Raw genomic sequence first — 255000 nt, 5'->3', positions numbered from 1 at the left:
GGAAGAAATCTGCGTTCAAAGAACTCCGGCTTATTGGTGATTCCGAGAGCCCAAAAAAAGTCTGCGGGCTATAGAGCGTTTTCTATTGGGGCTCCAATACTCTGGGATGCCCTCCCGGTAACAGTTAGAGATGCTACCTCAGTAGAAGCATTTAAGTCCCAACTTAAAACTCATTTGTATACTCTAGCCTTTAAATAGACCCCCTTTTAGACCAGTTGATCTGCCGTTTCTTTTCTGCTCTGCCCCCCTCTCCTTCATGGGGGGGGGCACAGGTTCGGTGGCCACGGATGAAGTGCTGGCTGTCCAAAGTCGGGACCTGGGGTGGACCACTCACCTGTGCACCGGTTGGGGACATCTCTGTGCTGCTGACCTGTCTCCACTCAAGATGATCTCCTGCTGGCCCCACTATGGACTGGACTCTCACTATTATGTTGGATCCACTATGGACTGGACTCTCACTATTATGTTAGATCCACTATGGACTGGACTCTCACTATTATGTTAGATCCACTATGGACAGGACTCTCACTATTATGTTAGATCCACTATGGACTGGACTCTCACTATTATGTTAGATCCACTATGGACAGGACTCTCACTATTATGTTAGATCCACTATGGACTGGACTCTCACTATTATGTTAGATCCACTATGGACTGGACTCTCACTATTATGTTAGATCCACTATGGACAGGACTCTCACTATTATGTTAGATCCACTATGGACTGGACTCTCACTATTATGTTAGATCCACTATGGACTGGACTCTCACTATTATGTTAGATCCACTATGGACTGGACTATCACTATTATGTTAGATCCACTATGGACTGTACTCTCACTATTATGTTAGATCCACTATGGACCGGACTCTCACTATTATGTTAGATCCACTATGGACTGGACTCTCACTATTATGTTAGATCCACTATGGACTGGACTCTCACTATTATGTTAGATCCACTATGGACTGGACTCTCACTATTATGTTAGATCCACTATGGACCGGACTCTCACTATTATGTTAGATCCACTATGGACTGGACTCTCACTATTATGTTAGATCCACTATGGACTGGACTCTCACTATTATGTTAGATCCACTATGGACTGGACTCTCACTATTTTGTTAGATCCACTATGGACTGGACTCTCACACTATTATGTTAGATCCACTATGGACTGGACTCTCACTATTATGTTAGATCCACTATGGACTGGACTCTCACTATTATGTTAGATCCACTATGGACTGGACTCTCTCACTATTATGTTAGATCCACTATGGACTGGACTCTCACTATTATGTTAGATCCACTATGGACTGGACTCTCACTATTATGTTAGATCCACTATGGACTGGACTCTCACTATTATGTTAGATCCACTATGGACCGGACTCTCACTATTATGTTAGATCCACTATGGACTGGACTCTCACTATTATGTTAGATCCACTATGGACTGGACTCTCACTATTATGTTAGATCCACTATGGACTGGACTCTCACTATTTTGTTAGATCCACTATGGACTGGACTCTCACACTATTATGTTAGATCCACTATGGACTGGACTCTCACTATTATGTTAGATCCACTATGGACTGGACTCTCACTATTATGTTAGATCCACTATGGACTGGACTCTCTCACTATTATGTTAGATCCACTATGGACTGGACTCTCACTATTATGTTAGATCCACTATGGACTGGACTCTCACTATTTTGTTAGATCCACTATGGACTGGACTCTCACTATTATGTTAGATCCACTATGGACTGGACTCTCACTATTATGTTAGATCCACTATGGACTGGACTCTCATACTATTATGTTAGATCCACTATGGACTGGAGTCTCACACTATTATGTTAGATCCACTATGGACTGGACTCTCACACTATTATGTTAGATCCACTATGGACTGGACTCTCACACTATTATGTTAGATCCACTATGGACTGGACTCTCACACTATTATGTTAGATCCACTATGGACTGGACTCTCACTATTTTGTTAGATCCACTATGGACTCCAAGGTTTCTCATTGTCCCATTGGGTAGATTTTTTCCTTGCCCTGATGTGGGATCTGTCGTTGTGGCTTGTGCAGCCATTTGAGACACTCCTGATTTCGGGCTATATAAGTAAACATTGATTGATTGATTGATACTTTGTCCACAGGAAGTGACCAGGTAAGAATGGTTGTTGATTTTTTGTATTCAACCTGACTTTTTCCCCTGTATTTATTGGCTTGTAAAGCTGAAATGGCACCAAAGTTTTCTTCATAACGACACATTTAAAGGCCTACTGAAATGATTTTTTTTTATTTAAACGGGGATAGCAGATCCATTGTATGTGTCATACTTGATCATTTCGCGATATTGCCATATTTTTGTTGAAAGGATTTAGTAGAGAACAACAACGATAAAGTTCGCAACTTTTGGTCTCTGATAAAAAAAAAGCCTTGCCCCTACCGGAAGTAGCGTGACGACACCGGAGGAAGGACTACTCATATTTTCCTATTGTTTACACCAGCAGCGAGAGAGATTCGGACCCCATTACCACATTAATTTGAGCGAGGATGAAAGATTCGTGGATGAGGAACGTGAGAGTGAAGGACTAGCGTGCAGTGCAGAACGTATCTTTTTTCGCTCTGACCGTAACTTAGGTACAAGCTGGCTTATTGGATTCCACACTCTCTCCTTTTTCTATTGTGGATCACGGATTTGTATTTTAAACCACCTGGGATACTATATCCTCTTGAAAATGAGAGTCCAGAACGCAAAATGGACATTCACAGTGACTTTTATCTCCACGACAATACATCGGCGAAGCTCTTTAGCTACTGAGCTAACGTGATAGCATCGGGCTTAACTGCAGATAGAAACAAAACAAATAAGTCCCTGACTGGAAGGATAGACAGAAGATCAACAATACTATTAAACCATGGACATGTAAATACACGGTTAATGCTTTCCAGCTTGGCGAAGCTTAGCAATGCTGTTGCTAACGACGCCATTGAAGCTAACTTAGCTACGGAACCTCGACAGAGCTATGCTAAAAACATTAGCTCTCCACCTACGCCAGCTCTCATCTGTTCATCACGACCCGTGCGCACCTGCGTTCCAGCGATCGACGGTACGACGAAGGACTTCACCCGATCACCGATGCGGGTGGCGGCCCGGAGACGAAGAAAGTCAAGGTGAGGTCGTTCGGCTAGCGCGTCTGCTATCCTCAAAGTGCTCCTGGTTGTGTTGCTGTAGCCCGCCGCTAATACACCGATCGCACCTACAACTTTCTTCTTTGCAGTCTCCATTGTTCATTAAACAAATTGCAAAAGATTCACCAACACAGATGTCCAGAATACTGTGGAATTATGAAATAAAAACAGAGCTTTTATGTATTGGATTCAATGGTGTCCGAATACTTCCGTATCAACCGTTGACGTCACGCGCATACGTCATCATACATAGACGTTTTCAACCGGAAGTGTGGCGGGAAATTTAAAATGTCACTTTATAAGTTAACCCGGCCGTATTGGCATGTGTTGCAATGTTAAGATTTCATCATTGATATATAAACTATCAGACCGCGTGGTCGCTAGTAGTGGCTTTCAGCAGGCCTTTAAACGCTCGCACAATTGAGCAGGCGGCTTGGCCGTGACACAAAACGTCCACTTTCCCCGCGGGGGAAGACGTCCCAACTGTGCGGCACTTCGTTCCACTTCCCACCCACGGTAGCTGTGTCATCAAAGGGCGAGGGTTTAGGGCAATTAGCTACCTGGCAGACTGGAGGCCCGCCGGCGCTCCAGACTGGAGTTCTGCTGAAATGTACCAAGCAAACAGGCGATAATAAGCGGGGATCATCCTCGCCCTAATCTGTCACGGCCCAACACTTCCACTGGTGCTTTCTTTCACGCCCGCAGCATGAGGACCCTCAGCGGCGACCCACTGGAGGCTTTAGTGTCACTTGCATCCGAGTGGTAAGCAAAGCATCAATTCTCCACGTGCACATTTGGAAAGTGCTTTCAATTTAGCGGCTGCGGGGAGCAGAACCGCTTCAACAACTCCCGAGCAGTTGTCGACCGGGGCAAATCGAATTAAACGCAGTTTCGCAACCTTTTAAATGTATTTTCCCTCAGTCCAATCAAATCTGTTTGGTCTCCAGCGTGTTTGTGGCAAGAGCCTCGACTGCGATTGTGGGAACGCTGCAAAACATTCACTCATATGCTTTTCTACACCAGAATTCATCTCGTCAATTTATTAGGGACCGAGTCCCTTTGGGACAGAGGACCCTATTGTATTTCTAGCGTTTTATTATCATACCGCCGCCTCTTTGAGCTGTAATTTGACCCCCTTAACATGCTTCAAAACTCACCAAGTTGGACACACACATCAGGACTGGCAAAAATTGCGATCTAATCAAAAACCAAACCCCAAAACTCAAAATTGCGCCCTAGCGCCCCCTAGGAAGAAAACACAGACAAAACTGCCTGTAGAGACATGAAACAAAAACCTCTATGTAGGTCTCACTTAGACCTACATTTCATACACTGACAACCCCCAGCAAAAATCAACAGGAAGTTTGCAATTCCCCCTTCAAAACAAAAGTTGAGTAAAAACAGTCAACTTTTTTCAAACATTATCTCCTTTGTCGTGTCGGCTTCAAATTAACACAGGAGAGAGATTGAACCTTTCTGATTAAAATTTGATGAAAGAGTTTTAATTACTGCTCCGGTTTGGATTTTATGAGCCTTCAAAGTCGGCCCCGTCCATCGCTGCTTGCAGCTTTAATTATTATCATTCTCCACATTTTGGTGCACTCTACCTTCCACATTGTTCACCCGATTCAAACCGTTCCAACTTCAAACTGTCCAGCCTATTCAGGAATTGCAGGCTTTCCCTTGACAAATTACAAAAAATTCCCAGATTTCCCAGTATACCAGGTTTTCCGGGACATTTCTCCCATTCAAAATGAATTGGCTATTTTTCAAACTTCCACCATTTCCACATTTTTCAACCTATTCAAACCATTCCACCTTCAACATATTTCACTCATGCTGCACATTCAAACTATTATTTTTCCAAGTTCAAAATAATTCCAGGAATTCTCAGAATTTCCTTTTTTTCCAAACCCTTTTTTCTGTCGACTACTCCTTCCGCATTTTTCAACCCACTTCAACCGTTCCACAGTCAAACATTCCTCTTAATCAGGGCAAAAAATGAAGTTGTTTTTTGAACTGGAAAAATTCTCGGTTTTCCCGAAATTCCGTAATACCATTTCTCAATTAAAAACGTTACTACTTCAACATTTCTCGACCGATTTGAAAAATTACAACACCAACCATTTCAACTCCTTCAGACCATTTAACCATTTTAACATTTTCCAAAAAATACCCGCTTTTCCCGAAATTCCGAAATTTCCAAGAAATTCCCATTGAAAAGAATGGGATATTTTTCAACGTTCTACAATTGCCACATTTTTCATCCGATTCAAATCGTTCCAAATCCAAAATATTCAGCCTTTTTCAACAATTAAAAAAAATTTGCGGATTTCTAAGAATTCCCCATTTTCAGGGACATTTTCCTCATTCAAAATGTATTGGCCATTTTTCAAACTTCCACCATTTCCACATTTTTCAACCGATTCAAACCATTCCTCCTTCAACACATTCCACCATCCTGGAAATTCAAACTATCATTTTCCCAAGTTAAAAAAAAATTCCAGGATTTTCCAGAATTCTCGGTTTTCCGAACCCTATTTTCACCCTTTTTTCTGTCCACTACTCCTCCCACATTTTTCAACCCACTTCAACCGTTCCACCGTCCAAACATTCCTCTTAATCAGGACAAAAAAACTAAGTTGTTTTTTTAAATGGAAAAATTCCCGGTTTTCCCGAAATTCCATTTCTCAATTAAAAAACGGTCACTACTTCAACATTTCTTGCCTGATTTAAACAATTCCAACACCAACCAATTCAGCTCATTCATGCTCCTAATCCTTTTTTTTTTTAATTCCCGCTTTTCCCAAAATTCCAGGAAGTTCCCATTGAAATCAATGGGACACTTTTCAACCTATTCAAACAATTCCAACATCAGCACATTCCACTCATCCTGGACATTGAAACTAACACTTTTCCAAGTTCCATACCAAATTCTGGTTTTCCTGGAAATTCTAACTCTTCAACATTCAAACTATTCTTACATTCATACTACATTCTGTCAGCATTTCACTTCAACTTCAGCGTTGGAGCATTCCCTTGTAGGAATTGCCTCATCTAGTTGTTTATACCAGTGGTCCCCAACCTTTTTGTAGCTGGGGACCAGGGGGTTTGTGGATTTTTTTTTTTTTTTTTTTTTTTTTTTTTTCATAAAGAAATACAATCATGTGTGCTTACGGACTGTTTCCCTGCAGACTATATTGATCTATATTGACATACACATACACAATATGTATATATTGTGTTTCTTATGTTTATTTAATTTAAAAAAAAAAAAAAAAAAAAAAAATTTTTTTTTTTTTTTTTTTTTAAATTTCTTGCGCGGCCCGGTACCAATCAGTCCGCGGACCGGTACCGGGCCGCGGCCCGGTGGTTGGGGACCACTGGTTTATACAATTGTATTCAGGTTTGGTAAACACAAGAGTGACAGCAGTGCCCTCTAGTGGAACTTGGACATAATTGTTTGCTCAAATTTTATTGACATTTGCATAAAACTTAGTGGTTAATGTGGAAAAAATTGAAAGGACGTTGATAAAGAGAAGACCTCCTTGTCTTGATTTAGAAGAAGAAGCTTTGGAATTTGGCTGTTGATGCCAGACACATGATTACATGCTGGTGTGTTGTTTTGGACACGGGTTAATACAAGATCTTCTCTTCACCAGCGGTTACTCAAGGTCGCCACCTCCATGTCCACAATGCGAGGCAGTCTGCCGCTGGCTCCGCCTTCCAGGTACCCGGACTTCACGCTGGACGTGTCCGAAGGCCTCCGCTTGCTCTTGTTCAGATCTGGACCGGACAAGGAAAGTGTTTGTTTTTTTAACGGTTTCATCACAGACGTGGGCTACGTGATGGAGGTCCAGACTAGGAGGCTACGGCAGGTGGGGCCTCACCTGAGATGGCGAGCAGCATCTTACGTCTGGCTCCGAACGTGCACACGCCCACTTCCTTCAGGTCATCGTCAGACAGCGTGAGGAAAGTCTGGTAGTCGATCTGCATGAGCACACATGGGGTTTCACTGCTAATATGCTAAGCTGTTGTAGAACGGTTATTGATAGTCATGCCATTTGATTCATTTTTGTAATCAGATGAATCACCCTTTTGAATTCGGATTAATCATTAATCAAATTACAATATACTACAAAACTTAACTTAACTCAACATGGTAGATTTAAGCATAAAATAAAATAGAACAAACACAACAAATGTAGAAACACACATTTTTACAATGGAGTTCAGGGTGCGCATCGTGCATTCCACCAATAGCAAGCCCGGCGTGGAACTCTCGCTAAAAATCTGATGGTCGAGTTGACTTAGTGATCAAAAGTGTACATACACTTGTAAAGAACATCAAGTCATGGCTGTCTTGAGTTTCCAATAATTTCTACAACTCTTATTTTTTTGTGATGGAGTGATTGGAGCACATACAAAAAAAATTCATGAAGTTTGGTTCTTTTATGAATTTATTATGGGTCTACTGAAAATGTGAGGGTCAAAAGTATACATACAGCAATGTTAATATTTGCTTACATGTCCCGTGGCAAGTTTACCTGCAATAAGGTGCTTTTGGTAGCCATCCACAAGCTTCTGCTTGAATTTTTGACCACTCCTCTTGACCAAATTGGTGCAGTTCAGCTAAATTTGTTGGTTTTCTAAGATGGACTTGTTTCTCACATCACATGGACAAAGCTAAGACCTTCTGGAGGAAAGTTCTGTGGTCAGATGAAACAAAAATGGAGCTGTTTGGCCACAACACCCAGCAATATTTTTGGAGGAAAAAAGGAGAGGCCTTTAATCCCAGGAACACCATACCTACCGTCAAGCATGGTGGTGGTAGTATTATGCTTTGGGCCTGTTTTGCTGCCAATGGAACTGCTGCTTTAAATGGGACAATGAAAAAGGAGGATTACCTCCAAATCATCAGCCCGGTGTTACGACCGGGTCGCACAGTGATGCGGGGTTTGTTTTCCCCGGATGCAAATGGACGAATCCGGACAGGGCTTGCAGGTAAGAAAATGATTTAATAGTAAATTAACACAAAACAGGTACAAAACAGAAAACAAACCGATGGAATAAGGTGCCGATCGCACCTGAAGCTAAGGCTACTACTTAGCACAGACTAGCGATCACTAGCCCTTTTTTGCCTCGTCTTAAAAAGTGCCCTCTGCCTGTGTGTGTGTTTTTTTTTTTTGTCTTGTTTTTTTCTTTAAACAACATTAATAAATTCCTGTCAGGGATGTATAAAGAAAAAAAAACAACGGTACAAAAACTCCATTAATACCGGGTTGTTTGAGCCTGCCGCTTCCGCCAGAGAGAGAGAGAGAGAGAGGGTGAGTGAGTGAGTAAGTGAGAGGAGAGAGAGCCAACTGCGCCCCTGAGCCGGAGACGTGACAGTGGAGCAACTTGAATCTGTGAGTTATCAGTTATGGTCTAGTCGCCGTCCACTTATTCAGCATCTAATATGGGTAATATTTCAGAAAAACGCTGTATTATTCTATTATTCAATGTGTCAGCTTCTGTTTGTGCCGGACGTCGGAGCACGGCGCATCAATTCCGCACAGAGCAGAGCGTATCGTGCGGGACAGGAAGTAGTGTACAAAATACAAAATAAAACACCGGGTTAATTTTCAAAATAAAATGCACTGTGTTTACGGCGCATCACATTTCTCTCACAGTAGAGGTTTAGATATAAAGTTTATTGTGACTTTGATATTACTGCAGGGCCGTATAGGCAAATGCTAAGGGCGCCGTCCATCAGGGGGCGCCACGCCAGTGCCACAAATGTTGGAGAAAAAGAAAAAAAAAAAAAAGTTGGTACTATTATTTCTAAATACAAAAAATAATCCGACGTTAATTAAAATGCAAAGTAAAGCCTATTTAATAGAAATATTATTTGTTACAACATTACGTTAGGTAGTTACAGTACTCCCACCTTACATTCCTCAGGGACATTTGTATTAGATCTTTTAAGCAGGTGCTTTTTGTTTACATTGTTATTGCCTTCTGGTTAGCTAATGTTTGCCCTGCAGGTAATAGTCACTTTTCCACCCCTTTATATATTAGGTAAAGTTGTAAGTAGGGATGTCCGATAATATCGGCCTGCCGATATTATCGGCCGATAAATGCGTTAAAATGTAATATCGGAAATTATCGGTATCGGTTTTTTTATTATCTGTATCGGGGTTTTTTTTGGTTTTTTTTATTTTATTAAATCAACATAAAAAACACAAGATACACTTACAATTAGTGCACCAACCCAAAAAACCTCCCTCCCCCCATTTCTTTCTGTTATCAATATTCTGGTTCCTACATTATATATCAAAATATATCAATACAGTCTGCAAGGGATACAGTCCGTAAGCACACATGATTGTGCGTGCTGCTGCTCCACTAATTGTACTAACCTTTAACAGTTAATTTTACTCATTTTCATTCATTACTAGTTTCTATGTAACTGTTTTTATATTGTTTTACTTTCTTTTTTATTCAAGAAAATGTTTTTAATTTAGTTATCTTATTTTATTTATTTAAAAAAAAAAAAGTACCTTATCTTCACCATACCTGGTTGTCCAAATTAGGCATAATAATGTGTTAATTCCACGACTGCATATATCGGTTGATATCGGTATCGGTTGATATCGGTATCGGTAATTAAAGAGTTGGACAATATCGGAATATCAAATATCGGCAAAAAGCCATTATCGGACATCCCTAGTTGTAAGCCTAGTTGTTAAAGTGCACATCATTAATGTTAATTAAGCAATATCACATGAGAGGGAATGCGTTTTTTTAATTTGAGCACTGCTGTGATACGGGTAAAGATAATCATAACATAACATTCTCATATAATATGTTGATTTGCTTTCTTTAAGTAAAAAAAAAGGTCAAAGACAAAGCTATTCGTTTTTTTGGGAGTATATACACTTCACTGCCTAAAATCTTGCCTAGGGCGCCAGATTGGTTAGGGCCAGGCCTGTATTACTGTGTGGGTTAACAAAATAATAATAATAATAATGATAATAATAACAATAATAATAATAATAATAATGATAATAATAATAATTATTATTATTATTATTAATAATAATAATTTCCTCATTCTGGGGATATAAGATGCAGGTTATCTGTTAGGAATATTACCATCTGTATTTAAACTTGATTCATGTTGATTATGCCTGCAGCACAATGCCAAAAAAAGAAAGGATACAGAAAAGGAAGGAGAAGGAGGGCCAGGAAGCAGCTAAGGGTAGCACACCTCTTAATGCATGGCTAAAATTGATGATTTCACAGCATTTCATGGAAGCCCTGAATTTACATGGAGGAGCATATTTGGGTATGGGTGGCATTCAACTGAATATGGCTTGAAAAGGATTTGCAAATCATTGTATTCTGTTTATATTTACATCTAACACAATTCCTCAACTCATATGGAAACGGGGTTTGTATTATTTTGCGTACGTTCCGGTCTTTGTGGAACCTTTTAGAAGGGATTAAAAACCGAGCCACCTCCTGTGCACTCCTAAAGTTACATACATTTTTTCTTTTTTGTTACCTCTTGCTGCTCAAACACTTCGATGTACTTGATCAGGCCCAGCTGGCCCAGAAGCTCGGGCAGGTCGTCCATCATTTGGGGGGAGGGGCTGCGCTGGCTGCAGGTGGACGCCCTCCTCGACGAGCACACGTCTTCGAAGAAGCCGCCGCAACCCGCGAAGCCCTCCGCTACGGGGGCAACGGGGAGAGGTCAGAGTTCAGGGCGGAAGATAGCGACAGACATGGTGACGACGCGGAACGTGACTCACGGGGTTTGTCGTTTCTGTTTCTGTTCGGCGGGAACGCAGGGAAGTGGGAGGCGGGGGAGAAGGGGGCGGGGGGCGGGGAGGAGGGAGAGGAAGAGGAGGAAGAGGAAGAGGAGGCAGGGTGGGACCCTCGTCTGTCCCGCCAGTTGTCTGAGTTGCTCCCGTTGGAGGACGCCGTCCCGTTCTGATTGGCCCACGGCTGCAATCACACCGTGACATCATCACAATTTGCAACCTGACGTCACGTCCGGCTCATTAAAAATGCGGGACTGGTAGTGGTGGGGCCAGCGAGCGTCTGTTGTCAAAGCTTACTGGGCAGCGTTTTGTCTTTTTCGGAAACAAAAATTGTTTTAGGCTAGGCGTCTGCAACCCAAAACATTGAAAGAACCATATATGTCCATACGTTCCATGTGGCCATTGTGGGGGGGGGCGTGGCCTGCGGGCCTGCGGCGAAACGGGGTGTGCCAGGACCGGCTTCGAGATCAGCGGCAGGTGCGTAGATGACACAGCTGTGAGTGTTTGTCTGATCACCCGTCGCTCTGTTAAAGGCAGCAGCCGGGAAGGAGAAGGGGTTGTTGTTGTTGTTGGTGACACTCTGGGAGAAACCATTCATGTGCTCGAGCGAGAAGGAGACGGACAGGAAATGACTGAAAAAAGGTCCCAACGAACATTTATTGCAAAAAAAACTATTTTTTTCGTGAAGTGAAGTGAATTACATTTATATAGCGCTTTTTCTCAAGTGACTCAAAGCGCTTTACATAGTGAAACCCAATATCTAAGTTACATTTAAACCAGTGTGGGTGGCACTGGGAGCAGGTGGGTAAAGTGTCTTGCCCAAGGACACAACGGCAGTGACTAGGATGGCGGAAGCGGGGATCGAACCTGCAACCCTCAAGTTGCTGGCACGGCCGCTCTACCAACCGAGCTATACCGTCCAAGATGAATGCAGCTGTCATGTCCGTCGTTGGTGGTCCAAGGAACCCGGAGGAGCGAGACCTCCATAGCCATATATGTCCCAACGCAAGCACTGGACTTGGCCATATGACCTGGGATATGATGGCTCACTGCCATCATATTGCAGTCTACCCGTATCTCTTATGTGTGACTGCCATCTACTGGTCACACTTATCATTACACCATGTACCAAATACAACTGCTTTTAGGTCAGTAAGCAGTAGAGTTTTTTGATTGATTGATTAATTGAAACTTTTATCAGTAGATTGCACAGTACAGAACATATTCCGTACAATTGACCAATACCGATATCAACCGATACCGATATATACAGTTGAGGAATGAACACATTTTTAAAAAATGCCAACATGGCACTGCCATATTTATTATTGAAGTCACAAAGTGCATTATTTTTTTTAACATGCCTCAAAACAGCAGCTTGGAAATTTGGGACATGCTCTCCCTGAGAGAGCATGAGGAGGTTGAGGTGGGCGGGGTTGAGGTGGGGGAGGGGGGTAATGGGGGGTGTATATTGTAGCGTCCCGGAAGAGTTAGTGCTGCAAGGGGTTTCTGGGTATTTGTTCTGTTGTGTTTATGTTGTGTTACGGTGCGGATGTTCTCCCGAAATGCGTTTGTCATTCTTGTTTGGTGTGGGTTCACAGTGTGCCGCATATTAGCAGTGTTAAAGTTGTTTATACGGCCACCCTCAGTGTGACCTGTATGGCTGTTGACAAAGTATGGATTGCATTCACTTGTGTGTGTGTGTGAAAAGCCAGAGATATTATGTGATTTGACTTTAAGGTTTATTGGCGCTCTGTACTTCTCCCTACATCCGTGTACACAGCGGCGTTTTAAAAAGTCATAAATTTAACTTTTTGAAACCGATACCGATAATTTCCGATACTATATTTTAAAGCATTTATCGGCTGATAATATCGGCAGTTCGATATATATATATATATATATATATATATGTTTACGGACTAGGATGGTAGAAGGTGGGGATTGAACCATGAACCTTTAGGTTGCTGGCACGGCCACTCTCCCAACAGTGCCACGTCGTCCCTGACATGTAATTTAAAGGCCTACTGAAATAAAAAATTGTTATTTAAACGGGGATAGCAGATCCATTCTATGTGTCATACTTGATCATTTCGCGATATTGCCATATTTTTGCTGAAAGGATTTAGTAGAGAACAACGACGATAAAGTTCGCAACTTTTGGTCGCTGATAAAAAAAAGTCTTGCACCTACCGGAAGTAGCGTGACGACACCGGAGGAAGGACTGCTCATATTTTCCTATTGTTTACACCAGCAGCGAGAGAGATTCCGACGGAGAAAGCGACGATTACCCCATTAATTTGAGCGAGGATGAAAGATTCGTGGATGAGGAACGTTAGAGTGACGGACTAGAATGCAGTGCAAAACATATCTTTTTTCGATCTGACCGTAACTTAGGTACAAGCTGGCTCATTGGATTCCACACTCTCTCCTTTTTCTTTTGTGGATCACGGATTTGTATTTTAAACCACCTGGGATACTATATCCTCTTGAAAATGAGAGTCGAGAACGTGAAATGGACATTCACAGTGACTTTTATCTCCACGACAATACATCGGCGAAGCTCTTTAGCTACTGAGCTAACGTGATAGCATCGGGCTTTACTGCATATAGAAACAAAACAAATAAGTCCCTGACTGGAAGGATAGACAGAAGATCAACAATACTATTAAACCATGGACATGTAAATACACGGTTAATGCTTTCCAGCCTGGCGAAGCTTAACAATGCTGTTGCTAACGACGCTATTGAAGCTAACTTAGCTACGGAACCTCGACAGAGCTATGCTAAAAACTAGAGATGTCCGATAATATCGGCCTGCCGATATTATCGGCCGATATATGCGTTAAAATGTAATATCGGAAATTATCGGTATCGTTTTTTTTATTATCGGTATCGTTTTGTTTTGTTTTTTTTTTTTTTAATTAAATCAACATAAAAAACACAAGATACACTTACAATTAGTGCACCAACCCAAAAAACCTCCCTCCCCCCATTTACACTCATTCACACAAAAGGGTTGTTTCTTTCTGTTATTAATATTCTGCTTCCTACATTATATATCAATATATATCAATACAGTCTGCAAGGGATACAGTCCGTAAGCACACATGATTGTGCGTGCTGCTGCTCCACTAATAGTACTAACCTTTAACAGTTAATTTTACTAATTTTCATTCATTACTAGTTTCTATGTAACTGTTTTTATATTGTTGTACTTTCTTTTTTATTCAAGAAAATGTTTTTAATTGATTTATCTTATTTTACTAATTTTTTTTAAAAAGTACCTTATCTTCACCATACCTGGTTGTCCAAATTAGGCATAATAATGTGTTAATTCCACGACTGCATATATCGGTTGATATCGGTATCGGTTGATATCGGTATCGGTAATTAAAGAGTTGGACAATATCGGAATATCGGATATCGGCAAAAAGCCATTATCGGACATCCCTACTAAAAACATTAGCTCTGCACCGACGCCAGCTCTCATCTGCTCATCAACACCCGTGCTCACCTGCGTTCCAGCGATCGACGGTACGACGAAGGACTTCACCCGATCACCGATGCGGTTGGCGGCCCGGAGACGGAGGAAGTCAAGGTGAGGTCGTTCAGCTAGCGTGTCTGCTATCCTCAAAGTGCTCCTGGTTGTGTTGCTGCAGCCAGCCGCTAATACACCGATCCCACCTACAACTTTCTTCTTTGCAGTCTCCATTGTTCATTAAACAAATTGCAAAAGATTCACCAACACAGATGTCCAGAATACTGTGGAATTATGAGATGAAAACAGAGCTTTTTGTATTGGATTCAATGGGCTCCGAATACTTCCGTATCAACCGTTGACGTCATCATATCGAAACGTTTTCAGCCGGAAGTTTGCCGGGAAATTTAAAATGTCACTTTATAAGTTAACCCGGCCGTATTGGCATGTGTTGCAATGTTAAGATTTCATCATTGATATATAAACTATCAGACTGCGTGGTCGCTAGTAGTGGCTTTCAGTAGGCCTTTAAAGATTGCTCATTTGCATTTTCCACTATAGAAATAAACAAAATGACACAAAACCAGACTGGAAATAATCCACCAAGTCAGGACAGTTGTACGAGAGTATCGAAGTGCTGTGGTTGGTGACGGGGAACACTATGTTGATTCACACACATGAACCACAGCTCTGTATCAAATATAAAACGCCACGCGGTGGAGAAAGACCGTCTTTCCCCCCAAGCGCCACTACTTTGGAGTGAACGTAAGAATGTCCATAAAGTCTCATTACTCCACATTGATTCAGCTCGTCAGCCCGTTTGAAGGTTTCTTTTAACGAGGTAGACGCACTCAGGGAAGCAGGGGGACGCGAACGTCTGTGCTGACCAAAGCGATGCTATCAGCCTGAGACTAATCGAGTATCCAAATTGCCGTCGTCGGCCACACAGCGGGAGAACTCTTTGAAATGATTCGACGAGTGAGAGCGGTGACTCGGAATAGCTCGAGGAGAGCTTAGGAAAGAAAGTATCTATTAGTAGAGGTGGATTTGTACCTGGCTGGTGCAGGCGCTCAGGTAGGGTTTGTAGCTGCGACGGCTGATGTTCCGCAGTTCCTTCACGGCCTCCGCCGGCATGGATTTGGAGAAGCCCAGACCACTCCACGTGTCCGTGGGTGTGCGGACTTCGGTGACCACCGGTTTTCTCTGCATGGCTGCGAAGAGGCGCCACAGGAAGAAGCATGACTGCAAAGAACTGGACGGTTTAGTCGAATCCAAATACCTTGTTCTGGGTAAAGTGGATCCAGATGAATGTGATGAAATGTGGTTCAGGGAAAACTGGATATTAGTTCGAGTAACTACCGAATTTTTCGGACTATAAGTGGCAGTTTTTTTTCATAGTTTGGCCGGGGGTGCGACTTATACTCAGGAGCGACTTATGTGTGAAATTATTAACACATTAGCGTAAAACATACTTGCCAACCTTGAGACCTCCGATATCGGGAGGTGGGGGTGTGGGGGGGGGGGGCGTGTTTGGGGCGGGGGGCGTGGTTGGGGCGTGGCTAAGGGCGTGGTTAAGAGGAGAGTATATTTACAGCTAGAATTCACCAAATCAAGTATTTCATATATATATAATATATATATATGTATGAAATACTTGACTTTCAGTGAATTCTAGCTATATATATATATATATATATATATATATATATATATATATATATATATTTTTTTTTTTTTTTTTTTTTTTTTTAAATTTTATTATACATATTGATGGAAGCAGATCAGAATCATATCCATATTTAAGTGTTACTTCTTTCTAAAACTCCTATAGTCATATTTACATCAGCTAATGTCTCGTGTGGTACAAAGTGCTTGGATTCGAGTGTCCTTGAGTAGACAGGCAGAGCGCTGTTGAGACTGCCATAACATTCCTAAGATAACGAGCACAGGGGAGTGCTGAGCTTGGGGGGACAGGAGGTGGGGGGGGGAGACCGAGCTAGACCGATCTGGACCGGGCTAGGGAACGCTTGGGTGCTGGGTTGGTCTCAGGTTTGTCCTCTAAGCTTAGAGAATAAACCACAAAATACCAACTTCTGCCTGGTGATTGAATATAAACAACAGCATATTGCCATAAAAAGAATCTGGGAGAGACTAGCAATTTGAATTCCCCATTGGAGGAATGCTGGTCAACGCAACAGTGTTCTGCAGGCTATCCAGTAGATGGCAGTATTGTCCTGTTTAAGAGTGTCACAACATTGCCGTTTACTGCAGACGAACTGCTTTACGGTAGACTAAACGTGACTGCTGTTGTTGTGTGTTGTTACCGCGCTGGGAGGACGTTAATGAAACTGCCTAACAATAAACCCACATAAGAAACCAAGAACTCTCTCTCCTTGTTGTGCACTCTACTCTCTAAAAGCCGTGGATGTTATGACGTCATTGGGCAGGCAAGCTGTTTATATTGTGGGAAAGCGGACGTGAGAACAGGCTGTCCCCACACATTGAGCTGGAGGGGGCGTGGCCTCCAGCTCCGGCTGAATACCGGGAGTTTGTCGGGAGAAAATCTCTGCCGGGGGGTTGTCGGGAGAGGCGCTGAATACCGGGATTCTCCCGCTAAAAACGGGAGGGTTGGCAAGTATGGCGTGAAATATCAAATAATATTATTTAGCTCATTCCCGTAAGAGACTAGACGTATAAGATTTCATGGGATTTAGCGATTAGGAGTGACAGATTGTTTGGTAAACGTATAGCATGTTCTATATGTTATAGTTATTTGAATGACTCTTACCATAATATGTTACGTTAACATACCAGGCACGTTCTCATATAACGTACACTTATTCAGCCTGTTGTTCACTATTCTTTATTTATTTTAAATTGCCTTTCAAATGTCTATTCTTGGTGTTGGCTTTTATCAAATACATTTCCCCAAAAAATGCGATTTATACTCCAGTGCGACTTATATATGTTTTTTCCTTCTTTATTATGCATTTTCGGCCGGTGCGACTTATACTCCGGAGCAACTTATCCCTGTAAGACCCAAATATAGAAAAACCTAAAAAAAAATATATTTGACCTTTCAGATGTTGTTGTAGGAAGCATTTGATGCAGAAATTGAAGAGTTTAAAAAAAAAAAAAAAATTGTTTATGTATGTTTTTAGAGAAATGTTGTAATATTGCAACATTGGGCTTTGATGGGAGCAACATTTCTGTATTTGTACTCACGTTTCCTGAACAACTAAGAGTTGATTGCTTACTTAGCCCCATAACGGTATATACCATTAATAATAATCTCACATTAGTTATATTTTTATGAAGTCATTTATTACAAATATAAAAAATATGAAACAAGATAACACTCTTAAAAAACGCTTTTTCCCCCTCTTTTATAATTGCAACAATTATATAACAAGCTCTAAATGAAATGTGATGCATCTGTTCCACAATAACTACATATGTACATGCTCTAGACCAGGGGTCACCAACGCGGATCTAACATAATAGTGAGAGTCCAGTCCATAGTGGATCTAACATAATAGTGTGAGAGTCCAGTCCATAGTGGATCTAACATAATAGTGTGAGAGTCCAATCCATAGTGGATCTAATATAATAGTGAGAGTCCAGTCCATAGTGGATCTAACACAATAGTGTGAGAGTCCAGTCCATAGTGGATCTAACATAATAGTGTGAGAGTCCAGTCCATAGTAGATCTAACATAATAGTGTGAGAGTCCAGTCCATAGTGGATCTAACATAATAGTGAGAGTCCAGTCCATAGTGGATCTAACATAATAGTGAGAGTCCAGTCCATAGTGGATCTAACATAATAGTGAGAGTCCAGTCCATAGTGAATCTAACATAATAGTGAGAGTCCAGTCCATAGTGGATCTAACATAATAGTGAGAGTCCAGTCCATCGTGGATCTAACATAATAGTGAGAGTCCAGTCCATAGTGGATCTAACATAATAGTGAGAGAGTCCAGTCCATAGTGGATCTAACATAATAGTGTGAGAGTCCAGTCCATAGTAGATCTAACATAATAGTGTGAGAGTCCAGTCCATAGTGGATCTAACATAATAGTGAGAGTCCAGTCCATAGTGGATCTAACATAATAGTGAGAGTCCAGTCCATAGTGGATCTAACATAATAGTGAGAGTCCAGTCCATAGTGAATCTAACATAATAGTGAGAGTCCAGTCCATAGTGGATCTAACATAATAGTGAGAGTCCAGTCCATCGTGGATCTAACATAATAGTGAGAGTCCAGTCCATAGTGGATCTAACATAATAGTGAGAGAGTCCAGTCCATAGTGGATCTAACATAATAGTGTGAGAGTCCAGTCCATAGTGGATCTAACATAATAGTGTGAGAGTCCAGTCCATAGTGGATCTAACATAATAGTAAGAGTCCAGTCCATAGTGGATCTAACGTAATAGTGAGAGTCCAATCCATAGTGGATCTAACATAATAGTGTGAGAGTCCAGTCCATAGTGGATCTAACATAATAGTGTGAGAGTCCAGTCCATAGTGGATCTAACATAATAGTGTGAGAGTCCAGTCCATAGTGAATCTAACATAATAGTGAGAGTCCAGTCCTTAGTGGATCTAACATAATAGTGAGAGTCCAGTCCATGGTGGATCTAACATAATAGTGTGAGAGTCCAGTCCATAGTGAATCTAACATAATAGTGAGAGTCCAGTCCTTAGTGGATCTAACATAATAGTGAGAGTCCAGTCCATAGTGGATCTAACATAATAGTGTGAGAGTCCAGTCCATAGTGGATCTAACATAATAGTGTGAGAGTCCAGTCCATAGTGGATCTAACATAATAGTGAGAGAGTCCAGTCCATAGTGGATCTAACATAATAGTGTGAGAGTCCAGTCCATAGTGGATCTTACATAATAGTGAGAGAGTCCAGTCCATAGTGGATCTAACATAATAGTGTGAGAGTCCAGTCCATAGTGGATCTAACATAATAGTGTGAGAGTCCAGTCCATAGTGGATCTAACATAATAGTGTGAGAGTCCAGTCCATAGTGGATCTTACATAATAGTGTGAGAGTCCAGTCCATAGTGGATCTAACATAATAGTGTGAGAGTCCAGTCCATAGTGGATCTAACATAATAGTGAGAGAGTCCAGTCCATAGTGGATCTAACATAATAGTGTGAGAGTCCAGTCCATAGTGGATCTAACATAATAGTGTGAGAGTCCAGTCCATAGTGGATCTAACATAATAGTGTGAGAGTCCAGTCCATAGTGGATCTAACATAATAGTGTGAGAGTCCAGTCCATAGTGGATCTAACATAATAGTGTGAGAGTCCAGTCCATAGTGGATCTTACATAATAGTGTGAGAGTCCAGTCCATAGTGGATCTAACATAATAGTGTGAGAGTCCAGTCCATAGTGGGGCCAGCAGGAGACCATCCCAGGCGGAGACGGGTCAGCAGCACAGAGATGTCCCCAACTGATGCACAGGCGAGCGGTCCACCCCAGGTCCCGACTAATAGTTTTCCATCAATCAATCAATCAATCAAAGTGTACTTATATAGCCCTTAATCACAAGTGTCTCAAAGGGCTGCACAAGCCACAACGACTCTGTCTCCTGTCGCTTTACTTGCAACCGTTTCAGTTTCCTGGTAAACGTACATCCAAGTACCTCACAGTATGCCCGTCACATACAGTAGGTATCAAACATGCTATATTAGTTTCTAGTGACTCGATATCAAGTGTTATATATGTCTGACTCGATATCAAGTGTTATATATATCTGACTCGATATCAAGTGTTATATATGTCTGACTCGATATCAAGTGTTATATATATCTGACTCGATATCAAGTGTTATATATGTCTGACTCGATATCAAGTGTTATATATGTCTGACTCGATATCAAGTGTTATATATATCTGACTCGATATCAAGTGTTATATATGTCTGACTCGATATCAAGTGTTATATATGTCTGACTCGATATCAAGTGTTATATATGTCTGACTCGATATCAAGTGTTATATATATCTGACTCGATATCAAGTGTTATACATGTCTGACTCGATATCAAGTGTTATATATGTCTGACTGGATATCAAGTGTTATATATATCTGACTCGATATCAAGTGTTATACATGTCTGACTCGATATCAAGTGTTATATATGTCTGACTCGATATCAAGTGTTATATATGTCTGACTCGATATCAAGTGTTATATATGTCTGACTCGATATCAAGTGTTATATATGTCTGACTCGATATCAAGTGTTATATATGTCTGACTCGATATCAAGTGTTGTATATGTCTGACTCGATATCAAGTGTTATATATGTCTGACTCGATATCAAGTGTTGTATATGTCTGACTCGATATCAAGTGTTATATATGTCTGACTCGATATCAAGTGTTACATATGTCTGACTCGATATCAAGTGTTATATATGTCTGACTCGTTATCAAGTGTTATATATGTCTGACTCGATATCAAGTGTTATATATGTCTGACTCGATATCAAGTGTTATATATGTCTGACTCGATATCAAGTGTTATATATGTCTGACTCGATATCAAGTGTTATATATGTCTGACTCGATATCAAGTGTTATATATGTCTGACTCGATATCAAGTGTTATATATGTCTGACTCGATATCAAGTGTTATATATGTCTGACTCGATATCAAGTGTTATATATGTCTGACTCGATATCAAGTGTTATATATGTCTGACTCGATATCAAGTGTTATATATGTCTGACTCGATATCAAGTGTTATATATGTCTGACTCGATATCAAGTGTTATATGTGTCTGACTCGATATCAAGTGTTATATGTGTCTGACTCGATATCAAGTGTTATATATGTCTGACTCGATATCAAGTGTTATATATGTCTGACTCGATATCAAGTGTTATATATGTCTGACTCGATATCAAGTGTTATATACGTCTGACTCGATATCAAGTGTTATACATGTCTGACTCGATATCAAGTGTTATATATGTCTGACTCGATATCAAGTGTTATATATGTCTGACTCGATATCAAGTGTTATATATGTCTGACTCGATATCAAGTGTTACATGTGTCTGACTCGATATCAAGTGTTATATATGTCTTACTCGATATCAAGTGTTATATATGTCTGACTCGATATCAAGTGTTATATATGTCTGACTCGATATCAAGTGTTATATACGTCTGACTCGATATCAAGTGTTATACATGTCTGACTCGATATCAAGTGTTATATATGTCTGACTCGATATCAAGTGTTATATATGTCTGACTCGATATCAAGTGTTATATATGTCTGACTCGATATCAAGTGTTATATATGTCTGACTCGATATCAAGTGTTATATATGTCTGACTCGATATCAAGCGTTATATATGTCTGACTCGATATCAAGCGTTATATATGTCTGACTCGATATCAAGTGTAATATATGTCTGACTCGATATCAAGTGTTATATATGTCTGACTCGATATCAAGTGTTATATATGTCTGACTCGATATCAAGTGTTATATATGTCTGACTCGATATCAAGTGTTATATGTGTCTGACTCGATATCAAGTGTTATATATGTCTGACTCGATATCAAGTGTTATATATGTCTGACTCGATATCAAGTGATATATACGTCTGACTCGATATCAAGTGTTATACATGTCTGACTCGATATCAAGTGTTATATATGTCTGACTCGATATCAAGTGTTATATATGTCTGACTCGATATCAAGTGTTATATATGTCTGACTCGATATCAAGTGTTATATGTGTCTGACTCGATATCAAGTGTTATATATGTCTGACTCGATATCAAGTGTTATATATGTCTGACTCGATATCAAGTGTTATATGTGTCTGACTCGATATCAAGTGTTATATATGTCTGACTCGATATCAAGTGTTATATATGTCTGACTCGATATCAAGTGTTATATATGTCTGACTCGATATCAAGTGTTATATATGTCTGACTCGATATCAAGTGTTATATGTGTCTGACTCGATATCAAGTGTTATATATGTCTGACTCGATATCAAGTGTTATATGTGTCTGACTCGATATCAAGTGTTATATATGTCTGACTCGATATCAAGTGTTATATATGTCTGACTCGATATCAAGTGTTATATATGTCTGACTCGATATCAAGTGTTATATATGTCTGACTCGATATCAAGTGTTATATATGTCTGACTCGATATCAAGTGTTATATATGTCTGACTCGATATCAAGTGTTATATGTGTCTGACTCGATATCAAGTGTTATATATGTCTGACTCGATATCAAGTGTTATATATGTCTGACTCGATATCAAGTGTTATATATGTCTGACTCGATATCAAGTGTTATATATGTCTGACTCGATATCAAGTGTTATATGTGTCTGACTCGATATCAAGTGTTATATATGTCTGACTCGATATCAAGTGTTATATATGTCTGACTCGATATCAAGTGTTATATATGTCTGACTCGATATCAAGTGTTATATATGTCTGACTCAATATCAAGTGTTATATATGTCTGACTCGATATCAAGTGTTATATATGTCTGACTCGATATCAAGTGTTATATATGTCTGACTCGATATCAAGTGTTATATATGTCTGACTCGATATCAAGTGTTATATATGTCTGACTCGATATCAAGTGTTATATATGTCTGACTCGATATCAAGTGTTATATATGTCTGACTCGATATCAAGTGTTGTATATGTCTGACTCGATATCAAGTGTTATACATGTCTGACTCGATATCAAGTGTAATATATGTCTGACTCGATATCAAGTGTTATATATGTCTGACTCGATATCAAGTGTTATATATGTCTGACTCGATATCAAGTGTTATATATGTCTGACTCGATATCAAGCGTTATATATGTCTGACTCGATATCAAGCGTTATATATGTCTGACTCGATATCAAGCGTTATATATGTCTGACTCGATATCAAGTGTAATATATGTCTGACTCGATATCAAGTGTTATATATGTCTGACTCGATATCAAGTGTTATATGTGTCTGACTCGATATCAAGTGTTATATGTGTCTGACTCTATATCAAGTGTTATATGTGTCTGACTCGATATCAAGTGTTATATGTGTCTGACTCGATATCAAGTGTTATATGTGTCTGACTCGATATCAAGTGTTATATGTGTCTGACTCGATATCAAGTGTTATATATGTCTGACTCGATATCAAGTGTTATATATGTCTGACTCGATATCAAGTGTTATATACGTCTGACTCGATATCAAGTGTTATATACGTCTGACTCGATATCAAGTGTTATATACGTCTGACTCGATATCAAGTGTTATATACGTCTGACTCGATATCAAGTGTTATATACGTCTGACTCGATATCAAGTGTTATAGTCTGACTCGATATCAAGTGTTGTATATGTCTGACTCGATATCAAGTGTTATATACGTCTGACTCGATATCAAGTGTTATATACGTCTGACTCGATATCAAGTGTTATATACGTCTGACTCGATATCAAGTGTTATATATGTCTGACTCGATATCAAGTGTTATAGTCTGACTCGATATCAAGTGTTATATACGTCTGACTCGATATCAAGTGTTATATACGTCTGACTCGATATCAAGTGTTATATACGTCTGACTCGATATCAAGTGTTATATACGTCTGACTCGATATCAAGTGTTATATACGTCTGACTCGATATCAAGTGTTATATACGTCTGACTCGATATCAAGTGTTATATACGTCTGACTCGATATCAAGTGTTATATACGTCTGACTCGATATCAAGTGTTATATACGTCTGACTCGATATCAAGTGTTATATACGTCTGACTCGATATCAAGTGTTATATACGTCTGACTCGATATCAAGTGTTATATATGTCTGACTCGATATCAAGTGTTGTATATGTCTGACTCGATATCAACTGTTATATATGTCTGACTCGATATCAAGTGTTATATATGTCTGACTCGATATCAAGTGTTATATACGTCTGACTCGATATCAAGTGTTATATACGTCTGACTCGATATCAAGTGTTATATATGTCTGACTCGATATCAAGTGTTATATATGTCTGACTTGATATCAAGTGTTATATATGTCTGACTCCATATCAAGTGTTATATATGTCTGACTCGATATCAAGTGTTATATATGTCTGACTCGATATCAAGTGTTATATATGTCTGACTCGATATCAAGTGTTATACATGTCTGACTCGATATCAAGTGTTATATATGTCTGACTCGATATCAAGTGTTGTATATGTCTGACTCGATATCAAGTGTTATATATGTCTGACTCGATATCAAGTGTTATATATGTCTGACTCGATATCAAGTGTTATATATGTCTGACTCGATATCAAGTGTTATACATGTCTGACTCGATATCAAGTGTTGTATATGTCTGACTCGATATCAAGTGTTGTATATGTCTGACTCGATATCAAGTGTTGTATATGTCTGACTCGATATCAAGTGTTGTATATGTCTGACTCGATATCAAGTGTTATATATGTCTGACTCGATATCAAGTGTTATATACGTCTGACTCGATATCAAGTGTTATATATGTCTGACTCGATATCAAGTGTTATATATGTCTGACTCGATATCAAGTGTTATATATGTCTGACTCGATATCAACTGTTATATATGTCTGACTCGATATCAAGTGTTATATATGTCTGACTCGATATCAAGTGTTATATACGTCTGACTCGATATCAAGTGTTATATACGTCTGACTCGATATCAACTGTTATATATGTCTGACTCGATATCAAGTGTTATATATGTCTGACTCGATATCAAGTGTTATATACGTCTGACTCGATATCAAGTGTTATATACGTCTGACTCGATATCAAGTGTTATATATGTCTGACTCGATATCAAGTGTTATATACGTCTGACTCGATATCAAGTGTTATATACGTCTGACTCGATATCAACTGTTATATATGTCTGACTCGATATCAAGTGTTATATATGTCTGACTCGATATCAAGTGTTATATACGTCTGACTCGATATCAAGTGTTATATACGTCTGACTCGATATCAAGTGTTATATATGTCTGACTCGATATCAAGTGTTATATATGTCTGACTCGATATCAAGTGTTATATACGTCTGACTCGATATCAAGTGTTATATATGTCTGACTCGATATCAAGTGTTATATATGTCTGACTCGATATCAAGTGTTATATATGTCTGACTCGATATCAAGTGTTATATATGTCTGACTCGATATCAAGTGTTATACATGTCTGACTCGATATCAAGTGTTATATATGTCTGACTCGATATCAAGTGTTATATATGTCTGACTCGATATCAAGTTTTATATATGTCTGACTCCATATCAAGTGTTATATATGTCTGACTCCATATCAAGTGTTATATACGTCTGACTCGATATCAAGTGTTATATACGTCTGACTCGATATCAAGTGTTATAGTCTGACTCGATATCAAGTGTTATATACGTCTGACTCGATATCAAGTGTTATATACGTCTGACTCGATATCAAGTGTTATATACGTCTGACTCGATATCAAGTGTTATATACGTCTGACTCGATATCAAGTGTTATATACGTCTGACTCGATATCAAGTGTTATATACGTCTGACTCGATATCAAGTGTTATATACGTCTGACTCGATATCAAGTGTTATATACGTCTGACTCGATATCAAGTGTTATATACGTCTGACTCGATATCAAGTGTTATATACGTCTGACTCGATATCAAGTGTTATATACGTCTGACTCGATATCAAGTGTTATATATGTCTGACTCGATATCAAGTGTTGTATATGTCTGACTCGATATCAACTGTTATATATGTCTGACTCGATATCAAGTGTTATATATGTCTGACTCGATATCAAGTGTTATATACGTCTGACTCGATATCAAGTGTTATATACGTCTGACTCGATATCAAGTGTTATATATGTCTGACTCGATATCAAGTGTTATATATGTCTGACTTGATATCAAGTGTTATATATGTCTGACTCCATATCAAGTGTTATATATGTCTGACTCGATATCAAGTGTTATATATGTCTGACTCGATATCAAGTGTTATATATGTCTGACTCGATATCAAGTGTTATACATGTCTGACTCGATATCAAGTGTTATATATGTCTGACTCGATATCAAGTGTTGTATATGTCTGACTCGATATCAAGTGTTATATATGTCTGACTCGATATCAAGTGTTATATATGTCTGACTCGATATCAAGTGTTATATATGTCTGACTCGATATCAAGTGTTATACATGTCTGACTCGATATCAAGTGTTGTATATGTCTGACTCGATATCAAGTGTTGTATATGTCTGACTCGATATCAAGTGTTGTATATGTCTGACTCGATATCAAGTGTTGTATATGTCTGACTCGATATCAAGTGTTATATATGTCTGACTCGATATCAAGTGTTATATACGTCTGACTCGATATCAAGTGTTATATATGTCTGACTCGATATCAAGTGTTATATATGTCTGACTCGATATCAAGTGTTATATATGTCTGACTCGATATCAAGTGTTATATATGTCTGACTCGATATCAAGTGTTATATACGTCTGACTCGATATCAAGTGTTATATACGTCTGACTCGATATCAACTGTTATATATGTCTGACTCGATATCAAGTGTTATATATGTCTGACTCGATATCAAGTGTTATATACGTCTGACTCGATATCAAGTGTTATATACGTCTGACTCGATATCAAGTGTTATATATGTCTGACTCGATATCAAGTGTTATATATGTCTGACTCGATATCAAGTGTTATATACGTCTGACTCGATATCAAGTGTTATATACGTCTGACTCGATATCAACTGTTATATATGTCTGACTCGATATCAAGTGTTATATATGTCTGACTCGATATCAAGTGTTATATACGTCTGACTCGATATCAAGTGTTATATACGTCTGACTCGATATCAAGTGTTATATATGTCTGACTCGATATCAAGTGTTATATATGTCTGACTCGATATCAAGTGTTATATACGTCTGACTCGATATCAAGTGTTATATATGTCTGACTCGATATCAAGTGTTATATATGTCTGACTCGATATCAAGTGTTATATATGTCTGACTCGATATCAAGTGTTATATATGTCTGACTCGATATCAAGTGTTATACATGTCTGACTCGATATCAAGTGTTATATATGTCTGACTCGATATCAAGTGTTATATATGTCTGACTCGATATCAAGTTTTATATATGTCTGACTCCATATCAAGTGTTATATGTGTCTGACTCGATATCAAGTGTTATATATGTCTGACTCGATATCAAGTGTTATATATGTCTGACTCGATATCAAGTGTTATATATGTCTGACTCGATATCAAGTGTTATATATGTCTGACTCGATATCAAGTGTTATATATGTCTGACTCGATATCAAGTGTTATATATGTCTGACTCGATATCAAGTGTTATATATGTCTGACTCGATATCAAGTGTTGTATATGTCTGACTCGATATCAAGTGTTATATATGTCTGACTCGATATCAAGTGTTATATATGTCTGACTCCATATCAAGTGTTGTATATGTCTGACTCGATATCAAGTGTTATATATGTCTGACTCGATATCAAGTGTTATATATGTCTGACTCGATATCAAGTGTTATATATGTCTGACTCGATATCAAGTGTTATATATGTCTGACTCGATATCAAGTGTTGTATATGTCTGACTCGATATCAAGTGTTATATATGTCTGACTCGATATCAAGTGTTATATATGTCTGACTCCATATCAAGTGTTGTATATGTCTGACTCGATATCAAGTGTTATATATGTCTGACTCGATATCAAGTGTTATATGTGTCTGACTCGATATCAAGTGTTATATATGTCTGACTCGATATCAAGTGTTATATATGTCTGACTCGATATCAAGTGTTATATGTGTCTGACTCGATATCAAGTGTTATATGTGTCTGACTCGATATCAAGTGTTATATGTGTCTCACTCGATATCAAGTGTTATATGTGTCTGACTCGATATCAAGTGTTATATGTGTCTGACTCGATATCAAGTGTTATATGTGTCTGACTCGATATCAAGTGTTATATGTGTCTGACTCGATATCAAGTGTTATATGTGTCTGACTCGATATCAAGTGTTATATATGTCTGACTCGATATCAAGTGTTATATATGTCTGACTCGATATCAAGTGTTATATATGTCTGACTCGATATCAAGTGTTATATGTGTCTGACTCGATATCAAGTGTTATATATGTCTGACTCGATATCAAGTGTTATATGTGTCTGACTCGATATCAAGTGTTATATATGTCTGACTCGATATCAAGTGTTATATATGTCTGACTCGATATCAAGTGTTATATATGTCTGACTCGATATCAAGTGTTATATGTGTCTGACTCGATATCAAGTGTTATATGTGTCTGACTCGATATCAAGTGTTATATATGTCTGACTCGATATCAAGTGTTATATATGTCTGACTCGATATCAAGTGTTATATATGTCTGACTCGATATCAAGTGTTATATATGTCTGACTCGATATCAAGTGTTATATGTGTCTGACTCGATATCAAGTGTTATATGTGTCTGACTCGATATCAAGTGTTATATGTGTCTGACTCGATATCAAGTGTTATATGTGTCTGACTCGATATCAAGTGTTATATGTGTCTGACTCGATATCAAGTGTTATATGTGTCTGACTCGATATCAAGTGTTATATGTGTCTGACTCGATATCAAGTGTTATATGTGTCTGACTCGATATCAAGTGTTATATATGTCTGACTCGATATCAAGTGTTATATATGTCTGACTCGATATCAAGTGTTATATATGTCTGACTCGATATCAAGTGTTATATGTGTCTGACTCGATATCAAGTGTTATATATGTCTGACTCGATATCAAGTGTTATATATGTCTGACTCGATATCAAGTGTTATATATGTCTGACTCGATATCAAGTGTTATATATGTCTGACTCGATATCAAGTGTTATATATGTCTGACTCGATATCAAGTGTTATATATGTCTGACTCGATATCAAGTGTTATATATGTCTGACTCGATATCAAGTGTTATATGTGTCTGACTCGATATCAAGTGTTATATATGTCTGAGTCGATATCAAGTGTTATATGTGTCTGACTCGATATCAAGTGTTATATATGTCTGACTCGATATGAAGTTGTTGAAAGGCCAAACAATAATGCAACATATGATTGACAGCTCTAAAGAGCTGGGGGAGACTTTGCAGCTTCACGTTGACAAAGTGAATCAATGCGGTCTGTCCATCACTGCAGTTCCACTCCAATATATATAGACGGGTGTGCTGGGTTCAGGTGTTGAATAATGCATGCTTCTTGATGCCAGCATGTGGCATACTTAATAAGGCTCACAGTGTTAAGAGCGAGACACACACACACACACACACAAAGAAGCAGGCATGTTGTAATATTTGTGTAACATGTTACACGAGCAAGGAACAGAATACATTCCCTATTTGTCGGACTCATTTTTCCGACTATAAGGCGCACTTAAAATCCTTTCATTTTCTCAAAAATCGACAGTGCGCCTTATAACCCGGTGCGCCAAATAATTATGGTTGTGCTTACCGACCTCGAAGCAATTTTATTCGGCACACTGCGAAATTATAAGTGTGACGAGTAGATGGCAGTCAGACATAGGAGATACACTGCAAAAACTGAAATCTAAGTATGATTAAATATCTCAAATAAGGGTGAAATTTGCTTATTTTCTGTCTGATAAGATAATTCTTCCCACCAAGCAGATTTTTTGTTAGAGTGTTTTACTTGTTTTAAAGGCCTACTGAAATGAATTTTTTTTTTTTATTTAAACGGGGATAGCAGATCCATTCTATGTGTCATACTTGATCATTTCGCGATATTGCCATATTTTTGCTGAAAGGATTTAGTAGAGAACAACGACGATAAAGTTCGCAACTTTTGGTCTCTGATAAAAAAAAAAGCCTTGCCCCTACCGGAAGTAGCGTGACGTTGTCAGTTGTTCACTCCATCATATTTTCCTATTGTTTTCAACGCAGCTAGAGCGTCGCTCCATCCTCACCTATGGTCATGAGCTTTGGGTTATGACCGAAAGGACAAGATCACGGGTACAAGCGGCCCAAATGAGCTTCCTCCGCCGGGTGGCGGGTCTCTCCCTTAGAGATAGGGTGAGAAGCTCTGTCATCCGAGGGGAGCTCAAAGTAAAGCCGCTGCTCCTCCACATGGAGAGAAGCCAGATGAGGTGGTTCGGGCATCTGGTCAGGACGCCATCCGAACGCCTCCCTAGGGAGGTGTTTAGGGCACGTCCGACCGGTAGGAGGCCACGGGGAAGACCCAGGACACGTTGGGAAGACTATATCTCCCGGCCGGCCTGGGAACGCCTCGGGATCCCCCGGGAAGAGCTGGACGAAGTGGCTGGGTAGAGGGAAGTCTGGGCTTCCCTGCTTAGGCTCGGATAAGCGGAAGAAGATGGATGGATGGATTAATTAAATAAATATTTATCAATCTATTTATTTCCTATGTGTCCCTCCAGAGTTCACAGTGTCACGCCATGGTCTAACTCAGTCTGGGAGCCTGTGTGTGATTCTGTGAGTCAATGCAGCATCCATCTCCTGCGATATGTGACTTTAAATGACTTACGCAGCAGATGGCCCATTCACACTCCAAGTTCATAATCCCATCATAAAGGAACACTAAGGCAATTTGGGACCTTTTGGCTGTGGATTTTCTCCATATCTCTTTCTGAATGATGGACGAGGTGGCGTTAACTTTGTGTTTAGGCGGGGGCCAAATATCTCAGTCCCATCACGGGGACGCAGTTTCATGTGTCTTTCTTCCTGTGCGTGGAATGAGAGTTATAGTATTGTCTTATTGTGAAGACGGGCGCCGTGTCGCCAATAAACATGCACGATAGTGTTTCCAATCTCATGGTATCAATGCGCTGCCTCCATTGAAATGAATTGTAAATAATCATACTGCTTCTGCAGCGAAAACACTTTTGCAGAAAAAAAACAAATGTATAGCGGCGGGGGACAACTTGATAATAACAACATTTGCACTAGAGATAGATAGATAAATGCGTTAAAATGTAATATCGGAAATTATCGGTATCGTTTTTTTTATTATCAGTATCGTTTTTTTTTGTTTGTTTTTTTTATTAAATCCACATAAAAAACACAAGATACACTTACAATTAGTGCACCAACCCAAAAAACCTCCCTCCCCCATTTACACTCATTCACACAAAAGGGTTGTTTCTTTCTGTTATTAATATTCTGCTTCCTACATTATATATCAATATATATCAATACAGTCTGCAAGGGATACAGTCCGTAAGCACACATGATTGTGCGTGCTGCTGCTCCACTAATAGTACTAACCTTTAACAGTTAATTTTACAAATTTTCATTCATTACTAGTTTCTATGTAACTGTTTTTATATTGTTTTACTTTCTTTTTTATTCAAGAAAATGTTTTTAATTTATTTATCTTATTTTATTTGATTCATTTTTTTTAAAAAAAGTACCTTATCTTCACCATACCTGGTTGTCCAAATTAGGCATAATAATGTGTTAATTCCACGACTGTATATATCGGTTGATATCGGTATCGGTTGATATCGGTATCAGTAATTAAAGAGTTGGACAATATCGGCATATCGGATATCGGCAAAAAGCCATTATCGGACATCCCTAATTTGCACAAATAAGTACTTTTACAATACACAATATGGACAAAAGTATTTGGACATAAAGTGGTACCCCAACTTAAGAGTGTTGTGAGGGAAGAGCTAATTGTTAGGCTTTATTAATAATAAATTATAGAATTAATTAATAATTATTCATTTTAATTATCTAAATTAATAATTTTTTAAAATTACATTTAATTCATAAAAACATTTTTAAAAGTGATTCTGATTTTTTTCAAAATATTAAATAATTGCGATTAAAAGTTGGCTTACAATGGAGCCCCTAAAAAAACCTCCAATCACCTCCATTAAGGTTTTATATGCATCCATCCATCCATCTATTTTCTACCGCTTGTCCCTTACTGGGTCGCGGGGGGTGCTGGAGCCTATCCCATGATGTGAGTATATATGTAACGGCCACGTTAATATTTGTGTATTTTGGTCATTTTTGTCTTTATCAGTGTAGACTTCATGAGCGCCAACAAACATAATAAAGCAGCCCTTACTGTACAATGTCTGCTGTCATTAAGACTGCATCTATAAGTGTGAGCAGTAGATGGCAGTCACACATAGGAGATACAGTACGTGTAGACTGCAATATGATGGCGGTCACACATAGGAGATACGTACGTGTAGACTGCAATATGACGCCAGTGAACAACACCAAAACTTTAAATGTTCCATTGGACGTACGCATTTTCTACCGCTTGTCCCTTACTGGGTCGCGGGGGGTGCTGGAGCCTATCCCATGATGTGAGTACATAGGTAACTGCCACGTTAATATTTGTGTATTTTGGTCATTTTTTCTTCATCACTGATTTCTGCTCACTGTAGACTTCATGAGCGCCAACAAACATAACAAAGCAGCCCTTACTGTACAATGTCTGCTGTCATTAAGATATTCATATATTCCTATTTAGATGAAGAATGTCTCATAATCCTCACAAAGAAACGAGGTGAAGGGGCCTGGGAACCTAGCATCTTTTTGTGTCCTTCTGCCCATTCTTCTTCTTCATCATCCTTGTTGTTCTTCTTTATCGTCCATCTTCTTCTTCTTCATCATACTTCTTCTTCATCATCATCCTTATTCTTCTTCATCATCATCATCATCACCCTCATCCTTCTTTTTCTTCTTCATCATCCTTATTCTTCTTCTTCATCCTTCTTCTTCATCCTTCCTCTTCATCATCCTTCTTTTTCTTCTTCATCATCCTTCTTTTTCTTCTTCACCATCCTTCTTCATCATCCTTCTTCTTCTTCTTCTTCTTCATCCTTCTTCTTCATCATCCTTCTTTTTCTTCTTCATCATCCTTCTTTTTCTTCTTCACCATCCTTCTTCATCATCCTTCTTCTTCTTCTTCTTCATCCTTCTTCTTCATCATCCTTCTTTTTCTTCTTCATCATCCTTCTTTTTCTTCTTCACCATCCTTCTTTTTCTTCTTCACCAACCTTCTTCATCATCCTTCTTTTTCTTCTTCACCATCCTTCTTTTTCTTCTTCACCATCCTTCTACATCATCCTTCTTCTTCTTCTTCATCATCCTTCTTTTTCTTCTTCATCATCCTTCTTTTTCTTCTTCACCATCCTTCTTCATCATCCTTCTTCTTCTTCTTCATTCTTCTTCTTCATCATCCTTCTTCATCATCCTTCTTCTTCTTCTTCATTCTTCTTCTTCATCATCCTTCTTCATCATCCTTCTTTTTCTTCTTCATCATCCTTCTTCATCATCCTTCTTCTTCATCCTACTTCTTCATCATCCTTCGTCTTCATCATCCTTCTTCATCATCATTATTCTTCATCATCCTTCTTCATCATCATTATTCTTCTTCATCATCATCCTTCTTCATCATTATCATCCTTTTTCTTCTTCATCATCCTTCTTTTTTTTCTTCATCATCCTTCTTCTTCTTCATCCTTCTTCTTCATCATCCTTCTTCTTCATCATCCTTCTTTTTCTTCTTCATCATCCTTCTTCATCATCCTTCGTCTTCATCATCCTTCTTCATCATCAGTCTTCTTCATCATCCTTCTTCTTCATCATCATTATTCTTCCTTATCATCATCCTTCTTCATCATTATCATCCTTTTTCTTCTTCTTCATCATCCTTCTTTTTCTTCTTCATCATCCTTCTTCATCATCCTTCATCTTCTTCATCATCCTTCTTCATCATCCTTCTTCTTCTTCATCATCCTTCTTCATCATCCTTCGTCTTCATCATCCTTCTTCATCATCATTCTTCTTCATCATCCTTCTTCTTCATCATCATTATTCTTCTTCATCATCATCCTTCTTCATCATTATCATCCTTTTTCTTCTTCTTCATCATCCTTCTTTTTCTTCTTAATCATCCTTCTTTTTCTTCTTCACCATCCTTCTTTTTCTTCTTCACCATCCTTCTTCATCATCCTTCTTCTTCTTCTTCTTCTTCTTCATCCTTCTTATTCATCATCCTTCTTCTTCATCATCCTTCTTTTTCTTCTTCACCATCCTTCTTCATCATCCTTCTTCTTCTTTTTCTTCTTCTTCATCCTTCTTATTCATCATCCTTCTTCTTCATCATCCTTCTTTTTCTTCTTCATCATCCTTCTTATTCATCATCCTTCTTCTTCATCATCCTTCTTTTTCTTCTTCATCATCCTTCTTCATCATCCTTCTTCTTCTTCATCCTTCTTCTTTATCATCCTTCTTTTTCTTCTTCATCATCCTTCTTCATCATCCTTCTTCTTCTTCATCCTTCTTCTTCATCATCCTTTGTCTTCATCATCCTTCTTCATCATCATTCTTCTTCATCATCCTTCTTCGTCATCATCCTTCTTCATCATCATCCTTCTTCTTCATCATCATTCTTCTTCATCATCATCCTTCTTCATCGTCCTTCTTTTTCTTCATTCTTCTTCATCATCCTTCTTCTTCTTCATCGTCCATCTTCTTCTTCTTCTTCATCATTCTTCTTCTTCACGGTCCTTCTTCTTCTTCTTCTTCATCATCCTTATTCTTCTACATCATCATCATCATCATCACCATCGTCCTCCTTTTTCTTCTTCATCATCCTTCTTCTTCTTCATCATCCTTTTCCTTCCTCATCCTACTTTCACAAGATCTAAGGCGAGGAAGCCGCTCACCGGCCGATGATGTCATCGTAGCCACACCAGCTAGTTAGCTCCCTCTGATCATGACGCTGCTATAAATAGTTTAGTGCTTATAATAACAACATCCCTAATACTTGGTTATTATTTAAGACACAAAATGTATATTTATTTATTCAGAGGGCTTTTATAGAGGACCTATCATTGGCTCCATTGTAAGCAGACTTTCATATATGTTTATTCACCATTTAGAATGCATTAAAAAAATGCATCCGTCTTCTTGTCTCTCATAACGACTGTGAACAATAGGCAAAACTCCGAAAAAGATTTCAGTTCCAATTTGAGAAAGTGAACCGAGTATCCGCAACATATGCTGCAGAATTCTTTTTGAAGGAGTAAGCCTTTTGGAGGCAGCCGTGTTAAATTCTCCGAGGAGAGGCTGACTGCAAACCCTTGGGTTAATGAATTGATTCAGACTTTTGTCCATATGCTACAGGCCTGTGAATATTAGATTAGCGCTGCTCTTTGCGCGGCACAGTACAATACGAGGAGCCCTATTAAACATTTAGGAGCACAAACCTCTGGTTGCCAGCAGCTTCTTCTTCTCGTAGTCATAAACCTACAAAAGCACAAACAGCAAACAAAGTAGTTAAATAATGCAGGACTTTGTGACACCTTGGAAGAGGCAGGGGACGTCTTTTACGGCTGCTTTACAGCAACACTCGCGCATGGAACACCACTTACGGGTGGCGGTAAGCCTGTTAATACTTAGTGCGACTATGCGTGAGGAACAGCAGGGATGAGACGAGGACCAAACAAACACAAAAGAATCGATCCCCAGCATACTTGCCAACTTTGAGACCTCCGAATTCGGGAGGTTGGGGAGGGTTTAATGAGGTGGGGGGCGGCGGGAGTTTATTTATAGCTAGAATTCACTGAAATTCAAGTATTTCTTATATGTATATATATATATATATATATATATATATATATATATATATATATATATATATATATATATATATATATATATATGCAAACCCCGTGTCCATATGAGTCGGGAAATGGTGTTAGATGTAAATATAAACGGAATACAATGATTTGCAAATCCTTTTCAACCCATATTCAGTTGAATATGCTACAAAGACAACAAACTTGTAAACATTTTTTTTTTTGTTGCAAATAATCATTAACTTTAGAATTTGATGGCAGCAACACGTGACAAAGAAGTTGGGAAAGGTGGCAATAAATACTGATAAAGTTGAGGAATGCTCATCAAACACTTATTTGGAACATCCCACGGGTGTGCAGGCAAATTGGGAACAGGTGGGTGCCATGATTGGGTATAAAAGTAGATTCCATGAAATGCTCAGTCATTCACAAACAAGGATGGGGCGAGGGTCACCACTTTGTCAACAAATGTGTGAGCAAATTGTTGAACAGTTTAAGAACAACCTTTCTCAACCAGCTATTGCAAGGAATTTAGGGATTTCACCATCTACGCTCCGTAATATCATCAAAGGGTTCGGAGAATCTGGAGAAATCACTGCACGTAAGCAGCTAAGCCCGTGACCTTCCATCCCTCAGGCTGCACTGCATCAACAAGCCACATCAGTGTGTAAAGGATATCACCACATGGGCTCAGGAACACTTCAGAAACCCACTGTCAGTAACTACAGTTGGTCGCTACATCTGTAAGTGCAAGTTAAAACTCTCCTATGCAAGGCGAAAACCGTTGATCAACAACACCCAGAAACGGCGTCGGCTTCGCTGGGCCTGAGCTCATCTAAGATGGACTGATACAAAGTGGAAAAGTGTTCTGTGGTCTGAGGAGTCCACATTTCAAATTTTTTTTGGAAACTGTGGACGTCGTGTCCTCCGGACCAAAGAGGAAAAGAACCATCCGGATTGTTATAGGCGCAAAGTGTAAAAGGCAGCATGTGTGATGGTATGGGGGTGTATTAGTGCCCAAGACATGGGTAACTTACACATCTGTGAAGGCACCATTAATGCTGAAAGGTACATACAGCTTTTGGAGCAACATATGTTGCCATCCAAGCAACGCTACCATGGACACCCCTGCTTATTTCAGCAAGACAATGCCAAGCCACGCGCTGAGATGCTTCAAAAATGTGTCTCCTCAGTTCCCAAACCTTTACTGAGTGTTGTTAAAAGGAAAGGCCATGTAACACAGTGGTGAACATGCCCTTTCCCAACTACTTTGGCACGTGTTGCAGCCAGGAAATTCTAAGTTAATTATTATTTGCAAAAAAAAAATAAAGTTTATGAGTTTGAACACCAAATATGTTGTCTTTGTAGCATATTCAACTGAATATGGGTTGAAAAGGATTTGCAAATCATTGTATTCCGTTTATATTTACATCTAACACAATTTCCCAACTCATATGGAAACGGGGTTTGTATATATATATATATATATATATATATATATATATATATATATATATATATATATATATATATATATATATATATATATATATATATATATATATATATATATATATAATATATATATATATATATATATATACATATACATATATATATATATATATATATACATATACATATATATACTTGACTTTCAGTCATACTTGCCAACCTTGAGACCTCCGAATTCGGGAGATTGGGGGCTGGGCGGGGTCAGGGGGGTTTAGGGGGGGGCTGGTCCGGGGTTGGGGTTAAGGGGGAGGGGTATATTTATAGCTAGAATTCACTAAAATTAAAGTATTTTTATATATATATATATATATATATATATATATATATATATATATATATATATATATATATATATATATATATATATATATATATATATATATATATATATATATATATATATATATATATATTTATACATATATATATATATATATATATATATATATATATATATATATATATATATATATATATATATATATATATATACATATACATATATATATATATATATATATATATATATATATATATATATATATATGTATATATATATATATATATATATATATATATATATATATATATATATATATATATATATATATATATATATATATATATATATATATATATATATATATATATATATATATATATATATATATATATATATATATATATATAGTACAGTAAACAGTAATGAAAACACAGTTCTACTAACTGTACTGTACTTGCTGCTTACTTTTTTTTAAAAATAACACTTACTTTTCACTATTTGAGTAGCTTTCGTTCTGCCATTTGAGTACTGGCGAGCGATCTCTAAATCCGGGCACATATCCTTCACGGATTTGTTGAAAACATCCGCAAATGAGAACGAAATGTTGCTTTCAAGGTGGCCCATAATTTCGCGTTGTCGCCGCCTTGTGCTTCTCTGAGCGTTCATGAGTGACTATATCCACTCAGCCACCGTGTTATAGGTTATAGATACACCTATGGATAACGGCGACATATATAATAGTCTCCTTTTCAGGTGAGAGACGACGCTAAAGGCAGTGTCTTTAAGGCACGCCCCCAATATTGTTTGTCCGGCTGGAAATTTTGGATAGTACAACTTGCCGTAGTTTGCCGCAATGCATGATGGGAATCCGGATGTTGTGTGTCAGTGTATAAACGCGCCGCTGAGAAATAGTTCCGTGCCTGCCTACTTTATGGGTTATAGATAAACCTATGCAGGCCCGGCCCTAACCAATGTGGCGCCCTAGGCAAGATTTTAGGTGGCGCCCCCCCCCCACATCGGCAGTGAAGTGTATATACTCACAAGAAACCGAATAGCTTTGTCTTTGACCTTTTTTTTTTTACTTAAAGAAAGCAAATTAACAATCAGAATAGTTAACAAGATGAAAAAAAATATGGATAAATAAATGTATACAAAAAATAAAAAATGAATATATGAAATACAATATTTTTTACATACATAAACACAAAATAAAACGTGTCAACAAGTTGCATAAAATAAATAAAAAATACAATATAAATAAGGCACTGCACAAAACAAGATATCAAACCAGTATGACTTTAACAACTATATTACAAAAAAAGGGGATCCTACAGAGTTCTCTATTTGTGCTTTTTAATATTGCATTAACTAGAATGACTTACAAATGACTGTACACCAGGGAGTACTGTAATTACCTAACGTTACATTATTATTTTCCATAACAATTTAGCCCCCTCCACAATATTAACCCGACGTTAAAACAGAACTAGCTATTTATTGATTAGCAATTGCCGAATCATGTAACATTAGCTTAATGCTAAAAAGCCAGGTTACTATCACATTATGTAACAGACAAATAATTTCATGTAGGCTAACGTTACCTACCTGCTACCTCTGTCTTTTTCTCGTTTCTCCTCTTCTTTTCTCTTTTTACTTCCCTGGGCACCTGACAGTTTTGGCCGTTTTGACATCTTGTGTTGATTTTTTGATGTGGTGACGTCCAAAAAGAGTCATGATACGGGAAGGGAGGGGGCGCGTAATGTTGTAACAAATAATATTTCTATTAAATAGGCTTTACTTTGCATTTTAATTAACGTGGGGATTATTTTATGTATTTAGAAATAATAGTTGTTTTTTTTTGTTTTTTTTCCTCCCCCTGATGGACGGCGCCCTTAGCATTTGCCTATACGGCCTATGCCACGGGCCGGCCCTGCACCTATGGATAACGGAGACATATATAATAGTCTCCTTTTCAGGTGAGAGACGACGTTAAAAGGTAGTGCCTTTAAGGCACGCCCCCAATATAGTTGTCCGGCCGGAAATCGGGAGATTTTCGGGAGAATGGTTGTCCCGGAGGATTTTCGGGAGAGGCACTGAAATTCGGGAGTCTCCTGGAAAATTCGGGAGGGTTGGCAAGTATGATCCCCAGGACAAAGAAATCGAATCGGAAGCAGCACAAAGGAAAAGTCTTCTTTTGTGTATTTAGAAAAATTGTGTGCACTGTGTCGAATACAGAGAGTGTATTTTACGTTATTCTTTGCAATCCTCACCTCAGATTCCGAAGAGCTCGCGCAAACATCCCGGGACTGCATGGCATCTCTCCTCAGGCTGTTCCTCTGCTCGCTCCTCCCACGCTCAATTTCTGCATTCAGCATCCTTGTGCACACACACACACACACACACACACACACACACACACACACACACAAGTAGCAATTAAAAGACCAACACCGCGGCAACAGGAAGACTGCAAAGCCAGCATTTATATTGTGTATAATTATGAGCTGCGTACGAGTCAAACACAGCTGTGTGGTGTGAGCTGTTTCTCACACAGGAAGAAGATAAAAGTCAGACAATGAAAGGACCAGTCGGCAGGATAGCGACTGGAGAAGATAAAAATTGGATACACTACCGTTCAAAAGTTTGGGGTCACCCAAACAATTTTGTGGAATAGCCTTAATTTCTAAGAACAAGAAATAGACTGTCGAGTTTCAGATGAAAGTTCTCTTTTTCTGGCCATTTTGAGCGTTTAATTGACCCCACAAATGTGATGCTCCAGAAACTCAATCAGTTTTGTAGCTTCTGTAACGAGCTAAACTGTTTTCAGATGCGTGAACACGATTGCACAAGGGGTTTCTAATCATCAATTAGCCTTCTGAGCCAATGAGCAAACACATTGTGCCATTAGAACACTGGAGTGATAGTTTCTGGAAATGGGCCTCTATACACCTGTGTAGATATTGCACCAAAAAGCATACATTTGCAGCTAGAATAGTCATTTACCACATTAGCAATGTATAGAGCAGTGTTTTTCAACCTTTTTTGAGCCAAGGCACAGTTTTTTCATTTAAAAAAAATACGGAGGCACACCCCCAGCAGAAAAGGTTAAAAAATGAAACTCCACCAGGTTGTCGTGCCTTATTTTGACTTTTTGTTGTTGTTTCCTGTGTGTAGTGCTTTAGTTCCTCTCTTGCGCTGTTAATTTGGTGACCCTTCCTGTTTTGTTGGTGTTCTCCTGTAGCAGCGTCACGCCTTCCTTTGAGTTCTATTCCACAATCAAGACTATTTAAGTTGTGCGTACGCTATATTTCTTTGTGGGGACACTGTTGATTGTCATGTCATGTACGGATGTACTTTGTGGACGCCGTGTCTGCTCCACACACTGTAAGTTTTTGCTGTCGTCCAGCATTCTGTTTTTGTTTACTTTGTAGCCAGTTCAGTTTTACTTTGGTTTTGCGTAGCCTTCCCTATGCCTCAGTGCCTTTTCCTAGCGGGACTTGCCTTTTGTTCATTTTTGGTTTAAGCGTTATATACCTTTTACATACCAAAAAAGGTTGAAAAACACTGCACTAGACAACGGCACATATGTATTTCTTTAAAGTTAAGACTAGTTTAAAGTTATCTTCATTGAAAAGTACAGTGCTTTTCCTTCAAAAATAAGGACATTTCAATGTGACCCCAAACTTTTGAACGGCAGTGTAGGTCTATTCAGGTGTACTGGAGAAAAGGCTTCGCCGGATATTTGAGCCTCGGATTCAGGAGGAGCACGGTGGTTTTGTCCTGGTCATGGGACTGTGGACAGCTCTGTACTCTAGGCAGGGTTCTTGAATCAGAAGTACTTTATTAATCCCCTAGGGCAGGCCTGGGCAATTATTTTGACTCGGGGGGCCAAATTTAGAGAAAAAAATGTGTCTGGGGGCCGGTATGTCCATTTTTAGGAAAACTAATACAAAACCTCACAATAAAGTCTGATTGAATGCTAAAAACGTTATGACAGACCGTCTTAAAAACGGAATGGAATTTTAATTTTTTCTATGAACGATAAAACCCTGAATATTGAGAACATATGAACGTCACACCCCCTCTCAATCGACATATTTTACAACAGGGGTCACCAACGCGGTGCCCGCGGGCACCAGGTAGCCCGTAAGGACCAGATGAGTAGCCCGCTGGCCTGGTCTAAAAATAGCTCAAATAGCAGCACTTACCAGTGAGCTGCCTCTATTTTTTAAATGTTATTTATTTACTAGCAAGCTGGTCTCGCTTTGCCTGACATTTTTAATTCTAAGAGAGACAAAACTCAAATACAATTTGAAAATCCAAGAACATATTTGAAAGACTTGGTCTTCACTTGTTTAAATAAATTCATTAATTTTTTTACTTCGCTTCTTATAACTTTCAGAAAGACAATTTTAGAGAAAAAATACAACCTTAAAAATGATTTTAGGATTTTTAAACACATATACCTTTTTACCTTTTAAATTCCTTCCTCTTCTTTCCTGACAATTTAAATCAATGTTCAAGTAAATTAATTTTTTTTTTATTGTAAAGAATAATAAATAATAAATACATTTTAATTTAATTCTTCATTTTAGCTTCTGTTTTTTCAACGAAGAATATTTGTGAAATATTTCTTCAAACTTATTATGATTAAAATTCAAAAAAATTATTCTGGCAAATCTAGAAAATCTGTAGAATCAAATTTGAATCTTATTTCAAAGTCTTTTGAATTTCTTTTAAAAATTTTGTTCTGGAAAATCTAGAAGAAATAATGATTTGTCTTTGTTAGAAATATAGCTTGGTCCAATTTGTTATATATTCTAACAAAGTGTAGATTGGATTTCAACCTATTTAAAACATGTCATCAAAATTCTAAAATTAATCTTAATCAGGAAAAATTACTAATGATGTTCCATAAATTATTTTTTTAATTTTTTCAGAAAGATTCAAATTAGCTAGTTTTTCTCTTCTTTTTTTCGGTTGAATTTTGAATTTCAAAGAGTCAAAATTGAAGATAAACTATGTTTCAAAATTGAATTGTCATTTTTTTCGTGTTTTCTCCTCTTTTAAACCGTTCAATTAAGTGTAAATATCATTAATTATTAATAATAACATAGAGTTGAAGGTAAATTGGGCAAATTGGCTATTTCTGGCAATTTATTTAAGTGTGTATCAAACTCGTAGCCCTTCGCATTAATCAGTACCCAAGAAGTAGCTCTTGCTTTCAAAAAGGTTGGTGACCCCTGTTTTACCTTCAAACCAAATGCAACAAAAATGTAACAAACACAGCGAAATATGAACGTGAAGGGTAAAGAAACAAAAAACATCTACAATCTGATATATGTGATATATCACTAAAGCTTTAGAACTTTCTTGTAAAAATCTCCTTCCACACCCGCATTTCAGGCTGGCCGCTCTGGAAACGCTCTGTGGAAACGCTCCCCACCCACACTGCTTGGTGCCTCGTCTGACCTGCTGTGACGTAGATTACCATAGTAACTAGTAGGGTTGTACGGTATACGGGTATTAGTATAGTACCGCGATACTAATGAATCAAATTCGGTACTATACCGCCCCTGAAAAGTACCGGTCCGCCACACCCTAAGATTTTTTGTTAAAATAAAGCCAATAATGCAATTTTTTCTGGTCCCCTTTATTTAGAAAAGTATTGAAAAGTACCGAAAAGTATCAAAATACCGTATTTCCTTGAATTGCCGCCGGGAATATAGTATTCGCCTGCCTAGAATTACAGCCGGGTCAAACTCGTTTCTCAAAATAATTAGCGCATGCTTGGCACTTCCGCCGGGTCAAATATGAGTCATTAAATGATGGTGGTAGAGGGCGCTAGTGATCCTTCTTGCGACTACCAGTACTGCAGAAGACCGGTGCTGCAGAAGAAGACAACAAGCAGCAAGCGTGAGCAGCGATCGTTTGCTTGCACTTTTAACATGGAGGATTACATATCTAAAATAAAACCATTTTCTAAACTGGACTTTCAATCGAAGCAGGAGGTAATAATTAAAGGAATATCTCCAGAGACTTTTAAAACTGAAGAAAGATAAGGAAGACTGCATTTGATCAGAAGCAGCTGCACATGGACATCATTTATAAGTAAAGGTAAGACCATAATAACGTTTTTTTTATTAAATGTGCTTTTCATGATAAGGTAAGCGCCGGAGTAAGAAGAGGTTTTAAAATAATTAGCGCATGCTTGCCCATCCCGCATGCTTTTGGTAAGCGCAGGAGTGAGAAGAGGTTTTAAATTAATTAGCGCCCCGGCGGCTATTCAAGGAAATACGGTAATATTGGTATCAGACAACACTAGTCACTAAAATATCATGCAAAAGTGCAGATTCCAACCATTGAAATACTTAGCATAGTTCAAGACTTATGGTAGTTAGAAAACATCACTGCACATAATAATGGCAGCTACACTTTCTATCTTAAAGATCTAAAAATATTTGGGAATGTCTGGCGGGGCAGATTGAAAAGCTTAACGGGCCGCATGTGGCCCCCGGGCCTTAATTTGCCCAGGTCTGCCCTAGGGGAAATGAAGATTTTCAGCACAATCCCATTCAAGAGCAGACAAACATTACAGTGAGACAGAACAGGATCGCTGCCAACTTCCGGCACACCTTACAAAAAAGGTGAGAAACAGGTAAACGCTGGGCGGGTGAGTATTAAAAAAATAAAAAAAATATTCAGTCTAAGCCTGGGGCCCTGGAAAGGGGGTCCAGACTGAGGCCATGTTACGTTGGGGTCGCATCTTTATGCGAGGTTCGTTCTTCCGGGATGCAAACGGACGACTCCGGACAGGACTTGCAGGTAGGAACATGATTTAATCTTGAAACAAGAAATCGAAGAGGTACAAAACAGAAAACAACCGACGGAACAAGGTGCCGATACTTGAAGCCGGACTCAGCATGGGCTAGGAGGCAAGCAAAACTTTCGTAACAGTAGCGTGAAGCAAACAAAGAAGCCAAGACGAGTGACCGGCAAAGGCAGGCTTAAATAATGTCTCTTGATTAGAACCAGGTGAGCCTCCCGAACACCAGAGGCAGGTGAAAATCATAAGTAGCCATGGTAACAAACTCAGAAGGAGTCCAAAACTAACCGAAAACACAAACACCTGATCCGGACCACGGATCATGACAGGCCAAGGAAGAGAAGAAACCTCATAGCCATAGCATACACTTTTTTTCCCCAAGATGGCGCCACTGTAGTGGCTGCTGTTGGCAGGAGCTCTGTGCTCTTGTGTCATCCGTTTGTGTTCCTAATGTTTCCCTCTGGTTTTCATGTGGGGTTTTTTTTTGCCTTTTGGTCCGGGACCCTTTGGGACTGTGTGACAAGGGGTGACTTCTGCGGTGCTTTTTTGTGAACTTCTGGATCTGCCTCCTGGGAGCCTTTTGGCCATGGAGGCCAGCTGCTGGGTCTCTGCCACACCAGAGTCCGTTTGGAGAGACTGGAGGAGATGCGGATGAAGAGACAGGGCTGTGGAGCTGGTGCTGAGCGCCGGGACGGACAGGCTTCACGGTGTCTTGGCTGAATGAGCAGGTATCGGACACCTCGGTCTCCTTGGACGTATCCTTGCTCATCCATGCGGACTGGACACTGCCCGAGAGTTAATGGGCGGCCGTGGGTGGAGTCGGCTCTCTTGGTTGCTTTGTTGGGTCTGCTCCTGTCTCTGGCCATGCTCCACCCCTCCCTAGCAGACGGTGGCGTGGAACACCGCAGAGGCCACCACAGTGTATGTTTGTTTTTTTTGTTTTTTGTTGTTGTTTTACTTTTGAGGCTGTGTGTAGAAGTGGATGGTTGCATCAGCTCTGCCCTTTTATGGTCTTTATTGTCCTTTGTTGTTTCCCTCTTGCACACGTTTATGGCTATGAGTTTTTGTTTTCCTTTGGCCTCAGTCTTGACCCACTCTCCAGGGGCCCAGGCTTAGACTTAGACACATAATTTCAACACCCACACACACTGGTGGCCTCTGAAGGGGTGGGGGGAGCATGGCCAGAGACAGGAGCAGACCCAACAAAGCAACCAAGAGAGCCGACTCCACCCTCGGCCGCCCACTAATTCTCGGCCAGTGTCCAGTCTGCATGGATGAGCGAGGGTGCGTCTAAGGAGACCGATGTGTCCGATACCTGCTCATTCAGCCAAGACACTGCGAAGCTTTTTCTTCTCCGTAGCCCTTTCTCTTCATCCGAATCTCCTCCAGTCTCCAGAAAATACAGTACTTCCAGTACAAGTTCCACAAGCACTCTGCACACACCTCTGTGTTCCTTCTCCATTGCCTATCTGTCTGGGGTCTTCAAAGGGCGAGTAGTTTTGTTTAGCTTCGTTGGATTCAGCCTTCCGCTTCTGTCTTGTGTCTTTAGATTTTCAGCTCTGTTGAGGCGAGCCAGGTCAACGTGTCATCATCCAGGTCAATCAGACCTTGTTCGCCATTCGGTGGCCGTTGTTTGGGGCAAGTAGTAACTATATGCTCTACTGTCTGGACTGGGTCCCCACACTCGCAGGAGGCATCTTCCGCAAGTCCCCACCTCTTCATTGCTGCTCCGTAGCGTCCGACGCCGGTCCTCAAGCGGTTGAGGGTTGTCCACTGCTTCCGGGGCAGTTCCTGGCCGGAGATGACTGTGGGGTCGTCGATGTAGTGGTGCAGCCTAGATGGTTCTGCTAACTTCCACTGTTCTCTCCATCTCGTCTTGACCCAGGTGGCCTTGGAAGTATCAGCTGATGTTGTGCTGAGCAGCTCGTGGGCTTGCATGGCAAAGGGGCGCCTTGACTTTAGGCGCATGCGTTGTGGTGTTTCTGTGACGATCTTCGCTGGTCTGTGCCTTTCGGGAGAGGGCCACTGTGGCTGCTTCTCGTCTGATGTTTGCCGGGGTGATGCCAGCGAGGATGGGCAGTTGGTTTACTGGGGTCCCTCGCAGGCACCCGGAGACGTTCCGCAGGGCGCTGTTGAGGTCGACATCCAACTTCTTTACATGGGCGCTACGGCACCAAACCGGGGCACCGTACTCGGCGGCTGAGAACACCAGGGCCAGCGTGGACATGTGCAGTGTCTTCGTCGTAGCTCCCCATGTAGTGCCGGCTAGCCGCCGTATTAGGGCGGCACGGGCACTTGTCTTTGCCTTGGCACTGTGCAGGTGTTGTTTGAATGTCAGTGTTCTGTCAAGCTGCACACCGAGGTACGTGGGAACGGGCTGGGACTGTAACCGGGCATTACCCACCATGATGTTCATTTCACGGGGTTGTATTCAGTGTTCTTTTACTTGTGTGGCATACTGCAGTTTTATTAAACTACACGTGTTTGCACGTGACCCGGCCTCACCTGCATGTTAACGCCTGCCCAGTGGAGTGACGCCTGGCCTGGCTGAAAACCTTGCTCAACTCCGGACCTTGCAGACTCCCCCTACGGCCCATCAGTGCCATCCTGCTGGTGGAGAAGTTCACCGCATCCTCCGATGACATCAACATCACCCTGTCCTGAGGGCTCTCGTCCTCAGATTGTCCCGACAGGTCGTCGTTTTCTAGAATCTACAAAAATATGTCATCTGTGAGCTATGAGTGGTTTTGTTTCTGCTAGTCCATGTTAGCACAATACCTTCTCCAGCGGGCGGCAGTCTGTTCCCTTCAGTCCGGCCCTGACTTCCTCAGTCGGGGCTGGGAGCCCGGGTGGGGGTGACGGGCGGGGCTTTGTACCACTCATACCTTCCAGCGCGGGAGCTGATAGAGGGACTTTTTAACATACGAAGAACACATAAAAGTATTGCAACTTTAATCGGAATGTCTGTCAACTACTGCAGGCACAATATTAAATAAATAAATAAATGATAAATGGGTTATACTTGTATAGCGCTTTTCTACCTTCAAGGTACTCAAAGCGCTTTGACACTATTTCCACATTCACCCATTCACACACACATTCACACACTGATGGCGGGAGCTGCCATGCAAGGCGCTAACCAGCACCCATCAGGAGCAAGGGTGAAGTGTCTTGCCCAAGGACACAACGGACGTGACTAGGATGGTAGAAGGTGGCGATTGAACCCCAGTAACCAGCAATGCTCCGATTGCTGGCACGGCCACTCTACCAACTTCGCCACGCCGTCCCCATATTATGACTATACTGTAACCACAGCATTTTTACTGTCATAAAAATGGACTGTAAAATTACAAGATTTACAGTATGTGCAATAGATACTATTTACAGTATGTGCAATAGATACTGTTTACAGTATGTGCTGCTTAGATACTATTTACAGTATGCACTGCTTGAATACTATTTACAGTATGTGCTGCTTAGATACTATTTACAGTATGTGCAATATATACTATTTACAGTATGTGCTGCTTAGATACTATTTACAGTATGTGCAATAGATACTATTTACAGTAGGTGCAATAGATACTATTTACAGTATGTGCTGCTTCCATACTATTTACAGTATGTGCTGCATAGATACTATTTACAGTATGTGCAATAGATACTATTTACAGTATGTGCTGCTTAGATACTATTTACAGTATGTGCTGCTTCCATACTATTTACAGTATGTGCTGCTTAGATACTATTTACAGTATGTGCAATAGATACTATTTACAGTATGTGCTGCTTAGATACTATTTACAGTATGTTCTGCTTAGATACTATTTACAGTATGTGCTGCTTAGATACCATTTACAGTATGTGCTGCTTCCATACTATTTACAGTATGTGCTGCTTAGATACCATTTACAGTATGTGCTGCTTAGATACTATTTACAGTATGTGCTGCTTAGATACCATTTACAGTATGTGCTGCTTCCATACCATTTACAGTATGTGCTGCTTAGATACCATTTACAGTATGTGCTGCTTCCATACTATTTATAGTATGTGCTGCTTAGATACTATTTACAGTATGTGCTGCCTAGATACTATTTACAGTATGTGCTGCTTAGATACTATTTACAGTATGTGCTGCTTAGATACTATTTACAGTATGTGCTCCTTAGATACTATTTACAGTATGTGCTGCTTAGATACTATTTACAGTATGTTCTGCTTAGATACTATTTACAGTATGTGCTGCTTAGATACTATTTACAGTATGTGCTGCTTCCATACTATTTATAGTATGTGCTGCTTAGATACTATTTACAGTATGTGCTGCCTAGATACTATTTACAGTATGTGCTGCTTAGATACTATTTACAGTATGTGCTGCTTAGATACTATTTACAGTATGTGCTCCTTAGATACTATTTACAGTATGTGCTGCTTAGATACTATTTACAGTATGTTCTGCTTAGATACTATTTACAGTATGTGCTGCTTAGATACTATTTACAGTATGTGCAATAGATACTATTTACAGTATGTGCTCCTTAGATGCTATTTACAGTATGTGCTGCCTAGATACTATTTACAGTATGTGCTGCTTAGATACTATTTACAGTATGTGCTGCTTAGATACCATTTACTGTATGTGCTGCTTAGATACTATTTACAGTATGTGCTGCTTAGATACTATTTACAGTATGTGCTGCTTAGATACTATTTACAGTATGTGCAATAGATACTATTTACAGTATGTGCTCCTTAGATACTATTTACAGTATGTGCTGCCTAGATACTATTTACAGTATGTGCTGCTTAGACACTATTTACAGTATGTGCTGCTTAGATACTATTTACAGTATGTGCAATAGATACTATTTACAGTATGTGCTCCTTAGATACTATTTACAGTATGTGCTGCCTAGATACTATTTACAGTATGTGCTGCTTAGACACTATTTACAGTATGTGCTGCTTAGATACCATTTACAGTATGTGCTGCTTAGATACTATTTACAGTATGTGCTGCTTAGATACTATTTACAGTATGTGCTGCTTAGACACTATTTACAGTATGTGCAATAGATACTATTTACAGTATGTGCTCCTTAGATACTATTTACAGTATGTGCTGCTTAGACACTATTTACAGTATGTGCAATAGATACTATTTACAGTATGTGCTCCTTAGATACTATTTACAGTATGTGCTGCCTAGATACTATTTACAGTATGTGCTGCTTAGATACTATTTACAGTATGTTCTGCTTAGATACTATTTACAGTATGTGCTGCTTAGATACTATTTACAGTATGTGCTGCTTAGATACTATTTATAGTATGTGCTGCTTAGATACTATTTACAGTATGTGCTGCTTAGATACTATTTACAGTATGTGCTGCTTAGATACTATTTACAGTATGTGCAAGCTCACTGTGTTCGGAGAGGCGCAGCTGCTGCAGCAACATGTTCAGCCAGTAGCTGGTCAGCTCATTGCCGGCCAGAGCAGGGTCAGGGGTCACCTTGGTCACCTTGGTGGAGTCACAGGAGTCCAAGCCCAGCAACAGACGACGAGCTTGGTAAAGACACTGGATGTTCCTCTCCAGACCTTTCACCACCACTGACTGCCACGTTTACACGCACAGAGGAAATAGGTGGGATAAAACTCGTCACCCGTGGACGCAGATGACACGGATCACGTAGTGCTACCTTGTTGGTCTGCTTCACTTTGGGCTTGACACTAATGAAGACTCCCAGGTTTTGCATCATCTGAGCCAGCGTGCAGGGGTCCGCCTCCATGTCTTCACGCATGTCAAACATCAAACACACAGGCAGACAGTCCTGAATCAAAACAGACACGAAAATCGAATTAAACCTCTGCAGAATTGTGTTATTACAGCGGCAAAATGTCAGTTGGTGCTGGTTGCAGAGGATTGTTTCTTATAAACTGGCACAGCTAAGCACAAACGGCTGTGAAAAAGGAGGCGAATGCTCGGCAAAAACACGACGATTGAGAGAGAATATTCTGTCTGTGTCAGAATGTCAGAAACACAAATATATTGCCTATTCAGCAATATCATTGTATAATGTTGTCGCTCCTGGGTGAGTTCAGGCGCTGATTAAAACAAATTTGATTGATTAGTTTTGATGTCCTTTCGTTTTTATTGGTGTTTGTTTTTTCATTTTTTTTAATATAGGAAACTCTAATAAATCCCCTATATGAAAAAATGTCTTGCGATATGCATTTTCTTGCGACTGGATCATTCCAGGCACACCATCGCAACGCCGCAGAATGTCTATACGTCTATCGTTTGAATTGTGCGTGCAAACTGGCACAGCTAAGCACAAACGGCTGTGAAAAAGGAGGCGAATGCTCGGCAAAAACACGACAATTGAGAGAGAATATTCTGTCTGTGTCAGAATGTCAGAAACAAAAATATATTGCCTATTCAGCAATATCATTTTATAATGTTGTCGCTCCTGGGTGAGTTCAGGGGCTGATTAAAACAAATTTGATGGATTAGTTTTGATGTCTTTTAGTTTTTATTGGTGTTTTTTTTTTCGTTTTTTTTAATATAGGAAACTCTAATAAATCTCCTTTTATGAAAAAATGTCTTGCGATATGCATTTTCTTGCGGCTGGATCATTCCAGGCACACCCTCGCAATGCAGCAGAATGTCTATATGTCTATCGTTTGAATTGTGCATGCAAACTGGCACAGCCAAGCACAAACGGCTGTGAAAAAGGTGGCGAATGCTCGGCAAAAACACGACGATTGAGAGAGAATATTCTGTCTGTGTCAGAATGTCAGAAACAAAAATGTATCGCCTATTCAGCAATATCATTTTATAATGTTGTCGCTCCTGGGTGAGTTCAGGCGCTGACTAAAACAAATTTGATTGATTAGTTTTGATGTCTTTTCGTTTTTATTGGTGTTTGGTTTTCATGTGTTTTAATATAGGAAACTCTAATAAATCTCCTTATATGAAAAAATGTCTTGCGATATGCATTTTCTTGCGGCTGGATCATCCCAGGCACACCATCGCAACGCCGCAGAGTGTCTATACATCTATCGTTTGAATTGTGCATGCAAACTGGCACAGCTAAGCACAAACGGCTGTGAAAAAGGAGGCGAATGCTCGGCAAAAACACGACGATTGAGAGAGAATATTCTGTCTGTGTCAGAATGTCAGAAACAAAAATATATCGCCTATTCAGCAATATCATTTTATAATGTTGTCGCTCCTGGGTGAGTTCAGGCGCTGATTAAAACAAATTTGATTGATTAGTTTTGATGTCTTTTCGTTTTTATTGGTGTTTGGTTTTCATGTGTTTTAATATAGGAAACTCTAATAAATCTCCTTATATGTAAAAATGTCTTGCGATATGCATTTTCTTGCGGCTGGATCATTCCAGGCACACCCTCGCAACGCCGCAGAATGTCTATACGTCTATCGTTTGAATTGTGCGTGCAAACTGGCACAGCTAAGCACAAACGGCTGTGAAAAAGGAGGCGAATGCTTGGCAAAAACACGACGATTGAGAGAGAATATTCTGTCTGTGTCAGAATGTCAGAAACACAAATATATCGCCTATTCAGCAATATCATTTTATAATGTTGTCGCTCCTGGGTGACTTCAGGCGCTGATTAAAACAAATTTGATTGATTAGTTTTGATGTCTTTTCGTTTTTATTGGTGTTTGGTTTTCATGTGTTTTAATATAGGAAACTCTAATAAATCTCCTTATATGAAAAAATGTCTTGCGATATGCATTTTCTCGCGACTGGATCATTCCAGGCACACCATCGCAACGCCGCAGAATGTCTATACGTCTATCGTTTGAATTGTGCGTGCAAACTGGCACAGCTAAGCACAAACGGCTGTGAAAAAGGAGGCGAATGCTCGGCAAAAACAAAACGATTGAGAGAGAATATTCTGTCTGTGTCAGAATGTCAGAAACACAAATATATCGCCTATTCAGCAATATCATTTTATAATGTTGTCGCTCCTGGGTGAGTTCAGGGGCTGATTAAAACAAATTTGATTAATTAGTTTTGATGTCCTTTCGTTTTTATTGGTGTTTGTTTTTTTCATTTTTTTTCATATACTGTAGGAAACTCTAATAAATCTCCTTATAGGAAAAAATATCTTGCGATATGCATTTTCTTGCGGCTGGATCATTCCAGGCACACCATCGCAACGCCGCAGAATGTCTATACGTCTATCGTTTGAATTGTGCGTGCAAACTGGCACAGCTAAGCACAAACGGCTGTGAAAAAGGAGGCGAATGCTCGGCAAAAACACGACGATTGAGAGAGAATATTCTGTCTGTGTCAGAATGTCAGAAACAAAAATGTATCGCCTATTCAGCAATATCATTTTATAATGTTGTCGCTCCTGGGTGAGTTCAGGCGCTGATTAAAACAAATTTGATTGATTAGTTTTGATGTCCTTTCGTTTTTATTGGTGTTTGTTTTTTTCATTTTTTTTCATATAATGTAGGAAACTCTAATAAATCCCCTATATGTAAAAATGTCTTGCGATATGCATTTTCTTGCGGCTGGATCATCCCAGGCACACCATCGCAACACCGCAGAATGTCTATACGTCTATCGTTTGAATTGTGCATGCAAACTGGCACAGCTAAGCACAAACGGCTGTGAAAAAGGAGGCGAATGCTCGGCAAAAACACGACGATTGAGAGAGAATATTCTGTCTGTGTCAGAATGTCAGAAACAAAAATGTATCGCCTATTCAGCAATTTCATTTTATAATGTTGTCGCTCCTGGGTGACTTAAGGGGCTGATTAAAACAAATTCAATTAGTTTTGATGTCTGGGGGCGGGGGGGTTTGGTGGTAGCGGGGGCGGTGTATATTGTAGCGTCCCGGAAGAGTTAGTGCTGCAAGGGATTCTGGGTATTTGTTGTGTTTGTGTTGTGTTACGGTGCGGCTGTTCTCCCGAAATGTGTTTGTCATTCTTGTTTGGTGTGGGTTCACAGTGTAGCGCATATTTGTAACAGTGTTAAATTTGTTTATACGGCCACCCTCAGTGTGACCTGTACGGCTGTTGACCAAGTATGCCTTGCATTCACTTGTGTGTGTGTAAAAGCTGTATATATTATGTGACTGGGCCGGCACGCTGTTTATATGGAGGAAAAGCGGACGCGACGACAGGTTGTAGAGGACGCTAAAAGAAGTGGTGGGGGCGGGGGGGGGTTAGTAAAAAAAAATTTTATTTTTTTTTTAATTTTTTTTTTTTTTGTCATTAAGAAATACAATCATGTTTGCTTACGGACTGTATCCCTGCAGACTGTATTGATTTATATTGATATATAATGTATATATTGTGTTTTTTATGTTGATTTATTTTTTTTATTTCTTTTTTTTTTTTAAATGTTTTTGTTTTTTCAAATTTCTTGTGCGACCAATCGGTCCACGGGCCGGTACCGGGCCGCGGCCCGGTGGTTGGGGACCACTGCCTTAAAGCAGTGGTCCCCAACCTTTTTGTACTTGCGGACCGGTCAATGCTTAAAAATTTGTCCCACGGACCGAGGGGGGGGGGTTAGTAAAAAAAAATGTTTTTTTTTTTTTTTTTTTTTTTTTTTTTTTTTGTCATTAAGAAATACAATCCTGTTTGCTTACGGACTGTATCCCTGCAGACTGTATTGATTTATATTGATATATAATGTATATATTGTGTTTTTTATGTTGATTTATTTATTTATTTGTATTTATTTATTTTTATTTTATTTTTTTTTCTAATTTCTTGTGCGACCGCGGCTCGGTACCAATCGGTCCACGGGCCGGTACCGGGCCGCGGCCCGGTGGTTGGGGACCACTGCCTTAAAGCAGTGGTCCCCAACCTTTTTGTACTTGCGGACCGGTCAATGCTTAAAAATTTGTCCCACGGACCAAGGGGGGGTTAGTAAAAAAAAATGTTTTTTATTTTTTTTTATTTATTTATTTTTTTTTTCATTAAGAAATACAATCCTGTTTGCTTATGGACTGTATCCCTGCAGACTGTATTGATTTATATTGATATATAATATATATATTGTGTTTTTTATGTTGATTTAATATTTTTTTTAATTTATTTTTTTTTTTTAATTTCTTGTGCGGCCGCGGCTCGGTACCAATCGGTCCACGGGCCGGTACCGGGCCGCGGCCCGGTGGTTGGGGACCACTGCCTTAAAGCAGTGGTCCCCAACCTTTTTGTACTTGGTCAATGCTTAAAAATTTGTCCCACGGACCGAGGGGGGGGTTAGTAAAAAAAAAAAAAATTTTTTTTTTTTTATTTATTTATTTTTTTTGTCATTAAGAAATACAATCCTGTTTGCTTACGGACTGTATCCCTGCAGACTGTATTGATTTATATTGATATATAATGTATATATTGTGTTTTTTATGTTGATTTAATAATTTATTTATTTATTTATTTATTTTTTAATTTCTTGTGCGGCCGATTGGTACCGAGCCGCGGCCGGTACCAATCGGTCCACGGGCCGGTCCACGGGCCGGTCCACGGGCCGGTCCACGGGCCGGTCCACGGGCCGGTACCGGGCCGCGGCCCGGTGGTTGGGGACCACTGCCTTAAAGGCATGCCCCCAATATTGTTGGGACAAATTCGGGAGAACGGTTGCCCCGGGAGATTTTCGGGAGGGGCACTGAAATTCGGGAGTCTCCCGGGAAAATCGGTAAGGTTGGCAAGTATGATCAAACCTTTAGCAAATCAGGCCCGCAGTCTTAGTAGATCACCCACAACACGCCCACTAATAGTAGATGCAATTGTATAGTTTGCACACACTTTTTAGCACATTATTTGGATCTTAGTACTGTAGTTTAGCGTGTGGAGTGTTGTACAAGGTACCATGAGCTGCTGCCGGGCCAGGCACACTCCATCCGGGCTGCCCTGGATGAGCAGCGAGGGGGGGTTCTGAGGCGCGCTGAGGTCCGGTAGAATGATCTGGGTCTGCGTGTGGTGCATGACGCTCAGGAAGTGGGCGCCGTTCTGCCCCACCAGGAAGAGGTGCTGCTGCGAGGTGACGTCCAGCTGGCTGGTCACGGCGCCGCCCGCCACCTCCGACCCCAGGAGCAGCTCCATCAAGACGCAGGTCGCCTTCTGCCGTCACACGGTGGTGGTTACGCTTTGCTCGTGTCCTAACCGAGCGCGGTCGACGTGCGGACGCTGACCTTCACCGCTGTCGCGTTGCCCCGCAGGCCCCAGACGGTGCAGCAGCTCCCGAAGAAGGCGGGCTGCGCCTGAGGCTGGGGTGGCACCGCCCTGAAGCTCACGCTGACCCCCAGGGTCTGCACGACCTGCTGGACGAGCGGGGAGCCGGCGTCCGGCGGAGCCTGAGGGGCCAGGCTGACGGGGAGGTCAAAGGTCAACGCCAGGGGCTGCAGATCCTGCCACATAAAGTACAAAAGACGGAGGCAAAGTGAGAGGAACGGGGCGAATGAGGCGACGCCGGGCAAAGACACACTAAACCTTTTTGACAAATATACCTGTCTGATTGGGTGTCAGATGCTCTATTGATCATTCTATTGATCTCTGAGTCCAGACTGGTGTGAAGAAATTGAGTTTTGAGACAAATAAAAATCAATCCCCAGGTAGGCTCTGCTGAGATTATAAATAGACCACTCACTCTGATCCTCCTCCGGGCCTCCTCCACTCCCTCCACGGGTCCAGCTATCGACACCTGGTGAGGGGGAGGAACAAAACAAAAACACGTCAGCTTATTGTTTATATACAAACCCCGTTTCCATATGAGTTGGGAAATTGTGTTAGATGTAGGGATGTCCGATAATGGCTTTTTGCTGATATCCAATATTCCAATATATAACTCTTTAATTACCGATACCGATATCAACCAATATATACAGTCGTGGAATTAACACATTATTATGTCTAATTTGGACAACCAGTTATGGTGAAGATAAGGTACTTTTAAAAAAAAATTATAAAATAAAATAAGATAAATAAATTTTAAAAATTTTCTTGAATAAAAAAGAAAGTAAAACAATATAAAAACAGTTACATAGAAACTAGTAAATAATGAAAATGAGTAAAATTAACTGTTAAAGGTTAGTACTATTAGTGGAGCAGCAGCACGCACAATCATGTGTGCTTACGGACTGTATCCCTTGCAGACTGTATTGATATAAATTGATATGGGCGGCGTGGCGAAGTTGGTAGAGTGGCTGTGCCAGCAATCGGAGTGTTGCTGGTTACTGGGGTTCAATTCCCACCTTCTACCTTCCTAGTCACGTCCGTTGTGTCCATGGGCAAGACACTTCACCCTTTGCCTCTGATGGCTGCTGGTTAGCGCCTTGCATGGCAGCTCCCGCCATCAGTGTGTGAATGTGTGTGTGAATGGGTGAATGTGGAAATACTGTCAAAGCGCTTTGAGTACCTTGAAGGTAGAAAAGCGCTATACAAGTACAACCCATTTATCATTTATCATTTATATAATGTAGGAAGCAGAATATTAATAACAGAAAGAAACAACCCTTTTGTGTGAATGAGGAGGTTTTTTGGGTTGGTGCATTAATTGTAAGTGTCTCTTGTGTTTTTTATGTTGATTTAATTTTAAAAAAAACAAAAAAAAACGATACTGATAATAAAAAAAACGATACAGATAATTTCAGATATTACATTTTAACGCATTTATCGGACAGCCCTAGTTAGATGTAAATATAAACGGAATACAATGATTTGCAAATCCTTTTCAAGCCATATTCAGTTGAATGCACTACAAAGACAACATATTTGATGTTCAAACTCATAAACTTAATTTTTTTTGCAAATAATAATTAACTCAGAATTTCATGGCTGCAACACGTGCCAAAGTAGTTGGGAAAGGGCATGTTCACCACTGTGTTACATGGCCTTTCCTTTGAACAACACTCAATAAACGATTGGGAACTGAGGAAACTAATTGTTGAAGCTTTGAAAGTGGAATTCTTTCCCATTCTTGTTTTATGTACAGCTTAAGTTGTTCAACAGTCCGGGGGTCTCCGCTGTCGTATTTTAGGCTTCATAATGCGCCACACATTTTCAATGGGAGACAGGTCTGGACTGCAGGCGGGCCAGGAAAGTACCCGCACTCTTTTTTTACGAAGCCACGCTGTTGTAACATGTGCTGAATGTGGCTTGGCATTGTCTTGCTGAAATAACATGAAAAAGACTGCGCTTAGATGGCAACATGTTGTTCCAAAAGCTGTATGTACCTTTCAGCATTAATGGTGCCTTCACAGATGTGTAAGTTACCCATGTCTTGGCCACTAATACACCCCCATACCATCACACGTGCTGCCTTTTACACTTTGCGTCGATAACAGTCTGGATGGTCCGGATGACACGATGTCGAATACTTCCAAAAACAATTTCAAATGTGGACTCGTCAGACCATAGGACACTTTTCCACTTTGCATGATTCCATCTTAGATGATCTCGGGCCCAGAGAAGCCGGCGGAGTTTCTGGGTGTTGTTGATAAATGGCTTTCGCTTTGCATAAGAGAGCTTTAACTTGCACTTACAGATGTAGCGACCAACTGTAGTTACTGACAGTGGGTTTCTGAAGTGTTCCTGAACCCATGTGGTGATATCCTTTAGAGATTGATGTCGGTTTTTGATACAGTGTCGTCTGAGGGATCGAAGGTCCATCCATCCATCCATCCATCCATCTTCTTCCGCTTATCCGAGGTCGGGTCGCGGGGGCAGCAGCCTAAGCAGGGAAGCCCAGACTTTCCTCTCCCCAGCCACTTCGTCCAGCTCCTCCCGGGGGATCCCGAGGCGTTCCCAGGCCAGCCGGGAGACATAGTCTTCCCAACGTGTCCTGGGTCTTCCCCGTGGCCTCCTACCGGTTGGACGTGCCCTAAACACCTCCCTAGGGAGGAGTTCGGGTGGCATCCTGACCAGATGCCCGAACCACCTCATCTGGCTCCTCTCCCTGTGGAGGAGCAGCGGCTTTACTTTGAGCTCCCCCCGGATGACAGAGCTTCTCACCCTATCTCTAAGGGAGAGACCCGCCACCCGGCGGAGGAAACTCATTTCGGCCGCCTGTACCCGTGATCTTGTCCTTTCGGTCATAACCCAAAGCTCATGACCATAGGTGAGGATGGGAACGTAGATCGACTGGTAAATTGAGAGCTTTGCCTTCCGGCTCAGCTCCTTCTTCACCACAACGGATCGATACAGCGTCCGCATTACTGAAGACGCCGCACCGATCCGCCTGTCGATCTCACGATCCACTCTTCCCCCACTCGTGAACAAGACTCCTAGGTACTTGAACTCCTCCACTTGGGGCAGAGTCTCCTCCCCAACCCGGAGATGGCACTCCACCCTTTTCCGGGCGAGAACCATGGACTCGGACTTGGAGGTGCTGATTCTCATCCCAGTCGCTTCACACTCGGCTGCGAACCGATCCAGCGAGAGCTGAAGATCCTGGCCAGATGAAGCCATCAGGACCACATCATCCGCAAAAAGCAGAGACCTAATCCTGCAGCCACCAAACCGGATCCCCTCAACGCCTTGACTGCGCCTAGAAATTCTGTCCATAAAAGTTCTGAACAGAATGGGTGACAAAGGGCAGCCTTGGCGGAGTCCAACTCTCACTGGAAACGTGTCCGACTTACTGCCGGCAATGCGGACCAAGCTCTGACACTGATCATACAGGGAGCGGACCGCCACAATCAGACAGTCCGATACCCCATACTCTCTGAGCACTCTCCACAGGACCTCCCGAGGGACACGGTCGAATGCCTTCTCCAAGTCCACAAAACACATGTAGACTGGTTGGGCAAACTCCCATGCACCCTCAAGGATCCTGCCGAGAGTATAGAGCTGGTCCACAGTTCCACGACCAGGACGAAAACCACACTGTTCCTCCTGAATCCGAGGTTGGACTATCCGGCGTAGCCTCCTCTCCAGTACACCCGAATAAACCTTACCGGGAAGGCTGAGGAGTGTGATCCCACGATAGTTGGAACACACCCTCCGGTTCCCCTTCTTAAATAGAGGAACCACCCGTGATGGAAGGTCACGGTCATTCAATGTTGGTTTCCGGCCATGCTGCTTACGTGCAGTGATTTCTCCACATTCTCTGAACCCTTTGATGATATTATGGAGCGTAGATGGTGAAATCCCTAAATTTCTTGCAATTGCACTTTGAGAAACTTTGTTCTTAAACTGTTTGACTATTTCCTCACGCAGCTGTGGACAAAGTGGTGACCCTCGCCCCATCCTTTCTTGTGAAAGACTGAGCATTTTTTTGGGAAGCTGTTTTTATACCCAATCATGGCACCCACCTGTTCCCAATTAGCCTGCACACCTGTGGGATGTTCCAAATAAGTGTTGGATGAGCATTCCTCAACTTTATCAGTATTTATTGCCACCTTTCCCAACTTCTTTGTCACGTGTTGCTGCCATCAAATTCTAAAGTTAATGATTATTTGCACACACAAATAATGTTTATCAGTTTGAACATCAAATATGTTGTCTTTGTAGCATATTCAACTGAATATGGCTTGAAAATGTTTGCAAATTCCGTTTCTATTTACATCTAACACAATTTCCCAACTCATATGGAAACGGGGTTTGTATTAAAGGTCCTGTTATTGTCTGGATAAACCTTTTTGGTCCTTAAGCACACCTGGTTGCTTTTCTCCCCCGCAGCATTGTGGCGGTTGGAGTCCGGGAAATGGATGTGACAGGAAGTGACCTCCATCACCTTCTTGATGTTGCCGCCGCCCTTGCCGATGACGTGGGAGTGCTCCGTGTAGGCCACGTCCATCTTGAGGGTGACTTTGTTTACCTGGGGTTATTCAGCACACAGCACAGATCCCGTTCTTGGTATTGTCACGCATGTTTGTTTGTACAAAACCCAAAACCAGTCGCTCCTGTACGGACATAGGGGAAATGTCTTTTTTTGTAATTTTTTTGTATTTTTTTTGTATTTATTTTTTTTAGACATGTATCTCGTGCGCCCGAGAAACTATCTCATGCACACGAGAAACGTTCTTATGCGCAAGACAAACTTTTTATAAAGATATAAAAAAAAATGTTATAAATTATTTTTTTATTTTTTTATTTTTTTTGACATGTCTAAAAAAAAAAAAAAAAAAAAAAAAAAAAATTAAAAAAAAAAAAATTCCCCCATGTCCCTTTAGTATATTAGTGTTTGATTTTTCTTTTTTTCTTTTTAATACAGGAAACATGTTACTCTGATAAATCTCCTATATGAAAAAATGTCTTGCGATATGCATTTTCTTGCGTGTGGATCATTCCAGGCACACCATCGCAACACCACAGCGCATCTCGGCGTGCTAATAAAATAAGTTCTGTTGTTATCTAGATCAGTGTTTTTCAACCACTGTGCCGCGGCACACTAGTGTGCCGTGAGATATTGTCTGGTGTGCATGTCGCGCATGTTTTTTTGTACATAACCCAAAACCAGTCGCTCCTGTACGGACATGGGGGAAATGTCTTTTTTTGTAATTTTTTTTTATTTTTTCTGGTGCGCACGAGAAACTATCTCATGCACACGAGAAACTTTCTTATGCGCAAGACAAACTTTTTATAAAGTTATAAAAAAAAAAAATTATAATTTTTTTTTTTTTTTTTTTTTTTTTTAAATGTCTAAAAAAAAAAAAAAAAAATTATTTAAAAAAAAAAAATTCCCCCATGTCCCTTTAGTATATTGGTGTTTGATTTTTCTTTTTTCTTTTTAATACAGGAAACATGTTACTCTGATAAATCTCCTATATGAAAAAATGTCTTGCGATATGCATTTTCTTGCGGCTGGATCATTCCAGGCACACCATCGCAACACCACAGCGCATCTCGGCGTGCTAATAAAATAAGTTCTGTTGTTATCTAGATCAGTGTTTTTCAACCACTGTGCTGCGGCCGCGAGATATTGTCTGGTGTGCATGTCGCGCATGTTTGTTTGTACATAACCCAAAACCAGTCGCTCCTGTACGGACATGGGGGAAATGTCTTTTTTTGTAATTTTTTTTTTATTTTTTCTGGTGCGCACGAGAAACTATCTCATGCACACGAGAAACTTTCTTATGCGCAAGACAAACTTTTTATAAAGTTATAAAAAAAAAAATTTATAATTTTTTTTTTTTTTTTTTTTTTTTTTAAATGTCTAAAAAAAAAAATAAAAAAAATATTTAAAAAAACAAAATTCCCCCATGTCCCTTTAGTATATTGGTGTTTGATTTTTCTTTTTTCTTTTTAATACAGGAAACATGTTACTCTGATAAATCTCCTATATGAAAAAATGTCTTGCGATATGCATTTTCTTGCGGCGTGGATCATTCCAGGCACACCATCGCAACACCACAGCGCATCTCGGCGTGCTAATAAAATAAGTTCTGTTGTTATCTAGATCAGTGTTTTTCAACCACTGTGCTGCGGCCGCGAGATATTGTCTGGTGTGCATGTCGCGCATGTTTGTTTGTACATAACCCAAAACCAGTCGCTCCTGTACGGACATGGGGGAAATGTCTTTTTTTGTAATTTTTTTTTATTTTTTCTGGTGCGCACGAGAAACTATCTCATGCACACGAGAAACTTTCTTATGCACAAGACAAACTTTTTATAAAGTTATAAAAAAAAAAATTTATAATTTTTTTTTTTTTTTTTTTTTTTTTTAAATGTCTAAAAAAAAAAAAAAAAAATTATTTAAAAAAACAAAATTCCCCCATGTCCCTTTAGTATATTGGTGTTTGATTTTTCTTTTTTCTTTTTAATACAGGAAACATGTTACTCTGATAAATCTCCTATATGAAAAAATGTCTTGCGATATGCATTTTCTTGCGGCTGGATCATTCCAGGCACACCATCGCAACACCACAGCGCATCTCGGCGTGCTAATAAAATAAGTTCTGTTGTTATCTAGATCAGTGTTTTTCAACCACTGTGCCGCGGCCGCGAGATATTGTCTGGTGTGCATGTCGCGCATGTTTGTTTGTACATAAGCCAAAACCAGTCGCTCCTGTACGGACATGGGGGAAATGTCTTTTTTTGTAATTTTTTGTAATTTTTTCTCGTGCGCACGAGAAACTATCTCATGCACACGAGAAACTTTCTTATGCGCAAGACAAACTTTTTATAAAGTTATATAAAAAAAATGTTATATTTTTTTTTTTTTTTTTTTTTTTTTGATATGTCTAAAAAAAAATAAAATAAAAAAAAAATTAAAAAAAATAATTCCCCCATGTCCCTTTAGTATATTAGTGTTTGATTTTTATTTTTTATTTTTAATACAGGAAACATGTTACTCTGATAAATCTCCTATATGAAAAAATGTATTGCGATTTACATTTTCTTGCGGCTGGATCATTCCAGGCACACCATCGCAACACCACAGCGCATCTCGGCGTGCTAATAAAATAAGTTCTGTTGTTACCTAGATCAGTGTTTTTCAACCACTAGTGTGCCGTGAGATATTGTCTGGTGTGCCGTGGGAAATCATGCAACTTCACCTAATTGCTCCAAAAAATATTTTTTGCAACTCAATAATTATAATAATGTGCCGTTGTCTAGTGCAGTGTTTTTCAACCTTTTTTTGGTATGTAGAAGGTATGCAACGTAACGCTTAAACCAAAAAATTAACAAAACTGAACTGGCTACAAAGTAAACAAAAACAGAATGCTGGACGACAGCAAAAACTTACAGTGTGTGGAGCAGAGACGGCGTCCACAAAGTACATCCGTACATGACATGACAATCAACAATGTCCCCACAAAGAAGGATAGCGTACGCACAACTTAAATAGTCTTGATTGTGAAAAACAAAGCAGGTGCGGGGAATAGAACTCAAAGGAAGGCGTGACGCTGCTACAGGAGAACACCAACAAAACAGGGAGGGTCAGTGAAGTTGGCACGTTGTGTAAATCGTAAATAAAAACAGGGTTTCCCACCTAGGCTTTCAGTGATGTCCGACTTCAATGATTACCTCTCAAAATGCCATCATTTATGTCAGTGTTTTTCAACCTTTTTTGAGCCAAGGCACAGTTTTTTCATTGAAAAAATGCGGAGGCACACCACCAGCAGAAATCATTAAAAAATGAAACTCACACGTGAATAATGCTGTATAATAGACTGTATTTATATTATTCACACGTGAATAATGCTGTATAATAGACTGTATTTATATTATTCACACGTGAATAATGCTGTATAATAGACTGTATTTATATTATTCACATGTGAATAATGCTGTATAATAGACTGTATTTATGTTATTCACATGTGAATAATGCTGTATAATAGACTGTATTTATATTATTCACATGTGAATAATGCTGTATAATAGACTGTATTTATATTATTCACATGTGAATAATGCTGTATAATAGACTGTATTTATATTATTCACATGTGAATAATGCTGTATAATAGACTGTATTTATATTATTCACACGTGAATAATGCTGTATAATAGACTGTATTTATATTATTCACATGTGAATAATGCTGTATAATAGACTGTATTTATGTTATTCACATGTGAATAATGCTGTATAATAGACTGTATTTATATTATTCACATGTGAATAATGCTGTATAATAGACTGTATTTATATTATTCACATGTGAATAATGCTGTATAATAGACTGTATTTATATTATTCACATGTGAATAATGCTGTATAATAGACTGTATTTATATTATTCACATGTGAATAATGCTGTATAATAGACTGTATTTATATTATTCACACGTGAATAATGCTGTATAATAGACTGTATTTGTATTATTCACACGTGAATAATGCTGTATGATAGACTGTATTTATATTATTCACACGTGAATAATTCTGTATAATAGACTGTATTTATATTATTCACACGTGAATAATGCTGTATAATAGACTGTATTTATATTATTCACACGTGAATAATGCTGTATAATAGACTGTATTTATATTATTCACATGTGAATAATGCTGTATAATAGACTTCATTTATATTATTCACATGTGAATAATGCTTTATAATAGACTGTATTTATATTATTCACATGTGAATAATGCTGTATAATAGACTGTATTTATATTATTCACATGTGAATAATGCTGTATGATAGACTGTATTTATATTATTCACACGTGAATAATGCTGTAAAATAGACTGCAATCACATTATTCACATGTGAATAATGCTGTATAATAGACTGTATTTATATTATTCACACGTGAATAATGCTGTATAATAGACTGTATTTGTATTATTCACACGTCAATAATGCTGTATGATAGACTGTATTTATATTATTCACATGTGAATAATGCTGTATAATAGACTGTATTTATATTATTCACACGTGAATAATGCTGTATAATAGTCTGTATTTATATTATTCACACGTGAATAATGCTGTATAATAGACTGTATTTATATTATTCACACGTGAATAATGCTGTATAATAGACTGCATTTATATTATTCACATGTGAATAATGCTGTATAATAGACTGCATTTATATTATTCACATGTGAATAATGCTTTATAATAGACTGCATTTATGTTATTCACATGTGAAAAATGCTGTATAATAGACTGTATTTATATTATTCACATGTGAATAATGCTGTATAATAGACTGTATTTATGTTATTCACATGTGAATAATGCTGTATAATAGACTGTATTTATATTATTCACATGTGAATAATGCTGTATAACAGACTGTATTTATATTATTCACATGTGAATAATGCTGTATAATAGACTGTATTTATATTATTCACATGTGAATAATGCTGTATAATAGACTGTATTTATATTATTCACATGTGAATAATGCTGTATAATAGACTGTATTTATGTTATTCACAGGTGAATAATGCTGTATAATAGACTGTATTTATATTATTCACACGTGAATAATGCTGTATAATAGACTGTATTTATATTATTCACATGTAAAAATACCCAAGTGTTTATTTTCTATTGTGAGCGAACTGTGGTGCTGAATTTCTCCCAGGGATCAATAAAGTACTTTCTATTCTATTCTACGCTATTCTATTCTATTCTATTCTATAATCCATGCAACATTTTGACCAAAGAACCACCATTACATGTTATGTACACCACAAAGAAGAGTTTTACATTTAGAAAAAAGTTATAATAATACGACTCCTTTAATGCGTCCTATAATCCGGTGCGCCTTATATATGAAAAAGATCTAAAATAGACCATTCATCGGCAGTGTGCCTTATAATCCGGTGCGCCCTATGGGCCGGAAAATACGGTACTTACTTACTGACTATAGTGAAAGTGTAGAACAGGGGTCACCAACCTTTTTGAAACCAAGAGCTACTTTTTGGGTACTGATTAATGCGAAGGGCTACCAGTTTGATACACACTTAAATAAATTGCCATAAATAGCCAATTTGCTCAATTTACCTTTAACTCTATGTTATTATTAATAATTAATGATATTTACACTTAATTGAACGGTTTAAAAGAGGAGAAAACACGAAAAAAAATGACAATTAAATTTTGAAACATAGTTTATCTTCAATTTCGACTCTTTAAAATTCAAAATTCAACCGAAAAAAAGAAGAGAAAAACTAGCTAATTTGAATCTTTTTGGAAAAATTAAAAAAAGAATTTATGGAACATCATTAGTCATTTTTCCTGATTAAGATTAATTTTAGAATTTTGATGACATGTTTTAAATAGGTTAAAATCCAATCCGCACTTTGTTAGAATATATAACAAATTGGACCAAGCTATATTTCTAACAAAGACAAATCATTATTTCTTCTAGATTTTCCAGAACAAAAATTTTAAAAGAAAATCAAAATATTTTGAAATAAGATTTAAATTTGATTCTACAAATTTTCTAGATTTTCCAGAATAATTTTTTTGAATTTTAATCATAATAAGTTTGAAGAAATATTTCACAAATATTCTTCGTCGAAAAAACAGAAGCTAAATTGAAGAATTAAATTAAAATGTATTTATTATTCTTTACAATAAAAAAAAATAAAAATACTTGAACATTGATTTAAATTGTCAGGAAAGAAGAGGAAGGAATTTAAAAGGTAAAAAGGTATATGTGTTTAAAAATCCTAAAATCATTTTTAAGGTTGTATTTTTTCTCTAAAATTGTCTTTCTGAAAGTTATAAGAAGCAAAGTAAAAAAATGAATGAATTTATTTAAACAAGTGAAGACCAAGTCTTTAAAATATGTTCTTGGATTTTCAAATTCTATTTGAGTTTTGTCTCTCTTAGAATTAAAAATGTCGAGCAAAGCGAGACCAGCTTGCTAGTAAATAAATACAATTTAAAAAATAGAGGCAGCTCACTGGTAAGTGCTGCTATTTGAGCTATTTTTAGAACAGGCCAGCGGGCTACTCATCTGGTCCTTACGGGCTACCTGGTGCCCGCGGGCACCGCGTTGGTGACCCCTGGTGTAGAACATGTGCAGTGCCGAATGTACAAACAACGGCTCAGAAGCCTCACCCTGGTTTCTAGAACTTCTAGAATCCTCTTTTTGGCTTCCAAGACGTTGGCTCGTTTGCCTTCCACCTTCACGTGTGGATCTGAAAGATAACAGCGGAGTTCTGAAAACGTGCCACACCTTATCACGTGTGAGGGGTTTATTGCAATCCCTCACCTTTCTTTGACTTGGCTCCAATCTTCAACTTGGACGGCCATTTTACCTGAGTGTGGGTTTCTCTCATCACCTGCGGCGGGCAAGAACAATGGCGAGTGAAACAGAGCTGTTCTTTGTCTGTGGCGAGAACGCGACACGTGCCGAGTGTAACAACACAGAGGCTCATTTGCATTTCAAAGTCTGTAATCATGGTGTCCGTGAAACCTGTAATCACAGGACGCGGCGCTCTCATCCGTCACACCTTAATTACCTGCGAGCTCTTATGCGCTGATGCTGAACATTGGCGTCTACTGAGCCGAAAACTTTCGCAAACAAATGTTTGCCGTTTGACTTACTTTCTCGAAAAACTCCTCGCCCGTCACACCATCGCCGGTCTTTGGAGCTGCAACAGACAAATAAGATAGAGAATGTTTTTATTTGTTTTTTTTTGTTTTTAAACCAATGCAGCCCTCTCTCTATTTTAGCCGCAGCAAGATAGCGTATTATTGCATGCAATAAAAGATACACTTTAATTAAAACCCTTGTTGTCATAACGAGGGGGGGGGGGGGTCGCAGCTTACTGCGAGGTTTGTTCTCCCGGGGATGCAATCGGACTATTCCGGACAAGGCGTGAAGGTGGGGACATATTGAATTATCTTCTCTCAAAAAGGTACAAATAAACGGAAAACAAGGCTGATCGCACTTGGAGTTAAAGTCAACCACTAGCACAGGGGTGGGCAATTAATTTTTACCGGGGGCCGCATGAGCAACCCGAGCACTGCTGGAGGGCCACATCGACAATATTTCAATTAAATTTTGCTCAATATTATTTTTTATATATACCGTAAGATAAATAATAATAATAATAATAATAATAATACTTTCATTTAACCTAACTTAACTTTATACCAGAAGCACTGCTTTGGAAATCATTTGTACCCCTTTCAGAGATCACCTTTAGTTCCCCTTAAACATCCTCATGTTGCACAATGAAATGTAAGCATAGGATGAAGTGTGCATTCCTGTCACTTTCTCTAGTAACAGCATTCCATGATTAATATCAATAAACTAACATTAATAATAAATGACAGTAAAATAAGCACACGTATGACTGAGGAGTCATAGTGTAACTTTGTGTGGTGTTTGAGTTGTCCGACTTTTTGTGTGGCCATAAACGCACCAGTGGTTTAGTGGTATGCGTGTTGGTGACGGATGACAAGTTGGTTTTGGCCTGGTTTGTACGGCAGAAAATGACCAGTTTTTCGAGATAAAAGTGTTTTACTCATGTTTTTTGGTGTGGCCAATATAAACAGTTTTGCTCAATAAAGTGATCGATATAATTCCTGGCCTCGAAGCATCTCGATAGACGTTACAAATAATTGAACGGTGTTCAATTGAACGGTGTTGACCGAACACCGTTAGGGCCGCTTGTTGTCACTGTCACTCAGAGTTGCATTGCAAAACTACACAGAATAAATGTGTTTATTTTGTTTAGAATTCAGATGGGATTGGACGCTTTGAGCAGTGCGCAATTGCGCAGGCGTGCACCTTAGAGGGAACGTTGCTTGGCAGTCCATGTCTTGTTGAAAACACGCCATTCCTCATCAACTTTTCTCTTTTTAGCGTCTCGGGTGTAAAACCGTGCATCACTTGTCGCTGTGCACCTTCACTCACAGGCTACACCCGGGCATACGCCCATAAATAACACTTTTCAAAATAAAGAAAGCAGCACAGTTGTATTTGCGCGCACGACATAGATGTTTTTTTAAACTTTATTTTGTAATTTGTGATTGCAGCTGTTCACATTCACTCACAATCACGCACGCACGCGCATACGTCCACACGGAAGTAATACAAATAACGATTTTCAAAAGAAAAGCAGCAACGTTGTATTGCACACTCGACATAGATACTACTTTTTTAAATGTATTTTGTAATTTATGATTGGCCTCACAGGGACGCACAAAGGGCCGGATGTGGCCCGCGGGCCGCAGAATGCCCAGGTCTGCACTAGCATAAGCTATGGCATAGCAAGAAACAAACATGAAACTGTGGCATGAACAGAGCATGAAACTGTGGCATGGAAAGAGCAATGACGCCAGGAACGACTAACTGGCAAAGACAGGCTTGAATAATAGTCTCTAGATTAGAGCAGGTGCGTGTCCCGAACACATGAGGCAGGTGAAAACTAATCAGTCGCCATGGGAAACTAAAACAAACAAGGATGTACAAAAACAGGAACTATGGAGTCTTAAAACTAACAGAAAATAACAAAAACATGATCCAGCCCACAGATCATGACACTTGTGTGGTGTTCGGGTCTGTGGGACCCGTTTTTCTTATTTTTTTTAAAAGAAAAATGATACAATTAATTAATTTCTTCAAACTGAGACTGGCTCATTTTCTGTGAAGAACAAATATCAGAATACATATTTAATGACCACAACACCATACACCCCATCCCTCCTACACATTTCTATTACATATAAGATGTCCGGGTCCACTGGACCCAGGGCTAATAGAAGTGTGAAAATTGATGTTCACACACACACAAACACACACACACACACACACACACACACACACACACACACACACACACACACACACACACACACACAGCAGGCCTAGACAGGAGGAGGGCAGAGTGTAGGTACACAAAACATCAGAGGGTCAAATGTGCGAGAAAATGACAGCAGACAGTCAACGTTGCAACCTTGTGTGGGAACCGCAGGTGCAGAAACACAGAGAAGAGAATCCCTGTGGGATGCGGAAACTGGCGGATACATTTTTCGTGCAACGTTCATATTGTTGTTACTATTAAAGGATTTTTAAGTGCGCCTTATAGTCAGAAAAATACGGTACTAAGTATAAAAAATACCATCCTTTTAACCCTTGTGTAACGTTCATATTGTTGTTACTCAGCCAGTGTTTGTGGGTCTGATGGACCCATTGCATTTTTGTGGCTTTTAATGCTTTAAAATCAAACACTTTTATGTTTAAAATACTGAAAAGATGTTTACCTTATCTCCAATAAACATCTGTTCAGTATTTTAACATAAAAGTGTTTGATTGTGAGGCATTAAAAGCCACAAAAATGCAGACCCACAAACGCTGGCTGAGTAACAACAATATGAACATTACACAAGGGTTAAAAGGATGGTATTTTTATACTTAGTACCGTATTTTTTCCGACTATAAGGCGCACTTAAAATCCTTTCATTTTCTCAAAACTGCGCCCTAATAACGGAATCATTTTGATTGTGTTTACCGACCTGGAAGGCTATTTTATTTGGTGCATGGGTGTAATGATAAGTGTGGTAGGTGTGGACTGCAATATGACTCAAGTAAACAACACCAACATTGTATATGTTCCATTGAAAACATAGAACATTACACACGGCGCTCAGAAAACTATCAAAATGTTTCAGTACGACTTTTGGTAAGCTATGAAGCCACACCGCTTAATGGATTGTACTGTGCTTTAACGTAGGAGTATTATTATGGTGTGTCCTGGGCATGACGTTAAAGTGCATCTGGCAGTGGAGGCTCCTCTATGGCAGTGGTCCCCAACCTTTTTGTAGCTGGCGGACCGGTCAACGCTTGAAAATTTGTCCCACGGACCGGTAGGGGGGGGGGGGGGGGGGGGGGGGGGGGGTGTATTTAAAAAAAATAAAAATAATTTTTTTTTTTTTTTTTTTTACATAAATAAATACAATCATGTGTGCTTACGGACTGTATCCCTGCAGACTGTATTGATCTATATTGATATATAATGTATATATTGTGTTTTTTATGTTGATTTCATAAAAAAATAAATAAATAAATAAATTAAAAAAAATTTAAAAAAAAAAAAAATTAATTTCTTGTGCGGCCCGTGGTACCAATCGGTTGGGGACCACTGCTCTATGGGGTCTTGGGGCACTAGGAGGTTAACCCCTTTACTACTGTTACCCCAGGTGGCCCTTGGCAAAGGCCTAGTACCTGACTGCCCCCTAGCCAGGGATACGGTGAAGACCTCAACGGCGGAGCAGGCGGAAGACGGTAGATTCAAGAACTACCACAACGGCTGCGATGGCGGAAGAAGGCTGCGGCAGAAAAGGGTCCTCGGTCGTCTTGGACTCCATGCCACTGGACCCTGACCTGATTCTTGTCAAGGATCAGGCATCCTCCATGAAGGGATACACCCCTACCAGGAGGATCGTCATACTCGTTCGAGTGACCTCCGATAATAATTATTATGGTGTGTGTATAAGGTAAGACACATTATCTGGCATTTTGTTTCGCAATATTACGCAAAAGCAACTTTTCTTACCTTCTGGTACCTGCTGATCTGTATTTGGGATCTGCATAAGTCCTAAAATTTGCCCACATCTTCTATCTTCTTGTTATGGGACACATTCATCCGCGATGTTGCCATTTCTAATATAAAGTAGTGTAAAGTTCTTACTTATATCTGTCAGTAAACTCGCCATGAAAGTGCTAAAACATACCGGTGTAGTGAGTTTACATTATTCACTCAAGGAACTTTAGTTATTAGAGAGTTGTTGCACTAGTGAGCCACGGATGAGAAGAATGTCATTAAAAGTGTGCCAATATAAAACAAGTATCAAATAATTATATTTGCATATCGGAAGATAGAAGAGCATTAGTGTCCAGTAACAAATGTGTCTGCATCATTGAATTTCCTGCAAGATGCAGTTAATGTAATGAATTATTGTGACCACTGGGTGTCGCCAAAACACCAACTATCACTCAACATCAAAAATATGTCGTAATGTTGGTGTTTTCATACCTACCAATGTTCTCTGAGTAATTTCACTTCATCCGACATTTTCGCAACATTCCACCTTACAAAATAATACAAGTATCGTATCGGGTTAAATTTCGATATATCGGCCTATACTCAAGGCTCCAATATCGGGAGTGAAAAGGTTGTATCGTGACTAGAGATGTCCGATAATATCGGCCTGCCGATATTATCGGCCGATGTACGCGTTAAAATGTAATATCGGAAATTATCGGTATCGTTTTTTTTATTATCGGTATCATTTTTTTTTTTTTTTTTTTTTTTTTTTTTTTAATTAAATCAACATAAAAAACACAAGATACACTTACAATTAGTGCACCAACCCAAAAAACCTCCCTCCCCCATTCACACTCATTCACACAAAAGGGTTGTTTCTTTCTGTTATTAATATTCTGCTTCCTACATTATATATCAATATATATCAATACAGTCTGCAAGGGATACAGTCCGTAAGCACACATGATTGTGCGTGCTGCTGCTCCACTAATAGTACTAACCTTTAACAGTTAATTTTACTCATTTTCATTCATTACTAGTTTCTATGTAACTGTTTTTATATTGTTGTACTTTCTTTTTTATTCAAGAAAATGTTTTTAATTTATTTATCTTATTTTACTAATTTTTTTAAAAAGGACCTTATCTTCACCATACCTGGTTGTCCAAATTAGGCATAATAATGTGTTAATTCCACGACTGCGTATATCGGTTGATATCGGTATCGGTTGATATCGGTATCGGTAATTGAAGAGTTGGACAATATCGGAATATCGGATATCGGCAAAAAGCCATTATCGGACACCCCTAATTTGGATCCTTGGAAGATTCGATTGTAGTCGCAACTTATAAAATCCAACCATAGTAATATTAAATATGAAAATGGGGCCACAAATACAACTCAAACATCTTGCCTTTGACAAAAGAGATCCTCGTTGCAATGTCGGCTTTTAAAATGTTGACGTTAGCTTAGCAACCGGGACAAAAGGAAAGGAGAATTTGCTCGGAACATAAACAATTTTTAAAAGGCCACGGCTTCAGTGTGACATTTACAGGGTTGAGAGTCTTGGGGGGGGGGGGGGGGGGGGACCGCCCTCACCCCCGCTCATCACTACGGGTAACCCTGGCCCCGGCCGAGGAATGGCAAGAGAATAGTATAGAGTGGGGGGAGAAGGTGGTGTAGGTGGGGGCCGCCACAAATTAGTCCGGAGACGGCGTATCACGTCGATGGCATTTAGTGACGCAGAGACCTCCCACTCCACCCTGAAAAAGTAGGCCACAGCTGCAAAACGAAACACTTCTTAGCCAAAGACGGCCAAATGAAAAGTGTTAGAAAAAGATGATTACCTGCAGCCATACTCGCCAACCTTCAGACCTCCCAATTCGGGAGATTGGGGAGGGGTTAAGGGGGGAGGAGTATATTTATAGCTAGAATTCACTGAAATTCAAGTATTTCTTATATATACAGTATATATATATATATATATATATATATATATATATATATATATATATATATATATATATATATATATATATATATATATATATATATATATATATATATATATATATATATATATATCAGGAGTGTCCAAACTTTTTCCACTGAGGGCCACACACGGAAAAATTTAAGCATACGAGGGCCATTTTGATATTTTCCATTTTCAAGCCATAATTTTTAATTATAATTTTAAGGATTTTTTTTTTAACCTTTAGGGCTCCCGGGGACCAGTCAAGGGTCTCAGTCATTAAAATGTTAAAAATAAGTCAAATTATTATTATTATTATTTACAGTATATCTCTACATCAACTTCAGGTTGATATCAAGTAAAAAAAAAAAAAAAACAGGTTTTATGCCTTTTCTGTCAAAGACAACTTTGTTTTTTATAGTAAAACTGAAATATGCAGTATTTAGTAATGAGAGCCCTAAAAGATCAATAATGCAGGACACCATTGATTTTAATTCTTTAATATTTTTGAGTAATCACAGTGAAAAGTTACATAAAATCCCACTAAATATATTTGGGGTCCAAAAGGTCTCCCCCTCATAAAGTGATACATTTTTATTATTATTATGTTTTACTTTTCACACTTAAATTACGAGATCAACTTCAGATACATCTGAAGTTGAAATAAAACTTTGATGTTTTTATATGGCAACCACACAATATATGCAATATTTTTTTCCACATAAAACATTTTAAAGTGACATTTTTTAAGTAATAATTCATTGTAACATAGATTTTTTGTCTTTTTTTTTCAAGCAATGGCAAAAAAAATAAAAATAAACAAAGACAAAATTTAAAAAAAAAACAGCCTGCATGGCCACACGGAAAAATGTAAGCATACGAGGGCCATTTTGATATTTTCCATTTTCAAACCATAACAAAATATATAGATTTTTTTTTTTTTTTAACCTTTAGGGCTCCCGGGGACCAGTCAAGGGTCTCAGTCATTAAAATGTTAAAAATAAGTCAAATTATTATTATTATTTTTTACATTTTATTTCTACATCAACTTCAGGTTGATATCAAGTAAAAAAAAAAAAAAAAATACAACCTTTTCTGTCAAAGACAACTTTGTTTTTATAGTAAAACTGAAATATGCAGTATTTAGTAATGAGAGCCCTAAAAGATCAATAATGCAGGACACCATTGATTGGAATTATTTAATATTTTTGAGTAATCACAGTGAAAAGTTAAATAAAATCCCACTAAATATATTTGGGATCCAAAAGGTCTCCCACTCATAAAGTGATACATTTTTATTATTTTTTTTGTGTACTTTTCACACTTAAATTACGAGATCAACTTCAGATATGTCTGTCCATTTTACGTTTGAACTATTATTTTGTTTGTTTTATGCGCTTTTGTCAAATAAAACTTTGATGTTTTTATATGGCAACCACACAATATATGCAATATTTTTTTCCACATTAAACATTTTAAAGTGACATTTTTTAAGTAATAATTCATTGTAACATGGATTTTTTTTTTTTTTTTTTTTTCGAGCAATGGCAAAAAAAATAAAATAAACAAAGACAAAATTAAAAAAAAACAGCCTGCATGGCCACACGGAAAAATGTAAGCATACGAGGGCCATTTTGATATTTTCCATTTTCAAACCATAACAAAATATATAGATTTTTTTTTTTAACCTTTAGGGCTCCCGGGGACCAGTCAAGGGTCTCAGTCATAAAAATGTTAAAAATAAGTCAAATTATTATTATTATTTTTTACAGTATATCTCTACATCAACTTCAGGTTGATATCAAGTAAAAAAAATTAAAAAAAAACAGGTTTTATCCCTTTTCTGTCAAAGACAACTTTGTTTTTTATATTAAAACTGAAATATGCAGTATTTAGTAATGAGAGCCCTAAGAGATCAATAATGCAGGACACCATTGATTGGAATTCTTTAATATTTTTGAGTAATCACAGTGAAAAGTTAAATAAAATCCCACTAAATATATTTGGGATCCAAAAGGTCTCCCACTCATAAAGTGATACATTTTTATTATTATTATTTTTTTACTTTTCACACTTAAATTACGAGATCAACTTCAGATATATCTGTCCATTTTACGTTTGAACTATTATTTTGTTTGTTTTATGCTCTTTTGTCAAATAAAACTTTGATGTTTTTATATGGCAACCACACAATATATGCCATATTTTTTTCCACATAAAACATTTTAAAGTGACATTTTTTAAGTAATAATTCATTGTAACATAGATTTTTTGTCTTTTTTTTTTTTTTTTTCCAGCAATTGCAAAAAAAATAAAAATAAACAAAGACAAAATTTTAAAAAAACAGCCTGCATGGCCACACGGAAAAATGTAAGCATACGAGGGCCATTTTGATATTTTCCATTTTCAAACCATAACAAAATATATAGATTTTTTTTTTTTAACCTTTAGGGCTCCCGGGGACCAGTCAAGGGTCTCAGTCATTAAAATGTTAAAAATAAGTCAAATTATTATTATTATTTTTTACAGTATATCTCTACATCAACTTTAGGTTGATATCAAGTAAAAAATAAAAAAAAATACAACCTTTTCTGTCAAAGACAACTTTGTTTTTATAGTAAAACTGAAATATGCAGTATTTAGTAATGAGAGCCCTAAAAGATCAATAATGCAGGACACCATTGATTTGAATTCTTTAATATTTTTGAGTAATCACAGTGAAAAGTTAAATAAAATCCCACTAAATATATTTGGGATCCAAAAGGTCTCCCACTCATAAAGTGATACATTTTTATTATTTATTTTTTTTAACTTTTCACACTTAAATTACGAGATCAACTTCAGATATATCTGTCCATTTTACGTATGAACTATTATTTTGTTTGTTTTATGCTCGTTTGTCAAATAAAACTTTGATGTTTTTATATGGCAACCACACAATATATGCAATATTTTTTTCCACATAAAACATTTTAAAGTGACATTTTTTAAGTAATAATTCATTGTAACGTGGATTTTTTGTCTTATTTTTTTCATTTTTTTTCGAGCAATGGCAAAAAAAATAAAAATAAACAAAGACAAAATTTAAAAAAAACAGCCTGCATGGCCACACGGAAACATGTAAGCATACGAGGGCCATTTTGATATTTTCCATTTTCAAACCATAATAAAATATATAGATTTTTTTTTTTTTAACCTTTAGGGCTCCCTGGGACCAATCAGGGGTCAAGGGTCTCAGTCATTAAAATGTTAAAAATAAGTCAAATTATTATTATTATTTTTTACAGTATATCTCTACATCAACTTTAGGTTGATATCAAGTAAAAAAAAAAAAAAAAACAGGTTTTATGCCTTTTTTGTCAAAGACAACTTTGTTTTTTATAGTAAAACTGAAATATGCAGTATTTAGTAATGAGAGCCCTAAAAGATCAATAATGCAGGACACCATTGATTGGAATTCTTTAATATTTTTGAGTAATCACAATGAAAAGTTAAATAAAATCCCACTAAATATATTTGGGATCCAAAAGGTCTCCCACTCATAAAGTGATACATTTTTATTATTTATTTATTTTTTACTTTTCACACTTAAATTACGAGATCAACTTCAGATATATCTGTCCATTTTACGTTTGAACTATTATTTTGTTTGTTTTATGCTCTTTTGTCAAATAAAACTTTGATGTTTTTATATGGCAACCACACAATATATACAATATTTTTTTCCAGATAAAACATTTTAAAGTGACATTTTTTAAGTAATAATTCATTGTAACATACATTTTTTTTCTTTTTTTTTCGAGCAATGGCAAAAAAAATAAAAATAAACAAAGACAAAATTAAAAAAAACAGCCTGCATGGCCACACGGAAACATTTAAGCATACGAGGGCCATTTTGATATTTTCCATTTTCAAACCATAACAAAATATGTAGATTTTTTTTTTTTTTAACCTTTAAGGCTCCCGGGGACCAGTCAAGGGTCAAGGGTCTCAGTCATTAAAATGTTAAAAATAAGTCAAATTATTATTATTTTTTACAGTATATCTCTACATCAACTTCAGGTTGATATCAAGTTTTTAAAAAAAACTGGTTTTATGCCTTTTCTGTCAAAGACAACTTTGTTTTTTATAGTAAAACTGAAATATGCAGTATTTAGTAATGAGAGCCCTAAAAGATCAATAATGCAGGACACCATTGATTGGAATTATTTAATATTTTTGAGTAATCACAGTGAAAAGTTACATAAAATCCCACTAAATATATTTGGGATCCAAAAGGTCTCCCACTCATAAAGTGATACATTTTTATTTTATTTATTTTTTTACTTTTCACACTTAAATTACGAGATCAACTTCAGATATATCTGTCCATTTTACGTATGAACTATTATTTTGTTTGTTTTATGCTCTTTTGTCAAATAAAACTTTGATGTTTTTATATGGCAACCACACAATATATGCAATATTTTTTTCCACATAAAACATTTTAAAGTGACATTTTTTAAGTAATAATTCATTGTAACATAGATTTTTTTTTTTTTTTTGGCAAAGAAAATAAAAATAAACAAAGACAAAATTAAAAAAAACAGCCTGCATGGCAGTTTTGTGTCAACATTGCAACATTTTCTCGTTAGATTTCACCTCATTACACTTTTTAAAAATGTTTATTTTTGCAATACTATCAATTTTACAATTTTTGCAGAATGTGTGGGGGGCCGGTAAACGATTAGCTGCGGGCCGCAAATGGCCCCCGGGCCGCACTTTGGACACCGCTGATATAAATAAAAGAAATGTATTAACAGTGTATTAACGTGCCGGCTGGAATAAACACACGCTGAGAAATAGCTCCGTGCCTGCCTACTTTATGGGTTATAGATAGGGATGATACTCCAAACCGATTTTCCCGGTTGTTCGATAAGAAAAGAACCGAGTCCTCGGACTCGAATCCCTTTTTGAGAACCGGTACCCGTTATCGAGACCACTATAGTAAAGAAAAAGAGTTGGTTCTTTATTTGAATCCCGTCCCGACTAGAAATGCTCCGTGGGACATCACAAGAAATGACGTCACGTAGCTCAGTCGTTAGGCGCAGATAGCGAAAGCAGGAAAAACAATGGACCGGAAAAAGCGCTCCGAGGTGTAATAAAGTTCAAAACAAAAGGTATAATCCAATGAATAACTTTACTGAGAGATTTTAGCAGGGTAAAACACATGACCAACACTTTTACCACCAAGCGGAAACATAGCAACCAGGCTAGCAACGCACCTCCTTTACGGCAGCTGTCGCAACGTTCTTAAAACAACCACAGCACATACATATATATACAACACATCTCCCTTTTTGAACTTTTGTTTTTCTTTCCTTGTAAACAAAACAAAATCACACTGTATATGTGTTGTCTGTCTAATTATAAATAATGCAGACGAGGCGTGTTGGCTGAGTTCTTGACGTTTACTTTCACAGCGTGCTTGTAACCTCATTCTTAGCTGCCGGGTGGCGACATGCAACAACACTTTTCGGGGATACCGCGCATGCTCGTCACTCCCGTTGCATGCTGGGTAGTGTAGTTGTTATATTCCCTAGCTCATCATATCGTCCCCCCTATAAAGAAATGATGTTAACTCAATAAAGTGTATTTCTTTTTTTAGCTTTAACTTTTCATTTTTTAGCATTGTAACCACATTTGCAAACAACTTTTCTCTTCATAGAATTTTGTTTCAATAAAGAAATAAAGTGCAAAAATGTCAAAGCATCAGAACAAACAGTTATGTTCCAATAGCAGCAGAAGTGCACTTTTTGGAGAGCTGTATTATTTTCAGTTTTGTGCCCAAGGGACTGATTTTATTAATCACTATATTATTATTTATACACCTATAGTGATCACAGAGACAGCTTGTTTTTGTGTTACTGTATATATTTGTTTTTCTGAAAAATCCCACTTAATATACTTTGGGTAACAACAGTCAATATTTATTTATTTTATTTTATTTTTTTAGGGGGGTAACAGTCAATATTTATTTATTTATTAGATTAAATTGTTTTCTTATATAATAAAAGTGAGCTTTTGTTAAACCAAATATTGTGTGTTTTTTTCCATATAGAACAACCTATCTGAACTCGATAAGAGAATCGATAAGGAATCGGTTCGATAAGAGGATTCGACAGTAGGCTCGAACTCGATAATTTCTTATCAAACATCATCCATAGTTATCGATACACCTATGGATAACGGAGACATGTATATAGTCTTCTTCTTGTTGTGTGTGCAGTTGCGTACTCTCCAAAAGCCGTAGATGTTATAACGTGACTGGGCCTGCACGCTGTTTATATGGAGGAAAAAGCGGACGTGACAACAGGCCGTCCTCACTCAGGAAATCGGGAGAAATTCGGGAGAATGGTTGTCCCGGGAGATTTTCGGGAGAGGCACTGAAATTCGGGAGTCTCCCGGAAAATTCGGGAAGGTTGGCAAGTATGCCAGCAAGTACTGTACTAGGCAGACAGTAAGGCTGCTCGACTATCCATCCATCCATTTTGTACCGCTTATTCCCTTTGGGGTAGCGGGGGGGGGGGGGGGGGGGCTGGAGCCTATCTCAGCTACAATCGGCCGGAAGGCGGGGTACACCCTGGACAAGTCGCCACCTCATCGCAGGGCCAACACAGATAGACAGACAACATTCACACTCACATTCACACACTAGGGCCAATTTAGTGTTGCCAATCAAACCTATCCCCAGGTGCATGTTTTTGGAGGTGGGAGGGGCCTATCCCCAGGTGCATGTCTTTGGAAGTGGGAGGGGCCTATCCCCAGGTGCATGTCTTTGGAGGTAGGAGGAAGCCGGAGTACCCGGAGGGGCTGCTCGACTAATCAAATTTCAATCATGATCACAGCTGCTACGGTTAGATGAGGGCGATGTTCTACGATATTTACATTTTAAAAGCAAGCTCTGCTGCAAATCAAATGAAGCACTTTTACATTACTGGCCACAAAAGAGCAACAGCTGCCCACTAACCCTAACCCTAACCCTAACCTAAACCTAACCCTAACCCTTCTTACTCTTTGTTTCTCTCTTTTATATCGCCCCACCCCAACCTCTAGCCCTAACCCTAACCAACTCTCTTTCTGTATGCCTAACCCTAACCAATTAATTTTCTTTATGCCTAACCCTAACCCTAACTCTAAACCTAACCCTAACTCTAATCCTAACCCTAACCCCAACCCCAACCCCAACCCTAACCCTAACCCCACCCCCTTCCCCTATGTCGGACGGGGTCCTGGGGGTCCTGCGTTTGGCGTGGGCGTCGCCTTGACGGGTTGTAGACGGACAGTGCACTCCCTTGCCCCTCCCCCTAACCCTAACCATAACCCAAACCTAACCCTAACCCAAACCTAACCCTAACCCTAACCCTAACCCTTCTTACTCTTTTTTTCTGTCTTTTATATCACCCCACCCCAACCTCTAGCCCTAACCCTAACCAATTCTCTTTCTGTATGCCTAACCCTAACCAATTAATTTTCTTTATGCCTAACCCTAACCCTAACTCTAACCCTAACCCATTTTAAAAGCAAGCTCTGCTGCAAATCAAATGAAGCACTTTTACATTACTGGCCACAAAAGAGCAACAGCTGCCCACTAACCCTAACCCTAACCCAAACCTAACCCTAACCCCAACCCCAACCCTAACCCTAACCCCACCCCCTTCCCCTAACCCTAAATCCTAACCTTAAACCTAACCCTAACCCCAACCCTAACCCCAACCCTAACCTCAAACCTAACCCTAACCCACTCCAGAGGCCATTGTCTAATCCATTATTATTATTATTTGTGTTTCTGTTCATTATTAGTATCAGTTGGTATCTGTCAGCTTTTTTCAATGACACGATGTCTCGGATGAACTTGACCTAGTCGTTCAGACCGCAGTCGCATTGGATACAGATCAATAATGTACTATCTATCTATATCTGATTCAGGACTCAAATTGTAACTTTTTTAAGGTCAAGGCAAGTGTTCCTGTCTTGCGCTGTTAATTTGGTGACCCTTCCTGTTTTGTTGGTGTTCTCCTGTAGCAGCGTCACGCCTTCCTTTGAGTTCTATTGCCCGCACCTGCTTTGTTTCCACAATCAAGACTATTTAAGTTGTGCGTACGCTATATTTCTTTGTGGGGACACTGTTGATTGTCATGTCATGTACGGATGTACTTTGTGGACGCCGTGTCTGCTCCACACGCTGTAAGTTTTTGCTGTCGTCCAGCATTCTGTTTTTGTTTACTTTGTAGCCAGTTCAGTTTTACTTTGGTTTTGCATAGCCTGTCCTATGCTTCAGTGCCTTTTCCTAGCGGGACTTGCCTTTTGTTCATTTTTGGTTTAAGCGTTATATACCTTTTACATACCAAGTGAAGTGAAGTGAATTATATTTATATAGCGCTTTTCTCTTGTGACTCAAAGCGCTTTTACATAGTGAAACCCAATATCTAAGTTGTATTTAAACCAGTGTTTAACCACCAAAGGTTGAAAAACACTGCACATTATTGACTAACGTGGATCCCCGACTTAAACAAGTTGAAAAACGTATTCGGGTGTTACCATTTAGTGGTCAATTGTACGGAATATGTACTGTACTGTGCAATCTACTAATAAAAGCTTCAATATTATAATTATTGTTTTGCAAAAAATATATTTTTTGGACCAATTAGGTGAAGTTGCATAATTTCCCACGGCACACCAGACAATATCTCACGGCACACTAGTGTGCCGCGGCACAGTGGTTGAAAAACACTGATGTAATGGATAGGAATGTCTGATGCTGGATGGCAATAAAAATAAAATGAAAAAAAAAAATATATATATATATATATATATATATATATATATATATATATATATATATATATATATATATATATATATATATATATATATATATATATATATATATATATATATATATATATATACATATATATATGGGTGACCCCAAACTTTTGAACGGTATATATATATAAAAATATATTTAAAAAAAAAAATATATATATATATAAATATATAAAAAAATAAAAATTATATATATATATATATATATATATATATATATATATATATATATATATATATATATATATAATTTTTATTTTTTTATATATTTTTATATATATATATTTATTTTTTTTATATATATATATATATATACTACCGTTCAAACTTTTGAACGGTATATATATATAAAAATATATTAAAAAATATATATATATATATATAAATATATAAAAAAATAAAAATTATATATATATATATATATATATATATATATATATATATATATATATATATATATATATATATATATATATATATATATATATATATATATATATATATAATTTTTATTTTTTTATATATTTTTATATATATATATATTTTTTTATATATATATATATATATATATATATATATATATATATACTACCGTTCAAAAGTTTGGGGTCACCCAAACAATTTTGTGGAATAGCCTTCATTTCTAAGAACAAGAATAGACTGTCGAGTTTCAGATGAAAGTTCTCTTTTTCTGGCCATTTTGAGCGTTTCATTGACCCCACAAATGTGATGCTCCAGAAACTCAATCTGCTCAAAGGAAGGTCAGTTTTGTAGCTTCTGTAACGAGCTAAACCGTTTTCAGATGTGTGAACATGATTGCACAAGGGTTTTCTAATCATCAATTAGCCTTCTGAGCCAATGAGCAAACACATTGTACCATTAGAACACTGGAGGGATAGTTGCTGGAAATGGGCCTCTATACACCTATGTAGATATTGCACCAAAAAGCAGACATTTGCAGCTAGAATAGTCATTTACCACATTAGCAATGTATAGAGTGCATTTCTTTAAAGTTAAGACTAGTTTAAAGTTATCTTCATTGAAAAGTACAGTGCTTTTCCTTCAGAAATAAGGACATTTCAATGTGACCCCAAACTTTTGAACGGTAGTGTATATATATATATATATATATATATATATATATATATATATATATATATATATTGTTGACCTGAATGCTCAGCAGGATTCAATCAAGTTGTTTGCGTTTGTTTGTGTTTAAACAGCACATGCAACACACACATGCTGTAAACAAAGAGTCTCCATGGTAACACAGAGACCTCAGCCTAAATAACAACCGCTATAGAATAGAATAGAATGGACTTTATTGTCATTATATTTGCATATAAGGAGATTAAGGACTCCAATTGAAGGTGCGGTAGTGGGAACAAATAGGCACAAGCAGGCATGACAATGGCAGGGATGAATGAGTTAGTAGTTATGAGGATGCAGTGTGACGGACTCACCGTACAACATGGCCTCCAACTTCTTCCTATTGATCCTGAACCTCTCCTCCACCCACTCGGGGTCCACACTCTGGCCTTCCTCGCCGTCCTGCCTCTGCCCTGCTGTGTCTTCCTCCTCCTCCTCATCCTCTCGGTCAAAACGGGCCTCGCTGGGCTCAGGCTTCGCCGCTGAGCCGGGTTCTACGCTAGTTTCCGGGTCGGGCTCCGGGAGTGCTACGGCGGCCGGGCCGGGAGAGCTCTCCTCGGTGCTGGTGGTGTTGGCCATAGCAGGACTGAAGCCCTCGTCAGTGTGTGTGTGTGTGTGTGTGTGTGTGTGTGTGTGTGTGACCAAGGAGACAAGCAAGGGGTGAAAAGAGACGGAGGGGGAGCTGGAAACACCCCCATTTTGGATCCTCCACCCCTTTCCCGTTATTTAGTTGAAAGATCTAACCTCTCTCTTCTCCTGAGCGGTGTGAGTTCAACGGTGTTAAAAGGAGGCAGTCACTCAGCTCAGGTCACGTCTTCTCCAGCCCAGGGGCTCAACAACAATCCACGACAAATCCTTAGAAATAGTCTGCGATAACACACACACACACACACACACACACACACACACACACACACAAGACCATCCTCACGCCGGAGCTCACAGCTAACAAAATAATCGGGGTGTCCTGTGGAGGTTCCGCAACATCTGCCCATGGTCTCCTGACACTGAGCGGAATGTTGTGACAGTCAGTGCAGTTTTAATGTCTTTTTTTTTTTTAAACATTCACGCCACTTAAGTCACATAAAATAAGAAAAATATTTTGTTTCAATTATAATATTAAACCAAGGATGTCCAAAATTTTGGCTTGGGGGCCGCATTTGGGGGGAAAAAATTGGCCAGGGGCACGAAAGCCGACTACATGTGAAGTAACAATATATATATATATATATATATATATATATATATATATATATATATATATATATATATATATATATATATATATATATATATATATATATATATACACATACACACATATATAGCTTATATATGTGTGTATACATATATATATATACTGTATATATATATATATATATATATATATATATATATATATATATATATATATATATATATATATATACACACATATATATACATATACATATATATATATATATATATATATATATATATATATATATATATATATATATATATATATATACACACATATATATACATATACATATAAATATATATATATATATACATATACACACATATATATACATATACATATATATATAAATATATATATATATATATATATACATATTCATATATATATAAATATATATATATATATATACATATACATATATATATAAATATATATATATATATATATATATATATATATATATATATATATATATATATATATATATATATATATATATATATATATATATATATATATATATATATATATATATATATATATATATATATATATTAGGGATGTCCGATAATGGCTTTTTGCCGATATCCGATATTGTCCAACTCTTTAATTACCGATACCGATATCAACCGATACCCATATTAACCGATATATGCAGTCGTGGAATTAACACATTATTATGCCTAATTTGGACAACCAGGTATGGTGAAGAGAAGGTACTTTTTAAAAAAATTAGTAAAATAAGATAAATAAATTAAAAACATTTTCTTGAATAAAAAAGAAAGTACAACAATATAAAAACAGTTACATAGAAACTAGTAATGAATGAAAATTTGTAAAATTAACTGTTAAAGGTTAGTATTATTAGTGGAGCAGCAGCACGCACAATCATGTGTGCTTACGGACTGTATCCCTTGCAGACTGTATTGATATATATTGATATATAATGTAGGAAGCAGAATATTAATAACAGAAAGAAACAACCCTTTTGTGTGAATGAGTGTAAATGGGGGAGGGAGGTTTTTTGGGTTGGTGCACTAATTGTAAGTGTATCTTGTGTTTTTTATGTGGATTTAATAATAAAAAATAAAAAATAAAAAAATAAATTAAAAAAAACGATACTGATAATAAAAAAAACGATACCGATAATTTCCGATATTACATTTTAACGCATCGGTCTGCCGATATTATCGGACATCTCTGTATTATTGTTATTATTTTTATTACTATCATTATCATTATTATTATTGTTATTACTATTACCATATTTCCTTGAATTGGCGCAGGGAATATAGTATTTGCACGTCTAGAATTACTGCCGGGTCAAACTCGTTGCTCAAAATAATTAACGCATGCTTGGCCTTATCGCCGGTTCATTATTAACGCCGGATCTAATTCGTTTCGCAAAATATTAATTTTATTATCGCATGTCTATAATTTTTGCCGGGTCAAACTCGTTTCGCAAAATATTTAGCATATGGCTAGAACTTCCGCCGGGTCAAATTCGTTACGTCACGAGTGACGCTTTACCTGTCCTCATTTTCAAAATGGAGGAAGCTGCTTTCAGTAGTTTGCAATCGCACAAAGGAAAAAAGATAAAGAGCTATTCAGTAGGATTTAAGGTCCAAGCTATTGAATACCGGTACAGTATGCTAAAAAGAACAGTAAGCATCTATATTTTATTAATATACCGTAGCTGCGTGTGTCAAATACTGTATAAGTCATTAAATGACTCCCGCCTCCTGGTGGTAGAGGGCGCTACCGCGCTAGTGATCCTTCTTGCGACTTCCGGTACTGCAGAAGAAGTGACTACACGCAGCAAGAGATTTTTTTTTTTTTAACATGGAGGATTACATACCGGTATCTAAAATAAAACAGTTTTCTAAACTGGACTTTCAATGGAAGCAGGAGGTAATAATTAAAGGAATATCTCCATCGAGACAGAGAGACTTTTAAAACTGAAGAAGGAAAATAAGGAAAACTTTTATTAACAAGTTATCGATGCTTTTGGTCAGAAGGAGCTGCAAATGGACTCCATTTATAAGTACAGGTAAGACCATAATAACGTTTTTTTTTATTAAATGTGCTTTTCATGATGGTATGCTTACATCACACTCAAAGCGCACGCCTAAATTTACCACATTCCTTTTGGTAAACGCCGGAGTGAGAAGAGGTTTTAAAATAATTACCGCATGCAAGGCCATCCCGCAGGCTTCCGGTAAACGCCGGAGTGACAGGAGGTTTTAAATTAATTAGCGCCCCTGCGGCTATTCAAGGAAATACGGTATGTATTTTTTTTTAATCTGGAATATATGCATGACAGAACGAATCTTTTGTGTTTCCATACAAGGATTCAAAGTTTAGGGCACGTCCGACCGGTAGGAGGCCACGGGGAAGACCCAGGACACGTTGGGAAGACTATGTCTCCCGGCTGGCCTGGGAACGCCTCGGGATCCCCCGGGAAGAGCTGGACGAAGTGGCTGGGGAGAGGGAAGTCTGGGATTCCCTGCTTAGGCTGCTGCCTCCGCGACCCGACCTTGGATAAGCGGAAGAAGATGGATGGATTCAAAGTATGTAACAGTTTGAATGTGCAATTAAACGAATGTCCTAATATTGTTCGGTTGAAAAAAAGATATAAAGACATAACTTTCAATACATACAAGAATGCAAGTTTCTAACAATCACAAGGTTTTTATGTTATTATTATTATATTATTTGGGTATTTATTTACTAATTATTTGTTGGCGTTACCGTCACTTCGTACTTGAATATGTATGTGACTATGTGTACACTTTTATATGTTTGTCCCCAACAAAAAAACTGTTTGTATGTGAGATAAAGGTTATTAATGATGTATAAGAATAAGACCAGTAAATGAATCACAGCTAGGTAGTTAGTTTATGAATAAGGAGCGAGAGTAAATACTTTTCACTTCCTTTCACTCCTTTTTGGATATGAAAAACCTCATCATTGTTTTTATTGTACAGCATTTGTTTCTATATATATACTTAACTGTATTATTTCAATAAGTATTCATCTTTTTATTATTATTCCTTATGTTTTGTTTTTGTTTTCAACAAATTTTTTTAAAAAAAACTACTGATGCTACTATTACTATACTTTTTTTGCGTCATCATTTTTTTCCTCAAACTTTTCCCATTTTCTCAGATCAGTTTTATTTTATTTTTGATTCATCTTTTTCAAGATTTGCTTCCCAAATAGTTTCCAGATGTCATTTCCATTTATTCCGATAAGCACGTTTTGTTTGTTTATGTTTTTGTTAGCAGTGTTATTTCCCATTTTAAAAAGCAATAAATTTAGCAAAACAAATACTTGCATATGTTCTCATTTAAGTAGTTAATCATTGCATTAATCACACTCTTTGTTTTTTTTATTATATTACCCTTGTAGACATATTTGTGTGTTAGTTATCAAATAGGTCTGGTAAAATAAAAATAAAAAAAGCACCCGTTTTATACTTGTTCGTGCGTTTTTGTTATTATGGATTTGCAGGTCAGAAGCACAAAAAAAGTCTAAAAAGTGTTATTTAGGCCGGAATTAATGACTTTTTGCCTCAAAAAAGTGGTGAATAGACTCAATGATGGTGTCTCGCCATGGCAACGGCTCAAGAAGTCCACTATTCACAGTTGACTCTGAATTCAGAGCCACAGACACAGTGAGCCCTGCACCCCAATTTAGATCCGCCTGACTGGAAAAGTGTTTGTTTCCACTAAAAGTGTCAGTGCCTGCGTCACTTCTTTGACCCTCACACTCTGCAAAGAAAGGTGCTGCTTCTCCTGCGGGGTGCCAGGTTCAAACGTCATCACACTTACATTAGACACAGAAAAAGGAAATTGAAAAAATAGACAATAATATAAATAATGACTATTTTATTCTACATTCTTCATGTACAAAAACCCAAAAGCAGTGAAGTTGGCACGTTGTGTAAATGGTAAATAAAAACAGAATACAATGATTTGCAAATCCTTTTCAACTTATATTCAATTGAATAGACTGCAAAGACAAGATATTTCATGTTCCAACTGTTAAACTTTGTTATTTTTTGCACATATTAGCTCATTTGGAATTTCAAAAAAGCTGGCACAAGTGGCAAAAAAGACTGAACGCTCATCAAACACTTATTTGGAACATCCCACAGGTGAACAGGCAAATTGGGAACAGGTGGGTGCCATGATTGGGTATAAAAGCAGCTCCCATGAAATGCTCAGTCATTCACAAACAAGGATGGGGCGAGGGTTTAAAAACGACATTTCTCAACCAGCTATTGCAAGAAATTTAGGGATTTCACCATCTATGGTCTGTAAAATGTACTTTTTTTTTTTATATACTGTAAATAAAAAAACTGCAATTTTACAGTAAAACAGGAGTCACCATTGCGGTGCCCGCGGGCACCAGGTAGCCCGTAAGGACCAGATGAGTAGCCCGCCGGCCTGTTCTAAAAATAGCTCAAATAGCAGCACTTACCAGTGAGCTGCCTCTATTTTTTTTAATTGTATTTATTTACTAGCAAGCTGGTCTCGCTTTGCCCGACATTTTTAATTCTAAGAGAGACAAAACTCAAATAGAATTTGAAAATCCAAGAAAATATTTTAAAGACTTGGTCTTCACTTGTTTAAATAAATTCATTTATTTTTTTACTTTGCTTCTTATAACTTTCAGAAAGACAATTTTAGAGAAAAAATATAACCTTAAAAATGATTTTGGGATTTTTAAACACATATACCTTTTTACCTTTTAAATTCCTTCCTCTTCTTTCCTGACATTTTAAATTAATGTTCAAGTATTTTTTTTTTTATTTTTTATTGTAAAGAATAATAAATACATTTTAATTTAATTCTTAATTTTAGCTTCTGTTTTTTCGACGAAGAATATTTGTGAAATATTTCTTCAAACTTATTATGATTAAAATTCAAAAAAATTATTCTGGTAAATCTAGAAAATCTGTAGAATCAAATTTAAATCTTATTTCAAAGTCTTTTGAATTGATTTTAAAATTGTTGTTCTGGAAAATCTAGAAGATTTGTCTTTGTTAGAAATATAGCTTGGTCCAATTTGTTATATAATCTAACAAAGTGTAGATTGGATTTTAACCTATTTAAAACATGTCATCAAAATTCTAAAATTAATCTTAATCAGGAAAAATTACTAATGATGTTCCATAAATTCTTTTTTTAAGTTTTTCTCTTCTTTTTTTCGGTTTAATTTTGAATTTTAAAGAGTCGAAATTGAAGATAAACTATGTTTCAAAATTTAATTGTAATTTTTTTTCGTTTTCTCCTCTTTTAAACCGTTCAATTAAGTGTAAATATCATTAATTATTAATAATAACAGAGTTAAAGGTAAATTGAGCAAATCGGCTATTTCTGGCAATTTATTTAAGTGTGTATCAAACTGGTAGTCCTTCGCATTAATCAGTACCCAAGAAGTAGCTCTTGGTATTAAAAAGGTTGGTGACCCGTGCAGTAAAATTTTGGCACCTGAGCTGCCAGTTTGTTTGTTTGTTTGTTTGTTTTTACCGCAAATCAACAACTGTATATTTTGGGGTGTATTACTGTAAATGCCAAAACGGCACCACAGTTTATTACAGTAAAAAAAAAGTCCTTTTTTTTCAATTTAGTGAAAAATGCGGTAAAAACCACAGTAAATTTCACAATTTGACGATGAAATCTATTGCCACTTTTACATTGCACAATTTGACGGATAACTTGCTTTGAAATCATTATTATTAGTATTTATTTCTATTTAAAAAATGGTTTGAATGTTCGATCATATATTTTTGCATAATTAGACAACATTTAAGTTAACATAATTTGCGACTACATGGAGTACTTTTTTTTTTTTTTTCTCCCAAACATAGAAAGAAAGAATCCGTTTACTAAGAGAAGTTACAGTACTTTATTGACACATATTATTTCCAGGCTTTCTAGGGCCAAAAAAGTTACAATGACCAAAACATTTGAATAGCTTGTTGCATTAAATAACAAAACAATATTCAGTTAAGAATAACTTGAGGTGCATGCAGGGCAATTTTTTCTGTCCAAATTGAACTACATTTAGCATGAAAGATGAAGTGTCTTATATTTCCAAGCTTTCGCGGGCCACATAAAATGATGTGACGGGCCAAATGTGGCTCCCCGGCCTTGATTTTGACACCTAAAAAAATGATTAGCAGCCATACAAGAGGATTTCTGCAGAAGACTGACAGTTAATGTTAATAATGTTTTGTTTTTTTACATATTATTTCCAGGCTTTCGAGGGCCAAATAAAATGACGTGGCGGGCCACATCTGTCCCCCGGGCCTTGAGTTCGACACCTGTGATCTAGGCCAGTGTTTTTCAACCTTTTTTGAGCCAAGGCGCATTTTTTGCGTTGAAAAAATGCGGAGGCACGCCACCAGCAGAAATCATTAAAAAGCAAAACTCAGTTGAAAGTAAAAAGTCGTCGTCGCAATTGTTGGATATGACTTTATAGAAGGGGTCACCAACCTTTTTGAAACCAAGAGCTACTTTTTGGGTACTGATTAATGCGAAGGGCTACCAGTTTGATACACTTAAATAAATTGCCAGAAATAGCCAATTTGCTCAATTTACCTTTAACTCTACGTTATTATTAATAATTAATGATATTTACACTTAATTGAACGGTTTAAAAGAGGAGAAAACACGAAAAAAAAATGACAATTAAATTTTGAAACATAGTTTATCTTCAATTTCGACTCTCTAAAATTCAAAATTCAACCGAAAAAAAAGAAGAGAAAAACTAGCTAATTCGAATCTTTTTGAAAAAAAAAAAAAAGAATTTATGGAACATCATTAGTAATTTTTCCTGATTAAGATTAATTTTAGAATTTTGATGACATGTTTTAAATAGGTTAAAATCCAATCTACACTTTGTTAGAATATATAACAAATTGGACCAAGCTATATTTCTAACAAAGACAAATCATTATTTCTTCTAGATTTTCCAGTAAAAAACCATTAAAAATCATTAAAAAGCAAAACTCAGTTGAAAGTAAAAAGTCGTCGTCGCAATTGTTGGATATGACTTTAAAGCAGGGGTCACCAACCTTTTTGAAACCAAGAGCTACTTTTTGGGTACTGATTAATGCGAAGGGCTACCAGTTTGATACACACTTAAATAAATTGCCAGAAATAGCCAATTTGCTCATTTTATCTTTAACTCTATGTTATTATTAATAATTAATGATATTTACACTTAATTAAACGGTTGAAAGGAAGAGAAAACACGAAAAAAATGACAATTAAATTTTGAAACATAGTTTATCTTCAATTTCGACTCTTTAAAATTCAAAACACAACAGAAAAAAAGAAGAGAAAAACTAGCTAATTCGAATCTTTTTGAAAAAAAAAAAAAGAATTTATGGAACATCATTAGTAATTTTTCTGATTAAGATTAATTTTAGAATTTTGATGACATGTTCTAAATAGGTTAAAATCCAATCTGCACTTTGTTAGAATATATAACAAATTGGACCAAGCTATTTTTCTAACAAAGACAAATCATTATTTCTTCTAGATTTTCCAGAACAAAAATTTTAAAATCAATTCAAAAGACTTTGAAATAAGATTTAAATTTGATTCTACAGATTTTCTAGATTTGCCAGAATAATTTTTTTGAATTTTAATCCTAATAAGTTTGAAGAAATATTTCACAAATATTCTTCGTCGAAAAAACAGAAGCTAAAATGAAGAATTAAATTAAAATGTATTTATTATTTTTTACAATAAAAAAAATAAATTTACTTGAACATTGATTTAAATTGTCAGGAAAGAGGAAGGAATTTAAAAGGTAAAAAGGTATATGTGTTTAAAAATCCTAAAATCATTTTTAAGGTTGGATTTTTTTCTCTAAAATTGTCTTTCTGAAAGTTATAAGGCGCAAAGTAAAAAAAATAATGAATTTATTTAAACAAGTGAAGACCAAGTCTTTAAAATATTTTCTTGGATTTTCAAATTCTATTTGAGTTTTGTCTCTCTCAGAATTAAAAATGTCGGGCAAAGCGAGACCAGCTTGCTAGTAAATAAATACAATTTAAAAAATAGAGGCAGCTCACTGGTAAGTGCTGCTATTTGAGCTATTTCTAGAACAGGCCAGCGGGCTACTCATCTGGTCCTTACGGGCTACCTGGTGCCCGCGGGCACCACGTTGGTGACCCCTGCTTTAAAGCATAACCAAGCATGCATCACTATAGCTCTTGTCTCAAAGTAGGTGTACTGTCACCACCTGTCACATCACACCGTGACTTATTTTGACTTTTTTGCTGTTTTCCTGTGTGCAGTGTTTTACTTCTTGTCTTGCGCTCCTATTTTGGTGGCTTTTTCTCTTTTTTTGGTGTTTTCCTGTAGCAGTTTCATGTCTTCCTTTGAGCGATATTTCCCGCATCTACTTTGTTTTAGCACTCAAGAATATTTCAGTTGTTTTTATCCTTCTTTGTGGGGACATTGTTGATTGTCGTGTCATGTTCGGATGCACATTGTGGACGCCGTCTTTGCTCCACAGTAAGTCTTTGCTGACGTCCAGCATTCTGTTTTTGTTTACTTTGTAGCCAGTTCTGTTTTAGTTTCGTTCCGCGTAGCCTTCCCTAAGCTTCGATGCCTTTCCTTAGGGGCACTGTAGTAGAAAGTCCAAATCTAAAACAGGAACAAAAGTGAATTTATCATAAGAGTTTTATTTACCCATAATCAAATGGTACAAGGTTGGATTGAATTGCCATGAATACTATAGCGGCCCACTTGGATTAATGACACAAGATGCAGAGAGCTTCGACTGGTGCAACTTTAATTCTCTCCTCCTTTTCTCCTCACAATTTTGACACCGTGAAAACTATGAAGATGGACAGAAAATACAAAGGCCATCGTACCATATTTCCACAAACAATACATAAATCATGTTTACATTTTTAAACTTATAAAGAAATCTTTTTAGTCAACTTAAATAATGAATGTTCACATGAATTAAGCTTAATTACAAGTTACAGCTCTTATTTAAATAAAAATAATGACATTTTCCCGTTTGTTTTAAATGAAATGAACCACTTGTTTCACAATAAATAAACCATTAGTCTCCTCCTACCTCCTTCCGCTTCCAAGGGCGCTAAGTTTGCTCAGCTAGTTAGCCTAGCTTCCACACACAGCTCGTAGTGACTCTCCTTAAATGTGACATATAAACAACACAAACACGAGGCACAATAAAATAACCTCTCACAAATGTTCACACAGAATATGAGAAATATATCTTTGTCAGCATTTTTTTTACCAGTCCTGGAGTAACGTGAGTATGCTGTTGTCAGACGGAACGGCAGCAGGAAGTCAATCATCAGCATTAAAGGAAGTAGAAGAATAAGAGTGGGCTCTTCAAAATAAAGGCACAAAAAAAAAAAACGTAACATGACAGAACTGCATTTTTCTCATGAACCAAATTTGCTGCCATTTACAAATACAGACAGTAAAAGAAAAAGCTCCTAGACTTGGTCTAACTTGGTTATTTATATGTTTCCCTGGTGGGTCAAGGGCCAGCTGTGTCTGCAACATTCTTGGATCCCTTCGCCATAACAAACAATCAAGATATCTTGTACAACGTCAGGGCGACCATATGCTGAACTCTATGCTTGGCAATCTTCTCCTTCTAGCGTATGCATCAATCGAACAACAACATAGAAAACGTGAAAAGGGCAGAAATTCCACTACACACTCAATTTTTGTGTATTTTTGGTTTAAGCATTAGACACCTTTTTACCTGCACACTGCCTCCCGCTGTTTCCGACATCTACAAAGCAATTAGCTACCGGCTGCCACCTACTGATATGGAAGAGTATTACACGGTTACTCTTCCGAGCTCCAGACAGCACCGACACTCAACAACAACACATCATTTGCAGACTATAATTACTGGTTTGCAAAAAATATGTTTAACCCAAATAGGTGAAATGACATAATCTCCCACGGTACACCAGACTTTATCTAACACTGATCGAGGCTATTGAGTTTCGTTTTTAACATTTTCTGCCACTGGATTTTTTTCCAATGAAAAAAAAATTAGCCTTGGCTCCAAAAAGGTTGAAAAACACAGATGTACTTCATTGATATGTCACTTCTTCTTCCGTTACCTTTTCTGGCCACACGATGACGCTGCAGCCCCGCTTGGAGAAAAGGTGCGATTGCGTCATGCGACTTCCTGAATCACTTCCGGGACGATGGCGCTTTTGAAGACAGCCGTTTCTTGGCGTGTGTAGTAAATGAATACTAATACCTCATAACCGCCGTGGAAACTTACAAATGTCAACTAGAATGTCTTCCAAGTGGACATCATTCGTCCTGTGAGGGAGGACAAGCAGCATGTGGAGAGCTAAAGGACTTGTGTGGCGAGGTAAGAGCGAACTAAGTCAGAGCTGACTGACACGACAACTGGCTGCTGTTTATTTACTCACAACTAACTCCTCTCATTATGTACAATAAAGTACATATTATGTACAATACACTACATATTATGTACAATACACTACATATTGTGTACAATACACTACATATTATGTACAATACACTACATATTATGTACAATGCACTACATATTGTGTACAATACACTACATATTGTGTACTGTAGTGGAAAGTCCAGGTTGTCAATGAGAACCAAAGTAGATTTAACACAAGAGTTTTATTTTACTCATAATCAAATGGTACAATAGTTGGGTTGAGTTGTCTAGCACACAGAAAGTTTCCCCCCCGGGCGCGCCCGTCACCATGGAAAAGAAGATGGTGCCCAAAACACTGTCTTCGTTTGGCTTTATCCCTTTCTTATCTCTCTTGTTAGTGCGTCAATGTCTTATTTTGTTTTCCCTATCTGTTCCATAACAACTCGAATCTTTCAGACAGTCAACACATTCAGTTAGACAGGTTGGCACGACTTAAAGTTCACTTTTGTCCCACAGAAGAGGAAGAGAAATCAAAATGAGCATACATTTTTGACAGACATGAACTATAGGTCAAAGGTCAGAAATTCTACGACATACCCGCCTTCCAGGGTCTTAAGACCCTGGACCAAATCAATTTCTGATATAGACCACTAAATTAAATCTCTACCGCAGATAGAGGCAAAAACCTCAATGTTTTTATACGAGGCAAAAATTCCGTCTATGACCCTCCTTCAGAGCGATCGCTGTTACCAGCCTGCAGTAAAACCATCTCACAGAACACAATTAGTGGCCTACCCTTTGAGTTAGTAACGTAATACCAAAATACTTTGATCATGAACATAATTAGATGAATATATATATGCTTATTCAAGATGTATTTTCACATTAATAATGAATCAAACAAGATCTGGTTTAGAATTAATATAGACTTATGACTGTAAGCTGTTGCATTATTATTTTTCCCGGCATTTGCAATGAATGTAGTTACCAATTGATTTTGTACACACAACTGAATTTCGTATGAGTCCATGTTCGATTAGTGCTCGTATAGATGGCTCGGTGGTGCCTCAGGCTGGTGGCCTGCCGACACCTCGTTGGGCTTTTGGCTGCCTTGGTGAAGAAAGAGATCCACTCAAACAGTCTGTCTCTGTCTCTTCTTGGGGTGTGGTTCAGTCCATTGGGCAGACTGTTTAATGGCATGTCCGTGCTGGCCGAAATTGGGGAAAAGTATGGGGCTTTGGGGAAGGCGGGGCAAAGTATGGGGCGTTGGGGCTTTGGTCCAGGCCCTCGGCTTGCTTCAACGCCTCCTCGCTGCTTCGGCACTCCCGACACTTCTTTCCACAGCTGCTGGAGTCCCGGTGGACACATTGGCTGGCAACGTTAGTTGTTCTCGTCATCGCTGGCAAGGTGTTGTCTCTCCTCTCGGTTCCTTCCAGTCAGGTATCGGGTGTTGGTCCTGGATCGGCTTTGACCGTGCCCCTCTTAGCGAGTGCAAGGGAATCTGGAGTGGCTGCTTTCATCCTCAAATCTGCACAGAGGAACTGGCACACAAATTCTACATTTTGCAAACTTACCATTTTGGTCTCATGGTCTTTCCACCTCCCTAGGAAGCTCCTGGTCCTGAGAAGTGCTGATCTTGTGACTGAAGATGATAACCTGTTTTCTTAAAATAGGTGCCGTTGTTTGACCTAATCTTTTTGGGGAAACCATGTCGGGATATTAGATCATTCACAAAATATTTAATTACTGAATTGGCACCCTCCTTTGAGGGTGGGGTTGCTTTCGCGAACCACTGCAAAATGTCAATCTAAATCATTACGTTCCTTTATCCTTGTACCGGATTGATCATATCGATTAAATAAAACCTCAACACGCTCAAACTTGACCCAATCCAAACTCACCTCCCCCCTCTGTCCCTCTCACAGGGACAGTGTTAGTCGTAGTAATAGTAATAGTACTAGTAGTAGTAGTATTAGTAGTTTCAGAAACATCCAAGAAAAAGAAAAGGCAGCTGATAGTCAAGTGCAGCAAGAACAGAGGCGGAGGACAGGTCATGTTTGAGGTCACTGTTCGCTTTTGCAATAGTACTTTGATATTTTACAACACCTAGTGAATTATTGTGGCCACAATAATTCACTAAATAGTTGTATTTAATTTAGTCTATCTATGATGGGACAATGCACAGAAACATTAAGTTCAGAAACAGATATGTTCTGTACTAGATTATATCTAAATAGCTACTTTCCATCTGTAGTCCCTGGCTACCTAAATTAAAGAGATCCACAAATCAAGCAATAAAATTATGACACTAATTAATCATAATAAATATATACATTCATAATAATCAATAATTAATCAAAAATAATCATACTGTAGCATGTATTCAATGATAAGAAAAGTCACCAAATGCCCCTTCATGGACACATACTTACCATACAATACAAGCACACCGTATTGACATCATCACACAAAGACAATACATGCTCTTGTTCACATCTGTCATCATTCGTAAAAACAACCAAGCTTTTAACAGCCATACCTCACAATTTACAACAAAAATGCTCTCATAGATAAATATAATACTCATTAAATTGATGTGTCAACATAATGCCCATCTTAGTGACCGTGTGAGCAGCCTTGATTGCTCCAAAGCCACTTTTTAATTTCAAATGTTCTATTCCTTTTGTTATAACATGGAGAAAGCTAATTGGTCTGTACATGTTCTGGTCTTCTTTATTTCCTGCTTTATGGATTTAATTATAGTAGCAGTTTCTCGACGTGGTAGGGAAAGTGTTTTCCGTTATTGATTTATTTATCAATCGTTGTTATACGAGCAATAATACAATCCTTATATGTTTTTAGGAAGATAGTGTCCAACCCATATATATATATATCTAGATCGTGAGTCTGATAATGCAGTGAAGATTTTGTTGAACTTTGTTTCATTTGTTAATTCTAAAATTAGTCCATCCTGAATAAATGACAATTATTTGCACTGATTTTGAGGGATTTTTTATTCAGGGTTTGTACAGACTGATGAAATGTTCATTAAAATTACCACTTATGTCCAGACTGTCTGCGATAGTAGCGCCATTGATATTTAATGTTATAGTGTTGTTTCTTGTTTGCTCTCTTTCCGTAAGTTTGTATCTGGTTTTCCATAACTCTCTATTGTTCCTTTTTGCAGCTTTAATTAATTCTAAGTGAAAGTCAGCCTTAGACTTCCGCATAAACATTGTAACTTTGTTCCTCCAAACTTTAAAATCATACGATCTGTATTTAGACCTGTTATAATTGCTCTTTTGAGAGCTGAGTCCCGATGTCTTTATTAGAATCCAATGGTATTTTTATTTTAGCACTCTTCTTTCTGGTTTTGTATTTGTGTATTTACAGATGTTCTCTTTAATTTTTGTCATCCAATTGTAATTCTAGTAGGGCTGCTTATCATTTGTATCATATAGAAGCCGTTTATAATATCCTTAAGTTTCTTTCTACGCGTCTTATTTAACCAGTCCAGATTAACGTCCTCCATGACGTTACTTCTTTCATACTATGCTGTTTGAGGATGTCTGAAAATGAATCAAGAAAAATGTCTTTAGCTGTGGTCGGTCGGTATACTACAATTACCTTGAAATACATTTCTGAGGAAAATGTGATTTTAATTTCAACATACTCAAATTGATCTACTTTTAATGTTTTCCCTTTCATAAATCATAATTCCTCCCCCCTTTGTCACTCGATCTGTCTTTTCTGTAATCTTGTCCCCCGGGACATTAATTAGAACGAAAGGTGTTGTGGGTTTTAACCATGTCTCTGATAGACAAGGTAATCCGGATTAGAGTCTGACAGTAACTGCTGTATTTTTTCAGTATGTTTCCTGTGGTAGAAAGTTTAATAATGCGGACACGTTTGTTACTGAATACTTTCTACAGACTTCTGTCTCTCTGCGACTTTGTGTATGTAATAAACAACTATAAATATTTGATATGCTTAAATTTTGTTTTAGCTCAGCTGTTGTGTAGCTGCTAGCTCTTTGTAGCCTACAGCAGAAATGTCCAAATTGCAACCAATAGCTATGTTTTTAACAGACAACCGAAATAATTGATTTGCGTATCGGTTCAATCAGCGGCAGCTACGCCCTGTTTTATCATTTGACCTAAATTTTTTTTGTTTCGTAGGCAGGACAGAGGGAACAATGTGGGTCATTAGTTGTCCATCTTATACCATTCTAATTGTTTTAAGGATAGTTCACATGAGCGGCCATACCTTGAGTCCCACCATATATAAGAGTCAAAAGGCTCCTATTATGAGTCGTCTAATTGGTGATCATACACTTTGGCGGTTTGGGTGGCAGGACACACGGACGCACCTCCGTCAGCCAGCGCTAGGACAGTTGGAGCAGTCCCCGTCCTCCACTCGTTCCTGGGAGGCGTCCCCAGTAGTTGTCAGCTGATGTCGTGCTGTCAGGCAACATCAGGAAGTTCCTTCTGTGCAGTATTGAATTGTCAGGGCACAGTTCGTAAGCAGGTCATTACAAGGTGTGTGCAGGTTGACCACAAAGGAATGCTTCAAAGATTGTGTTGAACATTGTCCGTTGACACTTATGTCCAGCAGGGGTCTGTTTGTATCCTGCTGTTCGTCCTGCTGTCACACCTGTATTTTTGTGAGCATGTTCTGGCTACACCTTGGAGCTTGTCTTGTTCAGAGAAGTTGGCAGTCCCCCGGCTGCATATCCTTTCCACCCTCGCTTGACCTAGCACAACCGTGGCTATCACCCAAGTCCGTCTGTATGGTTTTACGTTTTGTTGAGGTTTTTTCCTCCAGAATTTGGAACTCAAAACATGTACACCCATCGTTTTCATATCCTCTCGGTTAGTTCAATTTGCATATCACGTTTTAAAATTACAGTCTTAACTATCCCATTAATTGCTAATCAAAAACCTTAATTCAAAGATTATACGTACTACTTCATGTGTATTTAAGTACCCTTTTAATTCACTTAAAGATTATCTATAAGTTAATTTAACCTATCATTTGTCTATCAGTAGGCGCGAGCAAGCTGTCATGCTTGCACTCTGACCTCCTGCTGTGCGTGATACTCTCCAAAACAAAGGAATGTTTTTATTCACGTTTCTCCTTATCTTTCAGCTAAATCTTTTAATCTTTGAACTTTTAACGTCCGCACTGTGTCCATTTTCATTGTCTGCATTTTAAAATATTTAAAATCTCAGGTACCCCTTGGCATACCTTCAAGTACCTCCCTTTTTTGTCCGGGCGGAAACACCATACCCTCATTTGAGAACTACTGGTTTAGCCTATGAAAAATCCTTTGTCACATACATCATTACACTGTACAACTCCTCTTTGGGGGGCTAGGATGACAGGGAATGCAAAACAATAACAGTGCAATACTTTTTTTTATATCATGGTTGTTAATGCCTAGTTTCTCTTTTAATAGAATCTATTTTGTTTCCATTTATACCCTTATTAGTTACTGTTTACTTTTTAGTTCTTCTTCCAAAGGGAACTCTCCTGAAGGAATCAATAACGTTTTATCTGTCTATCTATCTATCTATTACTAACCCGAGCACAATTCATGACGTCATGCTCATCTTGCAGACAGTTATTTCCATTTAGTTTTATTCTCTATTTGTAATTCTACATGCACCAATGTCACATAGAAATTTGCTTTCTTTGTTATTTATTTACATTATTATTTCTGGTTTACTTGCTGTCTGTTTACTTAAGTTCTCATATTTTGGTCTGTCTTCCTTCTGATTAGAATTTGTTTAACGCTTCTCTACGTTTTGTTTTGACAATGGCGCTGAGTGGCTCTTATCTGTACTTCTTCAGACTCTATGTTTCACAGATGCCCTTAGATGTATTAGAATATAAAGTTAACTTTTGTTTTATTTTGTGTTTATTCCTAAAAAATTTAAAATGTCAATGTATAATCAATTTATCTTTCTCAAATTTAAATTCAATATTATTAATTTATTTGTTGTATAACTATTAATTCAAAGTTACAGTGTGTCCTAATCTATGATGTTCGTGCGTGTGTGTTTGACTCAACTTCCACACAGAAACTGGATGGATCAGATAAGCAACAAGGCTGTACCAAAAAAAAAGTATACTAGACATATAAATGAATGATGAATTAAACAATGTTTCAATGTCCCACAATCCGTATTTATTTATTGATATTTAAACGTGTAATTTTCCATATATCTATTATTTTACTGGACTTAGCAAGCATCTACTACTAGCACACTCTACAGACCGAGAATAACTGTTCAACCACACTTAGTAATGCCAAGCTAGATGCTAACCTAGCCTTACTATGCCTCAGTAAGCAAACTTTTGCTAACCTAGCCCCATGCTATGCTAACACAATGCTAACCTAGCTCAATGCTATGCTAACACAATGCTAACCCAGCTCAATGCTATCAGTGTCACTCCTCTTCGAACCAATGCCTCACGCAGCTGTCACTCACACAGCCTCGTCACACGCACACACTCTTATCTCAAAATGTCTCCCAGCTCTTTTTTTTTTTTTATGCGTCACACAGTCACTCACACACAGAGAATTTACCAGCGAGCAAGAGCTGGTAAATTAAAACAACTGTAATATCGCACAGTCACAATCACCAGTATAGTTAAAAACAAATTCAAATGACTGGAATTAGCTCGCAGCGCCCACGAGGGGGAGCCTCCCTGCTTAGGCTGCTGCCTCCGCGATCCAACCTCTTGATAAGCGAAAGAAAATAATTATATGGATGGATCATTCACTCATGTGTTTTCTGTACATAACTTTGTCTATTTTCTCACACACACACACATAACCAACAATTTCCCAGCTCTTGCAGATCAGCGTAGGTGCGAAAAAAGCGTTAGGGAACTCTCACAAAAGCATGAGGGAGAATTAAAACAGATAAGAAACCAGGTGCTACACAAAAGTTATTAAAATACGCAGATATATATATATAAATTTAAAAACACACATTTTTATCCCACAAAACACTCCCCCCTGGTCCGGACCAATATAAACAACTAATGCACGCGTGCTTTTGTGGAATCGGCCGTCTCATAACACACACACGCAGGTCATTTTTACTCATATAATGGCGATTAACCCATTCAGCGGAGCAAATCCTGCTTTTCCTTCCTGACCAACACGGATAACAGCCTAAGGCGCTGTAGAATTTCCAGGAATCACCCTTCAATTTCTACAGTACATCGTGTCTGGTCAGTCCATATAGTTTCACCAAGTCTCTACCATATGGAGCCCTTACTCTATCCATCTATACTGCAGCAAATTTCCAAATTCGTGACAACTTGGCTCAGTTGATCTCCTCTACCGGAGTCACTGAACGATCACCTTATATCAGGCTTTTTACCCGGCTGCAGCTTCCACATAGACAGATACGTAGGACCTTCATAGACGTCATAAATTTGTGTGGGCCAAATGTCACATCAGTTTAGCCAACCTTGCCTTAAATTTCGCTGTGTCCAACTCCGGCTAACCATGTACTTGCAAAGAAATTTTTCGTCTCACATCGTCTATGCTTCTGCACTCCAAACCACCAAAATTCTATCAACAATCCCCATTTGTTAAAAACAAGAGATTACAAGTTTTCAACAAAACACACAGACAAATGATCACATATAATACAACTCAAGCCAACCAACACATGCCTCAGTCTAGGTTGTTTTTGGAGAACTATCTTTTATGAAAAAAAATTTCAGTTTTTATCTTACCGATCCCGTTTCTCTTCAGACAGACAACTTTTACACAATAAGCAAAATAGCTTACCTTTTATTAGATGCGCGCGTGCAAGCGTTGTCTGCCTGAGAGAGAAGCCGGATCGGATGTTGACTTGCAGAGTTCTGGACCATCCTAGTTCGTGACGCCAATTTTGTAGTGGAAAGTCCAGGTTGTCAATGAGAACCAAAGTAGATTTAACACAAGAGTTTTATTTTACTCATAATCAAATGGTACAATAGTTGGGTTGAGTTGTCTAGCACACAGAAAGTTTCCCCCCCGGGCGCGCCCGTCACCATGGAAAAGAAGATGGTGCCCAAAACACTGTCTTCGTTTGGCTTTATCCCTTTCTTATCTCTCTTGTTAGTGCGTCAATGTCTTATTTTGTTTTCCCTATCTGTTCCATAACAACTCGAATCTTTCAGACAGTCAACACATTCAGTTAGACAGGTTGGCACGACTTAAAGTTCACTTTTGTCCCACAGAAGAGGAAGAGAAATCAAAATGAGCATACATTTTTGACAGACATGAACTATAGGTCAAAGGTCAGAAATTCTACGACAGTACAATGCACTACATATTGTGTACAATACACTACATATTATGTACAATACACTACATATTATGTACAATGCACTACATATTGTGTACAATACACTACATATTATGTACAATGCACTACATATTGTGTATAATACAGTACATATTATGTACAATACAGTACATATTATGTACAATGCACTACATATTGTGTACAATACACTACATATTGTGTACAATACACTACATATTGTGTACAATACACTACATATTATGTACAATGCAGTCTAATTATGCAAAATTCTATAATCAAACATTCAAACTAGAGATGTCCGATAATATCGGCCTATAAATGCTTTAAAATGTAATATCAGAAATTATCAGTATCGTTTTTTTTGTTATCGGTATTGTTTTTTTTTTTTTTTTTTTTTATTAAATCAACATTAAAAAAAACAAGATACACTTACAATTAGTGCACCAACCCAAAAAACATCCCTCTCCCATTTACACTCATTCACACAAAAGGGTTGTTTCTTTCTGTTATTAATATTCTGGTTCCTACATTATATATCAATATATATCAATACAGTCTGCAAGGGATACAGTCCGTAAGCACACATGATTGTGCGTGCTGCTGGTCCACTAATAGTACTAACCTTTAACAGTTAATTTTACTCATTGTCATTCATTACTAGTTCCTATGTAACTGTTTTTGTATTGTTTTACTTTCTTTTTTATTCAAGAAAATGTTTTTGATTTATTTATCTTATTTTATTTTATTTTTATTTTTAAAAAAGGACCTTATCTTCACCATACCTGGTTGTCCAAATTAGGCATTATAATGTGTTAATTCCACGACTGTATATATCGGTATTGGTTGATATCGGTATCGGTTGATATCGGAATATCGGATACCGACAAAAAGCACATTATCGGACATCCCTAATTCAAACTTTTTTTTTAAATATAAATAAATACTAATAATAATGATTTCAAAGCAAGTTATTCATCAAAGTTTGCAATGTAAATGTAGAAATAGATTTCATGGTAAAATTGTGAAATTTACTGTGGTTTTTACAGCATTTTCCTCTAAATGAAAAAAAACAGTACTTTTTTTAACTTTAATAAACTGTGGTGCCTTTTTGGCATTTACAGTAATACACCCAAAAATATAAAGTGGTTGATTTGCTGTAAAAAAAAAAAAAAAAACTGGCAGCTCGGGTGCCAAAATTTTACTGTAGAATTGCTTTTTTTTAATTTACAGTAAAAAAAAACAAATGTAGATATTACAGTAAAATTCTGGCAAATGAGCTGCCCTTTTTTATTTTTTTATTTTTTACCATTAAAAACTGAACTAAACTCACAGGCCACCAGGAGTGTTTTTAGGAATTTGCTGCAAAAATGTAAGTCCCTCAAGTTTTGAACTGAACTCAGGGAGCTGGTACTGGTAGTATTTGTGCCACCAGTTGAATAGCTCTGGGGCCGTACTTATCAAGCTTCTCAGAATTACTCCTAAGAAGTCTGCTAAGAGTTGACTTAAGAGTAAATAAATTCTTCGCTGAAAGCTGCACTTAAAAGTTAGTTATCAAGCGTCTTACTCACACTTTCAGCAAAGTGTAGGACTGAATCTTAAGTGTCACACTCAGAGCTGAATTACGACATTACTATGTGCCGTAAATGGAATTTTAGGTGACGTCATTTCTGTGTCCATAGAAATGACCAATCACGGAAGGGAATCCGTTGTCTAAGAATAAAGAAATATCTTGGAAATATTTAAGTGGACAATGGGAGTGTATATTTTGACAATAAACTACAAAATAATACAAAACAAACTAGTCCCCGCCGGCACTCACGCTACCGCTCCCTCTCTTCTATCGCCCACACACTCACTGACGTCACTCACCTCACGGCCACACACATACGCTACTCTCATAACATTTTCTTTCCAATTCATTAATTAGGCAACTAATTTGAGACTGGTGTGGGTGGCTCTATATATACTAGCCCACTGCAGACACATGCAGAAATCAACAAGGAATCGAAAAGTATTAAATCTGTGACAAAAATAATATCCGCTCTGTCTAAACGATACCGTTTGATCAGCTGCTCGTCATCAAAAAAACAAAAAACATTGTTCCGTTCCCTGAACGTTCGCGCACGTCTCTCTCGCCTCAGTGCCATCCCCTGCTGGCAACTCCTAACCACTTAAGACACCTCTGAAGGTCTCTTAAATATCGTGGAGAGTAGGAGTGATTCTTAGACTTAAGAACGTTGATAAAAAGCTTTTATTCTTAAGTTTGAGAGTAGGACTAAATTTCGCAAATTCTCAGGACTTAAGTGTAAAATGGCACTCTAAGAAGCTTGATAAGTACGGCCCCTGGTCTACATGTATATGGTTGTATTAGACATGTTTTGCTGTTACAATCAGCCCTCTGAAGGCAGCCATAATTGTATTGGAATAAATAAAAAAACTGTATGTTGCTTAGCAAAAGAAGGCTATTCAACAAGTGAAATTGTGAGTATATTTTCTGATTGTTTTCGCCCTTGCAGTGCTGCATCGGTACCACACCAGCACGCCACTACGACTGCCTCAGAGTCACCAATTCGAAGATGAGGTCATCAACACCTCCACCGCGCTCTCCACATCTCTTAACTCCTCAGACAGCAGGTAGCGTCACACTTTGGTTATCTTGCAGAAAGCACGTAAGCCAAATGAGACGCCATGATGGTTTTGTCTTTCGCTCTTGGGCCAAATCAGCAGCAGGTTGCGTTTAAATGTGCACCATGCCAACACTCTGTCTTTTTCAATATAATAACGCTCTGTTTTAAATAATGTTGAATGTTTATCATATCAGTGTTTTGCATTGATTGGCAAGCTATTTGTGGCGATGGAGATGTGTAAGGGGTGTGGTGGGGCGGTGTTAATATGACATCATCATACAGTGTTATTTTAAAGGATAAACAAAATGTATGCATATATTTAAAGACAAATCTATGTTATTAATATCAGCACATTTTTCTCTTGTAACATTATATCATTTTGCTATTTTTCAATTGTTGCTGCTTTTAGTGATTTATTTATATATACCAGGGGTCACCAACCTTTTTGAAAGCAAGAGCTACTTCTTGGGTACTGATTAATGCGAAGGGCTACCAGTTTGATACACACTTAAATAAATTGCCAGAAATAGCCAATTTGCTCATTTTACCTTTAACTCTATGTTATTATTAATAATTAATGATATGTACTCTTAATTGAACGGTTTAAAAGAGGAGAAAACACAAAAAAAATGACAATCACATTTTGAAACATAGTTTATCTTCAATTTCGACTCTTTAAAATTCAAAATTCAACCGAAAAAAAGAAGAGAAAAACTAGCTAATTCGAATCTTTTTGAAAAAAATAAAAAAAATAATTTATGGGACATCATTAGTAATTTTTCCTGATTAAGATTAATTTTAAAATTTTGATGACATGTTTTAAATAGGTTAAAATCAAATCTACACTTTGTTAGAATATATAACAAATTGGTCCAAGCTATATTTCTAACAAAGACAAATCATTATTTCTTCTAGATTTTCCAGAACAAAATTTTTAAAAGAAATTCAAAAGACTTTGAAATAAGATTGAAATTTGATTGGGGCTCTGTACCGAGGATGTCGTTGTGGCTTGTACAGCCCTTTGAGACACTTGTGATTTAGGGCTGTATAAATAAACATTGATTGATTGATTGATTGATTGATTGATTCTACAGATTTTGTAGATTTGCCAGAATAATTTTTTTGAATTTTAATCATAATAAGTTTGAAGAAATATTTCACAAATCTTCTTCGTCGAAAAAACAGAAGCTAAAATTAAGAATTAAATTAAAATTTGAATTATTATTCTTTACAATAAAAAAATAAATTTACTTGAACATTGATTTAAATTGTCAGGAAAAAAGAGGAAGGAATTTAAAAGGTAAAAAGGTATATGTGTTTAAAAATCCTAAAATCATTTTTAGGGTTGTATTTTTTCTCTCAAATTGTCTTTCTGAAAGTTATAAGAAGCAAAGTAAAAAAAAATTATGAATTTATTTAAACAAGTGAAGACCAAGTCTTTAAAATATTTTCTTGGATTTTCAAATTCTATTTGAGTTTTGTCTCTCTTAGAATTAAAAATGTCGGGCAAAGCGAGACCAGCTTGCTAGTAAATAAATACAATTCAAAAAATAGAGGCAGCTCACTGCTAAGTGCTGCTATTTGAGCTATTTTTAGAACAGGCCAGCGGGCTACTCATCTGGTCCTTACGGGCTACCTGGTGCCCGCGGGCACCGCGTTGGTGACCCCTGATATATACTATTCTACCCCCCTGAATGATGGAATTTAGTTAACCAGATATATGTAAACAGTCCTTAAAGTTTGAGATGAAAAACATTGAACTTGTGGTTGTTAACTGATAGTCTCCACAATACATTTACTGTAAAACTAAGCACACAAAGGAAAGTACATCAATATACACAGGAAGTGCATATACTTGTTAAATGAATCATGTTAAGTCAACAATACTGTTTGGTATAAACAAAAACAAAAATAATGCTACCATACAGGATGAAGGTTGGCTCTTATAGCGCTAACTTAATGCAAACACAATGGACGAGCTTATTGACATGATGACAAAACCTAGCAATGCGATCATTTTAAACTTGTACAAACGTTTCAAAGATGAGATTTTAACGGAACAAAAGTGACATAAAAAGCAAAATGCTCTTCCACTTACAGATATGTGTATATATACAGTATATATACTGTATGTATGTATATGTATATATATACAGTATATATACTGTATATATATATATATATATATATATATATATATATATATATATATATATATATATATATATATATATATATATATATATATATATATATATATATATATATGTATGTGTGTATATATATATATATATATATATATATATGTGTATATATATCTGTATGTGTATATATATATATATCTGTATATGTATATTTATATATATGTATGTATCTATGTATGTGTGTGTGTGTATATATATATATATATATATATATATATATATATATATATATATATATATATATATATATATATATATATATATATATATATATATATATATATATGTGTGTATACATACATGTATGTATGTATATTTACTTACGATTCTGGATGTGGAGAGATCGGGCCATTTTGGGCTGAAAGATGCGTGTACGGTGGACCTACTCGCTAGCTTGGGAATTCTTCGCGAGCTACATCCAGCAGTGGCCTTTGAAGCAGCGGCGTCCACTACCAGCGGAGACCGTCAGCGAAAGAGACGTAAGCGGTGCGCTCGGAAGCAGAAGCGGGGATGTCGGGCGGGGCTAACAACAAAGCTGAAGGCGTTGTTGTTAGCGGGGCTAACGAAAAAGCTAAAAGCTAATCCTCAAAGAAGCGCTAATAAGGAGTCTGTTAAGCTAGAACTAGCCAGTGCCAGGCTGGATAATAGTCCGCTAACTTTTTGCAACTCAACGCTAAGAAAACGGAAATGCTGATTATCGGTCCTGCTCAACACCGACATCTATTTAATAATACCACCTTAACATTTGACAACCAAACAATTACACATGGCGACTCGGTAAAGAATCTGGGTATTATCTTCCACCCAACTCTCTCGTTTGAGTCACACATTAAGAGTGTTACTAAAACGGCCTTCTTTCATCTCCGTAATATCGCTAAAATTCGTTCCATTTTGTCCACAAGCGACGCTGAGATCATTATCCATGTGTTCGTTACATCTCGTCTCGATTACTGTAACGTTTTATTTTCGGGCCTCCCTATGTCTAGCATTAAAAGATTACAGATGGTACAAAATGCGGCTGCTAGACTTTTGACAAAAACAAGAAAGTTTGATCATATTACGCCTATACTGGCTCACCTGCACTGGCTTCCTGTGCACCTAAGATGCGACTTTAAGGTTTTACTACTTACGTATAAAATACTACACGGTCTAGCTCCATCCTATCTTGACGATTGTATTGTACCATATGTCCCGGCAAGAAATCTGCGTTCAAAGAACTCCGGCTTATTAGTGATTCCCAGAGCCCAAAAAAAGTCTGCGGGCTATAGAGCGTTTTCTATTCGGGCTCCAATACTATGGAATGCCCTCCCGGTAAAAGTTAGAGATGCTACCTCAGTAGAAGCATTTAAGTCTCATCTTAAAACTCATTTATCTTCATTGAGTGCACGCAGATACACACATTGGCTGACTTTAATTTATAAGGCTCTTTTAGGTTTAATACCTCCATACTTGTGTACTCTGTTACAAAGAAAAAGCAGCTCTTACGCATTACGTTCTAACAATTTGTATGTTTTAACTGTTCCTCATGTACGGACTGAATTTGGCAAAAGAGCTTTTGGCATTGCTGCCCCTATGGCATGGAATGAATTGCAGACGAAACTGAAACTTACAGAACTACTTCCATTTGGAGCCTTCCGTTCTGTCCTGAAGGACAAACAGCGAGAGACGTTTGTACAGTGCCTGTGTTTTTAAAGATGTAAATCTCTGTTGTTTTACAGTTCTCTTATGTATTTTAAAATGTATGTCTTGATGTATTTATTTTGATACTGCTCTGTGACATGTGCTGTTGACCTCTTGGCCAGGTCACCCTTGTGAAAGAGATCTTGATCTCAATGGGTTTTCTTATCTGGTTAAATAAAGGTTCTAATTTGTATACTCTAGCCTTTAAATAGACTCCCTTTTTAGACCAGTTGATCTGCCGTTTCTTTTCTTTTCTACTCTGCTCCCAACCCGGGGTGGACCGCTAGCCTGTCCATCGGATGGGGACATCTCTACGCTGCTGACCCGTCTCCGCTCGGGATGTGTTGGACTTTCACAATATTATGTCAGACCCACTCGACATCCATTGCTTTCGGTCTCCCCTAGAGGGGGGGGGGGGGGGTTACCCACATATGCGGTCCTCTCCAAGGTTTCTCATAGTCATTCACATCGACGTCCCACTGGGGTGAGTTTTCCTTGCCCGTATGTGGGCTCTGTACCGAGGATGTCGTTGTGGCTTGTACAGCCCTTTGAGACACTTGTGATTTAGGGCTATATAAATAAACATTGATTGATTGATTGATGTCACTAAGACCAAGTGCAGGTCTACTTGGGATCAGGGGTTGCTGAGTGGAGGCGCAACACTTTTTGACTGTGCTGAGCAATTATTTGTTTATTTTCCGTCTTATGACAAAGTGACTTTTATTTACGTGACTGTATGTCAATAAACATTTTTGTTAAACATGGACATCATTCTGATCATGGATTATTAGCCGGCTGCACACGTGTAAACTAGCTTCATTTCTATTGGGCAAGCAGTAGCACTAAGAGTTTAGGACTTAAGTCAAAAACTGTTGCCCCTCCACTGACAACACCTGAGCAAGATCCCAAGTAGACTTGAGCCCACCCCTTAGTGACGTCATCATGCGGCGCTTACAATAATAATACCTTTCAGGCTACATTTTTCATACGTAAAAGTTGGTTTCTAAAAGTGAAATCCTCTGAACAGGGAAGCCAAATTCTCCCATGAGATTATTGATTTCAAATGTTTAATCAAATCTTGGATAATGGTTTATAATATAAAAGCTTTTAAATGATTGTCTTTGAATGAATGGAAGTTGTTTTAGATAAGCCCAATCTTTTTGTATTGTCTCTTACTTTACTTTCTTTTTAACATTTGTGTTTGTATAAAGATGTTGATTGCTCAAATGTCTGTAATGTTGAAATGTGTTGGATTGAATTTGTTTGTATGTGTCAAATCTATATACTGTTTGTGGATCAAAAATAGCTTACTCTAGTTATCACTTCTGTCCGCAAAGTTAGAACTCTTATCACATCATCTTGTAGCTAGTTAGTATTGGTCGATTATTGTATAGTGCAAGAACTGCTCCTAAGGCTAGGGGGCATGGATTGATACATTTGGTGTTTCTTCATGAAAGTAAAAGACATCATCTAAAACATTAAGAGAAGCAAAAAGCCTGTCGGTCGGTGACAACCTGACAGACTAAATTCAGGTCATTATTCGTCCACTGAAATGAGACGTTAGTGCGCATGCGGGGGTGAAAGGTTGACGGTCGTGCGGCGGCTAAGCTAACAGCATCGTAACTAGCTACATGTGGAGGGTGAAAGGGAAGCTGTCACGCCTATTTTCTTCCCATAACAAAAACCTTCCTAACCCCCATTTACTTCCGGGGTCATTTCCGCCTACGTCAGTTCCTCTTACTTACGTCATTTCCAGCGATCGATAAATCCAAATCTCCTGAAAATGGTGGCGTCACTGGATGATATTCGTCTTTATCTGTCCCAGGGGACTTATGTCAAACACCAGCAGGCTTCGCAACATTTCAAGTGGAGTGTTAGGGCCGCTGCTGCGAATTTCTGTCTTCGTGGTAACGTGCAAAAAATATTAATTAATATATAATACTGTTAAATGTCTGTACTACTTTAAATCAACATTATTGTTGAAACCATTTCACTAGTATTAATTAATATATAATACTGTTAAATGTCTGTACTTTAAATCAACATTATTGTTGAAACATTTCAGTAATATTAATTAATATACAATGTTAAATGTCTGTACTTTAAATCAACATTATTGTTGATAATTCAGACGTTTTGTTAACGCTGTATTATAAAAAAGAGTCAAACGAAGTGCTATCGATCGCTGTCAATGACGTAAGAGGAACTGACGTAAGCGGAAATGACCCCGGAAGTAAATGGGGGTTAGGAAGGTTTTTGTGATGCGAAGAAAATTGGCGTGACACTACCGGTTGCTAGGGGATTGGTAGGCGGAAGTGACGTAGGTCCGCCCTCGCCTATTAACTGTAATCTTGATGCTTGCCGCTATAGCTTCCCCTGCCTGGAGAGTAACTTGTAGCTGACATTTTCCCGGTATCCTGTCCATCACTAAGTTTGCTGAGCATCTGAGCACAGCAGAGGAGGAAGATGGAGGTGGAGATGTGGAAGGTGCACGTCACCCTAACCCTAACGCAGGATGGCTTTTTGTTGCATTGCGACCTCTACCGGCAACTTGTCCAAACTGCGACTGAATTCTTCTTCCAGATTTCATCAAAATATGCTTGCTTCTTAAACTATTAAAAGAGAATATGATTATTCACATGTAAACTCACCCCCAAAATATGCTTGCTTCTTAAACTATTAAAAGAGAATATATGATTATTCACATGTAAACTCACCCCCAAAATAAAGAATGTTGTTAGCGCGCAGTTACAATTATCGGTGTTACACACGGTCCCTCGTTCTTTGTCTTCCGACTAGAAACACATTTCGACTGTAGTTCCGATATCTATAAATACAAACGTCTTAATGCCGATACGTTAGTAGCCACTTCTGGAGTATTTCGACGGTAGATATATTTATTCTGGATTGAATGGATGCGGTACCTTGCCTCCGTGTGCCTAAGTGCGATGCACAGGAATTCAGGTAAGCTACAGCGAGTGGATGCAGAGGCTAAGTTGTTAGCATGTTAGCTTGGCTAGCGAAAACATGGCGGAGCTTAAACATGTTATGTACATCAGTGGTCCCCAACCTTTTTAAACATGTTATGTACATCAGTGTCCCCAACCTTTTTAAACATGTTATGTACATCAGTGGTCCCCAACCTTTATAAACATGTTATGTACATCAGTGGTCCCCAACCTTTATAAACATGTTATGTACATCAGTGGTCCCCAACCTTTTTAAACATGTTATGTACATCAGCGGTCCCCAATCACAAGTGTCTCAAAGGGCTGCACAAGCCACAACGACATCCGCGGTACAGAACCCACATAAAGGCAAGGAAAAACTCACAACCCCAATGGGACGTCGGTGTGAATGTCTATGACAGGGGTCACCAACGCGGTGCCCGCGGGCACCAGGTAGCCCGTAAGGACCAGATGAGTAGCCCGCCGGCCTGTTCTAAAAATAGCTCAAATAGCAGCACTTACCAGTGAGCTGCCTCTTTTTTTTAAATTGTATTTATTTACTAGCAAGCTGGTCTCGCTTTGCCCGACATTTTTAATTCTGAGAGAGACAAAACTCAAATAGAATTTGAAAATCCAAGAAAATATTTTACAGACTTGGTCTTCACTTGTTTAAATAAATTCTTTTTTTTTTTACTTTGCTTCTTATAACTTTCAGAAAGACAATTTAAGAGAAAAAATACAACCTTAAAAATGATTTTAGGATTTTTAAACACATATACCTTTTTACCTTTTAAATTCCTTCCTCTTCTTTCCTGACAATTTAAATCAATGTTCAAGTAAATTTTTTTTTTTTATTGTAAAGAATAATAAATACATTTTAATTTAATTCTTCATTTTAGCTTCTGTTTTTTCGACGAAGAATATTTGTGAAATATTTCTTCAAACTTATTACGATTAAAATTCAAAAAAATTATTCTGGCAAATCTAGAAAATCTGTAGAATCAAATTTAAATCTTATTTCAAGGTCTTTTGAATTTCTTTTAAAAATTTTGTTCTGGAAAATATAGAAGAAATAATGATTTGTCTTTGTTAGAAATATAGCTTGGTCCAATTTGTTATATATTCTAACAAAGTGTAGATTGGATTTTAACCTATTTAAAACATGTCATCAAAATTCTAAAATTAATCTTAATCAGGAAAAATTACTAATGATGTTCCATAAATTCTTTTTTTAAGTTTTTCTCTTCTTTTTTTCGGTTGAATTTTGAATTTTAAAGAGTTGAAATTGAAGATACACTTTGTTTCAAAATTTAATTGTCATTTTTTTCGTGTTTTCTCCTCTTTTAAACCGTTCAATTAAGTGTAAATATCATTAATTATTAATAATAACATAGAGTTAAAGGTAAATTGAGCAAATTGGCTATTTCCGGCAATTTATTTAAGTGTGTATCAAACTGGTAGCCCTTCGCATTAATCAGTACCCAAGAAGTAGCTCTTGGTTTCAAAAAGGTTGGTGACCCCTGGTCTATGAGAAACCTTGGAGAGGACCACATATGTGGGTAACCCCCACCCCCTCTAGGGGAGACCGGATGCAATGGACGTCGAGTGGGTCTGACATAATATTGCGAAAGTCCAGTCCATAGTATATCTTACATTATAGTGAGAGTCCAGTCCATAGTGGGGCCAGCAGGAGACCATCTCGAGCGGAGACGGGTCAGCAGCGCAGAGATGTCCCATGTATGTATAACCTTATATTTTCTTTCTTTACTTTTGTATTTTCTTACTAAAGGTATTAGGGTTTTTTGTAGTTTGACAGGGGGGAAAATGGTGTCCAATATTGCAACAAATATTATATTAGCTAACGTTGTTGGTCAAAATCCACTTTCTTTACTTTTTTATTTTCTTACTAAAGGTATTAGGGTTTTTGGTAGTTTGACGGGAAAAAAAATTGTGTCCAATATTGCAACAAATATTATATTAGCTAACGTTGTTGGTCAAAATCCACTTTCTTTACTTTTTTATTTTCTTACTAAAGGTTATGAGGGTTTTTTGTAGTTTGACAGGGGGAAAAAATTGTGTCCAATATTGCAACAAATATCATATTAGCTAACATTGTTGGTCAAAATCCACTTTCTTTACTTTTTTATTTTCTTACTAAAGGTATTAGGGTTTTTTGTAGTTTGACGGGAAAAAAAATTGTGTCCAATATTGCAACAAATATTATATTAGCTAACGTTGTTGGTCAAAATCCACTTTCTTTACTTTTTTATTTTCTTACTAAAGGTATGAGGGTTTTTTGTAGTTTGACGGGGGGAAAAAATAGTGTCCAATATTGCAACAAATATTATATTAGCTAACGTTGTTGGTCAAAATCCAAATAAATACTTTATCTGCTTAATTTATGGGTTCGAAGCAAGTTATCCATCAAATTGTACACTATATAAATGACCAATAGATTTTACTGTAAAATTTAGGGAGTTTTTTACAGCATATTACTGTAAGTTGAAAAAAACCCCACCAATTTCTTTTTATGTCGACTGAGCTGTCTGTTTGTTTTTAAATCCACAGTTGATGATTTTATGGTACCACATTTTATTATGGTAAACAACTGGCAGCTGAGTTGCCAAAATAAAATTAAACAGCGGTACTGTATTTCTATTTACATTAATGTGTTGTAAAAATAATAATAATTAAAGCTGCAAGCAGCGTTGGTCGGGTCCGCTTTTTGGCAGGTGCTAGTCCTAAGTGGTAGTCCTGAGTGAGACCTACATAGAGGTTTTTGTTTCGTGTCTCTACGATATTCGTACTGGGAGTTAGAGGAAGTTGTGTCTGAGTTCACATTGTCATTATAGGGTATTGTGTGTAGAATTTTGAGGACAAAGAAGAAGAAATTGCATTATCCGTTGTCATTTTTGGCACCGGTGCAGCATCAGTGCTGCGGGTCTTTGAAGGCTCGTAAAATCAAAACCGTAGCACGTATCAAAACGCCGTCGTCAACTATTAATCAGAAGGGTTCAATCTCTCTCCTGTAGCAGTTTGAAGCCGAAACGACAAACGGCTCAGAGGAGATAACGTTTGATGTTTGGTGACCGGTTGTAACAAAAATTTTGTTTTGAAGGAGGAATAGCAAACTTCCTGTTGATTTTTGCTGAAGGATGTCAATCTATGAAATGTAGGTCTAGTCGAGACCTACATTTCATGTCTCTAAGACGTTCCTACCGGAAGTTACAAGCAGTTTTGTCTAAATTTTCCTCTGAGGAGCAGTTTTTTTCTGTTTTTTGCAAAAATTATGTAGAGCACAATTTTGAGTTTTGGGGTTCGGTTTTTGTTTTAGATCGCAATTTCCACCAGTCCCGATGTGTGTGAGAAGTTTGGTGAGTTTTGAAGTATTTTAAGGGGGTGAAATTACAGCTCAAAAATCAAAAATGAGTGTTTTTAGTCATTTTTTGTCTTGAAGGGGAAATAGCCAACTTCCTGTTGGTTTTCGCCCGAAGAAGTGAAATAGGGGAAATTGCCAACTTCCTGTTGGATTTCGCCCGAAGAAGTGAAATTATGAATTGTAGGTCTAAGTGAGACCTACATACAGGTTTTTGTTTCATGTCTCTACGACCTTCCTAGTGGGAGTTAGAGGCAGTTTTCTTCCTAGGGGGCGCTAGAGCGCAATTGTGATTTTTTTGGGTTTGGTTTTTTTACTAAAGTGTGCTCTACCCGAGTTTGTATGTGTGTAAAAAATTTGGTGAGTTTTGAAGCATGTTAAGGGGGGCAAAGTAGTGTGCAAAGCTGCGGAATAATAATAATAATAATAATAATAATAATAAAACCTTACAATTTCAATAGGGTCCTTTCGTCCCATTGCAAAAGGACTCCCTTTGGGATTCCTTTTGAAATGGTCCTGTGCGGACCCTAATAAAATAACACCATATATTTTACAGTAAAAGTCTGGCTCAGTTGCCAGTTTTTTCCTGTAAAAAACTGGTCAAATCCACAGATTTGTTTTACTCTTTACGTAGGCAAATTCATGAATTATTTACTGTTATAAGCGGCCCTCTAATGGCGGCCATGACTGGTGTGTGGCCCTCAATGAAAAGTTTGACACCCCTGGTCTAGTGGGACAGGCCAAAGTTAAGTCGGAGAAAATGCAAGTCCTTTATAAATAATGTAATGTTTCTCTCCGGCCCAGGTAGCAAATGCTTCACAGACCGGTACCGGTCCCCGGACCACTGATGTACATCATGTATGTATCGGCTCACGCCCTAATGTTAATGCCGTTTTCTGTCTGCCGATACACAGACAACAACTTCTGTCCCGAACCTTCCTGGACCGAGGCTTTGGTTTAGTAAAAGAGCCGACTGGGACTGTTCTTCTGCCAATTGTACCCTGGTGTTTACCACAAGTTGATGTGACACCTCCATGTTTACCACAAGTTGATGTGACACCTCCATGTTTACCACAAGTTGATGTGACACCTCCATGTTTACCACAAGTTGATGTGACACCTCCATGTTTACCACAAGTTGATGTGACACCTCCAGGCAGTAGCAGTCAACTCGTTTGGTGTCAGGTACTGAGAGCTCATCTAACCCACTCAATCAACTTGTACACCTTTGTACTAAGGAGAGATGTAATCAATCAATATGATATTATCACAGTATTAAGGCCACCGTACGATATTATTGCGGTATATGTCCGATAAAAAGTGTATATGAAATGACAGGAATGTTTAGGATAAGCACTGTAATTGAACACAAACATAATATTCTAATCGTTTTTATTACTACAAACAAGTATTTTAAAGGCCTACTGAAATGAGATTTTCATATTTAAACGGGGATAGCAGATCCATTCTATGTGTCACACTTGATCATTTCGTGATATTGCCATATTTTAGCTGAAAGGATTTAGTAGAGAACATCAACGATAAAGTTTGCAACTTTTGGTCGCTGATAAAAAAAAAAGCCTTGCCTGTACCGGAAGTAGCGTGACGTCACAGGTTGAAGAGTTCCTCACATCTGCACATTGTTTACACCAGCAGCGAGAGCGATTCGGACCGAGAAAGCGACGACTACCCCGTTAATTTGAGCGAGGATGAAAGATTTGTGGATGAGGAAAGTGACAGTGAAGGATTAGAGTGCAGTGCAGGACGCCAGGGTGTATCTTTTTTCGCTCTGACCATAACTTAGGTAGGGATGATGTTCGAAACCGGTTCTCCCGGTTGTTCGATAAGAAAAGAACCGATTCCATGGACTCGAATCCCTTTTTGAGAACCGGTTCCCGTTATCAAGGCCACTATAGTAAAGAAAAAGAGTTGGTTCTTTATTCGCATCCCTGGGAACGAATCCCGTCCCACAAGAAATGCCCTGTGTGACATCACAGGAAATGACGTAGCTCAGTCATTAGACTGAGCTACGTCATTTCCTGTGATGTCACACAAGCAGCAAAAATAATGGACCGGAAAAAACGCCTCAAGGCATGACTATTCACCTATAGTGATCACAGAGACAGGTTGTATTTGTGTTACTGTATATATTTGTTTTTCTGAAAAATCCCACTTAATATACTTTGGGTAACAACAGTCAATATATATTATTTTTTTTAGGGGGGTAACTGTCAATATTTATTTATTTATTTTATTTTTTTCTTATAAAATAAAAGTGAGCTTTTGTAAAACCAAATATTGTGTTTTTTTCCATATACAACAACCTATCTGGATTCGATATGAGAATCGATAAGAGAATCGATAAGGAATCGGTTCGATAAGAGGATTCAATAATGGGCTCGAACTCGATAATTTCTTATCAAACATCATCCCTAGGTACAAGCTGGCTCATTGGATTCCACACGTTCTCCTTTTTCTATTGTGGATCACGGATTTGTATTTTAAACCACCTCGGATACTATATAAATAAATATATATATATATATCCTCTTGAAAATGAGAGTGGAGAACGCGAAATGGCAATGCTGTTGCTAACGACGCCATTGAAGCTAACTTAGCTACGGGACCTTGACAGAGCTATGCTAAAAACATTAGCTCTCCACCTACGCCAGCCCTCATCTGCTCATCAACACCCGTGCTCACCTGCGTTCCAGCGATCGACGGCGCCACGAAGGACTTCACCCGATCATCGTGCGGCCGGCGGCTAGCGTCGGATAGCGCGTCTGCTATCCAAGTCAAAGTCCTCCTGGTTGTGTTGCTGCAGCCAGCCGCTAATACACCGATCCCACCTACAGCTTTCTTCTTTGCAGTCTCCATTGTTCATTAAACAAATTGCAAAAGATTCACCAACACAGATGTCCAGAATACTGTGGAATTTTGCGATGAAAACAGACGACTTAAGCTGGCCACCGTGCTATTCCAAAATGTCTGCTTCAACCCGTGACGTCACGCGCAAACGTCATCATACCGAGACGTTTTCAGCCGGATATTTCCCGGGACATTTAAAATGTCACTTTATAAGTTAACCCGGCCGTATTGGCATGTGTTGCAATGTTAAGATTTCATCATTGATATATAAACTATCAGACTGCGTGGTCGCTAGTAGTGGCTTTCAGTAGGCCTTTAATGGAGCCCCATTTTGCAAAAACTATTTTTCTTACCTATTATCTGCTGCTGTGTATTTAGTGTTCATTAAACAAATTGAAAAAGATGTCCAGAATACTGTGGAATTATGAAATGAAAACAGAGCTTTTTGTATAGGATTCTACGGGGTACCATAACTTCCGTTACTCTGACTTCGTCACGCGCATACGTCATCATACCGCGACGTTTCAGCCGGATATTTCCGGGGAAATTTTAAATGTCACTTTATAAGTTAACCCGGCCGTATTGGCATGTGTTGCAATGTTAAGATTTCATCATTGATATATAAACTATCAGACTGCGTGGTCGCTAGTAGTGGCTTTCAGTAGGCCTTTAAGTGCCAAGAATAGTGCAGGAACATCCCATGTTTCAATCAATCAATCAGTCAAAGTTGATTTATACAGCCCCAAATCACGAGTGTCTCAAAGGGCTGCACAAGCCACAACGACATCCTCGGCTCAGATCCCACATCAGGGCAAGGAAAAACTCAACCCCATGGGCTACAATGAGAAACCTATGAGGGGACCGCGGGAACGAGTGGATCTAGTTTAATAGTGTGAGAGTCCAGTCCATAGTGGATCTAGTTAACAGTGTGAGAGTCCAGTCCATAGTGGATCTAGTTAACAGTGTGAGAGTCCAGTCCATAGTGGATCTAGTTAATAGTGTGAGAGTCCAGTCCATAGTAGATCTAACATAATAGTGTGAGAGTCCAGTCCATAGTGGATCTAACATAATAGTGTGAGAGTCCAGTCCATAGTGGATCTAACATAATAGTGTGAGAGTCCAGTCCACAGTGGATCTAGTTAATAGTGTGAGAGTCGAGTCCATAGTGGATCTAGTTAATAGTGTGAGAGTCCAGTCCATAGTGGATCTAACATAATATTGTGAGAGTCCAGTCCATAGTGGATCTAACATAATAGTGTGAAAGTCCAGTCCACAGTGGATCTAGTTAATAGTGTGAGAGTCCAGTCCATAGTGGATCTAACATAATAGTGTGAGAGTCCAGTCCATAGTGGATCTAACATAATATTGTGAGAGTCCAGTCCATAGTGGATCTAACATAATATTGTGAGAGTCCAGTCCATAGTGGACCTAACATAATAGTGAGAGTCCAGTCCATAGTGGATCTAACATAATATTGTGAGAGTCCAGTCCATAGTGGATCTAACATAATAGTGAGAGTCCAGTCCATAGTGGATCTAACATAATATTGTGAGAGTCCAGTCCATAGTGGATCTAACATAATAGTGAGAGTCCAGTCCATAGTGGATCTAACATAATAGTGAGAGTCCAGTCCACAGTGGATCTAGTTAATAGTGTGAGAGTCCAGTCCATAGTGGATCTAGTTAATAGTGTGAGAGTCCAGTCCATAGTGGATCTAACATAATAGTGTGAGAGTCCAGTCCATAGTGGATCTAACATAATAGTGAGAGTCCAGTCCATAGTGGATCTAACATAATATTGTGAGAGTCCAGTCCACAGTGGATCTAGTTAATAGTGTGAGAGTCCAGTCCATAGTGGATCTAGTTAATAGTGTGAGAGTCCAGTCCATAGTGGATCTAACATAATAGTGTGAGAGTCCAGTCCATAGTGGATCTAACATAATAGTGAGAGTCCAGTCCATAGTGGATCTAACATAATAGTGAGAGTCCAGTCCATAGTGGGGCCAGCAGGAGATCATCTTGAGTGGAGACAGGTCAGCAGCACAGAGACGTCCCCAGCTGGTGCACAGATGAGTGGTCCACCCTGGGTCCCGACTTTAAACAGTTAGCGCCTAATCTGTGCCCCCCCTCTCCACGAAGGAGAGGGGGGCAAAGCAGAAAAGAGACGGCAGATCAACTGGTCTAAAAGGGGGGTCTATTTAAAGGCTTGAGTATACAAATGAGTTTTAAGATGGTACTTAAATGCTTCAAGCAAGTATTGAAAACAAAGACGGTTGAGTGTCTTCAAAGTGACAATGTAAACATTGTTTGATACCCTCACAGGTCACGGCATTATTGTGAAGACTTTGAAATACCTGGGTATCTACAATAGCGTTGCATCCCTGCTAGTAACTCATCCTTACATCTTCCACAGTCTTCTCTACTGAAAAAGAAGGAGAAAGGCAGGAGGAGAGGCAATAAACTAGAAGAAGTCCTCCTTGAGCTGTTGGAATCTCATGGAGAAAGATGGACGGAGGAGCTGAGAGTAGATCTGCCTCGCAGCTTCCAGCGACATGGAGACTTGGTCCTGCTTGGGCACAACTGTTTCTTGGCCCCTCCTTGGAAGAAAATAGGTCATGTTTTCAAATGGCAGCACTTTTTTGTTTTAAACAAGGACCAAGTGGATTATAACCTAGTTTTGTTGTAGACAAGGAGCTATGGCGGGCAGTAGCCAAAGGCCTGGGGGCAAAACGCCTGGCAAGGATGAGTGGAATACGCAGCGACGGGTACAGGTCTCCCAAAGTGACCATGCTCTTGGGAGAACACAGCTGGGTTAAACACGTGGACAATGGCATCACGTGAGTGTGACTGAAAGTCAAGTCATTTATACTGTAGGTCAGGGGTCACCAACGCGGTGCCCGCGGGCACCAGGTAGCCCGTAAGGACCAGATGAGTAGCCCGCCGGCCTGTTCTAAAAATAGCTCCAATAGCAGCACTTTCCAGTGAGCTGCCTCTATTTTTTAAATTTTATTTATTTACTAGCAAGCTGGTCTCGCTTTGCCCGAAATTTTTAATTCTAAGAGAGACAAAACTCAAATAGAATTTGAAAATCCAAGAAAATATTTTAAAGACTTGGTCTTCACTTGTTTAAATAAATTCATTAATTTTTTTACTTTGCTTCTTATAACTTTCAGAAAGACAATTTTAGAGAAAAAATACAACCCTAAAAATGATTTTAGGATTTTTAAACACATTTACCTTTTTACCTTTTAAATTCCTTCCTCTTCTTTCCTGACAATTTAAATCAATGTTCAAGTAAATTTATTTTTTTCATTGTAAAGAATAATAAATACATTTTAATTTAATTCTTCATTTTAGCTTCTGTTTTTTCGACAAAGAAGATTTGTGAAATATTTCTTCAAACTTATTATGATTAAAATTCAAAAAAAATATTCTGGCAAAATGTAGAAAATCTGTAGAATCAAATTTAAATCTTATTTCAAAGTATTTTGAATTTCTTTTAAAATCTTTGTTCTGGAAAATCTACAAGAAATAATGATTTGTCTTTGTTAGAAATATAGCTTCGTCCAATTTGTTATATATTCTAACAAAGTGTAGATTTTATTTTAACCTATTTAAAACATGTCATCAAAATTCTAAAATTAATCTTAATCAGGGAAAATTACTAATGATGTTCCATAAATTATTTTTTTAATTTTTTCAAAAAGATTCGAATTAGCTAGTTTTTCTCTTCTTTTTTTCGGTTGAATTTTGAATTTTAAAGAGTCGAAATTGAAGATAAACTATGTTTCAAAATTTAATTGTAATTTTTTTCGTGTTTACTCCTCTTTTAAACCGTTCAATTAAGAGTAAATATCATTCATTATTAATAATAACATAGAGTTAAAGGTAAAATGAGCAAATTGGCTATTTCTGGCAATGTATTTAAGTGTGTATCAAACTGGTAGCCCTTCGCATTAATCAGTACCCAAGAAGTAGCTCTTGCTTTCAAAAAGGTTGGTGACCCCTGCTCTAAAATGTCAGTTGTGCCACTCTGCAGAACTCTTCAGCGCTGTTAATGCTGGCTGAGCAGTTTTCTTCTTGGTGCTAATACAACATTGGTTCTGTTGCTGCTGTGATGCTTGTCATTAAATGACCATAGAGATCTTTGTTTATATATGCAAATTCCTATATATTTTTTTTCCAATTATAATATGTATATAATATAATTTTCAGCATTTACAGTAATATATTTAGCTCCAAGGTATAATTTTGACACAACTCTTGTATTAAGTATTTACAGCCAGTTGTTGTTGTTTTTTCCTATTGCAGATATGAGTTTGATGTCACCAAATGCATGTTTTCAGCTGGGAATATATCAGAGAAGCTGCGTGTTGCTGGATTCGACTGCAGGGGCGAAACTGTGGTTGATTTATATGCAGGTAAGACATGTCTCCTTCTGTACATATGATTTGGTAACACAACTGTGTTGTTCTGTCAGGTATAGGATACTTCACACTTCCATATTTGGTACATGCGGGCGCAGCACACGTGCACGCCTGCGAGTGGAACCCGCATGCGGTCCGAGCGCTACACAAGAATCTTGTGATGAATGGAGTACATGACCGCTGCACAGTTCACCCGGAGGACAATCGACAAGTAATATGTGCTTTTTATGACTTTAATGTACCTAGATCAGTGGTGTTGTCTAAACTACGGCCCGTGAGACGTCAGGAGTTTAACAAAGAGCAGTGGTCCCCAACCACCGATTGGTACCGGGCCGTGCAAGAAATTTAAAAAAATAAAATAAAATAAATACATTTAAAAATATATATATTTTTATTTTATTTTTTTTTATTTTTTTTTATTAAATCAACATAAAAAAACACAATATATACATATTGTGTATGTCAATATAGATCAATACAGTCTGCAGGTATACAGTCCGTAAGCACACATGATTGTATTTCTTTATGGGGAAAAAAAAAAAAAAATCATAATAGTGAGTCCAGTCCATAGTGGATCTAACATAATAGTGTGAGAGTCCAGTCCATAGTGGATCTAACATAATAGTGTGAGAGTCCAGTCCATAGTGGATCTAACATAATAGTGTGAGAGTCCAGTCCATAGTGGATCTAACATAATAGTGTGAGAGTCCAGTCCATAGTGGATCTAACATAATAGTGTGAGAGTCCAGTCCATAGTGGATCTAACATAATAGTGAGAGTCCAGTCCATAGTGGATCTAACATAATAGTGAGAGTCCAGTCCATAGTGGATCTAATATAATAGTGAGAGTCCAGTCCATAGTGGATCTAACATAATAATGAGAGTCCAGTCCATAGTGGCTCTAACATAATAGTGAGAGTCCAGTCCATAGTGGATCTAACATAATAGTGTGAGAGTCCAGTCCATAGTAGATCTAACATAATAGTGAGAGTCCAGTCCATAGTGGATCTAACATAATAGTGAGAGTCCAGTCCATAGTGGATCTAACATAATAGTGAGAGTCCAGTCCATAGTGGATTTAACATAATAGTGAGAGTCCAGTCCATAGTGGATCTAACATAATAGTGTGAGAGTCCAGTCCATAGTGGCTCTAACATAATAGTGAGAGTCCAGTCCATAGTGGATCTAACATAATAGTGTGAGAGTCCAGTCCATAGTGGATCTAACATAATAGTGAGAGTCCAGTCCATAGTGGCTCTAACATAATAGTGAGAGTCCAGTCCATAGTGGCTCTAACATAATAGTGAGAGTCCAGTCCATAGTGGATCTAACATACTAGTGAGAGTCCAGTCCATAGTGGATCTAACATAATAGTGTGAGAGTCCAGTCCATAGTGGATCTAACATAACAGTGAGAGTCCAGTCCATAGTGGATCTAACATAATAGTGAGAGTCCAGTCCATAGTGGGGCCAGCAGGAGACCATCCTGAGCGGAGACAGGTCAGCAGCGCAGGGATGTCCCCAACCGATGCACAGGTGAGCGGTCCACCCCGGGTCCCGACTCTGGACAGCCAGCACTTCATCCATGGCCACCGGACCTGTGCCCCTCCCTCCACAAGGGAGAGGGGGGGGCACAGGTATCCATTATAGTAATTCTATATCCTTATATATCCATCATATCAATATAATATGTACACACACACATATATATATATATATATATATATATATATATATATATATATATATATATATATATATATATATATATATATATATATATATATATATATATATATATATATATATATATATATATATATATATATATATATATATATATATATATATATATATATATATATATATATATATATATATATATATATATATATATATATATATATATATATATATATATATATACAAACACACACAGTTACTTTACAGAAGGGATGTTGTTGTGTGCCAGGTGCAGCTGGGCAGTGTTGCAGACAGGGTCAACTTGGGCCTCATACCCACCTCTGAAGACGGCTGGCCAGTGGCATGTCGCCTTCTGAAGAAAACTACTGGTGGTATTTTACACATTCATCAAAACGTTACATGGCCTGGAGTAATAAGTGATGAGTGGGGTGGCGGCGTACGCGGGGAGAGAGAGGCGGGGCAGGCCTGGGCGGCTGATGCTGCAAGCCGCGTCGGCTCTCTCTTGAAAGAAGTCACTTCTAAACCGTGGACAACAAGCATCCGACACATTGAGGCCGTGAAGTCGTATGCGCCTCATGTTCACCATGTGGTGCTGGACTTGGAGTGCAGACCTTCTTGACCACCTTGGATACAATGCCATTCATGCACAGTATCAGGAAACTCTGACATACATTGTGCTTGTCTAGGACTTGGGCTGTCAATCTTTGGGCACCAAACCATTCCATTCCATTGTTAGTAGGGATGTCGATAAATGCGTTAAAATGTAATATCGGAAATTATCGGTATCGTTTTTTTTATTATCTGTATCGTGTTTTGTTTTTTTGTTTGTTTTGTTTTTTTTATTAAATCAACATAAAAAACACAAGATACACTTACAATTAGTGCACCAACCCAAAAAACCTCCCTGCCCCCATTTCTTTCTGTTATCAATATTCTGGTTCCTACATTATATATCAATATATATCAATACAGTCTGCAAGGGATACAGTCCGTAAGCTCACATGATTGTGCATGCTGCTTCTAGGACTTGGGCTGTCAATCTTTGGGCACCAAACCATTCCATTCCATTGTTAGTAAGGATGTCGATAAATGCGTTAAAATGTAATATCGGAAATTATCGGTATAGGTTTTTTTATTATCTGTATCGGGTTTTTTTTTTTGTTTTTTTTTTTATTAAATCAACATAAAAAACACAAGATACACTTACAATTAGTGCACCAACCCAAAAAACCTCCCTCCCCCCATTTCTTTCTGTTATCAATATTCTGCTTCCTACATTATATATCAATATATATCAATACAGTCTGCAAGGGATACAGTCCGTAAGCACACATGATTGTGCGTGCTGCTGCTCCACTAATAGTACTAACCTTTAACAGTTAATTTTACTCATTTTCATTAATTACTAGTTTCTATGTAACTGTTTTTATGTTGTTTTACTTTCTTTTTTATTCAAGAAAATGTTTTTAATTTATTTATCTTATTTTATTTGATTCATTTTTTTAAAAAGTACCTTATCTTCACCATACCTGGTTGTCCAAATTAGGCATAATAATGTGTTAATTCCACGACTGCATATATCGGTTGATATCGGTATCGGTTGATATCGGTATCGGTAATTAAAGAGTTGGACAATATCGGCATATCGGATATCGGCAAAAAGCTATTATCGGACATCCCTACTTTTGTTATTGTCAACTAGCATAAGAAATGAAAGATAGATATTTATTAAGATGACAAAGAAATAAAAGAAATGAAGATATAAAACATAATATAACGGGGAAAAAAAGAGAAATTGAAAAAATAAATGAATATAAAAAAGGTGGGGAAAACTTAGTATACTGAGTTTTTCACTTTTTTTTTTTACTTATTTGTTTATCATATTTCTCTTTTTTATTACATTATGTGTTTTAACTTGTATATAATAAAACAAAAAGAGAAATCAAATAAATAGATAAATCTAAAAAATGTGGGGAAAACTTAGTATACTGAGTTTTTCACATTTTTTTTACTTATTTGTTTATCATATTTCTCTTTTTTATTACATTATGTGTTTTATCCTCTATATAATAAAACAAAAAGAGAAATCAAATAAATAGATAAATCTAAAGAATGTGGGGAAAACTTAGTATACTGAGTTTTTCACTTTTTTTTTTACTTATTTGTTTATCATATTTCTCTTTTTTATTACATTGTGTTTTATCTTGTATATAATAAAACAAAAAGAGAAATCAAATAAATAGATAAATCTAAAAAATGTCGGGAAAACTTAGTATACTGAGTTTTTCACTTTTTTTTTTTACTTATTTGTTTATCATATTTCTCTTTTTTATTAAATTATGTGTTTTATCGTGTATATAATAAAACAAAAAGAGATTTTTTTTTTAAAAAGTACCTTATCTTCACCATACATGGTTGTCCAAATTAGGCAAAATAAAATAAAAAAATAATAATAAAAAAATAATAATAATAAATTAGGCATAATAATGTGTTAATTCCATGACTGCATATATCGGTTGATATCGGTATCGGTTGATATCGGTAATTAAAGAGTTGGACAATATCGGAATATCGGATATCGGCAAAAAGCCATTATCGGACATCCCTAATTGTTAGGGTTCAGAATGGATTCTCGATTCAAAATCTTCACTTTTTTTAGTAAAACAGGGTGCCAGTTCTATGGCACAAGTGGCAATAAATACTGATAAAGTTGAGGAATGCTCATCAAACACTTATTAGGAACATCCCACAGGTGAACAGGCTAATTGGGAACAGGTGGGTGCCATGATTGGGTATAAAAGCAGCTTCCATGAAATGCTCAGTCATTCACAAACAAGGACGGGGCGAGGGTCACCACTTTGTCAACAAATGCCTGAGCAAATTGTTGAACAGTTTAAGAACAACATTTCTCAAGCAGCTATTGCAAGGAATTGAGGGATTTCCCCATCTACGCTCCGTAATATCATCAAAACGCTCAGAGAATGTGAAGAAATCACTGCACGTAAGCCATGATATGACTCAGGTGGTACTGCATCAAAAAGCCACATCCGTGTGTAAAGGATATCACCACATGGGCTCAGGAACAACTTAAGCTGTACATCAAGCAAGAATGGGAAAGAATTCCACTTCAAAAATGTGTCTCCTCAGTTCCCAAACCTTTACTGGGTGTTGTTAAAAGGAAAGGCCATGTAACACAGTGGTAAAAATGCCTTTTTTGCAATGTGTTGCTGCCATTAAATTCTAAGTTAATGATTATTTGCAATAAAATAATTAGTTTCTCAGTGTGAACATGAAATATCTTGTCTTTGCAGTCTATCCAATTGAATATAAGTTGAAAAGGATTTGCAAATCATTGTTTTTATTTACCATTTACACAACGTGACAACTGCCCTGCGATGAGGTGGTGTCTTGTCCAGGGTGTGCCCCGCCTACCGCCCGAATGCAGCTGAGATAGGCTCCAGCGACCCCAAAAGGGACAAGCGGTAGAAAATGGATGGATGGATGGACAACGTGACAACTTTACTGGTTTTAGGGTTTGTAGATCATCTACATCAGGGGTCACCAACGGAGACCAGAGTTAAACAACTTGCACTGAGCCTAGTCTATAAAATCCGCTACACCTCCCTGATACCGAAGTACATGTCAAACTACTTCCTTCACGTAAATGACCGCCATAACCACAACACCAGGGGGTGCTCCACTAACCACGTTAAACCCAGATTCCGATCTAACAAAGGTCTTAACTCATTCTCTTTCTATGCCACATCAATGTGGAATGCGCTCCCAACAGGTATAAAAGAAAGGGCATCTCTATCCTCCTTCAAAACCGCAATAAAAGTTCACCTCCAGGCAGCTACAACCCTAAACTAACACCCTCCCCGGATTGCTAATAATCAAATGTAAACAATCAAATGCAGATACTTTTTCTTATGCCTTCTGATCTCTCTCTCTCTCTCTCTCTCTCTCTCTCTATGTCCACTACTTGATGCCCATACCCCCCCCCCCCTCCACACCCCTGATTGTAAATAATGTAAATAATTCAATGTGATTATCTTGTGTGATGACTGTATTATGATGATAGTATATATCTGTATCATGAATCAATTTAAGTGGACCCCGACTTAAACAAGTTGAAAAACTTATTCGGGTGTTACCATTTAGTGGTCAATTGTACGGAATATGTACTTCACTGTGCAACCTACTAATAAAAAGTCTCAAACCTGGGAAGAACACGTGGCGGCGTATGGTGACAGCTGAGCTGAAGGAGATGAACCTGACCTGGGGCGAGGCACAGCATGTTGCTCAAGACCGGTCCAGATGGAGGCAGATCGTCGAAGCCTTATGTCCCGTCAGGGATGAAGAGGATTAAGATAAAATAAGAATCCTTGGAATTATACTTGGTTTTTGCCCTAAAAAAATTGAAGATTATTTCATGCTTGGATTGTTACACAACTGCTTTATGAATATGCTTTTGCACTGACGATTGCAAATTATACCAATAATATGTCTGAGACAGGTTTAAAACAATCTTAAAACAACTAATTAGTGAAGTGTACATTGTTATTACACAGCAAATTGTTTGCTGCTTGCAGGATTTTACATTTTATTTCTAGAAATGTCTCTTAGTTTTAAGAGCTATTTACTTATGGGTGAGGGCGGACCTACGTCACTTCCGCCTACCAATCCCCTAGCAACCGGGAATTCGTTGAAAACAAACCAGCTCACAGCGAACACAGCATTGACAGAAAAAGCATTTAACGAGCGTTGTGGCTTGGAAGTCGGCGTTAAATCCTTCATTTACGCATTTTTACTTATTCGCATATCGTGTGAAAAAACGAAAATGTATTATTTGCGTCAGACTCGTCTCAGTGAACTTTAAAGCTTCTCAGGCTTAGCTTAGCTTGCTAGTTAGCTTAGCCTGCGCGCTACTAAGAAAGAGACGCGGAAGTTATCAACAACAAGATCAATTGTTAGTGTATAAAATATTGAGAGATTTTAGGGCTACATGTATTGTTTAAGTACAACTGTTCTTCGCCAGGTGTTCTTTGGCCGCCCTGGCTTACGTTTTCCCGGTGGTGTCCATCTTAACGCTGCCTTTGGTATCCTCTCGTTGTCCGGTTTTCGAAAATAGCTAGCTAGGCTATAGACTATATAGTATATACCGCATGTTATTTTTGTACAACAACAACTTCAGCTGTCGAACGTTATAAGGTAAAAATTCAACAAGTACAACATTAGCACGGACGGTATAGCCAAGTTGTGGTTAAGAAGGTGGATTTTTGTTCCTTATATTTACCAGAAACGAAGTGATCCGAACACACGACCCGGGCCTTTGGGGGACTCCAGTGAGAACCGTCCTCGTTTTCCCGGTGTAAAGCTGCGAGCCATTTGTCTCGTCTCTGTGGGCTTTTATCGCGCTTTGGCAGAACAAAATACAACCTTTGTTTTCCCTGTTTCCAGTTGTGGTTAGCACAACCAAAAACAACACAGTTTTTCGGCATTTTGGAGGCAGAATGACGGGTTTAACCAGCATAGGTCGACAGGTTAAAGAGTAATGGCGACGGTTTGTTTTCAACGCCAGTCTCGTTGCTATGGCTCGAAGAACCCGTATGTAGCTCAGTTGCCCGGATGTCACTGACTTTATATCATAAGCTTAATTTTAGCATGAATAATCATATCGTTTCTATTCTTGTTTAAAATTTTTCTATTGAGAACATCAAGAAAATCTAGTTTAAAGATCTTGCTAAATTTAAGTTTTAAATAATGCTTGTTTTCAAAATAAAATACTTATTTCTATCTTAAAAGTCCTGCTAATTTCTAGATACATAAATCCTAATTTAAGCTGTTTTATCAAGTAAAATTAACAAGCTGCATGGACAGATAATGTCACTATTTTTTTGTATTTTCTCTTCAAATCTAGTCTTGTATCTTCTATTTTGTCAATACTATTCGTATGAACAACGACCACTACTTCCTGTTGGCAAAGGATGCACGTGCACGGTGAGGCAGTCAGAAGAGCTGTCCTAACTTCCGGTTCGTTGACTTGGAAGTTGGAACTTTAGTGGCTTTTTCCCCCGCAGTGGAGCTTTAAGTTACTTTTTCCCCGCAGTGGAGCGAGGAGAATGTCCACACTTTTGTCGACAAAAGCGAGGGAAGGTTAAAAAAAGAAAAGACACGGTAAGGTCTTTATTTGAAAGTCTTTCCTCCAATTTTCGTCTGGAATCTTTTTGGGGAATAACACGTCTTTGCACCGCGATGACGTCAACTCTTCACAGCAGGTGGATTTTGAATTTGTCGAGCAAAACCATCTCTCGTGTAATGCAACTATGATAAATACTTATATATAGTTTTACAATGATGATAAATACTTGTTGTTCATGTCAAGCAGTAGTTCGAATTAAGCTGTAACGTAGCGTCAAACCTCACCGTTTACTTTAAAACTAATAGTGAGGTCACTCTCTCGGTTCTAACTATAAAGTGTAATATTTTCCTTGCGTCATTAGTTTAAAAAAAATTGTTTCGGAATAAAGAAAAATTCAGGTTTGTTCAGTCTGGGGGAGAACTTGGGATGAGATGTGCGCATGCGCAGATTCCTCTTGGTTGCCTCGCAGGTTTTTTTTTTTACCTTGCCTTTTTCTAGGAATTCAAACAAGGACATTTTCTTCAAAGCTTCTCACTAAACGCAATTTGAAGGTGATTTAAAGTGTGCTCTCCACCTGTGTATGGTCAATTTAAAAAAAACTGGATCTTTAGAGGGAAAGTATTGTTTTGGCAAACAAGCCTGCTTGTTTGCTGGAACTCCTTGGTCTTTGTCAGGGAGTTATGCCTCCATGCTGCATCCTGATCCTGATCCTGATCCCAGACACACATACTGAGGTGTCTAATTGTCAGGGAGTTATGCCTCAATGCTGCATCCTGATCCTGAATCCTGATCCCAGACACACATACTGATGTGTCTAATTGTCAGGGAGTTATGCCTCCATGCTGCATCCTGATCCTGATCCCAGACACACATACTGAGGTGTCTAATTGTCAGGGAGTTATGCCTCCATGCTGCATCCTGATCCTGATCCTGATCCCAGACACACATACTGAGGTGTCTAATTGTCAGGGAGTTATGCCTCCATGCTGCATCCTGATCCTGATCCTGATCCCAGACACACATACTGAGGTGTCTAATTGTCAGGGAGTTATGCCTCAATGCTGCATCCTGATCCTGAATCCTGATCCCAGACACACATACTGAGGTGTCTAATTGTCAGGGAGTTATGCCTCCATGCTGCATCCTGATCCTGATCCCAGACACACATACTGAGGTGTCTAATTGTCAGGGAGTTATGCCTCCATGCTGCATCCTGATCCTGATCCTGATCCCAGACACACATACTGAGGTGTCTAATTGTCAGGGAGTTATGCCTCAATGCTGCATCCTGAATCCTGATCCTGATCCCAGACACACATACTGAGGTGTCTAATTGTCAGGGAGTTATGCCTCCATGCTGCATCCTGATCCCAGACACACATACCGAGGTGTCTAATTGTCAGGGAGTTATGCCTCCATGCTGCATCCTGATCCTGATCCCAGACACACATACTGAGGTGTCTAATTGTCAGGGAGTTATGCCTCCATGCTGCATCCTGATCCTGATCCTGATCCCAGACACACATACTGAGGTGTCTAATTGTCAGGGAGTTATGCCTCCATGCTGCATCCTGATCCTGATCCCAGACACACATACTGAGGTGTCTAATTGTCAGGGAGTTATGCCTCAATGCTGCATCCTGATCCTGATCCTGATCCCAGACACACATACTGAGGTGTCTAATTGTCAGGGAGTTATGCCTCCATGCTGCATCCTGATCCTGATCCCAGACACACATACTGAGGTGTCTAATTGTCAGGGAGTTATGCCTCCATGCTGCATCCTGATCCTGATCCTGATCCCAGACACACATACTGAGGTGTCTAATTGTCAGGGAGTTATGCCTCAATGCTGCATCCTGATCCTGATCCTGATCCCAGACACACATACTGAGGTGTCTAATTGTCAGGGAGTTATGCCTCCATGCTGCATCCTGATCCTGATCCCAGACACACATACTGAGGTGTCTAATTGTCAGGGAGTTATGCCTCCATGCTGCATCCTGAATCCTGATCCCAGACACACATACTGAGGTGTCTAATTGTCAGGGAGTTATGCCTCCATGCTGCATCCTGAATCCTGATCCCAGACACACATACCGAGGTGTCTAATTGTCAGGGAGTTATGCCTCCATGCTGCATCCTGATCCTGATCCCAGACACACATACTGAGGTGTCTAATTGTCAGGGAGTTATGCCTCAATGCTGCATCCTGATCCTGATCCCAGACACACATACTGAGGTGTCTAATTGTCAGGGAGTTATGCCTCAATGCTGCATCCTGATCCTGATCCCAGACACACATACTGAGGTGTCTAATTGTCAGGGAGTTATGCCTCCATGCTGCATCCTGATCCTGATCCTGATCCCAGACACACATACTGAGGTGTCTAATTGTCAGGGAGTTATGCCTCCATGCTGCATCCTGATCCTGATCCTGATCCCAGACACACATACTGAGGTGTCTAATTGTCAGGGAGTTATGCCTCCATGCTGCATCCTGATCCTGATCCCAGACACACATACTGAGGTGTCTAATTGTCAGGGAGTTATGCCTCAATGCTGCATCCTGATCCTGATCCTGATCCCAGACACACATACTGAGGTGTCTAATTGTCAGGGAGTTATGCCTCAATGCTGCATCCTGAATCCTGATCCCAGACACACATACTGAGGTGTCTAATTGTCAGGGAGTTATGCCTCCATGCTGCATCCTGATCCCGAATCCTGATCCCAGACACACATACTGAGGTGTCTAATTGTCAGGGAGTTATGCCTCAATGCTGCATCCTGATCCTGAATCCTGATCCCAGACACACATACTGAGGTGTCTAATTGTCAGAGGCGTTGTCCTCTGTGATTCTTAGAAGCAATTCTTGTGTGGCTTGTTGAGTTGCACATTTATGTAACGACTGCTCAATAAAGTGTGGTTGCTTCACCATATGTTTGACCTCCATGACAGAAGGAAGGTGTCAGCCCTTTACTCTTTCCTTTCTCCATCAGGCGGACTGGATGTAACTTTTCCTGGGTCTTGACTGAGCACCGACTCCACAATGCTCAAGCTAGCTGACAATATCGACCTGGGCTTCCTCTCTGACAGCGAGCGGGAGGCCATCTTGGAGGTGCTGCGACGAGATGAAGACTTGAGGAAAGCTGAGGATCTGCGTGTTCTGTAAGAAGTTAGCTTCATAGGAGTGGCCCTTAGGGACATTATTCAGAATTACACCACTGAAATGCTTACACACACGACTGAAATGCTTACACACACGCTAGAAATGCTTTTGCACACACTACTGAAATGTTCTCGCACACACTACTGAAATGTTCTCGCACACACTACTGAAATGTTCTCGCACACACTACTGAAATGTCCTCGCACACACTACTGAAATGTCCTCGCACACACTACTGAAATGTTCTCACACATACTACTGAAATGTTCTCGCACACACTACTGAAATGTTCTCACACACACTACTGAAATGTTCTCGCACACACTACTGAAATGTTCTCACACACACTACTGAAATGTCCTCGCACACACTACTGAAATGTTCTCACACACACTACTGAAATGTCCTCGCACACACTACTGAAATGTTCTCACACATACTGAAATGTTCTCGCACACACTACTGAAATGTTCTCACACACACTACTGAAATGTCCTCACACACACTACTGAAATGTCCTCGCACACACTACTGAAATGTCCTCGCACACACTACTGAAATGTTCTCACACATACTACTGAAATGTCCTCGCACACACTACTGAAATGTTCTCGCACACACTACTGAAATGTTCTCGCACACACTACTGAAATGTCCTCGCACACACTACTGAAATGTCCTCGCACACACTACTGAAATGTTCTCACACATACTACTGAAATGTCCTCGCACACACTACTGAAATGTTCTCACACATACTACTGAAATGTCCTCGCACACACTACTGACATGTTCTCACACATACTACTGAAATGTTCTCGCACACACTACTGAAATGTTCTCACACACACTACTGAAATGTCCTCGCACACACTACTGAAATGTTCTCACACACACTACTGAAATGTCCTCGCACACACTACTGAAATGTTCTCACACATACTACTGAAATGTTCTCGCACACACTACTGAAATGTTCTCACACACACTACTGAAATGTCCTCGCACACACTACTGAAATGTCCTCGCACATACTACTGAAATGTTCTCGCACACACTACTGAAATGTTCTCACACACACTACTGAAATGTCCTCGCACACACTACTGAAATGTTCTCACACATACTACTGAAATGTTCTCGCACATACTGCTGAAATGTTCTCACACACACTACTGAAATGTTCTCGCACACACTACTGAAATGTTCTCGCACACACTACTGAAATGTTCCCGCACACACTACTGAAATGTCCTCGCACACACTACTGAAATGTTCTCGCACACACTACTGAAATGTTCTCACATACACTACTGAAATGTTCTCGCACACACTGCGGAAATCTTCACGCACACTGCTGAAATCCTCTCATACACTGCTGAGACCTTCTCATTAACATTACTAAAATCCTCTCATACACACTACTGAAACTGTGAGCATTTTATTCGTGTGTGAGAGAATCTTTTTTCAGTTGTTTATGTGAAAGTGTTAAAGTAGTGTGTGTGAGAAAATGTTGGTGGTGTGTGTGAGAAAGTTTCGGTGGTGTCTGAGAGGATTTCGGTGGCGTGTGTGTGAGGATTTTGGTGATGTGTGAGAGCATTTCAGTAGTGTGCATGAGAGGATTTCATTAATGTGTAGGACAGGATTTCAGTAGTGTGTATGAGAGGATTTCATTTTTTCACATGAGTGGATTTCAGTAGTGTGTATGAGAGCATTTCATTAACGTGTATGAGGATTTCAGTACCGTATGAGACAAAAAAATTAGTATGTACGGGAGGATTTCATCCAGGGGGTACCCTGCTTTCCGCCCAAATGCAGCTGAGATAGGCTCCAGCACCCCCCGCCACCCCAAAAGGGACAAGCGGTAGAAAATGGATGGATGTATGAGAGCATTTCATTCATGAAAATGAGAGGATTTCAGTAATGTGTATGAGAGCATTTTATTAATGAGGATTTCAGTAGTGTATAAGACAAAAAAACTGTGTATGAGAGCATTTCATTAATGAGAATGAGAGGATTTCAGTAATGTGTATGAGAGCATTTTCTTAATGAGAATGAGAGGATTTCAGTAGTGCGTGTGTGAGAGCATTTTATTAATGAGAATGAGAGGATTTCAGTAGTGCGTGTGTGAGAGATAACTGAATAATGGCTCCTCATAGCTTAGCGTCCTGTATTCTGCTGAACAGTACTGACTCGGCGCTACTCGACACTTTATACAAGTACTTGTTCCCGGAAAGTGCAAAACACACCACACTAACGCGTCACTTGGAACTCAACAAGATTACAAACTACAACTTCTGCGTTTATTGTACTTGTCATGTTACATGCAAAAGAAGATCAAGAAAACCTTAATAGTGTGCTATAAAAATCGATTCACATTCAAATTGCAATTCTTATTCATACCAATTCTAGATTGATTCATACCGGTATATTTTTTTTAAGAATCAACCAAGGCGCTCACAGAATGCAGGGTACTGTGTCCGCAGTAACGTGGTCACAGACTGCAGGGTACTGTGTCCGCAGTAACGTAGTCACAGACTGCAGGGTACTGTGTCCGCAGTAACGTAGTCACAGACTGCAGGGTACTGTGTCCGCAGTAACATAGTCACAGACTGCAGAGTACTGTGTCCGCAGTAACATAGTCACAGACTGCAGGGTACTGTGTCCGCAGTAACATAGTCACAGACTGCAGGGTACTGTGTCCGCAGTAACGTAGTCACAGACTGCAGGGTACTGTGTCCGCAGTAACGTAGTCACAGACTGCAGGGTACTGTGTCCGCAGTAACATAGTCACAGACTGCAGAGTACTGTGTCCGCAGTAACATAGTCACAGACTGCAGGGTACTGTGTCCGCAGTAACATAGTCACAGACTGCAGGGTACTGTGTCCGCAGTAACATAGTCACAGACTGCAGGGTACTGTGTCCGCAGTAACGTAGTCACAGACTGCAGGGTACTGTGTCCGCAGTAACGTGGTCACAGACTGCAGGGTACTGTGTCCGCAGTAACATAGTCACAGACTGCAGGGTACTGTGTCCGCAGTAACGTAGTCACAGACTGCAGGGTACTGTGTCCGCAGTAACACAGTCACAGACTGCAGGGTACTGTGTCCGCAGTAACATAGTCACAGACTGCAGGGTACTGTGTCCGCAGTAACATAGTCACAGACTGCAGGGTACTGTGTCCACAGTAACGTGGTCACAGACTGCAGGGTACTGTGTCCGCAGTAACATAGTCACAGACTGCAGGGTACTGTGTCCGCAGTAATGTAGTCACAGACTGCAGGGTACTGTGTCCGCAGTAACGTAGTCACAGACTGCAGGGTACTGTGTCCGCAGTAACGTAGTCACAGACTGCAGGGTACTGTGTCCGCAGTAACGTAGTCACAGACTGCAGGGTACTGTGTCCGCAGTAACGTAGTCACAGACTGCAGGGTACTGTGTCCGCAGTAACGTAGTCACAGACTGCAGGGTACTGTGTCCGCAGTAACGTAGTCACAGACTGCAGGGTACTGTGTCCGCAGTAACGCAGTCACAGACTGCAGGGTACTGTGTCCGCAGTAACGCAGTCACAGACTGCAGGGTACTGTGTCCGCAGTAACGCAGTCACAGACTGCAGGGTACTGTGTCCGCAGTAACATAGTCACAGACTGCAGGGTACTGTGTCCGCAGTAACGTAGTCACAGACTGCAGGGTACTGTGTCCGCAGTAACACAGTCGTGACTGCAGAGTACTGTGTCCGCAGTAACGTAGTCACAGACTGCAGGGTACTGTGTCCGCAGTAGCGTAGTCACAGACTGCAGGGTACTGTGTCCGCAGTAACATAGTCACAGACTGCAGGGTACTGTGTCCGCAGTAACGTAGTCACAGACTGCAGGGTACTGTGTCCGCAGTAACGTAGTCACAGACTGCAGGGTACTGTGTCCGCAGTAACGTAGTCACAGACTGCAGGGTACTGTGTCCGCAGTAACACAGTCACAGACTGCAGGGTACTGTGTCCGCAGTAACGCAGTCACAGACTGCAGGGTACTGTGTCCGCAGTAACGTAGTCACAGACTGCAGGGTACTGTGTCCGCAGTAACGTAGTCACAGACTGCAGGGTACTGTGTCCGCAGTAACGCAGTCACAGACTGCAGGGTACTGTGTCCGCAGTAACGCAGTCACAGACTGCAGGGTACTGTGTCCGCAGTAACGCAGTCACAGACTGCAGGGTACTGTGTCCGCAGTAACGCAGTCACAGACTGCAGGGTACTGTGTCCGCAGTAACGTAGTCACAGACTGCAGGGTACTGTGTCCGCAGTAACGTAGTCACAGACTGCAGGGTACTGTGTCCGCAGTAACGTAGTCACAGACTGCAGGGTACTGTGTCCGCAGTAACGTAGTCACAGACTGCAGGGTACTGAGTCCGCAGTAACGTAGTCACAGACTGCAGGGTACTGTGTCCGCAGTAACGTAGTCACAGACTGCAGGGTACTGTGTCCGCAGTAACGTAGTCACAGACTGCAGGGTACTGTGTCCGCAGTAACGTAGTCACAGACTGCAGGGTACTGTGTCCGCAGTAACGTAGTCACAGACTGCAGGGTACTGTGTCCGCAGTAACGTAGTCACAGAGTGCAGAGTACTGTGTCCGCAGTAACGTAGTCACAGACTGCAGGGTACTGTGTCCGCAGTAACATAGTCACAGACTGCAGGGTACTGTGTCCGCAGTAACATAGTCACAGACTGCAGGGTACTGTGTCCGCAGTAACATAGTCACAGAGTGCAGAGTACTGTGTCCGCAGTAACATAGTCACAGACTGCAGGGTACTGTGTCCGCAGTAACATAGTCACAGACTGCAGGGTACTGTGTCCGCAGTAACGTAGTCACAGAGTGCAGAGTACTGTGTCCGCAGTAACACAGTTGTGTGCACTTCCGCCTTGTACTTTCTTGTGAAATTTGCAGATCAGTGTGACTAAGAAGGCAGGTGGATGTGAGAAATACACGCCCTTCGCTTGAGCTCAGTGCACACACGCGCATGGCGGACGTCCGCTTTTAGTATGCGCATTCCTGCGCTCCACATATGTTCCAGTGCTCGAGTCGATGTGAGGCTTTACTCTCTGCATGTATACTTAAAACGTCAACAACTAAAATGATGTTTTATAACCTGTTTTGAAAAGGCTTGATTATGGGCCTGCTGCGAAGCAAGCACCCATTCACTGCTGCATAGAATGGCTAACGTTTTATGCTAGCTTTTCAGCTAATATTGTATATTTAAACCTAAAAATCATGGCTTGAGTTACACTGTGCTGTTGAGCTAACAGTTAACATGCTAATGCCAATGTTATGTGAGCTTTTTTTTTAGCAAATGTTGTATGTTTACACCTATAAATGCATTTTCAGTTATTTCCTCTTATTCCATCACGGGCTAGCATGCTAACATTGGCATGCTAATGTTTTATGTTAACTTTTTAGCCACATTTGTATGTGGTCTAGGGGTAGGAAGTTTAGAAGTATGTTAACGTTTCTTAAATTTGCATGCTACGTTAGCATGCTACTTTTTAGGTAATTTTGTATGTATACACCTACAGATAGTACATTTTGGTCCTTTTTCTTATCTGGTCACATGCTGGCATGTTAACTTTAGGATTATGCTAACTTGGATACATTTGTATGTTTTAACCTGAAAATAATGGATTTTGATACTTGACGCCATCTTGGAAGTACGGTAACGTCTCTTACATTGGCATTCTAACGTTCACATGCTAACATTTTTTTGCTAGCTTTTTAAGTCATTTTGAATGTTTAAAACGTAACATCGGGAATTTTAAAACTTGGTTCCATTTTGGAAGTATGCATGTCCATCAAAATTTCTGTGGGAATTTTTTAGTTGTAATTATTATACCAAATAATAGATTGCAAGAATAGATTTGAATCAAGAATTGTGTTGAAACAATTCTGAATCTAAAAGTGTCACCCCTAAGAATTTGGATGGATGCACCTGGGGATAGGTTTGATTGGCAACACTAAATAGTCCGTAATGTGTGAATGTGAGTGTGAATGTTGTCTGTTGGCCCTGCGATGAGGTGGCGACTTGTCCAGGGTGTACCCCGCCTTCGCCCGTTTGTAGCTGAGATAGGCTCCAGAGCCCCCCCGCGACCCCGAAGGGAATAAGCGGTAGAAAATGGATGGATGGATGGAATCGTAGTGTGCCCTATGACTCCCAACTCTATTTAGCAAAGCAGCAAAATGGAGAGTCTTGAGAGGAAGAAAGCAGAATCCAGACCACGGGTCACCAACCTTTTTAATACCAAGAGCTACTTCTTGGGTAGTGATTAATGCGAAGGGCTACCAGTTTGATACACACTTAAATAAATTGCCAGAAATAGCCAATTTGCTCAATTTACCTTTAACTCTGTTATTATTAATAATTAATGATATTTACACTTAATTGAACGGTTTAAAAGAGGAGAAAACATGAAAAAAAAATGACAATTAAATTTTGAAACATAGTTTATCTTCAATTTCGACTCTTTAAAATTCAAAATTCAACCGAAATAAAGAAGAGAAAAACTTAAAAAAAGAATCTATGGAACATCATTAGTAATTTTTCCTGATTAAGATTAATTTTAGAATTTGATGACATGTTTTAAATAGGTTAAAATCCAATCTACACTTTGTTAGAATATATAACAAATTGGACCAAGCTATATTTCTAACAAAGACAAATCATTATTTCTTCTAGATTTTCCAGAACAAAAATTTTAAAAATCAATTCAAAAGACTTTGAAATAAGATTTAAATTTGATTCTACAGATTTTCTAGATTTGCCAGAATAATTTTTTTGAATTTTAATCATAATAAGTTTGAAGAAATATTTCACAAATATTCTTCGTCGAAAAAACAGAAGCTACAATGAAGAATTAAATTAAAATGTATTTATTATTCTTTACAATAAAAATAAAAAATAAAAAAAATACTTGAACATTAATTTAAAATGTCAGGAAATAAGAGGAAGGAATTTAAAAGGTAAAAAGGTATATGTGTTTAAAAATCCTAAAATCATTTTTAAGGTTGTATTTTTTCTCTAAAATTGTCTTTCTGAAATTTATAAGAAGCAAAGTAAAACAATTAATGAATTTATTTAAACAAGTGAAGACCAAGTCTTTAAAATATTTTCTTGGATTTTCAAATTCTATTTGAGTTTTGTCTCTCTTAGAATTAAAAATGTCGGGCAAAGCGAGACCAGCTTGCTAGTAAATAAATACAATTAAAAAAATAGAGGCAGCTCACTGGTAAGTGCTGCTATTTGAGCTATTTTTAGAACAGGCCGGCGGGCTACTCATCTGGTCCTTACGGGCTACCTGGTGCCCACGGGCACCGCGTTGGTGACCCCTGATCCAGACCAACAAATCAAATCAACTTTATTTATAAAGCACATTTTAAAATGTACCACAGGGGTAGCCAAAGTGCTGTACAATGGGCAGGTTAGAAGATAACACAAGAGAAACGAGCAAGCACAACACAAACAGAGCACGGTAAAAAATAAATAAAACATAAAAACAGGTTCACAGCAGGTGCATTGTGGGACGCCATAGCAGGATGGAGATCACTCAGTGTTAAAAGCCATGGAATAAAAGTATGTTTTTAAGAGAGATTTAAAAACAGGAAGAGAGGAGGCCTGTCTAACACTCAGAGGTAAGTCGTTCCAGAGCTTGGGAGCAGCAGCGGCGAAAGCTCTGTCACCTCTCTAAGCTTCAGCCTTGTGTCAGGGACCGTTGGCTAATACTCTTATATTGTTCAAATCAGTAACCGGTAGTAAAACTCCTGCTTTTCTCATGGCCCAAATAGTTCACGGTAGCACTATACATAATCACAATACCAGGGCATCCAGTGAGGGGCATTTTGTACTCCCTCGTCCCAGGAAGAATGCTTTGCGGAAATCTTTTATTTATAGATCTTTATCGCTCTGGAATAACGTGCCTCGAATTCTCACCAGCATCGAAAGTAAACAGGTTTTTAAAAACAGAGTAATATTTTATCTGAGTTTTTAAATTAGTTTGCTCATTGATGATTTGTTTGGTTTTATATTGTGTAGTTATATTTATATGGTAATTATTATTCTGTGACTGTAAATTGTCGACGTCATCGGTTACGTAAATACGTCGACGCCGTTTTTGTGCGTCGACGCGTCGCATATTCACGTCACACTACAGTCATGGCGAAGCGCAAAGCAGACGATCAAAGCAGACGATGCGAGCGAGGGAGAAAAATCACGCCAAAAGTCGTCAAAAGTGTGGGAGTATTTCAATACACGGCCTAATAATGTTGTTGTATGCACACTGTGTCGAGCATAAATGGCCTATCATAGCAGCACAACGGCTATGAACGAACGTTTGAAAAGAAAACCATCAACCATCAACTAGTCAATCGTCCGCGCGAGTATACGTTGTCATCATTACACAAAAACATGAATGTGTCATTTGTATCTGCTAGGGGTGTAACGGTACGTGTTTTGTATTGAACCGTTTCGGTACGGGGCTTTCGGTTCGGTACGGGGGTGTACCGAACGAGTTTCTAAGCTAAAGCTAACTTTAGCTGCTAAAGTCTTAACAATAACAAGCTGCTTTGCTCCTTCTGCCTCTGTCTCAGCACCCAGCATTGTCCCACCCACACAACCATCTGATTGGTACACACGAAGCATTATCAGCCAATCAGCAGTGCGTATTCAAAACGTTAGCAGCCAATCAGCAGTGTGTATTCAGAGCGCATGTAGTCAGCGCTTCAGCGTGGAGCAGATAGGTGTTTAGCAGGTGAGCATCAGGCAGCGGACTCTCCCCAAATGATAATAAACACCTCCCAGTCAACTACTAGTAACATCACTATGAGCCCGTTGACCTTCTAGAAATATAAACTGCCGCTCAGCTCACTCACAGTCCTGGCTTGAGGTGAAGGCTAATTACCTCTCAGTTCCAGCCACATCGACCCCTTCTGAGCGCCTATTTTCAGCTGCTGGGAATATTGTAAACAAGAAAAGAACCAGAGCATGTAGACATGCTAACCTTTCTTCATTACAACTGTTAGTCACTCACTGGAATGAGTAGAATTGGTTATTGTGTACTGTGTTGGACTGGATGTTTATTTTGCACATTTTAAAAGCAATACTTAATGTTTACAGTGCTCCAGAATATTTAGATTGGCACTTTTTTGTATTGGATATTTATCTTTATTTTTGCACATTTTAGCAAATAAGCAATACTTTCACTTTTGTTGAAATGTTTACACTGTTGTTACAGAATATTTCGTTTTGCACTTTTTTGTATTGGATGTTTATCTTTATTTTTGCACATTTTAAAGCAAAATAAGCAATACTTTTACTTTTGAAATGCTTATACTATTGCAGAATATTAAGATTTGCACTGGATGTTGACTTTTATATTTGCACATTAAAAAGCAATTAAGCTACTTTTAATTTTGTTGAATGTTAAAAGTTTTAAATGTTTACATTGTTACAGAATATTTAGTCATGTTGTTGTCAATGTTGACTGAGTGGCCATACTTCTTTTTTTTTGTAAATAAAAGCCATGCCTTAAGGAAAAAACTGGCCTACATTTATTTTTTCCATCTTCATTTTGAATTAAAAAAATAATCGGTAAAAAGAAAAATAATCTATAGATTAATCGGAAAAAATAATCTGTAGATTAACCGATTAATCGAAAAAATAATCTATAGATTAACCGATTAATCGAAAAAAATAATCTATAGATTAATCGATAGAAAAATAATCGTTAGCTGCAGCCTTACACTGAGTGAACAAGACTAAGCTAATGTTAGACTGTGTGTTTGCTGTCCATCCAACAAAATGAGCAGGTACTAGAAATAATGGAAACGCATCAATAGATCAGTAGAGCCATTTGGAGTACATGCAGTGGAAAAGTAGCATTATGAGTGGTAAATGTAGCAAATATACACAAGGGATTTTAGGCTTGGCATTTTCTAACTATATTTTATGACTCGGACTGGTTCCCATTCTACAGGAATGTGAACTATTGACCGTTGTGACTAAACAGGCATGTTAATACCAAGTGTGTGTTTCAGTCTGATACCGTACTGTGCCTATTTCCATCTTCAAACTTTTCCTGGTGATTTCTGTTTTCCCCCCCACCGGGACCTTACTTTCAACATGATTGCATGACTTTCTTTGTTGTTTTTGTCACAGGAAGCTTAAGGCCGAGTTGCTGGGAATCAAGCGGAAAGGGGCCAAACGTGGAAGCGGGAGATACAGTCAGAGGAGTTGTGGCCGATGCCAGACGCCTTTGAGTCCGCTGGCCTTAAACAGCATCCAGTGCAGGCAGTGCCATCACCTTGTATGCAGCCAGTGCAGAACCAACGTCCCCAGAGGGCAATGGCTATGCAACGTGTGCGCCAAAGAGTCGTAAGAAAAATCGTCTCATTATTTACATAAACCAGAAGTATGTGAGAATGAATTATATGCAGATATAACCTGTTATTTTTTCCTTAATGATTTGGAGTGCATGAGAAAGTCCAAATTGAAAACATAGCTATAGCTCCAACACGGCAGTTGCAGAAGCAATATTGTAATAAGAGTAGGGATCAAACTGCTCACTCAGCGTTAATACAACTAAAGAGTTCACAAGTAGTGACATGAAGCGCTGGATATTTATGATTGTGTTTATTCCACGCACATGCCACCTTGTGAAGGTAATAGAAATTACAGTAGTGCAGGGGTCACCAACGCGGTGCCCGCGGGCACCAGGTAGCCCGTAAGGACCAGATGAGTAGCCCGCTGGCCTGTTCTAAAAATAGCTCAAATAGCAGCACTTACCAGTGAGCTGCCTCTATTTTTTAAATTGTATTTATTTACTAGCAAGCTGGTCTCGCTTTGCCCGAAATTTGTAATTCTAAGAGAGACAAAACTCAAATAGAATTTGAAAATCCAAGAAAATATTTTAAAGACTTGGTCTTCACTTGTTTAAATAACTTCATTATTTTTTTTACTTTGCTTCTTATAACTTTCAGAAAGACAATTTTAGAGAAAAAATACAACCTTAAAAATGATTTTAGGATTTATAAACACATATACCTTTTTACCTTTTAAATTTCTTCCTCTTCTTTCCTGATAATTTAAATCAATGTTCAAGTAAATTAATTTTTTTTATTGTAAAGAATAATACATACATTTTAATTTAATTCTTCATTTTAGCTTCTGTTTTTTCGACGAAGAATATTTGTGAAATATTTCCTCAAACTTATTATGATTAAAATTCAAAAAAATTATTCTGTCAAATCTAGAAAATCTGTAGAATCAAATGTAAATCTTATTTCAAAGTCTTTTGAATTTCTTTTAAAATTTTTGTTCTGGAAAATCTAGAAGAAATAATGATTTGTCTTTGTTAGAAATATAGCTTGGTCCAATTTGTTATATATTCTAACAAAGTGTAGATTGGATTTTAACCTATTTAAAACATGTCATCAAAATTCTAAAATTAATCTTAATCAGGAAAAATTACTAATGATGTTCCATAAATTCTTTTTTTAAGTTTTTCTCTTTTTTTCGGTTGAATTTTGAATTTTAAAGAGTCGAAATTGAAGATAAACTGTTTCAAAATTTAACTGTAATTTTTTTCGTGTTTTCTCCTCTTTTAAACCGTTCAATTAAGTGTAAATATCATTAATTATTAATAATAACAGAGTTAAAGGTAAATTGAGCAAATTGGCTACTTCTGGCAATTTATTTAAGTGTGTATCAAACTGGTAGCCCTTCGCATTAATCAGTACCCAAGAAGTAGCTCTTGCTTTCAAAAAGGTTGGTGACCCCTGCAGTAGTGTCTCAACTTACCACCTCAATCGGTTCTGTGACGTAGCTCTGAACTCAAAACATTTGTATCTCAAATCAACATTGAAATCAGTTTGATTAGTGCTTGACCCCCACCCTGAAACACCACCATTCTAAAATGCCTTTTAAAAAACAACTTCTACAAAACCCAAAACCAGTGAAGTTGTCATGTTGTGTAAATGGTAAATAAAAAGAGAATACAATGATTTGCAAATCCATTTCAACTTATATTCAATTGAATAGACTGCAAAGACAAGATATTTCATGTTCACACTGAGAAACTTTATTTTTTGCAAATATTAGCTCATCTGGAATTTGATGCCTGCAACATGTTTCAAAAAAGCTGGCACAAGTGGCAAAAAAGAGTGATAAAGTTGAGGAATGCTCATCAAAGACTTATTTGGAACATCCCACAGGTGAACGGGCTAATTGGGAACAGGTGGGTGCCATGATTGGGTATAAAAGCAGCTTCCATGAAATGCTCAGTCGTTCACAAACAAGGACGGGGCGAGGGTCACCACTTTGTCAACAAAAGCCTGAGCAAATTGTTTAAGAACAACATTTCTCAAGCAGCTATTGCAAGGAATTGAGGGATTTCACCATCTACGCTCCGTAATATCATCAAAAGGTTCAGAGAATCTGGAGAAATCACTGCACGTAAGCAGCTAAGCCCGTGACCTTGGATCCCTCAGGCGGTACTGCATCAAAAAGCCACATCAGTGTGTAAAGGATATCACCACATGGGCTCAGGAACACTTCAGAAACCCACTGTCAGTAACTACAGTTGGTCGCTACATCTGTAAGTGCAAGTTAAAACTCTCCTATGCAAAGCCAAAGCCAATGATCAACAACACCCAGAAACGCTTCGCTGAGCCCGAGCACATCTAAGATGGACTGATGCAAAGTGGAAAAGTGTTCTGTTGTCTGACGAGTCCACATTTCAAATTTTTTATGGAAACTGTGGACGTCGTGACCTCCGGACCAAAGAGGAAAAGAACCATCCGGATTGTTCTAGGGTGAAAGTGTAAAAGGCAGCATGTGTGATGGTATGGGGGTGTATTAGTGCCCAAGACATGGGTAACTTACACATCTGTGAAGGCACCATTAATGCTGAAAGGTACATACAGCTTTTGGCGCAACATATGTTGCCATCCAAGCAACGTTATCATGGACGCCCCTGCTTATTTCAGCAAGACAATGCCAAGCCACGTGTTACAACAGCGTAGTAAAAGAGTGCGGGTACTAGACTGGCCTGCCTGTAGTCCAGACATTGAAAATGGGTGAAGGCTAAAATATGAGAAGGGAGACTGTTGAACAACTTAAGCTGTACATCAAGCAAGAATGGGAAAGAATTCCACTTCAAAAATGTGTCTCCTCAGTTCCCAAACCTTTACTGAGTGTTGTTCAAAGGAAAGGCCACGTAACACACTGGTAAAAATGCCTTTTTTGCAATGTGTTGCTGCCATTCAATTCTAACTTCATGATTATTTGCAAAAAAAAGAGTTTCTCCGTGTGAACATGAAATATCTCGTCCTTGCAGTCTATTCAATTGAATATAAGTTGAAAAGGATTTGTTGTATTCTCTTTTTATTTACCATTTACACAACGTGGCAACTTCACTGCTTTTGTAGTTTGTATATAAGAGAGATGGTTTAAAAACAATACAATAGAATCTAATGAAGTACAGCCTTGGAGAGTGGACTTCTATGGTATCCCCTTCCAGCTGCTTCCTCGTCAAACACCATCAGCAGCTGTTCCATTTTTTTCATGCATAAATGTCCGCTTATTCGATATTATTTGAACATTCTCGGCTATTGTTCGCCTTGTTCTGCTTCGGTAAGGAGCTAACTTGCAGTGATACTCTCCAAATTGCTTCTTCAAGTTGGCGACACACTATCATGTTTTTGATGATTTCTTCCTTGAATTTAATGGCTAGCTTACTCTCAGCACGGTCCTTCACACTCACTTCCTTTAGTCCCATGGTTGATCCCTAGCTATGAGCTAATGCTAGCGTATAAGACCAGGGGCCGTACTTATCAAGCTTCTTAGAATTACTCCTAAGAAGTCTGCTAAGAGTTGACTTAAGAGTAAATAAATTCTTCGCTGAAAGCTGCACTTAAAAGTTAGTTATCAAGCGTCTTACTCACACTTTCAGCAAAGTGTAGGACTGAATCTTAAGTGTCACACTCGGAGCTGAATTACGACATTACTATGTGCCGTAAACGCAATTTTAGGTGACGTCATTTCTGTGTCCATAGAAATGACCAATCACGGAAGGGAATCCGTTGTCTAAGAATAAAGAAATATCTTGGAAATGTTTAAGTGGACAATGGGAGTGTATATTTTGACAATAAACTACAAAATAATACAAAACAAACTAGTCCCCGCCGGCACTCACGCTACCGCTCCCTCTCTTCTGTCGCCCACACACTCACTGACGTCACTCACCTCACGGCCACACACATACGCTACTGTCATAACATTTTCTTTCCAATTCATTAATTAGGCAACTAATTTGAAACTGGTGTGGGTGGCTCTATATATACTAGCCCACTGCAGACACATGCAGAAATCAACAAGGAATCGAAAAGTATTAAATCTGTGACAAAAATAATATCCGCTCTATCTAAACGAAAAAAACATTGTTCCGTTCCCTGAACGTTCGCGCACGTCTCTCTCGCCTCAGTGCCATCCCCTGCTGGCAACTCCTAACCACTTAAGACACCTCTGAAGGTCTCTTAAATATCGTGGAGAGTAGGAGTGATTCTTAGACTTAAGAACGTTGATAAAAAGCTTTTATTCTTAAGTTTGAGAGTAGGACTAAATTTTGCAAATTCTCAGGACTTAAGTGTAAAATGGCACTCTAAGAAGCTTGATAAGTACGGCTCCTGATGATTTAGTGGGATCTTACGGGGTATTTGCTACGCCAACTAATGCTGGAGATGCTTGGAACTCCAATGTTTGCATAATTAGCTGAGAGACCACTCTGATCTCAAAACACTCTTAACTCTGGTTTTTCCACCTCTTGCTGTTGCATACCAGGCACATGGCACCTGGAGGACAATTGACTACATCATTTGGATTGAAAGTTGGCAGAAGATCTGGGGCCGTACTTATCAAGCTTCTTAGAGTGCCATTTTACACTTAAGTCCTGAGAATTTGCTAAATTTAGTCCTACTCTCAAACTTAAGAATAAAAGCTTTTTATCAACGTTCTTAAGTCTAAGAATCACTCCTACTCTCCACGATATTTAAGAGACCTTCAGAGGTGTCTTAAGTGGTTAGGAGTTGCCAGCAGGGGATGGCACTGAGGCGAGAGAGACGTGAGCGAACGTTCAGGGAACGGAACAATGTTTTAGTTTTTTTTGATGACGAGCAGCTGATCAAACGGTATCGTTTAGACAGAGCGGATATTATTTTTGTCACAGATTTAATACTTTTCGATTCCTTGTTGATTTCTGCATGTGTCTGCAGTGGGCTAGTATATATAGAGCCACCCACACCAGTTTCAAATTAGTTGCCTAATTAATGAATTGGAAAGAAAATGTTATGACAGTAGCGTATGTGTGTGGCCGTGAGGTGAGTGACGTCAGTGAGTGTGTGGGCGAGAGAAGAGAGGGAGCGGTAGCGTGAGTGCCGGCGGGGACTAGTTTGTTTTGTATTATTTTGTAGTTTATTGTCAAAATATACACTCCCATTGTCCACATAAATATTTCCAAGATATTTCTTTATTCTTAGACAACGGATTCCCTTCCGTGATTGGTCATTTCTATGGACACAGAAATGACGTCACCTAAAATTCCGTTTACGGCACATAGTAATGTCGTAATTCAGCTCTGAGTGTGACACTTAAGATTCAGTCCTACACTTCGCTGAAAGTGTGAGTAAGACGCTTGATAACTAACTTTTAAGTGCAGCTTTCAGCGAAGAATTTATTTACTCTTAAGTCAACTCTTAGCAGACTTCTTAGGAGTAATTCTAAGAAGCTTGATAAGTACGGCCCCCGGTAGACTAGAAGTTGGGCTTCCACAGAAGTATGTTTTGTTTCACGTTGGCCTGGAAAATGTCTTCTCAGGGACCTAAGGAAGAGTACGGGTGACTGGTTCTACAACCTGAGGGTCAACCGATTCCTCACATCGCCTGCACACGAGCTGGTGAGATGCAGCCTCAGAAAGAAGCCAGTGTGTGAGTACGGGAAGAGGAAGTGGGTATGGCCTGTTCCGCGAGGAATGTAAACAAGCACGGACTGGATTGTTGTCTTGGTTACAAAGTAAAAGAGGAAGTAACTTGAAAACGTAATGCTCTTGACTCTTTTTCTCCACAAAGCAAAGAAGTATGAGACAATGGGAGACATCCTGCTGAAAAATGAAGATTTGAGCCGAGCTGCGTCGACGCTACCAAGTGAAGATTTAAGCGCCTACCGCCCGAATGCAGCTGAGATAGGCTCCAGCGACCCCCCGCGACCCCGGAAGGGACAAGCGGTAGAAAATGGATGGATGGATGCATCGACGCTACCAAGTGAAGATTTGAGCCGAGCTGCATCGACGCTACCAAGTGAAGATTTAAGCCGAGCTGCGTCGACGCTACCAAGTGAAGATTTAAGCCGAGCTGCGTCGACGCTACCAAGTGAAGATTTAAGCCGAGCTGCGTCGACGCTACCAAGTGAAGATTTAAGCCGAGCTGCGTCGACGCTACCGAGTGAAGATTTAAGCCGAGCTGCGTCGACGCTACCAAGTGAAGATTTGGGCGGAGCTGCATCGGTTCCTGTTCCCGCCCGTAACCCCACTTTGGTCGCACCCGCTCCCACTCCTGCCCTCGTCCCAATCCCCATCCCTAGACAGAGAATCCAAACCACTAGCAAACGGTGGGACATCATTTTTTTTTACCCCCTCGTGTTTTTGCTTATTGTGTTTCCATTTCCCAAAGATAATTTGAATGTTCTCTCACAGTCCTCCCAGTAAGACTTCAGGCTCCATGAAGTCTTTTGAAATAGAAGCGGATGAAGACACGTTAAAGCCGCCGCACAGTGACACGGAGTCTGCAGACAAAGCCAGCCTGGGCAGCAGCAGAACTGGCACAGAGTCCAGACGAGTCACCCCTGACCTGCCCAGGTGAACTAAAGATGGAAAATGACTAAATCATAGGGCTGGGCGCTATATCGCTATTGGAGGGTATATTTTAGAAAGACATATCTATTTGAGATAATACCGCCGTAACGGTATTTTTGGATGTGCCTTTGTGCGGCTGTGCCTAGCAGGCACCGTAGCTAGGAAAGATCCAGCGCGTGGGAATGGTCTTACCGACCCTCCGCCACATTCACCTGATGTTCCCTCACCTTAGCTCAACCTTATTAACCAGCGGTAACACAAGCCGGTGAAAAGGTTCAACAGAACACCTGTTAGAGCTGGCTAACAACAACAATTTAGCTGAAACCCTCACTGATGTCACGTGTCGCTTGGCAACAGACACCGACTTTTAAAGGAACACACACACGCACACACACATGGCTCTCATAAACTTCTCTCAACTGCCTGTGACATTTATTTGAAGTAACACAATTACATTCCCTGGTAATTCATTGCGTGAGGAGTGACTATAATTACTTTTTAAAGGTAATGTTCAGAACACTTTTAGTGACAGTAATGTGGTGTTGAGTTTAAACTACCGTAATTTCCGGACTATAAGCCGCTACTTTTCCCCCTCGTTCTGGTCCCTGCGGCTTATACAAAGGTGCGGCTTATTTACGGCCTGTTCTTCTCCGACACCGACGAAGAGGATTTCGGTGGTTTTAGTACGCAGGAGGAAGACGATGACACAATGATTAAAAACTGACTTTTCATATACCGGTAGGCTGGTTATTTTGATAACGTACAGGCGGGCACTTTGTATTACTTTGCACCGTTGTATTATTTGTACTCTGCACGAATGCTGTTCGCCATGTCAAAGATGTGAAAGTTTGATTGAATGATTGAAAGATTCATTGTTAATAAATGGGACGCTTTGCGTTCCCAAACAGTCATCTCTGTCCCGACAATCCCCTCCGTGGTAGCAGGAACCCCTATATACTACGCTAATTACACATCAAAACCCTGTGGCTTATAGTCGGGTGCGGCTATATATGGAGCAATCTGTATTTTCCCATAAATTTAGCTGGTGCGGCTTATAGTCCGGTGCGGCTTATAGTCCGGAAATTACGGTAAACACTTTTTGTTAAATACTGATTGCTTGCTGGCTCCTCTTCTTGAAGATAGGGGTCAATGGTCCCTAAGAATGATGTGCTCTGTAGTGACTGTTCAAGCCAATACGAGCTTTGGCGTTTCTGCCGCATATGGGACAGATCAGACCAGGTGGTAATATACATTTTGGCATGACTCTACTTTCCAGTCTCCTCCTCCTTTCTTTCAAGTATCATAGATGTTCTTTTCTCCTCATACTTTGTCACTCCTTCACTGACTGCAGCTCTCCATCTTATTCTGTCTTTTGCTAGGTCTTCCCAGTATGTAGTATCTATTTCACATTGTTTCAATGTCTTCTTTAAGCAATCCTTGTAGTGGTTTCTCTGCCCACCAGTATTTATTTTCCCTTCATTCAGCTGACAGTACATCTGTTTTGGCAGTCTGTCATCATTCATCCGTACGACATGTCCTGCCCATCGTAGTTGGTATTTAACAATTGTACTCTCTACACTGGGAAGCATGGCCTGTTCAAGTACACTGATGGATGTTCTCATATCTTGCCACTTAATATTCATCATCTAGCGTAGACATCGCTGTTGAAACCTTTCAAGTGCTGTGATGTGTCTTTGATATGCTGTCCATGCCTCTGAACCATACAGCAAAGTTGTTCTAACAATTGCTCTGAACACTTATGAGAGTAGCATGTTGGTTGTGTTTTAGGCTGATTCTCAGAGTCATAAGTCTTTCATTTATACCCACGGGCTGTTCTGTCAGTTGACCAAGTAGTTCATTTCTAATGGCAAATCCTACCCTGTGTGTTCTTGGTTGATCTGCTGCTTTTCCTTTCCAAAAGAAAGTGTAGTTTCCCTGTTCTTCCCTCAACTGGCCTTCTTCCGCTCTCATTTATTTGAAGTAACACAATTACATTCCCTGGTAATTCCTTGCGTAAGGAGTGACTATAATTACTTTTTAAAAGTAATGTTCAAAAAACTTTTAGTGACAATAATGTGGAGTTGAGTTTAAACTAAACATTTTTTGTTGAAAATACTGATATACGTATATAAGCTAAGAATAGCGTGATATCAGTTGTCGCCCAGCCCTACTAGATCAGATCGTACATGTGAGTGGACTTGACACTGCTGCTCTTACTTGGACAGTAGAGAGACCACCCCACGTACATCCAGCCCAGCAGGATCCAGTGTTTCCAGTCTGACACTCCAAGTCATTCCAGACACTATCAGCATTCACAGCTCCAGTTCGGAAGCCAACGTTGTATGTTCCATGTTGTCACGTAGTCCTCTCTGTCTACTCATTTCTGATCATCCTTTATCTGTATTGTCTCTATAGGTCCCAGAAATAAGGCAAGCCAGTCCAAAGCTGGAGTTTGATGTCGACAAACTCTTTAAGAAGAGCGTCAAAAACTTTCCACAATCTCCCAGTAAGCCTTTTTTGTCCTGTTAGGCTTTCTCACACTGTCCAGAGATCTTGTTTGGAACACATGCTGACTTTTATATGAACAGACATTCTAGAACCTTTCATATCGGAGCCAGATGTTTGCGACCAGCCTGACTCGGGTGCGGTCCAAGAGGACATCAAGAGCCATTCTGTACACGTTGTAGAGACGCAAGTAAGTATGGGTGTGCTTATCAGGATTCTTTGGGCACCACACCATTCCATTCTTGGGGGTAACTATTCGATTCAGAATCTGTTTCGCAATTCAAAACGATTCTTACTCAAAATCAATACTCTTCAATAACATTAGGTGCCAGTTCTATGATTATATACATTCCTCCAAAAAACAGCTGTGATAAATTTCTATATTACTTAAAGGGGAGCTGCACTTTTTTGGAATTTTGCCTAACATTCACTACCTTTATAAGAAGACAAAGGTTTTGGGGTTTTTTTTGCATTCTAACCAGTAAAAAACCTGTATAATAACAAACTGTTGTTATTGTAAGAGTGAACACTGAGGAACTTTGTTATTTTTTGCAAATATTAGCTCATCTGGAATTTGATGCCTGCAACATGTTTCAAAAAAGCTGGCACAAGTGGCAAAAAAGAGTGATAAAGTTGAGGAATGCTCATCAAACACTTATTAGGAACATCCCACAGGTGAACAGGCTAATTGGGAACAGGTGGGTGCCATGATTGGGTATAAGTGCATGCTTCCATGAAATGCTCAGTCATTCACAAACAAGGACGGGGCGAGGGTGTGTAAATGATATCACCACATGGGCTCAGGAACAACTTAAGCTGCACATCAAGCAAGAATGGGAAAGAATTCCACTTCAAAAATGTGTCTCCTCAGTTCCCAAACCTTTACTGAGTGTTGTAAAAAGGAAAGGCCATGTAACACAGTGGTAAAAATGCCTTTTTTGCAATGTGTTGCTGCCATTAAATTCTAAGTTAATGATTATTTGCAATAAAATAATTAGTTTCTCAGTGTGAATATGAAATATCTTGTCTTTATAGTCTATCCAATTGAATATAAGTTGAAAAGGATTTGCAAATCATTGTTTTTATTTACCATTTACACAACGTGACAACTGCCCTGCAATGAGGTGGAGTCTTGTCCAGGGTGTGCCCCGCCTACCGCCCGAATGCAGCTGAGATAGGCTCCAGCGACCCCAAAAGGGACAAGCGGTAGAAAATGGATGGATGGATGGACAACGTGACAACTTTACTGGTTTTGGGGTTTGTAGATCATCTACATCAGGGGTCACCAACGCGGTGCCCGCGGGCACCAGGTAGCCCGTAAGGACCAGATGAGTAGCCCGCCGGCCTGTTCTAAAAATAGCTGAAATAGCAGCACTTACCAGTGAGCTGCCTCTATTTTTTAAATTGCATTTATTTACTAGCAAGCTGGTCTCACTTTGCCCGACATTTTTAATTCTAAGAGAGACAAAACTCAAATAGAATTTGAAAATCCAAGAAAATATTTTAAAGACTTGGTCTTCACTTGTTTAAATAACTTCATTATTTTTTTTACTTTGCTTCTTATAACTTTCAGAAAGACAATTTTAGAGAAAAAATACAACCTAAAAAATGATTTTAGGATTTTTAAACACATATACCTTTTTACCTTTTAAATTCCTTCCTCTTCTTTCCTGACAATTTAAATCAATGTTCAAGTAAAAAAAAATTTTTTTATTGTAAAGAATAATACATACATTTTAGTTTAATTCTTTATTTTAGCTTCTGTTTTTTCGACGAAGAATATTTGTGAAATATTTCTTCAAACTTATTATGATTAAAATTCAAAAAAATTATTCTGGCAAATGTAGAAAATCTGTAGAATCAAATTTAAATCTTATTTCAAAGTCTTTTGAATTTCTTTTTTGTTTTTAATTCTGGAAAGTCTAGAAGAAACAATGATTTGTCTTTGTTAGAAATATAGCTTGGTCCAATTTGTTATATATTCTAACAAAGTGCAGATTGGATTTTAACCTATTTAAAACATGTCATCAAAATTCTAAAATTAATCTTAATCAGGAAAAATTACTAATGATGTTCCATAAATTCTTTTTTACATTTTTTCAAAAAGATTCGAATTAGATAGTTTTTCTCTTCTTTTGTTCGGTTGAATTTTGAATTTTAAAGAGTCGAAATTGAATGTTTCAAAATTTAATTTTTTTTTTTTTTCGTGTTTTCTCCTCTTTTAAACCGTTCAATTAAGTGTAAATATCATTAATTATTAATAATAACATAGAGTTAAAGGTAAATTGAGCAAATTGGCTATTTCTGGCAATTTATTTAAGTGTGTATCAAACTGGTAGCCCTTCGCATTAATCAGTACCCAAGAAGTAGCTCTTGCTTTCAAAAAGGTTGGTGACCCCTGGTCTAGACCCCAGCTGGTCGCTCCTTGCAACATCTGAGCGTACACAGTAGCAAATGGCCAAAATAAAGACACAGCATACCTTCTTGCTGTGGTTTTAGCTCTGAACGCTGCCCTCAGTCTCCTCTTGGATAAAATGTGTCTCCTTGGTCTGGCCAACAAACACCCTGGTTCTCCTGTGTTGTTAGGGTCTCATTGCAACTGATATTCAGTAATGTTGCAAGACTTGCATGCCATATACAACAATGAGAGGGTGACACGGATATATTGCTTATAATTAGATCCCCCAATCTCCTCCCCGTTATTTGACTATAGGTGCCAGAAATAAAGCCGGTCTCTCCGAGCCCTGCGTTCGATGTTGAGCAAATCTTCAAAAGGAGCGTCAGACGCGTTCAGGATCCTCCCGGTAAGTTTCTTGTTGTCCTGTTCAACATGAAAATCTATGCTTCATGCTGGACACGTCGATGACAGGACACCTATCCACGCTGGATCTCCGTGGCAGAAAAGACACATTGGAGGTACCGTTTGGAAACCGGAGCCGTTCTGTACCAGCTTTAGACATGCACGTGAGTCCAAACATTCAACTCAGAGGTGTTCAAACTTTTTCCTCTGAAAAGTCAAAGCATGCCGGGGCCATTTTAAAAGTTTCCATTTTTTAAACCAATACAATATATACATTTTAAGGCTCTCCTCAAGTGGGAATCCCTCGGATCCGGAAGAGTCTGAGTCATAAAAATGTGTCCTATATTTACACTTAGACCTGAACTTGATCTAGACTTTTATCTGCCGATACAAAATCATTTCGTCTTTTTTTTTTTTTTTTGCCCGATTTTTTTAAAACCCATTTTTTTTATTGCAAAAACACAAAATATGCAATGTTTCCCCAAAGTGGAATCTTTGATGTGAAGTAATTGGAGCCTAAAATAGGTCAATAATTCATAACATTGATTTAAATTCCTTATTTTTTAAATGACATTTTTTTTTAAAAATATCCCACTAAAAGTATTGGGGATACAAAAAGGCCCCACTCATAAAAGTTTCAAATATTTATTTTTATTTTTATTTTTTTTACTTACAACTAAATATCACCTTCAGATCTTTCCGTCGATTATTCAATTTTATTTTTGTACATGTTTTTGTTTTATTCTCTTTTTTTGTTTTGTTTTATATATGACAAAATATTAGGGATGTCCGATAATATCGGCCTGCCGATATCGGCCGATAAATGCGTTAAAATGTAATATCGGAAATTATCGGTATCGGGTTTTTTTTATCTGTATCTTTTTCTTTTTTTTTTATTTCTTTTTTTTTTTTATTAAATCAACATAAAAAACACAAGATACACTTACAATTAGTGCACCAACCCAAAAAATATATAATGTAACGTTAGGTAATTACTAGGGATGTCCGATAATATCGGCCTGCCGATATTATCGGCCGATAAATGCGTTAAAATGTAATATTGGAAATTATCGGTATCGGTTTTTTATTATCTGTATCGTTTTTTTGGGTTTTTTTTTTTGTTTTTTTTTTAATTAAATCAACATAAAAAACACAAGATACACTTACAATTAGTGCACCAACCCAAAAAACCTCCCTCCCCCCATTTCTTTCTGTTATCAATATTCTGGTTCCTACATTATATATCAATATATATCAATACAGTCTGCAAGGGATACAGTCCGTAAGCACACATGATTGTGTGTGCTGCTGGTCCACTAATAATACTAACCTTTAACAGTTAATTTTACTCATTTTCATTAATTACTAGTTTCTATGTAACTGTTTTTATATTGTTTTACTTTCTTTTTTATTCAAGAAAATGTTTTTAATTCAGTTATCTTATTTTATTATTATTTTTAAAAAGTACCTTATCTTCGCCATACCTGGTTGTCCAAATTAGGCATAATAAAGTGTTAATTCCACGACTGCATATATCGGTTGATATCGGTATCGGTTGATATCGGTATCGGTAATTAAAGAGTTGGACAATATCGGAATATCGGCAAAAAGCCATTATCGGACATCCCTACAAAATATGCAATATTTTCCCTAGAAAATGTATTCCAAAATGTAATATTGATGCGAAGTAATCTGAGCGTTGAATAGGTCAACAAGTCATACCAACATTGATTTTGATTCATTATTATTTTGTGAGCAATGACAGTTTTAAAGAAAAAATTGTCTATTTGGCAGTTTTTTGTTATTAGAGTCAACATTGAAACATTTGACATTTCACCCGTTTGCTCTTTTATTCCACTTGTGTATGTTTTTGTTTAATAATAATTGTAGAATGTGCATTAGCTGTGGGCCACAATTTTGGACACCCCGGATATAAGTCCTTACTGTCGCTAAACACATGTTTCCTATCTATAATTATTCCAATTTGACAGGAAGATGAAGACGAAGATATTGACAGCTTGGTTAACTACCACATAAGCACAATGGCTTCCAGTTCTGTAAGCTCAAAGGTATACCTCTTTTATTCAATATATTGTTTTATTTTGATGACTGATTAGTTAGGAGCTGATGCCTTTAGGCAATCTTTAAGGGACAACAGGAATTGCCTTCTAAAAGGTCAACGTAATCCGCAGAGCACACACGGCAGCCTGATGAGCATCTACAGTGAGTCAGGAGACCATGACAGCGTGGAGGTGAGCGGCGAGGTGGTCTTCTCTATGACCTATGACCAGTCCAGCCAGAGCCTCCAGGTCTTCATTAAGGAGTGCCGTGGGCTGGCCTGTGGTGATCCCATACGGCAGCTGTCCAATCCGTAAATATCATATTTTCTTGTACAAGCGCAATGATTGAGCAATCTTACTGAAAAAACAAGCTGTTTTTGTTCACACACTTGGGTTATGATGGTTACACTATCCGCTGTTCAAACCTCTTCCACCCCTTAAAGCGCTCATTTCTCATCTGTTTGGCAAACAAACAACTGAAACCACTAGGTCGGCAACCCAAAATGTTGAAAGAGCCATATTGGACAAAAAACACAAATAAAAACATTTTGTCTGGAGCCGCAAAAAAATTTACTCCTTATACAAGTGTTATAATGAAGGCAACACATGATGTAAGTGTCTATTAGCTATATTAGCCTACTATCAAAATGACTTTAAAAGTCTTATATAAGTGTTATAATGAAGACAACACATGATGTAAGTGTCTATATTAGCCTACTATCAAAATGACTTTAAAAGTCTTATATAAGTGTTATAATGAAGACAACACATGATGTAAGTGTCTATATTAGCTATATTAGCCTACTATCAAAATGACTTTAAAAGTCTTATATAAGTGTTATAATGAAGGCAACACATGATGTAAGTGTCTATATTAGCTATATTAGCCTACTATCAAAATGACTTTAAAAGTCTTATATAAGTGTTATAATGAAGGCAACACATGATGTAAGTGTCTATATTAGCCTACTATCAAAATGACTTTAAAAGTCTTATACAAGTGTTATAATGAAGACAACACATGACGTAAGTGTCTATATTAGCCTACTATCAAAATGACTTTAAAAGTCTTATATAAGTGTTATAATGAAGGCAACACATGATGTAAGTGTCTATATTAGCCTACTATCAAAATGACTTTAAAAGTCTTATATAAGTGTTATAATGAAGACAACACATGATGTAAGTGTCTATATTAGCCTACTATCAAAATGACTTTAAAAGTCTTATATAAGTGTTATAATGAAGACAACACATGATGTAAGTGTCTATATTAGCCTACTATCAAAATGACTTTAAAAGTCTTATATAAGTGTTATAATGAAGACAATACATGATGTAAGTGTCTATATTAGCCTACTATCAAAATGACTTTAAAAGTCTTATATAAGTGTTATAATGAAGGCAACACATGATGTAAGTGTCTATATTAGCCTACTATCAAAATGACTTTAAAAGTCTTATATAAGTGTTATAATGAAGACAACACATGATGTAAGTGTCTATATTAGCCTACTATCAAAATGACTTTAAAAGTCTTATATAAGTGTTATAATGAAGACAATACATGATGTAAGTGTCTATATTAGCCTACTATCAAAATGACTTTAAAAGTCTTATATAAGTCTTATAATGAAGACAACACATGATGTAAGTGTCTATATTAGCCTACTATCAAAATGACTTTAAAAGTCTTATACAAGTGTTATAATGAAGACAACACATGATGTAAGTGTCTATATTAGCCTACTATCAAAATGACTTTAAAAGTCTTATACAAGTGTTATAATGAAGGCAACACATGATGTAAGTGTCTATATTAGCCTACTATCAAAATGACTTTAAAAGTCGTATAAGTGTTATAATGAAGACAACACATGATGTAAGTGTCTATATTAGCCTACTATCAAAATGACTTTAAAAGTCTTATATAAGTGTTATAATGAAGGCAACACATGATGTAAGTGTCTATATTAGCTATATTAGCCTACTATTAAAATGACTTTAAAAGTCTTATATAAGTGTTATAATGAAGGCAACACATGTCTATATTAGCCTACTATCAAAATGACTTTAAAAGTCTTATATAAGTGTTATAATGAAGGCAACACATGATGTAAGTGTCTATATTAGCCTACTATCAAAATGACTTTAAAAGTCTTATATAAGTGTTATAATGAAGGCAACACATGATGTAAGTGTCTATATTAGCCTACTATCAAAATGACTTTAAAAGTCTTATATAAGTGTTATAATGAAGACAACACATGATGTAAGTGTCTATATTAGCCTACTATCAAAATGACTTTAAAAGTCTTATATAAGTGTTATAATGAAGGCAACACATGATGTAAGTGTCTATATTAGCTATATTAGCCTACTATCAAAATGACTTTAAAAGTCTTATATAAGTGTTATAATGAAGGCAACACATGATGTCTATATTAGCTATATTAGCCTACTATCAAAATGACTTTAAAAGTCTTATACAAGTGTTATAATGAAGGCAACACATGATGTAAGTGTCTATATTAGCCTACTATCAAAATGACTTTAAAAGTCTTATATAAGTGTTATAATGAAGGCAACACATGATGTCTATATTAGCCTACTATCAAAATGACTTTAAAAGTCTTATACAGTATACATGATGTAAGTTAATATTAGCCTACTATCAAAATGACTGTCGCAGACTGACACAAATCTTCGTTGACAGAAATGTTGAAACATTAGTAAAAGTTGTCAGGAAATGAGTGTCTTAGAATGACCAAAGGTATAGATGTGTGTGTCCAAGTTAAAGGAAACTGTCGTCTTCTAATGGATTTATTACAATCTCTGCTAGTTTGCTGTGGTCTGGAACAACATGGCGCACACACAACTATCAGAAATGCAGCCAATATTTCATACAGATAATGTCATGAGACATGCAAATATAAATGAACATAGGTAAAGCAAATTAAATAATCTCAAATATACCTAAAAACGAGGCATAATGATGCATTATGTACATACACCTAGCCTAAATAGCATGTTAGCATGGATTAGCACTCAAACAAGTCAATAACATCAACAAAGCTCACCTTTGTGCATTCACGCACAGCATAAAAGGTTTGGTGGACAAAATGAGACAAAAAAGGAGTGGCATAAAACACGTCTTTCTGTGGCAGCGTCAGAGAAAGTTGTACATGTAAACAAACTAAGGTGAGTTGAAGGGCTGCCAAAATGAGTAGGACAAAACAGCGCTGGCCAAATACTGTCATCAGGGAAGCATGTTGAATACAAACAGTGGACTTTGTAACTAATAGGAAGGTTTGTGTCATGTTTGTCCTCCTACACCAACCATCTTCAAACTAAATATATACTTTTTCAAAAGGTGCCAGGGAGCCACTAGGGCGGTGCTAAAGAGCCGCATGCGGCTCCAGAACTGTGGGTTGGGGACCCCTGAGACGGTGTAATCCTTGTTCACATGCAATAAACACAATTTAGGACAGGGGTCACAAGCCTTTTTGAAAGCAAGAGCTACTTCTTGGGTAGTGATTAATGTGAAGGGCTACCAGTTTGATACACACTTAAATAAATTGCCAGAATTAGCAAATTTGCTCAATTGACCTTTAACTCTATGTTATTATTAATAATTAATGATATTTACACTTAATTGAACGGTTTAAAAGAGGAGAAAACATGAAAAAAATGACAATTCAATTTTGAAACATAGTTTATCTTCAATTTCGACTCTTTAAAATTCAAAATTCAACCGAAAAAAAGAAGAGAAAAACTAGCTAATTCGAGTCTTTTTGAAAAAATTAAAAAAAGAATTTATGGAACATCATTAGTAATTTTTCCTGATTAAGATTAATTTTAGAATGTTGATGGCATGTTTTGAATAGGTTAAAATCCAATCTGCACTTTGTTAGAATATATAACAAATTGGACCAAGCTATATTTCTAACAAAGACAAATCATTATTTCTTGTAGATTTTCCAGAACAAAAATTTTAAAAGAAATTCAAAAGACTTTGAAATAAGATTTAAATTTGATTCTACAGATTTTCTAGATTTGCCCGAATAATTTTTTTGAATTTTAATCATAATAAGTTTGAAGAAATATTTCACAAATATTCTTCGTCGAAAAAACAGAAGCTAAAATGAAGAATTAAATTAAAATGTAGTTATTGTTCTTTACAATAAAAAAAAATTGTTTTTACTTGAACATTGATTTAAATTGTCAGGAAAGAAGAGGAAGGAATTTAAAAGGTAAATGTGTTTAAAAATCCTAAAATCATTTTTAAGGTTGTATTTTTTCTCTAAAATTGTCTTTCTGAAAGTTATAAGAAGCAAAGTAAAACATTTAATGAATTTATTTAAACAAGTGAAGACCAAGTCTTTAAAATATTTTCTTGGATTTTCAAATTCTATTTGAGTTTTGTCTCTCTTAGAATTAAAAATGTCGGGCAAAGCGAGACCAGCTTGCTAGTAAATAAATACAATTGAAAAAATAGAGGCAGCTCACTGGTAAGTGCTGCTATTTGAGCTATTTTTAGAACAGGCCAGCGGGCTACTCATCAGGGGCCGTACTTATCAAGCTTCTTAGAATTACTCCTAAGAAGTCTGCTAAGAGTTGACTTAAGAGTAAATAAATTCTTCGCTGAAAGCTGCACTTAAAAGTTAGTTATCAAGCGTCTTACTCACACTTTCAGCGAAGTGTAGGACTGAATCTTAAGTGTCACACTCAGAGCTGAATTACGACATTACTATGTGCCGTAAACGCAATTTTAGGTGACGTCATTTCTGTGTCCGTAGAAATGACCAATCACGGAAGGGAATCCGTTGTCTAAGAATAAAGAAATATCTTGGAAATATTTAAGTGGACAATGGGAGTGTATATTTTGACAATAAACTACAAAATAATACAAAACAAACTAGTCCCCGCCGGCACTCACGCTACCGCTCCCTCTCTTCTCTCGCCCACACACTCACTGACGTCACTCACCTCACGGCCACACACATACGCTACTGTCATAACATTTTCTTTCCACCTCATTAATTAGGCAACTAATTTGAAACTGGTGTGGGTGGCTCTATATATACTAGCCCACTGCAGACACATGCAGAAATGAACAAGGAATCGAAAAGTATTAAATCTGTGACAAAAATAATATCCGCTCTGTCTAAACGATACCGTTTGATCAGCTGCTCGTCATCAAAAAAAAACAAAACATTGTTCCGTTCCCTGAACGTTCGCGCACGTCTCTCTCGCCTCAGTGCCATCCCCTGCTGGCAACTCCTAACCACTTAAGACACCTCTGAAGGTCTCTTAAATATCGTGGAGAGTAGGAGTGATTCTTAGACTTAAGAACGATTCTCAGGACTTAAGTGTAAAATGGCACTCTAAGAAGCTTGATAAGTACGGCCCCTGGTCCTTGCGGGCACCGCGTTGGTGACCCCTGGTTCAGACGGCCCTGATAACAACTTGTAAAAGAAATGTTTCTCTACTTTAATTGGGTGCTCTCAAACATTTGTAGTTGAAAATATCTGCTTTTCCTCTTTCAATTGTTGCTTTATCATTCTCCTACCAATGCAATGGCATTTTACAGGAACTTTACATGCACGGAAACTTGCCAATATTTGCAAGAACTGTACATTAAATGTATATTTTTGTGGTTCCAAAGATGAAATGACCAAAATGAATCTACATTTGAGGAAAAAATAGCCCCTGTATCGAGAACATTTCTGGAGATGTTTCGCATGTCAAAGTCTCAAGAACACATGTTTTGGGAAAAAAAAGCAGGAAGTCACACATCTTGGTTTTCCTTGCCAATTTTGAAGGCAAAAACAGGGGTGGCACTTAAATGAACTCCTCTTGGGGACTTGGAGGAAATAAACGGCAGTTAAAATGACACACGAGACACGTGGCCCGTGACAAATTGCAAAATCATTTTGCCTAGAACAGGGGTCACCAACGCGGTGCCCGCGGGCACCAGGTAGCCCGTAAGGACCAGATGAGTAGCCCGCCGGCCTGTTCTAAAAATAGCTCAAATAGCAGCACTTACCTGTGAGCTGCCTCTATTTTTTTAATTTTATTTATTTACTAGCAAGCTGGTCTCGCTTTGCCCGACATTTTTAATTCTAAGAGAGACAAAACTCAAATAGAATTTGAAAATCCAAGAAAATATTTTAAAGACTTGGTCTTCATTTGTTTAAATAAATTCATTATTTTTTTTACTTTGCTTCTTATAACTTTCAGAAAGACAATTTTAGAGAAAAAATACAACCTTAAAAATGATTTTAGGATTTTTAAACACATGTACCTTTTTACCTTTTAAATTCCTTCCTTTACTTTCCTGACAATTTAAATCAATGTTCAAGTAAATGTATTTTTTTTATTGTAAAGAATAATAAATTAATTTTAATTTAATTCTTCATTTTAGCTTCTGTTTTTTCGACGTAGAATATTTGTGAAATATTTCTTCAAACTTATTATGATTAAAATACAAAAAAATTATTCTGGCAAATCTAGAAATCTGTAGAATCAAATTTAAATCTTATTTCAAAGTCTTTTGAAATTCTTTTAAAATTTTTGTTCTGGAAAATCTAGAAGAAATAATGATTTCTCTTTGTTAGAAATATAGCTTGGTCCAATTTGTTATAAGTGCAGATTGGATTTTAACCTATTTAAAACATGTCATCAAAATTCGAAAATTAATCTTAATCAGGAAAAATTACTAATGATGTTCCATAAATTATTTTTTAAATTTTTTCAAAAAGATTCAAATTAGCTAGTTTTTCTCTTCTTTTTTTCGGTTGAATTTTAAAGAGTCGAAATTGAAGATAAACTATGTTTCAAAATTTAATTGTCATTTTTTTCGTGTTTTCTCCTCTTTTAAACCGTTCAATTAAGTGTAAATATCATTAATTATTAATAATAACATAGAGTTAAAGGTCAATTGAGCAAATTGGCTATTTCTGGCAATTTATTTAAGTGTGTATCAAACTGGTAGCCCTTCGCATTAATCAGTACCCAAGAAGTAGCTCTTGGGTTCAAAAAGGTTGGTGACCCGTGGCCTAGGACATCAGAAGTGGGCGTGGCATGGCGCCAAATTTTCAACGTTTGGAACTCGGCTCGCCAAATTCAGAACTGGATCACATTTGATTCAATTGATGATGATGACGCCTTCAGGTTGTAGATGAACCGGTACCGGTTTGTGATTGGGCGGAGCCTGTAGGGAACAAACTGCTCCTCGCCATCAACTATCAAACTGTCATTACTTGACTTGAAATGATCAGCTTTTTTCCAAACTGATGCCAGGCTTAAAGGTATGTAAGTGACATGGATATTGATATTAACTGATGTGATGCTTAAAGGTATGTAAGTGACATGGATATTGATATTAACTGATGTGAGGCTTAAAGGTATGTAAGTGACATGGATATTGATATTAACTGATGTGAGGCTTAAAGGTATGTAAGTGACATGGATATTGATATTAACTGATGTGATGCTTAAAGGTATGTAAGTGACATGGATATTGATATTAACTGATGTGAGGCTTAAAGGTATGTAAGTGACATGGATATTGATATTAACTGATGTGATGCTTAAAGGTATGTAAGTGACATGGATATTGATATTAACTGATGTGATGCTTAAAGGTATGTAAGTGACATGGATATTGATATTAACTGATGTGATGCTTAAAGGTATGTAAGTGACATGGATATTGATATTAACTGATGTGAGGCTTAAAGGTATGTAAGTGACATGGATATTGATATTAACTGATGTGATGCTTAAAGGTATGTAAGTGACATGGATATTGATATTAACTGATGTGATGCTTAAAGGTATGTACGTGACATGGATATTGATATTAACTGATGCCAGGCTTAAAGGTATGTAAGTGACATGGATATTGATATTAACTGATGTGATGCTTAAAGGTATGTAAGTGACATGGATATTGATATTAACTGATGTGATGCTTAAAGGTATGTAAGTGACATGGATATTGATATTAACTGATGTGAGGCTTAAAGGTATGTAAGTGACATGGATATTGATATTAACTGATGTGAGGCTTAAAGGTATGTAAGTGACATGGATATTGATATTAACTGATGTGATGCTTAAAGGTATGTAAGTGACATGGATATTGATATTAACTGATGTGAGGCTTAAAGGTATGTAAGTGACATGGATATTGATATTAACTGATGTGAGGCTTAAAGGTATGTAAGTGACATGGATATTGATATTAACTGATGTGAGGCTTAAAGGTATGTAAGTGACATGGATATTGATATTAACTGATGTGAGGCTTAAAGGTATGTAAGTGACATGGATATTGATATTAACTGATGTGATGCTTAAAGGTATGTAAGTGACATGGATATTGATATTAACTGATGTGAGGCTTAAAGGTATGTAAGTGACATGGATATTGATATTAACTGATGCCAGGCTTAAAGGTATGTAAGTGACATGGATATTGATATTAACTGATGTGAGGCTTAAAGGTATGTAAGTGACATGGATATTGATATTAACTGATGCCAGGCTTAAAGGTATGTAAGTGACATGGATTATGATATTAACTGATGCCAGGCTTAAAGGTATGTAAGTGACATGGATATTGATATTAACTGATGTGAGGCTTAAAGGTATGTAAGTGACATGGATATTGATATTAACTGATGTGATGCTTAAAGGTATGTAAGTGACATGGATATTGATATTAACTGATGCCAGGCTTAAAGGTATGTAAGTGACATGGATTATGATATTAACTGATGCCAGGCTTAAAGGTATGTAAGTGACATGGATATTGATATTAACTGATGCCAGGCTTAAAGGTATGTAAGTGACATGGATATTGATATTAACTGATGTGATGCTTAAAGGTATGTAAGTGACATGGATATTGATATTAACTGATGTGATGCTTAAAGGTATGTAAGTGACATGGATATTGATATTAACTGATGTGATGCTTAAAGGTATGTAAGTGACATGGATATTGATATTAACTGATGTGATGCTTAAAGGTATGTAAGTGACATGGATATTGATATTAACTGATGTGATGCTTAAAGGTATGTAAGTGACATGGATATTGATATTAACTGATGTGAGGCTTAAAGGTATGTAAGTGACATGGATATTGATATTAACTGATGTGAGGCTTAAAGGTATGTAAGTGATATGGATATTGATATTAACTGATGTGAGGCTTAAAGGTATGTACGTGACATGGATATTGATATTAACTGATGTGATGCTTAAAGGTATGTAAGTGATATGGATATTGATATTAACTGATGTGAGGCTTAAAGGTATGTAAGTGACATGGATATTGATATTAACTGATGTGAGGCTTAAAGGTATGTAAGTGACATGGATATTGATATTAACTGATGTGAGGCTTAAAGGTATGTAAGTGACATGGATATTGATATTAACCGATGTGATGCTTAAAGGTATGTAAGTGACATGGATATTGATATTAACTGATGTGATGCTTAAAGGTATGTAAGTGACATGGATATTGATATTAACTGATGTGAGGCTTAAAGGTATGTAAGTGACATGGATATTGATATTAACTGATGTGAGGCTTAAAGGTATGTAAGTGACATGGATATTGATATTAACTGATGTGAGGCTTAAAGGTATGTAAGTGATATGGATATTGATATTAACTGATGTGAGGCTTAAAGGTATGTACGTGACATGGATATTGATATTAACTGATGTGATGCTTAAAGGTATGTAAGTGATATGGATATTGATATTAACTGATGTGAGGCTTAAAGGTATGTAAGTGACATGGATATTGATATTAACTGATGTGAGGCTTAAAGGTATGTAAGTGACATGGATATTGATATTAACTGATGTGAGGCTTAAAGGTATGTACGTGACATGGATATTGATATTAACTGATGTGAGGCTTAAAGGTATGTACGTGACATGGATATTGATATTAACTGATGTGAGGCTTAAAGGTATGTAAGTGACATGGATATTGATATTAACTGATGTGATGCTTAAAGGTATGTACGTGACATGGATATTGACGTCACAACTTCCTTCCACATGCTCTAATCTTTGGGAATGTTGGATGGTGGCTCCTGATAAGGGTGGCCGGGTCCATTCAGCGCTGCTTGCAAATTTAATTTCTCTTTGAGTTTGTCAGTTTTGAAGTCTTCTGCTGATACTAAAAAAGTATCCGTGGGACAGCCCAACTCCATGCTAACTCTCTAGTGATGTTAGCGTAGCATAATCTGCCCCTGTATTTATTGTGCCCAGGCCCGGCCCTAACCAATCTGGCGCCCTAGGCAAGATTTTAGGTGGCGCCCCCCCACATCGGCAGTGAAGTGTATATACTCACAGGTTAGGTGGCGCCCCCCCACATCGGCAGTGAAGTGTATATACTCACAAGAAACCGAATAGCTTTGTCTTTGACCTTTTTTTTTTACTTAAAGAAAGCAAATTAACAATCAGAATAGTTAACAAGATTAAAAAAAATATGGATAAATAAATGAATACAAAAAATAAAAAATGAATATATGAAATACAATATTTTTTACATACATAAACACAAAATAAAACATGTCAACAAGTTGCATAAAATAAATTAAAAATACAATATAAATAAGGCACTGCACAAAACAAGATATCAAACCAGTATGAGTTTAACAACTATATTACAAAAAAAGGGGATCCTACAGAGTTCTCTATTTGTGCTTTTTAATATTGCATTAACTAGAATGACTTACAAATGACTGTACACCAGGGAGTACTGTAATTACCTAACGTTACATTATTATTTTCCATAACAATTTAGCCCCCTCCACAATATTAACCCGACGTTAAAATAGAACTAGCTATTTATTGATTAGCAATTGCCGAATCATGTAACATTAGCTTAATGCTAAAAAGCCAGGTTGCTATCACATTCTGTAACAGACAAATAATTTCATGTAGGCTAACGTTACCTGCCTGCTACCTCTGTCTTTTTCTCGTTTCTCCTCTTCTTTTCTCTTTTTTCTTCCCTGGGCACCTGACAGTTTTGGCCGTTTTGACATCTTGTGTTGATTTTTTTGATGTGGTGCCGTCCAAAAAGAGTCATGATACGGGAAGGGAGGGGGCGCACCGTGCCGGGGGAGGGGCGGCGTAATGTTGTAACAAATAATATTTATATTAAATAGGCTTTACTTTGCATTTTAATTAACGTGGGATTATTTTATGTATTTAGAAATAATAGTACCAACTTTTTTTTTTTTTTCCTCCAACATTTGTGGCACTGGCGTGGCGCCCCCTGATGGACGGCACCCTTAGCATTTGCCTATACGGCCTATGCCACGGGCCGGCCCTGATTGTGCCGCACATGTCAACAAATGTTTTCTTGATTGTTTTTCAGTTACGTCAAATGTTACCTCCTCCCGGACAAATCCCGTATGAGCAAAAGGAAGACCACCATCAAGAGGCACACCTGTGACCCCGTCTACAACGAAACATTCAAGGTGACTCGTTCAGGAGACTCGTAGTCGCCGCACCTACTTTGTTGACTTTGCAGATTACAGTCGCTCTTGTCAATGTTGACTCTGGTCCTGAGTGGGCTTGAATGAAGCGCCGTAACAACACTTCTAGTGATGGAGAATAGTCATTTCGCTCCTCTGCATCTTCTTAGTACTCCATTGGCCGATCTCAGCTGTTCACCCGGTCCATGCTGCTCTCGGTGTGGCACCACGGCCGCCTGAGCCGCAACCCTTTCCTGGGGGAGGTGGAGATGGCTCTGGACTGCTACGACCTGGACGCCCCGCAGGAGGAACGCATGGCACTCATGACCAGGGTACACCTTTAGGAACGCAGACCTCTGCTCCACAATTTAGCTTATGTACATGGCATCTAAAAGTATTCACAGCGCTTGACTTTTTTTTAAAACATTTTATGGATGTTACAGCCGTATTCCAAAATGAAATACATTCATTTTTGTCCTCCAAATTCCACAAACAATACCCAGTAATGACATTGTGAAAAAGGTTTTTTTTTAGATAGCAATTGTCAACTAAAGAATGTAGATAAGTATTCACAGCGTTTCTTGATGCACGTTTGGCAGCAATTACACCTCAAGTCTTTTTGAACACCATGCCACAAACTTGGCACACCTTCAACTAGAGATAAATGCGTTAAAATGTAATATCGGAAATTATCGGTATCAGTTTTTTTATTATCAGTATCGGGTTTTTTTTTTTTTTTTTTTTTTTTATTAAATCAACATAAAAAACACAAGATACACTTACAATTAGTGCACCAACCCAAAAAACCTCCCTCCCCCCATTCACACTCATTCACACAAAAGGGTTGTTTCTTTCCGTTATTAATATTCTGCTTCCTACATTATACATAGGGATGTCCGATAACGGCTTTTTGCCGATATCCGATATTCCGATATTGTCCAACTCTTTAATTACCAATACCGATATCAACCGATATATGCAGTCGTGGAATTAACACATTATTATGCCTAATTTGGACAACCAGGTATGGTGAAGATAAGGCACTTTTTAAAAAAATGAATCAAATAAAATAAGATAAATAAATTAAAAACATTTTCTTGAATAAAAAAGAAAGTACAACAATATAAAAACAGTTACATAGAAACTAGTAATGAATGAAAATTTGTAAAATTAACTGTTAAAGGTTAGTAGTATTAGTGGAGCAGCAGCACGCACAATCATGTGTGCTTACGGACTGTATCCCTTCCAGACTGTATTGATATATATTGATATATAATTAGGGATGTCCAATAATATCGGCCTGATAATATCGGTTATCGGCCGATAAATGCGTTAAAATGTAATATCGGAAATTTTCGGTATCGGTTTTTTTATTATCAGTATCGTTTTTTTTTGTGGTTTTTTTTATTAAATCAACATAAAAACACAAGATACACTTACAATTAGTGCACCAACCCAAAAAACCTCCCTCCCCCATTTACACTCATTCACACAAAAGGGTTGTTTCTTTCTGTTATTAATATTCTGCTTCCTACATTATATATAGGGATGTCCGATAATGGCTTTTTGCCGATATCCGATATTCCGATATTGTCCAACTCTTTAATTACCGATACCGATATCAACCGATATATACATTCGTGGAATTAACACATTATTATGCCTAATTTGGACAACCAGGTATGGTGAAGATAAGGCACTTTTTTAAAAAAATGAATCAAATAAAATAAGATAAATAAATTAAAAACATTTTCTTGAATAAAAAAGAAAGTAAAACAATATAAAAACAGTTACATAGAAACTAGTAATGAATGAAAATTTGTAAAATTAACTGTTAAAGGTTAGTACTATTAGTGGAGCAGCAGCACGCACAATCATGTGTGCTTACGGACTGTATCCCTTGCAGACTGTATTGATATATATTGATATATAATGTAGGAACCAGAATATTGATAACAGAAAGAAATGGGGGAGGGAGGTTTTTTGGGTTGGTGCACTAATTGTAAGTGTATCTTGTGTTTTTTATGTTGATTTAATTTTTAAAAAAAACAAACAAAAAAAACAAAACGATACAGATAATAAAAAAACCGATACCGATAATTTCCGATATTACATTTTAACGCATTTATCGGCCGATAATATCAATATATATCAATACAGTCTGCAAGGGATACAGTCCGTAAGCACACATGATTGTGCGTGCTGCTGCTCCACTAATAGTACTAACCTTTAACACTTAATTTTACTCATTTTCATTCATTACTAGTTTCTATGTAACTGTTTTTATATTGTTGTACTTTCTTTTTTATTCAAGGAAATGTTTTTAATTTATTTATCTTATTTTACTAATTTGTTTAAAAAGTACCTTATCTTCACCATACCCGGTTGTCCAAATTAGGCATAATAATGTGTTAATTCCACGACTGTATATATCGGTTGATATCGGTATCGGTAATTAAAGAGTTGGACAATATCGGCATATCGGATATCGGGATAGAGGGAAAGATGAAGGCAGCAATGTACATAGACATCCTGGATGAAAACCTTCCCATCCAACCTGATGGAGCTTGAGAGGTGCTGCAAAGAGGAATGGTTGAAGGTGTCCAAAGATAGGTGTGCCAAGTTTGTGGCAATGTGCTGTATAATGTGTTTTTTGGGGGGTTTTTTTATCCATCCATCCATCTATTTTCTACCGCTTGTCCCTTTTGGGTGTCGCGGGGGGTATTGTCTGTAGAATTTTGAGGACAAAAATAAATGTATCCCATTTTGGAAATAGGCTGTAACATGAGAAAATGTGTAAAACAAGTACTTTCTGGATGCACCGTTTTACAAATGGTCACAGGTATCCCATGAATGTAATTACCTTACTTACCTAAATATAAGAGGGTCTTTTTTTCTCTCTGCAAGAAACAATCTGGAAAAGACAGGTGGTGTTATATTTAGTGTGTGGGTGTGGAGACTTATACATGCAAACCAACAGGTGGTGTTATATTTAGTGTGTGGGTGTGGAGACGTATACATGCAAACCAACAGGTGGTGTTATATTTAGTGTGTGGGTGTGGAGACTTATACATGCAAACCAACAGGTGGTGTTATATTTAGTGTGTGTGTGTGGAGACTTATACATGCAAACCAACAGGTGGTGTTATATTTAGTGTGTGGGTGTGGAGACTTATACATGCAAACCAACAGGTGGTGTTATATTTAGTGTGTGGGTGTGGAGACTTATACATGCAAACCAACAGGTGGTGTTATATTTAGTGTGTGGGTGTGGAGACTTATACATGCAAACCAACAGGTGGTGTTATATTTAGTGTGTGGGTGTGGAGACTTATACATGCAAACCAACAGGTGGTGTTATATTTAGTGTGTGGGTGTGGAGACTTATACATGCAAACCAACAGGTGGTGTTATATTTAGTGTGTGGGTGTGGAGACTTATACATGCAAACCAACAGGTGGTGTTATATTTAGTGTGTGGAGACTTATACATGCAAACCAACAGGTGGTGTTATATTTAGTGTGTGGAGACTTATACATGCAAACCAACAGGTGGTGTTATATTTAGTGTGGAGACTTATACATGCAAACCAACAGGTGGTGTTCTATTTAGTGTGTGGAGACTTATACATGCAAACCAACAGGTGGTGTTATATTTAGTGTGTGGAGACTTTACATGCAAACGAACAGGTGGTGTTGTATTTAGTGTGTGGAGACTTATACATGCAAACCAACAGGTGGTGTTGTATTTAGTGTGTGGAGACTTATACATGCAAACCAACAGGTGGTGTTATATTTAGTGTGTGGGTGTGGAGACTTATACATGCAAACCAACAGGTGGTGTTATATTTAGTGTGTGGAGACTTATACATGCAAACCAACAGGTGGTGTTATATTTAGTGTGTGGGTGTGGAGACTTATACATGCAAACCAACAGGTGGTGTTATATTTAGTGTGTGGGTGTGGAGACTTATACATGCAAACCAACAGGTGGTGTTATATTTAGTGTGTGGGTGTGGAGACTTATACATGCAAACCAACAGGTGGTGTTATATTTAGTGTGTGGGTGTGGAGACTTATACATGCAAACCAACAGGTGGTGTTATATTTAGTGTGTGGGTGTGGAGACTTATACATGCAAACCAACAGGTGGTGTTATATTTAGTGTGTGGAGACTTATACATGCAAACCAACAGGTGGTGTTATATTTAGTGTGTGGAGACTTATACATGCAAACCAACAGGTGGTGTTATATTTAGTGTGGAGACTTATACATGCAAACCAACAGGTGGTGTTCTATTTAGTGTGTGGAGACTTATACATGCAAACCAACAGGTGGTGTTCTATTTAGTGTGTGGAGACTTTACATGCAAACGAACAGGTGGTGTTGTATTTAGTGTGTGGAGACTTATACATGCAAACCAACAGGTGGTGTTGTATTTAGTGTGTGGAGACTTATACATGCAAACCAACAGGTGGTGTTATATTTAGTGTGTGGGTGTGGAGACTTATACATGCAAACCAACAGGTGGTGTTATATTTAGTGTGTGGAGACTTATACATGCAAACCAACAGGTGGTGTTATATTTAGTGTGTGGGTGTGGAGACTTATACATGCAAACCAACAGGTGGTGTTATATTTAGTGTGTGGAGACTTATACATGCAAACCAACAGGTGGTGTTATATTTAGTGTGGAGACTTATACATGCAAACCAACAGGTGGTGTTATATTTAGTGTGTGGAGACTTATACATGCAAACCAACAGGTGGTGTTATATTTAGTGTGTGGAGACTTATACATGCAAACCAACAGGTGGTGTTATATTTAGTGTGTGGAGACTTATACATGCAAACCAACAGGTGGTGTTATATTTAGTGTGTGGAGACTTATACATGCAAACCAACAGGTGGTGTTATATTTAGTGTGTGGAGACTTATACATGCAAACCAACAGGTGGTGTTCTATTTAGTGTGTGGAGACTTATACATGCAAACCAACAGGTGGTGTTCTATTTAGTGTGTGGAGACTTATACATGCAAACCAACAGGTGGTGGTATATTTAGTGTGTGGAGACTTATACATGCAAACGAACAGGTGGTGTTGTATTTAGTGTGTGGAGACTTTACATGCAAACGAACAGGTGGTGTTGTATTTAGTGTGTGGAGACTTATACATGCAAACCAACAGGTGGTGTTGTATTTAGTGTGTGGAGACTTATACATGCAAACCAACAGGTGGTGTTGTATTTAGTGTGTGGAGACTTATACATGCAAACCAACAGGTGGTGTTATATTTAGTGTGTGGGTGTGGAGACTTATACATGCAAACCAACAGGTGGTGTTATATTTAGTGTGTGGAGACTTATACATGCAAACCAACAGGTGGTGTTATATTTAGTGTGTGGAGACTTATACATGCAAACCAACAGGTGGTGTTCTATTTAGTGTGTGGAGACTTATACATGCAAACCAACAGGTGGTGTTCTATTTAGTGTGTGGAGACTTATACATGCAAACCAACAGGTGGTGTTGTATTTAGTGTGTGGAGACTTATACATGCAAACCAACAGGTGGTGTTGTATTTAGTGTGTGGAGACTTATACATGCAAACCAACAGGTGGTGTTATATTTAGTGTGTGGGTGTGGAGACTTATACATGCAAACCAACAGGTGGTGTTATATTTAGTGTGTGGAGACTTATACATGCAAACCAACAGGTGGTGTTCTATTTAGTGTGTGGAGACTTATACATGCAAACCAACAGGTGGTGTTCTATTTAGTGTGTGGAGACTTATACATGCAAACCAACAGGTGGTGTTATATTTAGTGTGTGGAGACTTATACATGCAAACCAACAGGTGGTGCCGAGCGAGACTTACTACCTGTCCCATGACGTGGAGAGACACAACAGCCATTTTCACACAATGGTGATCACTGAAGCTAAGAAATATCTCATCCTTTTTTTCTGTGGCCTCACCCTAACCCTACCAGCAATTATTTACGAACAACATGATTTTGTCACGTTAGGAGTTTTGAAAAAGGAATCGTCTTTTATGCTGCGTTGTCCGACATCCAGTCCAATATAATGAAAGGTTACAAGTAGTGTCTTTAGAATTCACAACTGCTGTACAAATTTAAATTTAAATTTCGATTATGGCGTCTCACGATTATAAAAATAATGGGGGGGGAAAAAGATGAACGGGCCACACAACTTACACGCAAATTCCGGTGAAGCAGATGACGAGTGAAAGAGTGGGGAAAATACACATCTACTAAAAGTTTGGGGTGTCACCATGGTTACTACTTTTTATTTGACACAGCGCTAGTTAGTATGTCTAATCAGTAATCACTCAACTCAACAAAAAGTATCATCTGGTCTGACTGTGCTATCAAATTAAATGTCTAAAGCAGGGGTCACCAACGCGGTGCCCGCGGGCACCAGGTAGCCCGTAAGGACCAGATGAGTAGCCCGCTGGCCTGTTCTAGAAATAGCTCAAATAGCAGCACTTACCAGTGAGCTGCCTCTATTTTTTAAATTGTATTTATTTACTAGCAAGCTGGTCTCGCTTTGCCCGACATTTTTAATTCTAAGAGAGACAAAACTCAAATAGAATTTGAAAATCCAAGAAAATATTTTAAAGACTTGGTCTTCACTTGTTTAAATAAATTCATTCATTTTTTTTACTTTGCTTCTTATAACTTTCAGAAAGACAATTTTAGAGAAAAAATACAACCTTAAAAATTATTTTAGGATTTTTAAACACATATACCTTTTTACCTTTTAAATTCCTTCCTTTTCTTTCCTGACAATTTAAATCAATGTTCAAGTAAAAAAAAAATTTTATTGTAAAGAATAATAATTACATTTTAATTTAATTCTTCATTTTAGCTTCTGTTTTTTCCGACGAAGAATATTCGTGAAATATTTCTTCAAACTTATTATGATTAAAATTCAAAAAAAATATTCTGGAAAATCCAGAAAATCTGTAGAATCAAATTGAAATCTTATTTCAAAGTCTTTTGAATTTTTTTTTTTAATTTTTGTTTTGGAAAATCTAGAAAATATAGTCATTTGTCTTTGTTAGAAATATAGCTTGGTCCAATTTGTTATATATTCTAACAAAGTGTAGATTGGATTTTAACCTATTTAAAACATGTCATCAAAATTCTAAAATTAATCTTAATCAGGAAAAATTACTAATGATGTTCCATAAATTATTTTTTTAAGTTTTTCTCTTCTTTTATTCGGTTTAATTTTGAATTTTAAAGAGTCGAAATTGAAGACAAACTATGTTTCAAAATTTAATTGTCATTTTTTTCGTGTTTTCTCCTCTTTTAAACCGTTCAATTAAGTGTAAATATCATTCATTATTAATAATAACATAGAGTTAAAGGTAAATTGAGCAAATTGGCTATTTCTGGCAATTTATTTAAGTGTGTATCAAACTGGTAGCCCTTCGCATTAATCAGTACCCAAGAAGTAGCTCTTGCTTTCAAAAAGGTTGCTGACCCCTGGGTTAGAGTGTCGGTAGGTTGGAGTTCAAATCCCAGCCGAGTCATACCAAAGACTATAAAAATGGGAGCCATAACCTCCCTGCTTGGCACTCAGCAACAAAGGGTTGGAGTTGGGGGTTAAATCACCAAAATGATTCCCGGGCGCGGCGCCGCTGCTGCCCACTGCTCCCCAAGGGGATGGGTCAAATGCAGAGGACACATTTCACCACATCTAGTGTGTGTGTGTGACAATCATTGGTATCTTTCATCTTAATCTTTAAAAATGTTTTAAAAAAAAAGTACAAACATTTACACAATTATTATGCTTTGATCTAAAATACTGGTCAAAATTGTATTGCGCCAGCAAATGTGAGGGTTTTTGCATTTAATTAACAAACGTTTTATTAAAGGCCTACTGAAATGATTTTTTTTTATTCAAACGGGAATAGCAGATCCATTCTATGTGTCATACTTGATCATTTCGCGATATTGCCATATTTTTGCTGAAAGGATTTAGTAGAGAAAATCGACGATAAAGTTCGCAACTTTTGCTCGCTGATAAAAAAAAGCCTTGCCTGTAGCGGAAGTAGCGTGACGTCACAGGAGCTAGTATTCCTCACAATTCCCCGTTGTTTACAATGGAGCGAGAGAGATTCGGACCGAGGAAGTGATGATTACCCCATTAATTTGAGCGAGGATGAAAGATTCGTAGATGAGGAACGTTACAGTGAAGGACTTGAGAGGCAGTGATGGACGTATCTTTTTTCGCTCTGACCGTAACTTAGGTACAAGCTGGCTCATTGGATTCCACACTCTCCTTTTTCTATTGTAGATCACAGATTTGTATTTTAAACCACCTGGGATACTATATCCTCTTGAAAATGAGAGTCGAGAACGCGAAATGGACATTCAGTGCCTTTTATCTCCACGACAATACATCGGCGAAATGCTTTAGCTACGAGCTAACGTGATAGCATCGTGCTTTAACTGCATATAGAAACAAAAGAAATAAACCCCTGACTGGAAGTATAGATAGAAAATCAACAATACTATTAAACCGTGGACATGTAAATACACGGTTAATGCTTTCCAGGCTGGCGAAGGTTAACAATGCTGTGCTAACGACGCCATTGAAGCTAACTTAGCAACCGGACCGCACAGAGCTATGCTAAAAACATTAGCTCTCCACCTACGCCAGCCAGCCCTCATTTGCTCATCAACACCCGTGCTCACCTGCGTTCCAGCGATCGGCAGAAGGACGAAGGACTTCACCCGATGCGTTTGGCGGCCCGGAGACGTAGGAAGTCTAGGTGAAGTCGGCGGCTAGGGCGGCTAGCGCGGCTAGCACGGCTAGCCCGGCTAGCGCTCCAACAAAGTCCTCCTGGTTGTGTTGCTGTAGTCCGCTGCTAATACACCGATCCCACCTACAACTGTCTTCTTTGCAGCCTTCATTGTTCATTAAAAAAATTGCAAAAGAAGTCCAGAATACTGTGGAATTATGAAATGAAAACAGAGCTTTTTGTATAGGATTCTACGGGGTACCATAACTTCCGTTACTCGGACTTCGTCACGCGCATACGTCATCATACCGCGATGTTTCAGCCGGATATTTCCCGGGAAATTTAAAATGTCACTTTATAAGTTAACCCGGCCGTATTGGCATGTGTTGCAATGTTAAGATTTCATCATTGATATATAAACTCTCAGACTGCGTGGTCGGTAGTAGTGGCACACTCTATGGTGGTAAAATGAGTGTAAAAGGTAAAGAAAATACCTGAATAAAAGCAATTAAAATGGAAAAACTGAATGTTTTTGTTATTTTATTATTTAAATGTTTTATTTCTATTATTATTTTACTTGTGCTTTATTGATGACTACCGTAATTTCCGGACTATAAGCCGCACCTGACTATAAGCCGCACCAGCTAAATTTAGGGGAAAATACAGATTGCTCCATATATAAGCCGCACCCGACTATAAGCCGCAGGGTTTTGATGTGTAATTAGCGTAGTATATAGGGGTTCCTGCTACCACGGAGGGGATTGTCGGGACAGAGATGACTGTTTGGGAACGCAAAGCGTCCCAATTATTAACTATAAATCTTTCAATCATTCAATCGAACATTCACATCTTTGACATGGCGAACAGCATTCGTGCAGAGTACAAATAATACAACGCTGCAAAGTAATACAAAGTGCTCGCATGTACGTTATCAAAATAACCAGCCTACCGGTATATGAAAAGTCAGTCTTTAATCATTGTGTCATCGTCTTCCTCCTGCGTACTAAAACCACCGAAATCCTCTTCGTCGGTGTCGGAGAAGAACAGGCCGTAAATAAGCCGCACCCTTGTATAAGCCGCACCCTTGTATAAGCCGCAGGGACCAGAACGAGGGGAAAAAGTAGCGGCTTATAGTCCGGAAATTACGGTAACTAATATCCAGGTTTGTTTTTTACACTATAATTAAAGTTTACCGTAATTTTCGGACCATAAGTCGCAGTTTTTTTCACAGTTTGGCCGGGGGTGCGACTTATACTCAGGAGCGACTTATGTGTGAAATTATGAACACATTAGCGTAAAATATCCAATAATATTATTTAGCTCAGTCACGTAAGAGACTAGACGTATAAGATTTCATGGGATTTAGCGATTAGGAGTGACAGATTGTTTGGTAAACGTATAGCATGTTCTATATCAGGGGTCACCAACCTTTTTGAAAGCAAGAGCTACTTCTTGGGTACTGATTAATGCGAAGGGCTACCAGTTTGATACACACTTAAATAAATTGCCAGAAGTAGCCAATTTGCTCATTTTACCTTTAACTCTATGTTATTATTAATAATTAATGATATTTACACTTAATTGAACGGTTTAAAAGAGGAGAAAACACCAAAAAAATTACAATTAAATTTTTAAACAGTTTATCTTCAATTTCGACTCTTTAAAATTCAAAATTCAACGGAAAAAAAGAAGAGAAAAACTTTAAAAAATAATTTATGGAACATCATTAGTAATTTTTCCTGATTAAGATTAATTTTAGAATTTTGATGACATGTTTTAAATAGGTTAAAATCCAATCTACACTTTGTTAGAATATATAACAAATTGGACCAAGCTATATTTCTAACAAAGACTAATCATTATTTCTTCTAGATTTTCCAGAACAAACATTTTAAAAGAAATTCAAAAGACTTTGAAATAAGATTTAAATTTGATTCTACAGATTTTCTAGATTTGCCGGAATAATTTTTTTGAATTTTAATCATAATAAGTTTGAAGAAATATTTTACAAATATTCTTCGTCGAAAAAACAGAAGCTAAAATGAATAATTAAATTAAAATGTATTTATTATTCTTTACAATAAAAAAAATACATTTACTTGAACATTGATTTAAATTGTCAGGAAATAAGAGGAAGGAATTTAAAAGGTAAAAAGGTATATGTGTTTAAAAATCCTAAAATCATTTTTAAGGTTGTATTTTTTCTCTAAAATTGTCTTTCTGAAAGTTATAAGAAGCAAAGTAAAAAAAATAATGAATTTATTTAAACAAGTGAAGACCAAGTCTTTAAAATATTTTCTTGGATTTTCAAATTCTATTTGAGTTTTGTCTCTCTTAGAATTAAAAATTTCGGGCAAAGCGAGACCAGCTTGCTAGTAAATACATAAAATTGAAAAAATAGAGGCAGCTCACTGGTAAGTGCTGCTATTTGAGCTATTTTTAGAACAGGCCGGCGGGCTACTCATCTGGTCCTTACGGGCTACCTGGTGCCCGCGGGCACCGCGTTGGTGACCCCTGTTCTATATGTTATAGATATTTGAATGACTTTTACCATAATATGTTACGTTAACACAGTGTTTTTCAACCACTAGCGTGCCGCGGGATACAGTCTGGTGTGCCGTGAAAATATTTCATGGTATTGCACCAGCAAATGTGAGGGTTTTTGCATTTAATTAACAAACGTTTTATTAAATGTAGTTTTACACAAAAAAACACACTCTATGGTGGTAAAATGAGTGTAAAAGGTAAAGAAAATACCTGAATAAAAGCAATTAAAATGGAAAAACTGAATGTTTTTGTTATTTTATTATTTAAATGTATTATTTCTATTATTATTTTACTTGTGCTTTATTGATGACTAACTAATATCCAGGTTTGTTTTTTACACTATAATTAAAGTTTACCGTATTTTTCGGACCATAAGTCGCAGTTTTTTTTCACAGTTTGGCCGGGGGTGAGACTTATACTCAGGAGCGACTTATGTGTGAAATGATGAACACATTACCGTAAAATATCCAATAATATTATTGATCTCATTCCCGTAAGAGACTAGACGTATAAGATTTCATGGGATTTAGCGATTAGGAGTGACAGATTGTTTGGTAAACGTATAGCATGTTCTATATGTTATAGTTATTTGAATGACTTTTGCCATAATACGTTACGTTAACACAGTGTTTTTCAACCACTGTGCCGCGGCACAGATACAGTCTGGTGTGCCGTGAAAATATTTCATGCAAACCAGTAAATATAGTCTGAAAATGATGTGTTGTTGTTGAGTGTTGGTGCTGTCTACACAGCAAAAAGTCAGTGTTCAAAAACAAGAACAAAATCAATAAAATGAGGGGTATTTTATTTGAACTAAGCAAAATTATCTGCCAATAGAACAAGAAAATTCGGCTTGTCAAGACTTTCCAAAACAAGTAAAAATAGCTAACCACAATGAAGGCAAGGCAAGGCAAGGCAAGGCAACTTTATTTGTATAGCGCTTTTCATACACAAGGCAGACTCAAAGTGCTTCACAGACAACAAAGTGAAATGAAAGAAAATAAAAGCAAAATTAAAATGCAGACAATAAAAATAAAAACAGTGCAGACGTTAAAAGTTAAAAGATTAAAAGATTTAGCTGAAAGCTAAGGTGAACATAAAAGTCTTCAGTCTAGTTTTAAAAGTAGTGAGAGTTGGGGAGAGTCTGACATCTTCAGGAAGTTTATTCCAGCTATGTGTTGCATAGTGACTGAATGATGATCTCCCTTGATTTGAGTTTACTCTTGGAACCGCTAACAGATTGGTCTCAGAAGAACCCAAAAATACCTTAAAATAAGTATATTCTCACTAATAACAAGTGCACTTTTCTTGGTAGAAAAAAAAAAGAGACCTTTCTGCTCAATATGTTGAAAAATATGTTAGTGCCATTATCTTGACATCATGATATGCACTCGGCATCATGATTTTTTTTTCATGCTTGAAGTAAGAAATGATTACTTTAAAAAAGTAGTTTTATACTTGTGAGTGTTGATGACACAACATTTGATATTCTAGTTTGAAGCATGTTTTACTCAATATAGGTCATCAAATCTCAGCAACAAGCTGTAATATCTTACTGAGACCATTTAGGACCAAAACACTTAAAACAAGTAAAACACTCTAACATAAAATCTGCTTAGTGAGAAGAAGTATCTTATCAGACAGAAAATAAGCAAATATCACCCTTATTTGAGATATTTCATCTTACTTAGATTTCAGTTTTTGCAGTGTAGAGCTCGGCAGAGTAACCGTGTAATACTCTTCCATATCAGTAGGTGGCAGCCGGTAGCTAATTGCTTTCTAGATTAAGTTCAGTTAAAGTTAAAGTACCAATGATTGTCACACACACACTAGGTGTGGTGAAATTTGTCCTCTGCATTTGACCCATCCCCTTGCTCACCCCCTGGGAGGTGAGGGGAGCAGTGGGCAGCAGCGTAGCCGCGCCCAGGAATCATTTTTGGTGATTTAACCCCCAATTCCAACCCTTGATGCTGAGTGCCAAGCAGGGAGGTGATGGGTCCCATTTTTATAGTCTTTGGTATGACCCGGCCGGGGTTTGAACTCACAACCTACCCATCTCAGGGCGGACACTCTAATGTCGGAAACAGCGGGAGGCAGTGTGCAGGTAAAAAAAAAAGGTGTCTAATGCTTAAACCAAAAATAAACAAAAGGCGAGTGCCTCTAAGAAAAGGCATTGAAGCTTAGGGAAGGCTATGCAGAACAAAACTAAAACTGAACTGTGCTACAAAGTAAACAAAAACAGAATGCTGGACGACAGCAAAGACTTACTGTGGAGATAAGACAAAGTACATCTGAACATGACACGACAATCAACAAAGTCCCCACAAAGAAGGATAAAAACAACTGAAATATTCTTTATTGCTAAAACAAAGTAGATGCGGGAAATATCGCTCAAAGGAAGACATGAAACAGCCAAAGGAAAATACCAAAAAAAAGAGGAAAAAGCCACCAAAATAGGAGTGCAAGACAAGAACTAAAACACTCCACACAGGAAAACAGCAAAAAAGTCCAAATAAGTCAGGGTGTGATGTGACAGGTGGTGACAATACACCTACTTTGAGACAAGAGCTATATTGATGCATGCTTGGTTATGGTTTAAATTCGTATCCAACAATTGCGACAACGACTCTTTGCTGTCAACTGAGTTTCGTTTTTTAATGATTTGTGCTAGTGGTGTACCTCCGCATTTTTTCAACGCAAAAAATGTGCCTTAGCTCAAAAAAGGTTGAAACACACTACGTTAACATACCAGGCACGTTCTCAGTTGGTTATAACGTACACTTATTCAGCCTGTTGTTCACTATTCTTTAGACCAGGGGTCACCAACCTTTTTGAAAGCAAGAGCTACTTCTTGGGTACTGATTAATGCGAAGGGCTACCAGTTTGATACACACTTAAATAAATTGCCAGAAATAGCCAATTTGCTCAATTTACCTTTAACTCTATGTTATTATTAATAATTAATGATATTTACACTTAATTGAACGGTTTAAAAGAGGAGGAAACACGAAAAAAATGACAAATTTTGAAACATAGTTTATCTTCAATTTCGACTCTTTAAAATTCTAAATTCAACCGAAAAAAAAGAAAAGAAAAACTAGCTAATTCGAATCTTTTTGAAAAAAATTAAAAAATAATTTATGGAACATCATTAGTAATTTTTCCTGATTAAGATTAATTTTAGAATGTTGATGACATGTTTTAAATAGGTTAAAATCCAATCTGCACTTTGTTAGAATATATAACAAATTGGACCAAGCTATATTTCTAACAAAGACAAATCATTATTTCTTCTAGATTTTCCAGAACAAACATTTTAAAAGAAATTCAAAAGACTTTGAAATAAGATTTAAATTTGATTCTACAGATTTTCTAGATTTGCCAGAATAATTTTTTTGCATTTTAATCATAATAAGTTTAAAGAAATATTTCACAAATATTCTTCGTCGAAAAAACAGAAGCTAAAATGAAGAATTAAATTAAAATTGATTTATTTTTCTTTACAATTAAAAATGTTTTTTACTTGAACATTGATTTAAATTGTCAGGAAATAAGAGGAAGGAATTTAAAAGGTAAAAAGGTATATGTGTTTAAAAATCCTGAAATCATTTTTAAGGTTGTATTTTTTTCTCTAAAATTGTCTTTCTGAAAGTTATAAGAAGCAAAGTAAAAAAAAAAATGAATTTATTGGGTTTTCACTATGTAAAGCGCTTTGAGTCACTAGAGAAAAGCGCTATATAAATATAATTCACTTCACTTCACTTCATTTAAACAAGTGAAGACCAAGTCTTTAAAATATTTTCTTGGATTTTCAAATTCTATTTGAGTTTTGTCTCTCTTAGAATTAAAAATGTCGAGCAAAGCGAGACCAGCTTGCTAGTAAATAAATAACATTTAAAAAATAGAGGCAGCTCACTGGTAAGTGCTGCTATTTGAGCTATTTTTAGAACAGGCCAGCGGGCTACTCATCTGGTCCTTACGGGCTACCTGGTGCCCGCGGGCACCGCGTTGGTGACCCCTGCTTTAGACATTTGAAATTGACTTTCAAATGTCTATTCTTGCTGTTGGCTTTTATCAAATAAAATGTCCCCAAAAAATTGCGACTTATACTCCAGTGCGACTTACATGTTTTTTTCCTTCTTTATTATGCATTTTCGGCCGGTGGGTGCGACTTATACTCCGGAGCGACTTATACTCCGAAAAATACGGTAGTTTTGGTGGTACAATGAATACTCCTAATTAGAGATGCCGATAAATGCTTTAAAATGTAATATCGGAAATTATCGGTATCGGTTTGAAAAAGTAAAATGTATGACTTTTTAAAAAGGCCGCTGTGTACACGGACGTAGGGAGAAGTACAGAGCGCCAATAAACCTTAAAGGCACTGCCTTTGCGTGCCGGCCCAGTCACATAATACCTACGGCTTTTCACACACACAAGTGAATGCCAAGCATACTTGGTCAACAGCCATACAGGTCACACTGAGGGTGGCCGTATAAACAAGTTTAACACTGTTACAAATATGCGCCACACTGTGAACCCACACCAAACAAGAATGACAAACACATTTCGGGAGAACATCCGCACCGTAACACAACAGAACAAATACCCAGCGGGGCATCACAACAAAATTAGGCATAATAATGTGTTAATTCCACGACTGTATATATCGGTGTCTGTTGATATCGGAATCGGTAATTAAGAGTTGAACAATATCGGATATCGGCAAAAAAGCCATTATCGGACATCTGTAGTCCAGCCCTAAAGTGGGCATGGTGTATAAGGAAGTGAAGCACTACAAACCTGGATAAACATGCAGATGGAGGGCCTCTTTATATTAACACTCAGTACAGTTGTACAATATTTAAATGATCCTTTTTTCTAGGGCAGGGGTCGGCAACCTTTACCACTCAAAGAGCCATTTTGGCAAGTTTCACAAATTAAAGAAAGTAATGGGAGCCACAAAAAATTTTTTTTAATTTAAAATGAAAAACACCGCATACAAAGCTTAAATGCTTTGTGCTATGTTAACCAGGGGTCTCCGACACACGCACCGGCACGCACTTTAATGTGGAAATTTGATGTTAGTGCAGCCCGCGAGTTTTGAATGAATGGCGCTTGATAGCGTCATACTTGCCAACCCTCTCATTTTTCCCGGGAGACTCCCGAATATCAGAGCGTGATGACACTGCATTTGGCGCCCTCTACAGTCTGCCCTAACAGTGTACCTGCTCGACCACACGTAGAATGCAATTTCAGCTTGCTCACGTAAGTGACAGCAAGGCGTACTACATCAGCAGCCACACATCTTACACTGACGGTACCAATACCCAGAATCCCATGCAGCCCTAACTCTTCCGCTCAACCAACGCACGGAGAGGGGGGGGGGGTTGATGTGTGGGGGGATTTGGTGGTAGCGGTGTAGACCGGAAGAGTTAGGGCTGCATGGGATTCTGGGTAATGGTTGTGTTGTGTTTATGTTGTGTTACGGTGGGATGTTCTCCAGAAATGTGTTTTTCATTCTTTTTTGGTGTGGGTTCACAGTGTGGCGCATATTTATAACGTAACAATGTTAAAGTTGTTTGATACGGCTACCGTCAGTGTAAGCTGTGTGGCTGATGAGTAAGTATGCTTTGCTGTCTCCTGTGTGTGCAAGTAATAACAACATGCAACATGTGGCTGGACTGGCACGCTGTATGTAAATGCTATAGAGGACAATTACTGCAGTGCAAATAGGGCATGCCCTTTATTTAGTAATTAGAGTGTAAATAGGATTAGTTTTTCCCTGGGAGTAATCTATGAGAGACACTGAGATCCATAAGTCTCCTGGGAAAATCGGGGGGGTCGGCATGTATGTAGCTGAGCCGCATCAGAATGGTCAAGGAGCCGCATGCGGCTCCGGAGCCGCGGGTTGCCGACCCCTGTTCTAGGGTGATGGATACTTGGTGGTACTCACCTGTGTTGACAGTGATGACTAGGTTATTAGGGCTATTAATAATAAATGTATGTTGTAATATAATGTTTTGTTTCACTTGAAGGCTCCCTGCTCTGTACCAGCCTCCGCCTTTAGCCAATCCAAAGCAGAGCTGGTGATTTCCTTAAAGTATGTCACACATAAAGCGCCAGTCAGGGAGAAAATGAAAGGTAAGGCTATGTGGGGAAGTGATTGTAATGTGTGACGACTAAATGTCTGTCTCCTGGTTAGGCAAGAAGACAGTGGCTGTGGAAGGCGGCGAGCTGCATATCCTAATTAAAGAGGCAAGGAACCTGATGGCCATGAAAGGAGGCGGCGGCACATCAGATAGCTTTGTAAAAGGGTGAGCCAGATATGAAGCCGTCATCCCGGGAGAGCTTCCAGGTTGAACTCGTTTTTTGGTGCTGCTGCAGGTACTTGTTCCCTTCTAAGTCAAAGACCACCAAGAGAAAGACACCAGTGGTGAAGAGGAACCTGAACCCCCACTACAGCCACACCTTTGTGTACAAGGACCTGGCGCTGGAGCAGCTGAAGACCATGTGTCTGGAACTGACCGTGTGGGACCGAGAGCCCATGCTGAGCAATGAGTTCCTTGGAGGAGTACGCCTCAGCTGTGGCAAAGGTCAAACACTGAGTAATCTAACCTAGTATGTGTCTCTAGATCAATGAGTTCCTTGGAGGAGTACTCCTCAGCTCTGGCAAAGGTCAAACACTGAGTAATCTAACCTAGTATGTGTCTCTAGATCAATGAGTTCTTTGGAGGAGTACGCCTCAGCTCTGGCAAAGGTCAAACACTGAGTAATCTAACCTAGTATGTGTCTCTAGATCAATGAGTTCCTTGGAGGAGTACGCCTCAGCTCTGGCAAAGGTCAAACACTGAGTAATCTAACCTAGTAAGTGTCTCTAGATCAATGAGTTCTTTGGAGGAGTACGCCTCAGCTCTGGCAAAGGTCAAACACTGAGTAATCTAACCTAGTATGTGTCTCTAGATCAATGAGTTCCTTGGAGGAGTACGCCTCAGCTCTGGCAAAGGTCAAACACTGAGTAATCTAACCTAGTAAGTGTCTCTAGATCAATGAGTTCTTTGGAGGAGTACGCCTCAGCTCTGGCAAAGGTCAAACACTGAGTAATCTAACCTAGTATGTGTCTCTAGATCAATGAGTTCTTTGGAGGAGTACGCCTCAGCTCTGGCAAAGGTCAAACACTGAGTAATCTAACCTAGTATGTGTCTCTAGATCAATGAGTTCTTTGGAGGAGTACGCCTCAGCTCTGGCAAAGGTCAAACACTGAGTAATCTAACCTAGTATGTGTCTCTAGATCAATGAGTTCTTTGGAGGAGTACGCCTCAGCTCTGGCAAAGGTCAAACACTGAGTAATCTAACCTAGTATGCTGTCTGAATGAATGTTTCAAAGGTGAACATTTCACATGCGGACTTCAGGAGGTTGAAATGTCATTGCTAGTGTCTGCCACTCGGTTTACACTGCTCAGAGTTCCTCAGTCAGTCTCTTCTAGGTTTTGAACTGAACTCAGTGGCTGGTCTGGTGTCAGTCCCAGGCCAGATTTGACATGGGCCACTCGTTGAATAGTTCCATCCATCCATCCATTTTCTACCGCTTATTCCCTTCGGGGTCGCGGGGGGCGCTGGAGCCTATCTCAGCTACAATCGGGCGGAAGGCTGGGTACACCCTGGACAAGTCGCCACCTCATCGCAGAATAGTTCTAGACTACAAATCCAGCAGACATCATATTCACAAACTATTGATGGAACTTGTGTAAGAAGTCGGACTTATGGCAAGGTGACTTTCATGTAGCCAATACTACATGTAGTATATACTACGAACTTTCATGTAGCCAATACTACATGTAGTATATACTACGAACTTTCATGTAGCCAATACTACATGTAGTATATACTACGAACTTTCATGTAGCCAATACTACATGTAGTATATACTAGGAACTTTCATGTAGCCAATACTACATGTAGTATATACTAGGAACTTTCATGTAGCCAATACTACATGTAGTATATACTACGAACTTTCATGTAGCCAATACTACATGTAGTATATACTAAGAACTTTCATGTAGCCAATACTACATGTAGTATATACTACGAACTTTCATGTAGCCAATACTACATGTAGTATATACTAAGAACTTTCATGTAGCCAATACTACATGTAGTATATACTACGAACTTTCATATAGCCAATAGTACATGTAGTATATACTACGAACTTTCATGTAGCCAATACTACATGTAGTATATACTACGAACTTTCATGTAGCCAATACTACATGTAGTATATACTATGAACTTTCATGTAGCCAATACTACATGTAGTATATACTAGGAACTTTCATGTAGCCAATACTACATGTAGTATATACTAAGAACTTTCATGTAGCCAATACTACATGTAGTATATACTACGAACTTTCATGTAGCCAATACTACATGTAGTATATACTACGAACTTTCATGTAGCCAATACTACATGTAGTATATACTAAGAACTTTCATGTAGCCAATACTACATGTAGTATATACTACGAACTTTCATGTAGCCAATACTACATGTAGTATATACTACGAACTTTCATGTAGCCAATACTACATGTAGTATATACTAAGAACTTTCATGTAGCCAATACTACATGTAGTATATACTAAGAACTTTCATGTAGCCAATACTACATGTAGTATATACTAAGAACTTTCATGTAGCCAATACTACATGTAGTATATACTACGAACTTTAATGTAGCCAATACTACATGTAGTATATACTACGAACTTTAATGTAGCCAATACTACATGTAGTATATACTACGAACTTTCATGTAGCCAATACTACATGTAGTATATACTACGAACTTTCATGTAGCCAATACTACATGTAGTATATACTACGAACTTTCATGTAGCCAATACTACATGTAGTATATACTACGAACTTTCATGTAGCCAATACTACATGTAGTATATACTAAGAACTTTCATGTAGCCAATACTACATGTAGTATATACTACGAACTTTCATGTAGCCAATACTACATGTAGTATATACTACGAACTTTAATGTAGCCAATACTACATGTAGTATATACTACGAACTTTCATGTAGCCAATACTACATGTAGTATATACTACGAACTTTCATGTAGCCAATACTACATGTAGTATATACTACGAACTTTCATGTAGCCAATACTACATGTAGTATATACTAAGAACTTTCATGTAGTCAATACTACATGTAGTATATACTACGAACTTTCATGTAGCCAATACTACATGTAGTATATACTAAGAACTTTCATGTAGCCAATACTACATGTAGTATATACTACGAACTTTCATGTAGCCAATACTACATGTAGTATATACTACGAACTTTCATGTAGCCAATACTACATGTAGTATATACTACGAACTTTCATGTAGCCAATACTACATGTAGTATATACTACGAACTTTCATGTAGCCAATACTACATGTAGTATATACTAAGAACTTTCATGTAGCCAATACTACATGTAGTATATACTAGGAACTTTCATGTAGCCAATACTACATGTAGCATATACTACGAACTTTCATGTAGCCAATACTACATGTAGCATATACTACGAACTTTCATGTAGCCAATACTACATGTAGTATATACTACGAACTTTCATGTAGCCAATACTACATGTAGTATATACTAAGAACTTTCATGTAGCCAATACTACATGTAGTATATACTACGAACTTTCATGTAGCCAATACTACATGTAGTATATACTACGAACTTTCATGTAGCCAATACTACATGTAGTATATACTACGAACTTTCATGTAGCCAATACTACATGTAGTATATACTACAAACTTTCATGTAGCCAATACTACATGTAGTATATACTACGAACTTTCATGTAGCCAATACTACATGTAGTATATACTACGAACTTTCATGTAGCCAATACTACATGTAGTATATACTACGAACTTTCATGTAGCCAATACTACATGTAGTATATACTACGAACTTTCATGTAGCCAATACTACATGTAGTATATACTAAGAACTTTCATGTAGCCAATACTACATGTAGTATATACTAAGAACTTTCATGTAGCCAATACTACATGTAGTATATACTAAGAACTTTCATGTAGCCAATACTACATGTAGTATATACTACGAACTTTCATGTAGCCAATACTACATGTAGTATATACTATGAACTTTAATGTAGCCAATACTACATGTAGTATATACTACGAACTTTCATGTAGCCAATACTACATGTAGTATATACTACGAACTTTCATGTAGCCAATACTACATGTAGTATATACTACGAACTTTCATGTAGCCAATACTACATGTAGTATATACTAAGAACTTTCATGTAGTCAATACTACATGTAGTATATACTACGAACTTTCATGTAGTCAATACTACATGTAGTATATACTAAGAACTTTCATGTAGCCAATACTACATGTAGTATATACTAAGAACTTTCATGTAGCCAATACTACATGTAGTATATACTACGAACTTTCATGTAGCCAATACTACATGTAGTATATACTACGAACTTTCATGTTTCTGGTGTCCATATTGTCATTCTGTCACATCTTTTACGTTGGACTACTACAAAGTTACTACACACACTCGGATAATTGGCAGATGTTCATTACAAACACACATTAGTGTGTTGCAGCTTACTGAAAAGCACTTTTAAACTAGTTTGTTACATTGAAACTGTCTACTTTTCAGCATCAATGCTGGATTAGGAGCAGCACACTATTGAGGGATGTTCTTTCCCTGAAGACAAACTAACAGTCTGTGCCCTCCCGCCCTCTCCAGGCACTGTCAAAATTGGCAGCAACGAGGTGGACATGGATTCGGTTGGGGAAGAAGTCAGTCTGTGGCAGAAAATGATGCAGTACCCCGACTCCTGGGCAGAGGGCAGTCTTCCCTTGCGCACCACCATGAGACAGAAGAAGGGCAAATAAGGACGCCCCTCTCAATCACCTGTCTGGATGGAAAGGGCGGTAAAAGTCAGAAACAATTAGATTTTATTTAGGAGCAGAAAGTGCTCCCCGTGCCATGACAGTACTCACAGCTGATTGGCTGTAGAGACGCTTCTTCCTGATGAAATGTACCAATCAATACTCAACTCAGGGTTTATTTTTGGATGATGGCACTTTTTCATTTCTGCAGAAATTCCTTGTCCAGGGTGTACACCGCCTTCCTTGACCCCGCTACCTTGTCCAGGGTCTACCCCGCCTTCCTTGACCCCGCTACCTTGTCCAGGGTCTACCCCGCCTTCCTTGACCCCGCTACCTTGTCCAGGGTGTACCCCGCCTTCCTTGATCCCGCTACCTTGTCCAGGGTGTACCCCGCCTTCCTTGATCCCGCTACCTTGTCCAGCGTGTACCCCGCCTTCCTTGATCCCGCTACCTTGTCCAGGGTGTACCCCGCCTTCCTTGACCCCGCTACCTTGTCCAGGGTGTACCCCGCCTTCCTTGACCCCGCTACCTTGTCCACGGTGTACCCCGCCTTCCTTGATCCCGCTACCTTGTCCAGGGTGTACCCTGCCTTCCTTGACCCCGCTACCTTGTCCAGGGTTTACCCCGCCTTCCTTGACCCCGCTACCTTGTCCAGGGTGTACCCCGCCTTCCTTGACCCCGCTACCTTGTCCAGGGTTTACCCCGCCTTCCTTGACCCCGCTACCTTGTCCAGGGTCTACCCCGCCTTCCTTGTCCAGGGTTTACCACGCCTTCCTTGTCCAGGGTCTACCCTGCCATCCTGTTCCAGGGTCTAGCCCGCCTTTCTTGACTCCACTTTCCTTGTCCATGGTCTACCCTGCCTTCCTTGTCCAGGGTCTACCCCGCCTTCCTTGTCCAGAGTCTACCCCGCCTTCCTTGTCCAGGGTCTACCCCGCCTTCCTTGTCCAGTGTCTACCCTGCCATCCTGTTCCAGGGTCTAGCCCGCCTTCCTTGACTCCACTTTCCTTGTCCATGGTCTACCCTGCCTTCCTTGTCCAGGGTCTACCCCGCCTTCCTTGTCCAGGGTCTACCCTGCCTTCCTTGTCCTGGGTGTAGCTCGCCTTCCTGGTCCAGGGTCTGCCCCGCCTTCCTTGTCCAGTGTCTACCCTGCCATCTTGGTCCAGGGTCTAGCCCGCCTTCCTTGACTCCACTTTCCTTGTCCATGGTCTACCCTGCCTTCCTTGTCCAGGGTCTACCCCGCCTTCCTTGTCCAGGGTCTACCCCGCCTTCCTTGTCCTGGGTGTAGCCCGCCTTCCTGGTCCAGGGTCTACCCCGCCTTCCTTGTCCTGGGTGTAGCCCTCCTTCCTGGTCCAGGGTCTACCCCGCCTTCCCGGTCCAGGGTTTACCCCGCCTTCCTTGACCCCTCTACCTTTTCCAGGGTCTACCCCGCCTTCCTTGACCCCGCTACCTTGTCCAGGGTTTACCCCGCCTTCCTTGACCCCGCTACCTTGTCCAGGGTCTACCCCGCCTTCCTTGTCCAGGGTTTACCCCGCCTTCCTTGTCCAGGGTCTACTCCGCCTTCCTTGTAACAGTGTTTACCCTGCCATCCTGGTCCAGGGTCTAGCCCGCCTTCCTTGACTCCACTTTCCTTGTCCATGGTCTACCCTGCCTTCCTTGTCCAGGGTCTACCCCGCCTTCCTTGTCCAGGGTCTACCCCACCTTCCTTGTCCAGGGTCTACCCCGCCTTCCTGGTCCAGGGTCTACCCCGCCTTCCCGGTCCAGGGTTTACCCCGCCTTCCTTGACCCCGCTACCTTGTCCAGGGTCTACCCCGCCTTCCCGGTCCAGGGTGTACCCCGCCTTCCTTGACCCCGCTACCTTGTCCAGGGTCTACCCCGCCTTCCTGGTCCAGGGTTTACCCTGCCTTCCTTGACCCCGCTACCTTGTCCAGGGTCTACCCCGCCTTCCTTGTCCAGGGTCTACCCCGCCTTCCTTGTCCAGTGTCTACCCTGCCATCCTGGTCCAGGGTCTAGCCCGCCTTCCTTGACTCCACTTTCCTTGTCCATGGTCTACCCTGCCTTCCTTGTCCATGGTCTACCCTGCCTTCCTTGTCCAGGGTCTACCCCGCCTTCCTGGTCCAGGGTGTATCTAGCCTTCCGCTTGAATGCAGCTAGGATAGGCTCCTGCTAGCCCGCGACCCCGAGAGGGACAATCGGTTTGTCATAAAACACTAAATAAATCGCGCTGATTGAAATATTTGATATAGCCATTGCTGCTTTACCAATATTACATCATGAAAATGAGATTTGAATGTTTACCTGAAAGGTGCCTTGATCCTGTTCAGCCAATAAATATTGACCAAACAAACTATTTAATTGGATTATTTTATAGCCATTAAGTCATTGGTGTCCAACATACATACATGTATTTGTGTACATATATTAAAACCCCACTTAAGAACTTTCAGTTTTGGTTGATTTTGGCGGCGCCAGTGGACCAAAGCGGTAGTGTTTTGCCAGAAGAAGAGCACATTTCCCATTACAGATGTCCGATAATATCGGTCTGCCGATATTATCGGCCGATAAATGCGTTAAAATGTAATATCGGAAATTATCGGTATCGTTTTTTTTATTATCAGTATCGTTTTTTGTTTGTTTTTTTTATTAAATCCACATAAAAAACATCATTCACACAAAAGGGTTGTTTCTTTCTGTTATTAATATTCTGCTTCCTACATTATATATCAATATATATCAATACAGTCTGCAAGGAATACAGTCCGTAAGCACACGCTGCTGGTCCACTAATAGTACTAACCTTTAACAGTTAATTTTACAAATTTTCATTAATTACTAGTTTCTATGTAACTGTTTTTATAATGTTTTACTTTCTTTTTTTATTCAAGAAATTTTTTTTAATTTATTCATCTTATTTTATTTGATTCATTTTTTTAAAAAGTACCTTATCTTCACCATACCTGGTTGTCCAAATTAGGCATAATACTGTGTTAATTCCACGACTGCATATATCGGTTGATATCGGTATCAGTAATTAAAGAGTTGGACAATATCTGCAAAAAGCCATTATCGGACATCCCTATTTCCCATGATGCATATTTGTGTCACATCACTGACATGCGACACAATTATTAGTCTCTATGGCGATGCTGATGTTAAATAGCAGACACGATGAAGAAATGACCTTGGATTGTGCTACAAACACGACGCTACTATGTGTCGGGCGGGTGCAGGTCCCAAGAAAGGAAGACCGGTGGGAGAGTTTCTTTGAATGAAGTAGTGGGCAACTGAAAACTTATCAAGCTGGTGGCTATTTCTTTCCGATAGCTAACATTAGCATTTGCGTATCACAAGAGCCAAGGCAGCATCGCTCTGGAATTCCCCGTCTTTGAGCTCACGCCAGCAAGTGAAAGCCAGGACAATGTTGATCCTTGACTGTCCTTTTATTCGGGTAGGCTCCCTTTTTCTGTTGTCTCCTCGGACAAAACTTTTTGTTTCTTTGGTTGTTTTGGAGCTTTGGCCATGATAGCAGTAATTGCACGTAGGCGTTCATCTCTTCCTTTAGTTTTCTGGCGGCACGCAGGCGTTCACAGCAACTTCCGTCTTTTTAACCAACTGGAATGTAGTAAAGTGAGTCAGCACATTTGTAGTTGTTTGTGTGCTGGGTTCCTGCCCCCTCCTCAAAGTCACTAAGTGCCAGTGAGAGCGATACAGACCCCTCAGGCCATGACACATTCAACTAGTTGGACGTCCATGTATCGTCGTAAAAGTTATGGAAATGTTTTATGAAGGTTGAAATAGTGCTGCTTTAATATAATGGATATATAATCAATATAATTGGATATTAAGAGTATGTGAAAGTTTGACTCCTACCTTGTTTACTTCTGTGACAACTTCAAGTTTTGTCATCAATCAGAAATATCAAGCAGCTAAAATGCAACAAACATGGATAAATGTGGAGAGTAGGGATGTCCGATAATGGCTTTTTGCCGATATGCCGATATTGTCCAACTCTTTAATTACCGATACCGATATCAACCGATATATGCAGTCGTGGAATTAACACATTATTATGCCTAATTTGGACAACCAGGTATGGTGAAGATAAGGTACTTTTTAAAAAAATGAATCAAATAAAATAAGATGAATAAATTAAAAACATTTTCTTGAATAAAAAAGAAAGTAAAACAATATAAAAACAGTTACATAGAAACTAGTAATTAATGAAAATGTGTAAAATTAACTGTTAAAGGTTAGTACTATTAGTGGAGCAGCAGCACGCACAATCATGTGTGCTTACGGACTGTATCCCTTGCAGACTGTATTGATATATATTGATATATAATGTAGGAAGCAGAATATTAATAACAGAAAGAAACAACCCTTTTGTGTGAATGAGTGTAAATGGGGGAGGGAGGTTTTTTGGGTTGGTGCACTAATTGTAAGTGTATCTTGTGTTTTTTATGTGGATTTAATAAAAATAAAAAAATAAAAAACGATACTGATAATAAAAAAAACGATACCGATAATTTCTGATATTACATTTTAACGCATTTATCGGCATCTCTAGTGGAGAGTGTTTTGTATTTCATGCGTTTAAATGGCTGTACTTTACATTTTATTTATAGTGCTTGGACCTTTTTTATATTACCCACAAAGTTGAGTGAGCAGGTTGTGTTGTGTGTTGACTGTTTGTGTTGGCTGCATTTGTATGTGCGCCATGACTAGGGAAGGTTGTCTGGATTGTGTCATATAAGTAAATGCTGTGCTGCTAACTAGGGATGTCCGATAATGGCTTTTTGCCGATATTCCGATATTGTCCAACTCTTTAATTATCGATACCGATATCAACCGATATATGCAGTCGTGGAATTAACACATTATTATGCCTAATTTGGACAACCAGGTATGGTGAAGATAAGGTCAATTTTTAAAAAAATTATAAATTGAAATAATATAAATAAATTAAAAACATTTTCTTGAATAAAAAAGAAAGTAAAACAATATAAAAACATGTTACATAGAAACTAGTAATGAATGAAAATGAGTAAAATTAACTGTTAAAGGTTAGTACTATTAGTGGAGCAGCAGCACGCACAATCATGTGTGCTTACGGACTGTATCCCTTGCAGACTGTATTGATATATATTGATATATAATGTAGGAAGCAGAATATTGATAACAGAAAGAAACAACCCTTTTGTGTGAATGAGTGTAAATGGGGGAGGGAGGTTTTTTGGGTTGGTGCACTAATTGTAAGTGTATCTTGTGTTTTTTATGTGGATTTAATATTTTAAAAAAACAAACAAAAAAACGATACTGATAATAAAAAAAACGATACCGATAATTTCCGATATTACATTTTAACGCATTTATCGGCCGATAATATCGGCAGACCGATATCGGACATCTCTAGTGGAGAGTGTTTTGTATTTCATGCGTTTAAATGTGTGTTGACTGTTTGTGTTGTGTGCATTTGTATGTGCGCCATGACTAGGGAAGGTTGTCTGGATTGTGTCATATAAGCAAATGCTGTGCTGCTAACACTTAAGAACATGTTCATGGCCGTGGACATCATTTACATGAACTGTCCTCAAGATGGCAGCCTGACTACAGCAAATATACGATCAGTTATACAGAATTCATTTTGAAACATCCGCGGGCCAAATTCTTTAAAGTGACCGAGTGAAGTCATGTGACATTTGGCACTTGTATTCTTTTATTTTCCATGTCAATAAGAGCATGAGATGTTTGACTTAGTCACAGAGATGTTTGACTTAGTCACAGAGATGTCTGACTTAGTCACAGACATGTTTGACTTAGTCACAGACATGTTTGACTTAGTCACAGAGATGTTTGACTTAGTCACAGACATGTTTGACTTAGTCACAGAGATGTTTGACTTAGTCACAGAGATGTTTGACTTAGTCACAGAGATGTCTGACTTAGTCACAGAGATGTTTGACTTAGTCACAGAGATGTTTGACTTGGTCACAGAGATGTTTGACTTAGTCACAGAGATGTTTGACTTAGTCACAGAGATGTCTGACTTAGTCACAGAGATGTTTGACTTAGTCACAGACATGTCTGACTTAGTCACAGAGATGTTTGACTTAGTCACAGAGATGTTTGACTTAGTCACAGAGATGTCTGACTTAGTCACAGAGATGTCTGACTTAGTCACAGAGATGTCTGACTTAGTCACAGACATGTTTGACTTAGTCACAGAGATGTCTGACTTAGTCACAGAGATGTCTGACTTAGTCACAGAGATGTTTGACTTAGTCACAGAGATGTTTGACTTAGTCACAGAGATGTCTGACTTAGTCACAGAGATGTCTGACTTAGTCACAGAGATGTTTGACTTAGTCACAGAGATGTTTGACTTAGTCACAGAGATGTTTGACTTAGTCACAGAGATGTCTGACTTAGTCACAGAGATGTCTGACTTAGTCACAGAGATGTCTGACTTCGTCACAGAGATGTTTGACTTCGTCACAGAGATGTCTGACTTAGTCACAGAGATGTCTGACTTAGTCACAGAGATGTTTGACTTAGTCACAGAGATGTTTGACTTAGTCACAGAGATGTCTGACTTAGTCACAGAGATGTTTGACTTAGTCACAGAGATGTTTGACTTAGTCACAGAGATGTCTGACTTAGTCACAGAGATGTTTGACTTAGTCACAGAGATGTTTGACTTACCGTATTTCCTTGAATTGCCGCCGGGAATATAGTATTCGCCTGCCTAGAATTACAGCCGGGTCAAACTCGTTTCGCAAAATAATTAGCGCATGCTTGGCACTTCCGCCGGGTCAAATATGAGTCATTAAATGACTTCCGCCTCCTGGTGGTAGAGGGCGCTAGTGATCCTTCTTGCGATTACTGGTACTGCAGAAGAAGACAACACGCAGCAAGAGTGAGCACCCATTGTTTGCTTGCACTTTTACCATGGAGGATTACATATCTAAAATAAAACAGTTTTCTAAACTGGACTTTCAATGGAAGCAGGAGATAATAATTAAAGGAAGATCTCCATCGAGACAGAGAGACTTTTAAAACTGAAGAAAGATAAGGAAGACTTCTATAGGAGCTGCGCATGGACTCATTTATACCTAAAGGTAAGACCATAATAATGTTTTTTTATTAAATGTGATTTTCATAGTAAGGTAAGCGCCGGAGTGAGAAGAGGTTTTAAAATAATTAGCGCATGCTTGCCAATCCCGCATGCTTTTGGTAAACGCAGGAGTGAGAAGAGGTTTTAAAATAATTAGCGCATGCTTACCAATCCCGCATGCTTTTGGTAAACGCAGGAGTGAGAAGAGTTTTTAAAATAATTAGCGCATGCTTGCCAATCCCGCATGCTTTTGGTAAACGCAGGAGTGAGAAGAGGTTCTAAATTAATTAGCGCCCCGGCGGCTATTCAAGGAAATACGGTAGTCACAGAGATGTTTGACTTAGTCACAGAGATGTTTGACTTAGTCACAGAGATGTTTGACTTAGTCACAGAGATGTTTGTGCAGCTCCAGCTTCTCTCGCTCCTCCTCATCCAGCTCAAAGCTGTCAATGTAGGAGAAGAGCTCCTCCTCCGGCATGGGGATGATGAAGCGCTCCCGGTCAAGCCCCTGCTTGTCCACCAGCACCATGCTGAAGTAAGAAGTGGAGATGCGGAATGTTTGCCTGCAGGGGAAAATCAACTGCAATCATTGTGGGCTGTGGCAAGACTGGAGCAGAGTAGGGGCCCTCACTAAGATGTGGGAAGACTGGAGCGGAGTAGGGGCCCTCACTAAGCCTTCATTAAGATGTGGGAATACTGGAGCGGAGTAGGGGCCTTCATTAAGATGTGGGAAGACTGGAGCGGAGTAGGGGCCCTCACTAAGCCTTCAGTAAGATGTGGGATGACTGGAGCGGAGTAGGGGCCCTCACTAAGCCTTCATTAAGATGTGGGAATACTGGAGCGGAGTAAGGGCCCTCACTAAGCCTTCATTAAGATGTGGGAAGACTGGAGCGGAGTAGGGGCCCTCACTAAGATGTGGGAAGACTGGAGCGGAGTAGGGGCCCTCACTAAGATGTGGGAAGACTGGAGCGGAGTAGGGGCCCTCACTAAGCCTTCATTAAGATGTGGGAATACTGGAGCGGAGTAGGGGCCTTCATTAAGATGTGGGAATACTGGAGCGGAGTAGGGGCCCTCACTAAGATGTGGGAAGACTGGAGCGGAGTAGGGGCCCTCACTAAGCCTTCATTAAGATGTGGGAATACTGGAGCGGAGTAGGGGCCCTCACTAAGCCTTCAGTAAGATGTGGGAAGACTGGAGCGGAGTAGGGGCCCTCACTAAGCCTTCATTAAGATGTGTGAAGACTGGAGCGGAGTAGGGGCCCTCACTAAGCCTTCATTAAGATGTGGGAATACTGGAGCGGAGTAGGGGCCTTCAGTAAGATGTGGGAAGACTGGAGCGGAGTAGGGGCCCTCACTAAGCCTTCATTAAGATGTGGGAAGACTGGAGCGGAGTAGGGGCCCTCACTAAGATGTGGGAAGACTGGAGCGGAGTAGGGGCCCTCACTAAGCCTTCATTAAGATGTGGGAATACTGGAGCGGAGTAGGGGCCTTCATTAAGATGTGGGAATACTGGAGCGGAGTAGGGGCCCTCACTAAGATGTGGGAAGACTGGAGCGGAGTAGGGGCCCTCACTAAGCCTTCATTAAGATGTGGGAATACTGGAGCGGAGTAGGGGCCCTCACTAAGCCTTCAGTAAGATGTGGGAAGACTGGAGCGGAGTAGGGGCCCTCACTAAGCCTTCATTAAGATGTGTGAAGACTGGAGCGGAGTAGGGGCCCTCACTAAGCCTTCATTAAGATGTGGGAATACTGGAGCGGAGTAGGGGCCTTCAGTAAGATGTGGGAAGACTGGAGCGGAGTAGGGGCCCTCACTAAGCCTTCATTAAGATGTGGGAAGACTGGAGCGGAGTAGGGGCCCTCACTAAGATGTGGGAAGACTGGAGCGGAGTAGGGGCCCTCACTAAGCCTTCATTAAGATGTGGGAATACTGGAGCGTAGTAGGGGCCTTCATTAAGATGTGGGAATACTGGAGCGGAGTAGGGGCCCTCACTAAGATGTGGGAAGACTGGAGCGGAGTAGGGGCCCTCACTAAGCCTTCATTAAGATGTGGGAATACTGGAGCGGAGTAGGGGCCCTCACTAAGCCTTCAGTAAGATGTGGGAAGACTGGAGCGGAGTAGGGGCCCTCACTAAGCCTTCATTAAGATGTGGGAAGACTGGAGCGGAGTAGGGGCCCTCACTAAGATGTGGGAAGACTGGAGCGGAGTAGGGGCCCTCACTAAGCCTTCATTAAGATGTGGGAATACTGGAGCGGAGTAGGGGCCTTCAGTAAGATGTGGGAAGACTGGAGCGGAGTAGGGGCCCTCACTAAGCCTTCATTAAGATGTGGGAAGACTGGAGCGGAGTAGGGGCCCTCACTAAGATGTGGGAAGACTGGAGCGGAGTAGGGGCCCTCACTAAGCCTTCATTAAGATGTGGGAATACTGGAGCGGAGTAGGGGCCTTCATTAAGATGTGGGAATACTGGAGCGGAGTAGGGGCCCTCACTAAGATGTGGGAAGACTGGAGCGGAGTAGGGGCCCTCACTAAGCCTTCAGTAAGATGTGGGAAGACTGGAGCGGAGTAGGGGCCCTCACTAAGATGTGGGAAGACTGGAGCGGAGTAGGGGCCCTCACTAAGCCTTCAGTAAGATGTGGGAAGACTGGAGCGGAGTAGGGGCCCTCACTAAGCCTTCATTAAGATGTGGGAATACTGGAGCGGAGTAGGGGCCTTCATTAAGATGTGGGAATACTGGAGCGGAGTAGGGGCCCTCACTAAGATGTGGGAAGACTGGAGCGGAGTAGGGGCCCTCACTAATCCTTCATTAAGATGTGGGAATACTGGAGCGGAGTAGGGGCCCTCACTAAGCCTTCAGTAAGATGTGGGAAGACTGGAGCGGAGTAGGGGCCCTCACTAAGCCTTCATTAAGATGTGGGAAGACTGGAGCGGAGTAGGGGCCCTCACTAAGATGTGGGAAGACTGGAGCGGAGTAGGGGCCCTCACTAAGCCTTCATTAAGATGTGGGAAGACTGGAGCGGAGTAGGGGCCCTCACTAAGATGTGGGAAGACTGGAGCGGAGTAGGGGCCCTCACTAAGCCTTCAGTAAGATGTGGGAAGACTGGAGCGGAGTAGGGGCCCTCACTAAGATGTGGGAAGACTGGAGCGGAGTAGGGGCCCTCACTAAGCCTTCAGTAAGATGTGGGAAGACTGGAGCGGAGTAGGGGCCCTCACTAAGCCTTCATTAAGATGTGGGAATACTGGAGCGGAGTAGGGGCCTTCATTAAGATGTGGGAATACTGGAGCGGAGTAGGGGCCCTCACTAAGATGTGGGAAGACTGGAGCGGAGTAGGGGCCCTCACTAATCCTTCATTAAGATGTGGGAATACTGGAGCGGAGTAGGGGCCCTCACTAAGCCTTCAGTAAGATGTGGGAAGACTGGAGCGGAGTAGGGGCCCTCACTAAGCCTTCATTAAGATGTGGGAAGACTGGAGCGGAGTAGGGGCCCTCACTAAGATGTGGGAAGACTGGAGCGGAGTAGGGGCCCTCACTAAGCCTTCATTAAGATGTGGGAAGACTGGAGCGGAGTAGGGGCCCTCACTAAGATGTGGGAAGACTGGAGCGGAGTAGGGGCCCTCACTAAGCCTTCAGTAAGATGTGGGAAGACTGGAGCGGAGTAGGGGCCCTCACTAAGATGTGGGAAGACTGGAGCGGAGTAGGGGCCCTCACTAAGCCTTCAGTAAGATGTGGGAAGACTGGAGCGGAGTAGGGGCCCTCACTAAGCCTTCATTAAGATGTGGGAATACTGGAGCGGAGTAGGGGCCTTCATTAAGATGTGGGAATACTGGAGCGGAGTAGGGGCCCTCACTAAGATGTGGGAAGACTGGAGCGGAGTAGGGGCCCTCACTAATCCTTCATTAAGATGTGGGAATACTGGAGCGGAGTAGGGGCCCTCACTAAGCCTTCAGTAAGATGTGGGAAGACTGGAGCGGAGTAGGGGCCCTCACTAAGCCTTCATTAAGATGTGGGAAGACTGGAGCGGAGTAGGGGCCCTCACTAAGATGTGGGAAGACTGGAGCGGAGTAGGGGCCCTCACTAAGCCTTCATTAAGATGTGGGAAGACTGGAGCGGAGTAGGGGCCCTCACTAAGATGTGGGATGACTGGAGTGGAGTAGGGGCCCTCACTAAGCCTTCAGTAAGATGTGGGAAGACTGGAGTGGAGTAGGGGCCCTCACTAAGATGTGGGAAGACTGGAGCGGAGTAGGGGCCCTCACTAAGCCTTCATTAAGATGAATAAGATCAGCTGTTTATACATTCATGTGGATTAGATTGAAAGGAAACCTCTTTGATTGAAAAGGTAACAATAAAATGAAGGATCCTCCACTTTACCTCAACTCGTCGACGACTTGTGAGGTCAAATGTTTGTCCTTGATGTGTCCGGTGTGGTTGGGCGAGGATCCCAGCAGCTCCACGAGCGTCACGTGTCGCAGTTCCAGTCCACACTGGCTTTTCTGTCCAGGTCACATTAGAAGTTGTCATTCTGGTACAAAGTCCTCATCAAATGTTCCTGCTCTCCTCACTTGTATCATAAAGTTCTGCATCTCGTAGTCGACGTCGGTGATGTCGGGTGCAGACACCACCAGGAGGCGCCTCTTCTGGAAAAACTGAGCCAGCAGAGCCGACGCCGTTTTCACGTCGGACTTGATCGCCATGGCTACGCTCCAGACGGGCAAGGATGAGATGAAGTGTGGCAGTGAGTTAAATGTTTACTCAGTTCTTTGAGGTAAGACCTGCTGATTACTTTCACTTTCATGTTCAAATGAAGCTGGAGTATCATGTGTTGATGTACATGCATGTACTGTATCGTGTGTTGATGTACATGCATGTACTGTATCGTGTGTTGATGTACATGCATGTACTGTATCGTGTGTTGATGTACATGCATGTACTGTATCATGTGTTGATGTACATGCATGTACTGTATCATGTGTTGATGTACATGCATGTACTGTATCGTGTGTTGATGTACATGCATGTACTGTATCGTGTGTTGATGTACATGCATGTATTGTATCGTGTGTTGATGTACATGTATGTACTGTATCATGTGTTGATGTACATGCATGTACTGTATCATGTGTTGATGTACATGCATGTACTGTATCATGTGTTGATGTACATGCATGTATTGTATCGTGTGTTTATGTACATGCATGTACTGTATCATGTGTTGATGTACATGCATGTACTGTATCATGTGTTGATGTACATGCATGTACTGTATCATGTGTTGATGTACATGCATGTATTGTATCGTGTGTTGATGTACATGTATGTACTGTATCATGTGTTGATGTACATGCATGTACTGTAACGTGTGTTGATGTACATGCATGTACCGTATCATGTGTTGATGTACATGCATGTACCGTATCGTGTGTTGATGTACATGCATGTACCGTATCGTGTGTTTATGTACTGTATCGTGTGTTGATGTACATGCACGTACTGTATCGTGTGTTGATGTACATGCATGTACTGTATCGTGTGTTGATGTACATGCATGTACTGTATCATGTGTTGATGTACATGCATGTACTGTATCGTGTGTTGATGTACATGCATGTACTGTATCATGTGTTGATGTACATGCATGTACTGTATCGTGTGTTGATGTACATGCATGTACTGTATCGTGTGTTGATGTACATGCATGTACTGTATCGTGTGTTGATGTACATGCATGTACTGTATCGTGTGTTGATGTACATGCATGTACTGTATCGTGTGTTGATGTACATGCATGTACTGTATCGTGTGTTGATGTACATGCATGTACTGTATCATGTGTTGATGTACATGCATGTACTGTATCGTGTGTTGATGTACATGCATGTATTGTATCATGTGTTGATGTACATGCATTTACTGTATCATGTGTTGATGTACATGCATGTACTGTATCGTGTGTTGATGTACATGCATGTATTGTATCATGTGTTGATGTACATGCATGTACTGTATCATGTGTTGATGTACATGCATGTACTGTATCGTGTGTTGATGTACATGCATGTATTGTATCATGTGTTGATGTACATGCATGGGTTAGGGTTAGGATACGACGTCCACAGTTTCCAAAAACTATTTGAAACGTGGACTCGTCAGACCACAGAACACTTTTCCACTTGGTATCAGTCCATCTTAGATGAGCTCAGGCCCAGCGAAGCGTTTCTGGGTGTTGTTGATAAACGGTTTTCGCCTTGCATAGGAGAGTGGTGTGCTAGTTATGTAGTTACACTTGCTGTGGTGTGCTAGTTATGTAGTTACACTTGCTGTTTTGTGCTAGCTATGTAGTTACACTTGCTGTGGTGTGCTAGCTATGTAGTTACACTTGCTGTGGTGTGCTAGTTATGTAGTTACACTTGCTGTGGTGTGCTAACTATGTAGTTACACTTGCTGTGGTGTGCTAGCTATGTAGTTACACTTGCTGTGGTGTGCTAGTTATGTAGTTACACTTGCTGTGGTGTGCTAGCTATGTAGTTACACTTGCTGTGGTGTGCTAGTTATGTAGTTACACTTGCTGTGGTGTGCTAGCTATGTAGTTACACTTGCTGTGGTGTGCTAGCTATGTAGTTACACTTGCTGTGGTGTGCTAGTTATGTAGTTAGACTTGCTGTGGTGTGCTAGTTATGTAGTTACACTTGCTGTGGTGTGCTAGCTATGTAGTTACACTTGCTGTGGTGTGCTAGCTATGTAGTTACACTTGCTGTGGTGTGCTAGCTATGTAGTTACACTTGCTGTGGTGTGCTAGCTATGTAGTTACACTTGCTGTGGTGTGCTAGCTATGTAGTTACACTTGCTGTGGTGTGCTAGCTATGTAGTTACACTTGCTGTGGTGTGCTAGCTATGTAGTTACACTTGCTGTGGTGTGCTAGCTATCTAGCACACCATCTGTGTGGGAACTTGCATTAAAGGAGTGGAACAAACATGGCCTCCATCCTCACCAACGTTTGCATTAAAGGAGTGAAACAAACATGGCCTCCATCCTCACCAACGCACTGTGCGGCCTCGTCGCTCCAGCTGCGGTCAAACTGGCACCTTCGACTGGACACGCCCCCACGCTCGTAGCCGCCATCACAGTGGTACTCGCAGGTGGCGCCGTGGTTGGTGAGGTCGGAGGTGCAGGCCAGGGAGCCGTGCAAAGGCGGGGGCAGGGCGGGGCATCTCCTCACTGGAAGGAAGGAATATGGCCGTCATCAGAGGAGACATGATGGGAGACATCTTGTTGGAGGCGGAGCCAACAATGTCTCCTAAATATACATCTGTTTGTTTGAGATGGGCATTACTGCCCCCCAGTGGTGGAACACGGACTAAAAAACAATAATGGACTGTGGTTAAGAAACTGGTTTATAGAATAAAGGTGTGCTGTAATTCTTGAATCCTTGGGACATTTTGTCCAAAGCGAAGACGTCCAGACCCAAAAGTCTTGGTGCTTAAAGAGTCTTGGTGCTTCAAGAGTCTTGGTGCTTCAAGAGTCTTGGTGCTTCAAGAGTCTTGGTGCTTCAAGAGTCTTGGTGCTTCAAGAGTTTTAGTGCTTAAAGAGTCTTGGTGCTTCAAGAGTTTTAGTGCTTAAAGAGTCTTGGTGCTTCAAGAGTTTTAGTGCTTCAAGAGTCTTGGTGCTTCAAGAGTCTTGGTGCTTAAAGAGTCTTGGTGCTTCAAGAGTCTTGGTGCTTCAAGAGTCTTGGTGCTTCAAGAGTCTTGGTGCTTCAAGAGTCTTGGTGCTTCAAGAGTTTTAGTGCTTAAAGAGTCTTGGTGCTTCAAGAGTTTTAGTGCTTAAAGAGTCTTGGTGCTTCAAGAGTTTTAGTGCTTCAAGAGTCTTGGTGCTTCAAGAGTCTTGGTGCTTAAAGAGTCTTGGCGCTTCAAGAGTCTTGGGGCTTCAAGAGTCTTGGGGCTTCAAGAGTCTTGGCGCTTCAAGAGTCTTGGCGCTTCAAGAGTCTTGGCGCTTCAAGAGTCTTGGCGCTTCAAGAGTCTTGGCGCTTCAAGAGTCTTGGCGCTTCAAGAGTCTTGGCGCTTCAAGAGTATTGGCGCTTCAAGAGTCTTGGTGCTTCAAGAGTCTTGGCGCTTCAAGAGTCTTGGGGCTTCAAGAGTCTTGGCGCTTCAAGAGTCTTGGGGCTTCAAGAGTCTTGGCGCTTCAAGAGTCTTGGCGCTTCAAGAGTCTTGGGGCTTCAAGAGTCTTGGGGCTTCAAGAGTCTTGGGGCTTCAAGAGTCTTGGCGCTTCAAGAGTCTTGGCGCTTCAAGAGTCTTGGCGCTTCAAGAGTCTTGGTGCTTCAAGAGTCTTGGAGCTTCAAGAGTCTTGGTGCTTCAAGAGTCTTGGTGCTTCAAGAGTCTCAGTGCTTCAAGAGTCTTGGAGCTTCAAGAGTCTCGGTGCTTCAAGAGTCTCGGTGCTTAAAGAGTCTCGGTGCTTACCCTCAACCCGGATGATAAACTTGCAGGCAGCTCTGTTTCTGGCTTGGTCAAAGACTTTGTAGCGGATGACGTTAGCTCCCTCGCTGAAGTCGCTGTCTGGCTGCTGGCCCACTAGAATCACACTACAAAGACACGTCAACTACAATCACACTACAAACACACGTCAACTACAATCACACTACAAAGACACGTCAACTACAATCACACTACAAAGACACGTCAACTACAATCACACTACAAAGACACGTCAACTACAATCACACTACAAACACACGTCAACTACAATCACACTACAAAGACACGTCAACTACAATCACACTACAAAGACACGTCAACTACAATCACACTACAAACACACGTCAACTACAATCACACTACAAACACACGTCAACTACAATCACACTACAAACACACGTCAACTACAATCACACTACAGAGACACGTCAACTACAATCACACTACATAGACACGTCAACTTACAATCACACTACAAAGACAGGTCAACTACAATCACACTACAAAGACATGTCAACTACAATCACACTACAAAGACAGGTCAACTACAATCACACTACAAAGACACGTCAACTTACAATCACACTACAAAGACACGTCAACTACAATCACACTACAAAGACACGTCAACTACAATCACACTACAAAGACACGTCAACTACAATCACACTACAAACACACGTCAGCTACAATCACACTACAAAGACACGTCAACTACAATCACACTACAGAGACACGTCAACTACAATCACACTACAGAGACACGTCAACTACAATCACACTACACAGACATGTCAACTTACAATCACACTACAAAGAGACGTCAACTACAATCACACTACAAAGACACGTCAACTTACAATCACACTACAAAGACACGTCAACTACAATCACACTACAAAGACACGTCAACTACAATCACACTACAAAGACACGTCAACTACAATCACACTACAAAGACACGTCAACTACAATCACACTACACAGACACGTCAACTACAATCACACTACAAAGACACGTCAACTACAATCACACTACAAAGACACGTCAACTACAATCACACTACACAGACACGTCAACTACAATCACACTACAGACACGTCAACTACAATCACACTACAAACACGTCAACTACAATCACACTACAAAGACACGTCAACTACAATCACACTACAAAGACACGTCAACTACAATCACACTACAAACACGTCAACTACAATCACACTACAAAGACACGTCAACTACAATCACACTACAAAGACACGTCAACTACAATCACACTACAAAGACACGTCAACTACAATCACACTACAAAGACACGTCAACTACAATCACACTACACAGACACGTCAACTACAATCACACTACAGACACGTCAACTACAATCACACTACAAAGACACGTCAACTACAATCACACTACAAAGACACGTCAACTACAATCACACTACACAGACACGTCAACTACAATCACACTACACAGACACGTCAACTACAATCACACTACAAAGACACGTCAACTACAATCACACTACAAAGACACGTCAACTACAATCACACTACAGAGACACGTCAACTACAATCACACTACACAGACACGTCAACTACAATCACACTACACAGACACGTCAACTACAATCACACTTCAAAGACACGTCAACTACAATCACACTACAAAGACAGGTCAACTACAATCACACTACAAAGACAGGTCAACTACAATCACACTACAGAGACACGTTAACTACAATCACACTACAAAGACAGGTCAACTACAATCACACTACAAAGACAGGTCAACTACAATCCAACAGTTCTAAGGGCACTTACTCCAGGACTTTGTCAGCTGTGTCTGTGGCCAGCGGGGCATCCCAGCTCACCCTGGCAGTCAGTTTTCCAGGGTCGGCGAACTTGATTCTGGATTGCGGACACTTGATTTTTGGAGGTTCCGTGTCTGAAATGGGTTTGAGGCCCCGCAGCAGGAAAATATCATGTTTGCTTTTGCAAAACTGAAGCTTTACAGAAGGAACAAACATCAAATGCAAAGCAGATGGACTGAGGTGGAAGCTATCAGTCTCTGTGAGGGGTTTTGTTTCACTCTTTATCGCACTTCTTGGAATGTGTGTCCTCTGTCAAAAACTGCTTGCGTCCCAATTTCCTTCAGATAGATTGTCACAAAATGGAAACTGGGATCATTGCTCCTGATAAAAAAGATCCCCCTGATCAAGAACTCTTGAGGTGCATCTGTTAAAGCAGCCTCAGAAACCGTTGATCAAAGTCTTTGGAGCGTCAACGGACCAGAAACTGTTTTTATCACCTGAGAAATTTCTCTCAAGTGAGAAATTTGTTGTCATAATGGTATCAGGCCCGCAAAATGACTTTTCTCCGTATAAAAATGAGCTGTAGTTTTTTTATTGAAAGAAACCGCTGTTCTAAATGTGTCCACTGGATGTCGCAAGAGCAATTCAAGTGTGACCCACGCCACACATGACACTGTTTAAAGACGACGTGTCAGCTGACTTTAAGCGCTTTCTGGATTGGCTGCTACTACTCCAATCAGCACAAGTGCAAGCAATCAGCTGCTCCTGTTGTGACTGGCAGCAGATGGCGACAGACTGATGCTGCGGCGTCACACAATCCCTTATTTTGTTGCAAATGATCCACTCACTCAACAGATAAAATAATGGAACGATAAGATGCAAAGACTTACGTCAACATTACCATCATCTTTGTAGTTAGAGTTCAGTGCTGCGCTTGTAAATGGTTGATGGCACGAAGCGCACCCTGAACTCCATTGTAAAAATGTGTGTTTCTACATGTGTTGTTTCTTCAGGGCAGGGTCTCCTAAAGGGTGCAGCCTTCAGGCCAGGGTCTCTTAAAGGGTGCAGCCTTCAGGCCAGGGTCTCTTAAAGGGTGCAGCCTTCAGGCCAGGGTCTCCTAAAGGGTGCAGCCTTCAGGCCAGGGTCTCTTAAAGGGTGCAGCCTTCAGGCCAGGGTCTCCTAAAGGGTGCAGCCTTCAGGCCAGGGTCTCTTAAAGGGTGCAGCCTTCAGGCCAGGGTCTCCTAAAGGGTGCCGCCTTCAGGCCAGGGTCTCCTAAAGGGTGCAGCCTTCAGGCCAGGGTCTCTTAAAGGGTGCAGCCTTCAGGCCAGGGTCTCTTAAAGGGTGCAGCCTTCAGGCCAGGGTCTCTTAAAGGGTGCAGCCTTCAGGCCAGGGTCTCCTAAAGGGTGCCGCCTTCAGGCCAGGGTCTCCTAAAGAGTGCAGCCTTCAGGCCAGGGTCTCTTAAAGGGTGCAGCCTTCAGGCCAGGGTCTCCTAAAGGGTGCAGCCTTCAGGGCAGGGTCTCCTAAAGGGTGCAGCCTTCAGGCCAGGGTCTCTTAAAGGGTGCAGCCTTCAGGCCAGGGTCTCTTAAAGGGTGCAGCCTTCAGGCCAGGGTCTCTTAAAGGGTGCAGCCTTCAGGCCAGGGTCTCTTAAAGGGTGCAGCCTTCAGGCCAGGGTCTCTTAAAGGGTGCAGCCTTCAGGCCAGGGTCTCTTAAAGGGTGCAGCCTTCAAGCCAGGGTCTCTTAAAGGGTGCAGCCTTCAGGGCAGGGTCTCTTAAAGGGTGCAGCCTTCAGGCCAGGGTCTCTTAAAGGGTGCAGCCTTCAGGCCAGGGTCTCCTAAAGGGTGCAGCCTTCAGGCCAGGGTCTCCTAAAGGGTGCAGCCTTCAGGCCAGGGTCTCCTAAAGGGTGCAGCCTTCAGGCCAGGGTCTCCTAAAGGGTGCAGCCTTCAGGCCAGGGTCTCTTAAAGGGTGCAGCCTTCAGGCCAGGGTCTCTTAAAGGGTGCAGCCTTCAGGCCAGGGTCTCCTAAAGGGTGCAGCCTTCAGGCCAGGGTCTCCTAAAGGCTGCAGCCTTCAGGCCAGGGTCTCTTAAAGGGTGCAGCCTTCAGGCCAGGGTCTCTTAAAGGGTGCAGCCTTCAGGCCAGGGTCTCTTAAAGGGTGCAGCCTTCAGGCCAGGGTCTCTTAAAGGGTGCAGCCTTCAGGCCAGGGTCTCTTAAAGGGTGCAGCCTTCAGGCCAAGGTCTCTTAAAGGGTGCAGCCTTCAGGGCAGGGTCTCTTAAAGGGTGCAGCCTTCAGGCCAAGGTCTCTTAAAGGGTGCAGCCTTCAGGGCAGGGTCTCTTAAAGGGTGCAGCCTTCAGGCCAGGGTCTCTTAAAGGGTGCAGCCTTCAGGCCAGGGTCTCCTAAAGGGTGCAGCCTTCAGGCCAGGGTCTCCTAAAGGGTGCAGCCTTCAGGCCAGGGTCTCCTAAAGGGTGCAGCCTTCAGGCCAGGGTCTCTTAAAGGGTGCAGCCTTCAGGGCAGGGTCTCTTAAAGGGTGCAGCCTTCAGGCCAGGGTCTCTTAAAGGGTGCAGCCTTCAGGACAGGGTCTCCTAAAGGGTGCAGCCTTCAGGGCAGGGTCTCTTAAAGGGTGCAGCCTTCAGGACAGGGTCTCTTAAAGGGTGCAGCCTTCAGGACAGGGTCTCCTAAAGGGTGCAGCCTTCAGGGCAGGGTCTCCTAAAGGGTGCAGCCTTCAGGCCAGGGTCTCCTAAAAATCCCAAAAATGTATTTGAAAACCCATGGAGACCTGGCATTCAAGGCTGTAGCCCCCAGACTCTGGAACAAGTTGAAACCAGTCCCTCTGTGATCTTGACCGTGTTGACTCTTTTCAAAAACATCGTTTTTAGTCAGACTTTGAGTTCATGGACTTTTGAACTTTTGTTGATGTCCATGTTCTTTTGTACGGCGCTTCGTCAATCAAAAGTATACTTACTTACGGGACAGTACCTGAACAAATGGGCTGCGCCCCGCTCCAAGCCCCCCCGTGCTGACAGGTGCGCGAGTGCTCCCCCTCGATGCGGTGGCCGGGGGAGCAGGTGAAGTCGCACCTGGAGTCCACCACAAAGCCTTGGGTGCAGGTGTACCTGCCGTGCGGGATGAGCGGCAACACGGGGCAGCGAATCTCTGCAAAGACATCAAGCTGGTGACGGGCCGTGCCATGGCACCCACCCACCCACCCACTCACTGCGACACATGGACGTCCCGGACCAGCGGCGGTCGGCCCTGCATTGGATGGAGCTGCTGCCCGACAGGCGGTAGCCGCGGTCGCAGCGCATGTTGCAGCGTGTGCCCTGGGTGGTCCGGTAGGATCGGCCCCTGGGGGAGTGGCAGGTGGCCTCGCCATTGGTCAGGCGTGGAGAGTGACACCAGTATATGCCTGGTGGACAACAACATACCAAATGTGTCTGCCAAATACATTTAGCAAAGTGTCTAATTGTACAACAACTAATCATGCAGCTCCTTTTTTAACACATTCTAAAAATACTATTTCAAAAAAACAACAAAGTGGAATAAAAAAAGCAAACAAGTGAAATGTGACGAGAAAAAAGTTGCACTGTTGACTTGTAATAAGACAAAGTTTTTGTCATTGTTAAAAAAAAAAATGGAATCAAAATCAATGTTATGAATTATTGACCTATTCAAGGTTCCAATTGCTTCACATGAAATATTCCACTTAGAACATTTGTTGCATACTTTTTGTGTTTGCCATATCAACGTTTACTTTGACAACAAGGGAATGAAACAAACACATTTAAAAAATGGATCTAAAGATTTAAGTGTTAAAAGCAAAATAAAAGTATGACTTATTTTTTAACAATTTTATGAGTGGGGCCCTTTTGGATCCTTAAGAATTGTAGTAGGTAGGGATGATACTCGAAACCGGTTTTCCCGGTTGTTTGATAAGAAAAGAACCGAGTCCTCGGACTCGAATCCCTTTTTGAGAACCGGTACCCGTTATCGAGACCACTATAGTAAAGGAAAAGAGTTGATTCTTTATTCGAATCCCGTCCCGGCCAGAAATGCTCCGTGGGACATCACAAGAAATGACGTCACGTAGCTCAGTCATTAGGCGCAGATAGCGAAAGCAGGAAAACAATGGACGGGAAAAAGCGCTCCAAGGTGTAATAAAGTTCAAAACAAAAGCTATAATCCATCGAATACTTTACTGAGAGATCATCATCATCGGCAGTCAGGGTAAAACACATGACGAACACTTTTACCACCAACCGGAAACATAGCAACCAGGCTAGCAACGCACCTCCTTTACGGCAGCTGTTGCAACGTTCTTAAAACAACCGCAGCACATACATATATATACAACATATCTCCCTTTTTTAACTTTTGTTTTTCTTTCCTTGTAAACGTTACAAAATCACACTGTAGATGTGTTGTCTGTCTAATTATAAATAATGCAGACGAGGCGTGTTGGCTGAGTTCTTGACGTTTACTTTCACAGCGTGGCAACATGCAACACTTTTCGGGGCTACCGCGCATGCTCGTCACTCCCGTTGCATGCTGGGTAGTGTAGTTGTTATATTCTCTCGCTCATAACATTTTTCCCCCTATAAAGAAATAATGTTAACTCAATAAAGTGTATTTCTTTTTTTAGCTTTAACTTTTCATTTTTTAGCATTGTAACCACATTTGCAAACAACTTTTCTCTTCATAGAATTTTCTTTCAATAAAGAAATAAAGTGCAAAAATGTCAAAGCATCATAACAAACAGTTATGTTCCAATAGCAGCAGAAGTGCACTTTTTGGAGAGCTGTATTATTTTCAGTTTTGCGCCCAAGGTACTGATTTTATTTAACACTATATATTATTTATACACCTATAGTGATCACAGAGACAGCTTGTTTTTGTGTTACTGTATATATTTGTTTCTCTGAAAAATCCCACTTAATATACTTTGGGTAACAACAGTCAATATTTATTTATTTTATTTTTTTAGGTGGGTAACAGTCAATATTTATTTATTAGATTTTATTTTTTATTATATAATAAAAGTGAGCTTTTGTTAAACCAAATATTGTGTGTTTTTTCCCATATACAACAACCTATCTGGACTCGATAAGAGAATCGATAATAGGCTCGAACTCGATAATTCCTTATCAAACATCATCCCTAGTAGTAGGAAACTATAAGTTCTCCAAAACATTAATGAATTAAAATCAATCAATGTTATGAATTATTGACTTATTTAAGGCTCCAACTACTTCACATCAAATGTTGCACTTTGAAAATCTTTTTGGGGAAAATATTGTACATTTATGAAACGTAAAAAAAACAACATTGAAACTGTTGAACCTGAAAAAAAACAAGATCAAATATCAAAAGAAATGTAAGTGAAAAATAAATATTGATTGTAAATAATTATAATATTTAACCAGAAAACATATTTTGTATTCTTAATACACTGATGTATTGGTCAAAATTCAACATTTTCACTTTCAAAGTGCATTTTTTCACAAATACAAAACTTTTGTCCATAAATGTACCCATCAGTTGATATGTTATTAAAGAATATTTATTTAATGGCCTTTTTGTGGCCTGTGCAAAATGGTTACTCAACTGCAGAGAGTACCAGACATTGGAAGTGCTTTTACTTGGGCAAGTGCATAGTTATAATACCATGAATAGACAAATACAGTTTTAGAAAATCATACATACTGTCATAGTCTACATGAGTGGTGTGGTCCTCCTCTGCCACGTCACCGGAGTCTGTGCTTCCACTCACTGCTGCACATATAGGACAACACATGATGACTTCAATTCCACTCACTGCTGCACATATAGGACAACACATGATGACTTATATGACTTCAATTCCACTCACTGCTGCACATATAGGACAACACATGATGACTTATATGACTTCAATTCCACTCACTGCTGCACATATAGGACAACACATGATGACTTATATGACTTCAATTCCACTCACTGCTGCACATATAAGACAACACATGATGACTTCAATTCCACTCACTGCTGCACATATAGGACAACACATGATGACTTATATGACTTCAATTCCACTCACTGCTGCACATATAGGACAACACATGACGACTTATATGACTTCAATTCCACTCACTGCTGCACATATAGGACAACACATGACGACTTATATGACTTCAATTCCACTCACTGCTGCACATATAGGACAACACATGATGACTTATATGACTTCAATTCCACTCACTGCTGCACATATAGGACAACACATGATGACTTATATGACTTCAATTCCACTCACTGCTGCACATATAGGACAACACATGATGACTTATATGACTTCAATTCCACCAGGACTGGAAGACCAGTGACTCACCTGTGAGGTAGAAGAACCAGGACAAGAACTCACCTGTGAGGTAGAAGAACCAGGACAAGAACTCACCTGTGAGGTAGAAGAACCAGGACAAGAAGACCAGTGACTCACCTGTGAGGTAGAAGAACCAGGACAAGAAGACCAGTGGCTCACCTGTGAGGTAGAAGAACCAGGACAAGAACTCACCTGTGAGGTAGAAGAACCAGGACAAGAACTCACCTGTGAGGTAGAAGAACCAGGACAAGAAGACCAGTGACTCACCTGTGAGGTAGAAGAACCAGGACAAGAACTCACCTGTGAGGTAGAAGAACCAGGACAAGAAGACCAGTGACTCACCTGTGAGGTAGAAGAACCAGGACTAGAAGACCAGTGGCTCACCTGTGAGGTAGAAGAACCAGGACTAGAAGACCAGTGACTCACCTGTGAGGTAGAAGAACCAGGACAAGAACTCACCTGTGAGGTAGAAGAACCAGGACAAGAACTCACCTGTGAGGTAGAAGAACCAGGACAAGAACTCACCTGTGAGGTAGAAGAACCAGGACAAGAAGACCAGTGACTCGCCTGTGAGGTAGAAGAACCAGGACTAGAAGACCAGTGACTCACCTGTGAGGTAGAAGAACCAGGACAAGAACTCACCTGTGAGGTAGAAGAACCAGGACAAGAACTTACCTGTGAGGTAGAAGAACCAGGACAAGAAGACCAGTGACTCGCCTGTGAGGTAGAAGAACCAGGACTAGAAGACCAGTGACTCACCTGTGAGGTAGAAGAACCAGGACTAGAAGACCAGTGACTCACCTGTGAGGTAGAAGAACCAGGACTAGAAGACCAGTGACTCGCCTGTGAGGTAGAAGAACCAGGACAAGAACTCACCTGTGAGGTAGAAGAACCAGGACAAGAAGACCAGTGACTCGCCTGTGAGGTAGAAGAACCAGGACTAGAAGACCAGTGACTCACCTGTGAGGTAGAAGAACCAGGACAAGAAGACCAGTGACTCACCTGTGAGGTAGAAGAACCAGGACTAGAAGACCAGTGGCTCACCTGTGAGGTAGAAGAACCAGGACAAGAACTCACCTGTGAGGTAGAAGAACCAGGACAAGAGCTCACCTGTGAGGTAGAAGAACCAGGACAAGAGCTCACCTGTGAGGTAAAAGAACCAGGACAAGAACTCACCTGTGAGGTAGAAGAACCAGGACAAGAACTCACCTGTGAGGTAGAAGAACCAGGACTAGAAGACCAGTGACTCACCTGTGAGGTAGAAGAACCAGGACAAGAACTCACCTGTGAGGTAGAAGAACCAGGACAAGAACTCACCTGTGAGGTAGAAGAACCAGGACAAGAACTCACCTGTGAGGTAGAAGAACCAGGACAAGAACTCACCTGTGAGGTAAAAGAACCAGGACAAGAACTCACCTGTGAGGTAGAAGAACCAGGACAAGAACTCACCTGTGAGGTAGAAGGACCAGGACAAGAAGACCAGTGACTCACCTGTGAGGTAGAAGAACCAGGATAAGAACTCACCTGTGAGGTAGAAGGACCAGGACAAGAAGACCAGCAGGCTCCTCGGGCTCATATTCGTCCACAAAAGATGACTCGGCAGCTGCGAAGAGAAAGTTGTGCGCAGGTTCGCGTGGACTTCCCACGTCACACTCTAACGAGGAGAAGTTCCACAAAACCTTTCCAGATGTCAGCTAAACTACTTGCAATAGTCCCAGGTGCTGGAAACTGGACTTGTCGGTCTTGTCTCGGCAGCTCTTTGGCGAGGCTAACTTCTCCTGGATGAGTGACGAGTTGATGGCCGCTGGGGGGCGATGTTGTTTCTTTCTCCTCCTGGCGATGTTTTATACGCCTCTCAACATTTGACGAAACACTTTTACAACATTTGAGGTGACATTTGGGTGCTGGGATGTTTAAATACATGATCTACGGTGCCCTGGAAGTTTAAAACACTTGAACAATTTACGAAACAAATTAAAATTTGAAGAAAACAAAAGACAAAACCACTTTACAACCTCAGAAAACACAAAAACTGAAATAACTTGTAGTTTCTGAAAGAAAAAAAAACAATAAACGAAAGACTTTGCAAATTTAGAAAAACACAAACACAAAAGCCGAAAGAACTTGGGTTTCATAAACCGGAATAGGAAGGAGTAGAATCCCTGATTGACAGCTAAATGAACCAATCATTTTGTCCATATCCACTGAGGCTTACTTCCTCATCCGGGCTCTGCGGACATGAACAAAATGATTGGCTGATTTAACTGTCAATCTGGGATTTGGGGACATTCCTTTTCCGGTTTTGTTAAAATGTTAATTGTTTCGTACATCCCATCCATCCACTTACTACCGCTTGTCCCTTTCGAGGTTTTGATTGATTGATTGAAACTTTTATTAGTAGATTGCACAGGTCGCGGGGTGCGCCGGTGTTTTCCGTAAGTGTAAAGTGTTTTGTCGTTGTTTTTGTGTTTTCTGGTATCGTAATTTGTTTCGTAAAATGTTGAAGTGTTTTGCACTTCCAGGCCACCGTAATAACCAGTTTAGTAAAGTGATTAACTGAAGGATTCATAGATAAGTGATATGTTGTTTAAGTTGAGCGTCGTCTGGGGGTCATCTGATAGGCTAAAGCAAAATATGTATGTAACCTATTTTTATGGGATTTCCTCTTTGTGATGTTAATTTATACAGTGTTATACAGAATATGCCGTGAGCTCTTATTTTGAAGGCGCTAAGAGCGGAAGTGATGACACGTTGTAGTGGAGTGTTTTTTTTTTAATGTCGCCTATACTGTATGAAACTACAAAATAACAAAGGGCAAACGGCTCCAGTTTTACACGAGGACCACTTTATTTACTTTCTTTTAATTAAAAAAACCGCTCCACTACAACGTGTCATCACTTTCGCTCTTGGCGCCTTCAAAATAAAAGCTCACGGCATAAAGTACTATATCTATATACTGTATAACAGCGTATAACAGGAACTTAACATCACAAAGAGGAAAGCCCATAAAATTCGGTTACATATAATAGTACGTTTTCAAAGTACTCTTCGGTATTATAGACATATTTATCATCGAACAATAACGGACGTGGTTTAGGGGGAAAAACAAGTAGCATCACGTTTCATAGTTCAGTTACCTGGCACCTAACAGGAAGTTGGAGTGACTTCAACATAAAAGCGCTCAAATTCTCCATTAATGGGAAACTACGTGAGAGTTCAGCTAAATCGTTGAGTTTATGGTCAAACTTATATATTTGGATGTAAAAATACATTATTTTTTTCACACAGCTAAATCAGCCATTGTTATGTAAGTGTGCATTATACTTTACTTTGAAAGCAATATCAGACGACAACACGTTTAAAGATGGCGGTGAACTTTATCTTAATGTTGATTGGCGATTCCCTCGGAAAAATCTGGGCCAGTGACGTCACTTCCTGGCTCTGTGTTCGGAACTTTTTCTTCACCTCTTTCACTCAGCTTTTGTTCTACTTCTCACCGTGAACAGTAACCGACCAACAATGTCGCCACCTTCTCGACGGCTTCAGACGAAGCCAGTGATCACCTGCCTGAAGACGTTCCTCATCTCCTACAGCCTCATTTTCTGGGTGAGCCGCGGCCATGTCGCTGATTGGGGGGTCAACAAGCTAGCAAGCGACAACAATGGGCCTAACAAACCATAAAGTCAACACGGAGACATTTGGCGCATTAAAGGTAGACTTGTGGAGGAATAAGATTTTTTTTCAACAAACTTTAGGGACTCTTCAAGATTTTAGCCCCCGGCAGAAAGGTTCCTTTTAAAAAAAAGTAGGTGATGACGTCACCAAGTGAAGAAAAACAAACATGTGTTTACCTTCTGTTAAAGAGATGGATAATCACAAGGTATGATTATTAAAGATACTTTAACCATCTCCAAGAAAAAGTCACAATTCCAGGAGCTTTACAAGTGAAGGCATGCAAGATTTAGAGGGAAAAGGTACTAAAAATGGCATAATAAGCTTATAAATATATTATTATATATTGTCCAACTCTTTAATTACCGATACCGATATCAACCGATATATGCAGTCGTGGAATTAACACATTATTATGCCTAATTTGGACAACCAGGTATGGTGAAGATAAGGTACTTTTTAAAAAAAAAAAGTAAAATAAGATAAATAAATAAAAAAAAAATTCTTGAATAAAAAAGAATGTACAACAATATAAAAACAGTTACATAGAAACTAGTAATGAATGAAAATGAGTCAAATTAACTGGTAAAGCTTAGTACTATTAGTGGAGCAGCAGCACGCACAATCATGTGTGCTTACGGACTGTATCCCTTGCAGACTGTATTGATATATATTGATATATAATGTAGGAAGCAGAATATTAATAACAGAAAGAAACAACCCTTTTGTGTGAATGAGTGTGAATGGGGGAGGGAGGTTTTTTGGGTTGGTGCACTAATTGTAAGTGTATCTTGTGTTTTTTATGTTGATTTAATAAAAAAAACGATACCGATAATAAAAAAAAACGATACCGATAATTTCCGATATTACATTTTAACGCATATATCGGCATCTCTAGTCCCTAGCGTGTGAATGTTGTCTGTCTATCTGTGTTGGCCCTGTGATGAGATGGTGACTTGTCCAGGGTGTACCCCGCCTTCCGCCCGAATGCAGCTGAGATAGGCTCCAGCGACCCCCCGCAACCCCAAAAGGGACAAGCGGTAGAAAATGGATGGATGATTAATCACAGGTGATTACTAGCTTGCATGATTCAAATTGGCTAAAAAAAAGACCCCAATATTTCTAATGTTATGCAATTTTATTGTCAGAATGTCATCCAGGAACGTTTTTAAACATTTTACATAGGGCTGGGCGTTCCCGCTTATAACTGTATCACAATATAATTGTTCTATATTGGTCGATATCGATAACTAATTTTTTTATGACCGGCAGAAAACCAGATGAAATGTTAACATTTTTACTTCAAATGTAACCTTCCTCTGATTATAATCCCCTCAGCTATCAAAACAGAAAGGAAAGGAAATGTCAACACAATCAATGTAAAGCATGGGTGTCAAACGTACGGCCGGATCGGGCCCGTGAACAGGTTTTCTCCGGCCCGCGTGATGAGTTTGCCAAGTATAAAAATAAGCTGCTTTTTTTTTTAATCAAAAGAAACTGCTGTTCTAAATGTGTCCACTGGGTGTCACAATAGCAATTCTGTTAGGCAAGCAAACAGGGCCAAGCAAGAGGTACACAGTAAAGGGGGACTGTGGCTCATCCTCCTCGACCTACATGAAACTTAAAACCTGACGTGTTATGTCTTCTGCTTCCAACACATGGTCATTCGCCACCCTTGTTGCCCCAAAATGTCTGTCAAACGCAAAAAAGTGAACTTAACCCCTTTGAATAGTTTTTACCTCCGTTTCTTACGGTTTGTTGAGCTAGCACTGGATTGATACGTGGACATGACAAAGGAGGTGTTTGATACCTAGAAGAGTTTACTTGTTGTGTTTGTTGTTCAATCCCAGAACGTCTTTGATTGATTGATTGAGACTTTTATTAGTAGGTTGCACAGTGAAGTACATATTCCGTACAATTGACCACTAAATGGTAACACCCCAATAAGTTTTTCAACTTGTTTAAGTCGGGGTCCACTTAAATTGATTCATGATACAGATATATACTATCATATATACTATCATCATAATACAGTCATCACACAAGATAATCACATTGAATTATTTACATTATTTACAATCAGTGGGGGGGGTGGGGGGTAAGTAGTGGACATAGAGAGAGAGAGAGAGAGAGAGAGAGAGAGAGAGAGAGAGAGAGAGAGAGAGAGAGAGAGATCAGAAGGCATAAGAAAAAGTATCTGCATTTGATTGTTTACATTTGATTATTAGCAATCCGGGGAGGGTGTTAGTTTAGGGTTGTAGCTGCCTGGAGGTGAACTTTTATTGCGGTTTTGAAGGAGGATAGAGATGCCCTTTCTTTTATACCTGTTGGGAGCGCATTCCACATTGATGTGGCATAGAAAGAGAATGAGTTAAGACCTTTGTTAGTTCGGAATCTGGGTTTAACGTGGTTAGTGGAGCTCCCCCTGGTGTTGTGGTTATGGCGGTCATTTACGTTAAGGAAGTAGTTTGACATGTACTTCGGTATCAGGGAGGTGTAGTGGATTTTATAGACTAGGCTCAGTGCAAGTTATTTAACTCTGTCCTCCACCTTGAGCCAGCCCACTTTGGAGAAGTGGGTAGGAGTGAGGTGGGATCTGGGGTGGAGTTCTAGAAGTAACCTGACTAGCTTGTTCTGGGATGTTTGGAGTTTAGATTTGAGGGTTTTGGAGGTGCTAGGGTACCAGGAGTCTGTGACTTCAAAGTTGAATCCTGGCTTTGTAGATCCACTGAGACCAAGTCTAAGCTCATTGTGTTTTTGAAGCTGCACCAATTTCCTCAGAACTTTCAACAAACTCGGAAGTGTTTTGTCCAGAGGATTATTTGTGATTTGTATGTTTTCATTAGGTGCTTGTTCTATTTTTGGCCAGAATAAAACAAAGAAAACAACCTGGAGTTGTCTTTATGTTGAAGTTATCATGCCATGATTTTACCATTACGGCCCACTTGGGAATAGATGTTCCTCCGTGCGGCCCCCGAGCTCAAATGACTTTGACAACCCTGATGTAAGCACAATTGTAAAATCACTTAAAAATAACCTCTTTAAATGAAGGTGCAAAATAAGTAATACTGTATGTAAGAAATGTAACAAAATAGTGCAAAGTGTGAAAATGTAAACATTAGGAAACCTGAAAAGAAAATTTTTTTTGCAAGGTTACAGCCAGGAAATGACGTGGTCTGTGTTACATTTAATTTGGTCTGTTATTCTTATTTGGGTATGGAACTGAGTTTATCATATGCAGTAATTATTATTGAACCACATTATTATTTTAAAGTAGCATAGTTGTTATGTTTTGTCATTTATTTTATTTATACAGTCCAGGGGCCGTACTTATCAAGCTTCTTAGAGTGCCATTTTACACTTAAGTCCTGAGAATTTGCGAAATTTAGTCCTACTCTCAAACTTAAGAATAAAAGCTTTTTATCAACGTTCTTAAGTCTAAGAATCACTCCTACTCTCCACGATATTTAAGAGACCTTCAGAGGTGTCTTAAGTGGTTAGGAGTTGCCAGCAGGGGATGGCACTGAGGCGAGAGAGACGTGCGCGAACGTTCAGGGAACGGAACAATGTTTTGTTTTTTTTGATGACGAGCAGCTGATCAAAGGGTATCGTTTAGACAGAGCGGATATTATTTTTGTCACAGATTTAATACTTTTCGATTCCTTGTTGATTTCTGCATGTGTCTGCAGTGGGCTAGTATATATAGAGCCACCCACACCAGTTTCAAATTAGTTGCCTAATTAATGAATTGGAAAGAAAATGTTATGACAGTAGCGTATGTGTGTGGCCGTGAGGTGAGTGACGTCAGTGAGTGTGTGGGCGATAGAAGAGAGGGAGCGGTAGCGTGAGTGCCGGCGGGGACTAGTTTGTTTTGTATTATTTTGTAGTTTATTGTCAAAATATACACTCCCATTGTCCACTTAAATATTTCCAAGATATTTCTTTATTCTTAGACAACGGATTCCCTTCCGTGATTGGTCATTTCTATGGACACAGAAATGACGTCACCTAAAATTGCGTTTACGGCACATAGTAATGTCGTAATTCAGCTCTGAGTGTGACACTTAAGATTCAGTCCTACACTTGGCTGAAAGTGTGAGTAAGACGCTTGATAACTAACTTTTAAGTGCAGCTTTCAGCGAAGAATTTATTTACTCTTAAGTCAACTCTTAGCAGACTTCTTAGGAGTCATTCTGAGAAGCTTGATAAATACGGCCCCTGGTCACTGACCATATAGCGCTTAAGGTTAAAGAGCTTGTACGGTTCCAATAAATTGCATGAATAATCTTAAGTATAATGCAATATTCTTTTGTCATTAATCACATGAGTTAACTTTTGACAGCCTAATCAAAGCACTAAACAAGATAAGATAAACCAGGGGTCACCAACGCGGTGCCCGCGGGCACCAGGTAGCCCGTAAGGACCAGATGAGTAGCCCGCCGGCCTGGTCTAAAAATAGCTCAAATAGCAGCACTTACCAGTGAGCTGCCTCTATTTTTTAAATTGTATTTATTTACTAGCAAGCTGGTCTCGCTTTGCCCGACTTTTTTAATTCTAAGAGAGACAAAACTCAAATAGAATTTGAAAATCCAAGAAAATATTTTAAAGACTTGGTCTTAACTTGTTTAAATAAATTCATTAATTTTTTTTACTTTGCTTCTTATAACTTTCAGAAAGACAATTTTAGGGAAAAAATACGAAGAATATTTGTGAAATATTTCTTCAAAGTTATTATGATTAAAATTCAAAAAAATTATTCTGGCAAATCTAGAAAATCTGTAGACTCAAATTTAAATCTTATTTCAAAGTCTTTTGAATTTCTTTTAAAATTTTTGTTCTGAAAAATCTAGAAGAAATAATGATTTGTCTTTGTTAGAAATATAGCTTGGTCCAATTTGTTATATATTCTAAAAAAAAAATTGTGGATTGGATTTTAACCTATTTAAAACATGTCATCAAAATTCTAAAATTAATCTGTAGTGGATTGTCCGAAGCTTAAACAGGCAACAAAAGTAGTTTAGTACAACAAATTTATTTACCCATTATCAGAAGTGCAGGTTGAATTAAGTTGGCCGTGCAGACAGACCACATGTTACTCCGGAGCAAACAAGACACACACAAGCCAAAATCACTCTCGAGTTCCGGTCTTCTGCCATTTTTTATGTGTCTCTTGTGCGTCATTGTTTGTTATCTAAATGCGTCAATGTCTTGTTGTTTTCCCTATCTGTTCCATAACAACTCGAATCCTTTAGACAGTCAACACATTCTGTAGACAGGTTGGCACGACTTAATATTCACTTTTGTCCCACAACTGGTCCATTCAATGGCACAAAATACAAGAGAATTGAAAATGAGCGGACATTCTTAAAAGACAAGAAATATAGGTCAAAAGGTCAGAAATTCTACGACAAATCTTAATCAGGAAAAATTACTAATGATGTTCCATAAATTATTTTTTTAATTTTTTCAAAAAGATTCGAATTGGCTAGTTTTTCTCTTCTTTTTTTCGGCTGAATTTTGAATTTTAAAGAGTCGAAATTGAAGATAAACTATGTTTCAAAATGTAATTGTCATTTTTTTCGTGTTTTCTCCTCTTTTAAACCGTTCAATTAAGTGTAAATATAATTAATTATTAATAATAACAGAGTTAAAGGTAAATTGAGCAAATTGGCTATTTCTGGCCATTTATTTAAGTGTGTATCAAACTGGTAGCCCTTCGCATTAATCAGTACCCAAGAAGTAGCTCTTGCTTTCAAAAAGGTTGGTGACTCCTGAGATAAAAAGTTCAGGCTTCATAGTGCAATTGCGCTTCCTTCCCCCTTTTCTCACACATAAGAGCAAATTAAATGCACGGATTCAGCAAAATTCCGTCCATTTTGCCACAAAACGGCACAAAATATGTTTGAGAAATGAGTGTGACAACATAGAACACACGCTCGATGGCTTTAGTATTTGTAGCACCTTGACAATATAATTGTGTCGATACAATACAATACAGGAGAGCTTGATAATAACATCTTTGAATGGCGCTTACAAGGAGTTGTTGTTGGCCATGTTTTTATCTTTGTACTGTGTACTCTGCAACTTTTTATGGCATCTGGGTCCATTTGTGGGGAAACAACCTTCATAGGGTTAGTTGATGACAATGGTTTGTTGAAGCATAGAATTGTTCAACATATACAGTAGGTTAGGTTGTATTTGTATGATTCCTGTGAGAATCCTGCGCGTGACTAGCTGCAGGTCTCATCTCTTGTCAGGTCACGATGGGGAAAAAACGAACTTCTTTACTCAGTTCACAGGCATGATCCTGCTGGCGGTGGGCGTGTGGGGCAAAGTCAACTTGGAGGCGTACATGGTGCTGGCTTCCGACGAGACCACTAATGCGCCGTACGTCCTCATCGGCACCGGCGCCGCCATCATCATTTTCGGGCTGTTTGGCTGCTTGGCCACATGCCGGGGCAGCCCCTGGATGCTCAAACTGGTCAGCCACAATCCAGCCACTACTTTGCTTGTCAAGTGTGTATTAACCCCGCCCCCTGCACCCAACAGTATGCCATGTTCTTGACTGTGGTCTTCTTGGCTGAGCTGGTGGCCGGCATTTCAGGCTTCCTCTTCAGGCACGAAGTGAGTTGTTGATGGCCAAACATCACACCTGTCTTTTCAAGATGAAGCCAGGCAGCCTCCTCATCGCTGCGGTTGTCATTTGTTTTTGTGCAGATAAAGGCTAAACTAGGCAGCGCCTACAAAAATGCAGTGAAGTCCTACAACAACACTGAAAGCAGCAGAACTGCAGTGGACATCATTCAGAGGACTGTAAGTGTTTATACTCTAGGACATCATTCAGAGGACTGTAAGTGTTTATACTCCTGGACATCATTCAGAGGACTGTAAGTGTTTATACTCTAGGACATCATTCAGAGGACTGTAAGTGTTTATACTCCAGGACAGGGGTCACCAACGCGGTGCCCGCGGGCACCAGGTAGCCCGTAAGGACCAGATGAGTAGCCCGCTGGCCTGTTCTAAAAATAGCTCAAATAGCAGCAATTACCAGTGAGCTGCCTCTATTTTTTAAATTTTATTTATTTACTAGCAAGCTGGTCTCGCTTTGCCCGACATTTTTAATTCTAAGAGAGACAAAACTCAAATAGAATTTGAAAATCCAAGAAAATATTTTAAAGACTTGGTCTTCAGTTGTTTAAATCAATTCATTCATTTTTTTACTTTGCTTCTTATAACTTTCAGAAAGACAATTTTAGAGAAAAAAATACCACCTTAAAAATGATTTTAGGATTTTTAAACACATATACCTTATTACCTTTTAAATTCCTTCCTCTTCTTTCCTGACAATTTAAATCAATGTTCAAGTAAAATTTTTTATTTTTATTGTAAAGAATAATAAATAAATTTTAATTTAATTCTTCATTTTAGCTTCTGTTTTTTCGACGAAGAATATTTGTGAAATATTTCTTCAAACTTATTATGATTAAAATTTTAAAAAAAATACTCTGGCAAATCTAGAAAATCTGTAGAATCACATTTCAATTGTATTTCAAAGTCTTTTGAATTTATTTTAAAGTTTTTGTTCTGGAAAATCTAGAAGAAATAATGATTTGTCTTTGTTAGAAATATAGCTTGGTCCAATTTGTTATATATTCTAACAAAGTGTAGATTGGATTTTAACCTATTTAAAACATGTCATCAAAATTCTAAAATTATTCTTAATCAGGAAAAATGACTAATGATGTTCCATAAATTCTTTTTTTAAGTTTTTCTCTTCTTTTTTTCGGTAGAATTTAGAATTTTAAAGAGTCGAAATTGAAGATAAACTATGTTTCAAAATTTAATTGTCATTTTTTTTGTGTTTTCTCCTCTTTTAAACCGTTCAATTAAGTGTAAATATCATTAATTATTAATAATAACATAGAGTTAAAGGTAAATTGAGCAAATTGGCTATTTCTGGCAATTTATTTAAGTGTGTATCAAACTGGTAGCCCTTCGCATTAATCACTACCCAAGAAGTAGCTCTTGGTTTCAAAAAGGTTGGTGACTCCTGCTCTAGGACATCATTCAGAGGACTGTAAGTGTTTATACTCCTGGACATCATTCAGAGGACTGTAAGTGTTTATACTCCTGGACATCATTCAGAGGACTGTAAGTGTTTATACTCCTGGACATCATTCAGAGGACTGTAAGTGTTTATACTCCAGGACATCATTCAGAGGACTGTAAGTGTTTATACTCCTGGACATCATTCAGAGGACTGTAAGTGTTTATACTCCAGGACATCATTCAGAGGACTGTAAGTGTTTATACTCCAGGACATCATTCAGAGGACTGTAAGTGTTTATACTCCTGGACATCATTCAGAGGACTGTAAGTGTTTATACTCCTGGACATCATTCAGAGGACTGTAAGTGTTTATACTCCTGGACATCATTCAGAGGACTGTAAGTGTTTATACTCCTGGACATCATTCAGAGGACTGTAAGTGTTTGTACTCCAGGACATCATTCAGAGGACTGTAAGTGTTTATACTCCAGGACATCATTCAGAGGACTGTAAGTGTTTATACTCCTGGACATCATTCAGAGGACTGTAAGTGTTTGTACTCCAGGACATCATTCAGAGGACTGTAAGTGTTTATACTCCTGGACATCATTCAGAGGACTGTAAGTGTTTATACTCCAGGACATCATTCAGAGGACTGTAAGTGTTTATACTCCAGGACATCATTCAGAGGACTGTAAGTGTTTATACTCCTGGACATCATTCAGAGGACTGTAAGTGTTTATACTCCTGGACATCATTCAGAGGACTGTAAGTGTTTATACTCCTGGACATCATTCAGAGGACTGTAAGTGTTTATACTCCAGGACATCATTCAGAGGACTGTAAGTGTTTATACTCTAGGACATCATTCAGAGGACTGTAAGTGTTTATACTCCAGGACATCATTCAGAGGACTAAGTGTTTATACTCCAGGACATCATTCAGAGGACTGTAAGTGTTTATACTCCAGGACATCATTCAGAGGACTGTAAGTGTTTATACTCCTGGACATCATTCAGAGGACTGTAAGTGTTTATACTCCAGGACATCATTCAGAGGACTGTAAGTGTTTATACTCCAGGACATCATTCAGAGGACTGTAAGTGTTTATACTCCAGGACATCATTCAGAGGACTGTAAGTGTTTATACTCCTGGACATCATTCAGAGGACTGTAAGTGTTTATACTCCTGGACATCATTCAGAGGACTGTAAGTGTTTATACTCCAGGACATCATTCAGAGGACTGTAAGTGTTTATACTCCAGGACATCATTCAGAGGACTGTAAGTGTTTATACTCCTGGACATCATTCAGAGGACTGTAAGTGTTTATACTCCTGGACATCATTCAGAGGACTGTAAGTGTTTATACTCCTGGACATCATTCAGAGGACTGTAAGTGTTTATACTCCTGGACATCATTCAGAGGACTGTAAGTGTTTATACTCCTGGACATCATTCAGAGGACTGTAAGTGTTTATACTCCAGGACATCATTCAGAGGACTGTAAGTGTTTATACTCCTGGACATCATTCAGAGGACTGTAAGTGTTTATACTCCTGGACATCATTCAGAGGACTGTAAGTGTTTATACTCTAGGACATCATTCAGAGGACTGTAAGTGTTTATACTCTAGGACATCATTCAGAGGACTGTAAGTGTTTATACTCCTGGACATCATTCAGAGGACTGTAAGTGTTTATACTCCAGGACATCATTCAGAGGACTGTAAGTGTTTATACTCTAGGACATCATTCAGAGGACTGTAAGTGTTTATACTCCAGGACATCATTCAGAGGACTGTAAGTGTTTATACTCCAGGACATCATTCAGAGGACTGTAAGTGTTTATACTCCAGGACATCATTCAGAGGACTGTAAGTGTTTATACTCCAGGACATCATTCAGAGGACTGTAAGTGTTTATACTCCTGGACATCATTCAGAGGACTGTAAGTGTTTCAAATCAAACTTTTGGACACCTGTATGAGCTGCCAGGTTATACGTGTCACTTCCAAAATAATACTGAGGTTTTTTAGGGCTGCAAACTATATCAACATTTTTGTATTGATCAATATGGATCATTATTTTAGGACTTACTTATGAATAGAGTATTTATTAGTGGAGAAGGTGTGTTGGATGAGGTAATAAGATCATGCAGATTTCAGACACTAGATGGCAGTAGTGTATAGGCTATTGAACACCACACCGTGTAGTTTGGGAAGTGTTGCTACACCTGTTAGCTTGTCCCTCTGATTGTTCAGTGAATGCTGTTAACTGATTGGCTGTTAGCTTGTCCCTCCGATTGTTCAGTGAATACTGTTAACTGATTGGCTGTTAGTTTGTCCCTCTGATTGTTCAGTGAATGCTGTTAACTGATTGGCTGTTAGCTTGTCCCTCCCACTGACTTCCTGTGTCCCGTGTGCTGGGTTCCCAAAGTGCGAGTGACTTCATGAAACAAATCTTGCTTCATAATTTCTGGTGTCCTCAGACCAAAAAATATGTGGAATATTTTATCAAAAACATTTTATATTGATGTCTATGTGGATGTATATTGATCTAGTTGTATCGTCTCTCTAGTAAGTGTTATGCTAAAAGAAGTCTTTCATAGCGGTTGTCCCAGCTGACATGAAGTGTACCAACAAGGCACTTTGAAGCTCTTTGTACCAAAGAGTCCAAACATTATATCAACAGTGTACAATAAGTGTGCCATCCTATTTCATTTGAAGTGTCGTAATTACCGTTAAAGTACCATTTTTTTTAAAAGCTCAGTGTGTGTGAGTCCATTTGTGCAGACATGTGTGCCATAAAATGAGGAAAAGTGTAAATACTGAAACCTTCTTCAAGCTAAGTAGATTAGAAAAAGTCAAGTGGTTGTGTATTTGTGCATGGATGATTGTAGCAGATCATTGTCTTCTTCAGTTACATTGCTGCGGGGTGAATAACTACACGGACTGGGACGACACAGACTACTTTAAAGACAACGGAATCCCCGCCAGCTGCTGCAAAGTCAACAGCAACTGCCCCCCGGAAACCCTGAAAGACTTGGAGAAGGCCCAGAGTGAAGTGTACTCCACCGTGAGTTAAGCACACATTTCTTTCATGCAACTTCAGAGATGATAAACATGTCCTAGTTTCAAATGTGCACCACTTTGTTTAGCATTACTGCAAACGCGTCATGTGTACCGCAGCCCGTTTAGGCAGCACAATGTACAGGTGCAGTGGTTGAGCCTGAATGAAGACTTAGAGGCCTACTGAAATGATTTTTTTTTATTTAAACGGGAATAGCAGATCCATTCTATGTGTCATACTTGATCATTTCGCGATATTGCCATATTTTTGCTGAAAGGATTTAGTAGAGAAAATCGACGATAAAGTTCGCAACTTTTGCTCGCTGATAAAAAAAAGCCTTGCCTGTAGCGGAAGTAGCGTGACGTCACAGGAGCTAGTATTCCTCACAATTCCCCGTTGTTTACAATGGAGCGAGAGAGATTCGCACCGAGAAAGTGATGATTACCCCATTAATTTGAGCGAGGATGAAAGATTCGTAGATGAGGAACGTTACAGTGAATGACTTGAGAGGCAGCGATGGACGTATCTTTTTTCGCTCTGATCGTAACTTAGGTACAAGCTGGCTCATTGGATTCCACACTCTCCTTTTTCTATTGTGGATCACAGATTTGTATTTTAAACCACCTGGGATACTATATCCTCTTGAAAATGAGAGTCGAGAACGCGAAATGGACATTCAGTGCCTTTTATCTCCACGACAATACATCGAGGAAATGCTTTAGCTACGAGCTAACGTGATAGCATCTTGCTTTAACTGCATATAGAAACAAAAGAAATAAACCCCTGACTGGAAGGATAGATAGAAAATCAACAATACTATTAAACCGTGGACATGTAAATACACGGTTAATGCTTTCCAGGCTGGCGAAGGTTAACGACGCCATTGAAGCTAACTTAGCAACCGGACTGCACAGAGCTATGCTAAAAACATTAGCTCTCCACCTACGCCAGCCAGCCATCATTTGCTCATCAACACCCGTGCTCACCTGCGTTCCAGCGATCGGCAGAAGGACGAAGGACTTCACCCGATGCGTTTGGCGGCCCGGAGACATAGGAAGTCAAGGTGAAGTCGGCGGCTAGCGCTCCAACAAAGTCCTCCTGGTTGTGTTGCTGTAGTCCGCTGCTAATACACTGATCCCACCTACAACTGTCTTCTTTGCAGCCTTCATTGTTCATTAAAAAAATTGCAAAAGATGTCCAGAATACTGTGGAATTATGAAATGAAAACAGAGCTTTTTGTATAGGATTCTACGGGGTACCATAACTTCCGTTACTCGAACTTCGTCACGCGCATACGTCATCATACCGCGATGTTTCAGCCGGATATTTCCCAGGAATTTTAAAATGTCACTTTATAAGTTAACCCGGCCGTATTGGCATGTGTTGCAATGTTAAGATTTCATCATTGATATATAAACTATCAGACTGCGTGGTCGCTAGTAGTGGCTTTCAGTAGGCCTTTAGGCCGTCAGCTGCTTGCACTTTATTTACAAAGCACCACATAAAAACAGTTAGTTTGACAACGTGTAGTTAAAATACACATTGATTCATTTCTTTTTTAGGAGGAAAAATATACCTTGACTTGATTTTTTTTTTTTAATTATAATTTAGTTAAACTAATGCAAACCTTTTTTTTTTTTTACAAAAATAATAATAAATAAACCAAACAAAATAAGCTTGTAGAATCATGCATACGTTTGTTATTTTACCTCTCCAGCAGGCTACTTATCATCTAAAGATGCTTCTTTACCAATTAGTATCATAAATCTTTTTCTTAATACATAATTGACTTGAGAAAATAGTCATTGAATAATTAGAGGATGATTTTCAAGTCATTAGAGAGCGGCTGCTTCCAAAGAGAAAGCACCCTCCCTTCTGACAAGGAGGATTTCATCTGAAGACCATGTAGACAACTATTGAGGTGCTAATCCATGAAGAAACCAAGAATATCCTCAAGTGGAGACAAGTCTTGCTTCCACAAATATTTGATGACATTCCACAGTGGAGTCCGTAATCTAAGAAAGAACTTCCATGTCCTGCAGGGCTGCTTCACGCTAGTCACTAATGTGATGGAGTCCAACCTGGGGATCATTGCTGGCATCTCCTTTGGCATCGCATTCTTCCAGGTACTCGATCATTTATCTCTTTATTAATTACCAAGGCACTTCTTTTTTCCACACTAAATTCATATAGCACCATTGTTTGTGTCTTTTCATGTCTTTTTACATGTTTTCAGCTAAAGTTGTGTGTTCACCAACAAATTCGGTTTGTGGAAATAAACTGTTTTGAAATTCAGTGTAAAAAAAATTCAGTGCAGGAATTTGTTGCTTCAAAAGTCAAGACTCACTTGCGGTAAATTAAGAGTGAAGGAATGCAGCTGAGATAGGCTCCAGCACCCCCCCGCGACCCCGAAAGGGACAAGCGGTAGAAAATGGATGGATGGATGGAATGGATCCTGTCTCAGAAGCAGCCAATGAGGTGTCAGGTTTGCAGTAACCCCTCGGACATCAGACACATGAACAATAACAAGATCTGGTAGCTCAGTTACAGCTCATGTTATTCTATTCTGTGTTATATGTGTTTTATGTTGCACCATTGCGCCAAGTATCTATTCTGTGTTATATGTGTTTTATGTTGCACCATTGCGCCAAGTATCTATTCTGTGTTATGTGTTTTATGTTGCACCATTGCGCCAAGTATCTATTCTGTTATGTGTTTTATGTTGCACCATTGCACCTAGTATCTATTCTGTTATATGTGTTTTATGTTGCACCATTGCACCTAGTATCTATTCTGTGTTATATGTGTTTTATGTTGCACCATTGCGCCAAGTATCTATTCTGTTATATGTGTTTTATGTTGCACCATTGCACCTAGTATCTATTCTGTTATGTGTTTTATGTTGCACCATTGCGCCAAGTATCTATTCTGTTATATGTGTTTTATGTTGCACCATTGCACCTAGTATCTATTCTGTTATGTGTTTTACGTTGCACCATTGCGCCAAGTATCTATTCTGTTATGTTTTATGTTGCACCATTGCGCCAAGTATCTATTCTGTTATGTGTTTTATGTTGCACCATTGCGCCAAGTATCTATTCTGTGTTATATGTGTTTTATGTTGCACCATTGCACCAAGTATCTATTCTGAGTTATGTGTTTTATGTTGCACCATTGCACCAAGTATCTATTCTGTGTTATGTGTTTTATGTTGCACCATTGCGCCAAGTATCTATTCTGTTATGTGTTTTATGTTGCACCATTGCACCAAGTATCTATTCTGTGTTATATGTGTTTTATGTTGCACCATTGCACCTAGTATCTATTCTGTGTTATGTGTTTTATTTTGCACCATTGCGCCAAGTATCTATTCTGTGTTATGTGTTTTATGTTGCACCATTGCGCCAAGTATCTATTCTGTGTTATGTGTTTTATGTTGCACCATTGCGCCAAGTATCTATTCTGTGTTGTGTTTTATGTTGCACCATTGCGCCAAGTATCTATTCTGTTATATGTGTTTTATGTTGCACCATTGCGCCAAGTATCTATTCTGTGTTATATGTGTTTTATGTTGCACCATTGCGCCAAGTATCTATTCTGTGTTATGTGTGTTTTATGTTGCACCATTGCGCCAAGTATCTATTCTGTTATGTGTTTTATGTTGCACCATTGCGCCAAGTATCTATTCTGTGTTATATGTGTTCTATGTTGCACCATTGCGCCAAGTATCTATTCTGTGTTATGTGTTTTATGTTGCACCATTGCGCCAAGTATCTATTCTGTTATGTGTTTTATGTTGCACCATTGCACCTAGTATCTATTCTGTGTCATATGTGTTTTATGTTGCACCATTGCGCCAAGTATCTATTCTGTGTTTTATGTTGCACCATTGCACCTAGTATCTATTCTGTGTTATATGTGTTTTATGTTGCACCATTGCGCCAAGTATCTATTCTGTGTTATTTGTGTTTTATGTTGCACCATTGCGCCAAGTATCTATTCTGTGTTATGTGTTTTATGTTGCACCATTGCGCCAAGTATCTATTCTGTGTTATATGTGTTTTATGTTGCACCATTGCGCCAAGTATCTATTCTGTTATATGTGTTTTATGTTGCACCATTGCACCTAGTATCTATTCTGTGTTATATGTGTTTTATGTTGCACCATTGCGCCAAGTATCTATTCTGTGTTATATGTGTTTTATGTTGCACCATTGCGCCAAGTATCTATTCTGTTATATGTGTTTTATGTTGCACCATTGCACCTAGTATCTATTCTGTGTTATATGTGTTTTATGTTGCACCATTGCACCAAGTATCTATTCTGTGTTATGTGTTTTATGTTGCACCATTGCGCCAAGTATCTATTCTGTGTTATATGTGTTTTATGTTGCACCATTGCGCCAAGTATCTATTCTGTGTTATGTGTTTTATGTTGCACCATTGCACCTAGTATCTATTCTGTTATATGTGTTTTATGTTGCACCATTGCGCCAAGTATCTATTCTGTGTTGTGTTTTACGTTGCACCATTGCGCCAAGTATCTATTCTGTGTTATGTGTTTTATGTTGCACCATTGCGCCAAGTATCTATTCTGTTATATGTGTTTTATGTTGCACCATTGCGCCAAGTATCTATTCTGTGTTATGTGTTTTGTTACACCATTGCGCCAAGTATCTATTCTGTGTTATGTGTTTTATGTTGCACCATTGCGCCAAGTATCTATTCTGTGTTATGTGTTTTATGTTGCACCATTGCACCTAGTATCTATTCTGTGTTATGTGTTTTATGTTGCACCATTGCGCCAAGTATCTATTCTGTTATGCGTTTTATGTTGCACCTTTGCGCCAAGTATCTATTCTGTTGTGTTTTATGTTGCACCATTGCGCCAAGTATCTATTCTGTTGTGTTTTATGTTGCACCATTGCGCCAAGTATCTATTCTGTGTTATGTCTTTTATGTTGCACCATTGCGCCAAGTATCTATTCTGTTATGTGTTTTATGTTGCACCATTGCACCTAGTATCTATTCTGTGTTATGTGTTTTATGTTGCACCAATGCGCCAAGTATCTATTCTGTTATATGTGTTTTATGTTGCACCATTGCGCCAAGTATCTATTCTGTTGTGTTTTATGTTGCACCATTGCGCCAAGTATCTATTCTGTGTTATGTGTTTTATGTTGCACCACTGCACCTAGTATCTATTCTGTTATGTGTTTTATGTTGCACCATTGCGCCAAGTATCTATTCTGTTATGTGTTTTATGTTGCACCATTGCACCTAGTATCTATTCTGTTATATGTGTTTTATGTTGCACCAATGCGCCAAGTATCTATTCTGTTATATGTGTTTTATGTTGCACCATTGCGCCAAGTATCTATTCTGTTATGTGTTTTATGTTGCACCATTGCGCCAAGTATCTATTCTGTTATATGTGTTTTATGTTGCACCATTGCACCAAGTATCTATTCTGTTATATGTGTTTTATGTTGCACCAATGCGCCAAGTATCTATTCTGTTATATGTGTTTTATGTTGCACCATTGCGCCAAGTATCTATTCTGTTATATGTGTTTTATGTTGCACCATTGCGCCAAGTATCTATTCTGTTATATGTGTTTTATGTTGCACCAATGCGCCATGTATCTATTCTGTTATATGTGTTTTATGTTGCACCAATGCGCCAAGTATCTATTCTGTTATATGTGTTTTATGTTGCACCATTGCGCCAAGTATCTATTCTGTTATATGTGTTTTATGTTGCACCATTGCGCCAAGTATCTATTCTGTTATGTGTGTTTTATGTTGCACCATTGCGCCAAGTATCTATTCTGTTATGTGTTTTATGTTGCACCATTGCGCCAAGTAAAATTCCTAGTTTGTGAGCCCGTTCTCAAACAATGGCAATAACAACTCTTGTGATTGTGATGCTGACCTGACTCGGGTCAACCAGAAGTGAGTCTTGAGTTTTGAAGCAAGAATATTTCTGCACTGAATTTTTAGACACAAAATTTAAAAACACTGTCTTTTTTGTTTTATTTCATATTTTATCTTTACATATTAGTGCGCAATATGTAGTAGTTATGACCATTTTTTGTTGTCATTACATTTTACTCCTGCATGTAAAACAAGATAATTTCCCCATTGTGGGATAAAGAAGTATCCTTCAACAAACATTGGGATCACAATTTTCATTCAATGTAATCGTCAGCATCATTTGATGTCAAAAAAAATCAGCCTTGGTAATAAAGACCTAAATGAAGCTCCATACTTTGCATGGATTATGGGTTATAGTTAATATTATATTTGCATGGATTAGGGATTATAGTTAGGGATGTCCGATAATGGCTTTTTGCCGATATTCCGATATTGTCCAACTCTTTAATTACCGATACCGATATCAACCGATACCGATATCAACCGATATATGCAGTCGTGGAATTAACACATTATTATGCCTAATTTGGACAACCAGGTATGGTGAAGATAAGGTACTTTTTAAACAAATTAGTAAAATAAGATCAATAAATTAAAAACATTTTCTTGAATAAAAAAGAAAGTACAACAATATAAAAACAGTTACATAGAAACTAGTAATGAATGAAAATGTGTAAAATTAACTGTTAAAGGTTAGTACTATTAGTGGAGCAGCAGCACGCACAATCATGTGTGCTTACGGACTGTATCCCTTGCAGACTGTATTGATATATATTGATATATAATGTAGGAAGCAGAATATTAATAACAGAAAGAAACAACCCTTTTGTGTGAATGAGTGTAAATGGGGGAGGGAGGTTTTTTGGCTTGGTGCACTAATTGTAAGTGTATCTTATGTTTTTTATGTTGATTTAATTTTTTTTTTAAAAAACGATACCGATAATAAAAAAAACGATACCGATAACTTCCGATATTACATTTTAACGCATATATCGGCCGATAATATCGGTAGGCCGATATTATCGGACATCTCTAGTTATAGTTATTATTATATTTGCATGGATTAGGGGTTATAGTTATTATATTTGCATGGATTATGGGGTTATAGTTATTATATTTGCATGGATTAGAGGTTATAGTTATTATATTTGCATGGATTAGGGGTTATAGTTATTATTATATTTGCATGGATTAGGGGTTATAGTTATTATATTTGCATGGATTAGGGGTTATAGTTATTATATTTGCATGGATTAGGGGTTATAGTTATTATTATATTTGCATGGATTAGGGGTTATAGTTATTATTATATTTGCATGGATTAGGGGTTATAGTTATTATTATATTTGCATGGATTGGGGGTTATAGTTATTATATTTGCATGGATTGGGGGTTATAGTTATTATTATATTTGCATGGATTAGGGGTTATAGTTATTATATTTGCATGGATTAGGGGTTATAGTTATTATTATATTTGCATGGATTAGGGGTTGTAGTTATTATTATATTTGCATGGATTAGGGGTTATAGTTATTATTATATTTGCATGGATTAGGGCAGGGGTCGGCAACCCGCGGCTCTAGAGCCGCATGCGGCTCTTTAGCGCCGCCCTAGTGGCTCTCTGAAGCTTTTTCAAAAATGTATGAAAAATGGAAAAAGATGAGGGGAAAAAATATATATTTTTTGTTTTAATATGGTTACTGTAGGAGGACAAACATGACACAAACCTCCCTAATTGTTATAAAGCACACTGTTTGTATTAAACTTGCTTCACTGATTCGAGTATTTGGCGAGCGCCGTTTTGTCCTACTAATTTTGGCGGTCCTTGAACTCACCTTAGTTTGTTTACAATGTATAACTTTCTCCGACTTTCTAGGACGTGTTTTATGCCACTTCTTTTTCTGTCTCATTTTGTCCGCCAAACTTTTAACGTTGTGCGTGAATACACAAAGGTGAGTTTTGTTGATGTTATTGACTTGTGTGGAGTGCTAATCAGACATATTTGGTCACTGCATGACTGCAAGCTAATCGATGCTAACATGCTATTTAGGCTAGCTATATGTACATATTGCATCATTATACCTCATTTGTAGCTATATTTGAGCTCATTTAGTTTCCTTTAAGTCATCTTAATTCAATGTATATATCATGACACACTATCTGTTTGTAATATGGCTTCTAATTTGTTGCGGCTCCAGACAGATTTGTTTTTGTATTTTTGGTCCAATGTGGCTCTTTCAACATTTTGGGTTGCCGACCCCTGAATTAGGGGTTATAGTTATTATATTTGCATGGATTAGGGGTTATAGTTATTATATTTGCATGGATTAGGGGTTATAGTTATTATATTTGCATGGATTAGGGGTTATAGTTATTATATTTGCATGGATTAGGGGTTATAGTTATTATATTTGCATGGATTAGGGTTTATAGTTATTATATTTGCATGGATTAGGGGTTATAGTTATTATATTTGCATGGATTAGGGGTTATAGTTATTATTATATTTGCATGGATTAGGGGTTATAGTTATTATTATATTTGCATGGATTAGGAGTTATAGTTATTATTATATTTGCATGGATTAGGGGTTATAGTTATTATTATATTTGCATGGATTAGGGGTTATAGTTATTATATTTGCATGGATTAGGGGTTATAGTTATTATATTTGCATGGCTTAGGGGTTAGTTATTATATTTGCATGGATTAGGGGTTATAGTTATTATATTTGCATGGATTAGGGGTTATAGTTATTATATTTGCATGGATTAGGGGTTATAGTTATTATTATATTTGCATGGATTAGGGGTTATAGTTATTATATTTGCATGGATTAGGGGTTATAGTTATTATTATATTTGCATGGATTAGGGGTTATAGTTATTATATTTGCATGGATTAGGGGTTATAGTCATTACAATCAACTTGAAATTGAATCCATATCAGCTGCCTGCCATTGTACTCTGACACAACCTTTGCTTATTAAAGCAGAATTCCACCATTCTTACTGTTTGCACGCAAAAGGTGAATTTATGGCGTGTCTGTATTTATCAAAGTGTGTTCCTCCGCTCAGCTCATTGGAATATTCCTGGCCTGCTGCCTGTCCCGATACATCACAAACAACCAGTACGAGATGGTCTAAGTGTCCTGGAGGTGAGGCTCCCCGTTGCGTGAGTGCGAGATGAAAAAGTAATAACCTTTTGTCTTTCACAGGTGACTTCATGTGTGCTGCTCCCGACTGACCCTTCTGTGATTTTAGACTCTTTTTTTTTTTTTTTTTAGAGTGACAAACCAAACCTTGCTGCCTTTTTTAATTTACTCACACTACACACGGCTGAGGAGCACAAGGGAATTTTGCAAAGGGAGTATCAAAAGGAAAAGGTAGTTTTCCTCCTCAATCAGGGACCAAAGCATTTCATACAAATGTTGTTTACTTGGAGAAAGAATGAAAATGTTCATCACGTAGCTAAAGTACCTCTCATTGTCTTGACATTTCTTCAATAATGTGCCTAAGTAAGAATAAATGAAGCTGTAAAGAGGGATATTAAGATGCCAGCATACATCAATAACATGTCAGTGTTTAATTGCTTTACCTTTGTGGATGCATGTGAAATATTAAATGTGAATTCACGCAAATATTCAAGTGACATTATTTCAAAAACTATATAGCAAGTGTATTATTATTAGCTTGTTTATGTTTTAACTAGGGCTGTCAAAATGAACTCACAAAATAATATTGCATGAATCATTTATTTTCACCGAATAAGCTCTCTATGATACGGTTAGTGATCAGGGGCCGTACTTATCAAGCTTCTTAGAGTGCCATTTTACACTGAAGTCCTGAGAATTTGCGAAATTTAGTCCTACTCTCAAACTTCAGAATAAAAGCTTTTTATCAACGTTCTTAAGTCTAAGAATCACTCCTACTCTCCACGATATTTAAGAGACCTTTAGAGGTGTCTTAAGTGGTTAGGAGTTGCCAGCAGGGGATGGCACTGAGGCGAGAGAGACGTGCGCGAACATTCAGGGAGCGGAACGATGTTCTGGATTTGTTTGATGACGAGCAGCTGGTCAAACGGTATCGTTTAGACAAAGCGGGTATTATTTTTGTCACAGATTTAATACTTTTCGATTCCATGTTGATTTCTGCATGTGTCTGCAGTGGGCTAGTATATATAGAGCCACCCACACCAGTTTCAAATTAGTTGCCTAATTAATGAATTGGAAAGAAAATGTTATGAGAGTAGCGTATGTGTGTGGCCGTGAGGTGAGTGACGTCAGTGAGTGTGTGGGCGATAGAAGAGAGGGAGCGGTAGCGTGAGTGCCGACGGGGACTAGTTTGTTTTGTATTATTTTGTTGTTTATTGTCAAAATATACACTCCCATTGTCCACTTAAATATTTCCAAGATATTTCTTTATTCTTAGACAACGGATTCCCTTCCGTGATTGGTCATTTCTATGGACACAGAAATGACGTCACCTAAAATTGCGTTTACGGCACATAGTAATGTCGTAATTCAGCTCTGAGTGTGACACTTAAGATTCAGTCCTACACTTCGCTGAAAGTGTGAGTAAGACGCTTGATAACTAACTTTTAAGTGCAGCTTTCAGCGAAGAATTTATTTACTCTTAAGTCAACTCTTAGCAGACTTCTTAGGAGTAATTCTGAGAAGCTTGATAAGTACGGCCCCTGATGAATGCATACGTCGGTACAAAAACCAGTGAGGAGACTCTGACTTGTGTGCTCGCTGGCAAATTTTACTCCAAAATAAAGCCTGGAAGAAGTTCACATTGTGCAAACCAAACGTTTAGAAACGTTCCTGGGTGACAATGAAACTGCATTTGTGTACAAATATTGTTTTTTTTTTCTTAAGCTCATTTCAACCATGCAAGCCTGTGATTAATCTCATTTGTTTTATAGAATACAGTAGTTCTAGCAGTCACTTCCTGTTGACAACATGATGAAAGAGGACATTGCAGACTGCTCTTCAGGAACTGAAAGACAACAACAGCCCTGTGAAAGGGACACATGATATGAAGAATAATGTGATTGTGACTGGCTTGTGCTTTAAACCATAACATTGAAACATGCATTCACTGTATCTATTTAAGGACAGAAAATACCAATACCTTTAATATCTGATGAATAATCCGAGATAACAGTTGTCAATGGAGGAGTTTAAAACTCGTTTTACCGTAACAAGCTGACTCTTTATTGATAACGTAATTTGTACACATTACTTTATTAGAAAATGAGGAAGTCATGGAAGGGATAGGATCTGCGTCTTCCTATACTCTTAACAATATTTTTAATTAAACAAAAAAAGTAGCACAATGCAAGTGTGCACATATAGTTGTAAAATGCGCATCAACAGGTGAAACAAACGACGTTGATGACCACCTCGCGTTGTTAAGTCACCTGTGCTTGTCTTGAACGCCACATAGCCGGCGGGCCCTGAACGCAGCACTGGAGCTAAACCGTCGCCGACATTTCAAGCGCATTTCCTGGTAAGCTTGACTTCTTTTTTTTTACCTGGTATGGTGTTTTTTTAATTATTATTTCAAAAAGTAACTCGGCAGCCACTTCCATCAAAACTAAAAGGCTTTAATGTGAAGTTTGCTCGACCACCGGGTGGCGCTAATGGCGCACACCGTTCAAACTACACAGCTTTGTTGTCTTTATTGTTGAATTCACTTTGTTGTCTTTATTGTTGAAGGATTGTGTATGTTGTCTTTATTGTTGAAGGATTGTGTTTGTTCACGCTGGCTTTGCCTTTGGGGGGTTTTTTTTTAGTCACGGCTTTGACAAAGTAGTATAAGAAGCTAACAGCTAATTGCGCACATGAAAGAGCTTTTGAAGTGAAATCCTGATTGGCTGAAATCGGATCAGACGCTTTGAAGACCCGCCCTCTTCCTGCTTGCCGGCCAATGGACTTGTTGGAAACGGGCGGATGGGCGGAGCTCGGGGGGTTTCCGCACTGTTGCCGGCAGCAGCGGCTATAAAAGCAACATTCAGGCTGCTGGTCTGACGAGGAAATTCCGACTTTCCTTCACGGCGGGTGGTTACAGGCTTTCCCCTTAAATCTCCCTCTTGGATGTCACCGACCAGCCCACCCTGAAATATTTCAGCAGGTTACCAAGGAACCTGAGGTAAGTTGTTTTTTGGAATCATTAGGATGTTTTTTGATGCCGGAAGTCAAGGTCACGCATGCTACACAATGAAAAGGATTCATGCTTGTTAGTCGAGCTTACATGCGTGCGCACCTTTTGTTTGATTCCTGCCCTTGTTTGCAGCCTTAGCCACCACCTGCCAGCCAGTAACTAAGCAAAGCCCAAAAGCCTTCAGCCATGATGCAGATCAGCAGCGACTCGGCCACCAACAAGCATTCCCTCATCAACGTCATGCACCGCTTCATCGCGGCTGCCAACAACATGGACGAGACCATCATGGTGCCCAGCCTGCTGCGAGACGTGCCCCTGGAGGAGCAGGCGGCAGGCCGGGTGGAGCCCAACAACAACAACAACAACAGCGGCGGTGGCGGTGGCGAGGGGGAGCCGTGCACCACGCAGCAGAGGGACATGTACGAGCATTACCTCCTGCTCAAGTCTATCAAGAACGACATGGAATGGGGTCTACTCAAGCGGGAGATGAGCGGCGGCGCCAGCTTCCTGGAGATGGCCGTCAAGCAGGAGGAGGAGCAGCAGCCCGTCACCTGGGAGCCGCCGGCCCTGGCTGACAACGCCGACCTGGAGCACCAGTTCCACTTCCACCTGCGAGGACTCTTCGGGGTGCTGTCCAAGCTCACCGTGCAGGCAGACCACCTCACCAGCAGATACAAGCGAGAGATTGGAGGTGGAAACTTCATGAGATAAACACCAGCCTTGTACTCCTCCCTCGGGACTCGATGGGTTAGGGTCCCCCTTGTCTTTCCCTTACGGAGCATCTGCACTCCAGCCTCCCCGCCCTGCAGAAACCGGTGATGCCTAGCAGCACCACGTCCCGGCTGAGCGGGACACTTTAGTGCTCGGTGGAGGTTTTAACTGTCCCAAATGAAGCACAGCAGAATTTCACCATGGATTGGTTGACGAGAGCGTGAATAAAAGCTTTGACTGTAGGAGAAATTGAATGCTGGTTATTCTGTCCCTTCTCCTTGTTGGTGTGTGGTTATTTTAAAGTGAGCTTAAAAGGGCTCTTAGGATTACTGTAACCTGGCGTGCCTTGACTCATCCTCCTGTTTGCTTCCCATTGTCTAACTGCTTCAACAAGCTCTTATTTGTCCTAAAATGTTGATTTTATATTGTGCAAAAAGTACAAATAAAAAAAATGGATAACTTTTCAATTTTGGCTGATCTTTCCGGTCGCTGTATCTATATGTAACAAAGGCTACATTCACACTCGGGGTCGGAGGTCCAACCTATCATTTTTGTCAAATCCGATCATTTTAGTGGCTGTTCACATTACAAAAGAAATGGAATATGAGAGCGGCATTGAACGGGCCCTAGCCAATGTTGCGCCACAGGGCACACATGACCGTTGCGGTCACGTCCTAAAACTTCCCTACCCCCAAGATCTACTCATTTTCGCCATTCCTGACGTGCCTGCAAAATGTGGACTTTTTATGCATGCTAAGGGCCTCCAAAAGGCGTTCAAACGTAGAAAATAATTTCCAATAGGCCCTTGTCAATCAATCAATTGTCCGCATCTCCCCTGTGGGGCTTGCTCTGCTGCTCAAAAGAAAAAGGGGAAAATAAATGAATAGAAAATAAATCCACTTCAGACGGTCCATTTGTAGCAGATAGGATCAAGATCGAGTTTCTAACGTTTTTTGCAATCAAAGCCAAACCCACATCTTGTCATTTGTAGAACATGTTTTAAAATGTATAATCACACATCAATATAGTATCCTTGGCCCAAAGTGCAGAAATAACAGATCGCACAGTTTTTGCCGCTAGGCTCCACCCATTACGGGTAGGTTGGAACAGAGGACCCCATCAGGGACTTCAGGGTGTCATAATTTCTACCAAAAAAGACCCAAGATCTGAATTTGTGGAGCGGAGTTGTTTTGTGGCGAATCCTCTGAGCAATGTTTGGCGCCAGGCCACGCCCACATCTTATGGCGTACGCAAGATTTGTTTGCAATTTGTCAGGGCCTATATGTGTAGTATCTGTCATTTTAACTGCAACTCATTTGACCACAGTCCCTAGGAGTTTGTTCAAGTACCACCCCTTTTTTTCCTCCAAAAATGGAAGACGAAAACCAAGATGGCGGACTTGTTGTTGGTTTTCAGGTATGGGTTCTTGAGACTTTTATGTGTGTCCGTCATGATAGACGTCTCCGGTGATTTTCATGTCCATACATGAAACTAATAGGAGAGGCTAGAGACAAATTTGAAATGTATTTTTCAGGACCCCCAAAATACAAACATTTTGGCCAAACCTGACGTGCCTACAAAATATGGGGACTTTTCCTGCATGTCAATGGCCTTTTAAAAGGTGTCCAAAGGTATGGGTAAACCCAGGAGTCTCAATCGGGCTCTTGCTGCGCTGCTCGGGCCCTAAACGTGCTATTTCTAATGTGAATGCAATGTGACCCGTACGCACTGCACTAAACATGGCTTCCACTCTCCTCACTCTCTGTTTTGTTTGTGCAATCACAGTCCACATGTTCTGAAGCCGATGATAGAAGATGAAGAAGTATTGTCACTCTAGAACCTTTACTTCAATGTCTGCTTGCAGAGCGTGTCTGTGGGCCAGCACTCCAAATGCTTTTCTTTTCACCTCTTTTCTGCTCCCTTGTCAACCAACCCTCTCTTTTGGCCAAGAATTGTAACACTTTTCCCTTTCTAATGACCTTCTGCTCCAAATGGAAATGGAATGGGCCCCTGAGCACGGGAACGTTCATGTCGAGGTCACATAAACATCTGATTTATGTCCACATACCTGGGTCAGATATGAAACATCTGATTGATGTCCACATACCTGGGTCAGATATACATCTGATTTATGTCCACATACCTGGGTCAGATATACATCGGATTTATGTCCACATACCTGGGTCAGATATGAAACATCTGATTGATGTCCACATACCTGGGTCAGATATGAAACATCGGATTTATGTCCACATACCTGGGTCAGATATGAAACATCGGATTTATGTCCCCATCCCTGGGTCAGATATGAAACATCTGATTTATGTCCACATACCTGGGTCAGATATACATCTGATTTATGTCCACATACCTGGGTCAGATATGAAACATCTGATTTATGTCCACATACCTGGGTCAGATATGAAACATCTGATTTATGTCCACATACCTGGGTCGGATATGAAACATCTGATTTATGTCCACATACCTGGGTCAGATATGAAACATCTGATTTATGTCCACATACCTGGGTCAGATATACATCTGATTTATGTCCACATACCTGGGTCAGATATGAAACAGCTGATTTATGTCCACATACCTGGGTCAGATATACATCTGATTTATGTCCACATACCTGGGTCAGATATGAAACATCTGATTTATGTCCACATACCTGGGTCAGATATACATCTGATATATGTCCACATACCTGGGTCAGATATGAAATATCTGATTTATGTCCACATACCTGGGTCAGATATGAAACATCTGATTGATGTCCACATACCTGGGTCAGATATGAAACATCTGATTGATGTCCACATACCTGGGTCAGATATGAAACATCTGATTTATGTCCACATACCTGGGTCAGATATGAAACATCTGATTTATGTCCACATACCTGGGTCGGATATGAAACATCTGATTTATGTCCACATACCTGGGTCAGATATGAAACATCTGATTTATGTCCACATACCTGGGTCAGATATGAAACATCTGATTGATGTCCACATACCTGGGTCAGATATGAAACATCTGATTGATGTCCACATACCTGGGTCAGATATGAAACATCTGATTTATGTCCACATACCTGGGTCAGATATGAAACAGCTGATTTATGTCCACATACCTGGGTCAGATATACATCTGATTTATGTCCACATACCTGGGTCAGATATGAAACATCTGATTTATGTCCACATACCTGGGTCAGATATACATCTGATATATGTCCACATACCTGGGTCAGATATGAAATATCTGATTTATGTCCACATACCTGGGTCAGATATGAAACATCTGATTGATGTCCACATACCTGGGTCAGATATGAAACATCTGATTTATGTCCACATACCTGGGTCAGATATGAAACATCTGATTTATGTCCACATACCTGGGTCAGATATACATCTGATTTATGTCCACATACCTGGGTCAGATATGAAACATCTGATTTATGTCCACATACCTGGGTCAGATATACATCTGATTTATGTCCACATACCTGGGTCAGATATGAAACATCTGATTTATGTCCACATACCTGGGTCAGATATACATCTGATTTATGTCCACATACCTGGGTCAGATATGAAACATCTGATTTATGTCCACATACCTGGGTCAGATATGAAACATCTGATTTATGTCCACATACCTGGGTCAGATATGAAACAGCTGATTTATGTCCACATACCTGGGTCAGATATACATCTGATTTATGTCCACATACCTGGGTCAGATATGAAACATCTGATTTATGTCCACATACCTGGGTCAGATATACATCTGATGTATGTCCACATACCTGGGTCAGATATACATCTGTTTTATGTCCACATACCTGGGTCAGATATACATCTGATGTATGTCCACATACCTGGGTCAGATAAGAAACATCTGATTTATGTCCACATACCTGGGTCAGATAAGAAACATCTGATTTATGTCCACATACCTGGGTCAGATAAGAAACATCTGATTTATGTCCACATACCTGGGTCAGATAAGAAACATCTGATTTATGTCCACATACCTGGGTCAGATAAGAAACATCTGATTTATGTCCCCATCCCTGGGTCAGATATGAAACATCTGATTTATGTCCACATACCTGGGTCAGATATGAAACATCTGATTTATGTCCACATACCTGGGTCAGATATGAAACAGCTGATTTATGTCCACATACCTGGGTCAGATATGAAACATCTGATTGATGTCCACATACCTGGGTCGGATATGAAACATCTGATTTATGTCCACATACCTGGGTCAGATATGAAACATCTGATTTATGTCCACATACCTGGGTCAGATATGAAACATCTGATTTATGTCCACATACCTGGGTCAGATATGAAACATCTGATTGATGTCCACATACCTGGGTCAGATATGAAACATCTGATTGATGTCCACATACCTGGGTCAGATATGAAACATCTGATTTATGTCCACATACCTGGGTCAGATATACATCTGATTTATGTCCACATACCTGGGTCAGATATGAAACATCTGATTTATGTCCACATACCTGGGTCAGATATACATCTGATTTATGTCCACATACCTGGGTCAGATATGAAACATCTGATTTATGTCCACATACCTGGGTCAGATATGAAACATCTGATTTATGTCCACATACCTGGGTCAGATATGAAACAGCTGATTTATGTCCACATACCTGGGTCAGATATACATCTGATTTATGTCCACATACCTGGGTCAGATATGAAACATCTGATTTATGTCCACATACCTGGGTCAGATATACATCTGATATATGTCCACATACCTGGGTCAGATATGAAACAGGTGATTTATGTCCACATACCTGGGTCAGATATGAAACATCTGATTTATGTCCACATATCTGGGTCAGATATGAAACATCTGGAGTTGCCCGGTTGACACGGACCTGAAAAAATCCGCTGCTGGGAAGTGACCTGTAGTGTGGACAAGGCCAATGGTGTGCAAATCGCTCACAGGGTCATGCTATATGGGGCAGGTGTAGCGGCTTTGTGAGCAGGCTGATCAGGGATTTAGCGAGCAAAGAAGGAAGTCTCCTCATTTAGGACTTGAGTCCAACACTGAGTCATTTAGGACTTGAGTCCAACACTGAGTCATTTAGCACTTGAGTCCAACACTGAGCCATTTAAAGTGGTCCCCAACCTGTAGAGTGTGAGCTGCCAGTTGCCCACCAAAGTGGTCCCCAACCTGTAGAGTGTGAGCTGCCAGGAGCCCACCAAAGTGGTCCCCAACCTGTAGAGTGTGAGCTGCCAGGAGCCCACCAAAGTGGTCCCCAACCTGTAGAGTGTGAGCTGCCAGTTGCCCACCAAAGTGGTCCCCAACCTGTAGAGTGTGAGCTGCCAGGAGCCCACCAAAGTGGTCCCCAACCTGTAGAGTGTGAGCTGCCAGTAGCCCACCAAAGTGGTCCCCAACCTGTAGAGTGTGAGCTGCCAGTTGCCCACCAAAGTGGTCCCCAACCTGTAGAGTGTGAGCTGCCAGTAGCCCACCAAAGTGGTCCCCAACCTGTAGAGTGTGAGCTGCCAGGAGCCCACCAAAGTGGTCCCCAACCTGTAGAGTGTGAGCTGCCAGTAGCCCACCAAAGTGGTCCCCAACCTGTAGAGTGTGAGCTGCCAGTTGCCCACCAAAGTGGTCCCCAACCTGTAGAGTGTGAGCTGCCAGGAACCCACCAAAGTGGTCCCCAACCTGTAGAGTGTGAGCTGCCAGTAGCCCACCAAAGTGGTCCCCAACCTGTAGAGTGTGAGCTGCCAGTAGGCCACCAAAGTGGTCCCCAACCTGTAGAGTGTGAGCTGCCAGTTGCCCACCAAAGTGGTCCCCAACCTGTAGAGTGTGAGCTGCCAGTAGCCCACCAAAGTGGTCCCCAACCTGTAGAGTGTGAGCTGCCAGTTGCCCACCAAAGTGGTCCCCAACCTGTAGAGTGTGAGCTGCCAGGAGCCCACCAAAGTGGTCCCCAACCTGTAGAGTGTGAGCTGCCAGTAGCCCACCAAAGTGGTCCCCAACCTGTAGAGTGTGAGCTGCCAGTTGCCCACCAAAGTGGTCCCCAACCTGTAGAGTGTGAGCTGCCAGGAGCCCACCAAAGTGGTCCCCAACCTGTAGAGTGTGAGCTGCCAGGAGCCCACCAAAGTGGTCCCTAACCTGTAGAGTGTGAGCTGCCAGGAGCCCACCAAAGTGGTCCCCAACCTGTAGAGTGTGAGCTGCCAGGAGCCCACCAAAGTGGTCCCCAACCTGTAGAGTGTGAGCTCTACAGGGGCTTTTTTTCATGTCTGCAGGGCTCTCATGTTGCTGAAAACCAAATTTAGAAGCGAGTCAAGCATTTTTTATGTTGAGCTATGAAAATATTTGATCGATCATTTGTTCCTTCTTTGCGGTCATGTCTGAAACCAATTAACAGTGATAAAGTATCCATTGGTTTGGGTTCAAATAAGCTATATAAATGAATGTCAAAGAATAAGTACAACTTTGGTTTTGTACAAGTAGCTCGAAGAAGAAAAAGTGTTTTAATTTACCCAAATTATTTCTTTTGTAAAATATTCCATCCATCCATCCATCTTCTTCCGCTTATCCGAGGTCGGGTCGCGGGGGCAGCAGCTTAAGCAGGGAAGCCAGACTTCCATCTCCCCAGCCACTTCGTCCAGCTCCTCCCGGGGGATCCCGAGGCGTTCCCAGGCCAGCCGGGAGACATAGTCTTCCCAACGTGTCCTGGGTCTTCCCCGTGGCCTCCTACCGGTCGGACGTGCCCTAAACACCTCCCTAGGGAGGCGTTCGGGTGGCATCCTGACCAGATGCCCGAACCACCTCATCTGGCTCCTCTCCATGTGGAGGAGCAGTGGCTTTACTTTGAGCTCCCCCCGGATGGCAGAGCTTCTCACCCTATCTCTAAGGGAGAGACCCGCCACCCGGCGGAGGAAACTCATTTGGGCCGCTTGTACCCGTGATCTTGTCCTTTCGGTCATAACCCAAAGCTCATGACCATAGGTGAGGATGGGAAAGTAGATCGACCTGTAAATTGAGAGCTTTGCCTTCCGGCTCAGCTCCTTCTTCACCACAACGGATCGATACAGCGTCCGCATTACTGAAGACGCCGCACCGATCCGCCTGTCGATCTCACCATCCACTCTTCCCCCACTCGTGAACAAGACTCCGAGGTACTCGAACTCCTCCACTTGGGGCAGGGTCTCCTCCGCAACCCGGAGATGGCACTCCACCCTTTTACCGGGCGAGAACCATGGATTCGGACTTGGAGGTGCTGATTTTCATCCCAGTCGCTTCACACTCGGCTGCGAACCGATCCAGCGAGAGCTGAAGATCCTGGCCGGATGAAGCCATCAGGACCACATCATCTGCAAAAAGCAGAGACCTAATCCTGCAGCCACCAAACCAGATCCCCTCAACGCCTTGACTGCGCCTACAAATTCTGTCCATAAAAGTTCTGAACAGAATGGGTGACAAAGGGCAGCCTTGGCGGAGTCCAACTCTCACTGGAAACGTGTCCGACTTACTGCCGGCAATGCGGACCAAACTCTGGCACTGATCATACAGGGAGCTATATAAATAAACATTGATTGATTGATTGATTGATTCTCTCCTGTTTTTGCAGCTGCTTGTTGCTAGGCAGAGTTCATTCAGTTGCAGGTGACAAACACTGTCTTCACCTGCAAGATTGCTTCTTCCAATGTTGCAGCTGGTGTGTTCCTGCATTCGTGTTCATCCCCTTCAACACATTTCTTTATGTCCAAGTAGACTTTTCACTACTCTCAGGTGATCATTGGATCTATTGTCAGAGTGCAGAGGCAAGCATTAATATATCAACTATTGTGCAGCCTTCATCCAACAGGCGCTCATAAAAAGTCAAGTGCGCCGCATGTCAAGATAACTCCTAATGCCAACATGTGGATTATAAATAGCAGCAATGTGGAGGCGACCTTTAAAAGCTCCAAAAGGATTTTTTGGAAGGTTGTCAATGACACAATGTGCTTAGTTGCTGAGTCATGACAAGAGCAGACATTGAAGTGGTGTAATACACTTGTTCACCAGTGGTGTAATACACTTGTTCATCAGTGGTGTAATACACTTGTTCATCAGTGGTGTAATACACTTGTTCATCGGTGGTGTAATACACTTGTTCATCAGTGGTGTAATACACTTGTTCATCGGTGGTGTAATACACTTGTTCATCAGTGGTGTAATATACTTGTTCATCAGTGGTGTAATACACTTGTTCATCAGTGGTGTAATACACTTGTTCATCAGTGGTGTAATACACTCGTTCATCAGTGGTGTAATACACTTGTTCATCAGTGGTGTAATACACTTGTTCATCAGTGGTGTAATACACTTGTTCATCAGTGGTGTAATACACTTGTTCATCAGTGGTGTAATACACTTGTTCATCAGTGGTGTAATACACTTGTTCATCAGTGGTGTAATACACTTGTTCATCAGTGGTGTAATACACTTGTTCATCGGTGGTGTAATACACTCGTTCATCGGTGGTGTAATACACTTGTTCATCAGTGGTGTAATACACTTGTTCATCAGTGGTGTAATACACTTGTTCATCAGTGGTGTAATACACTTGTTCATCAGTGGTGTAATACACTTGTTCATCAGTGGTGTAATACACTTGTTCATCAGTGGTGTAATACACTTGTTCATCAGTGGTGTAATACACTTGTTCATCAGTGGTGTAATACACTTGTTCATCAGTGGTGTAATACACTTGTTCATCAGTGGTGTAATACACTTGTTCATCAGTGGTGTAATACACTTGTTCATCAGTGGTGTAATACACTTGTTCATCGGTGGTGTAATACACTCGTTCATCGGTGGTGTAATACACTTGTTCATCAGTGGTGTAATACACTTGTTCATCAGTGGTGTAATACACTTGTTCATCAGTGGTGTAATACACTTGTTCATCAGTGGTGTAATACACTTGTTCATCAGTGGTGTAATACACTTGTTCATCAGTGGTGTAATACACTTGTTCATCAGTGGTGTAATACACTTGTTCATCAGTGGTGTAATACACTTGTTCATCGGTGGTGTAATACACTTGTTCATCGGTGGTGTAATACACTTGTTCATCGGTGGTGTAATACACTTGTTCATCGGTGGTGTAATACACTTGTTCATCGGTGGTGTAATACACTTGTTCATCAGTGGTGTAATACACTTGTTCATCAGTGGTGTAATACACTTGTTCATCAGTGGTGTAATACACTTGCTCATCAGTGGTGTAATACACTTGTTCATCAGTGGTGTAATACACTTGTTCATCAGCGGTGTAATACACTTGTTCATCAGCGGTGTAATACACTTGTTCATCAGCGGTGTAATACACTTGTTCATCGGCGGTGTAATACACTTGCTCATCGGTGGTGTAATACACTTGCTCATCGGTGGTGTAATACACTTGTTCATCGGTGGTGTAATACACTTGTTCATCAGTGGTGTAATACACTTGTTCATCAGTGGTGTAATACACTTGTTCATCAGTGGTGTAATACACTTGTTCATCAGTGGTGTAATACACTTGTTCATCAGTGGTGTAATACACTTGTTCATCAGTGGTGTAATAAACTTGTTCATCAGTGGCGTAATACACTTGTTCATCAGTGGTGTAATACACTTGTTCATCAGTGGTGTAATACACTTGTTCATCAGTGGTGTAATACACTTGTTCATCAGTGGTGTAATACACTTGTTCATCAGTGGTGTAATAAACTTGTTCATCAGTGGCGTAATACACTTGTTCATCAGTGGTGTAATACACTTGTTCATCAGTGGTGTAATACACTTGTTCATCAGTGGTGTAATACACTTGTTCATCAGTGGTGTAATACACTTGTAGTTGTGTTGTGGGTATGTGGTGTAGTTGTATTGTGGGTATGTGGTGTAGTTGTGTTGTGGGTATGTGGTGTAGTTGTATTGTGGGTATGTGGTGTAGTTGTATTGTGGGTATGTGGTGTAGTTGTATTGTGGGTATGTGGTGTAGTTGTGGGTATGTGGTGTAGTTGTGTTGTGTTATGTGGTGTTGTGTGGTGTGTTGTCAGTATGTGGTGTAGTTGTGTTGTGTTATGTTGTGTTGTGTGGTGTGGTGTAGTTGTGTTGCCAAGACCATGATGACCAGTTGCAGTGTACGTACATGAGCAAAGCAGCCTGCTGACACTGCTCATGTGTTCATACACTATGTTAGATGTGTCCTCATGTGTTCATACACTATGTTAGATGTGTCCTCATGTGTTCATACACTATGTTAGATGTGTCCTCATGTGTTCATACACTATGTTAGATGTGTCCTCATGTGTTCATACAGTATGTTAGATGTGTCCTCATGTGTTCATACAGTATGTTAGATGTGTCCTCA

The 255000-nt window shown here is 39.1% G+C and overlaps 6 protein-coding genes and 1 long non-coding RNA gene across 18 annotated transcripts; 4 read left to right on the top strand and 3 right to left on the bottom strand.

The window, feature by feature from the left end:
- Positions 1–6699: 6699 nt before the first annotated feature.
- bicc2 (bicaudal C homolog 2) lies at positions 6700–84553 on the bottom strand. Of its 3 annotated transcripts, none has more exons than XM_062043363.1 (19): positions 84234–84553; positions 67980–68026; positions 67645–67714; positions 67491–67570; positions 60655–60816; positions 56647–56700; positions 56192–56407; positions 55869–56120; positions 50710–50841; positions 50435–50624; positions 47781–47914; positions 47508–47713; positions 40447–40552; positions 36007–36046; positions 15571–15728; positions 11025–11220; positions 10778–10944; positions 7119–7218; positions 6700–7014 (listed from the first exon to the last, which is right to left on the bottom strand). In XM_062043363.1, exons 1-19 carry the CDS (start codon positions 84496–84498, stop codon positions 6884–6886), a joined length of 2706 nt encoding a protein of 901 aa, XP_061899347.1. In that variant the 5' UTR covers positions 84499–84553; the 3' UTR covers positions 6700–6883. The 3 variants fall into 3 exon arrangements, with proteins under 3 accessions (XP_061899347.1, XP_061899348.1, XP_061899349.1); XM_062043364.1 differs by having other exon boundaries at positions 47781–47902; XM_062043365.1 differs by lacking the exons at positions 10778–10944; positions 11025–11220.
- A 10850-nt stretch (positions 84554–95403) lies between these two features.
- trmt12 (tRNA methyltransferase 12 homolog) lies at positions 95404–129594 on the top strand. 2 transcript variants are annotated; one of them, XM_062043998.1, is made up of 8 exons: positions 95404–95575; positions 106473–106590; positions 117706–117976; positions 122072–122270; positions 122345–122495; positions 123970–124079; positions 124139–124296; positions 126057–129594. In XM_062043998.1, exons 1-8 carry the CDS (start codon positions 95545–95547, stop codon positions 126405–126407), a joined length of 1389 nt encoding a protein of 462 aa, XP_061899982.1. In that variant the 5' UTR covers positions 95404–95544; the 3' UTR covers positions 126408–129594. The 2 variants fall into 2 exon arrangements, with proteins under 2 accessions (XP_061899982.1, XP_061899983.1); XM_062043999.1 differs by lacking the exons at positions 95404–95575; positions 106473–106590 and adding an exon at positions 113230–113431 and having other exon boundaries at positions 126057–129593.
- LOC133648181 (uncharacterized) lies at positions 121826–131409 on the bottom strand. The gene is made up of 3 exons (XR_009825827.1): positions 131085–131409; positions 130009–130197; positions 121826–122255 (listed from the first exon to the last, which is right to left on the bottom strand). It is a non-coding gene; the product is annotated as an uncharacterized LOC133648181 (long non-coding RNA).
- A 279-nt stretch (positions 131410–131688) lies between these two features.
- sytl4 (synaptotagmin-like 4) lies at positions 131689–193660 on the top strand. 4 transcript variants are annotated; one of them, XM_062043995.1, is made up of 20 exons: positions 131689–131965; positions 134934–135102; positions 145298–145513; positions 151010–151119; positions 151261–151798; positions 151884–152045; positions 154271–154382; positions 154458–154548; positions 154631–154737; positions 157261–157351; positions 157417–157511; positions 159339–159416; positions 159540–159718; positions 170827–170929; positions 171097–171258; positions 176785–176853; positions 188286–188391; positions 188453–188564; positions 188635–188843; positions 193095–193660. In XM_062043995.1, the coding sequence occupies exons 2-20, from the start codon at positions 134984–134986 to the stop codon at positions 193241–193243; spliced, it is 2808 nt and encodes a 935-aa protein (XP_061899979.1). In that variant the 5' UTR covers positions 131689–131965; positions 134934–134983; the 3' UTR covers positions 193244–193660. The 4 variants fall into 4 exon arrangements, with proteins under 4 accessions (XP_061899979.1, XP_061899977.1, XP_061899980.1 ...); XM_062043993.1 differs by having other exon boundaries at positions 131732–131965; positions 154268–154382; positions 193095–193657; XM_062043994.1 differs by lacking the exon at positions 131689–131965 and adding an exon at positions 132462–132481 and having other exon boundaries at positions 154268–154382; positions 193095–193657.
- A 6044-nt stretch (positions 193661–199704) lies between these two features.
- Positions 199705–219111, bottom strand: srpx2 (sushi-repeat containing protein X-linked 2). 5 transcript variants are annotated; one of them, XM_062043989.1, is made up of 12 exons: positions 218516–219111; positions 218325–218347; positions 216320–216388; positions 213834–214025; positions 213596–213772; positions 210638–210761; positions 208793–208914; positions 207378–207557; positions 204904–205037; positions 204713–204834; positions 200753–200914; positions 199705–200710 (listed from the first exon to the last, which is right to left on the bottom strand). In XM_062043989.1, exons 1-12 carry the CDS (start codon positions 218548–218550, stop codon positions 200692–200694), a joined length of 1359 nt encoding a protein of 452 aa, XP_061899973.1. In that variant the 5' UTR covers positions 218551–219111; the 3' UTR covers positions 199705–200691. The 5 variants fall into 5 exon arrangements, with proteins under 5 accessions (XP_061899973.1, XP_061899972.1, XP_061899971.1 ...); XM_062043988.1 differs by lacking the exon at positions 218325–218347 and adding an exon at positions 217650–217672 and having other exon boundaries at positions 199705–200914; XM_062043987.1 differs by having other exon boundaries at positions 199705–200914; positions 218516–219110.
- A 1259-nt stretch (positions 219112–220370) lies between these two features.
- tspan7 (tetraspanin 7) lies at positions 220371–241342 on the top strand. The gene is made up of 8 exons (XM_062043362.1): positions 220371–220580; positions 226939–227127; positions 227196–227270; positions 227364–227459; positions 231616–231771; positions 233808–233891; positions 240780–240859; positions 240920–241342. The coding sequence occupies exons 1-7, from the start codon at positions 220494–220496 to the stop codon at positions 240846–240848; spliced, it is 756 nt and encodes a 251-aa protein (XP_061899346.1). The 5' UTR covers positions 220371–220493; the 3' UTR covers positions 240849–240859; positions 240920–241342.
- Positions 241343–243058: 1716 nt separating this feature from the next.
- Positions 243059–245047, top strand: mid1ip1l (MID1 interacting protein 1, like). 2 transcript variants are annotated; one of them, XM_062043361.1, is made up of 2 exons: positions 243059–243215; positions 244002–245047. In XM_062043361.1, exon 2 carries the CDS (start codon positions 244056–244058, stop codon positions 244578–244580), a length of 525 nt encoding a protein of 174 aa, XP_061899345.1. In that variant the 5' UTR covers positions 243059–243215; positions 244002–244055; the 3' UTR covers positions 244581–245047. The 2 variants fall into 2 exon arrangements, with proteins under 2 accessions (XP_061899345.1, XP_061899344.1); XM_062043360.1 differs by lacking the exon at positions 243059–243215 and adding an exon at positions 243525–243857.
- The last annotated feature ends 9953 nt before the right edge of the window (positions 245048–255000 follow it).

The sequence above is a fragment of the Entelurus aequoreus genome, linkage group LG04, assembly GCF_033978785.1.
Source record: "Entelurus aequoreus isolate RoL-2023_Sb linkage group LG04, RoL_Eaeq_v1.1, whole genome shotgun sequence".
In the NCBI taxonomy this organism is placed as follows: domain Eukaryota; kingdom Metazoa; phylum Chordata; class Actinopteri; order Syngnathiformes; family Syngnathidae; genus Entelurus; species Entelurus aequoreus.
Note: the sequence above shows the minus strand (reverse complement) of the source record. Positions and strands in the feature narration are given on the sequence as shown.

Excerpts from the sequence above, each read along its gene's own strand:
- bicc2 (XM_062043363.1), bottom strand. The coding sequence starts at position 84,498 with ATGGCCAACACCACCAGCACCGAGGAGAGCTCTCCCGGCCCGGCCGCC. Across the intron at positions 56,408-56,646 it reads AGGCCCGGAGGAGGATCAGA|GATCTGCAGCCCCTGGCGTT; the intron begins GTGAGTGGTCTA and ends TTTATGTGGCAG. Across the intron at positions 36,047-40,446 it reads CGAGCTCTTCGGAATCTGAG|GTTTATGACTACGAGAAGAA; the intron begins GTGAGGATTGCA and ends GTGCTTTTGTAG.
- trmt12 (XM_062043998.1), top strand. The coding sequence starts at position 95,545 with ATGTGGAGAGCTAAAGGACTTGTGTGGCGAG. Across the intron at positions 122,271-122,344 it reads CCCTCCTTGGAAGAAAATAG|ACAAGGAGCTATGGCGGGCA; the intron begins GTCATGTTTTCA and ends GTTTTGTTGTAG. Across the intron at positions 122,496-123,969 it reads CACGTGGACAATGGCATCAC|ATATGAGTTTGATGTCACCA; the intron begins GTGAGTGTGACT and ends TTCCTATTGCAG.
- sytl4 (XM_062043993.1), top strand. The coding sequence starts at position 134,984 with ATGCTCAAGCTAGCTGACAATATCGACCTGGGCTTCCTCTCTGACAGC. Across the intron at positions 145,514-151,009 it reads AACGTGTGCGCCAAAGAGTC|GGACCTAAGGAAGAGTACGG; the intron begins GTAAGAAAAATC and ends ATGTCTTCTCAG. Across the intron at positions 157,512-159,338 it reads TACCAGCTTTAGACATGCAC|GAAGATGAAGACGAAGATAT; the intron begins GTGAGTCCAAAC and ends CCAATTTGACAG.
- srpx2 (XM_062043989.1), bottom strand. The coding sequence starts at position 218,550 with ATGAGCCCGAGGAGCCTGCTGGTCTTCTTGTCCTG. Across the intron at positions 213,773-213,833 it reads CGGGACGTCCATGTGTCGCA|AGATTCGCTGCCCCGTGTTG; the intron begins GTGAGTGGGTGG and ends ATGTCTTTGCAG. Across the intron at positions 205,038-207,377 it reads CGAGGCCGCACAGTGCGTTG|CCATGGCGATCAAGTCCGAC; the intron begins GTGAGGATGGAG and ends TCTGGAGCGTAG.
- tspan7 (XM_062043362.1), top strand. The coding sequence starts at position 220,494 with ATGTCGCCACCTTCTCGACGGCTTCAGACGAAGCCAGTGATCACCTGC. Across the intron at positions 227,460-231,615 it reads TGGACATCATTCAGAGGACT|TTACATTGCTGCGGGGTGAA; the intron begins GTAAGTGTTTAT and ends TGTCTTCTTCAG. Across the intron at positions 233,892-240,779 it reads TTGGCATCGCATTCTTCCAG|CTCATTGGAATATTCCTGGC; the intron begins GTACTCGATCAT and ends TCCTCCGCTCAG.
- mid1ip1l (XM_062043361.1), top strand. The coding sequence starts at position 244,056 with ATGATGCAGATCAGCAGCGACTCGGCCACCAACAAGCATTCCCTCATC.